The sequence below is a fragment of the Sciurus carolinensis genome, chromosome 5, assembly GCF_902686445.1.
Source record: "Sciurus carolinensis chromosome 5, mSciCar1.2, whole genome shotgun sequence".
Classification (NCBI taxonomy): Eukaryota; Metazoa; Chordata; class Mammalia; order Rodentia; family Sciuridae; genus Sciurus; species Sciurus carolinensis.
The window spans coordinates 120,317,423-120,549,725 of NC_062217.1; the positions used below are offsets into that span (position 1 = coordinate 120,317,423).

A 232,303-nucleotide genomic window follows, 5' to 3' on the forward strand; every position below is an offset into this window, starting at 1 on the left:
TTGGGGCTCATTAGGATTTCAATATTCAAGGACTATTAAAAGTGCTTTGAAGGTTTACAAAATGGAGACTTTATAGCTTTAAACTATAAGGGGGTTGTAAATTATATGACTTGCTACAAATTATGATTGGTGGTGGAAGAAGTGAAACTTGTTAGGAAGGCACTGGGTATGGACTGAGTCTCTGGGTAGTTTGGGGGGAAGGGGTCTTGTAGTACAGAAGGTTCGCATAGGCTAACAATATTTCAAAGGTCACCTCACTGTTGGTAGGCATGTCTGCAGCCCAGTTCAAAGGTTCAGCCCCAAGCCTGTCTGAGATCTAATTAACCAGGGCCTCCCAACTCCATTTTAAGTGCCCCAACCAATACCAGCTCATTTGGATTTTTTCCCTTGAGAAGATGTTAAGATTTGAAGTTGGCAAAGTCGCCAAAAGAATTCTATTGCTTGCAAGAAGGAATAGAGAAAATGGAGATGTACCAGGTGTAGTGGTCCACGCACAGAATCCGTCACTCAGGCTAAGGCAGGAAGATCAAAAGTTCAAGGCCACCCTGGGTAACATAGTGAACCCTGTCTGTAATGAGACAATGAAATAATAGGAATTGCTATAGTTGTGAGTTATGTAGTAATAAAAAGCTGTATTTGGTATTTGCCTGGACTTGTAAAACTAAAATCATAAAAGGCGCCTGGTGACAAACTTGCTGTGTGGCAGGATGACACTCCTGAACAATGCCAATATGAACCTTCATCTATGATTTGAGGGGTAGCTCCTAGTCTGGTCGTGTTCTGGTCTTTATCAATGAAGACCAGAGCATGAGTGGGCTGAAAATCACCACTTAAACCCCTGGACTTTAGGAGCAAACTGTCAGCAGCACCGTGACCAGAGGACTCCACGTCGCTCTGTCTCTTGACTGCCCCGGCAGCTGTCCACACTATTGCTGACTGCTGAGGCCAGCAAGGCCAGACAACTGACCACCTCTCCCGCGGTGACTGCCACAATGCCTACAACTAAGAAGAATCCCCTCGGTCTTGCTGACTGACTTCTTGGCTAGGAGACATTGCATTGAGTAAGTCCATGGGGATTGGACTCTAGATGAATAAGGGAGTGAATCTTCAATGTATTTTTGACTTGCTATTATTAGGAATGTCAAGTTGAGTGTGCATTGCATGAATAAAATCCACTTGTTGGAACCAAACTTGATTCTTCTCTTACTGCTCATGACACTGTCTCAAAATAAAAAATAAAAAAGGCTGTAGATGTGACTCAGTGGTAAGGCTTCCCTGGGTTCAATCCCTGGTACCAAAAAAAGAAAAAAGGAAAAGAAAGAAAAAAAAAGGAAGGGAGGGAAGGAGGAAGGAAGGAAGGAAGGAAGGAAGGAAGGAAGGAAGGAAGGAAGGAATGAAGGAAGGAAGGAAAGGTTAGCGTGGAAGTTGCTGGACAAAGCATAAATGAAGAGACTGGCCTATTCTTGTGATAGAAGAAAGGGAAAGAAAGTCTGTTCCAAAATAGACTCATTTTAACTGCATTTAGAAAGTTCTTGATTTGGGATCTGGTCCTTTTGGCAGCTGACTATCATAATAATAAAAGATCTTATTTTAATGATCACAACTAGAGTATATATTCATACTCTAATATACACTGTGAAAATATACTAATCCTCCCCTTCCTTTCAAAACCAATTTGTCTCTAGGCACAGTGGAGCATGCTTGTAAACCCAGAGACTCTGGAGGTTCAGGTAGGAGGATCACAAATTCAAGGTCGTCTGGGCAATTTAGTGAGACCCTGTCTAAAAAATAAAAAAGAACTGAAGGTCTGTAGCTCAGTAGGAGAGCACCCCTATGTTCAATCCACAACAACACACACACACACACACACACACACACACACACACACACACAAGTAAGTTGATATATATATAGAGAAAAAAACATTTGAAATTGACGAAATTGACGTGTGTGTGCGCACACATGTGAGCTAATTAAACCTTGGGTGCTCTCTGCCCTTCTAAAAATTTTATGTATTAATTTATTTTTTGTAGTACTGGAGATGTAATCTAGGGAATACTTTACTAATAAATGACATTTCTAACCCTTTTCATTTTATTTTTTAACATTCATTTATTTCGGGGGATTGGGGGTTACCAGGGATTGAATTCAGGGGCACTTGGCAACTGAGCCACATCTCCAGTCTATTTTTTTATTTTATTTAGAGACAGGGTCTTACTGAGTTGCTTAGCACTTCGCTTTCGCTGAGGCTGGTTTTGAACTCAACACCCTCCTGACTCAGCCTCTCCAGCTGTTGGAATTACAGATGTGAGTCACTGTACCCAATTATATTTTTTAATTATTTGGTACTAGGGATTCAACCCAGGGATGCTTAACCATTGAGCTACATTCCCAGTCTTTTTCATTCTCTTATTTTGAGACTGAGTCTTGCTAAGTTGTTTAGGGCCTCACTAAATTTCTGAGACTGTACAGAGAGGGAGAAAATCTTTTCCACACACTCTTCAGACACACCAATAATCTCCAAAGTTTATAAAGAATTTTAAAAAACTTTACACCCAAAATACAAAGAACCCAATCAATAAATGGGCTAAGGAAATGGGCGAACACTTCACAGAAGAAGAAATACAGGTGATCAACAAATACATGAAAAAGTGCTCATCACCATAGTAATGAGAGAAATGCAAACTAAAACCACCCTAAGATTTCACCTAACTCCAATCAGAATGGCTATTATCAAGAAAACAAGCAATAATAAAAGTTGCATGGATGTGGGGAAAAAGGCACACTCACACGTTGCTGGTGGAGTTGCAAAGTGGTGCAGCCATTCTGGAAACCAGTATGGAGATTCCTCAGCAAACTTGGAATGGACCCACCATTTGATCCACCTATCCACTCCTCGGTTTATACCTAAAGGACTTAAAATCAGCATACTACAGTGATGCAGCCACATCAATGTTCATAGCAGCTCAATTCACAATAGCTATATTCTTTTTTTTTTTTTTTTTTTTTTTGCGGTGCTGGGGATTGAACCCAGGGCATTGTGCTTACAAGGCAAGCACTCTACCAACTGAGCTATCTCCCCAGCCCACAATAGCTAGATTCTGGAACCAACCGAGATGCCCTTCAATTGATGGATAGATAAAGAAACTGTGGTATACATACACAATGGAATATTACTCAGCCATAAAGAAGAATAAAATTATGGCATTTGCTGGTAAATGGATGAAGTTGGAAAGTATCATGCTAAGTGAAATAGGCCAATCTCAAGAAACCAAAGGACGAATGTTTTCTCTGATAAGTGGATAATGATATATAATGAGGGGGGTTGGTGGGAGGAAGAGAAGAATGAAGGAACTTTGGATGGTGTATAGGAAAATAGGGTCAGAGAGGATGGGGGACAGAAAGATAGTAGAATGAAACAGACAGTATTACCCTATGTATATTTATGCTTACATGAATGGTGTGAATCTACATTGTGTATAATCATAGAAATGAAAATTTGTTCCCCATTTGTGTACAATGAATAAAAATGTGTCTGTAAAAATAAAAATAATTTTAATTAAAAAAATTTCTGAGACTGGCTCCAAACTTGCAATGCTCCTGCCTCAGCCTCCCAAGTGCCTGGGATTAAGGGTATGGGTCATTGTGCCTGACTTCCATCTCCTTTTTCTTCTAACTTCTCAACTGGTCTTGGTTTGTATCTCCAGCGTAATGTGTGTACCCATGCTAGATAATAGTTCTACCACTGAGGTAAATCCCCAGCCCCTACCCTTGTGTATTCTTATACTCTTCCAAATTCAATTTGGAAACTTAACTGAGAAAAAGATTTTAGGTCTTCGTGTGGTGCAATATGAAATATATTTGGTCTTTGTCCCCAGATCCTGTCAAGAGTTCCTAAAACCCTTGGAATTTCCTGAGTGGTAGGAATGTCTTTAGTTATTCAGAACAATCCCCTTGATCACAGCTGAGTTTATGTTAATGAGGAGATTTGGGTTGGGTTGCTTAAGTAGCCTCAGGGTAGGGTTGGTTACCAGAAATGCCAAGTGATTAGAAGATTGGAACTTTCAGCTCCATCCACCAACTTCCAGCAAAGTGTTGGGGGTGGGTAATAAAAACGGTGAACAAGGAGATTTGATAAGCTTCTGGACTGCTTAAGAAGTGGAAGTAGTAGAAGGATAGTAGGCCCAGAGAATGCATGGACGCTCACCTCCCCACCACTTACGAGCTTGCTTCTGTGTCTCTTCACCTTCTTGACCAATCAGTATCCTGTATAACATAACAGGCTGGCATACCTTAAGTAAAGCATGTTCCTGGATTCTGTGAGCCATCCTAGTAAATTATCAAAATAAACATGGGGGTTTGTGAAGTGACTATTCTCCAAATTAAGAAGTGAATTACAACCCCAGACAGAGAAGATGTGGAAGGTAGCCTTTGAGTCACCTCCTGCTGATGGGCCGAATCACAGCCTTTGGCCTGGGAGTCCCCTCTGTTTCTCCTTTGCAACCAAAGCAATAAATCTTTCTCCTTTTTCTCAAAACCATGTCCTCATTATTGGATTGGCATGGCAACAGGACCAAGTTTCAGCAACACAAGTACTGTGCCATTTTACACACAGGACTTGAACTTCCTCAAGGGTTCATAGAAACAAACCCTTGCAGATACCAAGGGATGAGTCTACAGTGCACCCAGTTGGTGTTGGGTGGAGAATTACTTAGGGTGTGAGCAAAAACCCCTCACACATCAGATCACAGAAATGTCCAGTGTTGAGATGGAGAGAAAAAAAAAGAAAAGTACTTTGTTCTTTTCCTTCAGTCTTCCAATAAATTGACCTGTAAATATCCATTACTGAAAACCTACTCTGGACAAGTTCTTTGGTGATTTCTTGAATTGTTTTTTTGTTTGTTTGGTATAGGATTAAACGCAGGAGCACTTTACCATTTAGCTACATCCACAGTCCTTTTTAGTTTTTCTTTGGGGACAGGGTCTTGCTAAATTGCCGAAACTGGCCTTGAACTTTTGATCATCTTGCCTCAGCTCCAGAGAGCTGGGCTGGGATTACAGGTGTACACCACCACACCGGGCCCTTTAGATGTTTTCTTTTTTTCCCCTTACATGTTTTCTACTCGTAAGTTTTTCTTGCTCCTTGGACTCTTAGCAGAGTTAGACAATATTAGATCTTTTCCTTTGCTAAACTAGTTCTGGCTTCTGCTACTTCCGAAGTATCTTGCCCAACCATGTGAAGTGGCATATGCCTGTAATCTCAGCAACTCGGGAGGCTGAGGCAGAAGGATCACAAATTCAAATCCAGCTTGAGCAATTTAACGAGACTCTAAGGAACTTAGGGGTGATCCTGTTTCAAAAAATAAAATAAAAATTAAAAATACTGGGGATGTGGCTTAGTGGCAAAGTGTCCCTGGGTTCAAACCTCTCCCCTCAAAAAAATAGTATCTTGCCCAGTTTCCCTGGTGACCCAGGACCATGCAGATTGTGATGTTCTAGATTACCAAGGAACAAGTAACTCTTTTTCTACCTACCATTAAATGAGCTATCTACCTAAGGATGGGAATGCACTTCAGTGGTAGACTGCCTAACATGTGCAAGACCCTGGGTTCAAACTACCAATACTGCAAAATTTTAAAATGTGCACTTTCCCACTCCATGTCCCCTTCCTTGTTCTTTCTTTCTTTATTTATTTATTTTGCAGTACTGGGGATGGAACCCAAGTGCACCCTACCACTGAGCTACATTCCCAAACATCTGTGTGTTTTTTTTTTTTTTTTTTTTTTTTTGAGACAAGTTCTCCCTAAATTATCCAGGCTAGCCTCAGACTTGCAATCCTGCCTCAGCCTCCTGAATAGCTGGGATTACAGACATGCTCCACCACAACCCCTTTGTCCCTGCTTTTTTTTTTTTTTTTTTTTTTTGTGGTACTGGTGATCGAACTCAGGGCCTTGTGCTTTCAAGGCAAGCACTCTACCAGCTGAGCTATCTCCCCAGCCCTGTCCCTGCTTTTTATTCTCCCTCACACTTATCATCATCTCAGACATTATATATTTTGCTTATTTGTCTAATTTCCTGTCCCTCGCCCTAACCCTATGACAGAATGCAAGCTTCACAAAAGCAAAGTTTCATTTTGCTCTTTATCCATTTTCTCAGATTTTGGCACTGTATCAGGCCCTTACTAGGGACTCAAGGAACATTTGTGGAAGTGAATGAATGTTTATGGGGACATTTTTCTATGTCATTGTGTGATTTTTTCCCATTTCAATACTCTTAATGTAATCAATTTATGTATTTATTTATGTATGTATCGATATGGAGGAAGGATTGAACCCAGAGGCCATTTACCACTGAGCTACATCCCCAACCCTTTTCATTTTTTAAATTTTGAGACAAGTTCTTGCTAAATTGCTGGAGGTCTCACTAAATTGCTGAGGCTGGCCCTGAACTTGCAATGCTCCTTCCTCAGGAAGTGTCTGGCTTGTGCTACTAAGCCCAGGCTTATTCTTTATTTTGAAACGGGATCTCCCTACGTTGCTAGGATGCTGAGGCCACGGCATGCAATTTGCACTCCTCTTGCCTCCATCTGTGTTATTGCTAGAATTGCATGTGTGTGTCACCATGCCCAGTAAAATAATCAATTAGAGCTGAGGATGATGGGTGGCACACACCTGTAATCCCAAACACTTGAAAGGCTGAGGCAGGATGATCAGCCAAAACAATTTAGAGAGACCTTGTTTCAAAATGAAGAAGAAAAATCAACTTAGTTAATTGACAAAAGTCAAGGCATTGGTCTTTCATGACAATATTTTTCCTTCTGTTTTTATGAAAATCAAGTTTTGAATTAAAATCTCCCAATTCCTTTCTGTTCATCTAGGTCCCAGGACCCATCTGAATGCGTTAACAGACTTTTGCCTGAAATCCCAACTAGTAAGGAGGCTGAAGCAGTAGGATCCATTGAACCTAAGGATTCCAGTCCAGCCTGGGCAACAACAAGACCCCATCTTAAGATCTTTTTTGGTTTCACGCTGTTGTGTGAGATATGCCTCCCTCTAAACCTTGTTAGGACTTAGGCACATTATCTGTCTAATACAAAAAAACAAAACAAAACAAAATCCCATCTCAAAAGAAAGAACCCATGGAAAAAGAACCAAAAACATTAGCACTGACTCAGAAAAGTCTATTTTGGCTATAACCTTTATTTTAAATGCTATCCCCCCGCCCCCTTGTTGGACATTGAACCTAGGGCCTTGTGAATGATAGGCAAGTGCCCTACCACTGAGCCCAAATGCCACATTTTAAACTTTTTCCAAGAAAGATTTTATCTGATTGTAGCATAGACACCACTGTAGGACAGCCATCAGTTTGTTCTTCTTGCCATCCTGGGAGATGTGTTCCTTCTGAGGAGGCAAATTATAGTCATCTTTGTATGCCTAGATCCTAGCTCAAGAATAAATTTGCATGTGGAAGGCTGAAAGTTTAGGTAATATTGGAGTTTGAACTCAGGAGAGCTTTACCACTGAACTATATTCCCAGACCTTTTTATTTTTTATTTTGAGATGGGATCTCTTTTGCTGGGACATTTCTCAAACTTGTAATCCTCCTGCTTCAACCTCCTGAGTGGCTGAGATTATAGAAATGCACTACACAGGGCAAATTTAGGAATCTTAAAAGAGCAATCTAGTTACTCTTATGACACATATTAAAAAGAACACAATTTAGTGCAGAATGGAGGTGGAATGGTGTGAAGAGCAAGGAAAGACTTAATCTTTTCCTTCAGTTGAAATTTGACTGGAAGGAATGTTAGTTCATGAACAGCATTTTCCTTACCTCAGTGACAGTGTCACCGTTAAAGTCTTGGATTCCTTTGCTTGTGTAATGACTGCTGAAGAAGCTACAGTCATCATACATTAGGGAGAAATTCAGATGCTCTAGTCAGTCTTCATTTTGAAGTAGTACTGTAATAGTACTGGTTATCCCTTCTAACAGTAAAAACTTAACTCCTCTCATCCCTTCATTTCTTCATCTACAAAGTGAATAAGGCCATTGCCAAGGTCCACGGCCAAATAACTAATAAAAATATTATGGTGACCTTTGCAGACATTAAGCACTGAGTCAAGGAATACAACACTCATCTGGTTTCTCTTTGGTGTTGAGGACGGTTTTCCATTGCTCCCGACCCAGATATTGCTCAATGTTGTCATCTCTGACCTGGCACCCCCTATAAATATTCACTTCAGACTCTTCAAAACTTTTCTTATCTCAGCCGGAGAGCCCCTCAGAATAGAGATAATGACAGGAAAACTTTAACATCTCTCTACTACCTCTCCAACACTCGCCTCTGACCTTAAAAACAAACAAACAAAAAAACGTCTAGTATATAGGGAGAGAAAGAAGGCAAAGGGGAGGAGGAGGGGTCGAGAGGGGAGTCCGGCTCCGATTTGGGGAAATCCAGCTCGCGTTTTGCCTCTTGCTCAGCGGTGCAGGGTCCAGCGAAGGCAGAGCCCCAGCTTCACTCCCTGAGGTCTGTCCTGGGGAGACACTGCTGCTCCGGGGGGCTGACCTGGCGGGGAGTGGCCGCGCAGTCCGCTCCGGCGCGGCTTTGCGCGCGCAGCCGCTGGCCCCTCTGCTCCCGGGTCTGCCCCCCCGGGACACCCCCTGCCCCGCCCCAGTCATGCAACTTTACCTGCCTCTCCACTGTGGACCTTTGGGAAGCAGTTACCCACCCCGGGGGCTCGGGCCCTGACCGTGCTGGAAGGTAAGCGTCCACCAGGGGCCCGCCCGCACCCCTCGCACCCACAGTGGCCGCAGATTCCAAAGTTGTGGGTACCAGAGCAAACTGGTAAGTTTGCCCGAGGGTTGGTGCAGACTTGGAGACCCGCGACGCGCGCTGCCTTGGTATCCTAAGCCCGCAGTGGTGAGCTGGGGCCAGGGCAGAGGGCAGGAGTGCGGGGAGCGGGGACTCGGACTCCGAGGCCTCCGAAGGGTGCTGGGGGCTGCGTTCGATTTGGGCAGGACGTGATCGGGGCTTGGCATCCGCCTCTCCCCGGCAGCCGCTGGGGTGGGCCCCCTCCCCGCCGCGACCCCCCACTCTGGGCCGCTCGGGGCGCTTTTGTTGAGGGTGGTAAACAATGCCCCCGGCGGAGAACATTGCAGCCCGCCCCGGAGGCCCGGCCGCGCCGCCGGGTGGGGGCAGCGGGGCCATCTACAGCCCCGACCCTGGGGTCTACTGGAAATCGGGCAACGGGGAGGGCAAGCGTGGCCTCCGGGAATCCCTGAACGAGCCGGTGATTGCAGAGCTAGCTTCTTAGGCCAGTCAGAGGTCGGGGCGCCTCCTGAGCGGGAGGAGAGGCAAGAGTTAGCGCAAGTTGAGAGTGGAGAGCCTGTGCTGTCCAGTGCTCTGGCGTCCCATTAACGATATTTCTCTCCACCCTACTTCTGTAAGGGAGATTGGTAAGGAAAAGGTTTAGCCGTTCGCCTTCCCGAGCGTTTCAGGGAGGGGACTTCAGGGGCGAACTTTTGGAATGGAGGCAATGGGGAGTCTCGTTAGGGGGTGACCTGGACCTGTATGCACCGGGGAAGAAGGGCAGAGGGGAAAGAGGATGTATACTGTCAAAGTGACTTTCGAGAAACTCTCAACATCTCCGCCCGGTCGCCAATCGCACTGGCAATGCTACCCCATCAGCCCCACTCAGGCGGGATCCCGGAGCGGGCCCCGAGGGTGGGAGGTGCGCAGAGCCGGGTGCCTGGGACAGGCCGTGCAGCACGTGAGCGGCCGGTCCCCGCCCCAGGGCCGGGGGCTGCTGGGGCCGCCGCCAATTCCCGTGCCAAGTCAGGGAAATTTTATTTTGAAACAACCTTTTTCTTCATCTGTCCGCCCCTCTCACTTCTTCCCTGCCTCCCATCTCCCTGCTCGATTTCATCCGCTAGAATCACAATCCATATATCTCTACAAGAAGTGACCAGAAAATAACTGGCCCGCGCCAGATAACTGGCCCGCGCCAGAAACCTTTCCGTGTGAACGGGGAACACATGTTGGGCATTTCTGACCCAGTAAAAATCTTGTGTCGCAAAGAGAACAGATAACTTTCGAAGTAGGATTCTTCCTTACGCCTCTTCCCACTCATCCTCCCAAATTAACCAACCAGCGTGCATAGGTCACTTAAGTGCCTCTTGCCCTCCTCCCAGGTTCCACTCTATACTATCTGATAGTAATGATCGGTTAAGGAAGAAATGTTTGGAACGTGCTTCAAGACCTTCGAGCAAGGAAACGATTGGGTCAGCGGTGAGCTGCGTGCTCCACCCGGGATGGGTTGAATGGAGGCGCTAGAGAGCAGCAACCTCAGGTCCTTCTCCCCCAAGACCCCCAATATAAAGTAAAATAAAGGCATTGGTTTCATTAGGCCTCGGGATACTAAAACAGTAAGAAAGAGCCTCCTTGACCAGATAGAACAAGGGTTATTTGGAGCAAATTAGAAATTTATAACGACATTTAGATCATCTACGGTACCCGTAGATGGGACTTGGGTACTCAAACGGGGCGATGCTTGGGGATTATTATTTCCAAGAACCAAAGCCTGAGATTACATAATTTTTGGTTCTTTCTTTCTTTCTTTCTTTCTTTCTTTCTTTCTTTCTTTCTTTCTTTCTTTCTTTCTTTCTTTCTTTTTTTTTTCTTTCTTTCTTCCTTTCCTTCTTTCTTTCCTTCTTTTTCTTTTTTTTTTTGGTGAGTTTCCTGATTTTTATAGGTATTGGTTGCCCAGGGTAAAACCCAAGTCCCTGCTTTCCCCAATTAAGGGATTTTAATTAGATTGTCAACCTCTCTATCAAAACTGTGGTTTTAAATTTAACTAAGAAGTCAAGATGATGTGGAAAATGGGATACAGTGTCCCTTTTTCTTTGCAAAGATTAGCCCAAACTTACAACTCTGGGGCTACCACTTAACGTTTTAAAGAGTAACCCATTTCTCTGAGTGCTGGTCTTCCAGAAGGGATGGGTCAGAGTTTGGATTTCCACTCTCCCTGCCCTTTGTTTCTCTCTTCCTTCTCCAGTCTTCATTATCTAGTCTGTCCCTCCTCTCCCCTCCCCCGACCTTCTTCAGTACATCTGTCTCTTTCCTTCCCTGCACACTTAATTTCTTTCCCCTCTTTTGCCTTTCTACCTTCAGTCTTAGGGCTTTTGATCCAGTTATTTATGTTATTTATTCTAGTTTTATTATCATACATTTCTTACCCTTCCTCAGTACTCAGTCATTTGACTTTCCTTTTTAGACATTTTCTTCCTTCTGACACTCCTAACTCTTCCTCTTAATATGTTTTCTGTCTTTCTTGTCTTTGGAAGGGCCATCTACCTCCATTTTAACCTTTCCCTTTCCTTTTCTTGGGCCCTCCCCCTCCCTCTCTGCAGGGCAGCTGGGGTGTTTTACATATGGAAGGAGCCTTTGACTAAATCTGCTGGCATGCTAGTGAGTTTCCCTGAACAGCCTGTCCATGTGCGGAGCTCTCTCACACTTCCTGTGGTAGAAAACTATCTAGGAACAGCGAGCTGTCGCTGGCCTCTTCCTTTCTATGTAGAACTTAGTTTCTGGAGGAAACTGAACCAGGTGGTGCTTTTAAAAAGAAAAGGTTGAAGTCTTGTTTTTCTCTGTCAAGTGCAAGAGACTTTAAGTTCTATTGAGCTGAATTGAAGGACTGAAGTCGACAGTCTTTTTTTTTTTTTGCAACTGGCTGTATGTATGCAAATACCACTTTTTTGGCTACTGCTGGTAGTGGGAAGGATTGCAGTGTAATTTTAAATTGACATGTGGGCTGGGTGGTTACATCAGTTCGGCCACTTCCTGCCCAGGGGACTTTGGGAGATCCAGAAAGGGGAGGGGAGGGATGTAGGTGGGAGAGAATTTTCTGTCATTGTGCTGTCAATATTGTAATTTTTAGACAACTGATAGGGTTTAGGAAGTCAGTCTTTAATTTTATGGGTAAGGTGATTATTTTAATAATTGTAAGAAAAGGTTCTTGGGAAAAGACCTTTTTGATATTTAAATAACAAATTTGTTGTGAAAAAAGTTTTTTTTCTTTTTTTGCGGTGCTGGGGATTGAACCTAGGGCCTTGTGCTTGCAAGGCAAGCACTACCAACTGAGCTATATCCCTGGCCCGTGAATTATTTTTGATTAAAAAAAGAATGTAGCTATGGAATGGCTACAGAAAGACTTTCATAACTTAGTAAGTTCAAATAATGAGGCAAAAATTCTAATCCTATTTGACATTTTGGTTAGGTAGGTTTTATTATACGTGAATAACTAGCATGGTTTCACAGACCTGCTGGGCACGGTTGCACAGGCATTTAAACACAGTGACTCAGGAGGCCGAGGCAGGAGGAACACAAATTTGAGGCCAGTCTCAGCAACTTAGCGAGACTGTCTCAAAATAAAAAATAAAATGGATGGGTACAGTGGTGCAGGTCGGTAATCCCAGCGACTCCGGAGACGGAGGCAGGGAATGGAGAGTTCAAAGCTGCCTCAGCAACTTAGTGAGACCCTAATCAACTCAGTGAGACCCTGTCTCTAAATAAAATACAAAAAAGGACTGGGGATGTGGCACAGTGATTTAGTGCTGCTGAGTGCCCCTCCAAAAATAAGTTAATTAATCAAAAATTAAGGGACTGGGAACAGTAGCTTAGTGGTAAAAACACCCCAGGGTCTGGGTTCAATCCCCAGTACAAAATTTGTATAGCAGACTCTTATGCAAGCCATGGTCATCAATGATCCCCAGGACCTCCTGTTGCTACTTCTCCATTCTGTCTTATAAGAACCTCCAGTTAACCCATTGGACTGCTGAAGCTCCTCTACTCTACTTTTGGCTAATATTGTCTTTTTATGTCTCCAATTAAAAATTGGCCACTTAATTTGTTTTTGTTTTTAATTTTTAATTTTTTTAAACCAGAGATTGAATTCAGGTGGATCGACCACTGAGCCACATCCCCAGCCCTTTTTAATATTCTATTTAGAGACAGGGTGTCTCTGAGTCACTTAGGGTCTTGCTGAATTTCTGAGACTGGCTGAGAACTCTTAATTCTCCTTCCTCCTCCTCCTCCCAGGTCACTGGAATTACAGGCAAGTGCCACCGCACCTGGCCTCTTTTTATTTTTATTTATTTATTCTTTACATTTTTAATTTTTAAAAAAGATGTACATGAGAGTATTTTGACATATTACACATGTATGGAGGATAACTTACTCTAATTAGGATCCTTATTTTTTATTTTGAGACAGGTTCTCACAAAATGGCTCAGGCCCTGACTAAGCTGCTAAGGCTGGCTTTGAACTTGCTATTCCCCAACCTCAGTTTCTCTAGCTGTTGGGATTACAGGTGTGAGCCACAGCACCTGGCAGGAATAGGTTTGGTTTTGTTTTTCCCCTCCAGGACAATAGGAACTCAGAATGGTGTCAATTAATTGCATATGATTCCCCATCCTAAGCCTAATAAGTATACTTATTAACAGGGTCACCACTCATCTTTTGTGCTCAGGTCGTGTTTTCACGAAGCTATCCCCGTAGCACTGAGACTCTTGGAAAATCTACTAGGTTAGAATAAAACTGCTTTTGAGGAATATTGAAACGCCAGTTTTCATCAGAAATAAAAAATGAAGCCCTGCTAGTGGCTCTGGAGGCTGAGGCAGGAGAATGGAAAGCTCAAAACCAGCCTCAGCAACTTAGCAAGGTCTTGTTTCAAATTAAAAAATAAAAAGGGCTGGGATGTAGTTCAGTGGTTTAGTGCCCCTGAGTTCACTCCCTGATACCAAACAACTGATAGGCTTTAGGAAGTCAGTCTTAAATAAATAAATAATGAAAGTGGAATTATGAAAAAGAGTAAACAAGATAGATTTGACTATTAGAAATGTTTTAGTTCATCAGAGTGGTGGGGTCTGGAAATATACCTTTATTTTCTTTCTCCTTTTTTTTCTTTTTTGTTCTTGAGTATTTAACTCAGGGCCTTCAGCATACTCGGCAAGTGCTCTACCATTGAGCTAAACTCCCAGCCTAATGTACCTCTTTGTATGGGTTAAACACTGTATAATAAATAAATTACTAAAAGTGATACATTTAATGTATCAGATGAGATCAGACCCATTCAGGTGGTTCAGCTGTAGACAAAAGTGATACATTTAATAAAGTTTGTAAATTGAAAATGAAAATTAACTTCAGGAGATCTTTGGGGATAATTCCATGTTTAATTGTGATCATTATTCTTTTGGGGGGGTACCTGGTATTAAACTCAGGGGCACTCAACCACTGAGCCACATCCCCAACCCTATTTTGTATTTTATTTAGAGACAGGGTCTCACTGAGTTGCTTAGCACCTCGCTTTTGCTGAGTTGGCTTTGAACTTAAGATACTCCTGCCTCAGCCTCCCCAGCTGCTGGGATTACAGGTGTGCCCTGGGTGGCTCTGCTAATTGTCAACATATTTATAGATTTGAGAATATTGTCTTTTTTCCCCCTCAACAAATTTCAAGAAAGGTTCGTTCGCTGGGCTACCCTAAGAGTTCAGTCCTTTAGACACCTTAGTTTATCACAAAAGAAGGTTACATTTCAATAGTGGTGATAAAATTAGGTTCTTGTGGGAGCTCTCATTTTGCTTTTGATATTGATTTTTTGCTTGGGTGCTACCCAGTGGTTTTCTCTTTTAGGTTGTGTTTTTCTAGGGTCATTGGCCTCTTTCACAGTCTCATAAAAAGGCAGTTACCATTAAAGAGTACACATCTTCCAATCCACTCTGCTCATACCTTTTTATTTCCTTGGCAGATTTTTTTTTTTTTTTTTTTAAAGACATAAGTTTTGAGCCAGTTGTGATGGCACACACCTGTAATCCCAGAGGCTTGGGAGCCTGAGGCAGAAGGATCTCAAGTTCAAAGCCAGCTTCAGCAAAAGTGAAGTACTAAGCAACTCCGAGAGACCTTGTTGCTAAATAAAATACAAAATAGGGCTGGAAATGTGGCTCAGTGGTTGAGTGTCCCTGAGTTCAATCCCCGGTATCCTCCCCCCCCCTCCAAAAAAAGAGTTAAGGTTTGATTGGTAAAAATTCTCTTAATTACAAGTCTGAATTTCCAAAACACTTAAATATAAAACAATTTAGCAGAGACAGATCAATTTATAAACTCTTTCAAAAACAGATCCCAGGGGCTGGGCCTGTAGCTCAGTGGTAGAGTGCTTGCTTAGCATGTGTGAGGCAATGGGTTCTATTCTCAGCACTGCATATAAATAAATAAAATAAAGGTCCATCAATTTAAAAAAAAAAAAAAGAAAAGAAAAAACAACAGATCCCGTGACACCCTCTGACATATCCAGATTATATCTGTAAATTTGAATTTTCATGACAGAGTACAATAGCTAGATTATAAGCTTCTGATGACTTTTTTTTTTTTCGGTGCTAGGGATCAAACCCAGGGCCTTGTGCTTGCAAGGCAAGCACTCTACCGACTGAGCCATCTCCCCAGCCCTTCTAATGATTTTTTAGCATTGTTTTTTTGTTTGTTTGTTTGTTTTTGGTGCGGTGCTGGGGATTGAACCCAGGGCCTTGTGCATGAAAGGCAAGCACTCTACCAACTGAGCTATATCCCCAGTCCTAGCATTGCATTCTTAATACAGGAGATGAATCAAACTTCCAGTGATACTTAAAGCTTCTAAAAATTGTCCACACATGGTGGCACACTATAAACCCAGCAGCTTGGGAGGCTGAGACAAGGGATCACAAGTTCAAAGCCAGCCTCAGCAACTCAGTGAGGCCCTCAGCAATTGAGAGAAACCCTGTCTCAAAATAAAATATACCATTAATAGGGCTGGGGATGTGGCTTTGTTGTTAAATGCTCTTGAGTTCAATACCTGGCACACCCCTCCCCCCCAAAAAAAAGTTTCTAGACATTGGAATGGATTGTTTTTTCTTTCTTTTTTTTTTTTTTTTTTTTGCGGTACTGGGGATCAAACTCAGGGCCTTGTGCTTGGGGGGCAAGCACTCTACCAGCTGTGTTATCTCCCCAGCCCCCCCCCCCCTTTTTTTTTTTTAATTTACTTTTATTGTAAACAAATGGGATACTTGTTTCTGTTTGTATATGAAGTAAAGGCATACAATTTGTGTAATCATACATTTACATGGGGTAAAGGTGTTTGATTCATTCATTCTGTTGTTTTTTCCTTCCCCTCCAGCCCTCCCACCCCTCTTTTCCCTCTATACCGTCCCCCCTTCCTCTGGAATGGATTGTTTTTCATAATAAAAAAGTATTCTTAGAAAGATATTGTTGACTTTGTGAAGATTGAAATTGGAATGCCTTTGGTTCTTTAGTTTTCTTTTTGGTGCTGGGATTGAACCCAGGGAAGCTTTGTCACTGAGCCATATCCCCAGCTCTTCATTTTTTACTTTGAGAGAGGTCTTGCTAAATTGTCTCCAATTTGTGATCCTACCTCTGCCAAAATATAGGCATGTGGAATTTCTCACATTGTGGCAGATCAATTGGGAAAGATATGTTTGAGAAATCAGAGGCATCAGGGAATTGACTCAATTATGACTTAAGATACTTTTTCTGGTCTTTAAAAGATGGTATTTATTTTATGATTGATCATCTTTTCCTCCTTTCCTGAGGATTGAACCCAGGGCCTTGCACCTGCTAGGCAAGCACTAAGCCACAACTCCCGCCCACTAGTGATTTTCTGAACTGAAAACTTAACCCATGTTTGCCTACTTCCAAAGTTCATTTTCCTACCCTGCCTCCCATCTTCCCTATCTCTCAACCTCTGATATTACAAATGGGTTTTTTCCCTGTAGGAGCCCACTGAAACCTCAAAACAACCTAATTTGAGATGAAGAATATGGACTTAATTAAGGGGTCTGCTGAAATGCACAAAGCCAGTAACTGCAGATTCACATGTAAAGCTTTCCTTCCTTCCTTCCTTCCTTCCTTCCTTCCTTCCTTCCTTCCTTTCTTTCTTTGTTTCTTTGTTTCTTTCTTTCTTTTCCTATATGGGAATAAACCCAGGGGTGCTTAACCAGCCACATCACCAGTCCTTTTTAAAAATTTTTATTTTGATACAAGGTTTTTTCTAAGTTGCTGAGGCTGGCTTTGAACTTGAAATTCTCCTGTCTCAGCCACCTGAGTTGCTGGGATTACAGGCATGTACCACCAAACCAGCACATATAAAGCTTTCTAGGAACTCTCTGCAGTCACTAAATTAACCATGGGTCTCAGGATGTCCTGGGTCAAATCCATGAAACCAAAGGTAAAACAAAATTTGAGGATAATAAAGGACTGTCCACGTTTTCTTTTTGGTAGTAATAACATTAAAAAATAAACCTTCCCCTACCTTTTTGGTTGGTTGGTTGTTTTCAGTGCTGGGCATTAATTCCTCCACCCCCAGCCTGTGCTCCACTACTGAGCTACATCACCGATCCCTTTTATTTATTACTTATTTTACTTTTTGATACTGGGGAGTAAACCCAAGGGACACTTTATCATAAAGCTACTTCCTAGCTTTATATTTTTTTGTTGACAGAATATCACTATAAGTAGCTTAGGGCCTTGCCTAATTCCTGAGGCTGGCCTTGAATTTGTAGTCCTCCTGCTCAGCCTCCTGAGTGACTGGGATTACAAGGCTCATACCCAGCCTACCCCGACTTTTTCACAAAAGATTCATTACCTTTTTTTTTTTGAAAGGATATTTTAATAGGAGAAAACAGGAAGGCATAATTTCAGAATAAAAAGAGTGGTTTAAAACGAATAAATTTGTTTTTATGAACAAAACCTTACATTGCCCCATTTGTTTTTCCTCCTCATTTTGTCATGACTTTTGACCACTTGCATATAGACCAATTGTTGATAATGCACCAAGCTTCCTCATAAATTGAACAACTAAGGATCGTCCAGCTAGTCTATTGTCATGCTTTTTTAAAAAATATATATATATTTTAGTTGTCGTTGGACTTTTATTTATTGATTTATTTACTTACTTACTTACTTATTTATTTATATGTGGCGCTGAGAATTGAATCCAGTGCCTCACACATGCCAGGCAAGTGCTCTTCTACTGAGCCACAATCCCAGTCCCTTGTTGTAATGCTCTTGATTCTGTGATCTTTAGAAACTCTATGAATATGTTAGTATCATGAACTTCCTCTTTGGCCATAGATTTTGTTTGTTTGTTGTTTTTTTGAACGGGGGATTAAACCCAGGGCCCTCCACTGGGTTACATTACTGAGTCTGGCTTCAAATGTTCAAATGTTCAATCCTCCTGCTTCAGCCTCCTGAGTCACTGGGATTACAGGTGCACAATATCAGACTCCACTGCTTTTTGTTTTTGTTTTTGTTTTGATATGGGTCTCACCTTTGTTTCCCAGTTTGGTCTCCAACTCCTGGTCTCATGTGATCTTCCCACTTCAGCCTCCTGAGTAACTGGGAACTTCTGATACTTGCTTTATGCTTAGCTTAATAGTTTGGTCTTATTTTGAATCAGGCAAACAATTTGAGATACAAAGAAAATGGGTAATGGCTCTTGGTCAACCCTCTTTCATTTCTCCTCTTTACTTGCTTACTTTCAAGTAATATTTGCTTGCTTTGTATGCTTCATTGTTCTAATCTCATTTTCTTCTTATTTTCAGTTTCCTTGCACAGGCATTCATCATGAGACTTTTGGTACCCTTGGAGGAGGGGATTTTAGAACCAGCATTCTTTGGATTAAGTTGGGTGAAAGAGAAAAGAGGGACATCATTTCTGAGTGTGGGCAGGGCCCACCACAATTCCTTCTTTACACATAGTAGGTACTCAACAGATCTTTGTTAGACCTGTGAGTCTTATTTGTATCCTGACTTGCTAATACTAACTCTGGAGATTTTGTGCTATTAGTTTGCATGTGAACAGCTCAAAACTTGTGGACTGTAAATAGAACACAGTGTTAATACTGGATCCCAAATGGGTCTGTTTCTTAGATTATCTAAGTCTCTTTTTCCTTTGACCTTACCAGCTTTACTGTCAAACACATGCACATGATACCTCTGCCCATGTTGGAATGTGCTCAGGAAAGAGTAAGAGGTGTGTGTGCATGTGTGTGTGTGTGTGAGAGAGGTGTGTCTTGCATCTGACTCAGGACTTCATTTATGCTAGACAAGTGCTCTACCTACAAGCTGTATTTACCCAACCTGAGAGACAATTTTGTTTTTGGAAGTACTGGTTATTGAACCCAGGGGTGCTCTACCACTGAGCTACATCCCCAGTCCTTTCTATTTATTTATTAAAAAATTTTTTTTACTCTTCATAGTTATACATGACAGTAGAATATATGTTGACATGTCACACATGAAGTATAACTTCCCATTCTTGTGGTTGTACATGATGTGGAGTTTCACTGGTCGTTTATTCATACACGAACATAGGAAAGTTAAGTCCTATTCATTCTACTACTGTCTTTCCCATTCCCATCCTGCCTCCCTTCTTTCTACCCATTTCCCCCTGTCCAATTTGGTAAACCTCCACCCCCGCACCCTCCCCCATTGTGAGTCAGCATCCACGTATCAAAGAGAACATTCCACCTTTGGATTTTTGCAATTAGCTTATTTCACTTAGCATGATAGTCTCCAATTCTATCTGCAAATCCCATAATTTCATGCTTCTTTATGGCTGAGTAACATTCCATTTTATATATGTACCAGGACATTTTTATTTTGAGAAAGGGTTTCACTAAGTTGCTGAGGCTGGACTTAACCTGGGATTTTCATGCTTTAACCTCCTGAGCCATTGGGATTATAGGTGTGTACTACCAATCCCAATCTGGTTGAGAGATAATTTTTTTATTGTAACAGAGATTGAACCCAGGGGCACTTAACCTCTGAGCCCACATCCCCAGCCCTTTTATTTTTATTTTTATTTTGAGACAGGGTCTCCCTAAGTTGCTTAGGATCTTGCTAAGTTACTGAGCTGGCTTTAAACTTGCAATCTTCCTGCTTTGACCTCCCAAACCAATGGGATTACAAGTGTCCAGTTTGAGGGATAATTTTTAAAGTATCCAAATGTTTAAAGAATGGGATTTAAACTTTAAATGAAATGTAACTACAAGTGTGGTTTCTTTTTTTTTTTTTATTTAATTTAAAAAAATTTTTTTTAGATGTTGATAGACCTTTATTTTATTCATTTATTATTTATATGCAGTGCTGAGAATTGAACCCAGTACCTCACACATGTTAGGCAAGCGCTCTACGTCTGAACCACAACCCTAGCTCACAAGTGTGGTTTCTAATGTAGAGAGATACATGGTTACCTTATTTATAAAGAACTTCATCAACTTTTATCAGTTGTCATAGTAACTAAAGGAGCATTATAGTGAATTCAAGGTTTAAAAAAGCCCTTAAGGGCCACAGGTGTATGTCTATGGGAGAGTGCTTGCCTAACATGTGCAAAGCCCTGGATTCTCTCCTCTGAGTTTGATGCCTAGCACCCACCACACACACACATACACACATAAAAGAATCCCTTAGTGTATTTTTCTGTATGTCTAATAAATACTTCTTTTTGAAAGTAAACATTCTCTCAGTTCCCCAGTTTTGATTAATAGTACATATTCTATTTCAAATGGGAAAGACTTACCATTTTTTTGTTATTGTTATTATTTCAGACCAAAACCTGGTGGGACTGAACTTGACAATACATCCAGATTCTCTGCAGAAGTAAGACCTTCCAAAGGACCAATGACTCTGTTTCCTGTGTCCTTTCATTTTTTCCTACTCCATAGCTATGTCTCGATCTCGCCATGCAAGGCCTTCCAGATTAGTCAGAAAGGAAGATCTAAACAAAAAGAAAAACAGCCAATTGAAGAAGGCATCCAAGCCAGCCAACAAAAATGTGACATCTGTCAAGACTGTGAGCCTTGGAAAAGTAAAGCAATACATTCAAGAAGGAGATGTTAAGAAAAAAACAGACCCTAAACCACCTATGCCTGTCAGAAGTCTTCTGACAAGAGCTGGAGCAGCCCGCATGAATTTGGACAGGACGGAGGTTCTTTTTCAGAACCCGGAGTCCTTAACTTGCAATGGCTTTACAATGGCTCTCCGAAGCACCTCTCTTAGCAGGAGGCTTTCTCAACCTCCTGTGGTCATAGCTAAACCCAAGAGAGTTCCGCCTTCTAAGAGTTTAGAAAAGCAACATGAGTGTGATTATAAGGTAGTCAGTGACATGGGAGTAAAGCACTCAGAAAATGATTCGGTCCCGACCCAAGATCCCCTCATCCCGCCTGATATAGAGAATCTGATTGGTATACAAAATACATCTTTAATTGAAGGTGAGAGTCAAGAGACAACTCAGTCTTGGTCTCAAAGGAGAGAGGATTCCAAAATTGATGTACCCACTCACAGTAGCTCTGCAGCAGGGATCTTTTCTGGGCCATTGGAAGAGATACATTGTGGTGAAGGACTATTCTCTGAACAGACATCAAATGATATCAGTGATTCTCCTAAAATGTTTGCTCAGGACACTGTAGGTGCTCCTTTAACCCAAAGATCGACCCCCAAAGTTACCTCTGAAAGTAACCCTACCACTCAGTTAGAAGAATTGGGTTCCCGAGTACAATCTCTGAAGCTAACTGATTCTTATCTGGACCCCATGAAAACTGAACCTAATTGTTTCCCACCCCCCAGTTTTAATAAGATGATACCAGAATTGGATGTTAGAAACTGCTTGTCTCTTGGTGGGTCTATATATCCCAACACTCTAATAAAACTCCTTTTGGCAGGCTCAGAACCAGAAACCCTTGGTGCTAACCCAGGTCATCCAGGGGCCTTCAAAGCTACCTTGGATCAAGAGGAAGTTCCTGATACGACCTCTGCCCTAAGACAGGCCTTCAGTGCTATCCCTCATCAATGGGAATTTCCTGGTGCTAACCCAGTTCATGGTGGGGCCCTGGGTGAGATTCCAGACCCACCAGAGATTCCTGGTGCTATTTCAGTCCAAGGAGAGGTCTTTGGTACTATCCTAAACCAACAAGAAATGCATGGTGTGGTTGGGGGTGCTGCCCCAGACCTGCCTACTTTTCTTCCTATTCTTCCAAACCCAATTACTACCTATAACGCTCCCCTCAACCTCAAATGGCCTGAGCCCCAGAGCACTGTCCCATATGGGCCTGAGGTCCAGGGTGCTATGCCAGTGTTGCCTTTGGGCTCAGGACACACTCCTCAATTATTATCAAACTCAGAGTTGAGTTCTGTACCTCCAGTAATAAATGCAAGCAACATAGAAAACGAGAAACAAGTTCAAATAAGCCTTCTACCAGCTCACACTCAGGGGTTCACCTCCACCCCTGTTTCAGTGGATGTGGTCCCACTCTCCCAGACCAAACCTAGCATATCAGAAAGAGGGAATTCCCAGGTCAGCATGACCAGCTTGGCTGATGATGTCAACACCACAGGGACATCTGTGCCAGTATCACTTGCCAGTACAACCTCTTCTTCCTATACAACCTTGCTACCAACTTTGGAAAAGAAGAAACGAAAGCGTTGTGGAGTCTGCGGGCCCTGCCAGCAGAAGAACAACTGTGGTGAATGTACTTATTGCAAGAACAGAAAGAACAGCCATCAGATCTGCAAGAAGAGGAAATGTGAGGAGCTGAAAAAGAAACCATCTGTAATTGTGCCTTTGGAGGTAAGCAAATGGCCAAGGGCCTAGGAGACACCTGTGGTGCTTGGTGTAATCTGTGCAGAGACGATGCTTCAGTCCTACATCCTTTTATTTTGGTGAAATGTTGACTTTATCTGTAAGAATTTGTGTGCCTATCTGAAGAATTTCTTGTGTTCCCATGCCTCTGCTTGCCTTTATTTTTTACTTTTGTTTTTTAGTACTGGGGATTGAACCCAGGGGCACTTTTCACTGAGCCATATCCCCAGACCTTCATATTTTAAATTTTGAGACAGGGTCTCACTTCCTTGCTTAGGGCCTTGATTAGTTGCTGAGTCTGGCCTTGAACTTGGAAACCTCCTGCCTTAGCCTCTGGAGCCACTGGGATTACAGGCTTGTGCCACGGCGCCTGGCCTTAGTTTCCTTTTAAAGAAGTTGTCCCATAAAACTAGAACATTCAGTTTTCCATTAAAGGATTTGATAGAGACATAGGGAAATTGCATGAAGTGTGGTTTGTCTAAAATTTCTATTCTGCCTCATTTTCGCTAATGGATGTCTTTTTTGGAAGTTACAGGTCTAAAATATAAGAGTGGAACAACTTCATTAACTCTCTTGAAGCCCAGAAAAATCAAAGAAGTTAAATTTTCTTGCTTTTGAGAGTTAAACTGTTCACATGCTTAGTCTAGAAATTTTGCCTTGGAGTCATTCCAATAAAACCGCTTTCATCTCAACCTTTAGTAGGTGATTTCTAACTGTTTTGCTTATTTCATGGGGGTTTTAGTGATTAAATGAAAATAATATGTAAACTCCAGTATGACACAGACATTAGGTCTTATTATGAAAGATTATGAACCTAAAATAGTAAAAGTATCAGTTAATTTAGAATTTAAAGATTTTTATAGAGCTTGGCTAAAACCCAGAGGGATGCTTATCACTTTTTTTGTTTTTGTTTTTGTTGTTGTTGTTGTTTTGGTACTGGGAATTGAACTGAGGGGTGCTTTACCATTTTTTAGTTTGAGACAGGGTTTCCTTGAATTTCTGAGGCTGATCTCTAATTTGCCATCCTCCTGCCTCAATCTCCCGAGTTGGTAGGATTACAGGCATGCACCTCTATGCCCCTCTTGCTGCACTTTTTTTTTTTTTTTTTTTTTGTGGTGGGTTGGGGGAGTTGAACCCAGAGTCTCTTAACTACTGAGCTACATCCCCGGCCCTTTTTATTTTTTATTTTGAGAAAGGGTCTCACCAAGTTTCTTGGGCTTTGCTACATTGCTAAGGCTGGCTTTGAATTCTCAATCCTCCTGCCTTAGCCTCCCAAGCCAATGGGATTGCCCAGCGATGGTCACTTTTTAAAACCTGTCAAGTGACTATGGAGGCTGAGGCAGGAGGATCACAAGTTTGAGGTCAACCTCAGCAGCTTACCAAAACCCTGTCCCCTGTCTCAGAAATTAAAAAAAAAGAAAGAAAGAAAGAAAGAAGTGAGGTTGTAGTTCTTAGTGGTAAAGTGACCTTTGGTTCAATCCTCTGTACCTAAAATAAAATAATAAAATAAAATAAAATAAAACAAGTGTCAAGTATGGAGCTTTCTTTCTTTATTTGCAGGGGGTGGGTACTAAGGATTGATCCTGGGGTCACTTTACCACTGAGTTACATCTCCAAGTCCTTTTAGTTTTTTTATTTTGAAACACTAAGTTGTTCGGGGCTTGCTAATTGATGAGACTGGCCCCAAATCTGTGATCCTTCTGCCTCACCCCCCTCCTCCAGTCATTTGAATTATAGGTGTGTACCACCACCCAGTAGCTGTTATGAATTTTAAATCACTTGAAGGTATATTCATTTAGTCTACTATGAATGCAGGTATTGTGGGGTGAGTTGATTTAAAAGCATTTTGAACTTTATTTTTTAAAATATTTTTTAGTTGTCAATGGATTTTTATTTTATTTATTTTATGTGGTACTGAGAATGGAACCCAGTGCCTCACACGTGCCAGACAGAAGCACTCTACCCATTTTGAACTTCAATTCAATCATTTTTCCTATTTCTCTCGTGACTTAAAATTTTATTTTTTTCTTTAGTTATTGGTACTAGGGATTGAACCCAGGGGTACTCTAACATAAAGCTACATCCCCACTCCCTTTTTTTTTTTTTTTAAACTTAAGGCAGGGTCTCACTAAATGGCTGAGACTGGCCTCAAATTTGCAACCCTGCTTTCTTAGTGTAGAGAATATCAGGGAATACAGGCATGCACCACTGTGCCAACTTGACTTAACATTTTAGTCCAAAAGTACTGATTTCTTATTTTACCAAACCTTTGCAAACAAGAGCCCAGGTGTTTAAGCAATCCTGTATCAATGGACATTTAAAGTGTTTCTAAAATATTGTTATTACAAACCTTATTGTAATGAGTAATCTTTCTTTACACAAGTCATTTCACACATGTGGGAGCAGAACAAATAGCTAGTTAACTAAATGGTTTACAAACATCTAAGACAGTAACAGCATCTCTTTTAGAGAGACCTCCCTTATAAACTACTATGTAGTAGCATCACTAACTGACATGGTACCAAAAACACTATCTCTAATAGGTATAAGCACTTTAGTTCTCTTCTTTCCCAAACCTGCTCCACCTCTTACGTTGGCTTTAATGACTTACCATATACACAGTCACCCAGAATAGAAAAGTCAGTAATCTTTGATGCCTTCCTCTCTCACCCTTGTTCATTCTCTGGTTTTACAAGATGTGAACCCACCATCCTCTGCATTTTCTTGGCCACTAGTTGAGGTCTATTTTTTCTGTTGTTGAGACAATTACAGAATTCATTTTATTATCAACATTTATTACCTTCTCTGGGCTATGCAGTGGAAATAGTCAGGAGTAGACCAGATAGCAGGGAAGTTAGGAAATCAAACAAGCCTGCCTTATATCTCCTTCCTAAATATATTTAGTGCATATGTGACGTATTTTGGTCAAAATGAAACAAAAGAAAATAGAACCAAACTTTCAATGCATTTAAATAATACATGAAACCTCTATGTATTAGCATGGAATATCTTGGCAGGGAGGTACACACCTGTAATCCCACCTACTGAGGAGGATGAGGCAGGAGAATCACAAGTTTGAGGCCAGCTTTGGCAATTTAGCAAGACCGTCTCAAAATAAAACACAAAAAGGACTCGGGATGTGGCTCCTCAGTAGAGCACCTCTGAGTTCAATTCCCAGTACCAACACAAAAAATAAACAAAATCAGGCTTTATTCTCGTGTCATATCCATCTTACTTTTCCTATCTAACAACCCCACTCTTCCCATTCATTCCCCTCTTACTGCGTTGAAACTGTATGTGAGTCGCCCTGGTTGTGTACCAGCTGACTTGATTTCTCCTAAATGCCTGGCTCCTTTGGCACAATGAAAAGTGCTCAATAAATACTTGTTAGTTACATGAAAAGAGAATATATGTGTGATTCAGTTTTATAAACTTAGATCTTGTCATGTGAGTTTTGTTTGCTTGTTTGTTTTTGTTGGTACTGGTGACTGAAGTTGCCTCACCCCTGAGCTACATCCTTGTTATCTTATTTTTTTTTTGAGACAGGATTTCCCTAAGTTACCCAGGCTGATCTCAAACTATTGATCTTCCTGTCTTAGCTTTCCAAATTGCTGGGGTTTCAGGTGTACATCACGGCACCCACGTGATTTTCATTTTTTATTTTATTTTTGTGGTACTGGGGGTCAAATTCAAGGCCTCCGGTGTTAGAGGCAAGTACTTCGTCATAGAGCTTCATCTCCAGCCGCTGGCATACTTTTTTGTTTGCTTTTTGGTACTAAAGGATTGAACCAGGGGTCTCTTATCACTGAGCTACATTCCCAGGCCGTTGTTTGTTTGTTTGTTTTAATTTCTAGACAGGGTCTTGCTTAGTTGCTTTGGGCCTCACTAAATTGCTGAGGTTGACCTTGGATTTGCAATCCTTCTGCCTCAGCCTCCTGAGCCACTGGGATTACAGGTGTGTGCCACTGTGTCTGGTACTTTTCATACTTTTTATTGGTGCATTATAATTATACATAATGGTTGTATTTGTTGTTACATATTTATACATGCACGCAACATAACAATGTAATTTGGTCAGTATCATTCCCCAATATTTCCCCTTTCCTTCTCCTCTTCCCCCTCTCTGATCCCTTTCCTCTACTATACTAATTACCCTTTAGTTTTTCATGGCATCTGTCCGACTTTTCTTTTTTTCTTCTCCAGCTTCCACATACGAGAAAAAATATACAACCCTTGAATTTAGCTTATTTCACTTAACATAATGGTCTCTAGTTCCATCTTTTATTCTGCAAGTGTCATAATTTCATTTTTCTTTATGACCGAATAAAACATTATATATAAATATACCACATTTTTTAAATCCATTCATCCTATGATAGACATCTTGGCTGGGTCCATAGTTTGGCTATTGTGAATTGTGCTGCTATAAACACTGGTATACGGGTATTACTGTAGTATGCTGACATTAAATCTTTAGGATAAATACTGAGGAGTGGCACAGCTGAGTCTTGGTGGTTCTGTTCCGTCTTTTGAGGAACCTGCATACTGATTTCCATACTTGTTGCAGTAATTTACAACCCTACCAACAGTGTAAAAGGGTTCCTTTTTCTCCACACCCTCTTCAAATAAGTTATTTTTGCCTCTTAATTTGGGGATGGTCTAATGTTTCCTTATAACAGGATTTGGCTTATAAGGAGACAGATTATGTCAATTTATCTGGTTTTAGGACTTTCATTTTGATTCCTTAGTTAACATAGTGTCTTCCAGCTTTCTCCATTGTAATTTATTCTTTATACTTAGTAAATATCTTTTATTTATTTGTTTGTTTTTTAGTGTTATATTTTTTTATGTTTTTTTTTTTTTTTTTTTTGTGGTGCTGGGATTGAACCCAGGGCCTTGTGCATGCAAGGCAAGTACTGTACCAACTGAGCTGTATCCCCAGCCTTTTTTTTTTTTAGATGTTAATAAATCTGTATTTTATTCGTTTATTTATATGTGGTGCTGAGAATCAAACCCAGTGCCTTACACATGCTAAGCAAGCGCTCTACCACTGAGCCACAACCCCTGCCCCTAGGGTTTTTTTTGATACTGAGGGTTGAACCCAGGAGCACTTTACCTCCAAGCTACATCCCCAGTCTCTTTTAGTTTGAGACACTAAGTTGCTGAGGTTGAGACTTGCAATTTTCTTGCCTCAGCCTCCCAAGTCCCTGAGATTATAGGTGTGTGTCACTGGACCCAGGGTAAATACCTTTTTAATTTTTTTTTTAAACCCTGGTTCTGCAACATTCTGGGTAAGTGCTTTAGTAAATACCTTATAGGTGCAATAGAGACTCTGTAAATATCTTTTTTTTTTGGTACCAGGGATTGAACCCAGGGTCACTTAACCACTGAGCAACATCCCTAGCCTTTTAAAAGATATTTTATTTAAAGGGCTGGGGATATAGCTTAGTTGGCAGAGTGCTTACCTTGCAAGCATAAGGCCCTGGGTTTGATCCCCAGCACCGCAAAAAAAAAAGTTATTTAGAGAAAGAGTCTTGCTGAGTTACTGGGGCTGACTTTGTTTGCATTTGCAATCCTCCTGCCTCAGCCTCCCGAGCTGCTACAATTACAGGCATGCTCCACTGCGCCTGGCGAGGCTTTGTAAATATCTTGCTAGCCTTCATACTTTTCACTTCCTAGTTTTAGCGTCCATCAGCAACTTTTGTCCATTTATTTTTAATTAATTTATTTACTTGCTAGCCTTCATACTTTTCACTTCCTAGTTTTAGCGTCCATCAGCAACTTTTGTCCATTTATTTTTAATTAATTTATTTATTTTGGGTATCGGGGTTTGAACTCAAGTACACAACCACTGAGCCACATCCTCAGCCCTATCTTATGTTTTATTTAGAGACAGGCTCTCACTGAGTTGCTTAGGACCTCACTTTTGCTGAGGCTGGCTTTGAACTCAGGATCCTTCTGCCTCAGTCTCCTAAGCTGCTAGATTACAGGCATACACAACTGTGCCCGGCTGCTTAGTTATCTTTATGAGAACCATCAATAATATTGCTTATACTTGGGACTGGGGTTGTGGCTCAGTGGTAGAGTGCTTGCCTAGCATGGGTGAAGCACTGAATTCGATCCTTAGCACCACATAAAAATCACATAAAAATTACAGGTTAAATTCCTTAAAAAAAATTGCTTGTATTATTCATTGTCATTGCAGTATAGTTTGCCATCGGATGTATAACCAATCATTTATCCTTTCTGTTAATGAGCACTAGTGCTTCTATGACCATTGTACATGACTTTTGGTGAACATATGTATATATTCAGTTTAATCCTGGAACTGGCATTGCTGGGTCATAAAATATGCATATGTTGAGCTTTCATAAATCATATCAAGCAATTGTAGTCAGGTGTAATGGCCCACACCTGTAATCCTAGTGATTGTGGAGGCAGAGGCAATGAAATTATAAATTCAGGGCCACTCTTGACAACTTAGCAAGACCTTATCCCAAAGAATAAAAAGGGCTGGGAGTATAACTCAGTGGTAAAGTTCCCCAGGTTCAATTCATAGTACAAAAAATTAAAATTAAATCAAAACATCAAACAACTATGATTTTTCCAATTAGAACTTCCTTTATGGACTGGAACTAAAGATAAGTGGTAGAATATGTGCCTAGCCTGTGCACAGACCTGGGTTCAATCCCTACCACCAAACGAACAAACAAAAACAAAAGTAAAAACCTGCTGGATTTTGCTTATGACATGCTCAATCTATGGATTTGCTTGGAGAGATCAGTGTGTTTGGATAGGAAACTTCCACTCTATGACCATTGCACCTCTTTATGTTATTTTCTTTCCTTTTCTGTTTTTTTTTTTTTTTTTTTTTCATTGTTGGGTATTAAAGATAGGGCTTTGTGCATGCTAGGCAAAGGATCTACCTCAGATCTACACCCCTATAATCCCTATTTATGTAAGGCTTATGGAATTCTTTACTTTAATAATATTTTGTAGTTTTCAATATACAGTTTTTCATTATTCACTCCCCAACCCCCTACTGGGAATAGAACTCAGGGCCTTACATATGCCAAAGTGCTCTACCAGTGAGTCACATCCCCAGCCCTTATTTCAATTCACTTTATTCCTGGGGATTTCATATTTTTTGTTGTTACCCATGTTGGGGGCCGTTTATTTTGTTACCTTGAAATATTGGCAAGCAAATAATTTGCTTGTTTCTTTTGTACTGAGGTTTTTTTGTTTTTTGCGGTACTGGGGAATACGAACTCAGGGCCTTGTGCTTGTGAGGCAAGCACTCTACCAGCTGAGCTGAGCTATCTCCCAGCCCTTGTACTGAGGATTTAACGGAGGTATGTATTTACTACTAAGCTACACCTCCAGTCCTATTTCTTTATTTCTTTATATTTATTTTGACACAGTGTCTCTCTAAATTGCTGAAGGTCTCACACTAAATTGCTGAGGTTGGCTTTAAACTTGGGAGCCTCCTGCCTCAGTCTCCCGAGTGTCTAGGATTACAGGCCTGTACCAACACTCCTGGTTACAATTTCTTTTAATTGTACAATAAGGTGTTAGATTTTCCAGAGATACTTTTAGGCCAAGAAAAAAATTACTCATGCTCAGTTTTGAAAAATTTTGTCATGCTCAGTTCAACTTACCTTCCCCTTTGTGGGATTTTTTTTTTTTTTTTTTTTTTTTTTTTTTGTGGTGCTAGGGATTGAACCCAGGGCCTTGTGCTTGCGAGGTGAGCACTCTACCAACTGAGCTATCTCTGCAGCCCTTACCTTACCCTTTGTATCTCAAAAATATAGGTAATTCAAATCAATAATTTCCACCCTAAAAAATTCTATGACTTATCTCCCACCCCCCACCCCTGCTTTTTAACTTTTGAGACAGAGCTCTCCCTAAATTGCTAGGAATGAACTTTAACTTGCAGTCCTTCTGCCTCAGATGCCTGCTAAGATTACAGGCCTGAGCCACTGAGCCCAGCTGACTTATATCACTTCTAAAGTCATCTAGCAATTTGCTTTTGGCTCGAGCATTCCTCGTGTAAGTTGTAACTTAGCATTTTGAGACATGGAATACTGTATTTATTAAACAGTGATAGAAGTATTTTTAAAAGATGGTGAAGGCTTTTCTTTTTTCCTATACTGGGGATTAAAGTTGGCTTCACACATGCTAGGCAAAACTACCACTGAACTACATCTCCAGCCTGGTACAAGATTTTATGGACATAGAGTAGGAATTTTGGCTAACTACATTTTTACAAGTAATTTTTAGTGTGTGTAAAAGCTAGCAAAACCAAAACATAGTTGTTTGTACAATGTGTTTCTACATAGGGTATAGAGGGTGGGGTCTTTAATTATGTCACTAGCCAGATTATTTTGGTATGGCATCATGTATTTAATTAACATTTAATTGAGTGACTAGACAGCAGATTGTGAGTTGATCTAGTCAGAGTGCAATAATCTCTCATTTATTTACTCTAGCTAATGTGGGTTCCCCCATCAAAATGTCAAAAGGTATGTGGTTAGACTAAATAGGAGTATATTATATAACACTCCAAAGTGTGCTGTGTTTATTACCATGCTTTTTTTTTTTTTTTTTTTTTTAGTATTGGGAACTGAAATCAGGGGCATGCTGGGCATGGCAGCATACACCTGCAATCCCCAGTGACTTGGAAGGCTGAGGCAAGGGGATTGCAAGTTCAAAGCCAGCTTCAGCAATTTAGCTAGGTCCTAAGCAACTCAGTGAGACTCAGTCTTAAAATAAAAAATAAAAAGGGCTAGGAATGTGGTTCCTGGGTTCAATTCCCAGTTCCGAAAAGAAAAAAGAAAGAAATCAGGGGCATGCTACCCTACCACTGAGCTGCATCTCCATCCCTTTTTATTTTTATTTTGAGATAGGGCCTCACTATGACACTGGCCTTGAACTTGCAATCCTCCTGTCTCAGCCTCCCAAATTCCAGGATTACAGGCATGTACCATCACATGAAAGTTCATGCTGTCTTCTTAAGGAAGGCAAATTTCACTGGAAAAAGTGTGTTATCTACACAGGTTATATTTGAAAAGCTAATAATTAAGGAGTGTTAAATGACCCAAATTAACCCACTGCCTGTATACTATTACAGGGGTCTTTCTAGGTGATAACTGTCTAGTTCCAGAGATATCAGTCAAAATTCCATGACATACTTGTTTTATCTTACCATTTTTGGTGGGAGCTTGAACTGGGTCTCGTCTCACTTGGCTGTTTTTTGTCTCAGTTTGAAAACAGCTGGATCTTATTTTGGCATGTGTTGCATATGGCATATGGAGCAAATTTTTGCTACCAACTCCTTCAATTGAGGGCAGATGTTATATGTCCTTAAATATGCCTTTAAGGAATCTCTTTGTATCACACTGACTTTAGTAGCATACTGCACCCAAAGAACTGAATGGATATAGGAAGCAAAATCTTTGGTGTCTAGTGTACTTATGTTCATAAACCCCGAATACCTCAAGGATTATTATGCTGATATTGATTGATTCTGATTTGTGGGTTGTTAATTTCTGGAATTTTACCACTATTATTCAAGTCTTATCTTGCCATTTTGTAAATATCACCTTAGAATGTGGGAAACTAGTGAACATTGTAATCTATTGTCAGTATGATCCATGTTATGCTATTATATAATGGGAGGACCCTAGTATGGTACATGTTTATTTTTCTACAGAGAACAGCTCCCAATCTCTTTAATTAATCAACCTCAGCTTTAATTCCAGAATAGTAGTTGCAGAGTTGATGGTACCAGCCAGGTGTCATAGCGCTTGGCTGTGATCTCAGGATCCCTGAAGCTACAGCAGGAGGATTGCAAGTTTAAGGTCTGCCTGAGCAACTTAATGAGACTTTCAGCAACTTTGTGGGACCCTATCTCAAAAAAAAAAAAAAAAAAAGTATGGGGGATATAGCTCATTGGTAAAGTGCCCCTGGGTTCAATCCCCAGTACCAAAAAAATTAAAATGTGGTATCAAAGCTATAATACTTAGGAACCTTTTCAAGTAATCAGCCATAATGAGACTATAGGATATGACGCAGTGTTACCAGGAAAGGCAGAAGAATCTCACACAACTTAGCAAATAAATGAAATTAATCTAAGAAATTTAGTGACGTTCCTTGATAATAAGAATCACTGCTCATATGAGTATCCAAAAGGTGTTGGTTAATTGTCAGCTCTTCATGCTTCCTCTGAATGCAGCCAAAGAGAAATCTTTGTTTTAGTTGTAATTTAATTATGTCCTGTTATTACCCAGTCACTTTTTTTATTTTAAGTTTTCTTAGTTGCAGATGGACACTATCTTTATTTTATTTATCTTTATGTGCTGAGGATCAAACCCAGTTCCTCATGCGTGCTAGGTGAGCACTCTGCCACTGAGCCACAACCCCAGCACCCCCAGTCACTGTCTTTAAAGAAAGCCATGATGTAATCCTGAAGTGAGATGCTTAAATTACTTCTGAATTAGAAGTGAGATGCTTAAATTACTTCCAAAGCCAAAACTGAGAATATATGAAGAGCTAGCAGCACATAATAGTTTTTAAAAGATGATTACTGAGCAAATGATTGAAATTTTTTACATATAGTGTGTGTGTGTGTGTGTGTGTGTGTGTGTACGAACGAACATATGATAGCTGCACCAGGTGTGGTGACTCTCATCTGTAATTTTGACTACTTGAGGCTCAAGCAGGAGGCTCACAAGTTCCATCCACGTAAGCCTGGACAACTTAGCCAGGTCCTGTCTCAAAAATGAAAAAAGGGCTGAGGATGTAACTCAGTGGTAGAGCTCTTGCCGAGCACTTGTAAGGCCCTGGATTCAATCCCCAGTACCTCAAAAGAGAAAAACAAAAATCTGTATTTAAACGTTCCATTTTATTTATTTATTTATTTATGGTACTGGAGTTGAATCCAATGATACTCTACCACTGAGCTACATTCTCAAACATTTTTATATTTCATTTTGAGACAGGAACTTGCAATACTCTTGCCTCAGCCTCCCACATTGCTGGAACTACGGGCATGTGCCACTGTACCTAGCTAAATTTTTGACTTTATGCTATATGTATGTAATATGCTATTTTGCAATTAGTACTCCAAAACATCATTTTGGGAGTTTATCCCCCCCCCCCCCACACACACACTTTTCTAGTTCTGGGAATCAAACCCAGGACCTTGAGCATGCTCTAGGCAAGTGCTCTACCACTGAGCTATACCCCCAGCTTTTGGGGTACATGTTATCTTCAAGTATCAAAAATACTAGGATCAGCCAGGTGTGATGGCACATGTCTTTTATACCAGCAGTTTGGGATACTGAGGCAGGAGCATCACAAATTCAAAGCCATCCTCAGCAATTTAGCAAGGTCCTGGTCAACATAGTTAAGACCCTGTCATAAAGAAAAAAAGAAAGAAAGAGAGAGAGAGAGAGGGAGAGGGTTGGGGAAAGAGGCTGGGGATGTAGATCAATGGTAAAGTGCTCCTGGGTTCAATCCCCAGTCGTCCCCTCTCCCCAGTAATGTAGGTGTGCCCAGTATCACATGCCTAGCCAGGGCCCCAGGATGGTGAGGTACAGGGATCCTAAATTTGAAACCAGACTAGACATTTATTGGTACTGGTAACTGAACATAGGGAGTTCTACCACTGAGTTACAGCCCACATCCCAGTGTTTTTGAGACAGTGTCTCACTAAGTTGCTGAGACTGGCTTTGAAATTGCAATCCTCCTCCTCAGCCTCCCGAGTGTTTGGGATTACAGGCATGGACCAGTACACCTGGCATCCTGGACAATTTAGTAAGACCCTATCTCAAAATGAAAAATAAAAAGGTCTGGGGGTATAGTTCAGTGACAATGAACCTCTGGGTTCAGTTCCCAGTATGGGAAGTGGCAGTGAGAGGGATGGTAAAACTGTCTGCCTGTGTCATTTAAAATTACCACAGGCCAGGTGTGCTGGCATAGACTGGCGATCCCAGCAGCTGGAGAAGCTGCATCACAAGTTCAAAGCTATCCCTCAGCAATTTAGTGAGACCCTGTCTCAAAAGAAAACATAAAAGTTGCTGGAGATGTAGCTCAATCCCTGCTACAAATAAATTAATTAATTAAAAAAATAACTTCAGCATACAATTTTACTTTAATTTTTGCAGTACTGGGACTTGAACTCACAGGTATTCTAATACCGAGCTACAGCCCTATTTATTTTGAGGCAGGGTTTTTTCTAAATTGCCCACACTATTCTTAAATTTGAGGTCCTTCTTTCTCAACCTTTTGAGTAGCTGGGATTATTAACCAGTGCACCTGGCCTGCCATATGCATTTATAATTGACTTTATGCTAATATACAAATCTTGGGAAATTAAAAATTCTCAAAAAGGTAAAAGTATCACAAAAAGCCAAAAGTATGTTTTTCTAATTGTAAATGAAACTTATTTATTTACAATACTAGGGATTCAACCCAGGGATAGTCTACCACTGAGCTACATCCTCATTCTATTTATTTATTTATTTATTTATTTGGGATTGGGGATTGAACCCAGGGACATTCTACCATTGAGCCATAACCCCAGTCCAATTAATTTATTGTTTGCTTATTTTTTAAAAATTGTTTTGGGTATTGGATTGAATTTAGGGGTGCTATACCACTGAGCTACATCTCCAGCCCTTTTTATTTTTTATTTTGAGACAGGGTCTCTCCAAATTACTGAGGCTGTGGAGAGGAGGGATATCGACCAAAGTACATTGTTATGTTGTGTCCATATACTAATATGTAACAACAGATTTCACCATATGTACAACTATAAAAATGTACAATTAAAAAATGTGGAGAGCTGGGCATTGTGGCATTCACCTGTAATCCCAGCAACTCTGAAGGCCGAGGCAAGAGGATCACAAATTTCAGGCCAGCCTCAGCAATTTAGTGAAGCCCTAAGGAACGTAATGAAACTCTGTATCAAAATAAAAAGGGCTAGGGATGTGGCTTGGTTGTTAAGCACCCCTGAGTTCAATACCCAGTACCAAAAAAAGGAAAAGATAAAATGTGGAGAAAAGGGGGGAAAATTGCTGAGGCTGACTTTGAACTTAGAATCCTCTTGTCCTAACTTCCTGAATTCCTGGAATTAGACGCATGCGCCCCTGTGTTCAGCTTCAGTTCCCCATTTTGTATTCTTTTTCTTCTTTTCATTCATCTTCATCTTTGATAGAATCTTGCAAAATTGTCCAGACTAGCCTGGAATTTGGGATCCTCTTGCCTCTACCTCCCATGTAGCTAAGATAAGAGTACACTCAGCTCCTATTGAAATAGAATTTAGAATTTAGTTGTGAAAGGATATCTATCAGCGAGGCGCGGTGGTGCTCTCCTGGAATCCCAGTGACTCCGGAAGCTGAGGCAGGAGGATCACAGATTCAAGGTCAGCATCAGCAAATTAGCAAGACCCTAAACAACCTAGGGAAACCCTCTCTCAAAATAAAAAGGCCTGGGGATGTAGCTCAGTGATAAAAGTGCCTCTGGGTTCAATCCCCAGTACCAAAAAAAGACACACACCCTCCCCCCCAAAAAAACAAAAAAAAAAAAAAAAAAGAAAGAAAGAAAAAAAGAAATAAAGGATACCCACCAAACTGTTGGAAGTGTTTACTTATGAGGATCAGATTTGGGGGCGGGGCGAAGGAGACGTTTACTAGAAAATAGGTAGTTGGGTGCTATGGGTCTTGCCTATTACAGAAGGGGGAGGAGGAGGAGGGATTCTTCTACCCAGGAGTTCAAGACCATCCTAGATAATACAGCAAGATCTCCATCACCAAAACAAAAGAAAACAAAAAAGCAAAAACAAACAAACAACACTCAAAAGAGAGAGAGAGAGAGAAAGAAAAGGAAAGAAATACACAAGAAGCATGTATTCTTTCAGAAATGATACAACATACTAAATCAAAATAATGTAATTGACAGTGTAGAAAATTTAGAATTAGGGGGGAAAAGAAAAGCATGATCATATCACTTACAAGTAACTGTAATGAATGCATTGATGCTTTTACTTCCAATATTTGTGCTGCATGTAAAAAATGACAGTCCTCTTCAAATGAAGTAGGATTTTTCTTTTGTTTCCTTCACTTAATATATCATCAGTAACTTGCCACATAGTAAGAAATTTGTATTTTCTCTTTTTTAAAGTAAGGCTATTGCTCCAATGTTCCATTGCTCTCAGTCTTACCTCAAACTCCTGGACTCAAGCAATATAAAGGGTGTTTAAATGCCTGCATAATTCTTTAGGTAAATAAACATAATTCTTTTTTTGTGACTTAATGATTCCCTTTAGTTTCTTGCCATTTTTCAGTTTTCTATCAGGTAGTGAATTTATTTCTGTATAAATTTTGGTTTCTGTTTTAATTTGTTTTCTTGCAGTGCTATCATTGGGTTATTTCAAGGCAAAAATACTAACCACCAACATATTTACTATCTTGCTGATGACTTAATAGCTAATTTTTTCTAATTCTTTACCATTTTTGGAAATGTGAAGTTTACCAAAAGGTATTCTTTGGAGAGCCGCATCAGCATCTTTCTTCCCAAAAAAACGAAACTGTAGTCTTAGCCAGGTGTGGTGGTACATGCCTTTTACCCAGCGATTCAGGAGACTGAGGCAGGAGGATAGGAAGTTCAGTCAAGCCTCTGCAATTTACTGAAACACTTAGTAATTTAGGGATCCCATGTCTCAAATAAAAACTAAAGAGAACTGGAGGTGTAGCTCTTGGTCAAGAACCCTTGATTTCAATCCTTAGTACCAAAAAGAAAACAAAAAAAAAAAACCCAAAAAGAAAAAAAAATCAAAAAAACCCCAACCAAACAAACAAACAAACAGGAAAGTAAAAGAAACTCTGTAGTCTCTGTTGCATTCTTTTTGTTAATTTTATGAAAGCCAGGGTGCAAGCCTGTAATCTCAGTGGCTTTGGAGGCTGAGGCAGGAGGATCACAAGTTCAAAGCCAGCCTAAGCAACTTGGCTCAGTGGTAGAAAATGCCCTTGAGTTCAATCCCTGGTACCAAACAAACAAACAAAAAAACCCCACATCTTATCAAAGCCCTCACAAAGATGATTGAGCCAGCATTTTAGCAAATCTAACTAATGCCTGGATTCTAGCCAGATCAGATTAGGCATTTGGTATATTTTTAGCTACCATGGAAAAATCAGAACTTGAAAATGACTATTATATTAGTGTGTTAGTACTGCTAAACTTACCACACGTTTTCGTTCAGTGTACAAGAATTCCTAGGACTAACTTGATCCTCGTGTAAATGATACCAGCACCAGTCTTTCACATGGTGTTTTAGAAATCATAAAAACAACTTCAGAGCTTTAGCAGTTAGCAGTGGCACATGCCTGTAGCCTACTTAGACTGACACAGAATCGGTATCATGAGGGTAGTGAACCCCCCGACTCTTCCACTCCCTCAACAAACCAGAAAAAGACGAAAGAAACAACAAAGCAACCGCATTAAAGGCACTTGATATAGATGGACTTCAGTGCCTGTTCCACTGCCTCAAAACTGTATGTGAAAAAAAATTTATTTTCTTGAACTGGGGATTGAACCCAGGAATGCTTTACTGCTGTGCCAAGTTCCCCAGTCTTTTTTTTTTTGTACCAGGGATTGAACCCAGGGAAACTGAGTTCACATCCCCAGCCCTTTTTATTTTATTTTGAGACAGGTTCTCCCTAAGTTGCTTAGGGTCTCACTAAATTGCTGAGACTGGCTTTGAACTTTCGATCCTCCTGTCTCAGCCTCCCGCGTCTCTGGGATTACAGGTGTGCGCCACGGGACCCAACTGCAATATATTGTTTGTATATGCATTTTCCTGGAGAAATGATGGTCCATAGTTGTTAGCGGGTTGCAGAGAAATATAAGTCATATTCCCCACTCCCCAACGTAAAAGAACCACGGGACTTTCTTAAGACTTAAAGAATGCAGTTGACAACTGTTCTGGCTGGGGATGTAGCTCAGTGGTAGAACACTTGCCTCTCATGTGTGGAGACTCTGGTGTTGCATTCCCAGCACCAAAAGCAAAACAAAACAAACAAAAAAGAGCACAGATAGACAACTGCTTTGTGGTTAAGGGAAAAACATCTTAGAGTTTAGCTTTCCCCTTGTGGTATCATTGTGAGAAGGGACCTACTTGTATCATTGAGAATGTCATATTGTGAAGCAGGGGTGCTGACAAGGAGCAGAGAGGATGCGTTTAAAGGATTTGGTGCTGACTCTGCTACCTGGTAGTTGCTTAGAAATGCTGGTGCTTGTTGTATTCTTGAAGGGATTTGTGTATTGATCTCATTACTGTCACCTGTTTTCCCTCTTGCCATTTTATTCATGCTATTTAGAGGAAAATAACTGAGGTCCTCAGAAATATCCAGGACACACCATTTCTTAGTATCTGCAGAGCATTTTTCCTGTTGGAGGCTTACGATACATTATGAATGAATTGGTTTTCTGTTCCCATGTGATGCAGAATTATAGTTGTGGTTTCCAGTGAGACAACCATGCTGCAGTTATTTTCTTGTTCTTATGTAATGAGAGGGTTTTGGTGTTTCTGGTGTGTTTTAGACATTTACACTATACGGCTTATTTGTATATCATCTTTCATACACAGTACCATTTTGTGGTGAGTTCCCTGTTAAAGAGCAAAAGTTGGGTCAAGGCAGGAGGAAGTGGGAGGACAATACAGTGGAAGGTTACAGTTTATCCAAGCTGTGGGATCAAATAGGATGGGTATAGGTTAGATTTAGAGAGAAGTTTGTTTGTGTGTGTGTAATTTGTTTGAGTTAATACATCTCAGGCTGAGGCTGGAGTGTCACAAGGTGGAGGCCAGCCTCAACAACGTAGTGAGACACCGTCTTAAAAAAAAAAAAGAAAAAGGCTCGAGAATGTTGCTTACTGGTAGAGCATCCTTGATTTCAATCCCTAGTACTACCACCAATTAAAAAAAAGAGAAAAAAGTTATCCTGGGTACAGTGGTGCCCGCCTGTAATGATCCCAGTGGCTCTGGACTGAAGCAGGAGAATCGGGAGTTCAAAGCCAGCCTCAGCAAAAGCAAGACACTAAGTAACTCGATGTGACCCTGTCTCTAAGTAAAATACAGGGGACTAGGGTTGTCACTTAGTGGTTGAGTGTCCCTGAGTTCAATCCCCAGTACCTCCCTGCCCCTGGGGGTGGTGGGCAGGGAGTTAGTACAGAATTACAAGGAGATTTTGTCTACTGGGAGACAGAAATTAAATTGCTCGCTCTCTCTCTCTCTCTTTTTTTTTTTTTTTAGTTTATTTTTAGTTGTCAACGGACCTGTCAAGGGCCCTGCTGTCATTATTTACCTAACCCTATTTTATAGAAACCCTTCCTGTTCACACTGAGACCATAAAACAAAAATCAATATAACAGGGAAAACAGAACAGAACAGTATTGTACTTTTTTTTTTTTCTCTTCTTTGTAAAGAACCAACAACCAGGGGCTGGGGTTCTGACTCAGTAGCAGAGTGCTTGCCTAGTATGTATGGGGCATTGGGTTGGATTCTCAGAACCACTTATAAATAAGTGAAGGCCCATCAAGAACTAAAAACTTATATATTTAAAAGGGAAAAAAAAAAAAAGAACCAACAACCAGAGGTCTCTGTCTGCATAGTGGATAAATTGTAACAAAATTCAACCTCCTTTCACTTGAAACACAGAAAGCTGATAAAGGAGAGGACAGAAACTAATAATTAATGAGGATCTAGACAAGGATTCTTTTTTGTTTGTTTTTTGTGTTGTAGATTGAACCCGGGGCCTTTTGAGAATTCTCATGTTGAAGACTTGGAAATAAACACTTTTAAATATGTTTAAGGGGCTGAGTTTTTGGCTCAGCGGTAGAGCGCTTACCTAGCATGTGTGAGGTACTGGGTTTGATCCTCAGCACCACATAAAAATAAGTAAATAAAATAAAGATCTATTGACAACTAAAATAGTATTTTTAAAAATGTGTTTGATTTTGTATGAGTAGCAAGTATTAGAGTTGCCTTTTTTTTTTTTTTTTTGCGGTGCTGGGGATTTGAACCCAGGGCCTCGTGCTTACGAGGCAAGCACTCTACCAACTGAACTATATCCCCAGCCCCTTAGAGTTGTCTTTTTTTACCACAATAAAGTAATTAAATAATATTATTACTATTACTATGGTTACTGTTATTATTTGTGGTACTGGCTTTTTTTTTTTTTTTTTTTTTTTTTTCCAGTGCTGGGGATTGAACCCAGGGCCTTGTGCTTGCAAGGCAGGCACCCTACCGAGTGAGCTATCTCCCCAGCCTGTGGTACTGGCTATTGAACCCAGCAACACTCTACTTTTTTTGCTTTTTTTGAAACAGGGTCTCAGTATGTTGCCTAGACTGGCCTCAAATTTGCAATTCTCCTGTCTCAACCACTTGAGTAGCAGGGATTTCAGGTGTGCTTCACCATGTCCAGCTTAAAATTCACCCTTTTAAAGTGTATACTTACATGGTTGTGGCAGTCATCATCAGTATTTAATTCTAGAACATTTTCATTAACTGTCGCGAGCAGCGAGTAAGAGAGGAATCAAGTTTGGTTCCAACAAGTGGATTTTATTCATGCAATGCACACTCTACTTAACATTCCTAATAATAGCAAGTCACAAATACATTGAAGATTCACTCCCTTGTTCACCTACGGTCCAATCCCCATGGACTTACTGAATGCAATGTCTCTAGCCAAGAAGTCAGTCAGCAAGACCGAGGAGGTTCTTCTCAACCTTAGCCTCTCTCAGCTCCTCAGATGTCTTTGGATGTCCTCGGGTGTCCAATGAGCTGGAGGCTGGATGGCAGTCGTCATTGTCTGGCCTTGCTGACAACGGTCCATCAGCAGTCAGCAATAGTGTGGACAGCCGCCGGGGCAGTCAAGAGACAGAGCGACGGGGAGTCCTCTGGTCACGGTGCTGCTGACAGTTTGCTCCTAAAGTCCAGGGGTTTAAGTGGTGATTTTCAGCCCACTCATGCTCTGGTCTTCATTGATAAAGACCAGAACACGACCAGACTAGGAGCCACCACTCAAATCATAGATGAAGGTTCATATTGGCATTGTTCAGGAGTGTCATCCTGCCACACAGCAAGTTTGTCACCTGGTGCCTTTTATGATTTTAGTTTTACAAGTCCAGGCAAATACCAAATACAGCTTTTTATTACTACATAACTAACAACTATAGCGATTCCTATTATTTTCTTGCCTCATTACATTACCCCTATAGAAACCCAGAGTCATTATATAGCATTTACCTCTTCTTCTGTACCCCATTCCCTGGTTACTACTAATCTGCTTTTTGTCTCTATGGATCTATCTATCTATTCTGGACTTTTTCTACAAATAAAATCATACAATATTTTCTCTTTTGTGACTTGTTTCTTTCACTTAACATATTTTTTGAGGTCTGGGGATTGAACCCAGGGCCTCAAACATGCTACACTCATGCTCTACCCCTGAGCAACATCTTCAACTCTACTTCGCATGTTTCAAAGTTCATCCACGTGCCATGTATCAGTACTCTGCTGTATTTGATGGCTCAGAATATTTCATATATTACTTACTCATTAACATTTTGTATATTCATTCATCAGGTGACAGATGAATGTTTCCACTTTTTATTACTTAATTAATTATTGTTGTGGCACTGATAATTTAATCCAGGGGTGCTCTATCACTGAACTACATCACCAGCCCCTTTTAGTTCTTATTTTGAGGCAGTGTCTCTCACTGTTTCCCAGGCTGGACTCAAACTTTTGATCTTCCTGCCTCACACTGCCACCAAGCTGGGTTAACTCTGGTTTTGATTTGCATTTCTCTAATAATTAATGCTGTTGAGTACCTTTTTATATGCTAATAGACTATTTGTATATGGAGATATGTCTTGCTGTTCACCTATTCCTTAACTTTAGTTAATTGGAGCTGGGGATGTAGTTCAGTGTAGTTCAGTGGTAGAGTGCTTGCCTGGTTTAAAAAAAAAAAAATTCTTTTTGTCCTTGACTGTCAAGGATTACTTGTGTGTTGTGGATTCTAGATTCCTATAAAATATGTAATTTCCAAGTATTTTCTCTTTATGATGCCTTTTCACTTTCTAGTGTTTGAAACAAAAGTTTTCAATTTTTTGAGAAATTCTATTTTACCTATTTTTTATCCAGTAGCTTGTGCTGAATTTCTTCTCTTCATTTTTGTAATCCAAAATTATAAGTGGATTCACTCTGTATTGTGTAGAAACTTCACTGGCTTGATTGAATTGTCTCAAATTATTTTTTCTCTTTCCTTCTGTATGTAGTATGTGGCATATGGTGAGCGCATAGATGTTGGTTAAATTGAATATTGATGTTAGATGTGGAATTGGTATGCAGTAAACACTGATATTTGAAGGGATTAATAACAATTTATCATGTGTTCAGTACCTACTAAGTGCTCATTATTGCATTAAACACTGACATGCTCAGTGTTTCATTTAATCTAACAACAATCTTATGAAATGTATATTCTGCTCCCAATTTATGAAGGAAGACACTTGGGCTCATAGAGACTAGGTAAATTGCCTAGGGCCACAGAGTTGATACAGGATTAGAGAATCTGACTTGGAGGGCATCCTCTGTGTTCCTCCACAAGCTGTGGCCATAAGCAAAATGTTTATGGGTTGAGGGATAATCATGGGGAGAATACTGCTTTTAGATTGTGGAACTTGGAAGGAAATGTTATGATAGAGTCATAGGTTCAGCCGGGTGCAGTGACACACACCTGTAATCCCAGTGACTCAGAAAGCTGACTCAAGAGGATCCAAAGTTTGAGGACAGCCTCAGCCACTTAAGGAGCCCCTTAACAGAACCTGGTCTTAAAATACAAAAGAAGGGGCTGGGGTTGTAGCTCAGTGGTAGAGCACTTCCCTAGCATATGTGAGGCCCTGGCTTCCATCCTCAGCACCACATAAAAATAAATAAATAAAATAAAGGAATTGTGTCCATTTACTACTAAAAGAAATCTTTTTTAAAAAAATACAGAAAGAACTGGAGGTGTTGCTCAGTGGCAGAACACCCCTGGATACAACCCCTAGTACCACAAAAAACAAAACAAAACAAACAAACACAACAAAAAACAAAGAAGGAAGGGGGAAAAAAAGAAAGGAAAGAAATCTTACAGGCTCATTTCACAAAAAATGCAATTTAAAGTTTTTTTAAATTTATTTTTCTGACAGTAGACAGACACCTGACAGTAGAGTGCATTTTGACATACATAGATGGGGTATAACTTATTCTAATTAGTATCCCATTTTTGTGGTTGTACATGATGTGTAGTTTTTTAGAATGTTTGGGAGGTGATGGTTAAAAACCCCTGGGTTCAATCCCTGGTTAAAAAGAGAGAGAGAGAGAAAGAGAAATAGTTTTTTGCTATGTTACTCAGGCTGAACTTGAACTCCTGGGCTTAAACCATTCTACCTCAGCCTCCTGGATAATGGGACTATATGAATCAAATACTTTTAATTTCAGTGTTTTCCTTTGACCTATTTTTCTCCTTTTTTATTTTTACTTATATTTCATGTCACTACTTCGCATCCCCTCTGAATCATGGTCTGGCAATTCTTGAGTTCCATGGTAATATTTCACTCTTCCATGCCCTCAAGCATGGAAGCATATTTTGCCTAGCTTTTCTAATTATCTAGCAGGAGAGTTGTTCCAAATTATCAATTCCATTATCACTGAAAATGAAAGTTTTATGCTCTTTTTAAATTCATAAATATAAGATGATGTTAGCCTGGTGTGGTGGAGTTTGTATCTTGTCTCTAGCAGCACTCTTGTTTGATAGTAGATTTATCTGGGAGAGTTTCCATTGCCCTAAAATATTGGGTCCTGTGAATATCTCCAATTTTGATACAATATGAGTTTAATTGCTCATTATATTCACTTATACATAGTTGTATTAATTAGTGACAACCACAGTTCTCCATTGTTGTGATTGCACCAACTGGAAATTAGGTGCAGTACAGTTAATAGCACCTTAAGATTTTTTATCCCGCCGAGAATATTGATCTTGTATAAGATAGTGTTTTCCGTTGAATGAGCTAGGAGGAAAATAGTAATACTTTCTTTTCGAAACATGTAAAACCATTTTCATTTATCACATACATGGTAAGTGATTAGGAGAATGTTTGGTACAGCCAGGTGTGGTGGAGCACTCCTGTAATTCCATTGAATTTGGGAGACTGAGGCAAGGGCATCATATGTTCAAGGCCAGCCTTAGCAACTTAGTGAGCCGGTAGTAATTTAGCAAGATCTCTAAATAAAAATACAAAGGACTGGGGATGTAACTCATTGGTAAACCATCCCTGGGTCCAATCCCCAGTCCCCCCACCAATAAACAAACAAAGCAAATAAACAAGATAGGCAAAGCAATTTTTTTCATGTAAATCTAAACAATAAGACAATTGCATAAGCTTCAGTTTCATACCTATTCAGAGGATTTGGCTTGGATGACGCTGGTGTTCTAACCCAGTACCTGGAGAACTCAACTGAACTACATCCTAAGTCCCTACCTGTTTTTTGTTTTTAGTTTGTTTTTTTTCCTTCTCCCTTTAGTACTGGGGATTGAACCCAGGAGTGCTCTATCACTGAGTTACATTTCCAGACTTTTTTATTTTTTATTTTGAGACAGGATCTCTTTACATTGCTGAGACTAGCTTTAAACTTGAGATTCTTCTGCCTCAGTCTATGGAGTTGCTAGCATTATAGGTATGCACCACCACACCTGATCAGACTTCTTTTAAAAAGAAAGAAAAAGAAAGGAAAACAAAAATTATTATGATACAAACCAAATAGACTAGTAATAAGAAGCAGACTTTTTAGGACTGCAATGTAGTTAAGTGGTAGAGCATTTGCCAGCCTGCTCAAGACCCTGGGTTCAATCTCCACACCCCTACCCCTTAAAAAAAAAAAAAAAAAAAAGGAGCTACTATTTTTACCAACAGAAAACAGGACTTCTGCAGAGAAGGGGTTTGATATCAGGTGGATCCTCTTGGGGCAGGAGGTGGGGAGGGAAACCAGGGAATAGCCATACTAAATGATCAGACTCCTGCAGGGGGAGTTGAGTCAACCCAGCAACCTAAGATGGTTCTCCATTGTCAGTCTTTCAGGTTTTTATGTGTCCTGCAAGAAGTGAAACCAAACTAATTTTAAAAACTCTGATAGGAAATGGATGTGGTGACCCACACCTGGAATCACAGGCTAAGGCAGGAGGATCACAAGTTCAAAGCCATTGTCAGCAGTTTTAAATAAAAAATAAAAAGGGCTGGGATGTGGCTCAGTGATTAAGTACCCCTGGATTCAAACCCCAGTACCAAAAGACAAATAAAAGTCTCTGATATGGGTTGGCATCATGGCACAAGCCTGTAATCCTGCTATTGGGGTGACTGTGGGAGGAGGATTACAAATTTGAAGCCAATCTGGGCAATTTAGCATGATCCTGTTTCAAAATAATATAAATAAGTAAATAAATTAATAAATAGAGCTGGGCATGTACTTAGTAATAGAGCACTTGGCTGGCATGTGGGAGGTCTTAAGTTCAAGCTCTATTACTGGGGGAAAAATATCAAATCTCTGATAAAACTGTAAAAGGCATGATCAATTATTTTCTTATTATTATTGATTAAAAGTTTATAAAAGATGGCATTTCAATTTTTTATTTAATCCCAGAATTTTTTACAAACTGACAGCTCCCCAAAATGACATGGATGGGACTAGGTAGACCTAATGTTCAGGTGACTAAAATAGGTCTGGAAATGGAGAGTAGTAATGGCTGTACAACATGGTGACCATATTTAATTACACCAAACTATACCTGGAAAAAGAGATGAAATGATATATTTTGTGTTCCATATATTTGCTTTTATTTATATATTTTTCAGTACTGGGGATTGAACCCAGCGTGCACTGCTACTGAGGCACATCCCCAGCATTTCTTATTTTCATTTTGAGAAAGGGTCTCCTTGGGTTGTGGAGGCTGGCCTTGAATTTGCGATCCTCTTGCCTTAGCCTCCCGTCACTGAGATTAATAGACGTGTGCCATGATGCTGTTTACGTATATTTTACCATGAAAAAACAAAAAGTCTTAAAAAAGGGAAACAGATAAAGCTAACATGTATCTATTTTTTAAACTTGCTTTCAAAAGCTTACTGTATTTGAAAGCTTACAGAATTTGATCCCGTTTTTGTACCTGTTTCATGGCTACTTCCTTCCCTACAAAGAGGTTCTTGGAAGTAGTATGGGCTTGGTTAGTGTGTTTGTACTGGTGGATGTGGTTGGGTCACAATCCTTTGGTGTTGCTACAAGTGTTTAAGGAAGAGTTCAGAATACCACACCCAATAGGTTTTTTTCCTTACATGAACTTATTAAAAATTTTGAGGGTGAATGGTTGAGAGGTAGTGGGATAATGGGCTGGGGATGCAGCTCGGGGTTAGAGCATGCATGTCACCCTGGTTTCAATCCACAGCACCTGAAGAATAAAAGAGGGAAAACAAGGCATGCTGGACTTCACAATTCAACAAGCAAAGCGTGCTTTCGTGGCAAACTGAAAGCCTAGGAACCCAGGGTGATGAAATGCAGGCCTTCCGGCCCTCACTCTGTTCCCAATTTTTGGTTGTGGGAATCTGTTCTGAATCCAACTGCAAGTGGAAAACCCTTCTTTGGCTCAGCAGCCAGGCAAGCAAGCCATCCTGCCAATCCTCCAAATGGGCTGCTGAAACTTTGGCTCTGTGAGGCTGGAACTGGGGCTGTCTTCCCAAGATCTGTGCAGCTGTCAAGGTGGCTGTGACGGGGCTGTGACTGGTCTCTGCACTGCTTTTTGGCAGTGACCTTGAGACCAGTTAGCACACCATGGCTGCTCCAGTTCTTTGCCGATTTGGTCTTTTGCTTCCACAGTTGTAACGCCAGGGGGCTGATGGGAGGGAGACTTTTCTGTTCCTGCCTTTCCCAGTGTCTGGCAGGTGTTAACTATGGTGCCAGTTCTCTCAGTACCTGCCACCCACTAGGCACAGGGGCAGTCCCATGTATGTGAGTCTGGTGTATGTGGGTGGCTTGTTCCATCCCTGCTCAGGTACCCATCTCAGTCCCTGGGAAGCCGGTTGCTGTGCCTGTCCACCAGGCTGGTATGCAGACAGGTTCCACGTGGGGACCCACTTGTCAGTTTTGCAGAGAAATTCTCTGTGACAATTGATGATCTTGGAAGAGAAAGGAGCCAAAAGTGACCTTTTGTCCTACAGGTACCAGTCAGAATCTGTCTTCTGGTTAGTCGGGGATTTCTTTGGAAATGAAAGTCATCGGAAATGTCCATAGCAAGAGAGCGAAATCTTTTTTCTCTCTAGACACTCAGTGACAAGTGTATTTTAAAAACACCACCCCTTTTCCTTGTCCTCATCCTGTTCTTTTCCTTTTAAGTGGCTTTATTGTTGTTTTTTAATCTGCCTTTGTCATTGGACATTTATTGACAGAAATCAAATTGCTGTGTTTCTGGGCAGAGCGCCTGCTGCAAAGAGGTGTGGTTCCGAGGAATGAGACACGCAGCCCAACAGCTGAGCCTACACTGTCCTCACATAACCTCCCTGCCTTAAATATCGCCAATATTTAGCCTTGCCTTATAAAGTAAAAATGCACAATACCTTCCAGAGTTTCAGCAAGCCCAAATGCCCCCCTAGGCTTCGTTATATCTCCTGTAGGTTGGAGGTAGAGCAGCACACCCCTCCCCCATGGAGACCTACCCTCCGAGCCACCAAGAGGTTACTAATCAGGGAGACTCCGCCATCGATCCGATGGTGGCGACCTGGGGGATTTGTGTGCATTGTTTTTGCTGAAGCCTCCTGTGATTTCGGCGCGACCAGATCCTCTGCAGAGAACTCCATGTCGCAGCTTGTGGCTGCCTGTGTCCTGTGGTGAGAGCAGAGCCGCACAGGAGATCCTTTGTCTAGGAAGGGCTAGGCTGAGAAGATCACTTTGGAGTTGCTAAGCTCTGCATTGCCATTGGCTGCACTCTTTGTGGGGCTGTTTTTGCAAAAGGCATGCCCAGCACGTCTACAGTGCTGGCAGGCCAGGGCTGCCTTTAAACACCATGATAATAATACCAAAAGCAGTTTGCAGAACTGTTCCACTGTAGAGGCTTCCTCTGCAGAAGCAAGCAAGATGGCTACCTCGTGGGCTTCGCTGTGAAGAATGCAGAGGCTAATTAAGACAGACTCTAAGGGGAAAAAAGGGTATTTCCCTACTTCATCTTTATAGAAGGGCTTTTTTTTTTTCAGTGACTTTTAAAATATACATTTTACATAAGAGCTTTAGGTTTTGCCTAGCAAACATGTTGATGATTTTTAAATGGTAGAAGTAGTTTTACAGAAAAATAGTCAAAAATTTTGGGGGGGTGGGAGCTATTTTTTTTTCCTTAATGGAGGCTCATTTTCCAATTTGATTTTTTTTTTAGGTTATAAAAGAAAACAAGAGGCCCCAGAGGGAAAAGAAGCCCAAAGTTTTAAAGGTAATCAGCTGTTGATTAAATAATATTTAATTTTTTCCATTTCATGTAGTTTTTTTTTTTTTTTTCCTGTCACTTGAGGGTAAATTTGGAATACAGTGGATGTGTATTCTCCCAGATTTTCAGTAGATTAATGAATTTTCACTCAACTCAAGTTTTTTCCTCTTTTTTTCTGATGTACTGCATAATGTGCATATTAGCATCCTTTATTTTCAACTCCCACAAGTCTGCAGAAGGAAAAGTTTATATGCAAAGTGTTGTGAATAAAATTCATTTTTCTTTATATCCCCCTTTGTAACATCTGCATTTGTGTTGTTGCACTGGTGTGTGTACTTAAGCTTTTTAGGAGAAAGGTACTATTTGAAGTTGACAGCTAAGATCCATTGTGATTTTAATAGACCTCCCATTAAATACTATTTTAAAATTTGTGATTTTTTTTTTCCCTTAAGAATAATGGTTCTCAGTTTAGTTCAACTTAAAACGTATAAGTCATTGAAATCTTACAGTCACCTTATAATTGCTTAATACCACATTCTCATTATATCATCTTTAATTTTGGCATTCATAGGACTGTAGGAATAAGCATGGTTTCTTTATATTCTATACATTGACCGATGAGTATTTAACAGTAGCCAAATTTGGTTATAAGCTAACAATCCATATAGAAGCTTTGTACAGTATTTAGAAGGGTTAATTTTAAAACATATGGCATCACTAAAACTTCAAGGCTAGCATTAGTCTGGCAAATAGGTGCTTATGTGCTTAAGCTTTCAAGTGGCATATTGCTACTATAAACGTAAGCAACCTTTTTAATTGAAGAAGAAATGGCAAGCAATAAAGCAACTGGTCTGTAAAATTATATTGTACATATTTAATTTAAAATATTTGACCTAATTGTAACTTCTCTTTTGCAAATAAAGTTTTAGCTTCCAAGAGGAACAACATCTTGAACTATGACTATGGCAGAATTTTATCTTGTTTGTTCCCCTAGTTGTGTGAGTTGAAAATATTCATATTGAGAACCAAACCTTGTGTTGCTTTCTATTTTAGCTGACCACCTTGAGTTTTTATTTCCTGGGTATATACAGCATTGCCATGTACATTTTTCATCAACCAACAAGTATTTATTTCATATTTACCATGTAGTCAGCAATGTGCTAGACACTGTGAAGTGAATGAAATTGCTTGGCACAAATTCTCTTGGGGCCTGGACAAAATGAATAGTGGTTATTTTCAAGACAAATTAAACCATCTTCTGTTTTTCTTCATATTGATTCATCTACCTCCTTTCATGCCCTTCCCTTCTCCCATCTATGGAGTTCTACTTAGATCTCTCTATATTTTCTGTATTGGGTAAATCCATCTCAGGCATTAAGTTCTTCATGAGAATAGTTTCAGTCTTGCTGTTATAAATGGCTCTTAAACATTGGAGGGGGGGAATTATAGGAGAAAAAAGAGAGTACATAACAGAAACTAATAGACACTAAACCTGGTAGCTAAATCTTTTCCCTCCTTTGCTAGGACATGGAATTGGGCTTGGGGTGTGCTATTTAGTTCTGTTTATTATGTTAGTCTGTGGGTGTCCTGTCACTTGAAATAAATTTTGGAAGTAAATATACCGTGTATTGCTTTTGGGAATCATGGTGATAGATTCTGGACCTTTTTTTTTTTTTTTTTTTAAATTCAATTAAGTACCTGTGAGTGGTGGAATTTCATCTGCCCCATCAAGCAGAACTGAATTGTTGTTTGCTTCCCCTCCACAGTAACAGATTAATGAAATGAAGAATAGGGTAATGCTCTAAGAGAAAAAAATATATTGTTTTTGATGTAGGCACTTATGTTTTAAAAATATTTCCTGTTATATTCCTTTTCCAAGCTTTGCTTCTCTTCTGAAGAGTAGAAATGCTAAAAACCTTCAGATTTTAACTTGGTATTAAAATTCAGTGAGACAAATGTAGAATATTATATAACCCTAAAGGAGAATGGTAAGTGTGTTTGAGAAAGGAGTGAGGGTAGGAAAATGGATCTCAACTTAAGAGACAGAACTTCGTTCTGTTTTGAGGCACCGCACCACTGAGCCACATCAGGTTCTCCCTAAGTTGTCCAGGTTGGCCTTGAACTTGTTATTTTCCTTCCTCAGGCATTATAGGCCTGTACCACTGCCCCATAAGTTTTTATGGATAAGGACTTAAATGTTCCATTTGGATTCTCCCTAGAGATTCAGTGATGGGACTCTACAAGTTATGACTTGGTCTCTTTTCATAATTCTTTGTCCTTGCTTTTGGCATTGAACCAAAGATCTAGTCTGCTTTCCTTTGATTCTGGCTCCTTAGATCTTCAAATCCCCTGGGTCCCTTTGCCAGGTAGGTGCTATGAAAAATTGTTTACCTTCATCATCTCTTAGCTAAATGGATGAATAATACATGGAGGAAATTGGGTATAGAATTTGAAGCTTACCTTCCCTGACACCATGCTCCCCAAGAGGAAGCAGGTACAAGTCCTAAATCTCTCTGTGCTTATCCTCCAGCAAACATCCTAAGTTCTGAGATTCTTCACAGCAAGGTGCTGTGTCTTATTCCTTGTTGACTCTCAGCTACTAAAACAATATCTTAGATTAGTAGATACTCAAGAAATAATTGTCCAAAAATTAACTGGGGGGCGGGGGGGACACAAAGAATTTGAGGTTAATTCCATCCTGCTCTGAACCTGGTCCTATTGAAATCCAGTCGCAGGATTGAAATTGTTGATCTCACATCTCACATCTCTCTCTCTCTCTTTTTTAATGGTACCTGGGATTGAACCCAGGGGCACTTAACCATTGAGCCACATCCCCAAACCTTTTTCATATTTTATCTAGAGACAAGGTCTTGCTAAGTGACTTAGGGCCTTCGTAAGTTGCTGAGACTGGCTTTGAACCCTTCATCCTCCTGCCTCAGCCTCCCAAACCACTGGGATTACAGGCATTTGGCACCATACCCTGCTTCACAACTCTTCTCTAAATGAAATTGTTACTTACATGGATACCTATATTCATTCTGTTATACTTCAAATTTTAAAGCTTTAAGTAGTGATTCAAATTTTTTAGAAGTCTTCCTCTTGCTGAAATGTTTCCTTTATAAGCACTTTATGACCAGAGTGGCATCAAACACAAGAGGCAGGGTTGGGTGAGGCTGGCTCAGCATTAGCTTCCCCTTCAAGCCCTCTTGGTAATCATTGTTATTTTCACATAGGGATGGCAAATTCTTAGCTCTGCTGTATTAAGAAACTTCTGTTGGTTTGTTGTTGTTGTTGTTGTTGTTGTTTGTTGTGCTAGGGATCGAACTCAGTGCCTCACACAGGATAGGCAAACACTCTACCACTGAGATACAGTGGTATAGATACAAAATAAAAAGATACTTGTTTTTTTTTTTTTTTAAGAGAGACTCTTCCTAAGTTTCCAAATCTGACCTGCAGCTTGCTAGCTTCCTCCCTCAGCCTCCCGAGTAGCTGGAATTACAGGTGTGCACCACTTTGCCTAGTTTGATTCTTAACTACAGTAGAAGTGTGAACTAGTTTCAGTTCATGACTCATGAACTTGAGCTTGCAAATGACATGCTTTGGAATTCCTTTTGAAAGAAACATTTATGTAAATATTCTGTGTATATGGCTGAGGAGATGAGTTTGGAGGATATATTTTCTTAGAGAAAGTCAATATTTTTTTCAAATTTCGTTTTTAGTTGTAGATGAACACAACACCCCCATTTTATTTATTTATGTGATGCTGAGGATCTAATCCGGTGCCTCACACTTGTGAGGAAGTGCTCTACCACTGAGCCACAACCCCAGTCCAAGAAAGTCAGTTTTTAAGGTAATATTAACTTGCTTTGATTGGCAGTGTTTTTCCCTGAAGAAAACCAGCACAATCAGTTGGAGGTTTGAGCAAAAATTCATAAAGGGAGCATTTTATTTATTTATCTATTAGTACTGGGGATAGAACCCAGGGGTGCTTTACCACTGAGTCACATCCCTAGCCCTTTTCTTTTCTTTTTTTATTTATTTTTATTGTAAACAAATGGGATACATGTTGTTTCTGTTTGTACATGGAGTAACAGCATACCATTTGCGTAATCATACATTTACATAGGGTAATGATGTTTGAATCATTCTGTTATTTTTTTCCTTCCTCCCACCCCTCCCACCCCTCTTTTCCCACTATACAGTCCCTCCTTCCTCCATTCTTGCCCCCCTCCCACCCCCCATTATGTGTCATCATCCGCTTATCAGTGAGATCATTCGTCCTTTGGATTTTTGAGATTGCCTAGCCCTTTTCTTTGTATTTTATTTAGAGACAGGGTCTCACTGAGTTGCTTAGGACCTCTCTAAATTACTAAGGCTGGCTTTGAACTTGCAATCCTTCTACCTCAGTCTCCTGAACTGCTGGGATTATAGGCATGTACCACTGCCCGGTTTAAAGAAGTACTTTAGAGGTGTGAGAGGAATTAACAAAATAACTAATGATAGTAAAAGATAACAGGACTAAGGAAAGTAGAGAGGTATTATTACTGGGCTGGAAAGGCAGAGGAGTGGGGGAGGAACTCAAGTGCAGTGGTAGCTGAAAAGAGGGAGCAAGATTTTTGTTTTTGTTTCCATTTTGTACAGTACTGAGGATTGACCCAGGGGTGCTGAACTATGTACTCAGCCCTTTTTACTTTGAGACAGGGCCTTGCTAACTTGCTCCGGCAGACTCGCGATCTTTCTGCTTCAGCCACCAGAGTCCCTGGGATTACAGATGTGGGCCAGGACATTGGCTATGAGCAGGGATTTCAGCTGTGGTTGTTGATAGAAGGGGGATTCTACTTGGAGTCATGGGGGAATGAAACCTTGGCTTCCTGTCTTCTCCTGTTTTTGATGATGAATCCCAATAAAAAGCCAGAAAGAAAGGGAGTTGTCTGTCAACTGCATCTGGGTCATGCTTCTGGGATATGTACCAGTATATAGAAGGTACATATCCATCATTACTAGTCACTACAAGGGCAGTACTACTGGGTCAAGAAGAGGACCCAAATCTTGATCATGAAGATGGTAACATTAGGTGAGGCTGGGTGAAAGTTATATAAGAATTCTGTACTCAGGGCTGGGGTTGTGGTTCACTGTAGAATGTTGACCAGCATTTCCAAGACCCTGGGTTTAACCTCCTCTGCTGCCAAAAGAAAAAAAACAAAACAAAACAAAACTGTATACTATGTTTGCAATTCATGAATTAATCTAAAAATCATCTCAAAACAAAAACTATAGACTGGGATTTTAGCTCAGTGGTAGAGCGCTTACCTAGCATGTGAGGCACTGGGTTCAATCATCAGCACCACATAAAAAATGAATAAATAAAATAAAGGTATTGTGTTCATCTTCGAAATAAACAAGCAAAAAAATAAAAAGTGTGAGCATCCTAGGGAAGGAGACACATTTATATATTCTGTAATTAGATATTCTACCTTGGTGGCCAGGGAACATTTTCTAGCTCTTTGGTTATAAAACATCATAGAGATAGTAGAGTGTTTGGAAGAACTGGGTGAACAAATATAAAGAAATGTCAGTGGATATTAAACCAGGAAACTGTCTACAGAGGCTGATCTATAAAAGAAAAAATCTAAACGACATGATCTTGCTGCTGGGTTCTGCACTGGCAGCCCTACTCTTCACTGTTTCCTTCCTTGATGAGGCTGATAAGGAGGAAGAACAGGTCGTGGGGGGGGGGCGGGGGGCATAAGGCTTGTGTCACTAGCAGAGGACAGGACACTTGCATATAGTATAACTACATGTCATTTTGAAACATGTTTTAAAAAGAATCAAATTGTAAATGATTGAGTCACATTTGTACATGGTCTCACTTGGCATGACATAGTGATTTTCAAAATATTTAGGACCAGGGCACAAGGTTCAATTCCCAGCACCACAAAATAAATAAATAAATAAATAAATAAATAAATTTTAAAAAAATTTAGGACAAACAACATTACCCTATGTAAATTTATGATTACACAAATGGCATGCCTTTACGCCATGTACAGAGAAACAACATGTATTCCATTTGTTTACAATAAAAAAAATAAAAAAAATAAAAAAAAATTTAGAATGATTACCAAGCCTCTGTGAAATACTTCAGAAGGAATCTTTTTCTGAATAGCATAATTAATATTTACTAAATATATTTTGAGCACATTGTAAATGCTGGGACTATACTGGAAAATTTAAGACCAATGTGTTTCCTGCAGGAAACACAGGAGATTAAATGCTACTGAAGAAAGGCAAGCAGAAAATTTAAAGACAAATAAATTACAAATTGCAGTGAATGTTTTGAAGGAAAGAACAACAAAAAGTGGTAAATGGGGAAAACATCCTTTAAGGAAATGTGTCTGGGATTTGTGAGAACTTTTCCTTAATTTGTAAATCTTAACATATATACAAGTAGATTTAAAAGGACCGAGATGCCTCCTTTATTTTCAAATCCCTTAAGCTACAGGAAATGGAAGTTCACAGATGTTCACAGAGCTGCTACAGATTTTGTTGTCTGCCATTTCATCTACAACATTGTTTCATTTAATAAAAGAAATCATTGGTAAAATGATACTTTTTAAAAACTGGTAATAAATGCAGCACTCCATTACTTGTAGCAACATGTTGCAAATTGAAGTGATCGATTAAGTACTAAACCACAATTGGGGGAGAAAGACATGCCATTTTGATAGTTCTTCGTAATCCAAGGCAACTTGTTCCATATATTTGCATGTATTGGCCAGTGGGTTTTATTTTGTTTTGTTTTGTTTATTAGTACTGGGGATAGAACCCAGGGATACTTTACCACTGAATCACATCCCAAGCCCTTTTCTTTGTATTTTATTTAGAGACAGGGTCTCACTGAGTTGCTTAGGACCTTGCTAAGTTGCTAAGGCTGCCTTTGAACTCAAACCTTCCTGTCTCAGCCTCCTGAGTGGCGGGATTACAGGCATGTGCCACCGAGCCTGAGGGATTTTGGGGTGGGTATTCAGAGTATACCAGCTTAAAAAACAAACAAATGAACAAGCCAACATATAAATTGGAAGAAAATAATTTGAGAACACAAAGGGGGTCATGTAAATTTAATAATTTAGTTTCGCAATTCAACAAATGGCCTTTATTTTGCTCATTCTGTCATAAATTGGCAAAAGCTGTAGAAGACGTGTGTTCATACAGCAGTGTTTATTCACACCATCAAAGGCACACATGGGGTTGCTGGGTTGCATACCCAGGAACTGTTATGTTGCATTTTGCCTAGAGAGGATCAGATTAATTTCAGTGCTGGGTTCTCACCAAACCAGCTCACGTACAGTCATACAGTTATCATGAAAGCATGTGTATTTTCAATGTTTCAAGACCCATGTCCAGACTTTGGCTGGGTGGTACATTCCTGTAATCCCAGCAACACCAGAGGCTAACTGAGACAAGAAGAAGTTCAAGGCCAACCTCAGCAACTCTCAGGGAGACCCTCAGCCATTTAGTAAGATCTTGTCTCAAGTAAAATGGACTGGGGATGTAACTCAGTGGTAAAGGGCCCCAGTAAAGACAAACAATAAATAAAATACTTATAAATTCTTTTTTTTTTAAATATACCTTTATTTAAAAAAATTTTTTGTGTGGTGCCGAGGATTGAACCCAGGGCCTCACACATGCTAGGCAAGCACACTACCACTGAACCACAACCCCAGCCCAAGACGCATCAATTCTGTGATTTATTTTTCCTTTCTTCTTTTTCTGTTCCCCTCACCACCCCACCCATACCTCCCATCCTGGGTATTGGGGATTAAACTCAGGGCCTCACATAGACTAAGCAAGTGCTCTGCCACTAAGCTATATCCCTAGCCCTGATTCTGTGATTTCTAGGAATGATCCCAGAGAATCTGAGTGAATAAAAGCCAAATGAGGTTGGATGGACTGAGAAAAATTTCATTCAAGCTACAAACAGAAAAAACACATCACTCAAATTCTTCCTAGTCTACAAAAGAACATATGCCTTGTGTCTTGAATATTTATGCTCATACTGTGTTTGTTTTGATGGTGCTGGATTCATCTTATATTTGAAGTGTACCTTCCCTCCTGCATAGTTCTCCATTTACTAACTATAATACATTCTCAAGAGTTGGATAAAAATATGCTGGGCACAGAGATGATCACCTGTAATCCCAGATTGCAAGTTCAAAGCCAGACTCAGCAACTTAATGAGGCCCTAAGCTACTTAGTGAGACCCTATCTGAAAATAAAAAATTAAAAAAGGGGTGGAGGGTTGAGGAGGTGGTTCAGTGGTTCAACACACCTGGGCTCAATCCCCATTTACCTACCACCCCCCCCCCACCACCAAAAAAAGAAGAGTTCAAAAAAATACCCAAATAATTATTCATTTAATTTTTGTTAAAGTATTAACCTTTTTCATTTTCAGATTATAACTGTTTTGATAGTGGAATGTCATTCAGTATCCAAAATAAATTCTTTTTAAATATATTTTCAAAGATTTTATAGCAAAATTTATCTACCACAATGACCTATGCAAGAACAGTGGCTGTGTGTGTGTTTGTGTTCCTGTGTTTGTTGGGGATTGAACCCAAGGCCTTATGCCTTCTAAGCACATACTCTACCACTGAGTTATACCACCAGCCTGAGTGGCTTTCTTTTTATTTTATTGTAATGCACTTATTTATTTTGAGTTGTGATCTTGTTATGTTGCCCCATGACCTTGAACTCTCAATCCTCCCAACTCACCCTCCCCAGTAACTTTTTAAAAATGCCTGTTCTAAGCAGGGCTTGGTGGTGCACACCTGTAGTCCCACCTACTTGAGAGACTGAGCTGAAGGACCACCTGAGCCCAAGATTTCAGTACCAACCTGGTAACTAAAGCAAGGCTGTCAAAGCAAAAACAAAATCAAGACAAACAAACAAAAACAAAGAAAAACAGGAATTGACTTTGAGTTCAAATGAAAGCAAAAGTTAAAATAGAAATTAGTGCAGCAACATTTGAATATATAGGAGAGAGTACCCCTTTTTTCAAGTCATCGGGCCATTTTTGATAATGTAGAAATCCAGATACATATCTAGTACATTTATATTAATGTAGAAAACCCAAAACCTATAGAAGAATTTGAGGAATAGCACATGAGCGGGGCATGGTGGCATATGCTTGTAATCCCAATAACTCCACAGGCTAAGGCAGGAGGATTGAGAGTTCAAAGCCAGCCTCAGCAATTTGGCAAGGCCCCTGAGCAACTTAACAAAGAACTTTGTTAAAAAAATAAAAAGGGTTGAGGATGTGGCTCAGTAGTTGAGTGACTGGATTCAATCCCTGGTACCAAAAACAAAGTAAAACAAAATGTTATTTTGTGGCAGGGCCTGTCTAGGTTGCCCTGGCTGAGAATAACTGGGTCTAACAGGGCTGTGATACCATGCCCAGAACCCTTTGTTTATTGGGGGAGGGGTACTGAGGACAATGCCCAGGACCTTGCACGAGCTGGACAAATGGTCTAACTCTGAGTTACACTCTTAACCACAATATCGATTCAATTTAATATTATATACTCTACTTTACATTTTAGAAATTTTCAAAGCCTCCCAGCACTGTGGCACACAACTATGATCCCAGTGACTCTGGAGTCTGAAGCAGGAAGATGGAAAGTTACAGGTCAGCCTTGGCAATTAGTGAGACCCTGCCTCAAAAAAAAAAAAAAAAAAAAAAAAAAATTAAAAAGAGTGGTTATGTATCTCAGTAATAAAGTACTCCAGGATTCAGTGCCCAGTACCGAAAGAAAAACAAACAAAAGAACAAAAGCCCTCTCCCCAATCCTCTTGAGCTGCTTTCCTCCTCAATCTATTATCCAGTACTAGAGTGTTATCAATTTGTATTTGGTCGTGTTGTCTCAAGTCTCTTTTAATCTGTCTAGTTCTCCCACCATCCTGAGTGGATATGGATGTGTTTCTTGCATATTCTTGGAGACTACCTGTCCTTTGTTACATTTCTATAGAATTTTTTTATTTGAAGGTCAAGTGGAAGGGGTCATGTGACAGTAAAATTCAGGTTTCAAACAGGTTCTCCAGTCTATAACTGTTGAGGGTCTTCCTTCATTTAAGAATGTCCAGCATAGGGCTGGGGTTGTGGCTCAGTGGTAGAGTACTTGCCCAGCATGTGTGAGGCACTGGGTTCAATTCTCAGCACCACCTGTAAATAAATGAGTAAAATAAAGATCTATCAACATCTTAAAAAAAAAAAAAAAAAGAAGAATGTCCAGCATAAAACGTTGTGTTTGCACAGGTGTATTGCAGTTTTAGGGAGTGTGAGACAGGAGGATTGCAAGCTCGAGGCCAGCCTGGGCAACTAAGGGAGACCCTGTTTCAAAACAAAATGAAAAGGTCTGGGGATGTCGCTCAGTGGAAAAGTGCCTCTGGGTTCAATCTGCAGTACCCCACCAGAAAAAAAGGAATGTCTAATGCTTCTCGGTCCTAAATTTCTAATTAGAGGAGATTTGCAGATTGCTAAAAATAGATGTAGTTGCCTAAACTCAGAGATTAAATTGATCTGCTGTATCTACACCAGGTGATAACAAGGAAGGGAGATAAAGGGATATACCAATCATTGCTTCCATGGAAAAATAAAAAAGAAGAAATTAAAAAATGAAATAGAGGCATTTACAGAGCCATGAGGAAGCATGGATGAAAATATTATTGGACTGAAATATGGGTTTTGGTGAACTTTATAAAATACTAAGGATATTTGTTGATTAAAATATGTGTAAGCTATTTAAATATATTGATTTTGTTATCCCACTCATGAAATCTAGTTTCTGACCTCCGTTAGTAGATAGTGTAAAATAGCCACTCTGCAGGTTGAAACATTTAATTGGAAATGTAATCCAGCTGTCCAAGGCTTAGTTAAAGCCTCTAATATTTAATCACGTAAATGTAACAAGTTAGAATCATCAAAATAAAGAGTTACCTAGGCCACATTTCCTAATATAATGCTTTATGATAAATGATAGCATTAGAGTACAAAGACTGACTGGTTAATTTCTGCTCAATATAATTTCTAAGGAAAAGTTCTGAAGATTAATATGTGTGCTATTCCTGGTCAGAAGATAAAAGACATTATAAAAAATATATAATGTATTTTTCTGTTTTGATTTTTCTGAGAAAGCTCAGGTGTGGTGGCACATGCTCAGGAGGCTGAAGCAGGAACTTTTTTTTTTTTTTTTTTTTTTGCAGTACGGGGATCGAACTCAGGGCCTTGTGCTTGCGAGATAAGCACTCTACCAGCTGAGCTATCTCCCCAGCCCTGAAGTAGGCACATTGCAAGTTCAAAATCAACCTCAGCAATTTAGTGAGGCCCTAAACAATTTAAGGGGTGGGGCTGACTCAGTGGTATTGCATATCTGGGTTCAACCCACAGTACTAAAAAGAAAAATGAAGGAAGGAAGAAAAACTCAAGTCAAATTTATTCCCAAGAAATGTGAAATTTGCTTAATTCTAGAAAGAGAAAGACATTTGACTTTCTACTTCTTTTGTTCATTTAAAAAAATTCCTTTCTACTTCTATTTCATGGGCTTTATGAAAGTAAAAAAATTTTAAAGTCCACATAATTTTTAAACAAAAGGGAAGTGATGACCCTACAACACCTACCTTACCATGGAAAATCCCAAGTTCTTGGAGGTTACTCTTTGGTAGTGGTCTTCTGCCTGCACTGTTTTGATCTGTTTTTAATTTTCTACCTTATTTATACACTTACATTGCCAGCACAACTGTTATAAAACTGTTAAATAATCTAGATAAAAATGTGACTTTGCAAGAATGCATTAGGAAAAGGATGAGCAAAAGATCTTTGACTGTAATTTTCATCATATTAACAAATGTAAATTTTATATGGTAAAATTTTATTTCCTGAGGTTAAAAAAAAAAAAAAGACTGTAAAATAGTACAAATTATTCACATGTATTATTCACTCAGTCTCCCAAGTTTGTTTGTATTTTTCCATTTTGTCTCTTTTTCTTTCTCTGTAGACAAACACTCTCCCCTGACCCCATTCCTTGAGAGTAAGTTTCAGAAAGGATGTCCTTTGAACCTAAATACTACACCATATGTTTCCTACGTACAAGGACATCTTATATAAGTACAGTACAGTGATGGAAACGAAGGAAGTTAACACTGGTTGGATGTGATAGCTACTGTTGTTGCATGTACTGATCATAACCCTATTCATATTTCCCCAATTGTCTTTGTAATGTCTTGTGTATCAAACAATGATCTCATCATACGTTGCATGTGGTTATTGTGTCTCTCTAGTCTTCTGTCAGTAATTTGCAGAGAGTAAGTACATTCAGTTGTTTTTGTAGCATCTCTCAATTTGGGTTTATTCTATGTTTGCTCATGATAAGATTCAGGTTATTTATTTGTTTATTTATTGATATTGTACCATGGATTGAACCCAGGATTCCTTAACCACTGAACTACATCCCCAGCCCTTTTTATTTTTTATTTGGAGACAGTGTCTTTCTTTCCTTTTCTTTTCTTCTTTTATTGTTTGTTTTATTTAGTTAAACATGTCAGCACAATGCATTTGATTTGTTGTAAAGAAATGGAGTACAATTTTTCTCTGTTTGTACTCGATGTACAGTCACACCATTTGTGTAATCATACATGTACATAGTGTAATGTTGTTTGGGAGATGGGGTCTTTCTAAGTTGCTTAGGGCCTTGCTAAATTGCTGAGGCTGACCTTGAACTCTGAGTCCTCCAGCCTTAGCCTCCTGATCTGCTGGGATTACAGGCATGCACATCCATTGTTCATTTTTTAACAAGAATCCCACAGAGAGAATTTGTGATCTTCTAAGTGTCATGATGTCAGTTTGTCTCATTCTTATGATGTTAGTGTTCATCACTGGGTGAAGGTAATATCTACCAAGTGTCTCCAGAAGTAAGTTGTTACCCTTTTTCATTTTGGAATTGCATAATCTTCTGAGTAGTTACTTTAAGAACATGTAAGTTTTCTGTACTAAAGACATAGCCCAGCAGTAGAGTGCTGGCATAGCATACCCAAAACCCTGGATTTCATTCTCTCTTGGAGAAGGGGGAAACAATCAAAACAAAACAGAAACTATGCATATTTTCTGTTATTCTTGTGGCTTTTTAGCAACCATCCAGGTTTCTTTCTTTCTTTCTTTCTTTCTTTCTTTCTTTCTTTCTTTCTTTCTTTCTTTTTTTAAGTTACTGGGTATTGAACTCAGGTACATTTTACAACTGGCCATGTCCCAGTCCCAGCCTTTGTTTTGGGCACAGAAATAGGAAATCTCTCTCTCTCTCTCTCTCTCTTTTTTTTTTTTTTTGTACCAGAGATTGTACCCAGGGACGCTCTATTGCTGAGCAATATCCCCAGCCCCCCTCCCCTTTTTTTTAGGTGTGGATGGACACAATATGTATTTATTTAATTAATTAATTTATTTTTATGCAGTGCTGAGGATCAAACCCACTGCCTCACACATGCTAGGCAAATGCTCTACCACTAAGCCACAACCCCAGCCCTATCTCCAGCCCTTTTTATTTTTCCTTTTTAAAAAATTGGAAACAATTTGTTTCTTAAACTTTTATTTTTCATTCTGTGACAGGGTCTCACTAAACTGCCCAGGCTGTTCTCCAATTTGCAATCTTCCTTCCTCAACCTCCTGAGTAGCTGGGATTATAGGCATGTGCTACCCAGACCTGGCAAATAAAAGTTTTAAGAAATAATGAAAAACTTCTATGGCTTTATGTAATGTCCTGTCACACAGTGTAGCCCAATGCTTAATGTTGGTTGAGAAACTGGACTCAAGTTACTTGTGTGGTAAAAAGTAGGCATTAGTGAGTATTGAAACGAACACTCAATTCCAGTGGAATGTGAAAGAGACTTCATTCCTTCTTTATCTTGCCTTTTCTTCCGCTTATCTTCTCCCCAACCTTATCTTACCAGGAACTTAGAACAAAAGAAAGATACCAAATTCAGAGAAACTCAGTGGAGACCAAGTAAAATGGAAAACAACTATTAATCAGTGACAATCTACCCCTCCAATCTAGAACTCTGTAGCTCTGAAAAAAAAAAAAAAAAAAAAAAGAAGAAGAAGAAAAGAAAAAAAAGACTTGTTTATGTACCCTATAGACACAAATAGCGTAAGATTGTGTTCAGGGTATAGATAAGAAACAAAACTCAGAAAAAACAATTTATTACTTCTCTGTGAGATTTATATCTTATATTACAGCCAAAGCATACTTTAGTCCATTATAAAACCATAGAGTCAAGGGAGTATGTGAAAGTGTGCCCAAAAATTAATGTTTTCAGAGGAAAATGAAAATCCATATGATTAAAAAGGAAAGTTAATGAAAGCATTTCATAATGCAGTAATTTAAAATTATGAAATCATCACTCTTAAAACAAATAGAAATGCAAAGAGTAAACTTACCCTATACCAAATTTTTCACCCTTCCTTTCTCTCTCTCTCTCTCTCTCTCTCTCTCTCTCTCTCTCTCTCTCTCTCTCTCTCTCTTTCTGTTTCTTTCTTTTACAGGGGATTGAACTCAGGAATGCTTTACCACTGAGCCACATCCCCAGGTCTTTTTACTTATTATTTTCAAACAGGGTCTTGCTAAGTTGCTTATTGCTGAGACTGGCCTTGAACTCACAAACCTCCTGCCTCAGCCTTCCAAGTCACAGGATCACAGGCATGTGTCACTGCCTGGACTTTTGATGTATTATTTTTAAAAAAGACTGTTAGCTAATCCAAGTCATAAAGATTTATATCTATATTTATTCTAGGGTATTTTTAGTTTAGCTGTTACCTTCAAGTTTTTGTTACATTTTAAGTTATTTTTTCCATATGGTGCAATACTGGCATCCAACTTATTTCTTTTGCATATGAATATCCAGTCATCCAAACATCATTTGTTGTAAAGCCTATTCTTTCTCCATTGAATTGTGTTGGCACTCAGAACATTCCTTTTGCAATTCATTAATGTCACTATATATATCAGTCATTTGTTCCTTTTTGTTGCTGAGTATTACATTGTAAAGTGTACTACGTTTTTGTATATCTGTTCTCTTGTTGATGGACATTTGAATTATTTCCAGTTTCTGTTTATCATGAATAAAGCTGCTATGAACATTTCTTGTACGTTTTGTGTGTGTTGTGCATGGGTGGGCATATGTTGTCATTTCTCATAGATAAATAGTGAAATTGCTGAGTAAAAGGATTGGTGGATGTTTAACTTAAGAATCTCCACCAGCAATTATGAGACTTTCAGTTGTCCTACATCTTCACCAACATTTGGTTTTGGCAGTATTTCTATTTAATCATCCTTGTGATAAAGACATTCTTTTAAATTGTTACTTATTACATGACTCTATAATACCAGCTTAAATTTACTTTTGAATAATATTCTTACCTAAAAAAAAATAGTCTCACATATTAAATTACAGTAACATTTATGGAAAAACACTATTGTCCAGGAGAATGAATTGACTTTGACTCTTTAAGTATTATAATCATTGTTAAAATAAACAGACCTGATTGAACATAGAGTTTTTTTAAAGGATATTATGTAATCTATGTAAATATAATATTGAGCCTGTAATAACAGCCTGAGGAAGAATGATGTTGAAACTGCAAAGTGAGGTTTTGTTTTGGTTTTAATTCTAAGGGCTTGTGGCAAATTTTGGTAGGTATACAAAGGAAACAGAACCTGTCTTGTAGTTTTGCCATTTTCTCTCGACCTTTGGTTTAAAAAAATAGATAGAACATAGAGACAAGGAATTGAAACTCAGGATGTTTCACAACGGTATACAGAATTTTATACTCAGTCTACACAGTTTTCACATATCTAATTAATATGGATGGGATCCCCTAATGCTGATAGGACTCAGAAATAAAAGCTCTGAAATAGTCGTTGAGCCAGGATCTGTGGCACAGGTTTGTAATCCCAGTGGCTTGGGAGGCTGAGGCAGGCGGATCACAAGTTCAAAGCCAACCTCAGCAATTTAGCAAGACCCTAAGCAATTTAGTGAGATCCTTTCTCAAAAATAAAAATGGATGGGATGTGACTCAGTACTTAAGGGCCTTTGGGTTCAATCCCTGGCACCAAAGCACCAAAAAAAAAATAAATAAATAAATAAAAGAAAGAAAGAAAGAAAAAAGAAAAAAAAAAAGCTATCAGTGAATTACTGGTGTTATAATGAATGGAAGATTTTTCAGGAAATTTTACACTAAAGAGAAAAGCTTAAGTGCACAATTTCACCAAAGAAATATAAATATTCAAGAACTAATTTCTGAATGTTCAGTCTCTATGCTAATTTGAAAAATGTAATTGTTATACAATACCACTTTTGTCCTTGTGAATTTGGAAAGGTGAATGAGAACAGTCTGTAGGGGAACCCAGTTAAAATGGGGCCATCTTGACACTCCACGAGAACGTGAATTACTACTCTGTACGGAATAGTTAGGATCCAGTCTTGCATGACCACTTTAAGGAGGGCTGGGGGTATAATTCAGTGGTAGAGGTCTTGCCTAGCAATCAAGTGGATTTTTTTTTTGTTTTTGCGGTACTAGGGATCGAACTCAGGGCCTTGTGCTTGCAAGGCAAGCACTCTACCAGCTGAGCTATCTCCCCAGCCCTCAAGTGGATTTTGTCCTTAGCACTACAAGACAAGAGCAAATGTATCGTTGAACAATTTTGGGGCTGGGAAGTAGCTTAGTGGCAGAGTGCCTGCTTAGCCTGTGCAAAGCCCCGGGTTCAATCCCCAGCTTCCAATAAATAAATAAATATGTATTTATTTTAAATCTAAGCAAAGGAAAAGGTATTTAACAGTGTAGTGTTAAGTGGGGAATAAAAATCACCTAACAAAAATGAGAATGTTATTAAATCAAAGAAATTTCCAATTTGAATGAAAAACACTGTGTCCAACTGTAGGATTCAAGAGCAGAGTGATCAACAAACTGAACACTGAAATCCATGCCCTATCTGTAATAGTTACAGTTAATGTTCAACATCATAGAAGAAAAGGGGTCATAGGAAAGGGCTATGGGCTCTAGGCTGTAATACACATATGCTTATTATTTTATTTTGACACAATGTTGAATTTATAAAATTATGGCAAAAATAGTTTAAAGAATTCCCTTAAGTCCTTTACTCTCCATCCCTAAATGTTAACACCATTTTTTTACCTTAGTACCATATAAAATCCAGAATAAACACTGACTCAGTACTATTAACTATTCTAAAGGCCTAATTCAAATTTTGTCCATTTTCCCATTGATATTCATTCATGGCTCAGATTTCTATCCAGGATCTTTCACTATATTTAGTTGCCATTGTTTCTGAGTTTCCAGACCATAAGTGTCTCATTGACACTTTTGAAGAATCCTGATCTCTTGCATTGTAGAATGGCTTATGACATTTCCTCATAGTTGAATTTAATATATTTATTTTTGGTAAGAATTTACAGAAGTGATGTGCCCTTCTCTGTGTCTCATAAAATCTCATATGTGGGTTATTGTTCCTCTCTTGGTTCAGGTGTATGTCACATTTTTTTTCCTCTCCCCCTCCCCCCTTTTTTTTTGAGGTGCTAGGATTGAACCCAGGGCCTTGTGCTTGCGAGGCAAGCACTCTATCAACTGAGCTATATCCCCAGCCCCTCACATTTTTTTTCCCCTTAAAATCAGTCTCCTTTGTAATGAACAAGTATTTTTGTGGGAAAATACTTGGAGACAATGCGAATATCCTTTTTACAATTGTATTCTTCTTTTCTTATCTTCATTTTCTTGGTAGTGAGGATGGAAGCCAGGGATGCTCTACCATAAGCTATATCTCCAGCCCTTTTTATTATTTTTGAGACAGGGTCTCCCTTAGTAGCTGAGGCTGGGCTCTCCCTTGTTATCCTCCTGCCTCAGCGTCCTCAGTTGTTTGGATTATATACAGGTATGCACCACCATGCTTGGCTCCATTATATTTTCAGTGACTACTTTTAGCATTCATTAATAACTCTCACATCCAGTAGTTATTAATGTGGTGTTTACCCAATGTTCACTTTAAATTTCTACCATTCTTTCTACATCTAACGGAAACTCTACTGGAAAGACATGCTGTCCATTGTCTTCTACTTACTTACTTACTCATTGAATAATTTGTTAAATGAATATGAGCTCATAGCTATTTATTTTACCCTGTGTTCTGTAGTCCACTACTATCGGAGGGTTGTTTTTGGTAACCCTGGAGATCTCACCAAGTCCTACTGCATGCTAAGCATGTGTTCTCCCTGTGGCAGTACTGAGCTGCATGTCCAGCCTCAGAGGGACTTTTTCACTTGCCACCTCAGCCTCCAATGTGTAAAACTAGGAGTGATGGATTGGGAGTTAGGAGCACTGTTTGGAAGTATTTCTTGTTCCTCTAGATACCTCAGCAAAGGTAAAGAATCACTTAATGGAGGGAACTCAGTCTACCCATGCAATACATAAGTGGATTCCACATCCCTGGAGATCTCTTCTACCTTTGAGATCCTCTCAGCAGTTTAAACAGAATACACAGATAGCTGCTTCCTAACTTCCTTAACTACGAAACTTGTGAGACCTTTGCATCAGAGGATGTCTAGCTTCTGGCGTATCTATGACATAATTAGTAAAACCAGGAGACACCCCAGGGAAAGGGTGAGGTGTGTACACGTCCAGTGTAAATTATCCAGGTATGCCACATCTGATGAATTCTGCCACTTTCATGTAGCTGGATTTTCACATCTGCAGATCAACACAGTGTGGCTCAAGGTGACTTTGTATGGAATGCATGATGGAGATTATTTTGTTTTCAAATACCAAGTACATGATTGTATGATTCATGCCTGAGCCACCTCAAATTCTCTTTCAACATTTCTTCTTCTGAATTTCATCCTTGATTTATTCCCCCCAGTCATTTTCATATCTTTCAGCTCAATTCTATACCTCCTGCTCATTTGCTTAATAATTCCATGAAGAAATATGATAGTTTTAACATGCATTTTATTCTTATTATATGGTTTTATTTTGTTTATTTGTTGCTGTTGTTGAATTTGTTAGTGCTAGAATTTTCCTCCCTTCTAGTAGCTTGTTGCTTTGATCTGGTTTATTACTGGCCCAACACTTGGTTCATGCTTGGTTTTTCAATTGATTAAGGTTAGAAGGTCTTAGATTTTATTTGAATCTACACTAGCCATATTTGACTGTGTTGAATCCAGCGTCTAGTTCCCTAGTTCCTGTGATTGCTTTTTCCCAAGCTGATTTGCCCAGATCAGTTTTGCAAGTAAAATACCAAGAGGCCTTGTAGGAATTGCTTCATTATTAATGTCCAAATGTATAACATCTGCTGAAGATTCCTCATGCAGGCGCCTTGTGTTCTCAGAAGTCCCATTTGTTTCCACCGCTGTCATCTCATTTGTTAGCAGCATCAAAATGATTTAAGAACAGGCCACAAAAGGCTCCTTGGCAACATTCCAGAGAGGTGCAGAATAGAAATGTTTTAGGGTCCATTTGTAACTTTGTAATTTATTTAAAAAAAAAAAAAAAAAGTGAGAAAATTCACCAGTAACAGAAAGCCCTCAGTGTTCATAAGAAACCCCATCTATTTCTGGTGTTATTTTTGTTTATTTTGATTAAAAATTTAGCATTCAGCTGTATTGGTCTTTACCACCATCCTGAGGTGTATGAGCTTAAAATTCAGTGTTCTCCTTTTTCATGATACAATACCAATTTTTTAGGAATTATAGAATTCAAATTTTTGTCATGGGGGGGCAGATTTATATTTTTATTCTGGCCTTTCATTTGCTTTATATTCTGTAATGCTTAAGAATTTTATGAGTTTTTTTGGTGTGGTTGCTTATTTGTTTTAAAATGTGTGTCTCACTATATTGCCCAGGATGCCTTCAAACTCCTGGCTGGTGCCCCTCTCTGCCTCAGCCTTGGTAGCTGGAACTATAGGTTTGCCCTTGAAGGCATTTTATGAGGAACTTAAAGCTATAACCCCTGAATTTAATTTGTTTATAATTGTCAAAAGAAATACTTACAAGGAAGGAAGTTAACATAGTGTCATCTTCTTTATGAATATAGCAAATTTTGGTTTTAATAAATTTAGTATAATGCTTTTTCGTAGTTGTAATATAATTTATATCTGTTGATCTCTATATCTGTGGGGTATACATCTTTATAGATGTAGGTAATAAATCCATATATATCCATTAGATATATAAGATACATACCCAGAGATTAATGAATTTAGATGATATATTGGTATATAATATGTAATGTATAGATGAATATACGTATACATATATAGAGTGTATATGTATGTTTATACATATATATCTTTTGGTTGTTTTTTGTTTTGTTTTTGGCAACACTGTGGATGTTATTCAGAGCTTTTTTACCACTGAGCTGTGTTCTCATCTTATTTTTTATTCTGAGACTTGGTCTCCCTAAATTACTCTGGGTGTCCATGACCTTCTGATCCTCCTGCCTCCCCAGGATTCCAAGCCTGTGCCACAGTGTCTAGCATGGTCTCATGTTCATAAGTGGCATTTTCTTTGCAGTATGAAATACATGTAAACATTATGGCAACATGTATTTTGGTGTTTTATCTCAAGTAATGTGAGTGTAGAAGATATGACATTATAAATACTTCAAGAGTATTTTTCCTTCATTGTAACCTGGATTTGTTTTCGTCAGTTCACATTCCTACATCACATCTCATCCAGATGGATCCCTTAATATCATCTTTTTTTTTTTTTTTAACTTTGTGCGTGTGATGCTGGGGTTTGAACCCAGGGCCTCAAACGGGCAAGCTCTCTACCACTCAGTTACATCCTCAGCACCTACTTTTATTGTTGTTTTTCTTTTGACTAGCAGTAGAGGCCAAAGATGCTCTACCACTGGGCTATATCCCCAGTCTTTTTTTTTTTTTTTTTTTTTTCTTTTTTGTACTAGAGATTAAACCCAGGGGTGCTTAACCCCTGAGCTACATCCCCAGGCCATTTTATATTTTATTTAGAGACAGGGTCTTGCTAAGTTGCTTAGGGTTTCTCTCGCTGAGTTGCTGAGGCTGGCTTTGAACTCACAATCCTCCTGCCTCAACTGCTGGGATTACAGGTGTGCGCCACTACGCCTGGTTCCCCAGTCCTATTATTTTCTATTTTGAGGCAGGGTCTCATTACGTTGCTGGGGCTGGCCTCAAACTTGTGTTCTTCCTGCCTCAGCCTTCTGAGTTGCTGGGATTACAGGTGTGTACCACTATATCCAATTCATGGATTCTTTCCACATTAGTTTGTTTTTGTACTCTTATTTTTTGGTGTGATCTTCCCCAATGTGATCCACCCCCTCTTCTTTACTAAAGATTGGATCCAGGATATCCTACCTACCCTTAAGCTATATCCCCAGCCCTTTTTTGTTATTTTCTTTTATTTTGAAACAGGGTATCTTAATTTATCCAGGCTCGTCTTGAACTCGATTTCCTCCTGCCTCAGCCAACCTGCTAACTTGGAATACAGGTGTGCGCCACTGTACCCAACTTCTCTTGTGATTCTGATAAATCAAAAAATATGGATTTTATTAAAGACCTGAGTGAGGCTCTGGATTCAACCCCAGCACACACTAAAAAAGGGGAGTGGGGGGTGAAATAAAGAAAGGAAGATGAGTTTAAGAATACTATTTAAGGGAGCTGGGGATGTAGCTCACTTGGTACAGTACTTACCTCACAAGCACAAGGCCCTGGGTTCAATCCCCAGCACCAAACACAAACAAAAAAATAATACTATTTACATACATGCAGGACATCACTAGTATAACTAAAATGGGGTGCATGCCTTTTAAATTAATAGAGGATCTGTTGGCCATGGTGCATGCCTGCAATCCTGGCAACTTAGTAGACTGAGGCAAGAGAATTGCAAATCCAAGGCTATCCAGTGAGTAATTCAGTGAGACCCTGTCTCAAAATAAAAAGGGCTAAGGATATAACTAAGTAGTAGAGTGTTCCTGGGTTCAGTCCCCAGCATCACACAAAAAAATCAATTAGCTAATGAAAAAAAAAAAAAGAATATCACATAGTATAAAATTTATTTCAGCACTGTACTGAATAAATATCTGGGGGCTGGGGTTGTGGCTCAGTGGTACAGTGCTTGCCTGGCATGTGAGGCGCTGCGTTTGATTCTCAGCACCACATATAAATAAAGAGTAAAATAAAGGTCTATCAACATCTAAAAAAATACTTAGAAAAAAAGAGTAAATATCTGTGGGATAGAGTGAACATCTAAAAGAAATACGCAAGCTTGACTTTAGTGTTTGTTTGTAAATCCCAGCTACTCAGAAAGCTGAGCTAGAAAGATCTAAAGATTGAGACCAACTTCAGCAATTTAGATAAACCCCCTTTTCAAAATAAGAAATAAAAAAAGATTTGGGAGTGTATCTTAGTGATAGTGTGTCCCTCAGTTCAATCCCCAGTACCAACTAAAGTAAATTAAATAATATAACATAAAACAAAAGGGTATGGAATGGATGTGGATGTAGCTTTGTGGTAAAGATTTTGCCTGGCATGCGTGAAGTCCTGTGTTCAATTCCATGAAAGAAAGAAAGAGATGGAGAGGGAGAGAAAAAGAAAGAAAGACGCAGATTGTATTTTTTAAAAAGCTAAATTAATATCTGAACATGGTGGTCCATACCTGTAGTCCTAGCAACTCAGGAGGCTGAGGTAAGAGGATTTATAAGTTTGAGACCAGCCTCCCTCAAATTTAGGGAAACCCTATCTCAAAATGAAAAGAATTGAGGATGGAGCTTTCTGGTAAAAGCATCCCTGGGTTCCATATCCAGTGTGGGGGCAGGGACAGGGAAGAAAATGATGAAAGTCAAAGAATGAACAAAAGTTTTCCAGAGGGCTGGGCCCTAGTGCGGTGGCACATGCCTGTAATCCCAGCAGCTCAGGAGACTGAGGCAGGAGGATTTTGAGTTCAAAGTCAGCCAAGGGAGGCACTAAGCAACTCAGTGAGACCTTGTCTCTAAATAAAATACAAAAGAGGGCTGGGGATGTGGCTCAGTGGTCGAGTGCCCCTGGGTTCAATCCCAGATACCAGAAAAAATTTTAAAAAGTTTCTCAGAGGAATGCAAAGAATATATTTTTGGGTGAATGTGTTAAAGTTTGATGATCATTACACTCTGAAAATTTAAACTTAAACCACAATAACATATGAGCTGTGCATATTACTAGTTGTTATTTTGTGTCTAATAGTTTAAACAGGATCATATTATTTTAATTATTATTTATAACTAATGTGACCAAACATTTTTATATAAAATTTAATAATTTTTTAAAATGGTACTGGATATTGTACCCAGGGGAACTTTACCACTGAGCTCCACCCTCAGCCCTAAGTTGCTTAGGGTCTCTCTAAGTTGCTGAGTCTGGCTTTTAACTTGAGGTCCTCCTTCAGCCTCTAGAGCCCCTGTTATTACAGGCATGTGCCACTGTGCCCAGCTATAGGAAGCCTTTTAAAGCCATAATTTGGTGATATCATTTTCTGATTTAAATTACGACTTTTTTTAAGAGGTAGTGATGTGATTTTTTTTTTAAATTTTTTTTTAGATGTTGATAGACCTTTAATTAATTAATTAATTGATTGATTAATTTATAGTGCTGAGAATCGAACCCAGTGCCTCACACATGCTAGACAAGCGCTGTACACTGAGCCACAACTCAGCCCCTAAATTACAACTTTTTATGCTTTTAGAATTTATAGATCTTTATAATCGGATCAGATACTGGTCGAAGAAATAGACAAGTGCTGAAAATTAAAAATACTGCTTTTGCTTTCTCTCTCCTTCACTTCTGTCCTTCTTGGTAGTCACCCTATAACCAGTTTCCTCTGTACCTTTTCAGACATTAGGTGTACTTTTAAAAGTACATACCACTCCTCACTTCTTATGCAATCGCAGAGCAGATTGTTTTCCATACATTTTTTCATCTTTCTATTTTCATGATATGTTTTGGACTATGCCATTTTAGTGCACGATGTTCTAATTGGCTACATGGAATCCTACGGGGTAGATATACCACAGTGTCTTTGTTCATCCATTCCTGTATATTCTCAAAATGTTTGTTCTTAAAATGCAACCCAAATGATCATTGAGCAAATATTCTTATTCAGTACATAGTTTTATTCTTATTAGTAAGTAGTCTAAATCTGGAAATATTTTCAATGATTACTTATAATAACAAGGGACAATAAGATGAAAAATTCATTGTTGTAGTTATTGTGGGAATAAAAGGTAGAAAAAAAACAGACTATAAACTGATGGAAATGTGCCAGGGAGCCAGTGAAACAGGACTGTTGTGTCGTCACTGTTGTTTTTAGTAGCATAACTCTACCTGGAAGTGCTCCATCTTTTTTATTTTTTTTTTATTTTTTTAAATTTTTATTGTAAACAAATGGGATACATGTTGTTTCTGTTTGTACATGGAGTAACTGCATGAAGTGCTCACCTTGATTTCTCTTCCTGACTTGCCAAAATTAAGTCATCGCACCAAAAGAATTTCTGCCCTCTGGACAGAATCTTTCTGTCAGAATTTTTACAAGAATGTTGTACGCTGTCTCAAAGGTGGTGGGTGACAAAGGAGTCAACCTAGTGATGCTTAGGTCTTTTTTTATTTTTACTTTTTTAATTTTTTAGTTGTAGATGGACACAATATCTTTATTTTATTTATTTTTATGTGGTGCTGAGGATTGAACCCAGTGCCTCACATGTGCTAGGCAAGTGCTCTACCACTGAACTACACCCCCAACCCAAGGCTTAAGTCCTGAAACACTTTTGAAGCAGGAAGAAAAGACTAGAACAGCTTGGCATGGTGGCACATGTCTGTAATCCCAGCAGTTTGGGAGATTTAGTCAGGAAGATCCCAAGTTTGATGTCAGTCTTGGGAATTTTGGGAGACTTTGTTTCAAAACAAAAACAAAAAAATAAAGGACTGGGGATATAGTTTAGTGGTAAAGTTCCCTTGGGTTCAATCCTCAGTAAACAGAACAAAACCAAAAATAGAATGATTTTTACAAATGAATACAAGTAGATTTTGAAAACCTCCTGTTTAAGCCAACATGGAAGATTTGTGGTTTTTTCCCATTTAAATTCAGTGTATTCATTGATTTATTCATTCATTAAGATAAAACTCCAGGCCTTGAGAATGTTACTCAGTGGTAGAGCATGTACTTAAATGTATTTAGCATGCTTAAAACACCTTAAAAATAAAATAAAAACCGATGCGGTGGTGCATGCCTGTAATCCCAGCAACTTGGAAAACTGAGGCAGTAGGATAGCAGATTTGAGACCAGATTCAGCAATTTAGGGAGACCCTCAGCAACTTAGTGAGACTCTTGTCTCAAAATAAAAATAAAAAGGACTGAGGATGCAGCTCAGTGGTAAAGCACCTCTGTATTCAATCCCTAGTATCAAAAATAATGAATTAAAATGAAGTAAATATCAGATTTTCTTAATAAAAATTGAAAGATCTAGAGAATCCTATAAATAAACATTACTGTGTCCATTATTTCAAGTCAGCAATTGTCTTTTTGTGGGTGTGGACCTTTGGAAAGTAAAAGGTAACATCCTTATGTTAAATCTCTTAATGATAAGAGCATTCCACACGATCCACAGGATCTCGCCATTATTGGGATTCCCTACTATTTTCTAATATCCAAATAAAACAATTTGGAGCCTAGAGCACAAACACCAAGATCTGTCCTCTGGGGACTAAGGTCCAGATTGTGAAGAAGGCATTGCAAACAAGCAAGTGTAATCAATTGATTTGATAAAGATCTGTACAGAGATAGTAAAGGAAAGAGTATTTAGTTTTATCTGAGCGAGCCTGGTTAAGAAATGACTGAGTTCTCTGGTCACCTTTTGTCCAGCCCTTGAGAGATGAATAGGGCCATTTGGGGACAATTAGATGAGGGAGGGTTGAATGGTTACATAAAGGGCATTCTAGGTTGAAGTTATTCCTTCCAACAGGCTACTTAAAATAGCCCTGTGGGAGTATTCACCAAGAATGGTGGGAGGGGCTAGTATGGAAATACCAGGGTGGCAAGTCTGTAAAATTTGCAATTGTAGGGCTTGCTTGCTTTGCTCTAGGGAATGGTGGTTCTCCAGGTTCCCTTATCTGTTCTTCAAATCTTTATTTTTTTTTCTTTCTTTCTTCCTCCCCAGTTTCTCTCTCTCTCCCCTCTCTCTCTTTTTACTTTCTCTCTCTCTCCATCTACCTACCTATCTACCTTCCTACCTAGGGCCTCATGCATGCTGAGCAAGAACCCTACCACTGAGCTACATGCTCAGTCCCCTAGTTTTTTTTTTTTTTTTTGCGGTGCTGGGGATCGAACCCAGGGCCTTGTGCTTGCACGGCAAGCACTCTACTCACTGAACTATCTCCCCAGCCCCTAGTTTTTTTTTTTTTTTTTTTTTTTTTTTTTTAAATCTTTAAGGGTTTTTTTTACCTCTAGACCAAAGGGGACAATACATAGCGTACCAGAGTGGCACCCTCCCGGAATTCCAGTTTTTTAGGAGGTAGAGGCTGGAGAATCTTAAATTCAAGGCCAGCCTCAGCAATTTAGCAAGACCCTGTCTCAAAAAATAAATAAAAAGAGATGAGGATGCAGCTCGTTGGGAAAGCACACCTGTGTTCCAATCTCTAGTACTTGAGTGGTGGTGATGGTAGTGGAGAGGGGGGACAAAGGGGACCATGTAGATGCTGTTTTAAAATCTGTTTTTCTAAAGTCTCTGTTAGTGATCTTGATGTTGAGCTAGGTGGGAAATACAGCCAAAAGAATGAGATTTGCATTTTAAAATGAATCACTTAAACATTTTCTAATTCATAGTATTTGGGTATTATAGCTAAGAAATTGACTTTGTGATTTTGTTTCATTTTTAAAAAAAATTTTTGGTGGTGTTCTGAACTTGCAGCCTCATGTATACTGGCAAGCATTCTACCACTAACTTACCAAAGCTGACATTCTGCTAGGGATCTGTCTGTCTCAGCCTCCTGAGTATCTGGAATTACCGTGGGCCGGTGCTACTATGCCTCACTAATTGATTTATATTTTAAAATTGCACCAGTATAAAATATTTTTCTATGTAATAAAACTTTCTTATTTTGATACCAATACATTTTACTTGAACCACTGAAAATTTGGCATCTGATTTGAGATGTTAAGTATAAGTTAATATTCTGAATTTTGTAGATTTCATACTTTAAAAAATATATATCTGAAGGTGGGCACCACACCTGTAATCCTAGAAGCTAGAAATTACATTCAGGGGCATTTAACCACCTACCAACATGACCAGCCCTTTTTTGTTTTTTATTTTGTTCCTATGGTGGGTGTGTACTGGGGGGACAGATAACTCAGGCTAGGATGGGGAAGAAAGGAAGGAGCAAGGAGAGAAGAAGAGAAAGAAACAGGTTCATTTAAAAAATAAGTTTCAGTGGCAGAACAGCAAGGGTTATATTGAAAGCATAAAGTGGACCACTGTTACAGGCAGGCAAAGGAGAATGTTATTATTGTAAGTGGGAAAAGAAGCAAGAAAAGTTCCTGAAGTAATGGTTGGAGAATTGAAGGGAGGATCTTAACATGAGGAATGATATCAAAAGATATTCTGAAAGTTCATTAAATTTGGCACTCAGGACATTGGTGAGCCTTGAGCAGTTTCCATGTCCTGGTGGGGACAAATATCTATTTTGGATTATCAAGCACATGATGGACAGGTGGTCACTACAAAATTATTTGGAGGTCATTAGTTATAAAATGATATAGTTACATAGGGTGGGATCTAATTATTTCTGGAAAACTAGTTGTTTTTTATAGCGAGGATTATACCCAGGGGTATTCTCCCACTAACTCGTCAGTCATTTTTTTTATTTTAAGAGAAGGTCTGGAAGAGTTGCCCAGGCTGGCCTCAAACTTGCCATCCTCCTGTCTTAACCTCCCCAGTAACAGGGATCAATTGCCTGTGTCACTGAGCCTCCAAAAAAGTTTGCTTTAAAAAAAAAAGAAAAAGTTTTGTTTGCTTAAAAGAGATAAGACTTGAGTTTCTTATACCCTGTGGGGAAGGAGCCAGGAAGGAAAGATTTATAGATTTCAAAACTGGCTACAGAAAGCTCTCTGATTTTTCTCTTAGGAATGTGTAAACACCTCTGTGCACATCATCACCAGCCAAGTGCTGATGGTGAATAAATGTATTCTTGGAGTTTATGTTCTTAGAAAGCCAAGATAGAAATGGACATTGTCTTTCTCATTAAGGAGAAAGTTGACTTTAAGAAGAAGCTGACTATAGACTTGAGGCCATGGGGGCACTATGGGAAGTCCAAACCTTTCTTTTTTTGTGGTGCTGGGGATCGAAAACAGGGGCCTGTGCTAGTAAGGCAAGCACTTTACCAACTGAGCTATCTCCCCAGCCCCAAACCTTTCTTGATGCCTTGTTGAATCAAGAATTAACTCCTTATCTAATGACCTTTTGGATGGAATTAGGCAAGGTCCCTGAACATTATCTTTAATCAGAGGAGCATTCCAGGCAGGGTGATAGAGACCAACCCTTAGTGGAAAACAGGATTTGTCAAGGAATGAATCTTAAGAAATCTTAAGAAACTGTGTAGGTATATTTTTAAAAACAGGGTCTTCAGGATCTGTGGGTATAGCTTAGTAGTATAGCACTTCCCTAGCATGAGAGATGTCCTGGGTTTGATCTCTAAAAATGCAAAATTAAAGAAAACAAAATATGGAAGTTGGGCATGGTGGTACATACCTATATCAGTCCTAGCTAGTCTGCAAGGCTGAGGCAGGAGGATCACTGGAAGCCAGGAGTTTAAGACCAGTTTGGGCAACATACCAGGATTCCCTTTGGGGGCGGGGAAGAAAATCTGGGTCTTGGGAACTTGCCCTTTATGGTGAGTGTTTACAGTATAAGCGAACATAGACAGCATTTGTAAAACTAATGAGATTGAAATTTTGTCATTAAGTAACCTGGAATATTTTTTAATTTGTTTTTGTTTGCTTCTTTAAAAAATTCATATGGTGATACATACTAGTATACCTTTAAGTATGACTATCTCCCAATTATAAATTGAAAAATTAGAGGGAAAAGATAAAACATATGAGGGATATCCAGAAATAATGAGTGTTACAGTTCAAGAAAAACTTGAAAATTGGTGGTGACCTTTTACTACAGACTCCAGAATTGATGTCCGTATGGACTTCTAAACTTGCTGACTTTCCTTAATAACTTGGTATGAACCCTGTGTGAATATATTGTGTTTTCAATAGCAGTGCTATTATGCCACTACTCAGAATTCATGTACTTTTAAAAAATAGATGAATCAAAAAGCATTGAGTTCAAAACGATAATTCCCACTCTAAGAATCCACTGAAGAAATTGTTATTTTCAAGTTCTAAGTATTCATTGTAATCGCAGTTAAACTTTGTTCAGTATTAGTACCAAATTGAACTTGGTGTAATTGTTGATCCTGAATTGTTGCATTTATTTATTTATTTTTTAGTTGTCAATGGACCTTAGTTTTTCTATAGTTAAATGCGGTGCTGAGACTCAAACCCAGTGCCTCACACGTGATACAAAGCGCTCTACCACTGAGCCACAATCCCAGCCCCTTTTATTTTTATTTATTTATGTATTTTTGTGGCACTGGGGATGGAACTCAGGGTCACTCTTCCACTAACCTACCTCCCCAGACCTTTTTATTATCATTTGTAGAACAGGACTCACTAAGTTGCACAGGGTGACCTCAAATTTGCTATTCTCTTGTCTCAGTCTCCCAAATTCTGGGGATTACAAGCATGTACCATTGCAATTAGCTTAGTCATGCTTTATATAGGGAAAATGAGGCTCACAGAAACTATATAACGCACCAGGCGCAGTGCACAGGCCCATAATCCCAGTGTTGCCAAAAGTTCGGTTCTCGTCCCAGATGCCAATCCAAAAACGAGGACACACGGTTTTGAGAAAAAGGAAAAAGGTTTATTGCTTTGCTAGCAAAGGAGAAACACAGGGATCTCCTCTCCCAAAGGTTGCCATTCTGCCCATCATCAGGAACAGGGGATTTTTAAGAGGTGACTCAAAGGTCACATTCCACGTGTTCTCTGTTGGAGTTGTAATTCACTTGTTAATTTGGGATATAGTCATTTCCGAGATCTTCTGGTACCTTTCCCAAAGTCTGGATTACTTGCTCCTTTGGTGGCTGTGTACTCAAGGACAGATAACTCTCCTAAAATGGGAAAGAAAGGTGATCCTGTTTCCCCTGAAATTAGGGAGGGGGAGAGATTAGGGAGGAGCAGGGAGAGAGGAAGAGAAAAAAACATGTCCATTTAAAAAAATAAGTTGCAGTGGCAGAGCAGCAAGAGCCGTATTGAAAGCATAAAGGGGACCACTGTTACAGCAGCTACTTGGAAGGCTGAGGCAGAAGAATCACAAGTTCAAAACCAGTCTCAGCAACTTAGTGAGACTCGGTCTCAAAATAAAAAATAAAAAGTGTTGGGGGTGTGGCTCAGTGGTAAAGCACCCCTAGGTTCAATCCCTAGTACCCACCCATCCCCCTAAAGAAAAAAGAAAAGCAAAAGAAACTACTTGGAGCAAGGATTTGCTCTAGGATATATGGTTAAGCATGGAACTGGGAGAGTACTCAAGGCTTGTTTGATTCTAGCCGAACCCATATTCTTAAATTATGTATGTAACAGGCTAATTGAAGTGGCATACCCCAGCTACTCTGGAGGGTTAAGCAGGGCTAACCTGGGCAATTTAGCTAGACTTGTCTAAAAATAAAAATGAAAATTGTATGTAGCTCTGTGGTTGAGCACCCCTGGGTTCAATCCTCAGTCCTGGGCAGGACAGGACAGGGGATATATATATATATATACAGAAATAGATTATCTGTTTGTCTGTCTATCTACCTACCTATCTATCTATATGAAACAGTCTGGGAATGTGGCTCAGTGGTGAAGTGCTTGCCTGGTATACAAAAGGTCTTAGGATGAACCCCAGTATTGAAAAAAAAAATTATGTATGTAAAATGGAACGGCTAAGGCATTGAAAAAAGGTGGAAAGATTAATACAGGGAATGCTGCAGATGGCTATTAACCTTGCAAATGGGTGAGATTGTTCCTGAGAAGAAGAAAGAATGAAAAGGATTAAACTTCACTTTGGAATCCTCTAGGGGTAGGCTCAGGAGAACAGACCCTGAGGTGTCAGTGAAACTCCAGGGAATATCAAGGCTTTAGAATTTTCAATGCCAGCTCTCCTTTGTACTCTACAAAGAGCAAGTCTACATTACTTAAGGGATGATTGACTTTGGCAGTTCAGAACTCCATTGCAACCTGTAGGGTGGTTTAAGATATTTTGAATAACAAGGGAAGTTGCTAGGATGGTTGCAGCTCTTGTGGGCAGATTTAGGTTCTTAGGTGTTTTTTTTTTTTTTTTGGCTTTCTGATTTGGGATGTAATTGTGCTGACCCATAGTCTCAAAGAAAGGAGGACATGACCAGAGATATCTGCAGCTAGAGAGGTTCAGCTCTCAGGTCAGTAATGATTTCTATAGATTTTGAATCAATATTCAATTTATGTTTTCATAAATTAGCTTTCGAGCCCTCTCTCTATTAACATACTGCCCCTCTTCATGCCTCCCTTCTTCACTCCACCCCTGAGTTAATAAAGGACTTCTTTGGAATCACAGACCCAGTGGCTAGATGAGGGTGGAGTTTTTGATGGGTGTTGGAATGAAAAATTAGAATGAAAAAGAAGGCTGTAGTGAAGAGAGGCTGGAAGTTTCTAGAGTCTCTCAGAGGAACCCAAGAAGGACCAGGCGTGGAAGAGTCAGGAGGTAGGCTGAGTGGAGACCCAGTACTTTCTTTGGCTCCAACTCTGTGGATTCATCTGCTGATTATGGGCAGAATAGAGAGAAAGCTCAAAAAATATTAGGACTACAAAAGTTCCTAGAGGAGTTGTCTTTTTATCCCTTATAAAGAAAAAGGAGAACACTGTGGCTGGAATTGAATATGGAAAATGAGGTACTTTTTTGCAGGTTTACTTTGAAAGTTGATGTTGTTTTTGGTTTTGTCTTAGATGTTCATTTTATTTTATTTTTGTAGTGGAGATTGAACCCAGGAGCACTTTACCACTGAGTCACATCCCTGGCCTTCTTTATTTTTTATTTTGAGATAGGGTCTCACTAATATGCTTGGGGTGGGCCTGGCCACAGACTTGGAATCCTCCTGCCTCAATCTCCCCGGTTACTGTGATTACAGGTATGCACCATTGCAGCCAGTTTATTTTTTATTTTGAGATGGCTTTTAGTAAGTTTCAGAGACTGACCTTGAATTTTGATTCTTCTGCCTCAGCATTTGGAGCCACCTATCTGTCTTCAATATTCATTTTAGAATTATTTTCGTTTGGGGCTTGGTTTGTAGCTCAGTGGTAGAGTACTTGCTTAACACCTGTGGGGCATGGGGTTCAATCCTCAGCACCACATAAAAATAAATGAATAAAATAAAGGTGTCCATCTACAACTAAAAAAATTTTTTTTAATTATTTTCATTTTAGAATTTTTAGGTATCCCTTTTGGCACCTAGTTCATCTTTCCTTTGCCTTTTTTGGGGGGTGGTATTGGGGATTTAGTGCAGGGGTGCTTTTCAACTGAGCTATGTCCTGTGCCCTTTTTTATTTGTTTTGGTAAATTGCTTAGGGTGCTGATAAATTGGGGCAACTGTCCTTGAATTTGCCTTGTCCTGCCTCCGCCTCCAGAAGACGTGCTCCACCACACCTAGCTAGCTTTCTTTGCTTTTAAATTTGTTTTTTTTTAGAAAGTTCTATCTCAGTATTAAAGCCAGTTGGGGGTGTAGGTCTGCCCTAGAGTGCCTCTGGGTTCAATTTCAACTACTGCCAAAAGGAAAAGAAATAAAAATTAAAAACTCTTGCTTCCAACCTCTCCCTACTGTCAGCATGACAACTTGTATTAATTTCTTTTTATTTTGCTGTACATATTAGGTAATAATTAATTTCTTTTGTATCAATCTATGATATCCTTATTTTATTTTCCATTACACAGGCTCTGTGTTCCATTTATTTTTGGTGCTGAGAATTGAACCCAGTGATCCCAGCTTGCTAACCAAATGGTCTACCCCATGATGCTAACTCCCAGGCTGCTCCCCTCACTCCCACCAGACTCACGTTTTTCCCTTTTTACAGTATCTAACATTGAACCCAGGGCCTCCTGAGTGCTGGGCAAGCCCTCCACCTCTGTGGCCCACCCCCAGCCCTTTTGCCTTTCTTTCCAGGGAGGGTCGTGCTAAACTGCTCAGGTTTGCCTGAATCTTGCAATTCTTGTGCTTTAGACTCCTGAGTAGCTGGGATTGTAGGCTTGTGCCAAAGCACTTGGCTCAGCCCTCCTCATTTTTTAAAATACCAGTGTATCCTGGTATCTTTGCTTATTAGCAACGGAAGTGTTTTTTAGTCTTTTTTTTTTTTTTTTTTTTTAACGGTTTTTATGGTTTTATTTAAGCACACAAAAAATGTGCCCATGAACTGTCTATTCATTTTCTTCACTGCGTAGCCTGGTGTTGGGATTGGTGACTCTGATGGCCAGTTGGGCTGCTCTTTCCACGATGGCTTTGCGATTCTTGGAGGAAACGTTGTGAGCAATCTCAGCACAGTAAGATTTGTTGCACATGAGCAGCACTTCCAGCTCCTTGACATTGAGGACCAGGAACTTCTGTAAGCCACTGGGCAGCATGTGCTTTGTCTTCTCGCATAACCAATGTTGGGCATCAAGATCTGGCCCTTGAATCTTCTCCGCACCCTGTTGTCAATACCTCTGGGTTTCCGCCAGTTGCGCCTAATTTTGACGTATCCGTCTGACTGGTGCCGGATGAACTTCTTGGTCCTCTTTTTGACGATTTTGGGCTTCACGAGAGGTCTGAGGGCAGCCATGATGCCGAATACAGATGGCAGCCACCTCCGTATGCAGAGCAGAGGAAGAGAAAGGAAGTTTTTTACTCTTTTGTAGCCACATGAAATTGTGTTAGGTGTATCACAATATACTTCCTACAAATGAACATTTAGATATTTTTAGTCATTTGTTATAATAAGCTTTCAAAACATTACATATGTATATATAAGATGCTTTTACGTATATTATTTTAATATACTATCCTGTCATTATGTGCAGGGTTTAACAGTAGACTAAATTCCCAAATTTGAAATTGTTGTGTTAAAAGACAAATTGCAAAACCCAGGGACTGGAGTTGTAACTCGGTGGTAGAGTGTTCGTGTAGTATGCACGAGGCCCTGGGTTTGATCCCTTCACTACTAAAATATAGTTTTATTTCTTTTGCTTTGTTTTATTTGTTTCTAGTACTCAGGTACTCAACGCTTGTTGTACAAGTGCTCTACCACTGAGCTACATGCTGAGTCCCCCTTTCAAAAATTATTTTCTATAATTAACTAATTATTTTTTTCTTGTGGTACTGGGTATTCAAGTACATGCTAGGCAAGAACTCTATCACTACGCTACAACCACAGCCCTCTCCCTGTTTCTTGTTTTGTTTTGTTTGAAGACAGGGTCTCAGTAAATTACCAACATCTCAAACTTGACATCCTCCTGCCTCAGTTTCCCAAGTTATTGAGATTGGGTTATCATGGCAGGTCCAGATTATTAATTTTTGACAGCAACTGAACTTCAATTCCTCACCAAACAGGGATATCATAGGCACCCAGGTGCAATATAAACAGCAGGTGTCAGAAAAAGACGAACCAAATTCCTGGCACCACAAAAAAAAAAGGAAAGAAAGAAAGAAAAAGGCAAACCATGTTAGAACACACACATACACACACACTCTTAATATAATGTTTTTGCAACCCAGTGGTTATTTCTGAGAAAATAGAAAAGAGGAAATGTAACTGACCTCTACCAAAAGGAATGCACCAACCTGTTTTCTATGTACCTGTGCATGTTTCTAGTTATTATGTTTGTACTATGCGGGATTGAATCCAGAAACTTTTTACCATGAAGCTGCTTCACCAGCTCTTTTTATTTGTTTGTATTTTGAGGCAGGGTCTTGCCAGGTTGTCTGGGCTGGCCTTGAACTTGAGGTCCTCATGCCTCAGCCTCCTGAGCCTGGAATTATAGGCCTGAGCCATGGTGTCCCGCTCACCAAGCTGTTTTCTAAGGCTTTAATTGTCTGCTGTGTATAGGTGCATGTTTTCGTATATTGATAGACCTATGGTACCTATTGCTCTAAAGTGATATGAAATACAACTTAGTAACAAACTTAAGCTGTTCTTAATCAAGCTCATTAATGAATGTGAATTTGTTATGAAGAATTCTGCTGGCACATAATTATTAAAAGAACCTCAACCTATATTTGTGGGGCAATGTATGGACAGTGTTCTTGATATAACTAGTGTTAGCCTTTTAGCTTTCTCCTACTAGCATTTTTTCTGTGCTAGACAAATGTTCATGTGTCTCAAATGAAAAGGGATGATAACATCAAATCTGCCCTTGTTTATTCCATTATTGATAGATTTTAGTTGTCAAACCCACCCCACCCCCATCACCTTTGTGGTGGTGGAGGTGGGGTGTACTGGGGATTGCACTCAGGAGCATTCAGTTACTGAGCCACATCCCCAGCCCTATTTTGTGTTTTATTTAGAGATGGGGCCTCACTGAGTTGCTTAGTGCCTCCCTTTTGCTGAGGCTGGCTTTGATTTGAACTGGTTGGTGATCCTTCTGCCTCAGCCTCCCAAGCCACTGGGATTACAGGCATGTCACACTGCACCCAGCAGCCTTTTAACTTTATATGCAACAAGATCTATTTTTCCTTTATGATTTCTCATTTTTTACCTTTTAAACGATTTTCCTCACCTTAAATTTCTTATTCATACCTTGTGTTTATTGGTGATGTAAATTTTACAAGAAATTCACGTTTTGGTGTCCATAAATCTTACTGGAAAACAGCCACACTTTTTTTTTTTTTTTTTGCAAATTATCTGTGGCTGTTTTCTTCAGTATAACAGGAGTAGTTGTGTCAGAGATGTATGGGCTACAAAGTCTAAAATATTTATTCTCTGTCCTTGACAGGAAAAGTTTTCTGAACTCTGATATAAACAATGTCTGCTTTGGCAACCTGACCATCTGTTTATTCTGAACCCTCTTTCCATTTCAAGATATACTTTTGTTCTTTTGTTCAAAATAATCTTAATGCCTGGAGCAGTGGCACACGCCTGTAATCACATCAATTCGGGAGGTCGAGGCAAGATCACAAGTTCAAAGCCAGCCTTAGCAATTTAGCAAGACCCTAAGCAATTTAGTGAGACTCTGTCTCAAAGTAAAAAATAAAAAGGGCTGGGATATGGCTCAGTGATAAACTGCCTCTGGGTTCAATAGCCAGTATCTCTCATCTCTCTATCCCTCTCGATATATAGAGAGAACATATGTAGAGAAGAAAAAAAAGAATATATATATATATATATATATATATATATATATATATATATACACACACACACACACACACACACATCTTTTTTAAAATTACCTTTTAAATATTTTTTTTAAATTATGTCTTTGTTGCATGCTGAAGTTGGGGTCAAACTTTACTGTGGTATTGAGAAACAGAATACTTTTGCCAGGCATGGTGGTGCACTCCTATAATCTAGATACTAGAGAGGGTGAGGCAGGAGGATTGCAAGTTCAAGGCAAGCATCGGAAATTCAGCTAGACTCTATTTGGAAAATAAAGGAGGGATGCTGCTCAGTAGTGGAAACCCTGGTTCAATCCCAAGTATCTCACACACACACACACACACACACAAGCAAAGATACTTTCTCCAGTTCTTAGGAATTCTGGCTTTTTAACTCTTTGATATAGTCTGTTAATTTATCAACTACACAGTGTGTTTTAATTTAAAACTTTTTTTTGCATTGCTGAGTATGGAACTCAGGGTCTGTGAAATGCTAGGTAGTCCATCTATGTTGTATAGAGTAATAAATTGTTGATAATTCAATGTAGAAATTAATATACAGTAGTGAGAATCAATGGAGTATAAATATACCTAACAAGGTAGACATATCGCACAAATTTTGAAAAGCAACATAAGAAATCTATGACGTGCCAGGTTCAGTTGCCCGTGCCTGTAATCCCAGCAATTTGGGAGGTTGAGGTAGGAGAATCTCAAGTTTGAGACCAGCCTCACCAATTTAATGAGGTCCTAAGCAACTTATTGAGACCCTGACTCAAAATACGAAATAAAAAGGAATGGGATGTAGCTCAGAGTCAAAGCATTCCTGTGTTCAGTCTCCATTCCATAGAAAGAAATAAAGAGGTCTTATATGTAAGCTATCGGGACAATATTTATCTGTTGAAGGCATTTATCTGACGACAGGACAAAGGAATTTCTTACTTGGAATCTGGGTGCACAAGTATTCATTTTGTGAAAATTCAACACTTATGATTTGTATACTTTTTGTACATATATTCTGCAACAATTCAATTTGCATTTAAATGATAGATATTGCCACTGAATGAAAACAGTATTAAATATTTTTAAAGTTCATGTGGAAGGTGAACGCCTATAATGCCAGCAGCTGGGGAGGCTGAGGCAGGAGGATTGCCAATTCAAAGCCAGCATCAACTCAAGAGAGGCACTAAGCAACTCAGTGAGACCCTGTCTCTAAAGAAATACAAAATAGGACTGGTGATGTGGCTCAGAGTCAAGTGCTCCTGAGTTCAGTCCCTGGAACCCCTTGCCCCCACTCCAAAAAAAAAAAAATCATGTAGTAGAATTATTGAATGTTTGTTTAAAAGACACGTAAGTTTGATCTGGGCATGGTGGCACACACCTGTAATGCCAGCTGCTCGGAACATTGCAAATTCAAGGCAAGCCTCAACAACTTAGTGAGACCCTGTCTCAAAATAAAAAAATAAAGGGCTGGGGTTGTGGCTTAGTAGTAGAGCACTTGCCTAGCATGTGTGAGGTTCTGGGTTTGATTCTTGGTACCAAATAAAAAGTAAATGTAAAATAAAATTATAAAATGTTTTAAAAAAATAAAATGGGCTGTGGCTGGGATTGTGGTTCAGTGGTAGAGCGCTCACCTGGAATGCATGAGACACTGGGTTCGATCCTCAGTACTACATAAAAATAAAATAAAAGTATTGTGTCCACCTACAACTAAAATATATATATTAAAAAATAAGATGGACTGAGGATGTGACTCAGTGGCTAAGTACCTCTGGATTTAATCCATGGTACCAAGAAAAGAAATGACATGAGACATATAATTTTGGCATTACTCTGCATGACATTATGATAATTTCTATTTTTTTTCCTCTCACTCTGTATTCCACTTTTTGGTATTTTGTGACTTAACTGAATGTGTGAAAGGCAGAAATAATAATCTTTTTTATTTTATATATATTAAAGTCTTCATATTTTGTTGCTGTTAAATCGTAAAGTTCCTATGGCTGTAAATTTGATATTTAAGTAGTTAATATGAGTAATTTCTGTGTTTATTTTACAGACAGATTTTGACAACAAATCAGTAAATGGCCCCAAGTCAGAATCCATGGAATACAGTAGATGTGGTCATGGGGAAGAAAAAAGATTGGAATTGAACACACATCCCCTTGAAAATGTAACTAAAAATGAAGAAAGCATGACAGGTATCAAGGTGGAGAGGTGGACACAGAACAAGAAATCACATTTAACAGATCATGTCAAAGGCGAATACAGTGCAAGTGTAACAGAAGCTCAGAAATCAAAAACCTCTGAAGATGACAAGAAACAAATCAAACCTCCAAAGTTGTTCGTACCAACAGTAAGAAATGGCATTAAAAATGTACAGTGTTTACCATCTGAAACAAACGTGTCATTTAACAAATTTCATATTGAAGAATTTGGTAAGTCATTGGAAAACAATTCCTGTAAATTCCTGAAAGATACTGCCAATCAAAACAATGCCATGAGCTCCATTGCTTCTAGTGCAAGTGGTGGTCATCTCAAGGGGAGAAGCAATGCGTTAGCCTTCCCGAAGCCTGGCTCTAACTGCACATCCATTGAAAATTCTGCAAACTTAAATAGTCATACTAATGCACACAATGAAGGTGATCAACCAAAAACTCCTGAGACCATACCAAGTAAAGAACCAAAAGATGGATCTCCAGTTCAACCAAGTCTCTTATCCCTGTTGAAAGATAGGAGATTAACTCTCGAGCAAGTCGTCGCCATCGAGGCTCTCACACAACTCTCAGAAGCCCCATCAGAGAATTCCTCACCATCAAAGTCAGAGAAGGATGACGAAACTGATCAGCGAACAGCTAGTTTGCTTAATAGTTGTAAAGCTCTACTCTACTCTGTAAGAAAAGATCTCCATGATCCAAACTCACAAGGGGAGCCTCCAAGCCTTCATAACTGTCCATCTCTCGAAAAGCAGAGTTCATGCAATCCAGTGGTGTTCAATGGCCAAAATACCCTGCCCAAGTTACAGATCAGTTCAGACACTAACCAAGCATGTACAAAGCCACAGGAACATTCAAAAGTAATTCCCAAATCAAATTCATCTATAATTGACATCAATAAAAGTGCATGTGAAGGCAGAACTACTCTTAATGATTGTCCTACAAATTTGCACCAGGTGCCACCAAGAAGTAATAAATTGGAGCATTCTCACCAGTTAATGGACAGTAATAAAAACTTAAATTCAAAAAATGATCCATCAAGTCAGGATGTATCATACAGTCAAATTGAAGAAGATGTTGCGACACAATTAACACAACTTGCATCAATCATTAATTTCCACTATGTAAAACCAGAGGAAAAGAATGTTGAAAGTACACCAACAAGCCTTGTTACATGTAATGTGCAGCAAAAAAATAGTCAGGAGAAGGGCACAATTCAACAGAAACCACCATCAAGTGTGCAAAATAATCAAGGTCCATCATTACCAAAGCAAAAGACCACAACCCAGAAAAAGGCGAAATCTATCCCATCAAGAGATCGCCGGAAAAAGAAGCCTCCAGCTGGAAATTGTCAAGAAAATGATCAGAAGAAGCAGGAACAGTTGTCCTATGAGTATAGTAAGTTACATGATATTTGGGTAGCATCCAAATTTCAAAGATTTGGTCAGTTTGGGTCACATGATTTTCCTATTCTGTTGGGAAAAATTCCACCTTTTGCCAAAGTATTGAAACCACTGACTCAAGCCAGTTTATCCCTACAACAAAAAAAATTATTTCCTCCACTCACTCAGATAAAATTTGAGAGATACCCTGAATCAGTACAGCAAAAAATGATGAAGGTTGAACCATTGGATTCTCTCCCAATATTTCATGACAAAACAGAATCCAATGGGCAGGCGTTTACAGATAAAGCTTGTAATTCTCAGGTACAGTCAATAGTGAATGTCAATCAGAAAGCTCATCTTTTGCCCCAGGCCTCCTCTCCACCTAACCAGTGTGCTAATGTGGTGGCTGGTGATGACCAAACACAGTTTCAAGAAGATGTTCAAGAGCATCTTGTTCATCAGAGACTGCCAACATTGCCTGGTGTCTGCATGGAGACACCCTTACCAGACCCTGCACAAATTCTCAGGAATGTAAATGTAGTAAGTTCAGGTGGAATTAGCATGGTTTCCACCAAAAGTGAAGAGGAAGGCTGTTCATCTAGCATTGGAGCACCAGAATTTTCCCCTGTAGACAGTGCACAGACAAGTTTTAATGATTATCCCATGAACTTTCTTTGCAATAACCCTGCAAAAAACCTGGCGGCTACAACAAAGGAATCAGAAGCTCCGACTTGCGACTGTCTTGGTAAGTGCTTGTGTAGATGTATTCTTTCATTTGCAGAAAAAGTCACATATGATAGAATCATGTTCTGATTCATCCTCTTTGAATGGTAACTTTTCCCCATTCCTATTCTAGTTAAGGTGGTGTAAATAATTCTGTACCCATTTTTCTATTAGATGTTTAGTCCATTCTGCTCAGAAAAATGGATATTTCAAATTATGTTGAAAAGCAAAGGTAAATCTTTCTCTCAAGACAAACGTCCCAAGTTGCTGGGCATGGTGGCACACACCTATAATCTCAGTGACTGAGACAGGGGGATCACAAGTTCAAGGCCAGTCTCAGTAATTTGGTGAGAACACTGAGAGCATGTGTCAAAATAATGGGCTGGGAATGTGACTCAGTGGAAGAGGACCCTGAGTTAGATCCCCAGAACAACAACAAAGTCTCAAATTATTTATTGTCATAGCATAGGAATTTTTGCCAGGCACATTGGTGCATGCCTATAATCCCAGCAGCTTAGGATACTGAGGCAGGAGGATCACGAGTTCAAAGCCAGCCTTAGCAATTTAGCGAGGCCCTAAGCAAATCAGTTGGACCCTGTATCTAAATAAAATACAAAATAGGGCTGGGAATGTTGCTCAGTGGTCAAGTGCCCCTGACTTCAATCCCCAGTACCAAAAAAAAAGAAGGAATTTCTTTACTACTTCATTAAGACTAATTATTCTTCCAATAGTCAAAAGAATTTTGACCTATGAGGATTTCATTAAAAACTTTTTCTTGTGAGGTAGTACATGCATACAGAAAATATAGAAAACTTAGCAAATAACTACACAAAGTATCATCCAGTTAAGTGTGTTTTCTTTCTTTGCATCAAGGTTTTAGTGCTTCTCTATTTTGCAACCCAAAACATGTATCCATGTGTTAAAAAATTCTTTTATGTTAGTTACTTATAGAATTCATAAATCTTTTTGAGTTTTAAAGTATTTTAACATTTATTCTGCAGACACTGATTTTCTATTTCAACAGAAGATTTGTGTTAATAGGTGAGTCATAGACTGATTTCTAGCTAAGGCATGTGTATATTTGTGCCTTAGGAGTCATTGAAAGAGAATATTGAGAAATTAACAATTAGTTTTGATTTTTGTTTTATCTTTTCATTTGTTTATTTCTTTGTTTTCGATACTGAGGATTGAACCAGCAATGCTTTACCACTAAGAAACATCCCCAACCCATTTTTTACTTTTTATTTTTTTGGTACCAGGGATTGAACCCAGGGGCGTGTAACCACTGGGCCACATCCCCAGCCCTTTGTATTTTTTATTTTGAGACAGAGTCTTACTAATTTACTGATGCTGCCTTTGAATTTGTGAGCCTTGTTCCTCAGCCTCCCGGATCACTGTGATTATAGGAATGACCCACCACACCTGGCTCCATTTTTAAAATTTAATTTCTGTTTTGGGACAGGACCTTACTATATTGTCCAGATTGGCAACTTAAATACCTTCCTCTTCAGTCTCCCAAATTGCTGAGATTACAGGCATGCACCACCACATCAGGCTTAACATTTAGTTTTATCTGTGTTAAAAGCCCTATAAAGGGCTGGGGTTCTGGCTCAGTGGTAGAGCACTTGCTTGAATGTGTGAGGCACTGGGTTCAATTCCCAGCACCACATATAATTAAATAAATAAATGTCCATCAACAACTAAAAGATATTTTTTTAAAAAGCCCTATAAAAATCTTGCTGGGGTAAAGATTCTCAAGCCGTTCCTGTGAGAAATTTGCTTACCATTTGAATCATGTGAAAGGTTAATTTGACTCCTACTGATTTACTTTCTATGTTCAAATTTCACATGAAGGGCTGAAATATAAGAAAACAAATCCATTGAGCCTGGGCGTGGTGGTGCATGCTGATAATCCCAGTGACCCAGGAGTCTCAGGCAGGAGGATTACAAATTCCAGGCAAGGCCAATTTATCTAGATGCTGTCTCAAAATAAAATATAGAGAGAATTGGGGGGAGGGTAGCTTAGTGGTAAAGTACGCCTGAGTTCAATCCCCAATACCACAAGAGAGAAGAAAACAATCAGTTGACTCTTACATAGATGTAAAAAAGAGAGAGATTAAATAGAGCGTGTCATTAAAGTTTCTTCACTTGCTTAAAACCTGTATTTCTCTGATTATACAATTTTAACAGGACAGAATTTGTGAAAGAACCTGCTTTGAACCCCATCTAAGTAGGTTTAGTTATTCAAACAGTCTGGCTTAAATTATGGCCCAATTGCCAGGCATGGTGGTGCCCCCTGTGATCCCAGGGATTTGGGAAGCTTAAGCAGGAGAATCACAAGTTTGAGGCCAGCCTCAGCAACTTAGTGAGACTGTCTCAGAATACAAAATAAAATGGACTGGGCATGTGATTCCTTTCTAGATCGCTCCTGGGTTCACAACTTTGGACTAGGATGCACTCTTCTGGGAAGAATTGCACAGTCTGAGGAGAGTTGAACTGAAACCAAGAGATCTTCTGGGTTTTTGTTTTTTTGTTTTTTCCCTTTCTTTGTTGTACCAGGGATTGAACCCAGTGACAACCACTGAGCCACACACCCAGCCCATTTTTACATTTTTTTTTTTTTAGAGATAGGGTCTGGATGAATTGCTTACCGTCATGCTAAATTGCTGTCTTTGAACTCCTGATCCTCCTGTCTCAGCCTCCCAAACCTCTGGGATTACAGGCATGCCTGGCTGAAACCAAGAGAGGTTCTTAGACCAGGCGGAGAGAAGAGTTTAACAATGGTAATGGCTCCTCATCTGGAGCTCTTACTGGGAGTCTCTTTCTGTGCCATGCCTTCCACATTCACAACATTCTTTTATAAAAAATACTTATTATTAATTATTACCATTTTACAAATGAGGAAATTGGAACCCAGAGACATTCACAGCCTAAAAGTGGCTGATCTGGGATTGGGAGACCGGTAGTCTCAACTGGAGCCTATTCTTGTAATCTTCACTATCTCTTTTCTTCAAATATCCAAAGTATAAAATGGAGAATCCATGTTTCTGAGTATCATCACAAATGGAAAAAAGGCCTGCAGTTCAAAAATAAATACATGCCTGTCCGAATTTAGTCTGATTGTATGGATGGTCCTAATAGGATGATGGTCTTGTTTCAAGACTCTTTCCTTATACACAGTAACCAGTCACAATACATAGGAGGAAAGAACCAAGTATTCAAAGTTGATTACCTATAGTGTACTCAGAACTGTTTTATATACTGTCACTTCTGTGTCTCATCATTTACATCTAAGCTTACTGCACTCATATGTAGGAAAGGGAACTGAAAGAAACAAAAACGATGACTGATGCAGAAAATATCCCAGGTGGGATCATCAAGTAAGCAAGGGCAATGGCTTTCCTTGGGGACATTATTTTCTAGCGAAGTGGAATAATAGGTCTCTAGTGTTTCTTAAACAATTCTTCCTTATAGGGGGACCATCCTGTGCATTGTGGTATGTTGAATAACATCCCTCACCTCTACCCACTGGATGTCAGTGCCAGTGTGCACTACTAACACACATACCTGCCACGTATTTAGGCCCAGAAATGTCTGCAGATATTAACATATGTTGCTCCTGGGGCAAAATTGCTTCTGCTTTAGATTAGTAGTAACAACTAGAGCTCTTGATCCCCAATAAATTAAAATGTCATCAATGTATCTTACCTAAGAAACCACAGAAAGCAGGGGCGCAGTGGTACATGCCTGTAATCTCAGCAGCTCAGGAGACTGAGGCAAGAAGATTGAGAGTTCAAATCCAACCTCTGCAACTTAGTGAGGTCCTAAGCAATTCATCGAGACCCTGACTCTAAATAAAGTGTAAAATTTGGCTCAGTGGTTGAGTGCCCCTGGGTTCAATCCCTGGCACGAAAAAGAAAAAAAAAAAAAAAGCCATAGAAATGATTCTACATTGTATTTACTGTCCAGTCAAAATGATCACTGATTTTTTTGTTGTTGTTGTTTAGATACACCATGGTCAAAAATGCACAAAATGTAGATATTCTAGTTATACATGATTCTAAATCAGAAATATGTAAACATCATGTTCTTTTCTCTGGGGAGAAATTTTTGTTATACTTTTCTGTATGAATAAACATTATCTCTGATTTTAATTTTGTCTCTGGTTTGTATGTAGGTCTTTTACACCACCACTTTGCAACTTGTTTTTTTAACTATAGCTTTAAAAATTTTTTTTCTTTTTAAAATGACTGTACATAGCATTTCTCAGTAACTATTGTATTCCACCATGTACACTTCCTATAATTTATTTAACTTATCGGGAACATTCTTGTATATTTATAATCTAAATACATAATTGTGTGTGTAGTAGGATAAATTATTAGGGAAATTGATAGGCTCAATTTTAATAGGAATCTGAGATTAAGATTTTTAGATATATCACTCTTGGGTAACTTTTTATTTGTGCCTCAATTATGACAGATTTTTTTTTTTTTTTTAAGGAGGAGATCAGATAATAAAGACAACCCTTAAAATATTTTTTTCTCCTCTGATGATTGGTAAAAGAAAGAACAAGTTAGGAGCAGGAAGAAGATAAATTCCAGGACCTATTGTCCTTGACATTAATTATCAAAGTTGACTAAGACCTGGCAAAATTCATGGTTCTGAATTAAAACAAAGCAAAAATAGTAAAAGTAGCTTCTCCTTGCCCCCATGCAATTTTGTAAATTTTGGGGTCTAATAATCTTATTCCTTCCACAGATCGAGGTATACAAAAAGACAAAGGCCCATATTATACACACCTTGGGGCAGGACCAAGTGTTGCTGCTGTCAGGGAAATCATGGAGAATAGGTGAGGAAATGTGTTTCCCTGTTAAAATCATTCTTTATTTTGGACCTTACTCAATGCAGATGAATTTATCTCTGGGAACAAGCCTGAGGTGAATGGAGAATTTTCAGGAGTATGAGTTGGATGTTTGTTAGGGCTTAGAAGAAAAGTACCCAGATGTTCTCCCAAGTCCTCCTTACATGAGCTGCTGGGTGCTCAAAAAGACACTCAGGACGCAAAGCTAATTATCTTTGTTCAATTCAGGAATCCTTATTTGTATATTATTATATATAATGTTAGAAATAGTTCAAATTACCACTGCCAACACTCAGTTAACCCTGCATTCCCTTGTTTGTCTTGGACTCAGCTTGTTTTTAAAGAGTGATCTTTAAGGATAAGTAAAATGAACTGGATAAATATTAGAAATATCTGCACACAAAAGCAATATTTTGGCAAAAGTGAATTATGAGGAGTGTTTGATTTTTGAACTTCTGTTCATGTCTATCTTGTACACACTTAGATATTAAAAACAAATTGTTTCAAGTGTAGATTACAATTAATTAGTATATTCCCTCCATTCTGCTTTGTACTAGGTATGGGCATAAAGGAAAGGCCGTAAGGATAGAAAAAATAGTATACACGGGAAAAGAAGGGAAAAGCTCTCTGGGGTGTCCAGTCGCTAAATGGGTAAGTACTTGATATTTGTAAATGTTTGAAAATTGGTTAAATGTGTTTTGTTTTGTTTTTGTCCCATGAAAGTGTGGATCAGAGAAATAACCAGTTCCTCAAGGTGGTAACAAGGAAGACATCTGTCTTTTTCTGGGTTTTGTATGTTGTTAGTAGATGTACACCTTGAGAATGTTTAAACATTTGTTATTTTTATTTTAAACAATAAAAAGTATAGCACTTCCCAGTTTTCCCTCGGGGCTTTTAAAAAGTTTTGTTCCCAGATGTTACATGTTTCTTTTTTGGTTCCATGAAAGTGTGAATCATGGGACTGGGGATGTAGCTCAGTTGGTAGAGTGCGTGCCTCCTAAGAACAATGGTCCTGGGTTCAATCCCCAGCACCACCAAAAAAAAAAAAAAAAAAAAAAAGTGTGTATCAGAAAAATACTTGCCTTGTGTATCTCACCTACATAATTAATGTTGTCCATGGTAATAAATATATATTCTCTTCTCCAAATTCATTCTATGAATTTCTTTCTTCAAATGCAGTTAACTAGTTCAGCAGACTAACTTCAATTTTATATTGCTTTAGTGGTAATGGTCTTATCTTGTTTCTCTCTTTCAGCAGTAATCCTTCCAGGATTTTCCCATTAAGCATGGGTCATCAGGCAGGTCTCTCTGGGGAGGGGATATTTAAACTGAGAATTGAGCGAAGCCGGGCTTGGCTGTGTATGCCCACAGACCCAGCTATTCAGGAAACTGAAGCGGGAGGATCACTTGAGCTCATGAATTGCAGGCCAGCCTGAGCAATGTAGAAATCCTTTTTCCAAAAAAAGTAGTAGAATAACTAAAGGGATCCTAACTAGGCAAAGTAAAATACTCCCAAGAATGTAGGGCAGAGCATTCCTAAGCAAAGAACCAACAAGGCCAAAGGTCTTAGATAAAGAAAAAGGGTGCATTGAAAAAAAAAAAGAAGTGTCCCGTGAAGTTGAGAAGATAAGAATTGGAACCAGGTGAGGGTGAATAGATAGGCAGATGCCAGATCATGAAGGTTTTGTCAGCCATAGTGAGGAGTTGAGGTTTTATTCCATGAGCAGTATGAAGCCTTTGAAGCATTTTATTTTTAAATTTTTTAAAATACTATTTTAGTCATAGATGAACACAATACCATACCTTTATTTTATGGTGCTGAGGATCGAACCCAGTGCCTCACATGTGCTAGATGAGCACTCTACCACTGAGCCACAACCCAAGCCCCTTTGAAGCATTTTAGATAGGGATAGGTTATCTGGTTTCTAAATAGTAATCTAAGGAATTAGTTGATAAAGTCTGTGTGAATGATCTGTTGCTGCTTAACAGATTACCCCCAAACCTTGTGGCAACTTTGAATAACAATTATTATCTTGCACAGTTTTGTGGGTTAGGAATCCAAGAGCAGTCGAGCAGGTTGCTTCTGGCAGAGGGTGTTATGAGGTTGCAGTTCAGAAACTTGACTGCTGAAGGGAGGGTGTTGTGGCTGCAGAGTCACTTCCAGACTCCCTGCCTGAGACCATAGTTCTTTGATGGCTGTTGACTCAGTTCTTCATCATAGGACTGTTTAAATATTCCCATGGCATGGCAGGTTGGTTTTACATGCATCTCCCACCCCACGATAAAAAGTTGTAGGGGAAGCTAGTGTCTTCACAGTGTCTATGTGGATCAGGCCTGTTTGGTTCAGGATAGGACAATGTGAGAGCACAAATACTGGGAACTGGTGACCTTTTGAGCTATCTTAGAGACTGTCAAGCACAAAATCAACATCCATTCTTCACTGAAAATAAATTAAAAACACTACACTGAGCCAGACATGGTGGCACATGCCTGTAATCCCAGCTACTTGGGGAGATTGAAACAGGAGCATCACAAGTAGCCTTAGCAACTAAGAAAACCTAAACATCTTGGCAAGACACTGTCTCAAAATAAGTTTTGTGTTTTTTTTTTTTTTTAATTGGCTGGGGATGTGGCTCAGTGATTAAGCTCCTCTGGGTTCACCCTATAGAATCCAAACCCCGAAAAGGGCATCACATTGGCATTCATGAATATATTGATCTTAGTCCTATCTTCCCTAAAGGTCTAATGCTTTCATTTTTGAATATTTATTTACAAAATATGATGCCGTTAAACATCAGTGCTATTCATTATGGAATATGTCAAGAGCTAAAGTTTATAAAATATAAGAATACAGTTTTCCATAATTATAAGAAGTCAGTTGTAATGGAATCACCTGTACTCTCAGCTACTAGGGAGGCTGAGACAGGATGATCACAAATTCAAAGCCAGCCTGGACAACAAAGTGAGGACCTGTCTATTTTTTTTCCCCCCCATGTTGGGGATCAAACCCAGGGCCCTGTGCCTTGCACTCTACTGACTGAGCTATCTCCCCAGCCCTGAGGCCCTGTCTAAAAAAAAAAAAAAAAAAAACAAGGCTCCTGCTGACTGGAGGAAAGCAAACAGCCTGTTGTTAGCCTGTTGTTGTAAACTGCCCATGGAGACCTCCTGGCAGGGAACTGAGAGCAACCTGTAGTTGATCTAGAGAGCAGTTCCTGGCCAGCAGCAAGAAAACAGGAGCCTCAGTCTTAGAAATGCAAGAAACTAAGGTTTTACAACAGCCAGAGAGCCTTAGGTAAGAGCCAAAGCCTGGGCACTTGGATTTCAGTTTGGTGACTCTAGGCAGAGGACTCAGCAAACACATTAGACTTCTCACACTTGGAATGCAGGATAATATGTTTGGTTGCTTAGGTTCCTAAATTTGTGTTAATTTGTTACATGGCAATGGAAAGCCAACATAAATGGCATTAATTTTTAGGGAATGTTCATCTAGCCTTGGTCAGTGATAAAGAAACACTATGTCACAGCAAGAACTGTGGCCCTGTTACTTAAAGATTGTGTCCAGAATGAAACACACAGATCCTGGTGGAAGAAAGGAGCTTTGATATTGTTGAGTTCTTGTCCTCTGGGAATTGAGAGCCCTCATGGAACTGAAAACCGCTCTATCCTTATACCTATACTCATTTGTAAGAAAGCCCTTATAAGTTTAGTTTTCTGGGCCCCAGGGAGCCTTTGGCTTATTAAGGGCACCTAAGTATTCTAGATTTGAGATAGTGAAGGTATAGGAAGGGATTGGGTGGGATTAATAATAATTATAGTTAACAAAATAATAATAAATAAATAAAAAGAACTGGAACTGTAGCTCAGCATTAGAGCATCCGTGGGTTGAATCCCCAGTACTACCCTCCCCCTGCAAAAAAGTGTGTGTGTGTGGGTGTGGGTGTGGGTGTGTGTATGTGAATGAACACTCATGAAACATCTACCCAAGTTAAAAATAGAATATTGTTATATTCCCAAAAGCTCCGATCATAAATATCCTACTTTTGTGGAAATAATTTTTTTCTTTTTTAATTTTCTTTTTATTTTGTTCTTTTTAGTTATACATGACAGTGTATTTTGACACATTATACATACATGGAGTATAACTTCCCATTCTTGTGGTTGCACTGGATGTGGCGTTTCACTGGTCCTGTATTCATATGTGAACATAGGAAAGTTCTGTCTGATTCATTCTACTCTCTTTCCTATTCCCTCTTTCTTTTTCTTTTTAATAAAAATTTTTTTCTGTTTAATTTTCTTGATCCCTTCCTCTTATGTTTCCTAATAGTTTTGTTTTGAGCCTTGCCTCTACATGCACCTTGTTCCCAATATCTATCACTCGGAGTTGACACATTCATCTAGTTGTATCTGTTAGTTATTTCTGGATCCATTACTTATTTGCTAGTAAGTAGCAATGAGTAAAAATATCTCTTGAAACAGCAACTCTCTTTCCCTATAATGAATAATTAACCCAAGGTATTCAGCTATATGGGAGAGTTTGTGTGATTTCTCCTTAACGCCTTTCAGACCTTCTCTAATGACACTAACAGCATTTCAGGATTTTTTTTTTTTTAAGACAAAAATAAAATTTGAATCACATTTTCATAGAAACTTCTTGCAACCCTCTTTTTGTATTATTAAGAACAAAGTGTATCTGTTCAGCATTTTCTGTAAATCAGGTATAGCCAAATTGCTTTCTTATTTTATCTTATGTGATATTCCTTTTTTCCTGGAATAAAAGGAACATTTCAGTATTATGTAGTAGTATATCTCTCACTTTTTTCATAAATACAAAAACAATCCAGAGAGAAGGAATGAAATAAAGTTCTGCGGCTGAGCAACTTAACAACTGAAAGTTTTAATGTCTTTTAATGACCATTTAATAATATAAACTTGGGGGCTAGAGTTGTGGCTTAGTGGTAGAATGCTTGCCTTGCATGTGTGAGGCACTGGTTTCAATTCTCTGTACCACATATAAATGGATGAATAAAGATTCATCAACAACTAAAAGAAAAATTAAAATTAAAAAAAAAATAATATAAACTTGAGTTTGGGAAGTAGTTCCATGGCAGAACCCTCAGCTAGCATGCTCAATACTCTGGCTCTGATCCCCACCCACCCCCCCAAAAAAATTGTCTTGATAACAATTATTGAAATTACATGTTTGTGAAAATGAAATCAGTTTCATAAATGGTATGGAAATATGGTAAATTTAATCAGACTTTATTATTTGCAAACTTTCCAGGTTATCTTATTTAAAATACCAAAGTTGTTCACTGCTAGTGACAAATAGTAAGTTTGGGTTGAATAAATGTATATCGAGGCTAAATAAGACTATGTTAGGAAACAAATATTTGTATTTGAATTAGTATCTTTTTTTTTTCTTCTATGAATTTTAATATTCTAGGCCATAGCCAGTTTCTGCATTCAAATACAAACAAATAAGCAAACATTCATAATATAAAAGCATTTTGGTAATGAAAAGTCTGTGTATGTATTATTACTCTTTCATGTTCTGAAATCATCAAAAAATCCAAAGTGTTGGGAAGTTTTAAAAAAGTATTTTTATCTCCCCAAATCTAAAGGTTGTAACTAAAGCTTATGCTACAGTAAATACAAAATTTAACACAGAAATGTATATGACTTTTAAATAAAGTCAGTTCATAGAATGTTTTATTTTAAACTTTCTGTTCAAACTTTCAAATACAACACGTGTGGCAAAGAAACAACAGTTAACACACAACATCTGCCACAATTCTATCTTCAAACTGCCTTTTCTATAGTATACGATATGTTACAATTTCTTTCAATTTTTTACATTCATAGTATTTTTAAAGGCAGCAATGCCAATTTTCTACTTTGAAAGAGTTCTATTAACGTTCTAAAATTGCTTAAAACGACAACTTTTTCCTTTTAGTATTCTATAGTTGCCCACATTAGTGACATAATTCAGCATATTTTAATAAGTTGTTGAGAGGTATGCTGTACTTAATAAATCAACTCCCAACTCTACATTAAGTTGAACTTCAACCTAAAACAAGCATTTTCCTAAATCAGTATACTCGGCTATTTTTCTCAAAAATATTTCCATTCTGAAATAAGGTTTTATTTTTTTCTGAGATACAAGTTTCATCTTTTACTCCTAACAGAACTCATACCGTACGTTTTTTTTTCCTCAAAATATATTTGATATATTCTGTGCAAAATGTTAAGTTCTGTATAGGTATGTACCTTATTTTGAAAAAGTTTATAAAATATATTTCCTAAAAACAACCTCTGAATTAGTATCTTGAAATAGTATTACCTCCTTCCAAGAGGAGAAAGTATTAAAGCTAAAAGTCTACTAAAGTTGTCTAACCCATGGTTGAACCTTAAGTTGAGGTTAAATGCAAAATAGAATGAAAAGATTAGGTCTCTCCATACTCTACATAGTCTTTAGGACTCTACCTATAACTACTGGATTGCATTTCTCTAAATATACTTTCATCTTGGAGAGTGTATGCATATTGTGTATATTTCATATTAAACATTAACCTCCAGTACAATTCTATTTCACATATATGTATACTTTGTTGTTGTGTTCAGACTTATATTTTTAGTTTGTTTTTGTTTTGTTTTGTTTTGTTTTTTGGTACTGGGGATTGAACGCAGAGTGCTTTACCACTGAGTCGCATCCCCAAGTTATGGGGTGTAACTTAAGAACAGTCCAATCACCACTGAGAAGTCCAAATTTGAGAGTCTTTATTAAGCCGGCCGACTGACAGTCTCACATAATGCCCCCCAAAAATGGCTATTGGGAGAACAGCCCCGACTACAGGGTTGTAGGGGTTCTTATACCAAAAATCACATCAATCATACGTGTCTGTTGCTGTGATTCGAAATTACACATTAACATCATGAGATCATTGACAGAGGGGGAAGTGGGTCAAACTGACCCTTACTTAGGCACAAACTAAAGACTGGTTACTAACAACCGCACAATTACCATTTACATAGTACACTTGTTAGGAGTCATAGGGATCAAAAGAGAGCAATTTATTATTACATAAGAATTGTCATTTTGTATTGTTAAACATATCACACTAAGTAACTGAAGATGGGTACAGAGGCAGGGTGTTCCCATAGGAGAAACTTATTTCCTACGTAACATGGAGTCTCAGAGCAAAATGGAGTCTGTTTAGTCATTTCCCTTATAGTCTGGCCTATAACATTCCATGGAGTCAGATCTGTCAGCTCATCACACCCAGCCCTTTATTTTTCTGGTTTTTAATTTTGAAACAGTTTCAGTCCCTCGCTGAATTGCTGAGGCTAGTCTTGAACTTGAGATCGTCCTGCCTCAGCCTCCTGAGTCTCTGGGTTTAACGGGCATGCACCACCCCAGCAGACTCCAAATGCAAATTCTGAGTAGTACAGCCTGGATTTGGAGCCAGCCTCACATTGTTTTGCCTTTTCTCTCCCCATTGTTTTATTCTTTTATTTGAAATGTGTCCTTGTCAGGTGGTCATTTACACTCCCACATAATTATTAGACTTTGGCAGAAATTTCGACTCTTTTTCTCTGTTGTCACTTTGGGTCTTGTCAGGGACTAGTTATCTTGTTATTCTGTACATTTTGTTGGAACAGGTGATGTAGTTTCTTGAGTGTCCCAGGCTCAAGTTAACTCCCTGTACTCCCCCACACCCCTCCAGCCCCAGGTGATGGCAGGAGTGGGAAGAAGAATTCAAACCACAGGCAGCCTGGTTGGCTCCATTGCCTGTTCATTTCAGGGGCCCACCAGCTGCCTCTGAAGGATTACTGTATTAGGCAGGAGGACTGATGTGTTAATGGAAGTATGTGAGTGGGTACTTTTTTTACTACTCTCCTCTGATGCCACTGGAGTTCTGAGTTGAGGTATGAACTAAACTGGAGAATTCAAAAGTCTTCAAATATCTTGCTTGAATTTATACCTTTATACAGTCTCCCAACTTTTGTTCAAAGGTTCTTCATAATATCTACCGTGGTTGTCTTGGGGGCTATTCTGTGGTGCTGCTTATTTCTGTGTTCAAATCGGGCACCTTCTTGTCCATTTCCATGACAGCCTATGAAAAGGAAGCTGGCATTCTGTGTTACTTCCTTGGTACTTTTGGTATCTTCCTAGTGTGACATAGCCATTTTATGTTTGGTGAGGCAGAGAGCAGGAAGTTGATGATAGCTGTGAGTGATATTACTAGTCTTAAGAGTTTTCACTGTCCTTACCTGGTTTGAGTTTTGGTTTTATTTTGATTATAAAGCACATTTTTCTTGATTTAAACCTATTACCTGTTAATGTGTCATTAGAATTACTATTATGTTAACTTATTGTCTTATGTAGTTGTCTTGATTTTGGCAGTGCTGGGATCAAACCCAGGGCCTTTGGCTTGCTGGGCAAGTGCTCTACCACTGAGCTGCATCCCCAGTCCAAAATATTAAGTATAACTTAATTTATAGCTCAGACAATCCATTTAGTTGAATTTTTTTTCTTTTTTTCTTTTCTTTTTTTTTTTTTGCGGTGCTGGAGATTGAACCCAGGGCCTTGTGCTTGCAAGGCAAGCACTCTACCAACTGAGCCATATCCCCAGCCCTGAATTTTTAATTTAGTTAATTTTAAAATTTTTATTTATTTCTTTGGATTGGGGATTAAACCCAGCTACATCCCCAGCCTTTTCAGTTATTTATTTATTTATTTATTTATTTATTGGTGCTGGGGATGAAAACCAGGAGCTCTCTACCACTAAGTTATATTCTTAGCCTTTGTTTTATTTATTTATTTATTTATTTATTTATTTATTTATTTATTTATTTATTTATTTATTTATTTTGAGACAGAGTCTTGCCAAGTCAATGAAGATCTCAGTAACTTGCTGAGGCTGGTCTTCAATTTGAGATCCTCCTTCCTCAGCCTCCAAAGTCACTTGGGATTACAGGTGTGCACCACCACACCTAGCTAATTTAATTAAAGTAAAAATAATGTTTCAAAACTCAGTAGTTGAATAAACTTCATACTTTATATGATTTTCACACTTAAAAAGACATCTTACTTTTACCCTTATTCAGAAGCAATGTTTAGAAGTTTGGGGTATCCCCAAACTAAGAGTGAAGATGTTAGAACTTTCAATTACACACGATGGTTTTTGTTGTTGTTGTTTGTTTGTTCTTTTTGTGGTACTGGAGATGGTAACCCAGGGCCTCAAGCCTGCTATGCAAGCACTTGTGATAAGATCTAATTTTTCTACTGTATTCTAAATGTTGCGAAAGTTTGGTTAAATAAACATAGTATTGTTTTCAAGCAGAATATGATCAAAAACTTTTTGTTCCTCCTTGCATATTGAACTGAACTGTAGCCCAGTTCTTACAGATCATTTGGATCCAGAGTTTACTTAATGTAAAAAAAAGACTGGGGCTGGGGTTGTGGCTCAGTGGTAGAACGCTTGCTTGCCTGCAGTGTGTGAGGCACTGGGTTTGATTCTCAGTACCACATAAAAAAAAAAAAAAAATTAAATTAAATAAAGATATTGTTTCCATCTACAGCTAAAAATATTTCTTTTAAAAAAGGTTGAACAAAGATAGGCATGCTTTTTTTTTTTTTTTTTTTTTTTGTAGTTGTTGATGGGCCTTTAATTTATTTATTTACATACGGTGCTGATGAGAATCAAACCTAGTGCCTCACACATTCTAGGCAAGCTCTACCCCTGGGCTACAACTCCATCCCTCACATTGTTTATTCATAGTAATTCGAGTTGTTCAATCTTTTGAATGATATTAACAATTTTAAAAAGTGAAACAAAATATGAATTGAATGTTGAAATCTGTTTTGTCTTTCTAAACCTAGTCAGTAAAATATTACTATTTTGATTATTTGCATTTTAGTAAGTAAGTTTGGGTATGTTTATTTATTAACTACTGTATTTCTCCCATGAATCCATTCTTCAAAAGACTTTGTTGTTTAGGTTATCTTCTTCTTTTGTAAACAAGACTTCCATTGTACAGTGCCATTGTCTAAATGTAAGTTTTCTTTATCCCTGAGTACCTGACTTAATAGAGAAACTTAATTCTTCGAAGGCTCCTTTCATTTGTCTCCGAGGGGTTTAGTTTTACTGAAGTCTTTCCCTCCTTAATGATAAAAATAGTGGCTCCCCATATTTTATCAATATGCTTTTTATAGACAGCCAGTAATTAATCTGAAAATTTTTCATTGATTTTAAATTTCACTGCATTTTCGTCCTACTGGTTCTGATAACATTATTCATTCACCCTGAAGAATAGCCCCTTGTTAGTCTGGCTCTATCCTATTGTTTTCTGTGTTTTTACGGAAACTTTTATTTATTTATTTATTTTTAAATATGTGCAAGGGACTGGGGATGTGACTCAGTGGTAGAGTGCTTGCCTAGCATGTGTGAGGCACTGGGTTCAATTCTCAGCACCACATAAAAATGGATAAATAAAGGTACTGTGTCCATGTACAACTAAAAAAAATTTTTTTAAAAAGTGCGGATGTTCAGAGCTCCAATTAAAAAAAAAAACAATTTAGTTGTCAATGGACCTTTATTTTATTTTTTTATAGGTAGCGCAGAGAATCAAACCCAGTGCCTCACACATACTAGGCAACTGCTCTACCACTGAGCCACAACCCCAGCCCCAGGAAACATTTTTTAATTCAGAAAACAATTCCCTTTCATTTGTTTAAAAACTCTTTTTTTCTTGGCTTGATACTCATTTACTGTTGCATATGAACCTTAGAAACAAACTGAATTGTAGACTCAGGATGGGGTGAAGGGCTCAAATGTTCTCTCTTATCTCAGCAGTGCTGGGGATCCAACCTAGAGCCTCAAACATAGTGGGAATTGCTCTACCACTGAGCCAATCCCCTAATTCTAGAATGAATATCTTTTACTGTTTGGCCTCCCAATCTAGGACAACTATTATGTTCTCCCGGCTGTGCTTTCTTTTTATAATCTTCTCTTTATAATTTTATACTTGCATTCTTATGTTTTTAACATCTTTCTGTTTTTTAAAAACTCTACTGAAATATAATTTACATGCATTTTACTTAAAATAACTTTTATTTCTGTGTTTAATTCAGGCTTTAAATCAAACTTCTATTGGGTTATTGCTGATATACATTAAAGTCTGTAATTCTTCAATATTTATAAGGAGCCAACTGTTTTATTCTCTTTAAAAATTCAATAGAGGGTTGGGGTTGTGGTTCAGTGGTAGAGCACTGGCCTAGCGCATGTGAGGCACTGGGTTGGATCCTCAGGACCACATATAAATAAATAAAGGTACTGAGTCCAAAAAAATATATATATATATATACATACATATATATGTTAAATTAAAAAATTGAACAGAGGCGGATGGGAGTGCGGCTCAGTTGTAAAAAGCCCATGAAGTTATAAAGTGTCCCTCAGTTTAATTCCTAGTATGAAAAAAAAATAAAATAGCCAGGCATGGTGGGTCACACCTATAATCCCAGAAGCTGAGGAAGGAAGATCCTGAGTTCAAAAACCAACCTCAGCAACTTAGCGAGACCCTAAGGAATTTAGCAATACCCTATCTCAAAATAAAATTTAGGGCTGGGGATATAGCTCAGTTTGTAGAGTGCTTGCCTCGCATGCACAAGGCCCTGGGTTCAATCGCCAGCACCATAAAAAAATAATAAGTAAATAAAATAAAATTTTAAAAAGTTCTGGGGTTGTGACTCAATGACTAAATGCTCCTTGGTTCAATCCCTAAAACCAAGAATGTAAAAAATGTAATCAAAGAAAATAAAAAGGAATGTAAGAAATCTTTTGGGGGATGGAGTGGGGTGCTGGGGATTGAAACCATGTCTTTCATGCCTGCTGGGCATGCATTCTACCATGAGATATATCCTCAGCCCAGGAAATCTTCCTAGATAGGTTAATGAAAGGATCTATTTCCTATTTCCACCTCTTCCATAAAAGAGCTATCCCAAAGGTCACCAGTACTTTAACTGCCAATGAAAACGTTTGGTTCTCATCAGCACCTTTCTTCAGCAATTCAAACTACTGGTTCTGCTTCTGTTTGGGGAAGCTCATTCTTTACTTGGCTTTTTAAATACAGCTTTCACCATCTCTCTTCAGCTTTCAGTTAGTCTCTTATAAGCCTTCTTTGTGAGGTTATCCATGGCCACATCTTAAGTACTGATCATTGTACAAGTTACTGCCATGTCCTGCTATTTGCTTTTGAGAATGACCTTGAGAGGCAGCAGGGAGGAAAGTAAGAATATTTTTCAGAGGTGAAGGTCCAGGAAAGGTTTGAGGTAAGGGTTGAGCCTAAGTTTTGTGGGGTGTTTTTTTTGTTGTTGTTTGGTTTTTCTTTGTTTGTTTGTGTTTTTTTTTTTTTTTTTTTTTTTTTTGGTATTAGGGATTAAACCGAAGGGCACTTGACCACTGAGCTACATCTTCATCCCTTTTTGGTTTATATTTTAAGAGAAGGGCTCAGGACTGGGGGTGTGGCTCAGTGTGTTATGTTTGAGGCTGTGGACCACACACACAAAAGAGACAGGATCTTGCTAAGTTTCTTGAGACCTCACTCTGTTACTGGGACTGACATCAAACTTGCTATCCTCCGCCTCAGTCTACTGCTACTGCATGGCTGGGATTACAGAAGTGAGCCACCATGCCCAGCTTGAGCTACATCTTGGAAATAGAGCAAGCATTATCTTTATCTCAGAGATCCAGAATTAGAACCATCTCTCTATATAATAATTTTGCGAAGAGAGTTTTGTAATGACAGAAGGCATTTTCTGTCAACACGTGGGTAGAAATTTTCTTTAACTTTGTCTCATGATGCCTGTTCCCAAAAATTTTAGCATAACATTTGTACTATCTTTTGTATCATAGTTAACTCTCTTTCCATCCTGGAAAGGGGCTTTCTTTTTCCCATCAAGAAGTCTGTCCCTGCTTTGCACCCTTATTCATGCAAACCCTTTGATTTCTTATATTTACTGCTAACAGTATTACATTAGGAAAATGCTTTACAGACATTTTCTCCTTTTGTAGAAATGATACATTACTATGTTTAGCATGCTATACAAACCTTAATATACACTGATTATTGCCCTACAGTTTGGGTATTTTAGAACATATTAAAATATATACAGCCATGTACAGTGTTTTAGGATTGTATTCCCAGCAACTTGGGAGGCTGAGACAGAAAGATCACAAATTTCAAGCCAGCCTCAGTAATTTAGCTAGACCCTTTTGCAAAATATGAAACTAAAAAGGATTGCCTATGTGGCTCAGTTCTAAAACAACCCTCGTTCCATACCCGAAATATTTTTTTTTTCATTTACAGATAAAAATGAATACAATTGATCCTTTATATCTCTGGGTCCTCCAACCACAAATTCAACCAACTATGAATCAAAAATTCTTGGGCTGGCTATAGATGTAGCTCAGTGGTAAAGTGTTTGCCTCTTGTACAGGAAGGCTCAGATTTTAATTCTTTGAATTACAATTTCAGTTCTCTGAAATCACACCACAAAGCTATAGTGATCATTCCTGTGTGGAGGGCAGGGATGGAGTTTGTACATTTACTTTATATGTGTGCGTGGTACTGGGGATTGAATCCAGGTTCTGGGACATGCTTGAATTTTAAAGGGTTCTCTAATATAATATCTTCACAGAATAAAAGATTTTTCTAGGTCAGGCATCATTGTGCACACCTGTAATCCCAGGGACTAGGAGATTAAGGAAGGAGGATCATAAATTCCAGGGCAGCCAGGGCAAGTGACTGAGTCTCAAAATAAAAAGACTGGGGATGTAGCTTAGTAGTAGAAAAAAAGATTTCTACAAAGATATTTAGTCTTCAATTTTCAGCTCAAAATAAGTTTCTTCTCTCCTTCTACTTGTCAGCAATATTTCAAAATCTTGAAAAAGAAGGGTGACATCGAAAGAATCACATGTCCCAATTTCAAAATGCATCACAAAGCTATCATAACCAAGACATATAGGTCAATGGAACAAAACTGACAGTTTATTATAAATCTTCACATTTATGGTCACTTCATTTTTCAAAAAATATGCCAAATGGGACTGGGGTTGTGGCTCAGTAGTGAGCGCTTGCCTAACATATGTGAGGCACTGGGTTCACTTCTCAGCACCACATATAAATAAATGAATAAAATAAAGGACTATCAACATTCAAAAATTATTTTACAAAAAATATTCCAAGACAAGAATCAGTGGGAAAGAATAATCTTTTCAATAAATGTTGCTGTTGCTGGGGTCCACCATATAATTTTTTCTTAGATAATATAATGTCAAAAGTACAAGTGGCCAGGCATGGTGGCACAAATCTGTAATCCCAGCAGTTTGGGAGGCTCAGGCAGAAGCATTGAAAATTCAAAGCCAGCCTCAGCAACTTAGTGAGGCCCTATGCAACTCAGTGCAACACTATGTCTAAATAAAATATGAAATAAGAGCTGGGGATGTGGCCCAGTCGTTAGGTCCCTCTGCATTCAATCCCTGGTACCAAAACAAACCAATTTAAACATAAATTGGAGTTCATTAAAACTGAAATATCGGGACTGAGGAGATAGCTCAGTCGGTAGAGTGCTTGCTTTGTAAGCATAAGGCTCTGGGTTCGATCCCCAGCATCAAAAAAAAAAAAACCAAATATTTGTGCTACAAAGTACTTTGAAACAGGGAAGAGACAGCTAACAGAATGGGAGAAAAATAACTTTAAGTCATACATTTTTTCTCCATTGCGGTACTGGTGATCAAACCCAGGACTTCATGTATGCTAGTACACAAGTGCTCTACTACTGAGCTCCATTACCAATCCTTTTTATTTTTTAAATTTATTTTTAGTATGAGACTGCACTAACTAAATTGCACAGGTTGGCCTTGGATTGGTAATGGTCCTGCCTCAGCCTCTCAAATAATTGGAATTATAGAAATGTGCAAAGTCACCTGGCTGAAAATATAAAATGACAGAATCCAAAAACTAAGAGCAATGCATTTGAATAACCCCCTTTCTCTTTGAGGAGTTGCTGGGGTTGAACCCGAGGCACCTGACCACTGAACTTCATCCCCATTCCCTTCCCTCCCTTTTTTTGGTAACAGGAATTGAATTTAGGGGCACTTAACCCCTGAGCTACATCTCCAGCACTTTTTATGTTTTATTCCAAGACAAGGTCTTGCTAAATTGCCTAAAGCCTTACTAAGTTCCTGTGGCACTGACCTTGAGCCTGCAATTCTCCTACCTAGGCCTCCCAAATTGCTGGGGTTACATGTGTGTTCCACGACTCAAAGCTGAATGTCCATTTTCTAAATCAGACAGATATACAGATAGCCAATAAACACAAGAAGAGGGACTGGGGAGATAGCTCAGTCGGTAGAGTGCTTGCCTCGTAAGCACAAGGCTCTGGGTTCCATTCCCAGCACACACACAAAAAAAAAAACCACAAGAAATCATGCTCAACATCATTAGTAATCACAGAAATACAAATCAAATTCACAGATACCATTTCATCCTACAATAGCTATAACTGAAAGTACAACCAAGTGTTGAGATGGAAACATCTCAACATGAAATGCCATTCATTGGTAGGGATATTTCCTTCAGTTTGTAAAATAGTCTGGCATATCCTTTGTACACTAAACACAATTGCCACATGATCACCCCATATATACCTCTGCCCGTAGGTATATACCCAAAAGAAATATGACATGACTTTTTTTTTTTTTTTTTAACAAGAAGGTATTATTTATTTGGGTCTTAAGCCTCATCCCTGAACTTAAATGGGATGGGATAAAGAATGAGGAACGAGGTCGGAGAAGACAGAAAATAGCCCTGTTCAGCCTGTGCCAGCATGCCCGGCGGCAACCACTGTTTATAGTTATGGGTGTTTGCTCAGTAGAAATAAAAACAGGAATTACAGAAAGAAAAAAAGAAAGAAAGAAAGAAAGAAAGAAAGAAAATAGCCCTGTTCAAGCTCACCACCTAACCAAGATCTTAGGATTCCTGAGGGAATCTGGGGTGAGAGTCTGAGCTGCAGGAAGGGAGCATTCCTGAGAGGTTGTAAGCTCTGAGCAGAAGGAAGAGGTGTTGTGGACTAAGGGAGAGGCACCATAGCTACTTTTGCTCACATCTTCAACTTTCCTCTCCCATCTACATGTTCATCTCACCATCCCTGATCCAGTCAGCCTGAGTACTGGTCCGGGACTGATCCTCCCTACAATCCACCTACTATCCTCCAGAGTTTAGCTCCTCCTCCAGCCACGCCCACATTCACTCATCCCTCCTCTTCACCCAAGAGGCACCCAAGAGGCACTATGCTGGGAAACCTGGCCTCATCACTCAGGTAACTTAAAGCTCAACGGTGTGTGATGGACCAGGTCCCTTAGAGCCCCAAATCCAAGGACCCTAGGACTACACAGAGGAACAAGAAAGAGGGTGGGAATTGTATAACCAGTCGAGAGGTCTATAGCCCTCCAAAAAAAAAAAAAAAAAAAAACCCTACAAATAAGTCTCAGAACACCTAGCAAACAAGGACCCAAACCAATTCCAGCCCCACTCATTTCGTTTTATGGATAATGATAAAACCATCTTCTTCCTTAATATTCTGAGGGTTTGAATCAGAGGGTTCAGGCTGGGGGCAGATCCCATCTGTAATAGCCCCATCATTTGTAGCTGTCATCTCCATCTCCCACACTGTCTGCATCATCTTCATCCCCAGCTGTCTCTCTGGCTGCCTTAAGTGCAGTAGCTTTGCTATGCACTTTTTTTTTTTTTTTTTTTTTTTTTTTTTTTTGGTGGTGCTGGGGATTGAACTCACGGCCTTGTGCTTGCAAGGCAAGCACTCTACCTACTAAGCTATATCCCCAGTCCCCTGCTGTGCACTTTCTTTGGGTGATGTGGGAGGCCATCTCCCTCAGCAGCCCCGTCACCCTTCTGGAAGTGGTGGAACATGGTCTGCAGCTGTTGGCTCACCTGGGGCAGACTCCCATCCTGCACAACTGTATCAAACTTATTGGTCATCAGCTCCCCAAGGAAACCTTCCACGTCATCCACCTCCAAGGCAGCATTGAGGATGAAGTAATCCTCCACTGCACCCCACAACCAGTTGGCCTTCTCTTGGTCATGCACACCCTGAATTCCTTCTCTACAGCAACCTGTAAAGCAGGCCATGCCGCCAGCCCTGAAGAGAGATATGCTTCTCAAAAACATGAATGCGAATATTCTGAACGGCATAAAAAACAAGTTAAAAAATGGAAAAAATTAAACCGGCCATCAGCCATTTAATGGGTCAATATAATGTGGCAAATCCATGCAATGGAATATTATTAAACAATATAGGTGAATATACTAGATAAATGGCATAAAGTAGAAGGATCTTATGCTGAGTGAAAGAAACTGGACCCAGAAGGCCCCATATTATATTTGAATGCCATTTAACAAACATCTAGATTAGGTAAAACTTATAGATACAGATAGTAATTGGTGATTGAAAAAGGACTGTGAAAAATGGGAGCATTATTTAATGTGTATACTTCTAAGATGGGATCACAGGCATAAGCCCCTATATGTACCTTAACATGTTGAATTTTATAATATGCAAATTACATCTCAGTAAAATTGGTATCTAAGGAAAACTCTAACCAGGCATCTTGGTGTCCCATCATCCCAGGTATTCAAGAGGCAGGTGCAGGGCAATAACAGGTTCCAGGCCAAGTTTAGCTATTTAGGGAGACACTGTCTCATTTGAAAAAAGGGCTAGCTATTTAAGGAGACACTGTCTCATTTGAAAAAAGCTATTACCACTTGTGATAGCTCAGTGGTAAAGAGTCCTGGATTCAATCCTGCATAAATAAATACATAAATTTTAAGAAATGGGGCTTTTTATATTGTCAGTAGACCTTCATTTAATTAATTTATTTATATGTATATTTATTTGTATGTGGTGCTGAGAACGGAACCCAGTGCTAGGCAAGCACTACACCACTGAGCCACAAACCCAGACCCAGTATAGGTGGTTTTTAAATACCAACACTTCAATATGAACATACCCCCAGACACTTGTGAGCAGCTCTTACTTTGTAACATGATGGATCAAGCTTGAACAATTTATAAATTGATACATTCTACCAGTTTGAAAATAGTGTGAATTTTTTTTTAAAGAATTTAACCTTTATTTTTATTTGTTTTTTATGTGGTGCCAAGGATAATCCCAGTACCTCACCTATGCTAAGCAAGCTCTCTAACACTGTGCTACTACCCCAGTCCAATAATATGATTAATTTTTTTTTATTTTTAGTTGTAGATACATGATATCTTTATTTATTTTTATGCAGTGCTAAGTATTGAACCCAGAGCTTCCCCAGTGCTAGGCAAGCTCTCTACATTGTGCTACAAACCCCAGCCCAATAATCTGATTTTGTTGTTGTTGTTGTGGGTTTTTTTTGGGGGGGGTGAGGTAATCTGTGATTAAATCCAGGGACACTGAACCACTAAGCCACATGCCCCGCCCTTTTTATATTTTATTTAGAGACGGTCTCACCAAGTTGCTAGGTGCCTCACTAATCTGCTGAGGCTGGCTTTGAACTCAAGATTCTCCTGCCTCAGACTCCCAAGTTGCTAAATTACAGGCTTGCACCACCATGCCTGGCCATAATGTGATTCCTGACAAAACTTTTGTTTTGTTGTTTTATACTAGGTGTTGAACCCAGGGACACTTTACCACTGAGCCACATCCCCAATCCTTTTATATCTTATTTAGAGACAATATATGATGGCTAAGTTGCTTAGGGCCTTACTAAGTTGCTGAGGCTGAATTTGAACTTGTGATCTTCCTGCCTTTGCCTCCTGAGTTGCTGGGAGTACACGCATGTGCCATCATGGTGGGTGAACAAAGGTTTTAGTGAGAGTTTCTGTGTCATTAGTAGTGTAAATTGTTGGATTTGAAATATTTATAAAATGTAACCACACTGGGTTTTGTGGTTTTTAAACATTCACTCAACAAATATTTGATGTGGGCCTTCCATGAAATGAATTCTGTGCTCAGGAGCCATATTTCCATTGGTGGAGCAAACAAACATAAAATAGTAGTTAACATTTATTCGATCCTAACTATGCTACTTTAGAACGGTTAACTGATGTGCCAGAATGTCCTGAACTAATAATAATCACCTTTTTCTTTTTCATTTAGGTTAAAGTAAACCTATTATTTCACTATAACTTACTTAAAGAAGACTGCATAAATCTTAAGCTCACAGAATTTTTACAAAGTAAACACACTTTTGTTGTCAGTATGTAATATTATTGCACCTCAGAAGCATTCTTGTCCCCTCCTGTCCCTAGCTACCTACCAAAAATAACCACTCTCCTTCCCTTCTGACATTTTTTATTAATCTTGCCTAATTTCAAATTTAATATTCAAAGACGTCTTTTTTTGCCTCTGACTCAGCACTGTAATTGTGAGATTAATCCATTTTGTCTGTAATTATAAATCATATTCATTGCTAAGTAGTGTTCTTTTTTTATGAATAGTTAAAATTTATTGGGACATCTACTGGTGATGACATTTCAGTTATTTCCAGTTTGGGGTAATTATGAATAGTGCTACTGACTTTGGGAAATGGAGAATTGAGTTGGGTCTAGTACATAACTGGATGTGGAGTTCTTACGTTGTAGATAGATGCACATGTTCAGCTTTGGTTGATACTAATAGTTTTCCACAAGTCGCTATCCTTTCTTACCTTTTCATACACAGTATACATGAGTGTTTTTCCACAGTTTTAGCAGTACTTAATATTTTGTTTCTTGTAGCAGTTCTATTAGGTATGTAGTGCCTCTTCTTTACCAGCACCACACACACACACACCTTTATTATTTTTTTCTTGGTACCTAGGATTTTACCCAGGGGCACTTAACCACTCAGCCACATCCCCAACCCTTTTTCATATTTTATTTGGAGACAGGGTCTCACTAATTTGCTGAGGCTGGCTTTGAATTTGGGATTCTCCTGCCTCATCTCTAGAGCTATTGGAATTATAGGTGTGCTCCCCCACACGCCCCCAACTCCCTCCCACACACACCTTACGTTTTTATTGGAGTAAAAAGCAATGTAAAATTGTCATTCTACTTTTTTTCCCCTTGTTGACTGTGCTGGGGATCAAACTGTCCTGAGGCATGCGAGCGAAGCACTCTTAAAACCTAACTATATTCTCAGTTCTATCCTAACCATTTTAAGTGTTGGCGTCAGTCGAGTTAAGTATATCCTGTGATGTGAAACTGATCTACAGAACTTTTTCATCATGTAAATTTGAATCTATTCCTATTAAATAGCAATCACTCTATTTCCTCCTAGCTTCTGGTTCTTTCTGCTTTATGAACTTGACTATTTTAGATACCTAATATAAATAGACTTATTTCATTTAGTGTAATGGCTTTTGTTTATTTCAATATTTTTATATATCTCAGATAGCTTAGATTTATTACTCCAGCAGCTTATTGAACCCAGACCCATATTTTGTGACTTGCCTCCTAAACATTATACTTAATTTTCTATAGTTCACTGAATAAAATTTGAAACATCTAGGAAAGACCCAAATATCATCAATATCATCCCAATATATAGCATCATTGCTAGACTGGGGATTGGGATAGCAAAATGTTAGAGCACTTACCTAGTATGTGTGATGCCCCAGAATCAGTTCCCAGCCTTGCAAAAAGCAATCCTCTTTCCTGGGCTTAATCACTGCCCTCGGGTGTCTGAGGCTGGACAATCGTTTGAAACCAGTCAAGACAACATATCCAGACTCCATCTTGCTGGACACAATGGTGCTCTCCTATAATCCCACTGAGTCACAATCCCAGCCCTTTTTGCTTTTTATTTTGAAAACAGGGTTTCATTAAATTGCTTAGGGCCTTGCTAATTTGTTGAGGTTGTCCTTGAGCTTGGAATCCTCCTTCCTCAGTCTCCCGAGTAGCTCTGCTTACCAGCGGTGAGCTACCATGTCAGGCTATTCTGACATTTCTATAGACTTTTTTTTTTTTTCTAATAAACTGAACTAGTAAGTAATGTTTCAAATACTTGTAAAATCTGTTTAGCATTCCAGGATCAGAATTCTGTGTAGGATAAATTGGCCAATATTCAAAATTAATTATATTTTGCATTTACCAAGTCTGCTGTAGCATATTAGTCTTAACAATTAAAAGAGCTGTGATATACAGCTTTGTGATATCATGAGGAAATCATAGAAATTGCAGAGACATTGGTTTACTTGGTATCCTATGTAGTAAAATGAGGCACCAACGCAATCTATATCTTCCTCACATTTCAGTGCAAATTTACTTATTTATTTTTTATTTTTTGGTATGGGGAATTGAACCCAGGGGCTTTTAACTACTGAGCCACATTCTCACCCCTTTATATGTTTTTATTTTGAGACAGGATCTCACTAAGTTGCTGAGGCTGGCATTAAACTCCCAATCCTCTTGCCTCACCTCATAAGCACCTGGGATTATAGATGCAGTACCACACCTGGCTCCAGGTTTATTTTTAATGTTGGGATTCCTGGTTTCATTCCATGTAGCTATGTTTGTGGAAGAGCAGAGCAGTTATTTAAATTTCCTTCAGTGCTCGGTTTTCTCATCTGCAAACTGTAACAATGAGGAACTAAAACAAAGAATCTTGTGCTACTTTCACAAAGAATAGCCAACCACATACCACATATTTCTGTTCTACCTCGTTTTCTATGTTCTTATAGGCTGGGATCCTTATAAGTTGTGTGGAGGCAACCAGTGAGACAACAGTGTATCTCCCTGGCTTCTATAATTTCCACCCCTTCAGATAATAGTTATTTCTTAAAGAAATAAGCTAAAATATAACCATACAGAACTTAGAGAGAAATGTCCATTTCATTCAAATGTAGGATACCTGTTTTCCATAGATGAATGCATTCTGCTTTTGCAGGTTATAAGAAGAAGCAGTGAGGAAGAAAAAGTTCTTTGTTTGGTCCGGGAGCGTACAGGCCACCACTGTCACACAGCTGTGATGGTGGTGCTCATCATGATATGGGACGCCATACGTCTTCCATTTGCTGACAGATTGTACAAGGAGATTATTGAGAATCTACAGTCATACAATGGTCATCCGACAGACCGAAGATGTACCCTCAATGAAAAGTAATCAAATCTGTTTTGTTCTGATTTGACATTCAGATCCCTATTATATAATGGTAAATTGTTAATTAACTACCAACTAAGTATATTTTGGGGGAAAGTAATATTTTAGGTATTCTGTATTACCTAAATATTATCAACAGTAAATACACATATATATATATTATATATATTCATTATCAACAGTAAATATTTTATTAGAGAAGTTAGTCTCATTGTTTGGCTATTTTAGAATATTCTCCAAATATTGGGGTCGGGGGGAACAGTGCTATTGATCAAACCTATTAACCATGCATTCTAACAGTGAGATATACCTTCAACCCCTCAAAAATCTTATACTACTTCCCTCATTGATACCTGACCCCACATACTCCTAGGTTCTGGAGGAAAGGTATTTGTTTGTTTGCTTGTTTATTGGTGCTAGGAATGGAACCCAAGAATGCTTCATTTTTAATTATGACATAGATCTCGCTAAATTGCTTAGGGCCTTGCTAAATTGCTGAGGCTGGCCTTAAACTTGTGATCCTCCTTCCTCAGCCTCCCAGGTTTTGAGGATTACAGGTGTGCACAGAAAAGGAGTTATAGCAGAGAGAAAGGTCCTTCAAAAGACTTCGTATCATTTTGCATTTATTCTATTCAAACTATATCTGCTTTACTCCACTCTAGCTGTTGATTATGTTGTCAAATTTGAATTTTTGTCCATCGATGTCATCAGCATAATTTTGATTGATTGCGTTCTTATTATGAACGAGTATTTTTTTTTTTTAAAGTGGTCAGGAGTTGATTGCCATTCCATTATTTGTTTTGAGAAGAATTTGCCCTTCACATAGCTGTTGCTATCTTGTGTAGTCTGATCTTAACTCAAGCAACCCTCCTACCACAATATCCTGAGTGCTGGAACTATAGGTGGGCACCCTATAGTTATTTTAAAAAAAATAACTATAATAGTTTTTTTAGTAAACTATCTGGTAACTGTTCCAGATCATTTTCTCTATGGGATTGTTCTTCATTTTTTTTTTTCCTACTTTTATATATCAGTGCTATTACACCTTTGCCTGGTTTATAATTTGCAAATTATTTTCCCAGTTTGTTTTTCTTGATATTTTTCTATGCCATCTTTTGCCAAAGTTTCCTGTCTGGATTTTAAGTGGTATTTGGGAATGTTTTTTCCTGTCACAGTGTACAGAGTGATTCACACATGTTTTCTTAGTACTTGTTTAAAATGTAAAGTTGCTTTTGTTTTTATTTTTTTGCTTCTTATTTTGCAGTGCTGGGAATCAAACCTAGGGTCTCCTTCATGCTTCCACTGGGCTGCATCCCTAGCCCTATATTTTAGTATTTGAAAGAGCTCACTTACATTCTTGCTCATCTGTGAGATTTTGTTGTTTGCTTTTGCTTCCAAATAAATATTATAATTTATTAAAATAGTTTTAATAATTTGATGATATAACTAGCATTTTCATAATATAGTCTTATTCAATAACATGATTTTTCTATTCATTCAATGTAGTACCCCTTAAAAATGTTTTAAACTTTTCCACTTTCTCTCCTTAAAATAAATGTCATTATACAAAATATAAATGAAAATTTACATCATTCTCTTCCCAATCCTCTTGTAAGATTAAAGTTAATTATTTTATTATGTGAATATACAATACTTCTTGTGAAATTATTTCTTTAAGGGTTATACACATATATATATAACCTTATCTTATTTAGTCTTTTTAAGACTAAATAAGCATTATTTTATAATGTTTAATGTAGGCCATTTTAAGGGAAATTCATACAGATAATATGTAAGAATGTTTCAATATACTCTTATATACCCTTACCTAGATTCCACATTACATTTCCTTTTATACACATATAGGCCTACATTTATACACACTTAGGCCTAGCGTTAATGTTGATTTGACATTTTTTTCTTTCATTTGAAAGCCATATGAAGATTGTATGCCTCTCCAAGTATTTCAACGTGAAATTTTTGTCAAAATGAGCATTCTATTATGTAACCCAAAATGATGGTCAAAATCATGAAAATTGTCTTTTATTAAATACCGTATTCTCTTCATATTCAAATGCCTATTTCCTGAAGGGGTGCATTGTAGTCATTTTCCTCTACCTAGAATTCAATGAGTTTTGTTACTTTGTTTAGTTTTCTATGTGCTTTTGTTTCAGTCTTTGTCGTTTAGGGCATTGAAATGATTGAAGGGAAGAGGTTAATTTTGTCAACTCTGGGTGAAATTTTTCTTTTTCTGATACTTCCCTCCCGATTCACATCAGTGTTAACGTATTGGCAGTTATATTATATACCACATTTAACATTATAAGCTATCTGAAGTCAGTTTGTTCATTTTTGGTGAGGTTAACTGATGAAGCTCTGTCCCATTTCATGTGTGTTTGACTTTGAAATAATCATTGCTAGTTAAGCTTTGTTTTTCTTTCTTCCCTAAGTATTTTTTTTTTTCTGTGATCTACATAAGTTACTTTAGTATTTGTTTGGGACCTTTAATTTTCTTCTGCAATTTCGAATTTAATTTAACCCTTGGATCCAAATTTGCAACTCATTTTTTTTCTTTATCAGTTATTGTACTATTATTCTACCTCAACTCCCTTCAAAATGTATCTTCTATAGGGAGTTGCCATGTTTCTGAGTTCTGAGTCCTGTTTTGGTTTTTTTTGTTGTTGTTGTTGTTTTTTGTTTTTTTTTCCCCCTTCAAAGTTTTTTTGTTGTTGTTGTTACCAGGAACTGAATCAGGGCTGCTCAAACACTGAGCCACATGCCCAGCCTTTTTTTATGTCATATGTTGAGACAGTTCTCGCTGAGTTGGTTAGGGTCTTGAGAAGTTGTGGAGGCTGGCTTTGAACTTGGTTCTTCCTGCCTCAGCCTCCCGAGCGTCTGAGATTATGGGTGTTCCACCACGCCCGGCCCTGTTTGTATTTTGTTTTTTTTTTTATCATTACATAAAGTCCTACATATATTCTACTTGATGTTTTAAGCATTATGCAAATGTAGAACCCCTGGAAGAGTGTACACTATTTCCTTGTTTTCATATTTTTAACAATATATGTATTCTACCATTTATCATATTTACGATGCAGTCTCGTTTAGGACTTCAGAAGTACGCCTAAATGGCTGCATGCAGTGGCATATATATGTAATTCTAGACTCGGAAGCCAGAGGCAATTTAGGGAGACTGTCTCAAAATAAAATGGGCTGGGGATGTGGCTAAGTGTCTCTGAGCTCAATTCTCAGTGTAAAAATGGAAAGGGGGGGGGGTGGCTTTATAGTCTTAAACATTTTACTTAGAAGTTTAGTTTTAAGGACTGGGATTGTGGCTCAGTGGTAGACCACTTGCCTAGCATGCGTGAGGTACTGGGTTGGATCCTCAGCACCACATAAAAATACATAAATAAAATAAAGGTATTGTGCCTATCTACAACTACAAAATTTTTTTAAAGAGTTTAATTTTAGGGCTGGGGAGATAGCTCAGTCGGTAGAGTGCTTGCCTTGCATGCACAAGGCCCTGGGTCTGATCCCCAGCACTGCAAAAAAAAAAAAAAAGAGTTTAATTTTAAAATTGATAAATTTGGACTGGGAATATAGCTCAGTTGATAGGGCGCTTGCCTTTCATGCACAAGGCCCTGTGTTCAATCCCCAGCACCACACACACACACACACACACACACACTTACACGCAAAAAAAAAAAAAAATGGATAAATTTGATAATCAATTCATTATCCATTTATACTTTTATAGTTACGATTCTCAAGTGTTCTGTCTCAGAACACTTAAAATATTAAAACATTAGCAAAGACCAATACTCAATGGAATTACAAGTAACAAGTTACTTGTAATATCAACATAGTTTTTTTCTAAAGATCATATTATCCTGCTTTGTCTTTCAACTCACTTGCAATTACCCTCTTGCAGCCGTACCTGTACATGTCAAGGAATCGATCCAGAAACTTGTGGAGCTTCATTCTCTTTTGGCTGTTCATGGAGCATGTATTTCAACGGATGTAAATTTGGTAGAAGTCCAAGCCCCAGAAGATTTAGAATTGATCCCAGCTCTCCCAGACATGTAAGTGTCTTCTTCCGTTTTATATTGCAAGTATGTGTATAATTTAGCATTTTTGAAACACACATACACACACACACACACCCACACACACACATATTTTTAAAAGTAGCAATGAAATCAGGCGTGGTAGCTCATGCCTATAATCCTAGCTACTTGGTGGGACTTTCAGGTCACCTTCTCCTAATTTGTAAGATCTTGTCTCAAAAGTTAAATTTAGAAAAGGTAGTTCCACGGTAGAGTACCTCTGGGTTCAATTGCCAGGACCACCAAGAAAGTCAATAAATAAAAAGTAGTAATGAAATACTAAGTATGTTTAAGTAAATAATTAAAAGTACCAATTAACCGCCTATAGTGGCACATGCCTATAATTCTGGCAATTTGGGAGGCTGAGACAGGAGGACTGTGAGTTCAAAGCCAGCCTCCGCAATTTAGTGAGGCACTTTGCAACTCAGCAAGACCCCATCTGTAAATAAAATACAGAAAAGCGCTGGGGATATGGCTCATTGTTTAAGTACCCTTGGGTTCAATCCCCAGTACCAAGAAAAAAGTTCTAAATAAATTAGGTAAAATTTTAAGTATCAAGTCATATGTAACAAACCTTGGCTCCTTCATTCTCCTCCCCAACCTCCATGAAAACTATTGATAAATGAACCTAGAATTTTATATTCACAGTAGAAAAAAAACCATTTAACCATTTGCCAACATTTCAAAGACTCAGAAAGTTTAACTACCCACAGAACTTCTATGACAGAATTACTAAAGGACGTAATCCAAGAAGAAGACATAAGAAACCGGAACGAATCTGTCCGGCACACAAGGCCATGGTGAGCAAAGAAATGAGTTAAACTTACCGTTAAGTTTAAACAAGTTGAGTACTTTTTTTTAAAATTAAAAGATGCACCTATAATTCCAAATTCTTATCAACTTGGTGGAGGTGGGAAATGGGTGGGGTGTGGCTCAATTGGATTAAGTATGGTAATTTTTTGTGTGTTGTGTAAAGAGGACTTACATATTAATTAACTTAAACATTGGTGTTTTCCCAATGTTCAGCATTGACCAAAAGTAAAAAACAATATACCTGACAAATCATTATCCATACACTTTTATGCAAATAGAAAATTGCAATGTGTTAAAAACAAAAATATTAAAACATTAGCAAAGACCAATACTTAATGGAATTACAAGTTACTTGTAATATCAGCATAGTTTTTTCTAAAGATCGTCTCTATGTATCACAGTATTTTTAGTGAATTTCATTTCTTTATAAAATGCTGGTTTTTGTCCACTAAATTGATATCTTCTCCCATCAACAATTCTCCACAGCTTGAAAAACAATGCTCTAAATTTTATGAAAAACATATTTAAGAAAAAGATGTTTTAAAAATTTTTAATGAATAGAAATAAAATTTATATTGTTTTATTCGTTGTGGCACACACAAAAAAATCTTAAAGAAAACAATTTCTTCAAAACTTTGAAAAAGAGGTTTTTAAAAAGTCACTAGTATGCAGTTCACAGTAGTAACACACCTATAATCCCTGAGATGTTGAGCCTGAGGCTGTTTGGAAAGCTCACCACCAGCCTGGGCAATTTAGTGAGAACCTATTGCAATGAAGAATAATTAAAAAGGGCTGAGGCTATGTGTAGTTGAACATGCCTTTAATCCCAGCAACTCAGCAGGATGAGGCAGCATCCCTCAGAAACTTCCCAAGACTGCCTCAAATTATAAAAGGTGTGTGTTGGGGTCGGGGTGAACTGGAGATGTAGCTTAGTGATAAAGTGCCCTTGGGTTGTTTTTTTAAAGGGCACGGGGTACTATAGATATAGCTAAGAGATAGCACATCCCTAGGTTCAGTCCCCAGTCCAATCGCCCTGAAAAAAGAGTCAAGAAAATCAATAAAAGGAGTTATAAAACCATAAGCATACCAAGCTGCAAGTGTGTGGGTGCATACCTGTAAACCCAGAAGCTCCTGAATTTAAGGCAGGAGGATCGCAAGATTGAGGCCAACTTCATGAACACTTCAAGACCCAATCTGAAAATTTAAAAAGGGCTGGTATTGTAGCCTAGAGGTAGAACCCCCTGGGGTGTAATACCCAGTACCCCATCTCCTTGCAAAAATTAACACAAAATAAAACAGCTGGAACTAATCCAACAGTGTATGTAATATGGTTAACATAACTACTTTCAAAAAAGTCAGAATTACTAAATAACAATCACTTTAAATCCTATTATAATCAAATGATCTAAGATTTCAAGCAACTTTGGTAAAGCAAAGACTCAATAGAACTGTCATTTGAACATAATATTTCCCATCTAGAAAATACAAAATGATAAACCTGCACATTGTTATGACTTATTAAGACTTAATAGCATTACTAGATAGTAGGCTATCTTGTTAAATATCAATAACTTTCATACTATCAATAAATCATCAGAAAATGTAAACTTTTTAATAAAGTCCCTTTCACATTAACAGCAAAAATCTGTAACCTATCTCAGAAAAGTCTAGTATAAGACTTCTTTTAGCATTAGTAGAAAACTATAAAACTTTACTGAAGGACATAGAAAATACCTGAAAATGGATAGACACTATGCTCATATATCACAACATCCTATAATTTGATGTCCATCCTCCCTTAACATTAACTAGTTTTTTATTTCTAAATATTATGTAAGTGGCGCTGGGTTTGTGGCTCAGTGATAGAGCACTTGCCTAGCATGTGTGAGGCACTGGGTTCAATTCTCAGCACCACATAGAAAAATAAATAAATAAGATGAAGTTATCATGTCCAACTACAACTAAAAATATTTTCAAAATAAATAAATAAATATCATGTAAATACCTTAGTATATAAATATATTATTATCTATGATGAATTTTCATACTATAACAATTATAGTGCTATGTAATTAATGTGACATCCTTTTTGCTTTTGGTTATTTTAAATAATGAATAATATTTATATAGTGCTTACAATACAGGAAGAAGCATGGCTCATTCCGGAACTCTCAGAAGTCCAATATGGCTGAAGTTTGGCAGGCAAGGCAGAGTGAGGTGCATGTAGCAACTTGTTTGCCACATCAAGAATTCTGGAAGATCTTAGAGGGGTTCTAAGGAGGAGGATTATATAATTACATGTGTTCCTTAATGAGCTCGCTCTTGATGCTCTTTGAATAATGGATTGGAATTAGCCTCGATAGGGTTTAGGAACATGAACTAGCTATCTATGAGAACGACTCACAAATAGGATTAATGGTGAATTGGAACATGATTGTGACGCAGGAAATGGTGGGCAGTAGTTGGTTTGGAGAGATTTTAAAACTGGATGGTGATGTTCTTCCTTCATATGGAACACACTGAAATAAGACTAGGTTGGTAGAGGACAGAGAATGAGTTCAGTTTGGGCAGATGAAGTTTGTAACTCCCGAGTGAAATCTTAGGTGGCAACAGTACATTGATATCATGGATCTGGAGCTGAAGAGGTGGTCTAGGTGGTAATTAGAACCATCAGTTTAGGTATGAAGTTCTTAGAGATCAGGTACAGAGTAAGAGGAGCAGAAGAATGTTGCCAATAAAACAATGTCAGAATACTGGAGAATAGACCTAATAATATGTAAGATGTATAGAATTTTCCATGTTTTTATCCATAACAGTACACCACCATTACCACCCTGGTGCATTATTATACTAGCAATAAAGCACAATTATCTACTCCACCCAACATTTTAAGTGTTAGAAAGTAAAATGAAAACCTTCTAAATTGTCTTTAAATCATTATTCTGAGGTTTCTTCATAGTTCAGGAATAATTAATGTGCAAAGTGGTAGGAAGCATTATTAAAGCATCATCATTCCTATTCTGAGCTACAATGAGTAACAAACAAATGAAGACACTAATCTAGAAGAGGAACCTATATGCATTTATTGCTTGCATTTAATAAAAGGATAAACAGCAGTACGAAAATGAAAGTCATTGCCCATACTTCATAGTAGCCCAGACCGAATCTTGTCGATCTACAGAATTGACTTCCTACCTCTGTATTGGATCGTTTGGGTTTCTACAATAATTTAACATTAGAAGAGAGCTGGACATAAAGGTGTTTTGTCTGTATTTATGGCATCTCTGTCCCAGCCCTCACATGAGGTGACAGCCTCAATCAATCTTGTTAAATTCTTCCTTTATCCTTTATCTCAATCCCCTTTTAACTGACTTCCTTAGATGTGACCATAGTTATATTTGTCAAGTCTCCAACTTGAAATATAATAGAATCATTTCTGGAAAAGGTCACTGGTTTTCATTCTTTTTTTTTTTTTTTTTTTTTTTTTTGTGGTGCTGGGGATTGAACCCAGGGTCTTATGCATGCAAGGCAAGCACTCTACCAACTGAGCTATATCCCTAGCCCAGGTCACTGGTTTTCAGTGTCTCCCCTCCCTGCTTCATTCTTCATATCATCATCACCAGCATTTTAAATAGATGCTCCTGTCGTTAATTTTCCTTTATAAACCTCCCATGTCTCTATTAGTGAGTCCAGGTGCTTAATGTGGTACTGATGGTACTCATATTCTTAACAAATCGTCCTAAATTTGTAGTCATTATGGTATAGAAGAGACAATACTGGTTTTAGACAACCAGTCATTCAATTAATTTCCTAATTCCTAATTAGCTTTTTTTTTTTTTTTTTTTTTTTTTTTGTACTGGGGATTGAACCCAAGGCTCTCTAACACAGCTACACCCTTACCCTTTTAAAATTTGTATGTTTAGACAGGGTATCTCAGAGTTGCTATGGCCTAGAACTTGTGATCGTCCTCCTTGAGCTTCCTGAGTCTCTGGGATTACAAGCCTGTACCACCATGCCCAGCTCTTTAACGCTATTTAGATTTCTGATTAATTTTATTTCCAAAAATGCAATTAAGGTGTTACAATTTCAAATACTTTTCATTACAAAAAATAAATAGATGGGCACAGTGGCATATGTCTATAATCCCAGTAACTTGGGAGGCTGAGACAGAAGGACACAAATTCAAGGCCAGCCTCAGCAATTTAGCAAGTCTCAAAAGATAAAGAAAAAGAAACACTGTCTATCATAGCAGTTTTATCAGAGTGAGTATGAATTGTGCATCAGGCACCCTTTAGAAATTAATTATCATACAATTTCATACATTAAATTCTCTTTAAATGTCAAAAAGAAAATAACCTATATGGACTCTTTTCCTATAGGAAAAAATCCTTGAAGATATTTTACAGGGTTTGGCTACAGAATTAGCTCCATTATATAAGCAGATGGCTCCAGAAGCTTACCAAAATCAGGTATGTTTTGAAACCTTTTACATTGCTCTCATGCATGGTTCAAATTTCTATATAAACAAAGTACTTATTAATAGAAAATTTTTCTACTTTGAAGTTTAGAGTGGGTGTGTGAATTTGTGTACACAACATATATACTTATACACACACACACACACATATATATATATATATTTACTAGTTTTAAGAATCATCTAGTAGGGCTTTTGTTGATGCTTTGATGTTTAATTCTTCCTATTATAGGGGTTCAGTTAAAACTAAGAAGCATCAGAAGGCTGAGGCTGGAACATTGCAAGTTTTATGCCAGTCTTAGGAATTTAGCAAGATCCTATCTCAAAATAAAATTTTTAAAAAGGGCATTGGGTATAGCTCAGTTATAGCCAAGCATTGAAGCCCTGATCTAATTACTCAGCAACACAAAACAAATAAAACAAACAGCTGGATGCGATGTTGCAAACCTGTAATCCCAGCAGCTGGGGAGGCTGAGGCAGGAGCATCTCAAGTTCAAAGCTAGCCTCGACAATTTAACGAGGCCTTAGCAACTCAGCAAGACCCTGTCCCTAATTAAGAAATAAAAATTGCTAGTGAGGGACTGAGGAGATAGCTCAGTCGGTAGAGTGCTTGCAAGCACAAGGCCCTGGGTTTGATCCCCAGCACCCCCCCAAAAAAAAAAAAAAAAAAAAAGGAAAAAATTGCTAGTGGTTGGGACACTCTGGGTTCAATCCCCAATGCCAAAAAACCCTTATAATCCCAGCAGCTCAGGAGGATCTTAAGTTCAAAGCCAGCCTCAGTAATTTAGTAAGGCTTTAAGCAACTTAGTGAGAGCCTGTCTTAAAATAAAAAAGGGTTCAGTGGTCAAGTGACCCTGGGTTCAATCTCCAGTACAAAAGAACATACTTGTTTTAAATAAATAAATGGATTTAAAGGGCTAGGGATGTGGCTCTGTCATTATGCACCCCGCATTCCTGTACTAGGAATCAAATCCAGGGTCTCACTTACACTACATAAACACTACCACTGAACAACAATTCCAGCCCTACTGATTAACAACATCATCTTTATTGATGCAAAAAGGCATTTGATAAATGCAACACTCTCTCATGATACAAGTACTCAACATATTTAGAATAGAAGACAATTCCCTTACCCTTACAACGGGCAAGTACAAAATACTCACAGCTAACAAAATTAATGGTAAAAGAATGAAAACTATTTCCCTGGCTTTGGAACAAGTCAAAGTTATCACCTTCTACTTCTATTAAATACCACTGCAGGTTCTAGCCTAGAAATTTTTTAAAATGAAAGAAATCCACACTTCAAGAATTAACAAATCTATGTCTAGCAAGTGGTATGATTCTAACACTTTAAAAACCATAAAATCCTAAGAAATTTTTTTAAAAATCTATTAACTTATAAGCAAGTTCAGAACGGTTTCATGATACAAGATTAATGTGCAAACATTACTCTTTTTATTTTTGTTGGGAACCAAGTCCAGTATCTCACACATACTAGGCAAGCATTCTACCACTGAGCTACATTCCCAGCCTCATTACTATTTTTTATATACTAGTATTGAACAACCCAAAAGAGATAAATGGAAATTCATTGAAATCAATGCTTTTGTCTTCAAATGATACCATTAAGAACACGAGCTGGGGGCTGGAGGTGTTGCTCTGCTCAGAGATAAAATGCTCACCTAGCATTTGTGGGGCCCTGGGTTTGATCCTGAGCACCACATTAAAAAAAAATAAAGGTAGTGTGTCTGCCTACAACTAAAAACTATATTTGTAAAAAAGAGAGAGAACATGACGTGGGTCGTGGTGCACACCTTTACTTCTAGCAGCTCAGGAGGCTGAGGCAGGAGGATCATGAGTTCAAAGCCAGCCTCTGCAAAAGTGAGGTGCTAAGCAATTCAGTGAGATCCTGTCTCTAAATGAAATACAAAAATAGGGCTGGGGATGTATTGTAGTTCAGTGGCGGAGTCCCCCTGACTTCAAACTCAGGTACCACCCCCGCCAAAAAAAAAAAAAAATATAGATAGATATATATATATATGAAATGACCTACAGAATATGAGAAAAATCCATGTATTTTAAGTATGACTAGAAGTGGTTTGTGGTGGTGGTGGATTCTTTTGTTCGTTTGTTTGTTTTTGAAATTTTTTTAAATTTTTTTTATTTGATCCTGGGGCAATCTCCAACCAATATACCTTGACAGTCCTTTCTGTTTTGTTTTGAGACAGGGTCTTGCTAAATTGAGGCTGGCCTCACACTTGGAATTCTCCTGCCTCAACTTCTTGAGTTGGAATTACAGGCTTGTGCTACCACACCCAGTCATTTCTTTTTCCTTTTTTTTAAATGTGGTGCTGGGAATCGAATCAAGGCTTTCATGCATTTTAAACACATACTCTACCACTGAGTTACTACAACCCAGCACCAAAAGACTTTTTTTTTCCTGTATTTTTATTATAATTTTTGGTTTTTTATTTTGCCATTCCTGGTGATTGAAACCAGAGGTTCTCTACTACAGAGCTACATCCTCAGCTTTTTTTATTCTGAAACAGGGTCTGCCTGAATTGCTGAGACTGGCCTCAAACTTGCAATCTTCGTGCCTCATCATTTAGAGTCTCTGGAATTACAGGAGTGTACCACTTCTGCTTTGAGAAGTCTCAATCTGTTGTTCAGGCTCTCTCTTTGAATATCTGGGCTCAAGCAATCCTCTTGCCTCACCCACCTTAGTAGCTGGGATTGCAGGCCTGTACCACGTTATTTAACTTCAACTTTTTATTTTAAAAAGTTTTATAGGAATCCTGCATGTGGTGCACATGCCTATAATTTCAGACATTTGGGAGTCTATGGAAGGAGGATCACAAGTTCAAGTCCAATGTGGCAACTTAGTGACACCCTCTCTCAAATGAAAACAAAATGTGGTGGGATATAGCTCAATAATAGAGCACCTCTCCGTTCAATACTGGATATTGAGGGGGAAAACTTATGGGATAGGTTAGGCAGTGGTGGAATGCTTACCTATTATAGACATAAAGAACTTTGCAAAACCATGCACAGTGGTGCATGCCCGTAATGTCACCAATTCGGGAAGCTGAGCTAGGAGGATGACAACTTCAAGGGTCAACCTCAGCAGTTTAGCAAGGCCTTAAGAAACTCAGCAAGACCCTGTCTGAAAATAAAAAATAAAAAGGGCTAGAAATGAAGCTCAGTGGTAAACTGCCCCTGGGTTAAATCCTCAGTACCAAAAAAAAAAAAAAAAAACTTTGTATATGTGAGTAATTCATTTTTTGATGTTTTTCAATTGTTTGTTTTGGTCTTTATAATGGAGTGATTTATGTTACACATTTATCCATCACTTAGGCATACTCAGTTTATTCTATGTCTGCTGATGGTCTTTATCTTGAGTGTTGCTAGACTACACATTAATCCCAATAATACTCTTTAGTCTCAGAAAGCTAAGAAGTTAAAAAGTGTCATTCATTTTAAGCACTTTGTCAGGAACTAATTTTTTAATTGTTATTAAACACAATTCTTTCTGTCTCTTAATGCTTTCTTATACTTTTTCTTTTAGGTAGAATATGAACATGTTGCCCGGGAATGTCGACTTGGTTGCAAGGAAGGCCGTCCTTTCTCTGGAGTCACTGCTTGCCTAGACTTCTGTGCCCATCCCCACAGGGACATACACAACATGAATAATGGAAGCACTGTGGTATGTACCTGGGTCACTTGAACTAAAAACTCTTTTGCTATATACCTAGGTTGCAGTTCTTACATGTGGTTGTTATTGTCACAAATCATGATTTATATGCTATTGGATGTCAGTGTATAAATATCTGATATTTATTTAACTTGTCAGAGCATTTCCAAAAATTTTAGAGCCAACCTTGAATAAATTGTTTAGCTGGGTGCAGTGGTGCACACTTGTAATCCCAATGACTAAGAAGGCCTAGGCAGAGGGATTTGAGTTCCAAGCCAGCCTTAGCAACTAAGTAAGGCCCTGTCTCTAAATAAAATATGAAACAGGCTAGGGATGTGGCTTAGAGGATAAGCACCCCTGAGTTTATATTCCTTATACCAAAATTAATAAATAAACAAATGTTTCATTGGCCATTTTTTTCTGGGAGGTGAGAGAGTACATGATTTATTAAATCTTCAATGCAACAATTCAATGTTATCAAACTGACACTCATAAAGTTAAGCAAGGTAATTAATTTCTCTATTTGTCATGCATACTTCAGGGTTTTTTTGAGGGAATTTTATCAAGTATGTCTTTTTAATGTACATTGTTTTTGTTTGTGGCAGTAGTGGGGATTGAACCCAGGGGACACCTAACCATTGAGCCATATCCTCAGTGCTTTTTAATTTTTTATCTTGAATCAGGGTCTTGCTTCCTTGTTTAGCACCACATTAAGTTGCTGAGGATGGCTTTGAACTTACCATCCTCCTGCCTCAGCCTCCTGAGTTTCTTGGATTACCTGCATGTGTCACGGGAGTGGGTTCGATTCTCAGCACCATATAAAATGAATGAATAAAATAAAGGTTAAAAAATATTTTTAAAAAGTGAAAATAAATAAATAAAAGTATTGTGTCCATCTACAACTAAAAATTTTTTTTAAAAAATGGTAGTCATAAGTGTGATGAAGATGTAGAGTTTGTTTTTCCCCACTCTTTCTCCTTCCCGTCAGGTTTGTACTTTAACCCGAGAAGACAACCGTTCCCTGGGTGTTATTCCTGAGGATGAGCAGCTGCATGTCCTGCCTCTGTATAAACTTGCAGATACTGATGAGTTTGGGTCCAGAGAAGGGATGGAAGCCAAGGTCAAATCTGGAGCCATCCAGATCCTTCAGCCCACTTGCACGAAAAAAACACGTTTTACTCAGCCTGTTCCTCGTTCCGGGAAGAAGAGGGCAGCGATGATGACTGAAGTTCTTGAGCGCAAGATTAGGGCAGTGGAGAAGAAACAAATGCCTCGAGTGAAGAGGAAGAATAACTCGGCGCTGACAAACAACAGTAAAACTTCATCCATGCCGCTCCCAGGTGAGCCCTGTGGGACCTAATGTTTTTCTGTGCACCAACTTCATTGATAGAGGGTTCCCAATTTCCCTTGCACCACATTTTTCCTGTCCTTTATCTTTGTTGCCTTCTTAGGTCTAATGCCCTGTGAGAAGAAAAACATCAAAGGATATATGATTTAATGAACTAAACATTACTGAATCTCATCATCATTATCACAGTTTGTTTAGAGTTAAACCTTAGACACAATATATTTTTACATAGGTACTCGAACTGCAAGTCAACAAAAATGTGGCCCATTGCTGCTTTTGGGGGGTCCTTTTCTGTCTTTTGATACTGGGAATTAAACCCAGGGTCACTTAACCACTGAGCCACATTCCTGACCCTTTTTATTTTATATTTTGAGAAAGCATCTAGCTAAGTTGCTTAGGGCCTTGCTATGTTGTTGAGGCTGGGCCCCAACTTGTGATCCTCTTAATTTAGCCTTCCAAGCTGCTGGGATTACAGGCCTGCAACACCATACCACACCTCTCATTTTAAGATTGCTTTTCCTCTCTCCTTCTTCTTTCTTCCTTTCCTTATGGAGCAGCAGGTACCATCGTTCTGGTAATTGTTTTTGCCACTGGGATTCAATTCAGGGCTTCACTCATGGTAGGCAAATGCTCTACACTATACCTATGTCCCCAGTGGTTCTTCTCTTTTTTTTTTTTGAGACAGTGTGTTGCTAGTTAACCCACACTTGCCTCAAATTTATGATACTCTTTCTTCAGTGTCCTGGCTAGCTGGGTGTCCTCTACTATAATAGTTGCCTCCTATGGAATTATAACATGTTTTCTGTTCCTTCTATTTCCTGGAAACAGTTTTTATAGACCTAGAAGTTTGATCAAATTCAACCTCTTTTTTCCCCCCCAGTGGTAGGATCCAACCCAGGGCCTTGTGCTTGCTAGGCAAGCTCTTCGCAACTTAGCTACATCCCCAGTTCCTCAGGCATGTGTTATTTCAACCTGGCATCTGATGCTTCCTTTTGTGTTGTTAATATTGATTCATGGGTCAAATATTATCAGGCAATTTTCTATTTATAGAAAATCTATCTACTTTTTTATGGAATAGTTCAAGTAACATTCATGATTTTAGTGTATATGCTTAATTTCATTATCATTAACAGTTTTTCATCCTTTTTATTTGTTGGCTTCATCAGTTTTTCAGAGTACAGTTGGCTGCTAAGTGTCTTCTATTGTGGTTGGTTTTTAAAATTTAATCTTATTTTGATCTCAAATTTTTTAACATAGTTTATTTTCAATGCACATTAGGTCATCTCACACGCACAAACACACACACACACACACACACACACACACTCTGTGTGTGTTTATACATGTGTATGTTACCAGGTATCAAACCCAGGGCCTGCCTTGTACATGGTAGTCAAGGCCTCTGCCTCTGAGCTATATCCCCATCCCTCCACTAAATTTTTAAATGCTTCAAATTGTTGTAATTGTCCTATAATTGTCTACAAAAGTTTCCTCAAGCTGGCTTGTGAATTTATGTATGTGTGTCTTATGAATTCTTTTGTTACATCCTGATAGTCTTTCTCAGCTTCTGCTACAGCAGGATGTTCCAGGCTTATCTTATATAATTTGGTTCTGTGTCTAAAAATATCCATTTCTCTAAGGAACCTACAGAAAAAATATATCATCAACTTAAACTGATATTCAAACTTAGAATGACAGAATAGAACTGGGTATGTACCACTGTTTTAAAGCATGTGCTTAGTGTGTGCAAGGCCTTGGGTTCAATCCGCAGCACAGAAAAAGAGAAGTGTAGAGCTTTCCTACCTTCTTTCATTTTCACATTCGTAAGATGGCTTGTTTGTTTGCTTTTTTAGATGAAAGAAATCACAGTACAGGCATTTATATAATGCTGGACAAGATTCAACAGAGAGGAATACTAATGGGGCAAAGTGGGAGAGAATTATTATCGCTTCTTGGTTGCTTCTTGATTTTACTGATATGATTCATATATCTGGTCCCATGCTGCATATAAAGTGCAAGTATTTTTATCTTTGTCATTCCCCAATAGTATCCTGCCATACATGTCAAAATTTTTAAATTGTAACTCTTTTTTGAATGTCATCTTTTGGCTATGTTCCTAGTTTTTCTTGATATTATCATTTCCCCCCATGAGTTCTGGTCATTTGCAACTTGACTCATGAGACTCAATTTTGTACTGGTTCATCCAACTCAGGACTCTTTGCTCTTTAAAAAATCTTCCCTTCCCATAATTTGCATTGTTTTCCTCATGTAGTAATGCTTGATACTTTTATTGAGTTCTCTTTAGAAATAAGAACTTTCCTCCATTTGTGTACAGTGAATCAAAATGTATTCTGCTGTCATGTATAACTAAATAGAACAAACAACTTAAAAAGAAAGAAATGAGAACTTTCATGTCCCCAGGTTGTGTCATCTGAGAAGAGACTTGGAAATCTTCTGAAGCTGGTCAGGTTTATCGTTATATTACTATTTCAGAACATGGCTGCTTTACTTTTCTTTCTTGTTGTTGCTAAAATTCACTACTTTTCGTTTCCCCAATTTTTTTCCAACCTCAAATCACATTAGAACCTCAAATCAAGTTAGAATGTCTCAAGGTAAATGTTTCCATTTGATTTGAGGTTTATGTGGTTATGTGAAAGGAAATTACCCACACTTAACAATGTGGTAGTGAAGATCTTCCTACTTAGTGGGAAAGGAAGAAAGCTGAAATGCTTATTCTTTCAAGGGTCACAAAAGTTTCATTTTTAAGTAAAATTTTTCATGACTTCCTTTGCCTAATAATTGATTTTTGCCAATTATGAGACTTTCATTACCCATAAATATATATAAATTATTACTTAACTGTTCTAGAAATGACATCATGAAGCTGGGTGTGGTACCACATACCTATAATCCCAGCTACTAGGGCAAGTTCAGGTTACTAAGACCCTGTCTAAAAATGAAAAATGAAAAGGGGGCATAAAAACATCCCTTTGGGTAGTTAAATATTTCTCCATGTCATTGTGTTGTTACTTGCAGAGTATTCCAGTGTTTAGTTGTGCTATTTACTCTATAGCCTATTAGGTCCTTTTTAAATTTAACATTTTAAACAATGAACATCCATCCTCATGGCTATATCTTTGCAATTATTTCTAATTGTTTCCAAAAAGAAAAAAAAAATTCTTTAAGGAAAATTATGGGATGAAAAGGTATACTGGGGCCAGACATGTGACAGTTATAATCCTAGCAACTGGAGAGACCAAGGTCAAACGATCACAAGTTCAAGGTCAGCCTCAGCTACTGAGCAAGACTATGTCTCACAGTAAAAAATAAAAACAAGGCCAGGCACCATGGCACTCGCCTATAATCCCAGCGGTCTGGGAGGCTGAGGCAGAGAACAGTCACAAGTTCAAAGCCAGCCTCAGCAACTTAATGAGGCCCTAAACAATTTAACAAAACCCTGTCTCCAAATAAAATAAAAAAGGGGCTGGAGATGTGGCTCAGTGCTTAAGTACCCCTAGGATCAATCCCCAGGACCAAAAAAAAAAAATTTTTTTTTTTTTTTAATAAAAAGCATGATAATGTAGCTTAGGGATAGCGCACCTCTGGGTTCGATCTTCAGTACCCTTATAATCCCAAAAACATCTTTAAAAAAATTAAAAATGTGTACCAGGGCTGGGGATGTAGCTCAGTGGTAAAGTGCGTGTCTAGCACATACCTGACCCTAGGTTCCTTTCCTAGCACAAGAGGAAAAAAATCATAGTTTATTTTTACATTCGTTGTCCCTTTATCTGTTTAGGGAATAATAGTGAGACAGTGCAACCTGGAATAAAAAGTGAAACTAAACCCCATTTTATCTTCAAAGGTTCAGAGAACACTAAAAGCTATTCATCGATCCCATCCATTCCTCACCCAGTGAAAGAGGCAAACCTATCTCCAGTCTTCTGGTCCCCGAAGACTTCTTCCATGCCAACAGCTCCGTTTAGTTACAATAAAGTAGCCTCCTACGGGTTTTCAGAAAGAAGTAGCATTCCCCACTGCACAATGCCTTCTGGAAGACACAGTGGTGCTAATGCAGCTGCTGGGGAAGGCACTGGAATTGCACAGCCTGGCGACCTGGCTCCTCTTTCCACCCTGCCTCCTCCCATGACAGATTCCCTTGCTTGTTCTGAGCCTCCCACTGGTCCAACTGAGCAGCTAACTACTAATCAGCCAAATCAGCAGTCCCCATTCCTCACTTCTTCTCATGAGCCTGCTTCCTGTCTGGTGGAAGAAGATGAGCAGCATTCTGAAGCAGATGAGCCTCTATCAGATGACCCCCTATCAGACGACCTTCTGTCACCTGCTGAGGAAAAATTGCCCCACATTGATGAGTATTGGTCAGACAGTGAGCACATCTTCTCGGATCCCAATATTGGTGGGGTGGCAATCGCACCCACTCACGGCTCGGTGATGATTGAGTGTGCCCGGCGAGAGCTTCATGCTACCACCCCTGTGGCACACCCAAACCGCAATCATCCTACTCGCCTGTCCCTTGTATTCTACCAGCACAAAAACCTGAATAAGCCCCAACACGGTTTTGAACTAAACAGGATTAAGTTCGAGGCTAAAGAAGCTAAGAATAAGAAAATGAAGGCCTCAGAGCAGAAAGACCAGGCAGCTAACGAGGGTGCTGAACTGTCCCCCGAAGTAAATGAATTGAACCAAATTCCTTCTCATAAAGCATTAACATTAACCCATGACAATGTTGTCACTGTGTCCCCTTACGCTCTCACACATGTTGCAGGGCCCTATAACCATTGGGTCTAAAGGCTTCTTTCCCCTTCTTAATGCCTTTGCTAGTGCAGTGTATTTTTTCAAGGTGCTGTTAAAAGAAAGTCATGTTGTCGTTTACTCTATCTTCATCTCACCCATTTCAAGTCTGAGGTAAAAATTTTAAAAATAGGGTGGGTACTTAACTGTGACTATATTTTGACAATTGGTAGAAGGTGCACATTTTAAGCAAAAATAAAAGTTTTCTAGTTTTAAATACATAAAGAAACGTTTTGGTTAGGTGTTAACCTTGATAGAATCACTCAGTTTGGTGCTTTAAATTAAGTCTGTTTACTATGAAACAAGAGTCATTTTTAGAGGATTTTAACAGGTTCATGTTCTATGATGTAAAGTCAAGACACAGTGTTAACTCTACACAGCTCCTGGTGCTTAACCACATTGACACAGTTAAAAATAAGCTGAATCATTGTTTCATGGTGCCATCGTTCCAACATCTTCCAATCATTGCTAGAAAATCCGCATTTTCCTTTGAAATAAACCAATGAAATGCTTTCTCTCTTAAAATATTTCTCCTGTATAAAATAATTCATTATTGTTAGTAATGGTTGGAGGCTGTTCGTAAATTGTAAATATATATTTTAAAAGCACTTTCTATTTTTAAAAGTAACTTGAAATAGTATAGTATAAGAATCCTATTGTCTATTGTTTGTGCATATTTGCATACAAGAGAAATCATTTATTCTTGCTGTGTAGAGTTCCATCTTGTTAACTGCAATGTGTATTTGAATTGTGTATATGGTTTTTGTTCTTTTAATGTGTCCTTTGACATTACGTATTAGCTACTTATTATAAAATAGTGAGTAATCTCTAAAATTGGAATTAGGAAACGTATCACCAATATTGACTAAGTTCTTTTAAATTAAAAAAAAGTGTGGTCTCTTCTGATTTATTGAGCTACAATGGCCTCAATTTACTTTTATCCCAGCTTTTTCAATGTGTAACCCATGAAAGAAGTTTCAAAAGGGAGATGGAAGAAAATGTGATTCAGAAGAGTCAAATGCTTTTATGTTTCAAAGTGATACAGTTCAAAAATTAAGTAACCAGAACCCTACCCATCCCAGAATGTTTTGAAATCCATTCTGGTGTAGAATAAGAAGGGAAAAAAATTCCTGTAGAAATCATTGGAAACAATTCACCATTATTATCAGTTTCTCCCTGACCCCAGTCAAAGAATGAGAATAGTATTATAAATATGTCTCTGTTCTTTAAGAGCGAATTCATTCATTTATCTCAGCATATTGGACTTGGGGAAAAAGTAATTTATCTTCTCTCTTACCTGTGTTCTAGGTAACAGGAAAAATAGGCATTCCATTTATTTTACTGTTCCCATTTCCCCCATTACTTTATGAATCATTTTTTATAGCAAAACAAAAAGAATTGCCCAAACAAAATGTTTTGAACAAGACGAACCTTCTATGAAATACTTGATTCTGTTAAAATGTAGAGGTGCTATAACATTCAAAGTATCAGATTCTTTGGGAGTATAGAAAACCTCATGGTGCTTCTCCCTTGGAAATGCCATAGGAAGCCCACAACTGCTAACTCAAAATTTTGGTGCAAAAGCAAACAGTTTCAGCAAGCTCTCTAACAAAAAACTCATTGTAACTTATTAAAATAATATATGGTGCAAAGTATCAGTTTAAAGCTTTTGACTAATCCAAGTAAAGGAATATGAAGGGATTGTAAATAAGGAAATGTCCATTGATAGACCATCATCTTTTATGTGTAAAATAGGGTAATTCATTGACTTGTTTTAGTATTTTGTGTGCCTTAGATTTCCGTTTTAAAACATGTATTTTTTTTTTTGAGCCTAAGGTTTCTTATAAGTATGTAAGTGATTGTTTATTGCTTCAGCTGCTTCAGTAAGATATTTTCTAGTATTAGACTATCAGGAATACACCCTTGTGATAACTACATTTTAGCTTTTAGGCCTTACCTCCACTAGAAATTGTTTCCTCGCCAGATAGAATGGATAAAATTTTATGTCCCTTAATCTACCATCCAGCTATCTATTTCCCCAGTACATACTTATTGAATGCCTGCTAAATTTAAATATCGCTTTTGTTTTTTCTTGGAATCATCACCTTTGACATGGTAAAACTGAAGAATAAAAATCCTAAATGATAACTTTGAAAATGTATTTTTAAAGAAATAGCAAATTACCTTCAAAATAACCCATGGTAGTACTATGTGCAGTGATTCAAATCAATTTGTTTCTAACTTTAAATAAATTTCTTAATCATCTAAATTTTAATGTTGATTAAAGGGACTATTGGGATTTGTGAAACTAGTCACCGTTTACCAAAACTAGTACTGAAAATATCCAGTTTAAATTAAAATGTTTCCATTCCATTGTTGTAATAAACGTTATGAATGGGCTGCCTCAACCAATAACCCCATGTGGGAACTCCAGTCTGTTTCTACTTTGTTGAATTTTAACAGTTTACTATCCCATTCTCTGCCCTGTGATTTTTTTTTTTTTTAAGCTTATGCTTATTCAATGTTTTGCAGCATTGTGATTGTATGCTGGCTACACTGCTTTAGAATGCTCTTTCTCATGAAGCAAGAAAATAAATTGGTTTGAAATGACATTTTCACTCATAAAACTGGTCATCTAACGTTATTTCTGCACCTCTGCTTTACTGAAATGACTACCTTTTACCTCTATATTGTACTCAAATTGGGTTTTAAATCTACATTTGTTCATGGTATGATCATTGAATTCATTTATACATGACCTCCCAGTTATTCCAGTTCATAATGTTACAAATTTATCAACTATAATGATAAATATAATGATAAAATAACTCCTACTTAGGATTCTACATACTACTGAAAGCATACTGTCCCTCAAAATTCCATTTCTAATGGTTATGAGGCCATCACTGAATTGTATTTCCCCCCTTATGCTTGTCAGCCTCACTTACATTTTGTTTCCAATTCATCCACAAAAAACCAACTAGATCATATCAGAAACCTAATTAAATTATTTATTGAACAATGAAGCTATCTAAAAACGTATAACTGCAGGTGAATTTCTGCAGTGTGTTCACATCTTAAGTAACTTTCCAACATCTTTATTATTCAATCTGCATGTGGATGAAATAATTTGATTTGTTAAATATAGAACTTCCCTAGATGAGATCCATAACCAATTTACTTAAGACATAACCCCAATACATACTTAATTGAATGCATACCCTTGTGTAAATGTACTGATTTAGTTCATATGAAGTAACCTACTTTCTAATGTTATTACTCCAGCGTACTCCTACTGATTACCATTTCACCATAGCATGAGCAAAAATAACCCCCAAATAGTCTTTTAAAACAAAAAAATTAAGATTTTTTTTTTCCCCCGGGACAGATTTAAGAAATCATTGCATGGTAATTTCCAACAATAGTGGGCATAGCATTTCCTTTGAATGTGCCAACTAAATTGATAGGTGTATGCAACATTTACTAGTTAACCTTCAATTTCACACCTTGATGCATGGAAATCTAGGTTTAATACAACTGTGAATTTTAATATTTTGTAGAGATTTATGATGACAATTGTTAAATAATATAACATGTTAGTTCCTCATAGTGGTGGAAGTCACTTCAGAAGTCATACAGTTCCCTCACTAGAACCCAGAGAACAGATACCAATTTCTGTTTGTAATTAGACTTTAAATAGGTGAAGGCTACTTTGTGTTTAGAACCATATAGAATAAACAAACTATTTTTTTTTTTTTACCCACAAGGTGTTTTATCACTAGGAAATAGCCTTATTTAGGGACAAACCAAAAATTAAATGCCAGGCGTGGTGGTGCACATTTTTTTGTGATCCTAGCGATTCTGGAGGCTGAGGCAGGAGGATCACAATTTAGCAAGACCCTAAGCAACTTAGCAATGAGACCCTGTCTCGAAATAAAGCACTGGGGATGCAACTCAGTGCTAAAGTGCAAGCACCAAAAGAATACATAAAATAAAATGACTTTTTTCATCCACCCTGAGATATTAAGGAAAATAAAGTTAACATGAAAATGGGTCAAAATGCCCCTGCCTGCTGATTTTATCATGTAGTTTTTGTGAATTATTACCTTTTACCATGAAGTTGTCTTTTTTTCTTTTTATTTATTTATTTGGCACAGTACTGGGGACTGAACTCAGGGCCTTGTGTGGGCCACTGAATTACATCCCCAGTTCTGGGAGCTATCCTGTTAATTCATTCTAGAAGATGTGGCAATCCTCTTGTTGCCATTTCATTAAGCAAACCACAAGAGCTTTTATAGTATAGGCTTTTCTTTTTCTCTAGTATATACAAGGAGTTATAAAAGATTGGATGATTGAAATAGTTGAGGAAAACATTTCCATACTACCTAGCCGTGATTGTACAGTTCCCTTCATGCCTCTTACCTAGGCAAGTCCCAGCAGTTAAATTTGATGTGGCTGTCTACATGAACTGGAATATTGTTTCATCATATGTAGCTCCTAAAATTACAGGTGTGTTGTAACTATGTCACTAAACCAAGTGATGTGATCAGTGCCAGATTATTGAGTCCGGATTTATCCAATCAAATTGTATTCCATGTTTTTATTCTAATAGCCTTAGACAATGATGTCATCATGGCTCAGGAAGGCAATTCTGAAAGTCAAAATCAGCATGTACTTCATTAGAAACTGAGTCTGCGTTTTCTTAAAATGTATTAAGATTCATGGGCATGTTTTGCTTTTCTTGTGCGTGTTACATAGAAACTCAGTATTTTGCTGGGTACCGCAGCAGTTGCCTGTAATCTTGGCAACTCAGGAGGCCGAGGCAAGAGGATCACAAGTCTGAGCCTAACCTGGGCAGTTTAGCAAGGCCCTATCTCACAATAAAATATTTAAAAGTGGGGAGTCGGTGTCTGGAGATGTACTCAGTGGTAGGGTACTCCAGTTTCAAATTCCCAGTATCACAAAAAAAAAAAAAAAACAAAATTGAGTTCCTCTATTAATTTCAAAAAGGGGAGAGCTAGCTTTTATTCAAGATGTCACTATTTTTGTCCCCACTGAACTTCGAAACTTCCTGTGCGTTTCAGTATCTGGATGAATTTGACTGCTCACACCTTACCCTTCAGCTGGTGGTCCTAAATTGCAGTGCTCAAGCAGTCTTCCTGCCCTACCCTCCCAGGCAGTTGAGGCTATAGGCATGAGCCACTGTGCCTGGCTTGGATAAATTTGTTTTGATCCTTTTTTGGGGGGAGGGATGCACCCAATTAAATACCACTGTTTGCTCAAAAGGTTTTTTGTTGTTGTTGGTTTTTTCTTTTGTTTTGTTTTTTTGTTTTTTTGTTTTAGATTGGGGTCTTTATTCCTCAGCCAAGAAAAGGCATATATTTTATCACATCCAGTAATGTAAAGGGAGCCCTTACTTTGCCACTCTTGATTTTCACTTCTCTTTAAAGGGCCTCAAGACTGGGTGCAGTGGTGTGCCTGCTCAGGAGGCTGAAGCAGGATTGATCACAAATTTGAGACCAGCCTAAGCAACTCAGCGAGATCCTGCCTCTACATAAAAATAAAAAGGGCTGGGGTTTTGACTTTGTGGTTTAAGCGCCCCTGGGTTCAATTCCCAGTACCAAAAGGGGATGGGACTCAAGGCATGTTCAAGTTTATCTTTTGGTAGTACACAACACTTAATATTCCTAGCTTTAAAAATTCAACATTAATTTCTTATTTCTTGTAAGTCCTTTTTTCCATATTCATGATCTTATCTGGTTCATAAATTTTCTTCTAGTTTGTACAGCAATATATGTCCCTTATTTTTAAGCAAAACTTAAGCCCAAGGTAGGAATCAGCATTAGCCGATTCAACCCATTTATGTTTGAATGTGACTTTTGAGACTCGACTAATACTATAAACCTAGTTGTCTAAAAATAGAAATCTTCCCCATAGCAGCTGTTATGTAAGGCATTCTCTTGTTCATAAGAAAAATATTTTGCAGCTGTCAGAAAGATTTTCATTTCAAGAGAAACAATATTGGAATGTAATTCTCCATTTGGCATGCTATAAACTTTAAATCCTTGGTTTAAAATTCAGCTTGTTATTATTTTTCCCATTTTATGGAAGCTGCACAGTTGTTAAGTATACTTGATTCTTTTTACATTTTTACTTTTCCTGTGATTTTCTTTATATTAAAAATGTCTTGCTTTCCCATCTCTCTGTCCTGTTTCCATTACTCAGATCCCCTCTGCAAATACACATGGTTTGTTTTAAGAACAGTGACACTAGTTATCTTTTTGTGTCTTTTAAAATCATATATCAGGGGCTGGGGCTGTAGCTCAGTGGCAGAATACTTGTGTAGCATGTGTGAGGCACTGGGTTCAATCCTTAGCACCACATAAAGATAAATAAAATAAAGGCATTCTCTCCAACTACAAAAATTTTTTAAAAAATCATATCTTATAACTCCTTTCATATAATACCAAAAATGATCAAGAGCTTTTATTGAACCTTTCTAATATAGCGGCAAATTCTGTTTGTAGGAATAGGCAGTGGTTAAAAGGACACCGCTTAATATCAAGTGGTCTCTCTACAAATCCCAACGATATTTAATTTTTTTCTTGGTGTTCAAGACTTTTGCCAAAAAAAAAAATTTATAAGAAGTTAAATATTCTAAGACTTTCTATATTGTATGGTTTTACTATTTCTGTTTAATGCCTGATGCTGATTATAAATTTGCTAATCAGTGACTGAATTAGTAATGGATCTTATCTATAGAAAGTGATTCTTTACTTATATTCCTCATTTCCCATTCAAACTACGTGGATAGCATCTATTTTCTAATGCAAAATTACTCCTTTGTAATTCTTGGGTTGTTAGCAATAGTAGGAACTATTTTATAATTTGGGTGAAGAAAATCTAAAAATGAAAGTAATTAGAAGAAGGTGATTTAATAAACAATCAGAAACTGTAGGGCACTATGGGGAGAATTAAGGGCCAGAAAGGAGGGAGAACTGTGCTCCTCCCAGCAACTGAAGCTTCACTCTACCACCTCAAAAGGAATAGATAACTTTTAATATTTCAGCTTTGTACTCCACACCATTTTATATCTAAAAGTAACTGCTAAAAATGAGGAACTGTTTTGTAAGTAAAAATGGTAGTAATAAAAGCTATGATCCTTGGCTGGGGATGTATCTCTGTGATATAGCTCTTGCCTTGCATGGTCAAGGCCCTGGTTCAATCCCCAGTATCAATAATAATAATAATAATTATAATAATACCCCTGCATTTTATAAAATTTTACCATTATCAAAGTGCTGTCCTATGTGCAACTTTTTCTCCCTGACACTGAGGATTAGAAAGCGAACATTATTCCCATCTTACAGATGAGGAATCTGCAGATGACAAGAGTAGCAAATGGCTTGGACCTGTTCTTAGTCATCCAGCAACTTGACCAATCTGAGAATAAAACATTTAATATTTGCAGACTGCTAAATGCATTTCTGCACCCTGAACTGACAGAGATTGTGTTGCCAAGCAGAAATTTTGTCAGACTTCAACTAAAAATAATATAAAATCTTATCATTTGCAGAACATGTTTCTGAAGTATTTTGTTCCCAATTATTAATTAAACCAGCTATTTTCAAATGGCTAAGAAAGGATTCCCAAATTTCTAGGATCTATGTTTTAGGGCTTGGATTAATGATGTTTCAATTTTTTTTTTCTTCATTTAAAAAAAAAAAAAAATCTTTTTAGCTGGGTACAGTGGCATGCACCTGTAATCCCAGCAGCTCGGAGGCTGAGGCAGAAGGATGGAGAGTTTCAAGCCAGCCTCAGCAATGGCGAGGCACTAAGCAACTGAGACCTTGTCTCTAAATAAAATAAAAAAATAGGGCTGGGGATGTGGCTCGGTGGTTGAGTGCCCCTGAGTTCAATCCTTGGTAGAAAAAATAAAAATAAAAATAACAAAAAACAACTCTTTATAAAGAATGCCCCTTTACTATTAAAATGGGTAATCTAAATAATTTTTTGAATACTACTTTTAAAAAGACTAGGGTCAGCACCTCACAATCAAAGTTTAATGTATTTCTTAAAATTTATTGAAATGTACATTTCTTGAAGGATATGGTGCTAAGTAAGCAATTTTAGTTCCCAGCCCCTCATGATATAAATGCAAAATTGTTGGTATATCTAAAAGGTAACTTTTATTTGATTTTGTCTTGTTTTTTGTTTTGCTTTGTTTTTAGCCATATAAAATTCGTGGTTCAAAGGTTAAATAGTCCTTTGCCAGAAGGTTAAGGAAAATGAGATGTATTTGTAAAGTTTTTAATAACCTTTATATAGATTATTTTAGCAACCCCTATATAAATATAAAGAGGTTGGATATTTTGACTATCCCATCAGAACATTAGAAAAACCAGGCCAAAACTTGAATATTAAAAACAAACAAAAAAATCTTCTGATGGTTTTGGTGAGTTTGGTAACTGCCTATCCTCACCAGTGCCTATTTGTGCTAAGATAAAATGGCTAACGATATAAAATTTCACAAAAACAGCTCTTTTTAAAAAAAGATTAAATATTTTTATTGCAATGTATGGTCATATTTTTTTTTTAGCCTTTATGAGATAACATTGTGATAGGTGCTTAAAAAGAATATTTTTCCAGAACTGGTTTTATAGTAAAAACTAAGGGCAGCTTTTGCATTGTGAAATATGGGAAGATGGTCATATTTGGGTTACTAAGAAATCATGAAGTGTTCCCTGAAGAGAAACTTGTAAAATTACTTTGCAGAGAGATAACCATGAATTTCTATTTTGTTCACGTTCTCTCATGCTATATGTTAACCTACCAAGCAAATTCACATGCATAGCATTACCTTGCTTTAAAGGAGAAGCCAGAATGCTTATTCTTGGTGGGAGTAAAATACTCACAGGTTCTTCACAGTGGTGAAATATATTAGTACTGAATTCCCAAGAGAGAAATATCAATTTTATAAGTTAATATTTGTCTCTACCTGACTTCTTTCTTTGGAATATATTTACTATTTATTTTTTTATCTTTGATTTTTTTGCTTGGGGGAATTTTTTACCTATTGCCGTCCTACTGTATTAAATATCACATACATTGAAATGTTTGTTAATACTCCTAAAATTTCACAAAATATCTGTTTTAGTTCTTAACATATGAGGGAAACAGTTAAAGAAAAAGCACTTCACCATGTAGAAGGGAAAGAGATAATCCTATAATTATGATACTTTTATTCCATGATCAACATTTAGTCCTCTACAGACAAGGGAACACTTACTAGCAGTACTTGAAGACTTGTGAGTTGGAATTGCATGTTACTTGAAAGATCTAATTAAGCTAAATTTTGGTGCACAGCAGTTGTACATGATTTCATGTTTATGTAGCAAAATGCATTGAAATGTACTAGTATTGAAATATACATGTAAAGATAGTTGTGGAAATTGTCTATTATATTTTCCTGTGTGTCTAATTTGTTAGAGCATAAAGTTTCTCTTTTTAATTGTTTTAACTGAATAAGGCTAAATGAATACTGTAATTGAAAATATATTTTAAATCTTTGTGATGAGTTTTTAAAAGAAAAAAACTATTGCAAATTGTATCATTCCTGATTACACAGAACTTTGTGGGTGGTTTTAAATAAATTTTATACTTCTATTTTGCACCTGGTAGTCTAATTTTTCTTTCCTCTTCAAAATCATATTTTAAAAAGTTACTATCCTATAAAATACACACATTTTTAACTACAAAAGACAATAAAATTTAATATGTAGGATAACCAAACATGGATCATGTTAAACACAAAACCAAGGTTGGAGGTGTAGCTCAGTGGAAGAATACACTGGGTTCCTCCCCCAGCACTTAAAAAATAATAATGACAAAGTGTTCCTTGGTTGCCCTATCCATGTTTGAAGTGCTCAGTGACCACAGGTTGTCATGTGTGTCCTGTACTAGATAGCTCAACTTATAAAATATTTTCATCACCCTCAAAAATTACCCTACCGACCTTTGTAGTCTATCACCTTGTCATATGGTTTCCCCTGGCAATGACTGATTTGATTTCAGTTTGTACAGTCTTTTTGTCTTTTTCAGAATGTTAAGAAAATTGAATAGCTGACTTATTTCATATAACAATGATTTAGAGATTCACCCATGTTAAGAGCCTTTATATTCTACAAAGGATAATCTTAAATAATAATGTTAGCTAGATTAGTTGTGCTGGTGGTGAAGTTGATCTTCAACTGACTCATGTATCTAAGCACAAATGAAACAAAGATTTTTAACTAGATGTGGTGCTACACACCTGTAATCCTAGATATCTGGGAGGCCGAGGTGGAAGGATCACACATTTGAGGTCAGTCTGGGCAATTTATTGAGATTCTGTCTTAACAAAATGAACTGTGCATGTATCTCCAGTGGTAGAGCACTTGCATAGCATGTGTGAGGCCCTGGGTTCTACCCTCAGTAGAAAAGGGCTGAGGATATAGTTCATTGGTAGAGTGCTTGCATCTCAAGCACAAGGCCCTGGGTTCAATACCCAGCACCATAAAAAAAAAAAAAAAAAAAAAGAATACAACAACAACAACAACAACAACAACAAATATATAAGTATGTGTGTGTGTGTGTGTGTATACATATATATATATATATATGTATATATACACATATAACTTACTGTGTGCTAGCACTGTTCTAAGTGCTTTCCATATAGTAAGTCATGTTATCCTTGATCAGGAAGTACACATAGAAAAGCTAAATCACATGCTCAGTCTGCTGTAGTGATTAAGAGGTGGAGACAGGATTCAAACCTGGGCATTGTGGCTCTATAGTTGAGGCTCTTAACCTCTATTTCCCTTCACCTATCCCTATCCCACCTCAGGGAACTGTTTTGTGAGATGATTTGATCCCTACACTCCTACAACCAGCGCTTTGTGCCATGATAAAGAGAAGTGAGTTTACCAGGCTGATATCTCGGCCTAGGCCCTTCTCATGTTCACAATGTATACAGTTCCTTAAAAAAGAAAGGCCCACTACCCCAAAAATGCATCACACCCTTGAGATCCCACACTTCTCCATTTGAGTGTATATACTGCTTTAATGCTTGCTTTCCTGAATAAATCTCTTTTGTTTCCTAAATCAATGTTTGTGCCTCTTTTGTCACACCTTGAGATTCCTTTCTGGTGTAAATCAAGAGCCCCTGAGAGAGCTGGGGGGAGACTGAGGCAGGAGAATCACAAGTTTAAAGACAGCCTCAACAATTTAGGGAAGTCCTAAGCAACTCAGCCAGACCCTGTTTCAAAATAATAAATAAAAGGGTTGGACAATCCCAAAACACCAAAGGCCCAATGTTCTCTCTGATATGTGGGATGCTAACACACAATATATGGGCAGGAAGAATAGAAGTACTTTGGCTTAGACAAAGGGGAATGAAGAAAAGGGAGGGGGCAAGGGAATAGGAAAGATAGTAGAATGAATTGGATATAACTTTCCTATGTTTATATATGAATACATGACCAGTGTAACTCCACATCATGAACAACCACAAGAATGGGAAATATGCTTCATGTATGTATAATATGTCAAAATACATTCTACCATCATGTATAACTAAAAAGAACAAATAAAAAGTTAAAAAAAATGAAAAGAAAAAAATAATAAAAGGGCTGATGTATCTCAGTGGTAAAGTGTGCCTGGTTGAGTTCAATCCTCAGTATTGCAAAAATAATAATAATAATAATAATAATAATAACATTAATAATAAAAAATAAAATAAGAATGAAAAAATGTATAAATAAATAAAATGAAATAAAATGCAATAGTTGAAGTGGTTTGCTTTCCTAAGGATATAATCAAAACATAAGTAGTGACAAAAGTAAGTCCCCTAAGTAGAGTCAAAATAAAACCAGTAAAAGTTTAGACTTAGAAAACAGTAAAATACTGGTCCTTTGTTTTCAACTATAAGCTATTTCCTAGGATTCAATTCTAAAAGTATTAGAATTGGACTGGGGTCATACCTCAGTGGAGTTCCTTAGTGTTGGGGCGGTCGTGGATTCTATCCAAAGGAGTGCAAAATAAAGCAAAAATAATATTAAGACATGGATGTTATGTCCTATTATACATTACTTTTTTTTTTTTTTTTTTGCGGTGCTAGGCATTGAACCCAGGGCTTTGTGCTTGCGAAGAAAGCACTCTACCAACTGAGCTATATCCCCAGCCCTTCACACATTACTTTTTAAAAAATTTGTTCTTTTTGAAGTACATGACAGTAGAATGTATTTTGACATATTGTACATACATGAAGTATGACTTATTCTCACACTTTACTTTTAACAGCAAAGTTCTTGTTAACTGTGAGCATGGTGCTTTGGGGGAAGCTAAAGGACAGGAGTAGCAAATAAGTAGTAATTTCCTGTCACACACATGTACAAATGTCACTTTCTCAGGAGCATACGTTCTAACACCCTTGATTAAGGAAAGTGTCCCCACTGTTGGTATAGTGTCCTCTAACTTCAATATTATCAAAAATAGTAGTAAGAACATTATCAATAAATCCAATTTCTTCAGCTTGGAGTAAAAATTTAATATCTTTTTTTTTTTTTTTTTGGTACCAGGGATTGAACCCAGGGGCATTTAACCACTGAGCCACATCCCCAGCCCTTTTTATATTTTTATTTAAATAATTAGAGATGGGTGTCTCACTAAGTTCCTTAGGACCCTCACTAACTTACTTATGACCTCACTAAGTTGCTGAGGTTGGCTTTGAAATCATGATCCTCCTGCCTCAGCCTCCCGAGGTGCTGGGATTACAGACATGTAATCACATGTTTACCACACCCAGCATGGAGTAAAAATTGAAATAAAATTCATATTAGGATTCAAGGCTGACAATTAATTATCCTAAGTTAATTTATATCTTTAGAGCAGTCCTCTTTGTGTGTGTACCTATGTGCACGGGGGCGTACAAGTGGTACTGAGAACTGAACTCAATGGCTCTCTACCACTGGGCTATATCCTTTTTTTCTTTTTCTGTACAGGAGATTAAAACCAGGAACATTATACCTCTGGGTTGTATCTTGTATCTCCATATTCCCAGTCTTTTTCTTTTTTTTTTTTTAAATCTTGAGCAGGGCCTCACTGAGGTGGGGTGGTCTTGAACTTATGATTCTCCTGGCAAAGTAGCTGAGACTGAAAAAATGTTCAACGACTCTAGTAATTAGAAAAATGCAAATTAAAAGTACACAGATTTCACTTCACTCCAGTCAGAAAGGCAACTATCAAGAATACAAGTAAAAATAAATGTTGGCAAGGATGTGGGCAAAAGGGTACATTCATACATTGCTGGTGGGACTGCAAATTGGTGTAACCACTCTGGAAAGCAGTATGAAGATTCCTTAAAAAACTAGGAATGAGTGGGCTGGGGAGATAGCTCAGTCGGTAGAGTGCTTGCCTTGCAAGCACAAGGCCCTGGGTTCAATCCCCAGCACCACACACACACAAAAAAAAACTAGGAATGAGGGCTCAGGCTGTCGATCACTGGTAGAGCACTTGCCTCACATGTGGGAGGCACTGGGTTCGATCCTCAGCACCACATAAAAATTAAGGACAACCAACAACCAAAAAAAACCAGGAATGAAACCACCATTTGTCCCAGTTATACAACTGCTTGGTATATATCCAAAAGAGTTAAATTCAGCATACTACAGTGATGTAGCCACACCAATGACTATAGCAGTTCAATTCACAATAGCTAAACTATGGAATAACAGATGAACAAATAAAGTAAATGTGATATATATATATACACACACAATGCAATATTACAGTCACAAAGAATTTATCAATAAATGGATGGATCTGGTATATATACACACACAATGCAATATTACAGTCACAAAGAATTTATCAATAAATGGATGGATCTGGAGGCTATCATGCTAAGTGAAATAAGTCAAACCCCCAAAACTAAAGGTTGAATGTTCTCTCTGATATATGGATATTAACACACAATAAGGGGAAATGAAGGGAAGGAAAAGGGAAGTGAATCTGACACAACTTTCCTATGTACAGATAGGAATACACCACAGTAAATCTCCACATCATATACAGCCACAAGACTGGGATCCTAATTAGAATAAGATTAACTCATGTTTCTATAATATGTTGAAATTGACTCTACTGCCTTGTATAACTAAAAAGAACAAAACAAGTAGCTGGGGTTACAGGCCTATGCTGCCTGACTATCCTTTATTTTTATATTAATTTTTTGAGTTTCTGGTAATGACCTGACACATGCTAGGCGGTGCTCTACCACTGAGGTACATCCCCAGCCCTTTTTTTGTGGGGGGAGGGGGGCACCGGGGATTGAACGAAGTGGCACTCGACCACTGAGCCACATCCCCACATCCCCGGTACTATTTTGTATTTCATTTAGAGACAGGGTCTCAGTGAGTTACTTAGCACCTCACTTTTGTTGCGGCTGGCTTTGAACTCATGATCCTCCTTTCCCCAGCCTCCTGAGCCACTAGGATTATAGGCATGCTCCACCACACCTGGTCATCACCAGCCCTTTTTATCTTTATTTTTAGATGCAGTCTTATTAAATTGCCCAGGTTGGCATTGAACTTGCAATTCCTGGCCTTAGCCTCTCCAGTAGCTCCCCAGTGCACCACCACATCCTGCAAGACAAGCTTACTTTATAGTTCATATGGAAATTGGGCACAGTAGTGCAGGTTTGTAATCCCAGCAGCTGGGAAGTTGAGGCAAGAGGATTGAAGGGGCAACCTCAGAAATTTAGCAATACCCTCACTCAAAATTAAACAACAACAACAACAAAATACTGTTTTTTAAGGGTTGGGGATGCAGCCTAGTGGTAAAGTGCTCCTAAGTTCAACTCCCAATATGAAAATAAATAAATAAATAAATAAAACCATGCAACATGGTGCATGCCTGTAATTTCAGTTAATCAGGAAGTTGAAGCAGAAGGATCTCAAAATCAAAGCCAGCCTAGGGAACATAGTGAGTCCCCCATCAAACAAAAAGAAAACACTATAACAAGAATACAACCAACCAATTTTAAATTGGAGAAAGGAGTAATGGTTTCACAACAGTATGAATGTATCCAATGCCACTAAACTGTGTTCTAAAAAGTGGTTAAAATTGTAAATTTTATGCTACATATATTTTTTATTACAATTAAAATATTTACCAAGGGGCTGAGGTTGTGGCTCCGGGGTAGAGTGCTTGCCTAGCATGTGTGAGGCACTGGGTTCAACATCACATAAAAATAAAACAAAATAAAACAAATGAAATGAAATAAAATAAAATAAAATAAAGGTATTGTGTCCATCTACAACTAAAAATATTTTTAAAAATATTTGCCAAGGGAACTAGGGTTGTGGCTCAGTGGTAGGGCACTTGCCTCACGTGTGAGACACTGGGTTTGATTCTCAGCACCACATAGAAATAAATGAGGTCTGGGGCTGTAGCTCAGTGGCAGAGCGCTTGCCTAGCATGTGTAAGGCACTGTGTTCGATCCTCAGCACCACATAAAAATAAAAAAGTAAAAAATAAAAAAATAAATAAATGAATTAAATAAAGGTACATCAACAACTAAAAGAAATATATTTAAAAAAAATTTTTGCCAAAACATGGAGAAAGGGAGAGCAAAGGAACTGAATAGACATTTCTCCAAGGAAGATGGCCAATAAATATATGAAATTGTGCTCAACATCTTTAGTCACTGCCTAAGGGACTTGCAAATCAAAACTGCTATGACATTTCACTTCACGCCCATGAGGATGTCTATTTATTTATTTAGTTTTTATTTTACAGACTGCATTTTGAGTCATTGTACACAAAAGGGGTACAACTTTTCATTTCTATGGTTGTACACAATGTAGATTCACACCATTCATGTAATCATACATGTACATAGAGTAATAATGTCTGTCTCAGTCCACTATCTTTCCTTCCTCCACCCACTCCTGTCCCATTTTCTTCTACACCATCCAAAGTTTCTCCATTCTTCTCTTGCCCCCCTGAGCTGTCTATTTATTTTTAAAAAGAAAAAAGAAAAGGCAGAAAGAAGTAAAATAAGGGTTGGCAAGAACATGGTACAGTTCTTGTGAGAATGCAAAAGAGGGTAACCACAGTAAATATAGTTTGGCAGTTACTCAACAAGTTAAATATAGAATTATCATATGATTCAGAATTCCAATCCTAGGTACAGTACATACCCAAAACAATTGAAAAAAAGGTCAAACAAAAGCCAGGTGCAGTAATGTACTCCTTTAGCCCCAGGGACTAGGGAGGCTGAGGTTGCAAGTTCAAGACCAGCCTGAGGGGCTGGGGAGATAACTCAGCTGGTAGAGTGCTTGCCTCGCAAGCACAAGGTCCTGAGTTCTATCCCCAGTACCACCCAAAAAAAAAAAAAAAAAAATGGCTGGGAATGCATCTTAGTAGAGCACCTCTGGGTTCAATGTCCAGTATTATAAACAAACAAACAAACAAATAAAAATAACACTGTCTGAATTGGGATTTGGTAGTAAAGAATGATATTTGCTGAATGGTGCTAGAAGCAGGCTTTGTGTGTGTGTTTGTGTTTGGGAATTGAATCCAAGGACGCACACATGCTTAGCAAGTATTCTACCCCTGAGCCACGTCCCCAGCCTTTTTTGTATCTTCTTATTTTAAGACAAGATCTCCCTAAATTGCCTGGGCTGGCCTGAACTTGTGATCCTCTTGCCTTAACTTCCTGAGTAGGCTGGGATTATAGGCCTGTGCTAGCAGGAGGTACCCAATGGGGTGGGTGGGGGAGTTCTATGAAAGAAAGTAAAACAAAGATTAATAGTTGGAAGCCCAGTTTGAGTCTAGAGGGCAGGTAGTGAACACTTCAGGACCTTAGCCTTGAGGGTGGCATTGGCACTCTCACTTGATCACTTATTTCAAAGTTTGTTTTGCAGAAACATTTTATTTAAAATTTGTTTTGTAGTTGTAGATGGAACAAAATGTCTTTATTTATGTGGTGCTAAGGATCAAACCCAATGCCTCACACATGCTAGGCAAGCGCTCTGCCACTGAGCTACAGTCCCAGCCCTTGCAGAAACTTTTTTTTTTTTTTTTTTTTTTTTTTTGCAGTACTGGGGATTGAACTCAGGGCCTTGTGCTTGTAAGGCAAGCGCTCTACCAGCTGAGCTGTCTCCCCAGCCCGGAAACTTTTGATAAGGAATATTAGACTGTACTTTTTTTTGGTGGTGGTGATGCTGAGGACAGAATCTTGAGTCTTTTACATGCTAAGCACAGGATCTGTCACTGAGTTATCCTGAGCTATCCCCAACCTCTCAGATGGTATCCCCCTACCCATTTTTTTTTTTTCCAGACAAGATCTCACTATGTTGGCCAGGTTAGGCTCAAGCAGTCCTTCTGACGCAGCTTCCTAGTAGTTGAGACTATAGTCATGTACTACCATATCTAGCAGATTATATGTTTAAAGCCCTAGAGACTAGAAAGTCAAGTCAAACATTTTCCATCAGATTTTTCGTGAAATATCTATAAACTGGATGATTTCTTCCCTTCTCCAGAGGCAAAAAGTATAAGTCACAAGATAACTTAAACTGCAAAGTATCTTAAATGACATTTCTTACTGTACAGTAACCAGTAAGGGAACCATGTTTATCAAGTACCAGGTACTAGGCTGATATTCTTCCAAAGAGCTTTATTGGCTCCATATGATTACCCTTAGTTCTTTAAAGTTGCCTAGTTATGGGGCTGGGGCTGTGGTTCAGTGGCAGAGTGCTTGCCTGGCACATGTGAAGCCCTGGGTTCGATCCTCAGCATCACATAAAAATAAATAAAATAAAGGTATTATGTCCATCTACAACTAAAAAAAAAAAAAAAATTTTAAAAAGTTGCCTGGTCATATGTGAAAATATGACATTCCAGTCAAAACCTTGGAAATATAAGCCCTGTGTCCAATTACAAGAAAACTTATTAAATTTATGCAAGTTATTATATAAGAATATTCATTAATAGTTTCTGAAATCTGGAGGGGATAGGAAGGGAGAAAAAAGTTTGTTCCATCTTTGCTCACAAAGGCATACTTTACTAAATTTACTGCAAGCTATACATAGCTTATTGGAAATAGTTTCCTTAAATCTGGGGACTGGGGTTGTAACTCTGGAAAAAGCTTGCCAAGCTTGTGTGAGGCTCTGGGTTCAATGCTTAGCAACACACACACACACCCCACTGCTTAACTCTAGAAAAACAAAACATTAAAGAACAAATAATATTTATGATTTAATGAAAAACTGATAATGTGACAATACCATCAAACCCTGAAATTTTTGAACTAAATCAAAGAACCCAAACATGCGAAAAGTCACATAATGCATGATTCTACTTACATGAAATGTCTAGGATGGGCCAATGCAAAGAAAAAGATCAGTGGTGACCAGGGATTTATTGGTGGGGTTAGAGGGGCAGACTGGGCTCTGTTCAGAGATATCTATGATGTATAGACCAGTAGTTCTCAGACTGTCAAAATCTGAGTTACTGTTTTGTAAAGCAGTAGCTTGCCATAAGTTACTCTACCTTAAGTGTTGAGGTAGAATGACTCTGGACCTTGTTTGTTCAAGTAAACCCCCACCATCTGCCTGGCACAGGCACAAGGTACCAATCAATCAATAAATCCTACTAATAAAAATGACTACCTGTGAACTGATTAATCAGAAGCACATGAATACATGGCATATCAAAGTCATATCAGAAAAACCAGGTTCATGAGCTTACAGAACATACCAGACCACAGAATGAACAGCTCTCCTACTTGAGACCCATAAAAGAAGGAGCACCCGAAGACTGGACACTGCAGTACCCCAACCTCATCACCTGGTCACTCATCATGGACCTTGCCCAGGAAAATCACCATGGCACAAACCTCTGAATTCCTGTCCTCAAGCGTTAGCATCGTGTGGTTTCTCCAACCCATGGCCCACTCCAAGTTGACACTCTGAAATTGTGGTCTAAACACACCTTGGCCTAAAATAAGGTCCTGTGCTCTACACCCGGAACAAATTATTACGATGGTCCTTAATCTTTTATTTTTATTTTTTTGGTACCAGGAACTGAACCCAGGGGAGCTTTACCATTGACCCACATCCCCAGTTCTTTTTATGTTTTGAGACAGGGTCTCACGAAGTCATTTGGGGTCTTGCTAAATTGCTGGCCTTGAATTTGGGATTCTTCTGCCTCAGCCTTTTGAGCCGCTGGGATTAAAGGCCTATGCCACCCGCTGGGCCTGGTCCTTAATCTCATCCGACCCCCTACAGTGGCTATCTGCTTTCTGCCTTTGTTCTCAGTTCAGTCTCAGAACACCTGTGGCTGCTTTAAGGCTTTTTTAGTCTTTACTGTAACACACACACACACACACACACACACACACACACAGTGTAAAGTGTATGACGAGTGTTTTAGCTATTAAAAATTAAGACTGGCGTAAGGAACCTGTGATTGTCTGGTTTACGGCTATCAGGTGACCCACAAGGATTCAGGAAACTGGCACTGATGAAAGAAGTGTAACCTGTGAATTTATCGTTATTCATTAAATTGTGACATTGTGGAAAGACACCAAACGTATTTCGTCTATGCAAACGACACTGCTCACTCACGACTACTTAATGGGTGCAGGTTTATTTGGGTGATGGAAAGGTTCTGATAATAGTAGTGGTCATGGTGGCACAACCTTATGAACACACTAAAGGCCATTAAATCGTACACTTTAAAATAGTCCACCTTTGGCGCAGCGGTACGAGACTGTGGTCCCAGGGCTGGAGGCTGAGGCAGGAGGATCGCTTGAGCCTAGCAGTTTGGGACCGGCCTAAGCAGCACAGCAAGACCCGGACTCACAGAAACGAAAAAATACAAATAGAGAATTGTATGTTAAGAGAAATTTACCTCAATTTAAGAAAATACTTGAAATGTCACAGAATATACCCATTCTTCCAATTAAACGTACTAAGTTAAAAAAAGGAAAAACAAAAATCACAAAATGGCGTCGGGTCTCGTCGCATCACGTGACCGCTGATTCTTTCCTTCCACCCCCTCAGGACAGCCTTTCCCTCAGAGCTAGCGCACAGACGTAGCTCGCTCATTGTTAAGCTAAGCCAAAGGTAACCCTTCTCAGGCGCGCTCTAGTTCTAGCCGCACAGTCAAAGGGGCGAGCCTATTGGGGGCGAGCCGGGAGCGCGTGCGTACGACGTCAGGCCGTAAGCGTTGTGCCTCTGGGAGATTGGGAGGGGGACGGCGAGGAGCGAGAGGGGGAATTTGGCGCATGCGCACAAGGCTGACGGGTTTGAAATGGCTTCGGTGTTAGCCGGGACCCGACTCAGGTGAAGGTCTGGTCAGCGCTTGGTTGGAGCGCGGTGGGCGGCCGAGCCAGGGTTCTTAACGTCCGTCCTATCGCGGAAGGGCTGGGAGCCTTCGTTTTGGTGGCACGGAGGCCCCGGACCGGCATCGGTGGGGCTCTTGTGGGACTGGGGCGGGAGGGACGCGATCCCTTTTGTGCCGGTCGGACCAGGCCCTGTGCTGCCCGCCCCTCCCCCACCGCCTCGCTCTTTCCCGGTCGCCCCTCAGGTGTCCCTAGCTCTCCTCAGCCTTGGTCTGACCGGCTACACTCTACCGTCCCCTTTCTGGAGCTGCTGCGGCTTTAGCCTCGAAGCCCGGGGCGGGGGTGGGGGTGCTCGCCGTGGCGTGGGTTTGGGGATGGAGGCTTTCTCGGTCGTGCGGGGGGCTTAAGGAGGCCTGAACTCTTGATTATCCCCCTGTTGGCTCTTCACCCAGTGTTGTGGGGCGGTGGGTTCCGCCTTCCGCCGTCCGTGGCCCGCGAGGAGCTGGGGCCGGAGGAAGATGGCAGAACCCTGGCCTGTCGGAGTCGCCGCGCCCGGGCGATGTGCGGGCGAAGATAATCACATTTTTGACTTTTCTTTGGCGGGAGGGGGGATCTTCGCGTCGGTTCTTTAAGGGGCATCCGTTATCTCAACTGCCTTTCCACACGAGGGAGAGGGGGGCGAAGGCAAGGGAGGTCCTAGTTGATTTCCTACCAGAGAAATTAGAGATGTTCGTTATTTTTAATAATTACCTTGGTTCGGGGTCTCGTCCAATTTTCCGTTATCGATTTCACCACCACTTTGGCCCCAATCTCCAACTCCATTGCCTAAAGAAACACGAAGGCTAGATATCATGTGAATATGGAGTTGTGAACTTCTTGTTAATAATCCAGTGGATACAGCAGATTGTCTTCTGTTTAAATGTGACGGTTTGTAGTCGCAGAAAGAAGTGCCCTTTCAGTCTGTCCCTAAAATTAGGGTACTTTGGTGATCTAGTTGATGTAAAGTGTTTTTGCTGCATTTGAAGTGTTGTTCATTTGCCCTTCTCCTACTTCGTTATTATTTCTACTTAGGAAGATGTCCTTGATACGTTGAACATTTCTTTTAAACATCCTTTTGTGATATTTGTAGTTTGGTTGAACTTTGAAACGTGGATCCTTTCTTAATAGATCGCTGCTATAGAAGAAAAACAAGTGAAGGTTTTTTTTCCCCTTGCATCATGGCTCAGTTTGGAGGACAGAAGAATCCGCCATGGGCTACTCAGTTTACAGCCACTGCGGTATCACAGCCAGGTCAGACTGCTGAACACATGTACTGTAGATGAGTATGTGGGTGTTGGGGGAATCCTGTTATAATTAGGTTATATATGTTATGATAAAATGTTTTGCAAATGATGTATCCTTTATTTGTGAAGACCCTTTAAAAATTTTATAGATCAACTAGGGAAAAAGCTGTTTTGTACTTTGGACAGTTTTATATGTTTTGTTTGTTTTGCAGTGCTGGGGATCATCCCCCCCCCCTTTTTCTTTCTGGGTTGAACCCTACCATAGAGATACATTCCCAATCTCCCACCTCACTTTTTTTTTTTTTTTTTGGGAGACAGTGTCTCCCTCACTTTCTGAGGATCTCACTAAGTTGCTTAGGCTTGCCTCAGTCTTGTGATCCTCCTGCCTCAACTTCCTGAACCACTGGGTTTACTGACATGTGCCACCGGGCCTGGCTAAGAAGTAACTTAGATTTGGTGAAATGAATTAGTGTCAACCACTCTATGTCCAGAAGCATATATTATGTTCTCATTCTTTAATATACTCAAAGTGTATTTTAGCTGACTTTTTTTTTTGGGTGGTGCTAGGGGTCAAACCCAGGACCTTCTAGATGATAGGCAAACTGCCACTGTAGTGTTTCTCCAGTTCTTAGCTGACTTATGCTCATGTTTTGTTTTGGATTCATGTATATTGTGCCAATAAAATAACTGTTTTTACAGAATTATGTTCTCTATAAATATTTACATTTACGTTGTGATCATTTGAATGTATGTCATAGACTTTTGTTTTTATTTAAAGATGGAGCAAAGGACACATCAAAGGTTTATACAACTTTTTGGAGACAGTAATATATATGTATCCTCTTTCCATATTTGACAATAGAGACTCCAAATGTAAATAATGGAATTTTGTAAATGGAAATTCTATAAAATATGTGCTATATTAAATTATTTATGGAAATTCTTGGAAATATCCATCATAATTTTTCAGAGCCTAAATTTATTTTTTGCTGATACATCATCACTTCAGTTAAATAAACAAGTTTTGTTTTTTTAGTATCTCTGCCTAGCTTTCCTCTTAAAAACCTAGAGTAGGTACCAGTGAAACTCTACAGTGTTATTGTTTGAATAAAATATTAGGTTCTAGTTGCCATATTTTGGCCCACTTCCAGAATGTTTGATATTTTCTTTCCTTCCTCTTCTTTTTTTTTGAGATGGAGGTCTTGCTGTGTTGCTCACACTAGCCTCAGTCTTCCCAAGTAGCTAGGATTATAGGTATGTGCCACTGTGAGAGATTTTTTTTTAAATTTCAACAAAAGATATTAATTCTTGAGAATCATAGTGCCAGTTATACTATATTAAAGAAGTACACATAGCTGGGCATGGTGGTGCACACCTGTAATCCCAGTGATTGGAGGCTGAAGCAGAAGGATCTCAAGTTTGAGGCTAGCCTCAGCAATTTAGAGAGGCCATAGGCAATAGTAAGATCCTGTCTCAAAATAAATAAAAAAGGGCTAGGGATGTGTCTCAGTGGTTAAGCACCCCTGGAGTTCAATCACCAGTACCAAAAAAAGAAAGAAAGAATATATATACATACATATATATGTGTGTGTGTGTGTGTGTGTGTATATATATATATATATATATATATATATATAAAATCCCAGCTACTCCTGAGGAGGAGGCAGGATGATCATAGGTTTGAGGGCAGCCTGGGCAACTTAAGTGAGACACTGTCTTGAAATACAAGCCGGGTGAATTGAAACACTCAAAAACTAGCTGGGCTGTTGAGCAACTTAGCAAGACCCTGTCTCAAATTAAAATGAAAAGACTGGGGCTATGACTCAGTGGTAGAGTAGTGCCTAGCAGGTACAAGACATAGGCTTACTGTTGGTGAGGTAGTTCAGTGCAGCCATATGCCAGCTGAATTCAGTGTCAAATTGGTGATCATACAGATCATACAAGAGGAAAAGGTTAAAAGAATTGGTCAACTTTTATTTTCCTTTGTGGTACTCAGGATTGAATCAAGGGCCCTCACAAATGCTAGTCAAGTGCTTTTTCCCTGAGCTACATCTCCAACTCTGTGTTTTTGGTATGGGGGATTGAACCCAAGGGTGCTTAGCCCCTGAGCCACATTCCCAGCCCTTTTTATATTTTATTTAGAGACAGAGCCTGGCTAAATTGCTGAGGCTGGCCTTGAAGTTGGAATCCTCCTGCCTCAGCTTCTCAAGTTGCTGGGATTACAAGCATAGGTCACTGCACTTGGCCCCAGCCCAGCTCTTTTTTTTTTTTTTTTTTAATTGATTTGAGACAGGGTCTCCCTGAGTTGCTGAGGTATCCTCCAACTTTCTGTCCTCCTGCATAGCTCTGATTACTGGCATGGGCCCCAGGCCTGGTTTTAGCATTTAATTTTATAACAAGGTTAATTTGCATTTATATTAAAAAGTGACTAAAATTTTAATGCCTTTACACAGATGAGACATGTAAAATAATGTTACAAACTTTAATTGAAGCTTTGAATTGTTGCTGAGTCAGTAATTCCTGGGTGTTATCATCTGTCATCTTTAATGAATATTAAACCCTCATATTTAGTCATTATGAAACTTTGATCCCCTCCTCACCCCTTGCCCCCACCCCTCTTTTTTTTTTTTTCCTGTTGGCCTGGCAATTGATCCCTGTGTCTACCTTTGAGCTACATCCTCAGTCCTTAATAGTTTTTATTTTGAGATAGGGTCTTGCTGGGTTGCCCAAGTTGGCCTCAAACTTTTTTTTTTTTTTTTTTTCCTAAGCTGTAGATGGACACAGTACCTTTATTTATTTATGTGGTGCTAAGGATTGAACCCAATGCCTCACACATGCCAGGCAAGTGCTCTACCACCAAGTCACAACCCCAGCCCTGGCCTCAAACTTTTTATTCTCCTGTCTCAGCCTCCCAAGTCACTGGGATTATAGAAATGTACAGCCATGCCTGCCTGACTGTTCCCCCTTTTAAAAATGTCTTGTATTATTCCTCCTCCATTTTACATTCAGACCAGTGCACTATTTGGATTACTGCATCAGTAGCAGATTTCTCTGGGGTACTTACTACTCTTACCTAAAGTTTACATTCCAAAGTCACTTATCTAACTCAGATCCTTTCATACCTTCCCTAGACCTTTATATCCTACTCCATAGTGTTTAACATAGATTCTTTAGTCACGAAGCTCTTTTCTCTTTCTCTGACTTGAGGAGATACTGTATACTGTCTTTATTGTCCTCTATTTACTTTTTTGTTTTTAAGGTTTTTGTAGTTGTAGATGGACAGAATGCATTTATTTTATTTGTGTATTTTTATGTGGTGCTAAGGATTGAACCCAGTGCCTCACCAGTGCCAGGCAAGCGCTCTGCCTCTGAACTACAATCCTGCCCTCTATTTACTTATACTTAGTTCTTACTGCTTACTTTTGTTTTTTTCCATACTGGGGACTGAATCCAGGGATGCTCTACCACTGAGCTACATGGCCAGTCTTTTAAATTATTTTTTATTTTGAGGCTGGTTGCTCACTAAATTGCCCAGGCTGGTCTTGAACTTGTGAACTGCCTGCCTTAACCTCCTTAGGTAGCTGGGATTACTGGTGTACCTGATTACTTTTATTTGATTACTCTTTTACTATAAATACTACTTCTTTTATCTCCTAAATAACCATAGTTTGCTAAAGCATAATTTCTATCAAAATTGCTGATTTAAAAAAATTATTTTTTTGTGGTGCTGGGGAATTAAACCCAGGGCCTCATGAATGTTTTGCAAGTACTCTAATTTTGAACTGCCACCCTAGTTAAATATCACAGAGTTTTTGAAAGCTAGATAGAACTGAAGTTATACTGTGTTCCAATTCCTTTCTTTAAGACATGACAAAATTGAGATTCACAAAAGCAAAGGAATTTATTTAGACCTAACAAAAGTTTATAGAGTCAATGTTAGGACATCAGAATTGTGGTTCATTGTCTCTCCCATTACTCCATTCTCTCATTCTTCTATTATTCAAAGAGTTCTATCTTTCCAGCCCAATTTCTCATTTCTTTCAAAATTGAAATACTGTTTGTTTCTTATTATTTATCTGATTTTCCATATCCTACCTGAAGTGCTGTCATATGTCTTCAGTGGTAACAATACTAGGGAACAGAACTTCAACTTCATTTTTTGTTTTTTGGGATGCTGGAAATCAAACCTTGCCTTGTTCATGCTAGGACTCAATACTAGACTCGAATTTACAATCTCTTTGCCTCAGCCTTGCAAGCTGTTGGAATTACAGGGGTGCGCCACCCCACCCAGCAAGCTTGCAATTCTTATTTGTGAAGTTGTGAACTTTGTGTTTTGTTATCTGGGAAATTTTGATCTATTATAATGACACGTATTAGAAGTTATAGTGAAAACTTAAATATTAACGTTGGGCTGGGAATGGAGCTTGGTGATAGAGTGCCCACCTTGCATGCATACTGTCGTGGATTTAATTCCTGGTACCATGCGAAAAATAAATAGTAAATACATTTTAAAAATAAATAAATGTTAATTGGGTGCAGTGACACATGCCTGTAATCTCAGAGGCTCAGGAGGGTGAGGCAGGAGGATCATGAGTTCAAAGCCAGGCTCAGCAAAAGTGAGGTGCTAAGCAACTCAGTGACACCCTGTCTCTAAATAAAATACAGAATAGGATTGGGGATGTGACTCAGTGGTTGAATGCCCCTTCGTTCAATATCCGGTACCCCCAAATGAATTAAATAAATAAATAAATAAACAAACAAATGAATAAATACGTATTAACTTTTGGTGTTATACAACTCTGGAGCAGACCAGCCTAGACTTGTCTTGAATCTTAGACTTTTTGAAACACTGTCAAATGCTCATTTTGAAATTATGAAAATGTTTTGTTGCTTCTGTGCTGGTTTAAATTCTGGTTTTGTGACTTCCGGCAGATTTTTTAACTTTCTGAAGTTAGTGTTTTCATCTGTAAATTGGGTATAATTACTTCTCATGGGTGACTTTGTAAATCAAATTAACCAGGCATGATTGTGCCCCTGTTATACCATTGAATCTGGATGCTAGGCAGAGGGATTTCAAGTCCAAAGCCAGCCTCAGCAATTTAGCAAGGCCCTAAGCAATTTAGCAAGACCGTCTCAAAAAATAAAATTTAAAAAATAAATTTTAAAAAAGGACTTGGGTCAGTGGTTAAGAACTCCTGGGTTTAGGACTGGGGAGATAGCTCAGTTGGTAGAGTGCTCACCTCGCAGTCGCTAAGGCCCTGAGTTCAATCCCCAGCACCACAAAAAAAAAAAAAAAAAAAAGAACTCCTGGGTTTAATACCCGGTATCAAAATAATAATAATGATAATGATTTTCAAAAACCAGTAACAGACCAGGCATGGTCTGTTGCTGCATGTTGATGCATGTCTGTAATCCCAGTGATTTAGGAGGTTAAAGTAGGCAAATTTGAGACCAGCCTCAGCAATTAGACCTTTTCTCAAAATAAAAAATAAAGCTGAGGGTGTAGCTCAGTGGTAGAGTGCTTGTCTAGCATGTATGAAGCCCTAGGTTTAATCCTAGTGTGGCAAAAATAAATAAGGGCTGAGGATATATTTTAGTGATAGAAAGTTGCTGGGTTAAAACCCCTCCTCCTTACTGCAAAAAAATAAAATAAAACTCTTTGAAATGAAGGAATGGGAAACAATAAATGTCAGAGGTAAAGAAGGAAGACGCACTTGAATGGTACCTGATGGAATATACCAAAAAATAATTCACGTAGAGGAGTTTATGACCTGGAGCACTAGCCATCACTTCCAAGGGACTTCAAGGAAGTCGGAGAGCTGTTGTCTACTGGGATATTAGTTTCTCTATCTATCTATTTATTTACTTATTTTAATTTTTGAGATGGAGTCTTGCTGTGTTGTTCAGCCTGATTTTGAACTCATGGGCTAAAGTTAACCTTCCTACCTCAGCCTTTTGAGTGACTGGGACTGTCAGCATACTCCACCACACCCAGTTTTGAATTTTATCTTTATAGAGATTCTCAGAACCCCCATGTAACACTGATTTAGTACAGCACTGTTCAATAAATAGAATATTCTGTGAAGATTAATGTGTTCTATATCTGCATTGTCTGATAATAGTACTCACTAGGGCTGGACTGTAGCTCAGTGGCAGAGTGCTTGCCTAGCATGCGTGAGGCACTGGGTTTGATCCTTAGCACCGTGTAAAAATAAATATGTAAAATAAAGACATACTGTCCATATACAACTACAAAAAAAAATTTTTTAAATGGTACTTAATAACCACATAAGACTTTTGAACTCTTGAAATGTGATTAGCATGACTGAGGAACTGAATTTCTTTCTTGTTTTATATTGAGAATTGAACCCAGGGGTGTTTTACCACTGAGCTACATCCTGAGTCCTGTTTTAATTTTCAGTTTTTTATTTTGAGACAATTTTTTATTTTGTTCAGTTTACGAGACTCGTCTTGGATTTGCGTGCTTCTCCTGCCTCAGCCTCCTGAGTTGCTGGGATTATAGGCATGAGCCACTGCCTAAATTGCTAATTTTGTGTAATTTTAATTCAGTTGAATAGCCACATGCAGGGTGTGGTGGTGCACACTTATAATCCCAGCTACTCAGGAGACTAGGCAGGAGGATTCCAAATTCAAAACCAGCCTGAGCAACATATCAAGACCCTAAGCAACTTAATGAGACCCTGTCTCAGAATAAAAAATTTTAAAGAAGGGCTATGGTTGTGGCTTAGTGGTAAAGTACACCTGGGTTCAATTTGTGGTACCAAAAATAAATAAATAAATAAATAGAATAACCACATGTGGCTGGTGGCTAGTATTTTGGACAGTACAGTTATAGAAGTTTATAGCACTTGGAATATATTATATTTAAAATGTGATTTTTGTGGTATAATTTCTTAAATTAATGATGAGTATTTCCTATCATTGAGTTCTATTTTATGGACATAGCCTAACACCTCAAAAGCTGCAACAGTGAATTGACCAGGGAGCTGTTTGATTGTGATAAAGTTATTTGTGTATAGAGTAATCAAAGGTTTTTTGTTTTTCGTAGTGTGTATTGGATCCATAGACACTTTACCACTGAGATACATCCTCAGTCTTTTTTTGTTTTTTATTTTTTTTTTCAAATTTTTTAATTGTCAGTGAATTTATTTTACTTATTCATATGTGATGCTGAGACTCGAACCTAGTGCCTCACACATGCTAGGCAAGTGCTCTACCACTGAGCCACAACCCCAGCACTGTTTTTCATTTTTTGAGAAATGGTCTTGTTAAGTTGCTGAAGGTCTTGCTAAGTTGCTGAAGCTGGCCTTCCAATCCTGGTGCCTCAGCCTCCCTAGTTGCTGGGATTATGGGCATGTACCACTGCACCTGGTTGGTTTTTTGTTGTTTTTTTGGTACCAGGAATCCTTAACCACTTAGCCACATTCCCAGCCCTTTTTTGTATTTTATTTAGAGATAGTCTCACTATGTTGATTTGGGCCTGGCTAAGTTGATGAGGCTTTGTTTTGCGGGGTGGGTACTGGGGATTGAATCCATTGGTGCTTTACCACTGAGCCACATCCCCAGCCCTTTTTATTTTTTATTTGAGATAGGGTCTTGCTAAGATGCTTAGGGCCTCGTTCAATTGCTGAGGCTGGTCTCCAATTTGTGATCCCCCTGCCAGATTAGCTGCTGGGGATGTACCATGCCCAGCTGTTTATTTTTTGAGACAGGATCTCACTAAGTTTCTGAGTCTGGCCTCAAACTTGTGATCCTCTTGCCTCAACCTCCCAAGTAGTGGGGATTATAGGCGTGTGACACCTTGCCCAGTTCTAGTTCTTTCTTTCTGTTTTGTTTTTGCAATATTGGCAATCTAACCCAGAGCCTTGCATGTGCTAGGAAAGCACCTGTACCACTGAGCTATATCCCCAGACCTAGAAAATGACTTGCTTATGTAGGAGAATTCCCCATATCACTATGTTGTTTTCTCTTTAAATAGTAGGAGACTGCCCTTTTTTTTTTTTTTTTTTTCACTTTTTTCTTTTCTTTTTTTTTTTGGTGCTAGGGATTGAACCCCGGGCACTTAACCACTGAATTACATCTCCATCCCATTTTATTTTTTATTCTGATAACAGTGTCTCACTAAGTTGCCTAGGGCCTCTTTGATTTGGGGAGGCTGGTTTCGAACTTGGAAACCTCCTGCCTCGCCCTCCCGAGTCACTCGGATTACAGATTTGTAGTACTGTGCTTGGCTGAGGCTGCCTTTTAAATTTTAAATTATATGTGTTTATCGAGAATGCTTTTTTTAAATAATTTTTTGTTCTAATTAGTTATAGAGACTGCTTTTGTGATATATGTCCATATGTGGAAATACAAACGATAAGACATTAATTTAGCTTTTGTTTTTTTCTTGGTACTAGGAATTGAACCCAGAGATTCTGTACCTCTGAGCTATACCTCCAGCCCATAGGGTCTCACTGAGTTTGTTAGAGCCTTACTAAATTGATTGAGTCTGACCTGGAACTGTTGATTCTCCTGTCTCACCCTCCCAAGTCACTGGGATTATAGGTGTGAGTGTATCACCACATCTGGCTCAAATAGCTCTGTGAGCTGCATCCCCAGTCTTAACACAGTAAATTCTATATTGGTGAATGAAGATAATTTCTTTTCCTTCTCTTTTTTTGGTCATGCTGAGGATCGAACCTAAAGCCTCTCTAATGCAGAGCTTCATACATGCTAGGCAAGTGGTCTACCACTGAGCTATACTCTCAGCCCAGACAATTATGTTTTTATACTTCTTCCTAAAAATACTTCCTGAGGACATGGTAATCACTTTGTCTAGATAAGTTTGTGTGTGTTTATTCTGATGTTTAATAGAATAATGTTTTCTTACATTTACCGTGGCATGAACATTAAATATAAAATCTTTGGGATCTGGAGGGATATAAATCAGTTAAATTCAATAAATATTATTGAAATTGTTCTTTTAACTTTTTAAATTAGCAGACTTAAATGCTCAATTAAGCATTCTTAGAAGGGATCCAAATAATCTTAATTTTTCCCCACCCTTTTAATCTCATTTTAGCTGCACTAGGTGTTCAGCAGCCTTCACTTCTTGGAGCGTCTCCTACCATTTATACACAGCAAACTGCATTGGCAGCAGCAGGCCTTACCACACAAACGCCAGCAAACTATCAGTTAACGCAAACTGCAGCATTGCAGCAACAAGCTGCAGCTGCAGCAGCTGCATTGCAACAGGTAAATTTTTAATAGGTTTTAATATGTGATATGGAAGATTGTAAAATCTGAGTAACTAGGATTGCGATCTCCATTTTTTTAAAAAATGAAGAATTGTGGTTTTTGCTATGATTTTTTTTTCCTGATGATCAATATTACACTGTGTATGCCCATTATATATAGAGAAGTGTAGTGGTATAGTGAAAATTCTTGAGTTCTTAAATTGGACAGTTCTTATACCTCAGTTATTTGAAAGAAATTCAGACTTTGATGGATTCCAGAGTATAAGAAATCATAATTTTATGTATTTTAGATGTTTATTTTAGAAAATTTCAGAGTAATTTTGGCTGTGTATTTCTGTATATGTATATCACTTTTTTTGAGAATGAAATTAATATCTATATTTTTCTTTGAATAATCTTTTGTTTTAATCTTTCAGCAATATTCACAACCTCAACAGGCCTTGTATAGTGTGCAGCAACAGGTTAGTTTCTATTTTCCATGTTAAGAACTGATTTTAAAATAGCCATGTGTTACAAAATTCAGTTGACACAGATTTATATTCTGTTAGCTACCTTAATATGTGATTTGAATTCTTTTTTGGGGGCTAGGGATATGGAGTAGGAAAAAAGGGAAGATCCTAAAATCCCAAATCTTCAACTAGTAGCCAGTCTTCTAAGACAGTATATTGAGGATAATCTGGAATGAACCAGATTCTCTCTCATTATTTGAACTGTACTCCTATATGGAACTTCTGTGCCCACTGTGCAGAATTAAGACAACTTAGGAAAAGTAAAACCTTTTTCCACTTGAAGCCTAATCCTTTCGTGGGCCACTAGCTTTCAACCTTTATTTTTTAGGTAGTAGAATTTCTTGGTTCCTCCTGCCCCAATGAAATGATGAATGGAACTTAATATATAAAATATTAAAATAGAGCTGTTGAAAATGGGAGGAAGCCTCCCCTTATAGTTCATACCCCTATTCCTAAGGCACATTTGAACACTTTGAAAATTCTTAACCTAGACTTAAAGCATGTTTCTTTGGCCCCTTAAACTCATAGTGTAACCATTTCCCTCAAGGTCTTAACCTCTGGGAGCTAGAAAGAGGTAAGAAAAAACTCAAAGAAAAGATTGTCAAGGAAAATTTCCCTTGCTGAAATTTAGATAAATTCTAACCTAAGTACCCATTCTTGGATTGTCCATAGCTAGTAGGTAGTGTTCAGTCCTTATGAGTATTAAGAAGTTTTAGGAATAGGGGTGTAGCTCCGCAGTAGAGCACATGCCTAGAGTGTATGAGGCTTGGGGTTCATTCCCCAGCACTGACAAAAAAAAATTTTTTTTAAGGAACATAAAGCTCTCAGAAGAAAAAAAGGGAATATAAAAGAGGACTAAAATTTGAATCCAAAGACAATATTGAACCAGGTGTGGTGTTGCATACCTGTAATCCCAGCTAGTTGAGAAGCTTAGGCTGGGGGATCACAAGTTTGAGACCAGCCTCAACAATAAAGTGAGATCCTATCTTAGAGTATAAAGGGCTAGGAGTGTTGCTCAGTGGTAGAACACTTGCATTGCATGGGTGAGACCCCTGGGTTCAATCCACAGTACTGCCAAAAAAAAAAAAGACAGTGTGTAGGAATATTAGGGCCTCTCAGTCACAAACTCTTTTCTCTAGATACATGGTCCATTTTCATCTTTGGCTTAAGCCCTTTGGGGCTTCAAAAGCATTTCATTTTCTCTAAAGATTACAATATTTCACTAGTAATTGCTTTAAATTTCTGAAAATGGACAAGAGATTAATTTCACAATAGTTACCTTGTTTTTAAAATACCTTGAGAGGGCTGGGGGTATAGCTCTTTGATAGAGCACTTTCCTAGAATGCACTGAGGCCCTGAGTTCAATCCCAGCACCACACAGAAAACTCGTTTTAAATTTAAAGTATCTGTAGACTTATATTAGTGTTGTTATGAAATACACTCTTTAAGATTATACTCGGTTAGGTTGAACCACATTAAAATGGTGGTACCCAGCTACTCTTAGAGAAAAATATAGTATGTTAGTAAAATTGAAATTTTTAATACTTGGTGACTGCAGGTAATCTGAGTAGTTTGAATTAGAACTTTGTAAAGATTCTGTTTTCCTCACATATGTTGTTTTTATTCCAGAGTTTATAAGTTTTCTCCCTCACATCAGTTTCTTTTCTTTTCTGGTAATGGTATATTTTTCTATTGCCAGAGAAACCATATGGCAGAGCGTACACTTCTTCATAGTATGCATGTCTATGGCAAATACAACCATTAGGAGTGCTTCTTATTTTGTGAGATATTTATATATGAATTGGATGGCCAGTTCTATTCTTTGGCACAAGTATTAAATTGATGATATTGAATCATTTCTGTAGCATGATAACAAGCTTATTTTGGAACTAGAAATCTTTTTTAGGGAATTGTGGACTTTTTAGAAAAATTTTTATGGGTGTTATTTCTGTGAAATAACAAAAAATCAATTTCTCTATTAATTATTGCTGTATGTGTTCCTTCTTTATACTAGATCTGCAGTTAGAAATAGTTGTAGGTAGCCTTAGGCCTAATGATGTGGTACTTTTCACATTTAAAGAAAAATAATACTTAAAAGTAATTTTTCCATTTATGAAACATCTATGAAACAAAAATTGATTGCTCCTTTTCTTTTGTATGTTTTTTGTTTTGTTTTTTGTTTTTTTCCTTTTTTCAGTTACAGCAACCCCAGCAGACCCTTTTAACACAGGTTAGTTTGGCATTACTTTATTTCTTTTGAGTGTCTGAATAGAGAGTAGACTAAAGTTTTATTTCTATTCTACTTTTTATTTCACAGTTTAAAGAAATTTGTTGGACTCACATAATAGTTTAGCAGTATATTGCTAAATAAAGATGGAACTTTGTTACTGTGTTTGATTGCAAGCCCAGCTTTGTATAGCTTGAATAAATAAGAATTTATTTTAAATGTAATACTGATTTTTTTTACTTTTATATTTTCTTTATCGCTAAATTTTTGGAAATTTTTTGATGTTCAATTTTTAGCTTGACTTTAGTAGGTAAAGTCTTCATGTTATCAGTTTGATTTTTGAGCACTATTAAAATGTTTTAGAACTTTTGGGCCTGATGGTGTATTTTGGACCTGTTGGTATAACTCTGGTAGAGTGCATGTTTAGCATGTGTGTGAGGCTCTGGATTTAATCCCTAACACAAAAGACAAATGAAGTTTTGAACCTTAGGGTTTGTTACAAACCACTTAGTTCCTGTCACATAGTTCTTTTTCTTTTCTTACAACCCTTTAAAGAGTGTTAAAAAACATTCCTTGTTTATTAACTCAGGCTGTGGGCTGTATTTGGCCCATGGACCATAGTTCACTGGTATTACAGTAAATACTATGCAGCTCTGAAGAAATGGAACAGAATCCCCATGCTGGGGATTGAACCCAGGTCCTTGCACATGCTGTGTACCCCCTCTTAAGCACTGAGGTCCACACTCATCCCTAGAACTTAAGTATGGATGTAAAATGATATCTCAGATATGGGAGGTAGAAGTAAAAGTATGGTGCGGTATGCACTGTATGCTTCCATTTACTTAAGAGGGAAGAGTAGAATGTCTTTAATCAGTAGGTGCATTATCTCTAGGGAGACCCTTGATAATAGAAGGTGATGTGATTGCTTCCTGGGTAGGGAACTGGGTACTGAGGAACAAAGATAGGAGAGATGCTTTTCACTATGTGACTTATATCTTTTTAGTTTTCAGTCTGTTTTTTAAAAGTAAAGTATTAGAAGTATTTTTTAACAGTAAAATGCACTATAATTGAAAAATCAGCCACACTATTCTTATTAAAGAACTAAAATCCAATAACACCAGTCTTACTTTCAATTCCTAACATGAGAATTTCGAAAATTAAGTAGAATAGCTGTAGAAGTTTCTTTCCTTAACAGCATCTCCCAGTGTGTGTTCATAAAGTATCAACATGTTAAAGAAACTTTTTGAGGTGTTTTTCCAATATGGGAAATTGAACCAAGGGGTAATCTACCACTGAGCTATATCCCCAGTTACTTTTATTTTATTTTATGTATTTGTACTGAGGATTGAACCCACTGGTGCTTTACGACTAACCTAAATTTTCCAGACCTTTTTTTGTTTTTTATTTTGAGACCGGGTCTCACTAAGCTGCTTAGGGCTTTGCTGGGTTGCTGAGGCTGGTCTTGAACTTGTGATCTTCCTGCCTTAGGCTCTCAAGTTGCTGGGATTACAGGCATGCACCACCACACCCTGCCCTTTTATTTTGAGATAAGGATTTGTTAAATTTCCCACAATAGTCATGAACGTCTTGTAATCTTCCTGCCTCAACCTCCTGAATACTGGTGCATCACCAGGCATAGTGTTTTTTTTTTTTTCTTTTTTTTTTTTTGAGATGGTGTCTTTACCATATTGCCCAGGCTCATAGCAAACTTAATGGATTCAAACATTCTTCTGCCTCAGCCTACACGCTACTTGAACTACAGGAGGAAAATTTTTCTTTTTTCAGTACTGGGGATTGAACCCAGGGCACTTAACCACTGAGCCACATTCCCAGTTCTTCTTTTTTATTATTTTTGAGACAGGGTCTCACTAAGTTGCTGAGGGTGGTCTCAAACTTGCCTAATTTTGTGGCCTAATTTAATGAAATGCTGAGTTCCTCTACTATATTTTGGAGTTTCCTGAACCTTTAGTGTGCTGATAAGAATTTTGATTTCTTTTCCTTGTTTTGGGGGTATTGGGTTGAATCTAGAGGTGCTTTACTACTAAACTATGTCCCCAATCTTTTTTTCAGAGTAAATATTTCTTTCTTTTTTTTTTGAATAATTACATTTTGGATGTTTGTAAAAGCCATTGTACTTTTTTTTTGCAGTACTGGGGATTGAACTCAGGGTCTTTAGCTTGCAAGGCAAGCACTCTACCAGCTGAGCTATCTCCCCAGCCCCCCAATCTTTTTTTTATTTTGAGAAATGATGGTCAAAGTTGTTGAGGCTGGCCTCTAACTTGTGATCCTGCTGCCTCAGCCTCCCAAGTAGTGAGGATTATAGAGGCATGTGATACTGCACCCAGCTTTTTTTTTTTTTTTTTGGTGGTGCTTAAACACAGGTTCTTGCATATGCGAGGCAAGTTCTCTTGCACTGAGCTACATCCCCAGTCTGTCCTGCAGCTTGAATTTCTAAGGTGAGCTAAAATAGAGTTTTAAAACTCATTGCACCATAATTCTTTTGTCTTGGAGCAACCCTGAAAACTTATCTGAGGAAACTTGTGAATGAAGTAAGTTGAAAATAATTTGCAAATTTTCAGACTTAATTCTCACAAGATGTACATGTGTATTTTTAGAACTTCATATAATTTTTAACATTTTGGGTTAAGAGTTGTCATTTTTAATTTTTAGGTGATTTCAAGTCATTATCTTAATATGATGTTGATTTTCTTCAATAGCCGGCTGTTGCACTGCCTACAAGCCTTAGCCTGTCTACTCCTCAACCTGCAGCACAGATAACTGTATCGTATCCAACACCACGGTCCAGTCAGCAACAAACCCAACCTCAGAAACAACGTGTTTTCACAGGGGTGGTTACAAAACTACATGATACTTTTGGATTTGTGGATGAAGATGTATTCTTTCAGCTTAGGTAAACTTCATTAGGTGTTGAGATGACTTCTTGAATTTGTTATAAAGTATTCATGATGAAGACAAGCTATAATTTTCTGTTACCATTCCGCTTGTATTATAGTCATATCTGTGATGTTTTTTGATAGAAAAATGTAATTAAGTATATGTTTTGATTATTGAACACCAGCTAGTTGTGAATTCTTTATAAATGTTTTGTTGGAGGTAGGTGGTATTTCTAACTAACTTTTCATGGGTAAACTCTGAGATTGGGGGTTGAAAATTATATGACTTTTAAAGCTTAATATTCTTGTTTGACATATCTGACAATAACAGTCGTAAGAATTTTTTTTTTTTTTCCGGCAGTGGGGGTGGAGGTACGTGGGATTGAACTCAGACACTGGACCACTGAGCCCCCATCCCCAGTCCTATTTTGTATTTTATTTAGAGACAGGGTCTCACTGAGTTGCTTAGCACCTTTGCTTTTACTGAGACTGGCTTTGAACTTGAGATCCTCCTGTCTTAGCCTCCCAAACTGCTGGGATTACAGGTGTGCTACACCGCCCCTGACGTTTTTGTTTTGTTTTGTTTTTTATACTACTGGTGATTGAGCCCAAGGCCTACACGTGCGCCACTAGTGCTGTAACCATTGAAGTGCATCCCTGGCCCTTTTATAAAATTGTACTTAGAGAAAGGGTCTTGATAATTTTCACATGTTGTCCTTGAACTTGCAATCTTCCTGCCTTAGCTTCCCAAGTAATTGGGATTACAGGCATGCATCACCATGCCTGGCAAGGATTATTTTTTTAATTGAAAAGTTAGTGAACAGGAGATGGACTAACATTCACATTATTACTTTGGTAGCTTTATGATAGTTGAAGGAAATATGAATGTCTTTAGATATTTCAAGTATATTTCTAATGAGCTTCATTAGAAGGTGTCACATTTGGGACTCAATTACTGTACAGGATTTTTGTATAAAATGAATTCCCATTTTTTGTCTTTCCAAAGCCTGAAGCAAATCTTACTCTTGGGCTATAAAAGCTAGTGCTATAAGCAGAAGGGCATAACATTAGGAGGTTATGAAGTGGTCACTTATTTCTTGCATTTCAAACCTTGTGTTTATATATAGAGGGCGAAACGTTCAGTTCTAAAATGAGTTTACAAATATATCTACTTTCGTAAGATCTTTCCAGGCTTTCATTTCTGGTATAGTGTATTTTAAAATGCTAAGTGTGTAAATCTTTTGTGGGGGCAGTCTCTTAATTGTGTTTGATTTCTTTTTTTCCTCAGTGCTGTCAAAGGGAAATCCCCACAAGTGGGTGACAGAGTATTGGTTGAAGCTACTTATAATCCTAATATGCCTTTTAAATGGAATGCACAAAGAATTCAAACACTACCAAATCAGGTAAATAAAGTATTGAATTAATTATTATGGAAACTTGGTAATTGAATCTTCCATTTGACAAAGTATTTTCTTAAAACATTTTATCTCTTTACTTTTGTTAAGAATCAGTCCCAAACCCAACCTTTACTGAAGACTCCTCCTGCTGTACTTCAGCCAATTGCACCACAGACAACATTTGGTGTTCAGGCTCAGCCCCAGCCTCAGTCACTGCTGCAGGCACAGATTTCTGCGGCTTCAATTACACCACTATTGCAGACACAGCCACAGCCTTTATTACAGCAGCCACAGCAGAAAGGTATTGAATGTCATGTGTCCTTGTTTTTAATTTCAGACTAATATGTTATTATTTATTTGTTAAAATAAAGAATATGCGTTTAATTATAAAATAGGCAGAAACACCCAGGAGGTTGAGAAAGAAGGATCTCTTGAGCCAATGAGTGTATGATAAGACTGGGCAATATAGTGAGACCCTGTCTCAAAAAAATCTGACAGGGACTTTGAGGAAACTTGAAAGGAAGCTTAAATATCTTGAACACAACGTCCTGTAGTTCTCTAGCTATATGGAAATAGTTTTATTTCTTATAGTGATAATAAGCTCAATGAATAGGAAATTCAAGGATATGCTCCTTGTGTATTTATCAGAACTGTTATCCCTTGTCTGCCCCCTTTTGGTATATCCCATACCAGCAACATTTTATTTATACATGTAAATCTTTTATTTTTAATTAACTAATTATTATTATTATTATTATTATTATTATTATTATTTTGGTATCGGGGATTGAGCCCAGGGATGCTTAACCACTGAGCCACATCCTCAGCCTCTTTTTTTTTTTAAATACATACATGGAATTTTACTTACTCTAATTAGGATCTTATTATTGTGGTTGTAGTTATACATGATGTGGAGTTACCCTGGTTGTGTAGAAAAGGAAAGTTATGTCTGATTAGTTCTGTTGTCTTTCCTATTTCCCTCTCTCCTCCCTTCCCTTCATTCTCCTTTGTCTAATCCAATGAAATTCTATTCTTCCCCTCCCACCCTTGTTGTGCATTAGCCTCCACATATCAGAGAGAACTTCACCCTTTGGTTTTTTGGGACTGGCTTATTTCACTTAGCATGATATTCTCCAGTTCCATCTATTTACCAGCAAATGCCATAATTTCATTCTTTATGACTGAGTAATATTCCATTGTGTATATATACCACATTTTCTCTATCCATTCGTCTGTTGAAAGACACTTAGATTGGTTTCATAGTTTAGCTTTTGTGATTTGTGCTATAGGCATTGATGTGGTTGTATCACTGTACTATGCTGATTTTAAGTCCTTTGGGTATAAACCAAGGAGTGGGATAACTGAATCAAATGGTGGATCCATTCCAAGTTTTCTGAGGAATCTCCATAATGCTTTCCATGGTGGTTGCACCAATGTGCAGTTCCATTATCCATGTGAATCTGGTATCAGTATTTCTGTTATGCTATTGGGGATCCCAATTCAGTGCTCAACAACTGAGCTACATGCTCCAGCCCATTTTATTTTTGGTACTGGGGTTATTGAACCCAGGAACACTCTTCCACTGAGCTAATTTTAGTTTTATTTATTAATATGTGGTGCTCAGGATCAAACCTAGTACCTCACTTTTGCTAGGCAAGTGTTCTGCCATTGAACTACAGCCCCAAACCCCCCCACTTTCTAATTTTTTTATGGGAATTTTTTATACCTTTTTTAAAATTTATTTTTATGTGGTGCTAAGGATCAAACCCAGTGCTTCACACATGCTAGACAAGCACTCTACTACTGAGCTACAATCACAGCCCCTTCCCAGCTCTTTTTATTTTTTATTTTGAGACAATATCTCAATAAGTTGCATAGGGCCTCACTAAATTGCTGAGGCTAGCCTCAAACTTTCTATTCTCCTGCCTTAGCCTCCCAAGTTGCTGGGATTACAGGTGTGTACTGGACGAATCCAACTCTTTTTTTTTTTTTTTTTTTCTTTTATTTTGAGACAGGGTCTTGGTAAATTTATCCAGGCAAGTTGTCTGGGTTTGCCTCCAACTTGTAATTCACCTGTCTCACCTTCCAGAGTAGCTGTATATACAGTTGTGTGTCACTGTGCCTGGCAGTAAACAGTGTTTTAAATGTCAGTTAGCCCCCTGCATGCAGTGGTGCATACCTGGAACCCTAGCAATTTGGGATGCTGATAATAGGATGATCAAAAGTTGAAGGCCGAAGTGGGGATATAGCTCAGTTGGTAGTGTGCTTGCCTCATAAGCACAAGGCCCAGGGTTCAATCCCCAGTACCGCCAAAACAAACAAAAAAAAAGTTGAAGGCCAGCTTGGGCTACTTGGTAGGACCTGTCTCAAAACAAAAAACAGTAAAGATCTAGGGATGTAGCTCCATATTAGAGTACCCCTAGGTTTAATTTTTTAAAAAAATATTTTTAGTTGGAAATGGATGTGATAACTTTATTTTATATATATATATCTTTATTTTATATATATATCTTTATATATATAGCATATATATATGTCTATATATAATTATGGCATTCTCTTTTATTGTGAGCTGTGATAAAACATTGTATGACTCATTAATGGCATATTTATAGCAAAATGATAAAACAGGTTACAGTGTAATAGATTATTAATTCTAAATGAACACCTAATTGTTCACTACTCAGGTCAAAAAATGCACATTGCTAATACTTTTCTTTGTGTATGGTGCCTTGCTCATAACAGGCAAGCACTCTACCAGTGAACTACATCCCTCAGCCCCCGCCCACCTCCTTTTTGATAGTTTATTCTCAAAGTATGTATCCTGAATACAGTGTAGCTTTTTCTGCTTTTGAACTTAATGTGTGATTCCATTTATATAATAGCTTGTGTAAGATTTCTTCATCATTATGTTAAAGTTTTTCCTGCTTTTTATTCCATGCGGGTCTAGTTGTTTCATTTTCATTGTGCATTTGCATTATATGAATATTGTATAATTAATTATCTGTTCTCCTTTGGTGATCATTTTGGTTATTCCTCATTTTTGGTTTCTGTAAACATTCTTGTGTGTGTTTACAGACAATGTGTGTGTTTCTCAAGGGTATAGATCTTTGAGTGGAATTGTTGGGTGTGAGGAGTATACATATCTTACACTTCTTAGAGGATATCATACTATTTCCAAACTTTTTTTTCCTCCAGGTATCTGACATTTATTTCTCTGATTTCTGTTTTTTTGTTTTCTCATATTTTTCTTAAAATATCTTATTTTCCAATTGTGAATTGGAACTTGAATTCCTATTTTGTTTGTTTGTTTGTTTGTTTTGATACTAGGTTTTCAAACTTGAATCTCGCATACTTAGCACTCTACCACTGAGCTGTATTCCTAGCCCTAAGATAGTATCTGTTCTTCAAAAAAATGTAATTACGATAAGTTTAATGAACAATTTTATTCCAAATTGTTAGACTATGTTCATCTAATTTAATCTCATAATACTTTTGTACTTTCTTTAAACGTGTTAATTTTATTTTTTCTATATTTTTTTGAAGCTGGCTTATTGCAGCCCCCTGTTCGTATAGTTTCACAGCCACAACCAGCACGAAGATTAGATCCACCATCTAGGTTTTCAGGAAGGAATGACAGAGGGGATCAAGTGCCTAATAGAAAAGATGACCGAAGGTATGTTTTAAGAATATAATATAGATGGTGGTGGTGATTACACAAAAATGTGAATGCACTTAATGCCACTGAACTCCGCAGGTAAAACTGGTTAAAGTGATAAATTTTGTGTCATGTACATATAGCTTTTTTTTTTAATACCAGGGATTGAACCCAGGGGTACTAAACCACTGAACCACATCTCTACCTCTTTTTTCATTTTTATTTTGATACAGGGTCTCACTCAGTTGCTTAGGGCCTTGCTAAGTTGCTAACATGCCCAGCAACATAACATTAAAAAAAATATTTTTGAATAGTTAAAAAAGGTATATTGTAGGGCTGTGGTTGTGGCTTAGTGGTAGAGTGCTTGTGAGGCCCTGGGTTCATCGTCAGCACCACATAAAATTAAATAAATAAAATAAAGGCATTGTGTCCATCCACAACTAAAATAAATATTTTTTTAAAGTATATTGTAATGGCTTGTTTCCATTGCCTATTACATTTATTTCTTTAAAAAACTACCATAATGCTAAAAATATTAGTAATGTTAGAAAAATTTGCTTTAAGTCGTGAAAGGGAGAGAGAAAGACGTAGATCCAGAGAAAGATCACCTCAAAGGAAACGTTCCCGGGAGAGATCTCCCCGAAGAGAGAGAGAGCGATCACCTCGAAGAGTTCGGCGTGTTGTTCCACGTTACACGGTGCAGTTTTCAAAGTTTTCTTTAGATTGGTAAGTTCTTTTCTCCTCCCATTGTTTATTCAGTTATTAATAATTTATAATTTTGTGTAGTTTAGTGTAGAACTTGTTACAATATCAGGATATTTTTCCTGCAGAAATCAATATGAACTGATATTTAGTGCTCTTTATATAAGGTCAGAAATTTGAAGTTATTTATTTCCCTGCTAGAGTGTATTATTTATATATACTTATTTAAGTTATCAACCATTGAAAAAGAAAACCTCTAAAATCAATTGTTGTGATGAAATTGTTGCTTAACGTTAGGATTATTTAAGATCCACATTTATTGATGAATAGTCCATTGTATATGATGAAACAATAACAGAAGAGTAAAGCAGTTGTTTCAAGCTATCTATGACAGCATAGTATAAAATATAAAATGGATCTATATGTAACATACCTATATAATATACATGTGTATGTATACTTAAATACATCATTGAGTCTTTAGCATCAGGTTGGAGTAAGTTACCAAGAATTTCTCCAACTTTAACTATAAAATCTCATCAGCTTGCAGAATTATTGTTTGGTTCAGTTTTTCTCTCTGGAGCACTTAACCCTGTGTGTGGCAATTTTAGATTTTCCATAATTGATGGTAGTAGTGAGTTGTGATGGAAAAGTGTAATTTTAATGTTGGTCTATCAGAAGTTGAAATTTCTACGCATTCCATTCTAGATCTGATAAAACAGTGTAATTTAAGATACTGAATACCAAGAAATTCTTAACTGGTGGCTTTGCTTATTTATATTATTTCATTGTTCATTTATTCTCGCTTTGGCCAGATCAGCAAGTACTCTTAATTTATACTAGTTTTATTGTTATCCTTGTTTACTATTATACTTAAAAATAGTCTGTCTATGTTAGAGAAACCAGTTGGTATCAAAACTATTTCTCCAACCACCAACATACTCTCATTTTTATGCATCTGTTCCCAGTGTTAAACGCTATTCTAGGAAAAGTTGGTAAGATATGAAATTGAGCCAGGTACCATGGCTCACACGTGTAATACTCACAATCAGCCTCAGCAATTTAGGGAGGCCCTAAGCAACTAGTGAGACCCTATCTCTAAATAAAATATAAAAAAGGACAAGGGTTGTGGCTCAGTGGTTAAGTGTCCCTGGGTTTAATCCCTGATAGTAAAATAGATAAAGATATGAAATGGAACAGCTCCTACTAGGATCACCTTCACTATTTCACTTTTATGACTAATGGAACATGAAATTGAACCCATTACAAGTAAAAATCCTTTTAAAGTTTCTGTATCTCCTTATGTGTAGTTCAGGAAAATAAAAATTTTTTCTTATACTAATACAATTGGAAGCACTAATTGTGCAATTAATGATTTACCTGTACTTATGTCTGTTTTTTCATATCATTTTTTTCTGTTTTTTCATAGGTTTTATTCCTGTGGGGTAAAACTTCTAAAATTCTGGTACCGAGGAACTGTTACCTATACTTTGTTCCTTAAAAATAAAACTCAAATATATTTTGCACACTTTTGACAGAATCTTAACCAGATAAAGTATAATTATATCAGCAATCACAACAGTATTATCTGTATTGCTTTTATTTTGTGATGCTGGGATTGAACCTAGGACCTTATACATGCTAGGAAGTCACTCTACTTCTCAGCTATATCTCTAGTGTGTATCTATTTTTTGTTTTTAGGTGTCAGATAAAGACATCTCTACATGGAGATTAGTTCTTTTTAATTCTTTTTTTTTTTTTTTTTTCTTTTTCTTTCTTCTCCTCTCCTCCCCCTCTCCTGATCACCTCTCCTCTCCCTCTCCTCCCCTCCCTTCTTCCTTCCTGTATTAGGGATTGAACCCTGGGGCACTCAACCAATGAAGTATATCCCTTGCCCTTTTTATTTTTTATTTTGAAATGGGGTCTTGCTAAGTTGCTGAGTCTGTCCTTGAACCTGCCACCTTCCTCTTTCAGTCTCTTGAGTTGCTAGGATTGCATGTGTTGCTCCAATATGCCTAGTGAATTTCATTTGTGTTTTTTGAGTTGTTTTTTGGTTTTTTTTTGGTACTGGGGGTTGAACCCAGGGGCACTCTAGTGAGCTACATCTTTACATCTCCAGCCTTTTTTATTTTTTATTTTTTTTAGCTGCAGATGGACACGGTGCCTTCATTTTTTAAAAATTTATTTATTTTTATATAGTGCTGAACCTAGTATCTCACATGTTGGATAAGCACTGTACCACTGAGCTACAACCCCAACCCTTGATTATGCTTTTAATAGGCATGTCTTGGCCTTTTGCCTGATTCATTTATCTTTGAGTTTCTCTCCTTTAAAATCTCTACTTCTTGGGAAAAGGAAATACCAGTGCCAGATTTAAAAGGCATGCCTGCCTCGCATGCTCGAGGCCCGGGTTTGAGTTACCAGCACTGTGGGATTGCGGAAATAACAAACAAACAGATTTAAAAGGCAAGAATTCTATCCCCTTTTTACAAAATAATCAAGTATTGATATACTTACATCATTCCTGTAGAGGATTATGGAGATATGGTTCTCTAAAGAAAACTTGGATTTTTTTTTTCTCATGTAGTTGGTATTAGATTTTTAATTTATGTACTGATCTAGGAGCTTACTCTAGAATAGAACTTAAATTTTTTCTGTGCTGTATAAGTCTGATTGATGGGTATTTGAGTACTAATTTGTTATTTTTCCCCTTTGTATGTATTTTGTGTGAATTATAATTTTCTCAAGTAATATACAGTTCAAATGAGTCAAAACTACTTTTGTTTCAATCTTCTCTAGAGCGTGGGTTGCCTTTGTTTCAAAGTGTCTTCTCTAATGAATTATAAGCTACATACAAAAAGTAGAGAAGTGAAGGTAACACTTAGATACTGTTTATTCAGAGCTGCAACTATACAGATTTGAAAAATAAGATTTTCCAATGTCTCCATCAGAATTTGTAGTTGATTTAATTAATTGATTGTGTTTTCAACTTGCTTTTTACTGTTTAAGGTTACTTAGCTTCAGAATTATGTGAATGTATAACCTTTGATATAAGGCTGCTTATTCACTACTTATGTCTGTTTTTCAGTCCTAGTTGTGACATGATGGAACTAAGGCGCCGTTATCAGAATTTATATATACCTAGTGACTTTTTTGATGCTCAGTTTACATGGGTGGATGCTTTCCCTTTGTCAAGACCATTTCAGCTGGGAAATTACTGCAATTTCTATGTTATGCACAGAGAAGTAGAGTCATTAGAAAAAAATATGGCCATTCTTGATCCTCCAGATGCTGACCACTTATACAGTGCAAAGGTTTGTATTTGTGATTTACAGCTTAAGTTTCTTCATAGTTGTTCAAAAATAGGAGAATATGTGGAGCTATTCTTTAGAACATTATTGTTAAATACCTAAATACCTATGTTGTCTTCTTGTTGATCTGATTATATTTCGGATAAGTAATTTAACCTCTCTTGCCTCACTTATTATGCTATAAAATAATGGTTATTTTAACATATTAATGCTTATAAAAATGTGAAGATGAAGTTGAATGTTATATGACTTTTATGGGTTCTTTTATATTGGGGATTTAACCCAGGGGCATTTTTCCACTGAGCTATCCCCCATCCTTTTTGCTTTTTTATTTTAGGTTCTCACTAAGTTGTTGAGACTAACCTTGAACTTGTGATTCTCCTGTGTCAGCCTCCTGAGTTGCTAGGATGTCAGGAATGTGCCACCATGCCTGGTGTTACATTATGACTTTAAGCCCCAGATAAAACTTAATGTTGGGTGACTGTACTAAATGTTAGTCTTTAGGATAACATTCAGAATATGGCTTATAGGAATTAGTTTTCTTCTGGCATTGTTTGGTCTAAAAAGCATCCCTTATAACATCTCAAGTGGTGGCAAGAGAGGCATTCATGGTCAAGTAATGCAGTTTGTTGAGCCAAGTTGGCAGTTTGAAGAACTCAATTTGTTTTGTTCAAAAATGCCTCAAGCTGGACTCGGTCGTATTTGCCTGTAATCCCAGCAGTTCAGGAGACTGAGGCAGGAGGATCATGAGTTCAGAACCAGCCTCAGCAACTTATTGAGGCCCTGTCCCTAATAAAATACAAAAAGGGACCGGGGATGTGGCTCACTGGTTAAACCCCCCCCCCCCCCCCCCCCCCCCGGGTTCAATTCCCACTACCCAAAGAGAGAGAGAGAGAGAGAGAGAGAGAGAGATGCCCCAAACCTGATAGAAAAGAATTCCAGAATATTTCCATAGCAACAGCAACAGATTTTGCTATAATGGGATTCATTTGGTTCTTTGTAAAATTAACCTATATCCCTGTTAATAACATCATTGTGGGTGGTTGAATACTTTTTGGCAAGGGGTTTGAGAACCTCATGAAGTAAAAATTTGCTGTATGCTTTTTTCTTCCAAGTTATTTTCTATTTGTAAACAAATAATTTCAAAATTTTAAAAAATCTTTCCTTGACAATTTAAAACTTTGTGAGGTACTAATAGCAATTATTTTCTATAACATTTTGCATCCATTTTTATAAGAAATTTCACATATCTAAAATGTAAGGTTAAGTACTAGTACTTCTCATTTTTTTACATTACTTTAGACTTTTGACAGGATTGAATTATTTGACTATAATAGGTAATGCTGATGGCTAGTCCTAGTATGGAAGATTTGTATCATAAGTCATGTGCTCTTGCTGAAGACCCACAAGAACTTCGAGATGGATTTCAACATCCTGCAAGACTTGTTAAGGTAAAATAGATCATTTGTTTTATCTGTAGGTGTATATTCACTTATCTTAGTGCTTACTGTGTGTGCGTAAATTTAAAAACAGCATATTTTTAATCTTGTTACTAAGTTATTTTAGTATTATTAAGGTACTAACAATTTAATGATACAGCTGTTTTTCTCACTGCACATTGTGGCTATACCTTACTTGTATATTACTACTTCAACTGTCATTTTGATTTGTTATATTGTAGCATATTAAAATCTTAGTGATAATGGGATTTAGAATGTGTTTGGATGCTGTTAAAGTTTGTATTATAGCTTGTTTCTTTAAAAGAATGCTATCTGAAGAAATATTATAGAAGGATGAGTTATGATGTGTAAATCCTATTCCATTGCTGAAATGCAGTGTGGAACAAGATGAACTGAACTCTTCCTTGACTGACAGATATCTGAGGTAGTAAAAATGATATTGGAAAGGTTTGTACCTTTCCTTTTCAAGTATTTATTTGTAATTTGACAAGTTATATAACATATGTAAATGATTCTTTGTTTTGAATTAGTTTTTAGTGGGCATGAAAGGCAAGGATGAAGCCATGGCCATTGGAGGGCACTGGTCTCCTTCGTTGGATGGACCAGACCCAGAAAAAGATCCCTCCGTGTTGATTAAGACTGCTATTCGTTGTTGTAAGGCTCTGACAGGCATTGATCTAAGTGTGTGCACACAATGGTAAGTATCAATTCATTTCTTGATTAGAAATGTTTAATAGATTTGTAGATGTTTTTATCGATCAGTCTTTTCCCCTTCCTTATTTTAGCAACATTGGTCATACAGGTAATCTCAAAGGAAAATCCCCAGTTGTAGCAAAAGTTTATTTGGTGCCAAAAATGTTTTGGGGAAAAAGGATTAAGAACTAATCAAAATATACTGAAAATTTAAATGTTTTGTTATGCCGTACTTCGGAAGTTGGTTGTATGTTGAAAATACTTTTCATTTCATGTATAGCTGGAGAAGATCGTCAAGAGAGAACTTCATTTCATAATTCTTTTGTTATAAAATGATGTAGTTGCTGATTATTTTTGTTCAGCCATATTTTCTCTTGAGGCTTATTTGTCCTATGTACTTTAGTATATTTCTTGTGATTTAATTGAGAATATTCTTTTTTAGCACATGAAATCTGAACAGCTATCCAGCTTCTTCAGGTATTCTCTAAAATATGGGTAGCTTTGTAATCAAACTTGAAAATGCCTTGTGGGAACATATTCTTTTATTTGATAAAATATTGTACAAATGTACCAAAAGAGGAACTATGGCTTCTATAATTTTTTTTTCTTTAGACCAACCTCAAGTTCTTGCAGCAAAATTTCTTTACTTGATGTGCTACAAGTGAACTAGGGTCTTTAAAATGTATTTTAGAATTTTTTTTCCAACATGCTTCTTCCCTTGCAACAGGTACCGTTTTGCAGAGATTCGCTACCATCGCCCTGAGGAGACCCACAAGGGGCGTACAGTTCCAGCTCATGTGGAGACAGTGGTTTTATTTTTCCCGGATGTTTGGCATTGCCTTCCCACCCGCTCAGAGTGGGAAACCCTCTCCCGAGGATACAAGCAGCAGCTGGTCGAGAAGCTTCAGGGTGAACGCAAGGAGGCTGATGGAGAACAGGCACTGAACGCTAATCCCTTTTTCTATTTCCGCTTCTCACAGGCACAGGAACACAGGCACAAATGCACACCACACACTACATAACAAACACACATGGAGGAACATAACTGGTAACAGCGACTGGTAATCCAGCTTTCAGCAGTATAGTCGAATGTTCTTTTCTCTAAAAAATTCTGTCTATTATGCTAACATTAAGAGTGTTGAGACCTCAAAGGAAAATAAGTTGTGCTTAAATTGCACAGAATTTTGTTTCTATCATAGGTCTAGTTGCTGGAATCTGGGACCAGTTGTTGAGCAAGATTCAGTATTAAGCCATTTTAAACATTTTGCCATTTTCTAAAATTTAAAAGATTTTCTCTTTCACGGTCATCAGTTCTAGTCATGGATATTTGAAATTGGACAACCACAAGTCTGAGAGATTTGAAATTTCAGGCTATGTGGCAACGTCTTTGGTACATTTCAAAGGTCTGACTAAATCAGTCTTTGGGTGGCTTGAAAATTGGGGCAAATCACACACTGTGTGGTTAGTGGAGACCGGCAGTGTTTGTGCATCCCTGATATCCTTTGTGTTGTAATTTATCACCCTTTTGTGTTTCACAGATCTGGCTTTGATTGGCTGATGAGTGTCTTTGTGATCAGTTAAAAGTGATAGAATGTATGTACGTGGACTTGCCTAAATAATAACTTTAGGAGAAGACAATCTGAAACATTTGTGACCTTGCACAGATCAGCAACAGACTTTTAAAAATAAATTACTTTTATTTTAAGGTTTCAGAATAGTAATTATGTTCTTAACTTTCTATATTAGGATGAAGAAGAAAAGGATGATGGTGAAGCTAAAGAAATTTCCACTCCTACCCATTGGTCTAAACTTGATCCAAAGACAATGAAGGTAACTTTGAAAATTATGTTTTTTAATTTGAAATCTCTTAATAGGAATACATAACTTTGGTGAGAATGATGGTAGTATTTTTTTCAAATAAAAACCATTCAAGATGAATTCTGTCTTCGCACCAGGGCACACATTATAATCCAATCCCAGCTTCTTTGGAGGCTGAAGCAAAAAGATGGCAAATTTGAGGCTAGCCCAGGCAACTTAGTGAGACCGTTTCACAATATAAAATAATAAGGGCTGAAGATTTAGCTCAGTGGTAAAGCACCAGGGATGAAGTCCAAGGATTTTTTTTTTTTTTGAGGTACTGAGATTTATATCCAGGACATTGTGCATGCTAGACAACCACTCTACCTCTGAGCTACATTCCCAGCCCTTTTTATTTTATTCTAAGACAGGGTCATGCTGCATTGTCCAGCCTAGCCTCGAACTTGGGATCCTCCTGCCTCAATCTGTGCCATCAGGTCTGGCTGTTCATTGATTTTATATAACTATAATATATTGCATTAACATGTGAATGTACACATGTATGTGTAAATAAAAGGTGACTTTAAATATCAGTCTAGCTGGTATCTGTTAAATGTTTGCACTATATAAATGCCTGTAGTGTCAGGAACATTGTTTCCTGGTTTTGTAACTGGGAAGGCAGAGTTTTACTGGGCACAGTGGCACAAGCCTGTAATCCCTATGGCTTGGGAAGCTGAGGCAGGAAGATCACAAGTTCAAAGCCAGCCTCAGCAAGTTAGTGAGACCTTAGCAACTTAGTGAGACCCTGTATCAAAATAAAATATAAAAAGGGCTAAGGCTGCTGGGTGCAGTTGCGCATGCCTATAATCCCAGCTGCTTGGGAGGCTGAGGCAGGAGGATCTCAAGTTCAAAGCCAACTTCAGTAAAAGCCAGGCGGTAAGCAACTCAGTGAGATGGTGTCTCTAAGTAAAATACAAAATAGGGCTGGGGTTGTGGCTCAGTGGTTGAGTTTAATCCCCAGCATCCCTGCCTAAAAAGGCAGGGGGGCTAGGAATGTAGTTCAGTGGTTAAATTCCTCTGGGTTCAATCCTTGGGATTTCCCCCCCACCCAAAAAAAAGCATAATTCTATGCTTATATAACTTAAATTCAAGGGGAGGAGAAGAAACGTAGGAAAATGATACCTTGTTTTAAAAATAAATTTAAAAGTAAAATATAGAAGGTATACTTCTAAACTGGGAAGGAAATAATTTAATAACTTCTTTTGAAAATATTTGGTTATTAACCTGCATTCGTTTTTTTCTTTCCATTGTCTCTAGCCCAGTTATCTTAGTTTTCTTTCTGCAGTTTTGCAACTCTGAAACTATAATGCTATTACAGGTCTATGGTCAAGATAGAGACTGATCCTTACTTCACATTTTAGTTTGTTTTTAACATATGCCCTTCTGGTTGACTTTTGTTCTTAGCACAAAATAATTTTTCTATTTTGTTAGAAATTATTTCTTTCTGATTTTTTGTTGTTTGTGTTTTTGTTTATTTTTGAGACTGATTGTTGCCCTTTGGTCAGCTTGGCTCATACTCTTGGATTCAACTAATCTTCCTGGTTCAGCTTCCCACGTGGTGGGACTACTGTGTGAGTCATGACACCTGAGTAATTGAACCTTTGATTTTTTTTTTTTTCTTTTTTTTTTTAAATTCCTGGCAGTACTTAGGATTGAACTCTGGGGTACTCTATTACCAAGTTACGTCCCCAGCACTGATTTCATTTTCTTTGTTGTTTGGGTTTTTAGGACAGTTAGGACAGGATCTCACTTAGTTCTGAGATTGACCTTGACTTGTTACCCTCCTGTCTCAGAACCCTAAGTAACTGGGATTACAGGCATGCTCCACCTAACAAGGCTTAAATCTTTACTTTAAACTCATATTGCTTTTTAGTAAATAGAGAATGTATGTCATGAGAATGTTTGTTATTCTTTCATTACTTCCAAATTTTCATCATCAGTATCAGGCTTCATAAAGGGTACTCAAGATTATGAAAACATTGGTAGTAAGACTAAGCCTGTACCCAACTTTTTTTTTTTAAACTGATGGTTTTGGTGTTAAGTTCTGTTTTGTTATTATTTATATACCTTTTGGTACTGGTGACTGAAACTGGGGCCATTTTACCACTGAGCTACATCCCACAAGCCTTTTTAATTTTTATTTTGAGATAGTCTTGATAAATTGTATCAAGACTAAGTTGCTAAGTTGCCTAGTGATGGCCTCAAACTTGGGATCATACTGCCTCAGCCTCCCATGTAGCCACAATTACAGTTGTGTGTCACCACATCCAGATTCCATTTTCTTTTCTACAGGATGCAAGCAATGTGTTTGGTTAGTTGGCTGGCTCAGATCATGTTGCATTTGAAAGTTGTATCTTAATCCTTTTCATTTAACATTATTTTTTCTCATGTAATTATTTTAAAATATTCTATTCCATTCTCTGTTGTTTATTGTATTGATACTTCTTAGATAGTTCTCTTTATTGGAATGTGCAGATTCTTTTTTGAAGTGAAGGACAACTGTAAGTAAATCTAACAAGGTATGGTGGTGCAACTGTGTAATCCCAGTGTCTAGGGAGACTACAGTAGAAGGAATACAAGTTCCAAGCCAGTCTCAGCAACTAAGTGCGACCCTATCTCAAAATAAAATGGAAAAAAGGGCTGGGGATATGCTTAGTAGTAGAGTGCTTGCCTAATACCCACAAGGTCCTGTGTTCAATCCCTAGTATTGCCCAAAAAAAAAGGTAAAAGATCTATTTTTCTCCCTGAGTTTAGGACTTTTTTTTATATAAAATAACTTTTTAAAAATTTATTTATCTTTATATGGTGCTCAGGATCAAACCCAGTGCCTCACATGTGCTAAGCAAGCGCACTGAGCCATGACCCCAGCCCCCTGGGATGTTCTTTAGGAAAATTTCCAGAAATTAGAATTGTTGGGTCAGGGATTAGAGGGATAGATCAGTGGTAGACTACCTGCTTAGCATGTGTAAGGTTCTTGGTTCAACCCCTAGTACAATTTAAAAAAAGGAAAAGAAGAAGTAGAATTACTGGGCCAAAAGAACATTAAAAAACTTCTGACTCATCTTAAAATGTTTTGAATTATTTTCCAAAATATTCTATCCATTTCATCAAAATTTTGGCAGGGAGGGCATGGATACTTAGTATTGAACTCAGGACCACTGAGTCACATTGCCATCACTTCTCACATTTTTATTTTTTATTTTGGGACAGGGTCTTGCTAAGTTGCTTAAGGCCTTGCTAAATTGCTAAGGCTGTCCTTGAATTTGTGATTCTCTTGTTTCAGCCTCCCAAGTCACTATGATTACAGCATGCCCGGCTCCTTTCACAAAATTTTTAAAAAATCAGTTAAAGGTATTGTTTGTTTATATCCCTTTTTGTTTCTGTGTTTTTATGCTGCATACATTTAGGTAAATGATCTCCGAAAAGAATTAGAAAGTCGTGCTCTCAGTTCCAAAGGATTAAAATCCCAATTAATAGCTCGATTGACAAAACAACTTAAAGTAGAAGAACAAAAAGAAGAACAAAAGGAATTAGAGAAATCTGAAAAAGAAGAGGAAGAAGAAGATGATAGGAAATCTGAAGATGATAAAGAGGTATTTATTCAATATTTGAATGTAGTTGTATTGGTATTTCTGTTGGTATATTGGGTGTTCTGGGACCGTATGACTTAGGTTTGTGTGTTTGTGTGTGGTTTTATCAAGGTATGTATGGTAAAATTCAAATTTTTCCCCTCAGTACTGGGAATTGAACCCACGGGTGCTTTGTCACTGAGCTATATCCAACAATCGCTTTTATTTTTTGAGACAGGATTTTTTCACTGATTAGCTCTGAAGGTCTTGCTAAGGTGTTAAGGATGGCCTCGAACTTGTACTCCTCCTGCCATATGCTTCCAAATAGCTGGGATTACAGGCATGTGCCATTGTGCCTTTCTAAAAAATTCATACTTACAATGAAGTTCTATAATTAAAAAAAAAAAAAAATTTTTTTTTTTAGTTGTAAATAGACACAGTGCTTTTATTTTATTTATTTATTTTTTATGTGGTGCTGAGGATCAGACCCAGTGCCTCACCACTGAGCTACAGCCACACCCCAGTTTTGTTTTGTTAATTCTAATTAGTTAATATATGACTAAGTAGAATGCATTTTGACACATCATACATATATGGAATATAACTTTTTATTCTTCTGGTTGTAGAAGCACACTGGTCATGTAAACATATATGTACATAGGGTAATAATGTCCATTTCATTCTACTACCCCTATCTTCTTTTCCCCTTCTTTCACTCCCCTCTGCCTAATCCAAAGTACCTCTGTTCCTCTCTAATTCCCCTTCCTCCCCACTTACTGTGGACTAGCATCCATTTATCAGAGAAAACATTTGGCCTTTGCTTTTTTGTGATTGGCTTATTTTACATAGCATAATATTCTCTAGTTCCATCCATTTACCTGCAAATGTCATAATTTTATTCTTCTTTAAGCCTGAGTAATATTCCATTGTGGATGGATTTTCTTCATCCATTCATCTGTTGAAGGGCATCTAGGTTGGTTCCATAGTTTAGCTATTGTGAATTGAGCTGCTATAAACATTGATGTAGCCATATCACTGTAGTATGCTGATTTTATGTCCTCTGGGTATAAACTGAGGAGTGGGATAGCTGGGTCAAATGGTGGTTCTATTCCGGTTTTTCTTAGGAATCTTCATCCTGCTTTCCATAATGGTTGCACCAATTTGCAGTCCCACCAGCAGTGTATGAGTATACCTTTTTCCCTACATCCATCATTGCCAACATTTATTGTTGCTTGTATTCTTGCTAATTGCCATTCTGACTGAAGTGAGATGAAATCTTAAGTAATTTTGATATTCTTTTCTCTAATTGCTAGTGATGTTGAACATTTTTTCATCTATTTGTTGATCAATTGTATTCAGTTCTATAAGTTTTGATGAAAGTATTTGAACATTAACCACTGTGACAGTCAAGATATAAAATATTTCTATAGAAACCACTCAGATTGAGTTCCAGTAAAATGCTTATGACCTAATTGTGGTGCTTCTAAAGTAATTTTGATTGGATCCTACTTGAGAATGGAGAAATTATTCAAACCATTTTTTTTTATTGTAACAGATCATTTCCTTAGTGTGTAAGCTTGTTTTGTTCTCTGAATTTGAGAGCTAGTGTGGTTTAGCCCCAGTAATTGGATAAACCACACTTTCAGAGTTTTTGAATGTGATACATTATAAAAATACCCATCTATAGTTCTTAAAGTACTCCTATGAGAAATATGTGACCTAGATCAAATTTTGAGGGAAAGAATCAGGTAAGTCTGTAAAGTGGACAATTGTATAAAGTAAGTTATATGAACTTTTTGAAAAATGTTCATATTAATGGAGGACAAAGGAAAGAAATTTAAAAGCTGTCTTAGATTGAAGAAAATTAGTGAACATGATTGGATCTGGACTAGGATAAAAATGTCATAAGAAATGTTTGGTATAGGGACTGGAGTTGTGGCTCAGTGGTAGAGTGCTTACGTAGTTTATGAGAGGCACTGAGTTAGATTCTCAGCACCACATATAAATAAATAACTAACTAAATGTCTATTGAAGAGGCTGGTGTAGTTCAGTTGTAGAGCACTTGCCTGGCATATGTGAGGCCCTGGGTTTGATACTCAGCACCACATATAAATAAATAAATAAATAGATAGATAGATAGATAGATAAATAAGGTCCATTAAAACAAAGTGTGTCTATTGACAACTAAAATATATATATATTTTAAAAAGAATATTTGTATAATTGGAGAAATTTCTTTATATAGGTATGACATTAGATATTATTGAAGTCTTATTAAATTTTGTGGATGTGATAATGGTTTTGTGATTCATGTAGGAGAATTACCTTGTTCTTAGACAACATATGGACTTGTGATTTCTTATTCAGTGGCAAATAAAATACTTATTTTGGTGACAAAATTTTTTCAGAGTTGACCAGTGGGAACCCTTTAAAAAAGTTATATGCCCTTTTGACATATCATCATCAGTTTTTGAAGGATTTCTTACTTTCTGGCCTGATACGATGCTTTAGTCTTACTGTGTATATTTTTCATTTTTGCCCTTCAGTCTTTTATGGTCAGAAATCCCAAAGAACTTGATGTGGTCTTGTAATCCTATTCACTAGGGAGGCAGAGGCAGGAAGATTCCAAGTTCAAGGTTAGCCCAGGTAACCTAGTGAGACTGTTTCAAAAAGAAAAATAAAATGGACTGGGAATATTGAGTAGTATAGTACCCCTGGGTTCAATCCTTACTATAGCCCCTAAAAAAAAGATATCTGAAAGAAAAAGAATTTGGACTCTTCGTAAATTTGAACTGTTCTTCTTTTACAACCCTATAGTCATTTTGATCACCCTAAAGAATTAGAGGTATTTTTCCCTTTTTATTTATATGGTGTATATTTTTTGAATACATACATATTGTGCATGAAAGTTTAAAATATGAGTTAAATTTTCAAAATCTAGGAAGAAGAAAGAAAACGTCAAGAGGAAATGGAACGCCAGCGTCGGGAAAGAAGATACATTTTGCCTGATGAACCAGCCATCATTGTACATCCAAATTGGGCTGCAAAAAGTGGCAAGTTTGATTGTAGCATCATGTCTCTTAGTGTACTTTTGGACTACAGATTAGAAGATAATAAAGAACATTCATTTGAGGTAATATTTTGTGTTTGAATTAGGATCCACATAAGGTCCACACATTGTGACTGGTTAATCTGTCTCTTAAATCTGTTTTTTGTCACAACTGCAGATTGGGAAAATCAGCAGTTCTATAAAGTTTTATAATTTTTTGATTTCAGTCTTGTGGTATGGTTATATCTGCTGTGGTATGCTTAAGTCCTCTGTATTTCCTGTAAATTAATAGTTGGATCTGAATTCTTAAGTTGTGATCTTTTAAAAGAATTTTGAACTTTTTGAAGAATCTGTTGAAATCACTGAATATTAACTTTAAAAATATTTAGATAGAGCCTGGCACAGCGGTACACACCTGTAATCCCAGTGACTCAGGAGGCTGTGGCAAGAGGATCATAAGTTCAATGCCTGCCTGGGCAACTTAGCCAGACCCTGTTTCAGAAAGATAAAAAGGAGAGGGGATGTTGCTCATGACAAAGCAGTGCTGGGTTCATTCTCCAGTGCTATAAATAAATAAATAAGTAAAAGTGAGAGAAATAAATTTACATAGAAATTTTAGTATATAACTTTAAGTTGATGAATATGTGGTAGCCATTATCCATGGATCCCTGCATCATAATAATGGATATTCCCTATTCAGGGTTTTGAATTGTTTTCATTGCCTGAATTGTTCTTCTCCTAGATATCTTTATGACTCATTTCTTCACTGTCTTCTGGTCACTTTTCCAGTGTCAGAAAGAGACCTTGTCTAACTATTCTTTCTCATGATACTCCCTCTTTTTTTTTGTGGAGTGGGCAGTGCTGTGGATTGAACCCAGGACCTTGTGTGTGTTAGGCAAGAACTCAACCAACTGAGCTATATTCCCAACTCTTTTTTTTTTTTTTTTAAATACATGCTAGGCAAATGTTTTACTTCTGAACTGCATAACCAATCCCTTTATGTGCTTGTTTTTCTTATAATTTGATATTAATTGGGGTATTTCTTACTTTTATACACTAGGTTTGTTACCTTTGTGACAAAAAAAAAAAAAAATTTTTTTTTTCTTTTTCTGCTATATTCCCAACCCATGGTACATAGTAGTCATTTGATTAAAAACTTATTGACCAGGGCTGAGGGTTGTAGATCAGTAGTAGAGCACTTGCCTAACATGTATGAGGTACTGAGTTTGATCCTTAGCACTACATAAAAGTAAATTAGTAGAGGTTTTGTGTTAATCTACAACTAAAAAACATTTTAAAAAAATGAAACTTATCAACCAACCATTGGAAATATAAATTTAAAGAAAGGTTATTGAATAAATAAAATATCATGATGATTAATGATTTCATTAGGATGGTGTAGAATTCTTTCCTTCTTTTAGATTTTCTATAGTGGGATTATTATTCATAGTATTTGACTAAAACTATACTAACCCTATTATTTTATATCTTTGAAACATTCTTTTTAGCCTTTTGAGTCTTTGACATCAATTATTTTAACTACATTTTAAGTATACATAATAGATTCAGCAAATTTTTATTCAATAAATTACTGCTAGATATAATATTTCTGTTGAATTTGTGTTAATGTTGGTATCGTTTTATAGGTTTCATTGTTTGCAGAACTTTTCAATGAAATGCTTCAGAGAGATTTTGGTGTCAGAATATACAAATCACTACTATCTCTTCCTGAGAAAGAGGACAAAAAAGAAAAGGATAAGAAGAGCAAAAAAGATGAGAGAAAAGATAAAAAAGAAGAACGAGATGATGAAAATGATGAGCCAAAACCCAAACGGAGAAAATCTGGAGATGATAAAGATAAAAAAGAAGATAGAGATGAAAGGAAGGTCTGTATTTATTTCCATCATTCCCTCTTTTAGATTGTAACAAATATGTTATTTCCATGAGAATATTAAAACATAAAACCAAACTTAAAGACTTTAGAAAATTTGTCTTTGAATTAAGCCTGCATAAAATAAACATTTATAGCTAGGTTCCTGATATTGATATTTTATTTCTTTTTTTAGTAGTTTATTCTTTTTTGTACTGGAGATTGAACTCGGGTGCTTTAACACTGAGCTACATCCCCAACATTTTTCTTTTTTTATTTTGAGACAGGATTTCCCCAAATTATTGAGGATCTCACTAAGTTGATAAGGCTGGTCTCCAACTTGAGATTCTCCTGCCTCAGCCTCCTGAGTTGCTGGGGCTACAGGCATGGACCACTACACCCAGCTGTAGTTATTCTTAAGAAATTTATAGTTTTTGGCTGCCACTGGCTAGTCTCTGGGCCAGCCGCAGTCTCCATCTGATGGTGGCTGGATCGGCTGTCTTGTTTAAGATGAGGCTTCTGCTATTTCTCTTGTTGTCCATGTCAGCGGTGGCACAGAGAGACGCCTTGGCCAACTTGGGCGGCATGCCCAGCGAGAGGTTAAAGATGTAGTACACCAGGGTACCACTGCTCAAGTTTCAGATTTGTGTTTCCTGAGGTTACAGGTGGGTGTTTGAGGAGTGCATGTAGGTTATTAGTTAGTGGTACTCAGACATCTGAATCAAAGGAGAGAATTACCTCCCTCAACCATTTCTTTTTTTTTTTTTTTGCGGTACTGGGGATTGAACTCAGGGCCTTGCAAGCACTCTACCAGCTGAGCTATCTCCCCAGCTTCTCCCTCAACCAATTTGTAGACACACAGCATCTTTCCTGTCAGTCTTCAAACTATTGTTAATAGGCTTAATAATTTTTGGCAAGGATCCTTTTACTTTCTTTGGAATGCAAGCTCCTAGCATCTGGTAGTGGGCCAAGAGAATAAGGTCTATGCATGCATGATGGTTTTCATCTTGAGCAACATGAATGAGAACCATTGTATGTCAGTGGGCATTTAAGATAACTTTAAATGACATACCTGTATGGTTTAAGCTGGAATATGGTCATCTTCAATCCATGCAACAACTTGTTCAAATTTTTGACAATGAAATAAAGTGCAGTGCATATGGATTCAGTTCCACATCATTGATCATGGCCCCACCTTAAAAAGAGCAAACTCTTTTTTTAAATTAAGGGATCTTTGCAAGAGCAGTGTGACTGACACTACGAAGGCCTGTACTGAAGATAGCAAGCTGTTAGTACAGACCAGATGCTGTTTTGGCAGGCTTGTTGTACCTCTTCGAAAACCTCAATGCAAGATAGTTTTTCAGTGCTGGCACATTCTGGCATTCTGCACATTCGTGGAGTGCAGTAATACTGCAAAGCTTTCCCCAACCCAGATTCACCCAGTTAATAGTGTGTCTTTTTTTAAATGTAGACGTTATTACTTGTAACTTTTTTCTTAGTCATATTTCAAAAGTAGAAAATTGAGTTACAATTTGATTTTTTTTCAAGGTGTCTGTTAAATCTTGTCTATTTTTTTAATGAGGTTTTTTTTTTTTTTTTTTTTTAATATATAGTTTAAAGTCAATCTTTTGGGGAATACAGAAGTTCCCAAATATTTATGAGTTTGTCAGTCATCTCTAATTTGGTCGTGTCCAATTTATATAGTTTTCAGGATACTGCAGGATTAAATCCAGGGCTTTGGACACATGGTAGGCAAATGCTCGACCACCAAGCTACTTCCCCAGCCCTTCAAATAAATAAATTTAATGGATTTAATATTTTCTTACTTAATTTTAAGACATTTTAAATTACAGAAAGAAGATAAAAGAAAAGATGATTCTAAAGATGATGATGAAACTGAAGAAGATAATAATCAAGATGAATATGACCCAATGGAAGCAGAAGAAGCTGAGGATGAAGAAGATGGTATGATTCAAATTTACTTATTAGTGATTAGATTTGAAAAGAAGTTTGCTGACTTTATCAATAATAAAATAATTTTAATATTTTTTATTATATGTAATAGTTAAAATATTGTCTAATGAAAATACATTTATATTAAGTAATTGTTTACTAATTATTAGATGAGAAGGTTACATTTTGGTGATTTTGTTAGTTTTTTGTTTTTTGTTTTCTTTTGGGTACTGGGGATTAAACTCAGGGGCATTCGACCCCTGACTAAATCCCCAGCCCTATTCTGTATTTTATTTAGGACAAGGTCTCACTGAGTTGCTTAGTTCCATGCTTTTGCTGAGGTTGACTTTGAACTCGAGATCCTCCTGCCTCAGCCTCACAAGCTGCTGGGATTACAGGTGTGCTCCACCGACCCTGACATTTTTTTTTTTTTTTTAAATACTACCGGTGATTGAACCCAAGGCCTACACATGCGCCACTGGTGCTGTAACCATTGAAGTGCATCCCCAGCCCTTTTATAAAATTGTACTTGGAGAAAGGGTCTTTAATTTTCACAGGCTTTCACAGGCTGTCCTTGTCCTCCTGCCTCAGCCTCCCAAGTAACTGGGATATAGGTATGCACATTCATGCCCAGCCAGAATATATTCTTTAGAAAAATAATTTAGGCTTTTTGGGTTTTTTAAAATATGAAGACTATCATAAATGCAACAAGAACATATAGTTGCAGTTTAAAGGCTAGTAATAATAATCACTCATAATACATATTAACCTATGTCTTAAAAGCAAAAGCAAGTAGGGTTGACATTACAAATACTTCTTAATAAATATGCTGACCAGTAATTGATGTTGGCCATCTGTGTTATGTATTATCAATTATCTCTTGATAATACCTTAACCTGTATCTCTCCATGTTGATTTGTGACTTGAAAATTTAGTCTTTTTCTCAGATCAGAAAACTAAAAACCCTTTTTGTTTTGTTTTTTGTGGTGCTGGGGAATGAACCCAGGGCCTTGTGCATGAGAGGCAAGCACGCTACCAACTGAACTGTATCCCTAGCTCCTTGTTTTGTTTTGTTTTACAGTACCTGTGATGATGATGATGATAATGATGATTTAAGGTAATTTTGGTTGGCAGCTTTTCTTTTTTTCCAGTACTGCAGATTTAACCCAGAGGCACTTTACTACTGGGTTACATCCCCAGTCCTTTTATTTTATTTTTTATTTTTTTATTTTGAGACAGTCTCACTTAAGTTGCTGAGGACCTTGCTGAGTTGCTGAGGCCTGCCTTGAAATTACGATCCTCTAGCTCTACCTCCCAAATTGCTGGGATTTTGGGCTTATGCCACCATGGCCAGCTACATCTATATTTTCTTCTCATGTCATTTTATTTTTCTTCTCATTGATGAAAATATTCACATTTAAAATGTTGAGAGAATTGTGCAGTGAACACCCATATGTCTTTCAACTAGGACTCAATAATTGTTAATATATGTCTTATTTGTTTTGTCTGTTTTTCCAATCTTTTTGAAAGTATGAATTCTTAACTTGCTTAAGAAAGAACATGCTCTTAGCTGGGAATTGTGGAGCTTACCTGTAATTTCAGTGACTTGGGAGACTGAGACTGGAAGATCACAAGTTTGAAGTCAGCATCAACTACTTAGTGAGTCACTAAAACTTAGTGAGACCTTGTCACAAAAAAACAAAAAGAGTTGGAGATGTAGCTCAGTGGTAATGTTCCCCTGGGTTCAATTTCCAGTACCAAGGAAAAAAAAGCAAAGAAAGGGCATACTTTAAAATAACTATAATTCCACAATCATACCTTTATTATGCAGTAATGTTATAAAACATTTAATACCTATTTTTTATTTTCTCTAATAACTCAATAGCAATGACACACTATGCATATACTAATATCACTTCATTTCTCTTCTTTCCTTGCATGGCTCAGTGCAGACTTAGCCCTATTACAGCCATGTTTTCTTTCTCCAGCCTCCCCATATTGTTTTATCACTCCTTTAATTAAATTACTGAACTGTGATTTCAGTTTTTTTCTGTGTCAGGATGTCCTACCTGTCAGCCTTACTTGACATTTCAGTTCTTCTTTAACTCACATAGTGGTGGTTTCATCTGGTTTTTTTTTGTTTTCCTTGTGCCAATGGGGATTGAACCCAGGACCTTGTGCATGCAAGGCAAGCACTGTACCAACTGAGCTATATCTCCAGCCCTGTTCTTCTGTCTTTAAATAATTATCTGTAGACTGATAATTCTCATTCATATCTCAAGTCAGACATTTTTTGCCAGTTTGCCATATTCAGGTGTCTGCTTGACATTTCCACTTAGTTATTTGACATTTCAAAATCAACATGTCTAAAACTGAACTCCAGCTGTCTGCGTTCCCCAAAAAGAAAACAAACAAATATCTTCTACCCTCATCCTTCTCCACCTCATTTGATTGCAGATCCTTCTAGTTTTTCAACTAAAACCCAGGAATCATCCTTGATTCTTTTCTCTTTGTCATATCCTACTTTCAGCCTGTCAGGAAGACATATTGGCTCTACCTTGTTTTCAGGACATGCCGGAGTCAGACCATTTCTTACTAGCTTCACTGGTCTTTGCTAATCCAAGCCACATTGTATAACATTATTAGCCTCCTAACTAGTTTTCCTGCTTCTCCCTTTCTTCAGTAAACTGTCTCTTCAACATAGTTGCCAGAATGAACTTTTTTGGGATGCAAGATTGAACTCAGGGGTTCTCTATTCTCACTGAGTATATTCCTACCCCTTTTTATTTTGAGACAGGATCTCACTAAATTAACTAGGCTAAGTTGCTGAGACTGGCTTTGATCTTGTGATCCTCCTGTCTCAACTTCGTGAATTGCTGTCACTTGAGGCATGCATCACCAGTATGCCTAGCACTAAAGTTAAAATCATAACTTTCTTTTGTTTAAACTCTTCTAGTGGCTCTCTGTTATTTTACAGATTTTTTTCAAAAACCCATTGGTTAGATGTATAATTACACCGTTTTTTGTTTTTTATTTTGAGAAAGGCTCTCGCTTTTATTTTGAGAAAGGCTCTCGCTAAGTTGCTTAGGGCCTTGCTAACTTGCTGAGGCTGTCCTGGAATTCATGATCCTCCTGCCTCAGTCTCCCAAGCCTCTGAGATTTCAGGTGTACACCACTGTGTCCAGCTACTCATGAGCTTGTTTTTCATTTTATTACTTCTGAATAGATGCTTTCCTAGTAAATTCACATTCTAAGATACTGTGTGTTAGGGATTCAGCAAATGAATTTTAGTAGTCTTAATTCAATCTATAATGATAAAGACTTCAATATCAACTCTGTAATAAACTGATGATGGTGACTGTCTTGAAAATAGTGACTGAAGAATTGTGTTGTGTGGCCAAGGGGATGGGTAAGACAAGGAAGTTTTTACTTTTTACTAGCTACATTTTGAATCTTTTTTGAATTTTATACAAGGTTAATTGTACTATAAATATCTGTATATTAGTAAAGATAGTATTATAATGTATAAAATAAAATTAGTGTCATGGCTTACATAAATCACTCAAGTATTCACTACAATATTTAAGTTTTATTAAGACTTTAAACCAGGCACAGTGGTACACTCCTGTAATCCCAGTGTCTCAGGCTGATGCAGGAGGATCAGTAGTTCAAAGCCAGCCTATGCAACTTAGCAAGGTTGTAAGCAATTTAGTCAGACCCTATCTCTAAATAAAATATAGAAAAGTGCTGGGGATGTGGCTCAGTGGTTAAGCGCACCTGGGTTCAATCCCCAGTACCCCTCTGCCACCAAAAAACAAAAGGTTTTGTGTGTGTTACTGGAGATGAAACCTAGGGTCTTGCATATAGTAGGTAAGTGCTCTGCCAGTGAGCTACATCCATGGCCCCACGGTACAGATTTTGAGTCTTACCTTCCACAGTTTTGGATTTGCCTTAACTGTGCTAGTGTTTTGGTTTTCCTTTCTTTTAATGAATAAATTAAGAAACTATCTTTTTTTTTTTTTGGTACCAAGGATTGAAACCAGGGGTGCTTAACCATTGAGCCACATCACCAGTCCTTCTTAAATTTTTTTTATTTTTAGACAGAGTTTCACTAAGTTGCTTAGGACCTTGCTAAGTTGTTGAGACTGGCCTTGATTTTGTAATCGTTTTGCCTCAGCCTCCCTTGCCACTTTGATTATATGTATGCACCATCTCACCAAGCTCCAAGTCAATTTTTATCATACCAATTTTTATCATAAAATACATGTTAATTTCAACAAATATAAATTTTAACAGTTAGATCATCTTTTTGTTTTTTAAAATATTTACTAAATTTTCCTTTCCTAGCAATAGCCTCTAAATTTGCAGGTCCACCCCATACTGTTCCTAAAAGATGTCTTCCATTCTGTAATTTCTCCTCTAAACACAGCTCTCTGCCTGAACAGATTCTTTCAAAGCTGTAATGCCCTCTGGTGGCTTGTTGACAAATTGCATTTGGCACCCCTGTACTTGAAGAGATTTGTTTCATCTGAAGACTACAAGACTTCTACCATTCCTATGTTTAAAACTTTTTGTGAATTCAATTTGAGGGCCCTACTTAATGCTTTGAGAGCCTGTCTACTGCCGATGATTTTGACCAGCTGATTTCAAGCTGGCCCCACCCTGCCTTGGAATTAAGCCCTTCTCCTTGGGGACAAATCTGATCTTTCTCTCTGGAGTCATTAACCTGAAATTGCATGCTGTAGAAAATTCTGCACCCAGTACTCAGCCTTCAACTAGTACAGTACTTATTAAAGGAAGTCTCATAAATCTCATTAAGGTGTTTTGCATGAACATAGGTAAGGCCACTCCATCCTCTGGAGCTCCTAGTGCTTTCACAGCATTCAGATCAGATCCTAAAGAGAAGGCCTTTTCCTTTCCATCCAGTTTTTCAACTAGTCACTCTTTGCAAATATAATAGCATCATAAACCTGAGAAGACATTAATTTAATTGGGATTGTTCAGAGTAACAATACCAGCGCCATTGTCTTCCTTGTGCAGATCAACAGATCCACCAGGAAACCACTGAAGTGTCATTTTCACTTCTTCCTGCAACTCATAAAACATATTATAAAATGATGTTCTGACTCAATGTAGTAGTTTTATCCTTGCAGACAAAGATGATGTCTTCAAAAGACTTACTGCCATTTCTAAGTTAGCACAAGGCTTTGAAGTTTTTCAGAAATTCAATAAGTGCTTTTTTTTGAAATTAGGCCTTCTTGTGTTTTAAAAATGCTGAATGCACTATTTCTCCACTTTCCCCGAAAAGTTTTTTAGCACCCTCCTGCTCCTCCGCATAAGCCTCTGCTTTCCCCATGCCCAGGAGGGGGCATTGGGTCTGAGCTGTCACCTAGCTGGGAAGCCTGGAGGCTCTCTGTTTGAGATTCACTGGGAAAGGTGCTAGTATCCATTCCACAACCACTCTTCCTGGTGACACTTAAAAGTTATGACCAGCTCCTACAAAGTGCCCTGGAAACCTCTGGGGTGACTTCCCCTTCTGCTTTCCTAGATCATCTTAATTCAAAAACATTTCAATTTCTCATGTACTTTTTTCTTTCAATTTTTAGAAAATACACTTGTTTGTTCAAGTTTGTGTTATATTTTTCAATTTTATACAGTTAATTTTATCTTTTGAAATATGTCCTTCAGATATTTATAAAATTAATACCATTTAATTGATTAATAAAGTCTGTATGGGCTTGGTAGGGTAACTTGGTGGCAGAATGCTTGCCTGGCATGTGCAAGGCCCTGGGTTAGATCCTTAGCACTGCAAAATGAAATAATGAAGTCAATTTTTTCCTCCAGTTTTTCTCCCACTCCCAGTAGTGGGGATTGAATCCAGGGGTCTGTACCAGTAAACTACATCCTCAGCCCTTTTTTCTGTTCTGAGATAGGGTCTCACTAAGTTGTCCATGCTGTCCTCAACCTTGCGATCCTCCTTCCTCAGTTTTTTGAATCACTGGGATTATAGGCATGTACCACTGTGCCCAGTCACCCTCTATATATTCTTCCTCTTATTTTTTGTAATTGTTTCTTATCACATCTACATATTAACATATTTGTTTACTATTTTATCATCTGAAAATTTGTTCTGTAGTAGAGGAAATAGTTTTAGCTTCTACAATAATTAAAAATATCTATGGTAATGAGTTTTTGCTGCTCTTATATTTGTTTTTATAGATCGTGATGAGGAAGAAATGAACAAACGGGATGATAAAAGAGATATCAATAGATACTGCAAGGAGAGGCCTTCTAAAGATAAGGTATTTATTGAATATTGTATTCTTTATAATCTGATTATTTATATCTTACATAATTAAATTTTATTTTAAAATACAACATAGTCATGAAGTTTTTTTAGTATTTATATGCCTGTGTACTACCACTAAGCAAAACGCAATTGATGGGTTTTTGCTATTTGGCACAGTCAGTAACCCTTTTGTCTGATTTCTTTCTCCCATAGTCATATACCAAATGGACTTATTTTACTAGTATGAAGCAATGATCTTTTAAGATTATTGCTATTACACTGACATATAGTCTATTTCTCATTTTTCAATGGTAAAAAAAAAGTCTACATACTTCTATTTCTGCATTTTCTTTAGGAAAAGGAAAAAACTCAGATGATCACAATTAACAGGGATCTGTTAATGGCCTTTGTTTATTTTGATCAAAGCCATTGTGGTTACCTTCTTGAAAAGGATTTGGAAGAAATACTCTATACTCTTGGATTACATCTTTCTCGAGCTCAGGTAATCTATCCTGTGAATTTAAAATAAAAGCCATTTTTATTAACTTTTTTTTTTTTTTTTTTTTTTCCCCTATACTGGGGATAGAACCCAGGGCCTCCGCAAGTGGTCTAGCACTGAAATCACCACTCCTGTAACTTTCCAAGATTTTTTTTGTTTTTGTTTTTGTTTTGGTACTAGGGTTTGAATCCAGGAGTGCTTAACCACTAATCCATATCCCCAGCCCCTGGCTCTTTTTAGTTTTGCTTTTGAGACAGGGTCTCACTAAGTTGTTTTGGGCCTCGCTAAGTTGCTGAGGTTGGCCTCAAAACTTTGATTCTCCTGCCTCAGCCTCCTCAGTCACTGGGATTATAGGCATACACCACCATGCCTGGCGAAGAAGTTACCTTTTCAAAAGAAAAGATAAATAGAGTAAGTTTATGTATTCAATTCCACAGGCAAGTGCTCATCTTTTTTTTTTTTTTTTCTTTGTTGACTTTTTTATTTGAAAAATAATAATACAAATTAATTGTAAAACAGTCACACAGCACTGAAATTTATAAAGTAAAAAGATTAAAAGCCCCTCTTACCTCTTCTACTCCTCAGGGCTGACATATAACCTTCTAGATCATTTTGTAATCAACTAAGTTCCATTTTTATAAACAAAATGTGAAACTATTTCTTACATATTGATAGAGCCTTTTTTAAAATTTCCAACATATCCTGGACAATTCATACCATGAAAATAGAGATCTCATTCTCATAATTGCATAGTATTCCATTATATTGATGTATAATTTACTTAACTACCCCTTACTCTGCTTTTGGTTATCATATTTTGGAATTATAAACTGTGCTGTAATAAACATCCTTTTACTTTTTTTAATATATATGTTAGTATTTCTATCAGTGTTGCAATTTTTAACAATTAAAATTTTTTTTCAAATGTAAGTTGATCTTAGATGCTTAAAAGTAAACAGCTATAATTGAGTAGGAATAAATAACCTGAGAAAGCAGTTTCCATGGATGTTCTTCATTTCTGAAAATTAGAACACAGTTTTTCAAGGAAAATCAAAAAACACTTTCATCTTATTACTGTGTTTACTTGCTTGTGTTATAGGTAAAGAAGCTTCTTAATAAAGTAGTTCTCCGTGAATCTTGCTTTTATCGGAAACTAACAGACACCTCAAAAGACGAAGAAAACCATGAAGAGTCTGAATCATTGCAGGAAGATATGTTAGGTTTGAGTATATTGAGATCTTGCTTTTTTATTAATATGTCATTCATTAGTTAAAAAAGAAGAAAAAACTTATTAAAACATTGTGTCTTTTATTATAGGAAATAGGTTGTTACTGCCAACACCAACAGTAAAACAGGAATCAAAGGATGTGGAAGAAAACGTAGGGCTCATTGTGTACAATGGTGCAATGGTGGATGTAGGAAGCCTCTTGCAAAAATTGGAAAAGAGTGAAAAAGTAAGAGCTGAAGTAGAACAGAAGCTGCAGTTACTAGAAGAAAAAACAGGTGAGGGACAATATGGATATGTTAGTACTTTTGAAACCCTTGAGGGGCGGGGCTATGTACACATGTACGTAAACATACCTCACATTTTACTCTAGACAGTGTGTAACTCTACTTTTGTCTATTTCCGTTGGAGATTATAAAATTGCTTAGTTTTATAAAAATTTGTTTTTCAGCTGGGTGTGGCAGGGCACACCTGTAATTCCAGCAACTAGGGAGGCTGCTATAGAAGGATCACAAATTTGAGGCCAACCTAGACAGCTTAATGAGACCCTGTCTCACATTAAAATTTAAAAGGACTGATGAGGTATTTTGGTGGATTTTAGTTGTTCATGTGCATTCTCAGGTTCACTTGATATTGTTGCATCCCTTCAGACCTCTGCTAGTTCCACTTAATTTTTACCAGTTTCTATTTTCACGAGTTTGTACAGTCATCTAAAAATTGAACCTGGGTTTAGAAATAATACTACTTAAAATTTAATTTCAATAAAAACAGTATCGCATTGTACTTTATATAACTAATGAAGTTGTCATTTATGGGCCTTTTAAAGAATTGCATCTACTTTTTATTTTCATAGTGTAAATATTTTTAACCTCAAGCTATACTGGGAATTATAGGGGTTGAAATGGTTTGTTTTGGATTTTTTTTTCAATAGATGAAGATGAAAAAACTATATTAAATTTGGAGAATTCCAACAAAAGCCTCTCTGGTGAACTCAGAGAAGTTAAAAAGGACCTTAGTCAATTACAGGAAAACTTAAAAGTTTCAGAAAACATGAATTTGCAGTTTGAAAACCAACTGAATAAGACAATCAGAAACTTGTCTACAGTAATGGATGAAATCCACACTGTTCTCAGAAAGGTTTGAAATTTTATGCTTTCAGCATTTTTGGAATTTATTTAAATTTTAAAAATTATTTTGTGGGGGCTAAGGGAAGAATGGAGAACCTTTGGATTGTGTAGAGGGAAATGATGGGAGGGGAGGGAGCAGTGGGGGGCAGAAGATGGTTGAATGAGACATTACCCTATGTACATGTATGATTACATGAGTTGTGTGACTGTGTAATGTACAACCAGAGAAATGCAAAGTTTTTCTCCATTTGTTTATAATGAATCAAAATGCACTCTGCTGTCTTGTATATCTATATAGAACAAACAAACAACAAAAAACCCCCAACTATTTCTGACATTTTTTATGTACTTTAATGTTATTTTACTCTTCATAAAAGTTTTTCCTGGAAGCAAGTGGTAGCATTCCATCCTTCTTGAGACTAGTCAAAAGTAATTCCCAAAAGATTATATTTTCTAAAACTTAATGAGGAATGTCAGTATGTTTTATGGGTACAGATTGCCTGAAGCAGGCGTTGAACTGGAGATGTGGCTCAGTGGTAGAGTATATGCTTAGCATTGTGTGAAGCCCTGGGATTATTCCCCAGCACCACACAATTTATTTGTATTTCTTCTGAACCCAAAGAGTAGTTTTTAACTAAGATACAAAATCATTTGTTTCTTTTAAACCACTTATTGTGGGGCAGAATTTAGGAAATCGTTTGGCATCATGATACTAAAATTAGTTATTAGTATTTTTTATCACTAGAAAAAATTTTATAACAATTCCATTATAAACTATGTTCAAAGTAACATTTAAGAAAATCTAATAAAATATACCTTTTCCTTATCTGTTGTTTTATAGGATAATGTAAAGAATGAAGACAAAGATCAGAAATCTAAGGAGAATGGTGCAAATGTATGATAAAATTCGTGTCGTGATGAAAAATGGTGTTAAATAATGTAATATATAAAAATCATGATACAAGAATGTTTGAAGGTGATGCATGTTTTAGTAGTATAAATTCTGTTAGTTCAAATGATGTATAAAGTTTTATGAATGTTGAGTCTGCTTTTGAAAATTGCTTGTAATTTCTAGCATTCAAATTATTAAACACTCCTTGAGTGAAATAATTTTGCATTGCAAAATGTTTTAGGATGAACTTTGTTATAGTTTTAACCTCAATAAAGTTCATCAATTTACTTGACAGTAGTATTTAATTACCAAATGTCTTTATTAAAATGCCTAAAAAAATTTTTTATGCCTAAAATTTTTTTATTTTATTTATAGAATTATCATTATTAACCTTTTAATTTCATAGTCTGTATTTTAAAATTTCACTATAAATCATAAAATAGCATGCTGCTTCATTTTTGCAACTTTTGAACCAGAAATTATTTTACTTCACCAAAAATTCCCTCTAATTATCAATATCTAAAAACATTTATTAAAAATTCAGTTCATCCAAAAGACAGTATATCAAGAACTAAGAAAGCAGTGGACAACTAGTATTGTTGTTATATCCGTGAGGCTTTACATAAAATTCATAGACCTGATGTTAATATTAACTAATTTCAATTAATTGTTCTATTTTCCCAGAGTAGCACCTCTTATTACTTTTAATTATGAGGGTCTCTTTTTTAAAAATTCAGTGTATGTCAAATGTACAGTTTCGTACCAAACCATTAGATGTCAGTATATGCCTCAAGTTAAATCTTTAATTAAAAATAAATTTTTAATTAGTCTGTGTATGTACTTCAGAGTTTAAGTGGATGCTTAAGAATTCATTAACTATTGAGTAAAAAAAGAAGGAAATGTAATGTACTCTGCAACAGTGTTTCTCAACAGGTGGTGAATTTATCCTTTGGAGGGCATTTGACAGTGGCTGGAGATCTTTCTAGGCATATAGTTGTGTGGGGCTACTAGCATCTCTTTGGTAGAGACTAAGAATGTTGTATAGGACAGTCGCCCACAATGAGGAATTATGCAGCCCAAAATTCCAGTAGTGCCCAATTTGAGAAATCTTACACTTAAGGAATATAGGGTTAAACAACATTTTATCTTTAAAGTTATACGGAGGGAAAACTTAGTTGCATCTTTAATTGATTTTTTTAAACTTAGAAAACTCCTAGTGGAATGTTTTGCTCTCATAAGAATACATACTATATTAGAGTTTACTCTTTCATTTTGATAGAGTAATGACCAAATATTCTAAATAGGTGAATATGAGGCTGTAAAGTGCCATGTTACATGTGACTTAAGACAAATGGAATCCACATGACTCTTACTAAGAAATGGATTAAAACGCTTCAAATTCTTCAAACCACTTTTTGTCTTAAATTGATATTTCTGCTCTTCAGGTCTTTTTTACAATTTTACTTTTAAGTTGTTGATGAACCTTTATTCATTTATTCATATGTGGTGCCGAGAATTTGACTCAGTGCTTCACACATGGTAGGCAATCGCTTTACCACTGAGCCACAACCCAGCCTTGCTCTTTAGGTCTTGTTGAACCTCTCCAAAATCATTTTACCTCTTGAGCCATAATTATATTGTTAATATGTAAATATTTCTCTATCTTTAAGATGAGATGAAACTTTATAGGCTTTTAGTTTGTTTTTTGGCACTAGGGATTGAAACCAGAGGTACTTTACTATCCCCTATCATTTTTATGTTCTTCTTGAGACAGGATCTCAGTAGGGTTGCCCAGACTGGCCTCAAAACATGGGATCCTTCTGCCTCAACCTCGCAAGTAGCTGAGATTACAGGCATGTACCTCCATACCCAATAAATTGTATGGGGTTTTTGTGTATGCTGTACTGGGAATTGAACCTTGGGGCTCTCACATGTTAGGCAAGCATTTTACCTCAGAGCTATATCCCCAGTTCTACATTTTGAGACAGGGTCTTACTAAGTTGCCTTATCTGGCCTTTCATTTGCAGTCCTCCTGCCTCATCCTCCCAAATTTCTGGGATTAGGAACTGGTGGTGTAGCTTGGTGGTAGAGTACTTACCCTGTGAGAGGCCCTGGGTTCAATCCCTAGTACCACAATAAGAAATAAAAAAAAGGTTTACCAATTTGCTGGGATCGCAGGCATATGCCACTGCAGACCTGACTGGAAACTTTTAACTAAAATATAGTAATGATAGATTTCCTTGAAAGAATATGTTTTTAAATGAAAGATCAGGGCTGGGATGTGGCTCAGTGATATACTGCTTGGTTAGCTTGCACAAGGCCCTGCATTTTATCTCTGTTACCATAAGAGAGAGATCATATGAATGCCACTGTCAGCTTTAGTTTTGTACAATAAAGTTTAAAAAAGTTGTGATGATAAAAGGAAAATCTAAACCTCCCAATTTTTATTTTTATTTACAGGTATAATTTCTTTTTTTAATTCAATTTTATTTTATTTTTTTAGATACTAGGATTTAATCCACAAGTGTTCTGCCACTGAGCCACATGCCTGGCCTATTTGTATTTTTATTTTGAGACAGGGTCTCACTAAATTGCCCAGAAAGGCAATTAAGTCTCTTGTAAAATGAGAGCGTCATCCCCTGGAGTAACAAAGAAGTAGTCCTAGCAGAAGGGAGAACTTGTGCTTCTCTTTGTGAATGAACTTGATGATGAACAGTCATAAGGAACAGTGAACTACTTGGTACAAATGATTCTAGCATTTTTTTGTTATTAAATTTAATGTCATGATATGATACCAAATTGTATAATTTGGAGAAGCAAAGATCAGACCATGATGCTTTGAAAATATTCAGCAAAGCCATTAAATAGAAATTTTGAAAATAACCCAAAGAATTAATGAAATGGGATATATATCTTTCGGAATATTTTGAATACATTCTATAAACAATCTGGAGAAATGAACCGGGGAACAGAACTTAGTGTAGACTCAGTTAAGTAGTATTTAAGTCATTTAATAAAATTGAAATATCTGGTGATTTTGGTAGTAATCTAATAAATCATCTGATTTTTGGATGACTGCAATTTTTATAGTTTTTTTTTTTTTTTTTTTTTTTTTTTTTTTTTTTTTTTTTTTTTTTTTTTTTTTTTTTTTTCTTTTTTGGTGCTTGTGATTGAACCCAAGGGCACTTAACAACTGAGCCACATCCATAGACTTTTTTATTTTTTATTTTGAGACAGGGCCTCAGCGAATTGCTAAGGCTGATCTCAAACTCGTACTCTTGTCTCAGCCTCCCAAATCACCAGGATTACAGGTATGCACCATTGTACTGGGCAATTTTTATGGGTTTATAAAATGTGGGGTTTTTTTTATTTTATTTTAAATTTTTTTAGTTGTCAATGGACCTTTATTTTATTTATTGGTAGCGGTGCTGAGAATTGAACCCAGTGTCTCACAGGTGCCAGGCAAGTGCTCTACCCCTGGCTACAATCCCAGCCCCTATAAAATGTTTTCTATGTAATTGACCTCAATAGTTAAAATTGCATCCAAAGGAATTCCAAAAGCTGTGGCAAAAATAAACAGAACATCCAGGTACAGTGTTATATGCCCATAATCCCAGCAGCTCAGTAATTTGAGGCAGGAGGATCTCAAGTTCAAAGCCAGTCTTGGTGCAACTTAGCAAGGCCCTACACAATCTAGCAAGACCTTGTCTCAAAATAAAAGATGAAAAACAGGCTAGGGATGTGGCTCAGTGATTAAGCACTCCTGGGTTCAATCCCGCGGGTACCAAAACAAAAACAAACAACAAAAAAACAGAACTAATCCACCCAAACTCCATGTGGTAGTACCAACCTGTAGTCCTAGCTACTAAGCAACATAGTAAGACCCTGTAGCAAAAAAAAAAAAAAGCCAATCCAAGACCTTTTCCAACTTAACTTTTCTTTCTTGTTTTAAATTTTTTGTAGTTGTTGATGGACCTTTATTTAATTTATTTATTTATATGTGGTGCTGAGAATCAAGCCCAGTGCCTCATGCATGCTAGGCAAGCACTCTACCACTGAGCCACAACCCTAGCCCATCCAATTTACTTTTCATAAATTGTATTTCTTTGGAAAACATTTTCTCAGTCTATATGGAAATTTTAAAAATATGTAAAGACCCTGAATTTATGGATGAGCCAATTGAGGTTGTACAGGATAGCTAATCCCCTTGTTATCTTTCCTTTCTGTGCACCCTGAGATCTCGTAGTAACACTACGTGTGTCACTATATAAGCACACCTCACCCTGGCACATAGCATGAATTTCAAAGAACATATCAGCAATTGTGTAACCTTAGGCTTTTTTTTTTTTTTTTTTTTTTTTGCGGTGCTGGGGATACCTTGGGCTATTTTTTTTCTTCAAACTCAGAGAGTGGCCAGAATATAGGAGTCTACCTTTGTTTAGGTGTCAAGCTTCCGGAACTTTTACCAGAAGTGTATTCAGGAGGAAAAACAGAGATTCTTATTATATTTTTAGTAAATTTTAATGTTTATATTCAGCATCAGAGAGGACATGTGAATTTGAACATGAATCCACAGGCAATGGGCACTCTTGAAAATCTCAACACTCAGGGAACTCACCTGTACTTCAGGGGGAAATCTCAAGTGTCTTAGTCCCCTGGGCCACAGAGTTGTAGCAGAAATCAAAAGGAATGAATATGAATTATTTCTGCCACAGTGAGAATTTGTGTTGTACCTCACTACAGAGTTGTTCACTTCTTTTTGGTAAGAAAGTAATGTTCTGGAAGGGTCCAATTTTCTGCTAAAGGTATTTGTATGGTTAAACAGATGGAGTTGGCATATTAGAATGTGAATAAAATTTATAATAATTGTATTAGGGAATCTACCCCTGGGGTAATGTTCACCAGCCATGAAAGCATTTGATGGAAACATCATGCTACTTGTACATAGCAAATAGCAAAGACCCAGTGCCTCTGAGTTCAATCCCCAGTACCAAAAACAACAACAACAACAAAAAAAAACTGCTAGAGGGAGTAGGTTACTGGACTGGAGGGGAAAAAAATTTAAAGAACCAAGATGGTCAGCAGAGGGAAGAGGTAAATTAAGACAACAGTGCTTTGTTTTGACAATGGAGAAGTCAAGAAAATGGCAAGGCAGGGATTAGGCAGATGTAAGAAGAAATCAGGGAGAATCTCTTAAAGAGATATGAATTATAAAGACTTTCATTTCCAGAAAGATAAGGTCTACTCATCTAATCAAATTTAGGGGGTAGATGTATGCATATGCCTTTGTAATTGAAAATAGGTATTTTCAAGGTTCATTTAAAAAAATTCACTCATTTGTCCTTTAACTTTTAGTAAGAAATTTTTAGGACTATGCAAGGGATATGTCTAGAAATATCCCTTGAAACGTCATATCAACTGAAGGTCATATCAAAACAAGTTTCTCAAGCAAAAATTATGCCACTTCTAGCTGGGCATCATTGTACATACCTGTAATCTCAGCAACTCAGGAGGCTAAGGCAGGAGGATCACAAGTTTGAGGCCAGCCTCAGCAACTTAATGAGATTCTGTCTCAAAAGAAAAAAAGGACTAGAGATGTAGCTTGGTGGTAAAGCACCCCTGGGTTCAATCCCAGTATCAAAAAAAGGTAACTTCTAACATCTCATCATAAGTACCTTTATTATGTACAAAGAAAGAGATCTATCTGCCCACAAATGTTTTTGTTATTGTAATTAGGATACCCTCAGGTATCCCTTGAGGCGTAAGGAATAAGAATTAGTGAACTAGGTATGTTGGTAGTCAGTAGAACTGATGATGTAAGGATCATTTTATTTGTGCTAGTCTCCCACTGACACCCCAATTCCAGGAGTGACTGACAGTTCAGATTTGTGTGTACAGGCCAACTTCACTATCCAGAGGTCTCATCTGGTAGGTGGAAAGAGAAGGGGGTGAAGATATGACAGTGAAAAAGTCAGTGTTATTATCACTAAGTCACACAAATTTTAAACTTAGTGGGAAGCATTTCTGAATGATACTTCAACTAATGGCAGAGCTGTGAAGGCAGAATCTAGCCCTAATGTGAAAATGTTGTAGATTGTCAGGGAGAATTCAGACCTGGACTCCAGGTTCAGCAAATGACTGGGGCAGAGGCCAGAAACCACAGTAGGGGTTCATCTACACACATTTTAGGAGCTTGAGTAGGCGGGTGGCATTTGGGTTCTATACTTAGGGCACTCAAACTACAAATCCATTGGTGTGATGCATACCTAATATGTCAGGCACAATTTAGATTATCTCAGAAATCTAGTGAGCTTAAATCTATAGTTTGAAGTTGGGGATATATAGCTCGGTGGTAGAGTGCTTGCCTAGTATGTGCAGTGCCCTGGGTTCAATCCCAAGCACTGAAAAAAAAAGAAATTTCAAACTGACAGCTTGAAGAAAACTAATACTTAAGCTAGGTAGGGCTGAAATGCAGGTTTAAACTCAGGTTGTGGGGATGAGGTTGTGACTTGAGTAGCACACTTGCTTAGCACATGTGAGACACTGGGTTTGATCCTCAGCACCACATTAATAAAATAAAACAGTTATAATTTTTAAAAAACATGGTTTTACAGACATTAATTTAAAAAATCTATCTTCGTATATTTAATATGTTTTGTTAATCAAGTGAACCTAATTTCAAATGGAGTGAAATTGTAACTGATTTTGGAATAAAATAAAAATTCTACCATTCTAAAGCTAATCCCCCTTTTTAAAAATTTTATTTGTTCTTTTTAGTTACATATGATAGTGGAATGTTTTGTGACATGTCATACATACATGGAGTATAACTTCACTTTTGTGGTTGTATATGATGTGGAGAGTTACACTAGTTGTGTATTCATATAGGAACATAGGAGGGACTGGGGCTGTGGCTCAGTGGTAGAGTGCTTGCCTAGCATGTGTGAGGCACTGGGTTCAATTCTCAGCACCATGTATAACTAAGTAAAATAAAGGTCTGTTAACAACCAAAAAAAAAAAAAAAACATTAAAAATAAAAGAACATAGGACAGTTATTTGATTCATTCTACTGTATTTCCTATTCCTATCCCGCTCAACCCCTTAATTCCTGTTAATTTATTTTTGTTTTGAGACTGTCATGTTTGGCTTTGGGTTGTCTAGGACCTTCAGTGGTCTGCAGATAAAGATCACTGTAAGGCAACTGAGGCCCAGAGGTAAAAGCTGTGATCCATAAGCTTCTTGCTTTCCCATGCATTCAGCACTGCTCCAGCAGTATTCTTCCTCTCAAGTGAATTCAAGGCCAATAAACAAAACTAATGTTTTTATAGAGTAAATATGTTTTCCATAGGAGATCCTAAGCTGCTGTGAAGTAAGAAATTTCGCTGATGCAAGTGCATGAGTTTGTCAGTACAGCTGCTTTTTTTCTTTTTCAATACTGGGGATTGAATCCAGGGCACTTAACCATTGAGCTACTACCCAGTCTTTCAAAAATTTTTTTTATTTTGAGACAAGGTCTCATTAAATTGCAGAGAACTTAATGTTCTAGTTAGAGGACTTGAACTTTGAGATCCTCCTGCCTCAACCTCCTGAGTTGCTAGAATTACAGGCATGTACCACCATACCCAGTTCCCCTCCTTTTTTCTGAGTGGATATTTTAAAACATCTATTCCTTATGAACATATTTAAACTTTAAAAATATATATATTTGGGGGGTTGAGGGTGTAGCTCAGTGGTTGAACATGTGCTTAGCTTGCACAAGGACTGGGGTCGATACCTAGCACCAAAAAATATGTAGAAGCATTGAAGTATAGGTTTAGGTATGTATCTCAGTTATCTTTTAAATATTTGGTTGTAGGCATTGTTTTACAGTATCTTGAGAGCAAATGACTTTCCAGTTCACCAGTAGCCTAAACCAAACATCAAAGAATGCCACATAAGCACTTTAATTTTTGTTCCTTGTGGCACTAGTACAGCAGTTTAATTATTTGCAGGTGGTTATGAGGGTACCTGTATGAAGTTTATTATAATTGTCAAATTTGGAGTATTTAACTTCAGAATTTAATTCTTTCCAGAACCCCATCTTTTTTGAGTATGTTAGCATTTATTTGTATTTTCATGGCTTTTGCCCTAAAAGCTGAGTGCAGATTTTACCAAATACACATGTATTTGGTTCCAGCTAAAACAGATTGATATTGTAGTGTTGTTATAGTAGTTGAGGCAAAGGAAACTTCATAAAGCACAGGGAACAACTAATACGATCTTTAGGAAACCATTTTTTAAAAACCATTAAAACACTGATCTTGGAGTTTAGGACTTTTAAAAAGCTTTCTTAGCCAGGCACAGCGATACACACCTGTGATCCCAGTGGCTCAGGAGGCTGAGACAGGAGGATCATGAGTTCAAAGCCAGCCTCAGCAACTGCAAGGTGCTAAGCAACTATCTCTAAATAAAATTCAAAATATTGACTGGGGATGTGGCTTAGTGATCAAGTACCCTGAATTCAATCCCTGGTACCCAAAAATAAAAAATAAAAAGCTTTCTTACATCTAAGGACAGTAAAGGGGCTGGAGTTACAGCTCAGTGGTAGAGTGCTTGCCTAGCATGTGCAGAGTCTGGATCTGATTCTCAGCACAGTATGGGGATTGAACTGGGGTTGCCCTACTACTGAGCGACATCCCCAGCCCTTTTTATTTTATTATTTTGAAACAGGGTCTCACTAATTATCTATGCTGACTTTGTACTTGTCATCCTCCTGCCTCATCCTTCAGAGTTTCTGGAATTACAGCATATGCTGTGGTATCCAGCACAAAAAGAAATACTAAATATGAATAATTTGCATACCATGACTCATGATCTTTCTAAAATTTCATTTTGAAGATAAACTGAAAACAGTCTTGGAATAAGTTTGCTATAACAAATTCTCCTTTGCAAGTAACAAATTCTCCTTTGCAAGGTCTTATTAGAGTTTGGAAAATTGATGTAGCAGTATGTAAACATCAGTGAAAAATTGCTATGTTTTAGTCCCCATTCTAAAAGTGAGAAAAGGCAACAACAAAAACAATTTCTTTCTTCATGGTCTCCAGGTAAATAGTAAAGGAGTCAATGTTTCACATCATGTAGCCATAGTAAAACCACAATTCCTTTTCCTAATTGAACCTGGCTTCCTAATCTATTCAAAGATCATATTTCTAAAGGCATATTATTGGTTATCTCTAACCAATTTTTATTTTTATTTTCCTTTAGGCAGGAGAAAAAAAGACTCTCCTAATGTAACAAATTAATATTTCATGGCCATTCATTTTTTCTCATAGATGTATAGACCTGGCCACACAAAGACCATTTGCTGTTTCTGGCTATAACATAAATATTTAATTAAAGGAAAACCTACTTTGAACCATTCTTCCATAAGGCATTAAGTGTACTAGCCTTGGGCTACACCATTGTCATTTCCCAAAACCATCTGTTACTTATCCCAGGGTTTTTAACCAGTTTTGCAAACGAAGAAAGCATTTATCTGGCTGTTGAAATGTCTTAGGTACTAAGGATTGAACCCAGGGATGCTTAACCACTGAGCCACATCCCCCAGCCCTTTTTTTATATTTTATTTAGAGAAAGGGTCTCTCTGAGTGGCTGAGTGGCTAAGTGCTTCGCCAAGTTGCTGAAACTGACTTTGAACTCTCCATCCTCCTGCCTCAGCCTCCCGAGCCACTAGGATTACAGGCACGTGGCACAATACCCACAGGGAGATGAATTTTTAACCTTTGAGCTGCTGTAGCCAGAAGAGAACAGCCAACCAACTACCACTATTAGAATCTAAACTTAAAATAAAATGAGAGTCCTCCTAAAACCAAACTTTTAGCTCCATTGTTTTCTCTGTTTTAGTTTGGTCACATTTAACTCTTGATAGACTGGAAACTTCGGTAATCCACAGATATTGCTTTACTTTCCCAGACATTCATTGTTGCTTTAGCAGTATTCTCATTGTAATTGCTAATGATGTGTTGTAAATAAATGATGATTTAAAAGATTCTTTTTTTTTTTTTTTTTTTTTTTTTTTTGTGGTGCTGGGAATTGAACCCAGGGTCTTGTGCTTGAGAGGCAAGCACTCTACCAACTGAGCTTTATCCCCAGCCCCCAAAAGATTCTTTTTTAATAAATAGTGAACTAGTTCTTTTCTGGGAGCCAATCATTATTTACCTAGATAGGACAAAGGTTTTAAAGAAAGTTATTTCCTACTGAGTGCAGTGGCACATCCTATTGATCTCAGAGGCTCAGAGGCTCAGGCTTAGGAGTCTGAGGCATGAGGATCACAAGTTCAAAGCCAGCCTCAGGGTTGAACTCAAGTTAGAAGAGGCGAGTTTGGTCTCAGAATGGAGGGCCATGATCCAAAAGAAGCAGAGCAGTTGAGGAAGCTGTTTATTGGTGATCTGAGCTTTGAAACTACAGATGATAGTTTAAGAGAACATTTTGAGAAAGGGGCACACTTACAGATTGTGTGGTAATGAGAGACCCCCAAACAAAATGTTCCAGGGGCTTTGGTTTTGTGACTTACTCTTGTGCTGAAGAGGTGGATATAGCAATGTGTGCTTGGCCACACAAGGTTGATGAGCGTGTCGTGGAACCAAAGAGCGCTCTTTCTAGAGAGGATTCTGTAAAACCTGGTGCCCATCTAACAGTGAAGAAAACTTTTGTTGGTAGTATTAAAGAAGATATAGATGATTTAATTGGAGAGATTGCTTTGAAAGATATGGCAAGATTGAAACCAGAGAAGTTATAGAAGACAAGCAGAGTGGGGAAAAAGAGGATTTGCTTTTGTAACTTTTGATGATCATGATACAGTTGACAAAATTGTTCAGAAATACCACACTATTAATGGGCATAATTGTGAAGTGAAAAAGGCCCTTTCTAAGTAAGAGATGCAGTCTGCTGGATCACAAAGAGGTCTTGGAGGTGGATCTGGCAACTTTATGAGTCATGGAGGAAACTTGGGAGGTGGTGGAGGTAACTTTGGCCATGGTGGAAACTTTGGTGGAAGAGGAGGCTATGGTGGTGTAGGGGGTAGTTATGGAGGAGATGATGGTGGATATAATGGATTTGGAGGTGTTGGTGGCAACTTTGATAGTGGTCCTGGTGATAGAAGTAGAGGAGGCCATGGTGGTAGTGGACCAAGGATATGGAAACCTAAGTGGTGGATATGGTGGTGGAGGAAGACAATATGATGGTTCCAATGAAGGAGGAAATTTTGGTGGTGGGAACTATAATGATTTCGAAAATTACAGTGGACAACAGCAATCAAATTGTGGACCCACGAAGGGGGATAGTTTTGGTGGAAGATGTTCTGGCAGTCCCTGTGTTGGTGATATGGATCTGGTGGTGGAAGTGGTGGATATGGTAGCAGAAGGTTTTAAAAACAGCAGAAAAGGGCTACAGTTCTTATCAGGAAAGAGAGAAGATTGTCAGGAAAGCTGCAGGTTACTTTGAGACAGTTGTCCCAAGTGCATTAGAGGAAGTGTTAAACTCTGCCACAGAAGGAACGATGATCCATAGTCAGAAAAGTTACTGCAGCTTAAACAGGAAACTCTTCTTGTTCAGAACTGTCATCACAGTTTGCAAAAAGTGCAGCTATTGATTAATGCAATGTCGTGTTAGTTAGAGATACATTCCTGAGGTCTTTTGTCTTTTGGAGCTTTTTCTTTTCCTCACGTTAGGTATATTGCCCTGTAAATTGTGGCAGCGGTACCAGGAATAAAAATTAAGGAATTTTTAACTTTAAAAAAAAAAAAAAAAAGCCAGCCTCAGTAATTTAGCAAGGCCCTAAGCAATTTACTGAGATACTGTTTCAAAAATAAAAAAGGGCTGGGGGTGTGATTCAGTTTTAAGCACCACTGGGTTCAATCCCTGGTACCCCCCCCCAAAAAAAAAATAGTTATTTCTTTCAATTCCATTGCCCAAGATTATGAAGTCACACATACATTTCTCTTATGATTATAGAGAAAAGTGGTGGTTAGCTCTGTTAACATAACTAGTCCAAATTATAATTGGCAAAGAGTTGAAGTGTCACAGCATAAGCTAAAGGGATAGGAATTTAATAAAGGTGTACAGTGTATGGCATTAAGTCAATGTGGACAGAAAGGCTTGATTGATCTAGCATATTAAAATGGGTTTTATTTTGATTAAAAAAATTAAGAATTCAACCTCTGGTTCCATTATACAACTTTTAAAAAATGCTAATTCAGGCCAACTGTGATTTAATGTGCATTTTGAGTTAAACGTCTTAAAATAGCAGAGTTGAAAGTCTAAGTTGCACGATAAGAGCCACCTCTTTTATAATCTTAAGTGCTATTTTTAAAAATATTTTTAGTTGTGGATGGATACAATACCTTTATTTCATTTATTTATTTATGTTTATGTGGTGTTGAGGATTGAACCCAGTGCCTCACAAATGTGAGGCAAGTGCTTTACCACTGAGCCACGACCCCAGTCCCTTAAGTGCTATTTTGACCAGTTTAAAATGTTGTCCATGTGCAAAGGGACTGCTCAGTATTAACTTTTTTCGGGTACCTGGGATTGAACCCAGGGTTGTTTAGCCACTGAGCCACATCCCCAGACCTTTTAATTTCTTATTTTGAGACAAGGTCTCACTGTTACTGAGGCCTCTCTGAGTTACTGAGACTGACTGCAAACTTTCCATCCTCCTGTCTCAGCCTCTGGAGTCCTGGGGATTACAGGCATGCACCACCATCCCTGGCCAGTATTAACTTTTTTTGGGGGGTGGGGGGTGTCTAGGGATTGAACCCAGGGTTGCTCTGCCACTGAGGAATATCCGCACTCCTATTTATTATTTGCTTGTTTATTTATTTTGGTACCAGGGGTTGAACCCAGGGGCATTTTACCACTGAACCACATCCCCAGAACTTTTAGTTTTCATTTTGAGACAAGTTCTCACTAAATTGCTGAGGCTGAGCTTTGAATTTATAATCCTACCTCAACCTTCTGAGTCACTGGGATTACAAGTGGATGCCACCAGGCTCAGCCAGTATTAACTTTTTAATGTAAATTATTTTCAGCAAACGTATGTTATCTGCAAAAGATGTAATACCATACAGGTAGCCACATTCTCTTACTTTAAGGCAAAGATTCTTATACCTTTGGTGAATACCTTGAAGACAATGTAATCTTTCAAATAAAAGTGGTTGTACATTGTTAGCTGAGAGAGTGATGAACAAATAAAGATGGAATTATATAATCCCAGTGACTTGGGAGATGAGATAGAAGGATCCCAAGTTTGAGGCCAACCTGGGTAACTTAGTAAGACCCTGTTCAAAAAAAAAGAGTAAGATGTAGCACAATGGTAGAGCACCCTGGGTTCAATCTCCAATACTACAAAAAATAATAATGATTCTTTGGAATTCTGTGGTATAAACTTCTAAAGCCTCTGTTTTATAGTATAATGTATAGTCTTCATCTTACTGTAGTATTTCTGTACTCCTTCCCTAATCTAATCTTAACCACAAGTCATACTTCAGTTAGTCAACCTTTTAAGGTTATGTGATGTGACTCTTCCTTATTCTCCCACTTTGCAGGTGAGAACACTGAGGCAGTGAACCAAAACTGTGGGCACTTATCTCAGGTCTTACACTCAAAGAATGTTTACCTTCCAAATCACATAACAAACTGAAGTTCCTTCCTTCCCAGCTGTATAAAGAAGTAAAAAATTTGGGGACTGGGGTTGTGGCTCAGTGGTAGAGAATTTGCCTAGCATGTGTAGCACTGGGTTCGATTCTCAGCACCACATATAAATAAATAAAATAAAGGTCCATCCACAACTAAAAAAAAAGTAAAAAAAAAAAAAAAAAGTAAAAAATCTGGATTGCTTTCTTTTTTTTTTTTTTCCCCTTTTGGCTGTGTGGGGAATGAAACTCAGGGCTTAATGCATGCTAGGCAAGCACTCTACCATAGAGCTACATTCCTTGGATTGCTTTTCTTGGTTCATATGATTAGGCACCAAATAAATACAAGATGTCTTAGATTCTCTTCATAATAAAACTGAATTCAAGGAAATTTACTAAAACATTTCCTATGCTATTTTTAGAAAAACAATTTATGGTAGGTACAGAATAAGAATGATATAAAAGGGTTGAGGGGACGGTAGCTCAGTGGTGTAGCTCACTTGCTAGCATGCATGAGACTGTGGGTTCCATCCCCAGAACTGTGAGGAAAAAAAAAAAAAAAGAATGATATAGCTCTATTGAACTGGTCAGAAACTGATACACTGCCACTGCCACTTCATTTTTCTTGCCCCTCTTGCTCATAGTATTTCCTCAGTGCCTAACATAGTGTCTTAGTTCATTTTCTATAACAGAACACCACAACTGAAAAACTATAAACAATAAAGGTTATTTGACTCCCTCTGGAGATTGGGAAGTTCAGAATTGTGGTACCATATCTAGTGAGGGCTTTTGCTACTTCATATGATGACAGAAGAAAAGGAAACTTAATTCCCCCTTTTTATAACTAACCCATTCCTGCAATAATAGTCTTAATTAATTCATGAAGGCACAGCCCTCAATGGCCTCATCACACCTTTAAGTTCCCCACCTCATGGCAGAGAATGTAGCTCAGTGGTAGAGCAGTTGCCCAGAGTGCAGGAGGCTGTGGGTTTGATTTTCCAGCACCAAAAAGAAAAAACAGAGAGAGAGATTCAGTTTCTGTCAGGTGATAAACCAGGTCATCCCTGCTATTTGTAGCTTTTTAACTAAGGAGGAACCTTAGAAGTGAAATGAAGTAAAGGAGGTGCTATGGTAGCAATAGGCAGAGAGCCTGTGACCTAAAGAGCTTTTCAGGTAGGTCAGCTCACTTGAATCCTGAGATCTAAGGGGAGATGTATCCACAGAGAGCAAAGGTAAACAACAGCTTTGGTGAAAGGGCATTTGAGATAATAGGGAAGGTTCCCCAAAGAACACAGAACCCAAGGGTAAAAAAAGTTGTCTCACCAAAGGAATATAAGCAAAATGCTGATGAAAAATAGGAATTCACAAAAGAAATTCCCTCCAAACTCTGACTAATAGTTCTCTATGATCCTTAAAATTTCCTTTTTTGAAAAAGGTTGAGGGCTGGGAACATAGCTATGTGGTAGAGCAGTTGCCTAGCATGTACCAGGCTGTGGGTTCAACCCCCAACACCACAAAAATAAATCAAAAAGTTTGTAGAAATTTAAATGTCCAGAGAAGAAGTAAATAACGAGAAAAATGCACCAACAGTTGATGACAGTTAATGGAAGTCAAAAATTAAAGCTGATAGAAAAAGTCACCTTAGAAGCAAACAATATAAGAAGTTACCAGATGAAACTGCAATGTCCAATTTTTTTTTTTTTTTTTTTTTAACAAAGGTGATTTCTTAAGGTTCGACCTTAAGTTTTCTATACGAAATTGCACATATTAGCTGGGTACAGAGGTGCATGCCTGGTAATCTCAGCGGCTCTGGAGACTGAGGCAGGAGGATCACAAATTCAAAGCCATCTTTGGCAACTTGGTGAGGTCCTGAGCAACTCAATGAGACTGTCTCAAAATAAAATAAATAAATGAAAAGGGCTGGGGATGTAGCTCAGTGGTTAAGAACCCTGGGTTCAGTCCCTGGTACCAAAAAAGAAAGAAATTGCACATATTTGATCATTCTGACCTGTGAAAATGCCAATTTCATATGGTTCAAAAGAATTAAAATGTTGCTGGAAGAAATGGTAGACCCAATCAAAATGGGAAATCCTCTATAGTAGCTCTCAACGTCAGGAGACAGAGCAAAGGGCCTAGGGCGTTGGCCTCAGCAATTTAGCAAGGCCCCAAACAGTTTAGTGAGACCCTGTTTCAAAAAAAAAAAAAGAGTCGGGGCAGGGTGGGAAAGACAGTGGGATTAATTGGTCATAACTTTCATAGCCTTGCATTTATATCCACAACCAGGGTAACTCCACATCATGTATGACCACAAGAGTGGGAACCTTATAAAGTAAGTTATACTTTATGTATGCATATTCTGCCAAAATACATTCTACTGTCATGTATCACTAAAAATAAAAAATAAAAAAAAATAAAAAGTGCTGGGGGGCTGGGGAGATAGCTCAGTTAGTAGAGTGCTTGCCTCTAAGGCCCTGGGTTCAATCCCCAGCACCGCAAAAAAAAAAAAAAAAAGAAAAATAGGGAAAAAAGTGCTGGGAACTTAGCTCAGTGGTTGAGTGCCCCTGAGGTTCAATCCCCAGTACCAAAACATTTGAAAAAGGAGAGAGAAATGAGCCTTCATATAAAAATAATTAATAAAAATTAAAGGTATCCTAATTACATCTTTCATTGTAAGGGAACACTCGATATCTGAAGTTTAAAAGTATTCAGTTAAGCTGGGTATAGTGCCATATGCCTGTAATCCCAGTGTTTTGGGAAGGTTAAGGCAGGAGGATTGCAAATTCAAGGTCAACCTGGGCAACTTAGTGAGACCCTGTCTCAAAACAATCTAAAACTGGGTACAGTGGTGAATGCTTGTAATCCCAGGACCTCAGGAGGCTGAGGCAGGAGGATAAATTCAAGGCCAACTTCAACAAGTTAGCAAGACCCTGTCTCAAAATAAAAAAGTATTGAGCTCAGTAGTAAAGTGCCCCTGGTTTCAATATCAAGTACAAAAAAAAAAAAAAAAAAAAAAAAAAAAAATCCCTTAGATGTGAGTCCCTGATTCCCTAAGAAATTCAAAACTCTCAAGTGGAGACCTACTATCTGGTGCTGTTGAATTGAATTCCAGGGAAACCGAAGACTGTATGGCTCCAATAAAACTTTGCCATACACATCTGTGGGAAATCTGAGGGTGAACTTGTAGAGGGATGTTAAATTTGAAAGAACAGTTGGCTCTTCACTCCTGTTGTTAGGTCCTTTGGCAAATGAGCTGGATGCTTTGATACTTTTCCCTAAGGAGTCTAGAGAACTCCCGGGATTGGTAAAAGTGCTACCCCCCACCCACCGCCACACATGCACAGTACTGGGGGAACCCAGGGTCACTCTACCACTGAGCTATATTTCCCCAGCCCTTTTTATTTTTAATTTGAGACAGTGTCCTCCAAACTGGCAATTCTGCCTCAGCCTCCTGAATTGCTGGGATTACTGGCAAGAACCAACATGCCCAGCTAGACTTTTAACTTCTTTAACAAATGTGTTCAGACAGAACTGGAAGAAACAGGAAAAGATGAAACAAAGTTCCTTTGACTACAATATTAGATATCCTGATTCTATTATAGGAGCATAAATCAATCCAAACACTGTTATGTGTGCAATGGAAACTAGTTTACTTAAAAGTAACAAATCTTAACATTGTCAATGTAAATCTTTATTCCTGTGAGGAACAGTGTCTAACTGATAGCTGTACTAAATTTTGCAGCCTTCTAACCCTATTTGGAGGTTCATGCCACTTTTATTTTTTCCAGTGCTGGTTTTCTTTCCTCTTTTTTTCTTTTCTTTCTTTAATTTTTTTTTTTTTTTTTTTGGTTGGGGTGGGGAATATATGATAAGGAGATAGAGTTTATTGAACATTTTTCTCCTTCAAAGATGTTAATTAGAAAAATGTTTTTGAGGTCTTATATACAAATATGTTTCATAAGCATTCTGCTACCCACATGCACCTTATTGTAGGAGGTGTTGATAGAAGGTTAGTAATCAGAGTAGAAGAGCAGAAAATCACAAAATTTATCCACCACACAGATATTTTTAAAAAGTAAAGGTCAAGGACTGAGGCTGTGACTCAGTGGTAGAGTGCTTGCCTAGCATACGTCAGGCACTGGGTTCGATTCATAGCAGCACATAAATAAAGTTATGTCCATCTACAACTAAAGATGATTTTTTAAAAAGTAACGGTGGAACTATTTTAACAGCATATTACATGCCGGTAATTCCAGCAACTGGGGTGGCTGAGGCAAGAGGATGCAAGTTTGACACCACCCTCAGCAATTTAGCAAGGCCCTGTTTCAAAATTTAAAAAAAAATAGTAAGAACCAGGGATATAACTCAGGGTCTCTGGATTCAATCCCCAGTACCAAAAAGGGAAAAAGAGAACTTGTTGAGTGTGTGGGAGGTTCTGGGTTCAATCCCCACACACATAAATTTCTCCATAAATTCATATTTCATGTATCCCTTCATTTTCCCTCTTGTTCTTCTCCACATCAAATATCCAATGTTTGAATTTCTCTATTTCTCATAAATTGCTTTACATTTGACTTGTTCAACATCGGATCTGAAAAAGTCCACACTTTCCACTACAGTGGTTCATTCATACATCTCACATCTCTCGTATATATAACCTTTATTTCATTTATTTTATGTGGTGCTGAGGATGGAACCCAGTTCCCCACATGTGCTAGGCAAGCGCTCCACCCCTGAGCCACAACCGCAGCTCATTCACATCTCTTTTTAATTTAAAGGATCCCCAACTTTTGTTTTTCTTATCATGATTTGTTGAAGAGGGTTGTGCTGTTTTGAGAAATGCTAGAGAGCACAGTGTGTGTGTGTATTTTAATTTTTTGAGACAGGACCTTGCTATGTTGCCCAGACTGTTCTCAAACTCCTGGGCTCTAATGATCTTCCTGTCTCAGCCTCTCAAGTAACTGGATTACAGGAGTGTGCCACCACCTTAGTTTGTCCTCTCCTTTTTTACCCAAAGCAGTACCTGGAATTTATTATTTTATTTTATTTTTTTGCGGTGCTGCGGATTGAACCCAGGGCCTTGTGCTTGCAAGGCAAGCACTCTACCAACTGAGCTATTTATGGACTCGACATTTATTTATTTCTGTAGTAGTATATAGTTTTTTGTTTTTGTTTTTGTTTTTTTCTTGTGTGTGTGTGTGTGTGTGTGTGTTGTTTTTTTGGTGGGGTTGTTTCTGCAGTACAGAGGATTGAACCCAAGCTACATCCCCATCCCTTTTTATTTTGAGATAGGTCTTGCTTAGGTGCTTAGCCTGGCTTCAAACTTGGGATTCCTCTGTTTCAGCCTCTAGGTAGGATTATAGACATGGGCCACACCCACCTTCATATTATAAATATTTCTATGAAGACTTTTACATTTTAAGATCTTTACATTTTTTTAAAAAATACTTCTGTAGTTGTACATGGACATAATATCTTTTTTTTTTTTTTTTTTACTTTTTATATTTTTTTTTATGTGGTGCTGCGGATAGAACCCAGTGCCTCACACTTGTGAGGCAAGCGCTCTACCCCTGAGCTACAGCACCAGCCCAAGATCTTTACATTCTTATTAAACCTCCAAAAGTAGGATCTGAGTAAATTTCATTTCTTTATTGAAAAAAAAGACTTTTACATTTTATTTTACTCCTCTATAGACTGTTGAATAAACTAAATCTGTTCAATTCCAAATCAGGGTTGGTACCAACTTGATCTAGTCATCCTGCGTCACACCTTTGTCTTTTATCATTTTGTTCAGAGAACCATTTTCTTGATTTTCACCGGTACTATGGGGATATTCTAGAGGATATATGGATGAATAAGTGAAATCCTGGATTACTGCTGTTAAGTTTTAAAAAGCCAGGCACAGTGGCATTTGCCTGTAATCCCAGTGGCTCGAGAGATTGAGGCATTGAGGCAGGAGGATCTAAGTTCAAAGCCAGCCTCAGCAATTTATTGAGGCGTTAGCAAGTCAGTAAGACTCTGTCTCTAATTTTTTTTTTTTTTTTTTTGGCGGTACTGGGGATCAAACTCAGGGCCTTGTGCTTGTGAGGCAAGCACTCTACCAGCTGAGCTATCTCCCCAGCCCAAGACCCTGTCTCTAAATAAAAAATAATAATAATTTTTTTTTTTTTTTTCGGGAGGGGGCAGATACTGGGGATTGAACTCAGGGCACATCCCAAGCAGCCCTTTTTCGTTTTTTATTTAGCGATGCAGTCTCACTGAGTTGCTTAGGGCCTTGCTTAATTGTTGAGACTGGCTTTGAATTCACCATCCTCCTGCCTCAGCCTCCTGAGCTGCTGGGTTTACAGTTACGCCACTGAGCCCGGCAAGAACTTAAGAGGTAGAAAGCAATAGTTTGTTTTTCAATCAATAATAATTTCAGGATGCAGAGGGGAGGTACCTTAGCATTTTTCTTTCCTATCCCCATAAGAAACAGGAGAAAAACTCAGATTAGGAGGCAGGGGCTTCCCTGAAAACAGAGTTCCTTTGAGAATCTGGACACTGGGAGTGGGGCCAGCTTATATTTAGTAGAATTTGCAGGTGGTGGAGTACTGGAGACCCAGTTTATATCCTCTGCTAAAATAAAACTGAAGAGAAGTGTGGTTTCTCCTTTAAAATCCTGGGACTGGGCTGTAGCTCAGTGGTAAAACCCTTGTCTAGGGTACGTGAGACCCTGGAGTTCTAGCCCCAGCACTTCCAAAATAAGTAAAATCCTATACTGGGTTTAGTATCTTGCCTTACACCTCCATACTTCATGTGTGTGTGTGTGTGTGTGTGTGTGTTAGTCTGACTTTCTATATTTCACATAAGAATTTTGCTAAACTTGTTCAGGCTCCAGGGCACTTGGTGGCACAAATTTTTGACAGACTGGTGCTCTGGCTTTCCTTTAGGAAGTAATATTTTTCAGGCTCTGCAACCTGCCTTCTGACCCTAAGTGTACTGGGGTAATGGAGGGGTGGAGTCTTCTCATTGGGTTGAAGACTTTTTGGTTTTGGTGGTCCAAAATGCACAAAAGCCAGCTGCCTTTTCTCCACTTGGTTTTGATGGAGTCAGTACAGCCCAGTCTCTCTTCCCTCATTGCAGTCATCCCACCTTGAATAGTCTTTGCCATCTTTGGCAAATGTCATAAATAATTCTTTCCTTAACATCCCCTGTCCCTCATCTCTTTTCTCTGTCCTCTGACTTGACACAGTTTCTTAGTGGAGTCTCACATATCCCTTTGAGAAGACAGTCTCCAGGTAAGTTTGTTTTCTGGTGAAGAGAAGAAAGGTGCCATAGAAGAGCATAATACAGAGAATGCAGATGAGAGATGCTTTCTAGCAGAGTATGGTGGTCTACACCTGTAATCCCAGTAACTGGGAGCCTGAGGAAGGAGGATCACAAATTGAGGCCAGCTTCAGCAATTTATCAAGACCCTCAGCAACCTAGAAAGACCCTGTCTCAAGATAAAAAAAAAAATAAAAGGTCTAGGGATATAACTCAGTGGTAAAATGACCCTGACTTCAATCCTCATTAGCCCCCTCCCCCACCAAAAAGAGAGAGAGGGAGAAATGCCTTTTAAATTAGTCTTAAGTGTCAGGGCTTGATTTTTCTGTGCTAAAGGGAGGGAAATTCAGCCTATGAACTTTGGTGTGGAAAAAACCTTGAGGCAGTTAATCCAGACATCATCCTCACTATGTGTCCAGTAAACCCTGATGAGGCTGCTCCTTGAGGTTTTGCCTTGGTCACTGACTGTTGGATAATCAAGCAGTTCACCTTTACAATGAGAACTGCTCTTGGGTATGGTGACATAACACAGTTCACAAAAACTGTAATCCTACATCAAGTACTAATTAAATTGGATTTGATTTAGGCTGAACAAATTTATATACCAAGCACTGGACTATGGCTGGGATGCAGAGATGAATCAGGCAGGAACCTGGCCCTCAGGACTCAGGTTGCCTGATAAAACAGGTAACTTAGTATTCTAGCTCCTTAATGCACAAGTGTTATGAAATGGTTAACGATGTGCTTGAGAGTAGATGGAATCTTTCTGGATGTGTCACAGATTTATCAGCTGGGTTTTATAGGATACCACCTGGTAGAAAAAGGGCCTTCCCTTCTAGGCAGAAGAAATAGTGTGAGGGGCTTGGGTTGTGGCTCAGGTAGAGTACTTGCCTAGCATGTGTGGAGCACCGGGTTCAATTCTCAGAACCACATAAAAATAAATAAATTTGAATAAAGGTATTATGTTCATCTACAGCTAAAAAAATATTTTTTAAAAGAAAAGACATGGTGTGAGCAAAGACAGGAACACTTATTCTTTTTTTTTTTTTTTTTTTTTTTGGTGCTAGGGATCGAACCCAGGGCCTTGTGCTTGCGAGGCAAGAACTCTACCAATTGAGCTATACCCCCAGCCCTAGAAACACTTATTCTTAGAAACTAATTTGTGGCTGGAGCACAATGCCATGGTGTGGATTGGGAGAGAAAGAGATGGAGTTGGATAGGAAGCTAGAAAGATAAGCTGGGTCAGAGTGTGAGTTATACTGAACGCCCTCCTTAGGACAGACACAAGATAGATGTGAGTATCAAAGACTAAGTTTATCTTCTATAGCAATTATCATTGGCAGATATGAATTTGTTTCCCTTTGATTAATTTTTCTAAACCAATTTTTTTTTTCTTTTTTTGGAATCAAGGACTGAATCCAGGGGCACTCAACCATTGAACCACATCCCCAGCCCTTTATTATATTTTATTTAGAGACAGGGTCTCGCTAGTTGCTTAGGGCCTCACAAGTTGCTGAGGGCTGGCTTTAAATTTACCATCCTCCTGCCTCAGCCTCCCACACTGCTGGGATTACAGGCATATGCCACTGTGACTGGTTTCTGAACCAGATAAAATCTAACTCCCATTTTTGTTTGTCTGAGTTGGAAAAATTGAATTTTGTATGGGGTATTAGTGGGGGGCACTCTCTTGAGTTTTCCAAGAATCTCAGGGTGGGGGAAGTTTTCACAGTGCTCAGGAAAAGTGGGGAAAGGAGCCTAGTCTTTTGCTTGGGGTGCTCATTAAAATTACCCTGGTACCTGCTACCACACTATAGTGATGTTGAGAGCTGCTCCTTTATCTTCTTCAGTCACCCAGCTCCATAGATTTGTATTGACTCAGAGAGGCCTCCCCAGTTGTCCTTCCTGCATTGAGTTGCTTTGGAGTCTCCATAAATATAGGCAAGTGTCCCTCCATCTAGGGCACTCTTGGGAAAGGAAGCTCCTAGTAGTGTCACCCCTCAATTCAAAGGTACTAGCTTCCCATTTTTTCCTTTCTAGGACAAATCATCTTAATCCTCAAGTCCAAAAGTTCTTTACAAATCCTGTCCCTTGAAAAAGTGCTATACTTTTTAAATCAGTGGCAAGTTGGATGAGCTAAATAAGTCTTCATCAAAAATATAATGGACTGGGCACGGTGGCACATGCTTGTAATCTCACAACTTGGGAGACTTTGGCAGGAGGATTGAAAGTTAAAAGCCAGCCTCAGCAATTTAGTGAGGCCCTAAACAACTCAGCCAGACACTGTCTCTAAATAAAATACCAAAAAGGGCTGGGGATGTGGCCCAGTGGTTAAGTGCCCCTGGGTTCAATCCCCAGTACAACAACAACAACAACAACAATGTATATATACATTTGATAATGGGAGAGGTCATGTATCTTCATAGTAATATCTCCTTTTCTAAGATGGAACTGTCTCGGTAGAAATTTCAAGCCTGACAAAGGGGAAAAAATGAAGTTGCTATAAATTATTTACTATGGAGGGAATAAATTGGATAATTATATTATTTCTCTAAAGGACAATATTTAATCTCTTACTGTCCTGAAATATGTTTTTGAGAGTCTTTTTTTTTTTTTTTTTTTTTTTTTTCTGTGCTGGGGATTGAACCCAGGCCCTTGAATAAGCTAGGTAAATGCTCTATCACTGAGCTATACCCTCAGCCCCTTTTTATTTTGAAACAGGAGCTCACTAAATTGCCCAGGTTAACCTTGAACTTGTGGTCCTTCTGCCTCAACCTCCTAACTAGATGGGATTATAAGCATGAGCCACCAAGCCTGGTTTCTATTTAATTTTTACATGTTTCATTTTATAGCAGTTTGGGCATATGTAGAGAATAGCTAATTCTTCTGGGAAAAAAGTAGGTAAGTATCTGGCTATAGTTTAAAATTTCTCTCCTTATATTCTTTTTAGTCTTCTTTTGTTAATTGAACTAGTTTAATCAAAATGATTAGAAGAATGTCTTACGTTTAAACAAAGGGTTCCAATTCTTAAGATAGTTCTACTTCATAATTTCACACCAAGGACTGGAGATGTGGCTCAGTGGTAGAGTGCTTAGCATGTGAGGCCTTGGGGTTCGATCCTCAGCACAACAAACTTCCATAATTTCAGGTCCTGAAAATAGCTGTCTTCTACCTTGTAGCATCTTTTCAGCTACAACCCTGCTCAAGTCAGGACAACTTTTCACACCAGGCCACAGGTCCATTGCACCGGGCAATGGTCTCTTGGCCTCACTCTCTCATGTGCATGGGTGAGAAGACTCTGGAATCACTGCTTCACCATCTAGTGCTTTGTCCTCATGGACCAGTTGCCTAAACTTGCTGACCTTTTGTTTTGCTGCAGGAGATGTGATTTAATAATATTACCCTTTCAGAGGATTAATTCTGTAGATAAAATTAGATCACATGTACAAACACTAGCAGAGCCCAGGTACAAAGTGAACTGAAAGTAAACAGAAATTATCACCATCCTTGTTATTATGAGAATGACACTGTCCTAGATGCTAGAGATATGGAGATTGAAGTCCCAGTTCTCCAGCATAGGGAACACAGGAAGGTCACCCTTGATCCAGTAAGGTGAGTACCATGGAGAACAGGAGAAGGAAGTGCTATCCCCCAGTGGGATTACACAGGCAGAGAGATTATTACATTTGTCCTCTGTATTTATCCACCCATCCATCCACCTGGAATCAGAATTCAGATGTGAATTATTATGTCGGGCTCATGTCATTATTTTTGCGGTGCTGCGGATGGAACCCAGGGCTTTATGATACATCAGCAGCCCTCATGTGCTTATTTGAAAATTAAGTCAGACTTATTTGTCATAAGGAAGCCTGACTTAACTGGTTATCTGACTTCATTTCCTACACCCCATGTGACTGGAAAATACTTCATAATCTAACAAGCTGCAATTTCTTCTGTGGAAAAACAGGGATAATAATGTAGGTTGAGTATCCCATATCCAAAATGTTTGAGGTCAGAAACATTTTAGAGTTCAGAATTTTTTAAAAAATATTTACATAAGCATAATGAGCTATGTGGGGATAGGTCCCAAATCTAAAGGCAAAATTCATTTGTTCCATATTCACCAAATGCATATAACCTGAAAGTCATTTTATACAATATGTGTAGTGCACCTGTTTTGATTGTGTGGAATTTTCCATTTGTGACATGTTGGTGCTCACAAAATTTCAGACGGTAGAGTTGTGAAATTAATGCTATTGTTATTAACATCATCTGTCATTTATTGTGGGTTTAGAAGGGGCAGGGTATGGATTAACCCAAATTATAGTTATTGATGACTGATGAGGCCGAAGCCTGGGATGACTCCCTGATCTTGCTAAACATCTTTATTCCCTCACAGTACTGAGTTCTAATGCTAAGTTGGATGCCCTGCCTTTCCCTTTCTGAACTAGCGTGTTTGCTTGCTTGTTTGCTTTTCTTTCCTCTCTCCTTTCCAGCTCTGAGGTCACTTTTCAAATGCTCTTTTTCCTCAAGGAGCCCTCATTCAAGGCCCCTCAGGGTTCCAGCCTCTTTGTCCCTTAACATTTGAATTGTCCTTGGTTGCTCTGAGGCAAGGGCCATAGTCTGCCCGGGCAGATCAAAATCTTTCCTCCTTTCTCCCCTAGGGGATCCTGGGGCAGGATGGCGTGGGTCTTCTCAAAATCCCGGTTCAACCCCCGGCTCAGTTCCATGGGTTTCATCATTGCACCTCACCAATCGGAG

General features: G+C 37.9%; 2 protein-coding genes, 2 non-coding genes and 6 pseudogenes across 8 annotated transcripts; 7 read left to right on the forward strand and 3 right to left on the reverse strand.

The window, feature by feature from the left end:
• The first annotated feature begins 7,002 nt into the window (after positions 1–7,002).
• Positions 7,003–7,092, forward strand: LOC124986055 (uncharacterized; annotated as a pseudogene).
• Positions 7,093–20,765: 13,673 nt separating this feature from the next.
• Positions 20,766–140,329, forward strand: Tet1 (tet methylcytosine dioxygenase 1). Of its 2 annotated transcripts, XM_047553927.1 has the most exons (12): positions 20,766–22,664; positions 49,193–49,246; positions 87,872–90,158; positions 94,898–94,988; positions 95,558–95,651; positions 116,998–117,209; positions 121,142–121,292; positions 122,030–122,116; positions 126,509–126,598; positions 130,175–130,312; positions 131,289–131,640; positions 135,511–140,329. In XM_047553927.1, the coding sequence occupies exons 1-12, from the start codon at positions 20,766–20,768 to the stop codon at positions 136,452–136,454; spliced, it is 6,399 nt and encodes a 2,132-aa protein (XP_047409883.1). In that variant the 3' UTR covers positions 136,455–140,329. The 2 variants fall into 2 exon arrangements, with proteins under 2 accessions (XP_047409883.1, XP_047409884.1); XM_047553928.1 differs by lacking the exon at positions 122,030–122,116.
• On the reverse strand, positions 82,884–83,299 carry LOC124985302 (60S ribosomal protein L32-like; annotated as a pseudogene).
• Trnar-ccu (transfer RNA arginine (anticodon CCU)) lies at positions 95,964–96,037 on the forward strand. Its single transcript has one exon. It is a non-coding gene; the product is annotated as a tRNA-Arg (tRNA).
• On the reverse strand, positions 111,598–113,126 carry LOC124984790 (pre-rRNA-processing protein TSR2 homolog; annotated as a pseudogene).
• Positions 140,330–156,787: 16,458 nt separating the features above from the next.
• On the forward strand, positions 156,788–206,860 carry Ccar1 (cell division cycle and apoptosis regulator 1). Of its 4 annotated transcripts, none has more exons than XM_047552896.1 (25): positions 156,788–156,856; positions 158,017–158,139; positions 167,218–167,390; positions 167,809–167,853; positions 170,099–170,131; positions 172,846–173,039; positions 174,311–174,425; positions 174,528–174,720; positions 177,966–178,095; positions 178,642–178,803; positions 181,868–182,093; positions 183,428–183,541; positions 184,081–184,247; positions 184,971–185,181; positions 185,990–186,073; positions 189,508–189,693; positions 192,611–192,802; positions 194,365–194,604; positions 196,442–196,553; positions 202,761–202,843; positions 203,186–203,332; positions 204,429–204,549; positions 204,647–204,832; positions 205,486–205,691; positions 206,523–206,860. In XM_047552896.1, the coding sequence occupies exons 2-25, from the start codon at positions 158,067–158,069 to the stop codon at positions 206,580–206,582; spliced, it is 3,453 nt and encodes a 1,150-aa protein (XP_047408852.1). In that variant the 5' UTR covers positions 156,788–156,856; positions 158,017–158,066; the 3' UTR covers positions 206,583–206,860. The 4 variants fall into 4 exon arrangements, with proteins under 4 accessions (XP_047408852.1, XP_047408851.1, XP_047408850.1 ...); XM_047552895.1 differs by having other exon boundaries at positions 156,795–156,850; XM_047552894.1 differs by having other exon boundaries at positions 156,814–156,977.
• LOC124986047 (small nucleolar RNA SNORD98) lies at positions 183,886–183,950 on the forward strand. Its single transcript, XR_007108957.1, has one exon. It is a non-coding gene; the product is annotated as a small nucleolar RNA SNORD98 (small nucleolar RNA).
• LOC124984833 (thioredoxin reductase-like selenoprotein T) lies at positions 195,099–195,771 on the forward strand (annotated as a pseudogene).
• LOC124984791 (ethylmalonyl-CoA decarboxylase-like) lies at positions 200,815–201,728 on the reverse strand (annotated as a pseudogene).
• Positions 206,861–216,943: 10,083 nt separating the features above from the next.
• On the forward strand, positions 216,944–217,981 carry LOC124985821 (heterogeneous nuclear ribonucleoprotein A3-like; annotated as a pseudogene).
• The last annotated feature ends 14,322 nt before the right edge of the window (positions 217,982–232,303 follow it).

Coding starts and splice junctions, on each gene's coding strand:
- Ccar1 (XM_047552896.1), top strand. CDS start 158,067: ATGGCTCAGTTTGGAGGACAGAAGAATCCGCCATGGGCTACTCAGTTT. Junction 178,804..181,867: donor TCAAAGTTTTCTTTAGATTG/GTAAGTTCTTTT, acceptor TCTGTTTTTCAG/TCCTAGTTGTGACATGATGG. Junction 196,554..202,760: donor AGCTGAGGATGAAGAAGATG/GTATGATTCAAA, acceptor TTGTTTTTATAG/ATCGTGATGAGGAAGAAATG.
- Tet1 (XM_047553927.1), top strand. CDS start 20,766: ATGTCTCGATCTCGCCATGCAAGGCCTTCCAGATTAGTCAGAAAGGAA. Junction 90,159..94,897: donor TCCGACTTGCGACTGTCTTG/GTAAGTGCTTGT, acceptor TTCCTTCCACAG/ATCGAGGTATACAAAAAGAC. Junction 95,652..116,997: donor GGTGTCCAGTCGCTAAATGG/GTAAGTACTTGA, acceptor CTGCTTTTGCAG/GTTATAAGAAGAAGCAGTGA.